Source organism: Melospiza melodia, chromosome 2, assembly GCF_035770615.1.
Source record: "Melospiza melodia melodia isolate bMelMel2 chromosome 2, bMelMel2.pri, whole genome shotgun sequence".
Taxonomy (NCBI): Eukaryota; Metazoa; Chordata; class Aves; order Passeriformes; family Passerellidae; genus Melospiza; species Melospiza melodia.
In genome coordinates this window covers 101242036-101502364 of record NC_086195.1, presented here as the reverse complement: position 1 = coordinate 101502364, position 260329 = coordinate 101242036, and the positions used below count along the sequence as shown (strand labels likewise).

General features: G+C 37.1%; 4 protein-coding genes across 6 annotated transcripts; 2 read left to right on the top strand and 2 right to left on the bottom strand.

Annotated features, from left to right (window-relative positions):
* Positions 1–16888: 16888 nt before the first annotated feature.
* Positions 16889–123416, bottom strand: PIBF1 (progesterone immunomodulatory binding factor 1). Of its 3 annotated transcripts, XM_063149426.1 has the most exons (19): positions 123202–123416; positions 122073–122388; positions 121200–121300; positions 118859–119057; positions 113873–113992; positions 105736–105869; positions 103608–103716; positions 100182–100363; positions 98257–98382; positions 94241–94339; positions 60658–60823; positions 57248–57398; positions 53276–53366; positions 49916–50018; positions 48001–48131; positions 44139–44252; positions 38969–39053; positions 20734–20910; positions 16889–18461 (listed from the first exon to the last, which is right to left on the bottom strand). In XM_063149426.1, the coding sequence occupies exons 2-19, from the start codon at positions 122322–122324 to the stop codon at positions 18405–18407; spliced, it is 2397 nt and encodes a 798-aa protein (XP_063005496.1). In that variant the 5' UTR covers positions 122325–122388; positions 123202–123416; the 3' UTR covers positions 16889–18404. The 3 variants fall into 3 exon arrangements, with proteins under 3 accessions (XP_063005496.1, XP_063005497.1, XP_063005498.1); XM_063149427.1 differs by lacking the exon at positions 44139–44252 and having other exon boundaries at positions 123202–123413; XM_063149428.1 differs by lacking the exons at positions 16889–18461; positions 38969–39053; positions 44139–44252 and having other exon boundaries at positions 20775–20910; positions 123202–123413.
* A 219-nt stretch (positions 123417–123635) lies between these two features.
* Positions 123636–142539, top strand: DIS3 (DIS3 homolog, exosome endoribonuclease and 3'-5' exoribonuclease). Its single transcript, XM_063149424.1, has 21 exons — positions 123636–123914; positions 126017–126174; positions 126894–127087; positions 127200–127273; positions 128016–128183; positions 128937–129101; positions 130001–130114; positions 130204–130341; positions 131369–131515; positions 132259–132375; positions 133188–133289; positions 133872–133936; positions 134034–134118; positions 134696–134823; positions 135277–135363; positions 136023–136179; positions 137741–137955; positions 139015–139183; positions 139553–139711; positions 140128–140250; positions 142212–142539. The coding sequence occupies exons 1-21, from the start codon at positions 123669–123671 to the stop codon at positions 142299–142301; spliced, it is 2901 nt and encodes a 966-aa protein (XP_063005494.1). The 5' UTR covers positions 123636–123668; the 3' UTR covers positions 142302–142539.
* Positions 142540–142658: 119 nt separating this feature from the next.
* BORA (BORA aurora kinase A activator) lies at positions 142659–160335 on the bottom strand. The gene is made up of 12 exons (XM_063149425.1): positions 160240–160335; positions 159490–159660; positions 158332–158438; positions 156003–156048; positions 154519–154600; positions 153233–153298; positions 152452–152508; positions 150708–150925; positions 149267–149420; positions 147599–148197; positions 147096–147227; positions 142659–145626 (listed from the first exon to the last, which is right to left on the bottom strand). Exons 2-12 carry the CDS (start codon positions 159643–159645, stop codon positions 145441–145443), a joined length of 1803 nt encoding a protein of 600 aa, XP_063005495.1. The 5' UTR covers positions 159646–159660; positions 160240–160335; the 3' UTR covers positions 142659–145440.
* A 233-nt stretch (positions 160336–160568) lies between these two features.
* Positions 160569–164553, top strand: MZT1 (mitotic spindle organizing protein 1). The gene is made up of 3 exons (XM_063149423.1): positions 160569–160677; positions 162464–162609; positions 164007–164553. Exons 1-3 carry the CDS (start codon positions 160629–160631, stop codon positions 164028–164030), a joined length of 219 nt encoding a protein of 72 aa, XP_063005493.1. The 5' UTR covers positions 160569–160628; the 3' UTR covers positions 164031–164553.
* The last annotated feature ends 95776 nt before the right edge of the window (positions 164554–260329 follow it).

The following is a 260329-nucleotide window of genomic DNA, read 5'->3' as shown; positions in this document are numbered from 1 at the left end:
AAACTGTGCTTTTTGAATACCTGACATGTCCCTTACGCCAACCCTGTTAGGCTTCAAACTATGTTTTTGACCATCTGAAAGGAGAAGTTTAATATAAACTGCTCTCTAACAGCTTTAAAAGTACAAAACTAGCAATATTACACTTTGCTGTCTGGAAACAAATTCTTACAGATGAGGCACAACGTAGGACAAGGCAGCGTCCAACGTTGTGCATGTCCTGGTAACTTTCAGACATTTATATGAATCCTGTGGCTGTAGTAAATGAAGTGTTTCTAAGACTTGTATACTTAATTTGCATGTTTTCTTTCCGTCTGATTAAGTGAATGATAAACAGGTAATTTCAAAAGTTTTGTTTGTTTGTATTATTTTTGTTTGTTTTGCTTTGTTTTATATATATGCATTTATAAAGGGCCTGCCTTGGCAGAAGATTTGGCAGGTTAATTAGAATGGTATCACAGAGTAAAGCTCTATGTGTAAACATTTTCAGAAGCATCTCTGAATGTGTTTTAAATTTTTTAGAAAGGATGTAATTAGGTCTGAACTGCAGATGAATAAATCCAATCTCATCACCATGTTTTCTGTGCTACTGATGGTCTATGTCCTACAGTCTTTTGTCAAGTAACAATCAGTGGAAGATTACTAAAGACTATGTAATTTTAAAGAGCAATTTTTTATTTTGACTTTTCTACTATAACTAACAATTAAACAGGAAAGTCTGATAGGCTCTTGTTCCTGCTCAGATTCACTGCTTATCTGACCTACATATTGCTGCACTACTTATTTTACAGATAGTGTAAATGCACTTTTAGATCCAGACACAAAAATTATTTGATAGGTCATTTCAAGAATTCTCATTGTTATTAGATTTTAAACTTCTTTATACAAATAATTTTTATTTAGAAATTTAAAGTCAATAATAAGCGGCCAACTAATATGATCTCCAAAATGAAATTGAAATGAGAATTTGTTTAATTTAATCATAATGAAAAAATTCATAATGAAAGAATTCATAATCATAATGAAAAAAAAAGGAGTTTACAGCTGTAATAATTTTGGAATGTTTCTAATTCTTCACTGATTTTTCAGACTGAGGTAGAAATGAACTTACACCTTAACAGATGAATTTGCAGCAGAAAACTGAGTAAGCTGTTTTCAACCCAGCACAGCCCTGTTTGTGCAAGTAAGACTTCAGGCAGATATGTTTAGTAGTTTTGCTAAGTGATCATTCCTCTGCAACGCAAGTTGCATCTTCTAAAAATGACAGTTCAAGGTCTTTAGTTATTGTCCCGCAGAGCACAGAAAAGGAGGAATAAAGCATGGATTGGTAAACACCTAGAGCTAGGTATGTGAAAGACACGTTTCAGTGTCCACAGTCAGGGGCAAGAGAAGAGCAACACTCTGCACTCGAGAGAGCATTCCTGGGTTCAGGGGAAAAGGGTTAAACCTTCTGAAACTATGTGGATGCTGCAGGTTCTGAGCGGGCAAGGATCCAGGCTTTCTGAATGAATGTAGACTCAATTACTTTGAACTCTCTTGTTCTGTACATTCCTATTCGCTTACTAGTGCTGTGCCCATTAGGGGAGACAGGAGAAAACAAGAACAAATGTCAAGTCCCAGGCAGTTGGGAGCTTGGCAGTGGAGGAGCCGAGCACTGCCTGTGGGAGTGGGGTTGGGAGCAAGGGAGTTCAGCAGGGGGCCAGGATGGAGACAGGCTCTCTGGTTTCCTAACGCACCACTCCATAAGACATACCTCTTAGGAAGGGTGCTTGTGTCCCACTGTCCTGCTGGAAGTGTAGGGCCGGAGTTACAGGGACCTGCTTTGGAGGCATAGGGAAGGACTGGAAAGACGTGGACAAGTGGTTCATAATGGTGAGGTGAGGGAAAACCAAGGACCTCAGCTGAACTAAGCTAGGCTTGAAAGCCACAGGAAGATGTCTGATTATAATTTCAGGAGCTTTAAACACATCAAGAGGCCTGTTCTGATTCAGCAAATATCCACCTCATTTTTTCACGTAAATTTACTAGAGCAGTGGGCATGAACTTTGCTACTTAAAAAAGAGTAGCTGTCTGTACTTTTGGCCACTCTTTAGACTCCATCTCCCCAAGGCAAGAAATGGTTTCTCTTTTTACTTCTAACTTTCCAAAGAGCCTGCACAATCCTTTTACTTTAAGAAAGTCATTATTTTTCTCGTGCTAACTTTCCTCTGAAGACAGGATTGCACCAGCCACGAGGTACCATCCTAACTCATGACAGGCTTTGCGAATGCCACTCGCGCTATATAATCCAGCAGCACCACACCAAGGAATGCAGCAGGGTGACTTTCTGTTGAAGCCAATGTGGGAAATCATGAAATGACAGTCTATTCCTGTGCACCTTTATCTCCTGCTGGTTCAGGATTCGCTTATGGAGGTGTTTCCTTGGCTTATAAAAGGCAAGCCCAGTTCCCGTTTTCCATTTCACTGTACCAGAAATACTGTGATGGACCATATGGAGAGAGGGATATTCCTGCTGAAATAACAAATGGCACTCCTTAATTATTTCAGTCTGGCACTTGAGTAAAACCACATTTCATCTTGACTTCTTTCCCCTCTTGACATTTCAGTAGTCATCTCGCTCCACGCCTGCTCTAGTGTGCAAAGCCTTACAATCAGGAAAATACCTCTAGTTCCCTTCGGAGAACGCTTGGTTTAGAAGGATGTTCAGCAAGTGAGATTTTGTTGTGCCAACCTCCCTGTATACTGTAGAGGACAGCTGTGTCAAACCTTCCCATTTCCAGTGGAGTTCTTCAGGCTTTCTTTGCTGTTCTGCTGGGAGTGAAGTGTGCACCTTCCTGAACTAGGCTGGCATTTTTGCTGATGGAATTGAATTGGCACATCACATCAGGTAGAAACCTGCTCAACAGAGTGACTCCAGAACCGGATTTGGCAGTTTTTTAGGATATAAAGACTATAACAAATCTGCAAAAAGAAATGATTCCCTTATTCTGCAGGCTCAGGTAGAGTCACTGTTGCAAATCTTGGTACAGACTTCATAAAATGAGGGGTATATGCAAGGTTTTATTTTGCACAGTTAAAAATTAGGCAAACTTTTATAGTTGTTTAAAGTTTGCTGAGATTACTAAAAGCACGCAGATTGTACTTGTGGTTTGTTTTCATCCTTTAGCTAAACATATTTTTCTTCCACTGCAAGATGAGTAAATTAAAATAGCAGTGAAGGTTTGTGACAACTAAATAAAGGTATGTAAACTTACCCACAAACAACCTTTGAAAAAACTTTTTGCAGCAACAGGTAAAGATCCTACCATGTCTGCATTTTCTGTGTTTTGACCTGAGTCAGTCTGCATTGTACAAAGCCTAATTACTGATTAATTATATAAATCTGTCTATGCAGAGGTTTGTTCAAGTATTTTCCCTCAAGTTTAACTTGAGCATGTGTGTATACACTTGCATGCATCAGTCTGATTTGCTATTTATCAAGGCCAGTGCTGACTTGGCGGAACAGATGTTTCAAGATGGAAACTTCAACTGCTCATTACTCGAATTCTTGGATTAAGAATCATCAACCTGTCTGGAGGGAACAAGACATCTTACTCAGTAGCTGAACCCAATCTTTAGTCGGATTTTAAGAAGACTTAACTTCAGGTAAACTACCTCATATTACCCAGGTTTCAGGTACAGTTCAAATATTTTCAGCCCATCTGATGAGAAAAAATACAGAAAAATAATTTATTGTTACGAGTTTTGGTGGGTTTTTATGTCTGTATGTTCAGTGTATGTCTGAACTGGAAGCTGTTTATTACAACAGGTCTTTTTGAGAACAACAGGTCACTGACTCAGCTTTAGGAGATGAGTCTTTCCTATATTTTCATCCGTTGTCATACAGCTGCTTGGCTCTGACTTGTTGCACGGAAGGACCAGAAATGACAACGACACGCTCCTTCAGCATGTCATTTATGCACTATTAGAGCAGATGGAAATCTGTACATGTGTGGTAATGAGACAAGATTAATTGAAATGCTAATGTACTTCAAAAATAGCATTCACAGTTTTTGGCAAGGTGGTTTGCCCATTACTTGGAAGTTTAGTGGGAGCCATCACAATTCTTTACTTCCACCTCCCCTGTCCAATGCAGAGGCTGCCTGCTTTAAAAGAGCAAACGGTGTTGGCAATGCTTGTTAGCAATAGGTGGTCTTATGTGGTGTTTTAACTGCTTGAATATGCAAGACAAACCCACATTTTTTACTGCTAAAAAAAGCACTTTTTGGCTCCAGAATGTTTATGCTGAGGATCTGTTAACAAACGCTAACTGTAAAGCTGCTGTAATTGCGTATTTTGGCTGAAATCTCCTGATTAGAGAAATAACATAGTCGAGAGTGGTTTGGGTCTTGTGAAATCCTGGTCTGCCAGGTGGGAGATGGAGCCTTTACAGGCTTGGACATGGCAGAGGGGATGGTCTGGCTGGACAAGCTAGAAGGGCATTAAAGCCATGAACTGCTAGGCTAACAATCCCTAGGAGCACAATGAGGTGGGGCAGTGAATGCTCATTTGGAACTAAATCGTGATGTTGAGAGAAAAAATAATTAAGGGATGTGGTCAGAAAAAAATTCCTTCAGTTCTTCTGCAGTGTCCTTTCAAGTAGGAGAAGAAGGGATAAGCTCCTTAATCAATTTCCTGTGGGGTGCTCAGAGAAGATTCTGGAGCCCTTAGAGGCCAGTGTCTGCAGGGTACAGTGTGCTGCTGACTGTGATCCTGGAGAAGCACAGAGGCCCTGAAAGAGAGCTTTGGCTATCCAGAGGAGCTAAGGAGCCTGTGTGGTTATGTTCCCTGTGGGACCTGAGCTGCCCCATTCAGAGAAGAGTTGAAACCTAAATTTCAGTGTGCCATGGGGCTCTACCCTTAGGGCTGTGGCAGGAGAGTTCATGCTATTAGTGCTAATGTCTGCATAATTCCTGAAACTAAGCCATATCTGTACTCAGTCCTGCATCTAGGGTAGGCAAATTTTGCATTAGACAAAGCTGAAATAAACTGTAGGCTGAGTGAGGTGAGTGCAGTCCTGGAAGTCTACAGTCCCATGGCAGTCAAAATACCTCTTCCTCAAAAGAACAACCCTTTGCCTTCTGCCTCTTTAGAGGGCATTTTGTAAAGCAGTTATAATTATAGACACAACAGCTGGGAGAAGAACTAGTAACAGCAAATATAACTTTGATGGCAGTTATTATGGAAAAATAACATGGAGAAAGAAAGATGCCTAAGAAGTCAATGACCTGCATTAAAAAAAAAAAAATTAAAAAAGGTCCATGAAATGTATTAAGAACTCTAACAATTGTCTGTTTTTAGATAAATGATGCAGAATTGTTGAAAAGCAGAAAGAAAAAAACCATGCTAGATATTTCTGTGCTGCATTTGGGGAAAGAGAAGGCAAGATATTTGTATCATATAATGACAAAATACTTTACGTTTCAACAGTAATTCAAGAGCATATTAAACCAGCTACTGTTGATGGTCTTAGCTGAGCATGTCTGGAAAACTTCATGCCAGGAATTTTAAAAGACATGGTCAGCAAACTTTCAGGATTGATATTCAGTAATTGTTTGATTAGACATGTTCCAGAATTCTTTTAAGAAAGCTAGAGTTAGAACCAATACCTAGAAATGTAAATTAAATGATGAAACTAATTATGAATTTCACCACTGTGACATTAATTTGAGCAGCTTAATGTGAACAGTCAGTATGTGAATCTATTAAAATAGATAGCATTATTTATTCCACTCTGTATACACTAATGAAAACCAATATTTTGCTGCATTACCTTTGGATAAAGTTGGTCGCAAAATATAACAGAGTTTAGGAAGAGCACATTTTTGCAAAGCATATCGCCAGATTCTGCTCAACATTTTTGACTGAAATTCCTAACTGCCAAGTCTCAACTTTTTTTCAAATGGAATATTGCCAGGCTGGTGTATAAGGTCTCATGTGGGAGCACTGATTGGTTTTTTACAACAAGCTGTTTGCCTTCCTAAAAGAAAACATAATAGTTGATCAATTTTATTGAGATTAAGTGTGGGGGAAAAATAAATAGTGAAGGTGGGAAACCTGTCTACTGAAACAACAATTCCCTAGATTCTTTGGTATGTGGGATGCTTCTGAACTATACATCTTTCAGCAGAGATACAAATGAAGAAGGTTCGTGAAAAGGTTCATAGATTAATTATGTCTAGTTAGCTAGATTCCTCAGATGGCCAGAAAAGATGTGAATCTTAGGTGTCCAGACATCCAAGGTGAACCTTGCAGAGCTGTTATACCCAGAGGATTCTTTCACTGAAGTGCTCAGTCATTTTCAGCATCCACAGCTCAAGTTGGGGTGCAGTCAGTCCCTCACACTTCAGCTGCTGAGCCTGCATGCACTTGCAGTGTCTATTGGAATATTGGTTGTGTAGCCAGAGGAGAGAGCTGCGCCTCAAGATGGAGGCAGACACGGCTTCCTTTGGAGCACCTGAATTCTGGATGGACATGCAGCAAACTGAGGTGCTCATTTTAAGAATGCAATTTTCAGTCTTTCCTACTTATGACCCTCTTCCTTATGCCTCCTTTTATTTTTGTTAAACCCCCCCCCAAAAAACAAAACAGACAAAAGCTTGTATAATTAATTAAAACTTGGCACCAGCAAACTTGTTTTTTGAGTTACATTTTGAGGAGTCCCTGTAGTTCAAGAGCACAAGCTCACAAGCTGTTTAAAAGGACTTTTACAGCACACACTTATAACTTACATGCAGTATGGATGCCTAGTTAGAGCAGAAACTGAAAATGGATTCTTTGAGCTATCATATAAAGATCTGCCGAGGCTGGGGTTGAGTGAGTGGAGTTAAATCTAGACAATTTCAATCTTGATTAGACTCCCATGGTGGAGTTGCTTCACTATCATTGTTTGTGGTCTGATGGATCTTTCTTGTTAGTATTTGTGAATCACTCAGATGCAGCTTACAGAGCTGATGGCATGTGCAGCATGCTCAGGAATTCCCAATTAAAGTAACCAAGTAATGCAGTTTTGTTGCTCCATTTCCATGATCTGTGTCAAGAAGCCACCCAAGTTCCAAGGGGGAGAAAGAACTAGGTGGCATCTCCTGTCTATCCAAACAGTCTGCCCTTTGGGAGGAAAACCCCCAACAATTGGAAGGAACCAGCCTTTCTGCAATTAGAAACAGCTGCTTCAGCAGCAAAAGCAGGATTTTCAGCTAGTCAGAGGATATTAATATTACCACAGGATTCTCACTTAATAATAAGGGTAATAACACAGATGACCATTACCATTTTAAAAAACACCCTGGTAACTCAATTGACATGTTTTGAATAGAAGTTTAGGAATGAACAAGTAATTTCAAAAAACTAATTTCAATAGCAAGTACTGATTGATTTTCTATGCATCTGCCTCACTAAGTGAGGTTTGACCTCACTTAATGTGTGAAGACACATGAAACATCTTTCCATATGTGAGCTGGCTAACTGGATGTCACTTTTCAGGAGGGATAAAAGCAAAGTAGGGATTACAAAAACATACCTCGGGCTGCAGTACAAGGGTGAGTCAGGAGTTGGAAAGGTGCTTCCCAAGAAAACTTACAAAGGTGTGCTTGATTTTTCATGCCAGTCACTCCATAGAAGAGGATTTACAGTACACACTTAACATTTTGTGATAAAAATGTTTGAAATTGTGATCATCAAAACTCCAGAAATCAGAGAATGTGTCTGAACTCACTACTGAAGCTAAAAACTCATCAGAATTTATGTTTTGTTTAGTGGCCATCACAAGTTGATCAGTAAGAAAGATGAATGAATCAAAGGTGGCAACCTCAGAGACTTCAGTCCTCCCGTATGAGAAAGCTGATCAGCCTTGATAAAATGTGGCTGCACGTGAGTCCTGTCTCCTGTTCACTTGGGGGCTTACAGAATTGGTGACAGCACTCATCCTGCTGGATGAGGAAACATTGTGTTTCTAACTGCACAGGGTAATGAAAGGCACAGCTGCGTCCTCTTTCAAGGTTTCCATTTGCCTCATGAGGAACTCAGTCCATCAAGGAAGCAACTGCCTCCACACAGTTTTGTTTAGTTCCATTTACTCTAGGTAAGGCATAGCCAGAAAATGACAGATTTGCCAACACTGCAACAATCTAGAAATAAGATGATAGGTGAAAAATGACAGTGGCTATTGCTGATAGCTTAAATGTCTGTTCACAGTAGGGACTTGGAAGTGACATACATCTATCAGAATGCTGGCACACAAAAATATCTCTCTTCTCAAATGAATCACATAAATTGTCCATTTAAAAAGTCAAATCAAATGTTACAGAAGAGGAAATATCCAATGACACAGGAGAGTATTACCTACCTCACCCTAGTTTTGCTAACTACACTATTCCCAGGAGCTGCAGATGCATTCAAAGTCCTTTAGAATGTTTTTAATTTCTCAGTCATATATTAGGTAATAGATTATGGTAAATAATATTCAACATAGTTAAACAGTTAGTTAATACAATGTTACTTCCCCCCCCTCATTATTTCTTGTCATTTTGAAAATATTTAGAACCCGATTAACAGAAATAAATAATTTTTTTGGGTGAAAAACATGAAATTGTTTGTTGACATATTGGTACTCATAGCTTCAGCTTCAAGTGTCAGATTATTTTCTACATGCTGGAAAAGCATGCAAACAAAATATACAATATTCAATACAGATTTATTCTGCACCTAGAATAAGGATATGAATTTATTTAGGTAATAAAGGATGTTTTTCAAAATGAGTCATTTAATTTACTTTATTTAATCATATGTTACAACCTGCTTAGCTAATTTCCCCTAATATCTCTCTAAAAGTTTTTTCCATAATTTGTTTTTGAAAATGCTTTTTGAATTATTAAAAAAGAAAATAAATAAAAAAGAAATGCTTTCAGAACAAGAGACCAATATAAAAACCTTTCTCCATTTTAATGATGCTTTGCTAATTTTTCTTTTTCTAACTAGAACAGCTCTAGACTAAAAAAAAAAAATGTTTTTGGATGTTCACATTTGAGCTGTAAGTAGTACTCTCGTTGGGTGACTTAATGGAAGTTTGGAGTATGGCTGTTGTTTGTGGTGTGGAAAGCTGCTGCTCGTGGAGGTACAGCTCATCTCAGACGCGTTCACCTGACCGGTTCCCAACGTGCTTACTTGGGCTGCGGAGCCCGCTTACGCACGAGCTGGGGCTAATGGGGCAAGTGGGATGAGGCAAGACTCTAACAGGATGTCTTAATCCCTGTGCTGCCTGAAAGATATAAATACGATAAAGGAGAGGAAAAGTTGATTCAATCTTTTAACAGAACAAGGCTTCATTCTCTCTAGATTGTATATTGATAGCTTTGTAGATTAACAAAGCTTCTTCTAGTGATTAGAAAAACTTTGTTTCTGTGCACTTCAAGAGTAGAGCCTAATGATTCATAAATCTGGCACATGGTATCAGGTACAAATCACCGTAAGATATGACACAACTACATGTAATGTGGAAAAAATATCTGCATTTTAGTGCACAGGAGAAACAAACTAGTATTAAAACAAGCATTTAGTCAGGATCAGGATAAACATCTTGTTCTGTGTGTTTTAAAGTGTTTTCACATGCAGTATTACAGTTTTTCAGATTCTGAGTTATGCGTTCAGACTTCACTGACAAATTAAAGAAGTAAAAGTGGAAGGGACAAAGAAATTACCTCTTTTCCTTTTGCTTCATGTTCATGGTTTCCTTTTGCTTCACAGGCCAGACCATGTGAATAGAACAGGTTGCAAATGCACAAACTGTCTTTCATCAATACCATCTGCATCCATCACAGCTGTTTTAAATCTTAGGTTAAAACAACTATTTGAAGACAGTGAAATTCACCTATGAGATGATTAATCATAATAGGTTAGACCAGCTTGGTCCACTATGTTCTATCAACAGAAGCATTTTGCAATGATCCATTGCAGCACTTCCAATCCAGGTGACGTTATTTATAGTATGTAGCAGTGGCAATAAACTTTCCTGGTTTCTAATTTAGGAATATCAAAACCAGCTCTATGTTTTTTATCCCAAGGACACTGTGGTACTATTAAACTAGTCTCATGTTAGTGTTTTCTCAAAAATATCACACTGAGACACAAGGTGATGCAATGCCCACTTCCCTCTGCTCTGAATACAGGAGTGAAAACAGTGCTCACAGAAAGCTAAGTAATAACCAAACAGCCAAAGAAGCCACACTGAATTATACAACTTAAGGAATTCCCCTCTACAATTAGTTGAACGCTAAAACATTGTCTTTTTTTAATATCCACCCTCTATCAAATGCTATAGCCCTAATTTGTGTTATTGGACTAAATGCACCTAGCTGGCAACATACAGCTGAAAAGTTCTACGCTTTGCAAAGTCAAGTGTTCAAGTAGTCACAGTATTCATACTCTAGTATTTGCCAAAAGTTCCTTACTATTTAACAGAGTCAGGTGCTAAAGAACAGGATAAATAAAATCTAGAAAACCGGTATTTTTAAAGTAGACATCAGAAAATGAAGAAGGAAGAGGTGTATATTAAGTTCAGTATTGTAACTGTACTGAGGAGCTTTATGCAGTCTGTAGAAGGTGCCTCAAGCCAAGAGACTGGAAACTCTGAATGTTGTCTCAGCAGTTTCTTTCCAAAGCCGAAGGTCACTCCTTTCTTCAGGAATGCTCCTATTATCATCTTACCCAAAAGGAACTTCTGTGAACATATTAAATCATATCCATCAGCTGAGGAAAATGGTACATACTCAGTTTCCTATGGAAGCACTATAACAGTTATAAAGCTATAAAGCTGTTAAGCCAATAACCTTCTCAGGTTTATTCAGATGCAGTTCCAGTTTTTGCTCCAATAAATCCATGTTCAGGATCACACTTGCTCCTATTCCAAACCCAACAACTGGTATTTCTTAAGAGTGAAGCAATGTTAGAGCTGTCATCTTTTTGTGTAGAGCAGGTCTTTGTGGTGTTGTGACTAGGACAAGACAAGGTGATTCTTGAGAATCCCAGCACATCCCTGCTTTTGGTACCTCCATGGCTCAGGGGTACCCAACCAGGAGAACCTTATCTTTAACATCTTTATATTTTCAGAAATTACATAGAACAGATAAGAACACAGAAAACTTCTTACATGAAAGAATAACAGCAAACAAAGCTGAGAAGGTGGATCAGGGAACCCTGTTTCCAGAAACATCCAGTGCTTATCAAAGATACTGTATATTTTTATGAAAATCAGGACTGTCATTTAAATAAGTAAATGTGGTGCCTGTCATGAATCTGAAAATTCTTGGAGCCAGTACAGTAGATTAGACAAGTCCATGAAGATGATGTATATATATTTAAAATATATAAATAAAGTATATATATTTAAAATATAAATATAATAAAATTTAAATAAAACATATTATATTAGATTATATTATGTTGTATTAATTATAAAGAAATATATTTTAAAATAAAATTAATTTCAATATACTTTGTTGGAATGTAACTCATTAACAGAAGCACCTTAAAACATGGATGTTCACAGAAAAATATTTTGCTTTGTGTTAAAAATAATCAAACACAAAAAAATTAAATTTTAATGTTAAAAATGTATATGTATTTATATACATTATTTCAGTTTACAGTTACAAAATAATAATAGTGTATTATGAAAATTTCTTGATATTGCTGCAGCTGCAAACATAACTTTATATAGTTTGTTTCTTTGTAATTTAACATAGTTTAATGGATTGAAACCATTAACATAGTTTAATGGATTGAAAATACTCTGTACTTGTTTTTAAATCACTCATCTATCTCAGAGTTACTATCATGGTGTAAATCTATTTGACAAAGGTTTCAGCCTGCCCAGATGTGGAATGGTGCGTCAGAATGAAAAACCACTATATTTCATAGGATTGGGTATTTGGCTTTCTTGGACAAGAGATCTAATCAGCTCACTCAGGTTTCCCTAAGGGAGGTTTCAGACAGTCTCCATTGTGTAGGAGGGCAGCCTGGCTGTGCACTGAGATTAGCCTGCAGAGATTTCACGGGGTTGAGAAAGAAAGGTAAGCTCCCTCCTGCTGCTGGTAAACACTGTTATTGTTCTCCATTCCTTGCTGAATGGCACAAATGCAGTTCTGCAACCTTAATTACTGCAATAATGGAAGAAATGACACAAAATGACAAGGAATGTGCTAATTCAGTAAGGCTCAAGTCATTGACATATTAGTCCCTTTATTGCTTGTTGTTACTTTCAGGCACGTACTCTTTTACTCATAAATACTGAGCGGATTCTGGGGACTTAGTATTTAAATAATAAATTAGTAAAACAGAGATTAATGTGAAAAAAGTGGTGCCCAATAGTCTTTTAGAAGCTGTCTGGTCAGTACCTGAGCACAGAACATGTCTGATGAAGTTAGCCATCCTGGCAAATTGCATCATTTCCAATGTCCAAAAATGGAGACTTGCTAAATGTTATTTATATGCTAACCAGGAAGGAAAAGGTGGCAAGTGAATAGGCTGCACCAAAATATTGTATTTTTCCTCTGCTGAGATTCCCACAGCACCATGAAGGAGATGAGTGATATTGATTTTTTTGTGAACATCTTACATGTAGCTGCGGATGACAATGTGTGAATCTGTGTTTACACTGCCTGGAAACCAGTCCTGTGAAATAGAGTGACAGGTCTCCTGTATCTGCGGCCCTGTACCAGCAGAGGGGAGGGCGAGAAAGCTTGGGCACAGAATCAACCCTCTCTCAAGGGCTCAGAGAGAACTCAGTGGCAATATTTTCAACCTTTTTTTCTAAAAAGGACCACTGCACTTAGGTAACAAGCCCGTTTAAAACCCACATATACACTGCATATGTAAATTCCCTTGTAGAAGTCAAGCATTACCTAACAATAATGCACAAAGAAACAAATTCTTCCAAAGAACTGAATAAGAAAGCAAGACTTGCATGCCACAATATGAATCTCTAAAATCATGAAAAACAGGACCACTGGGAATTGCTAACAGTTTCAGCTGCAACACTGAATAATCTAAGTAATCCTTTTTCTATTGAACCAAAAGGAAAAATGAAAAGACTTTCATTGAAATACAGTCATAAATTCCATCCATAAGACTTTTCCTGCAATTAAGTTACATTTACTGATCCACTACTCCCTTAAAAGGAGCATTAACACAAAGACTTCAATTATTCATGGTCAAACAAAGTTGATTCTATTGCTACAGTCAAAGCGGCATTCTCTTTTACTGTGGTTATTTCTGTAGTATCTTCAAAAAGGGCACATAGTCTGTGAAAACATGTAAGTTTTTGAGTAAAAGCTATTTCCATGATCAATCCTAACTTCTTGCATTTCTTACTTTTGCCTTTTGCTCCTTTCATGAGGATGAAATTTGCTGGGGGCTTTTGTCCCCTTCATCCTTTAAAGGGTAAGCCAATTGAAATATTCATTTTTTTTAAACCTAGGTCAAACATCCTGAGAAAAAGAAGTCTTTCTCTCTCTAAAAGAAAAACCAAGAAACAAAACCCACAGGTATTTACTGTTATGGAAAACTTATCAGTGAGGAAAGAAACCCAGCGAACTCCACAAAATGACCTCTGTGGAAGCAAGTTTGTGGTTCTTGTGTTGTCAGCAGAGGGCTTAAAAGAGCTGCAGAGGGTCTAACACCTATGAAGAGCCATGCCTACTTCTGCTGCTGCTAAAAGCTTCTCACTCGCTGTTCCACAATTCCCAAGTGCTGTCCATTTCCGCCCATGATGCCGTCCCCCGGGAGCTGGCACCCTCTGCTGCTGCTGATTGCTGCCCAGCCCCAGTCTGAAATACCCAAAGCATAACTGCCTTAATGAAGCTGTGGAAGTATGCGCTTTAAAGGTCAAGAGTTCCCAATCAATCCTAGGAATTTAAGAAGGGGATAATATTGCCCAAAGACACTAAGCAAAACTTGATCTTCTAGAGATACTTGTTTCATTTTCAAAGGTCGAGAATGGATACAGATTCTTGATATTCTTTGGTATAAGAAAATACCAGGGATACATTTCTTTGACTCAGTAAGAAGTCTGCCATATGATCTATTAAATGTAATGTTAACAGGGAGAGAAATGCTTTCCTCAGTAGACCTCCCTAATAAGCATAACCCTGAAAGATGACAGGATGTTACAGACTCAAACTATTGTGTATAAATCTGTTTTCATGTAAATGTGCTACAGACTGACAATTGATTGAGACACATATACATAATAACATAAATACTTCTTCAAAAGGTAGTAATTTGTTTCTACAATGTCATGCTCTCTGAGTCACGTCTTTCAAAGACATGGAAGTTAATGAATGCCTACCAGGAGTAAAAGAATTCTGCCTGACCATCTTGCAGATGTCTGAGGTTTAATAGATTTAAGTGTTCCTCTTTTTTTGCTGGAACTAGGTATCATAAAAAAGTGTAACTGAAGAAAAAGAAAATAACAGGTAATGTGTAAGACGTAGGAAATTGTGTAGCAGTGATACTGGCAAATTCTCAGTTGATTTCTGAATTCATAGATGTTCCTCTTTTAAAAGGTTTCACTGCTGTTTTGTGCAGAAAATCTCGAAGGGAATGAAGACTATTAATCCAGAAGGTATATTATCTCTTCGTACAGGAAATATTTAGAAATTACAATGCCAGTGAATTAATACCATAGGATTCAGCAGTAAGCCTTAAAAGTTTAGGCCTTATTTAAAAAAGCAGTTATGTTTTCAATTTTTTTTCCTCAAACAAGAGATTACCTTGATGCACTTCAGCTTCTTGGCTTCAGACTAGGGACAGAAAGGCGAGAAAGCAATTACAGTGTTAAAGAACCCTGAAAATCCCAACCTGTTCTAAAGCATTCTTTCTTTCCTGTTCAACCCAGGTATTTACAAAACTTATCACTTAAGTAACACCTACTTAATGTACCAAGAAATGTAATAGCAGATAGAGATTATTTTTGGCTTTGCTCCCTTTGGTTTTGAAAAGAGGAACTGAAGATGATTATGTGGGTTGGGCACTTCAGTCACAAGTTGCTTACATGCATGACTACCCTTCAAAATTTCTCTTTACTTCATTATTTTTGACTCACACATCATTGACACAAGGCCTGTGACAATAGGAGACTGCAAAGACCATGAAGAAGAATTATGGAATAATTCATTTGACAACTATGTTTGTGGGAAAGAACATCAGTAAAAGTGCTGTACAGGTACTGCAACTGAGCCTTTTCATTACATGGAGAGCAAAAAGCTTCATTAATTTTTGCTGTAGGGCATCTCACGTTTGAATAGTTATATTTAAGTGACATTCTAGCTTTCTCATGAGAAGCTTAGAAGGTCTCCTCCTAGATAATTAATTACAGCCTTGCAGTCTAGTGAAGAATCACAGGAAAAATACAGTCTTCAACTAAAAAAAACCCAAAGTATTGAGGAGATTTACACAAGGACCACATGTATTACAAGAACCTACCAACAGCATGGTGTGTTATCAGTATATTCTAATGAACTACTTTTATTTCTGCACATTTAAACATGGACCTTGTTAATAATTACAAAAAGCCCTAAAAATCGCAATCCTGAGATTTTTTTTTTAAATTGACAGAATAAGTCACTTTATCATCTGAAGAACTGTTTAAATATCAATAAAATGTCACCACAAAATCAGCCTAATTTTCTGTCGGCCTTCTTAGAAAATCAGGCTGCCTGGAGGACACAGAAATTTATAATGCACAGTTACTCTCTAAGAGTAAAAATGTTCCTGGGTATTGCACTTCCATAGAAGAATTAAACAGAATTTTGCCTTTTGGATGCTATTAAGTAAATTAATGTCACTATCTGATATGAGATAATTTAGGAATAATACCACAGACTAATTTAATTGGAATTCTGATAATCAGTCATCTAGTCCATCTCAAAGTCAAGTCCAATTATACCAGTTTGCTCAGGAGTTTGCTGGGTTCTGAACATCTCCAAGGATGAAGATTCCACCACCTCTCTAGGCAACTGTTTCAGTATTTGACCATTCTCACAGTAAAAGCATTTTTCATAACAGCTAATCGAGTTTTCTAGTGCTCCATCTGGTGTCCATTGTCTCTCACTCTATTCCTGTGCATCTCTGAGCTCAGCCAGGCTCTCTTGTCTCTGTACCATCCCATTTGGTAGTTGGAGACTGCAAGTTCCTCCTGTATGCCCTCTAATATTAACGCTGTACAAGTCCAGTTCTTTCCACCTCCCCTTCTACATCAGGTGCTTCAGCCCCTGGCCATCCTCTGCTGGACTCACTGCAACATGTCAATGCCTTTCTTGAGCAAGCCCAAAACTGGACACAGGGCTCCAGATGTGACCTCCCATGTGCCAAACTGAAGGGAAGGATCACTTCCCTGCCTCTGCTGACTGTCCTGTTGGTAATAACCACCTGGCATGTGGCTGGCTGGCACATTACTGACTCACATTCCATTTGCTGTCCACTGGGACCTGCAGGTCTGTTTCTGTCAAGCTGCTTTGCAGCAGTGTTGGCATATGGGGTTATTACATCCTGGATGTGGGGCTGCAACTGCATTTGTTGAACTTCATACATTTCTTGTTGACCCAATTTCCAGCCTCTTGAGATGCTCTGAGACCTCTCCATCTACTACTCCCTCAAATCTGGTATTGCCTGTGAACTTGCCAAGGGATGACACTATTCCAGCAGGACATGGCATTGTTGATCATGTTCTCTTTAGGTAGGTGTGCCACCCATCTTACAGTCTGTATCTCACCAATTTGTCTACAAACACACCATAGGAAAACAAATTGGAAATACTTAAGATTCCGACTAGTATCTTGCCTAAAATAGCTCACAGTCCTTCTAGATAATACAGTTTATTAGTTATTCATTGATAACAGATAAACAAAATAGTATGGGAAGTTCATTTAGGGACTGAATCACATTCATATCTATTACAATCTGCATATGGGAACTGTTTTATAGGAAATAAAAGTTAAGGATTCTAGTCACATAAAAATATATGTTAGATAAAACCTAACTTCTGGAAACTTTATTTGGAAATGACTGCACTGAATGCTTGTGAGCCCAAAATTTGTGTGATTTTTTCCCCAGAGAGCAGCAGTTAGTCTAATAAAAGATTATCACCTCTGTCTACATACTTGGCCTACCTCACTCACAGAATGGTAATTTTAAATATGTGATGTGCAATTACCAGCAATTTTTATTACCAGCAATTACCAATTTTTACCTTGGTCTCTCAGAACAAGAAAATGAAAAAAAAAGGAAACGGACGCTTTCCTGGAGCAGAGGAAGTATTACTGTGCTTCAACTGTTTGGAAAATGAAGAAAAGTGTATCTGGGAATCATAACTTGATATAGCTCAGTATTATATAGTAAATAGTTATTGTTCATGTCCAGGTTAGAAAACATTAACAATTTAAGAGATATTGTCAAGGAAAAAGGCACTAAGAAGAAGGAGCTTTCTCTTAAATTAAATCTGAGCAATATTTTCAGTATGCAGTACTTAAAAGATCTGTATTTACGTTATACATAGAAACGTACCATATGCAGTCAAGAATGCTTTGAAAAATTAGAGAACTTTTGTATAATTAGAATAGATGGTGGAGTGGAATAAACAAGTAGAATGTGTACTTGGACTTTTGAGCTTATTTTCATACAATTAAATATGGTAAGTTATCCATTTCCCTACTGCACACTACAGTCCTCACCCATCATGGTTCTATTTTTATTATTACATTGATGTAACTGCACTACTGTCTAGCCCATAAAGTATCAGTGCTGATAATTAGGATGTATTTTATTGCTTCTTCAAAGTATTTTAATGCCTGTTTGGTTATACAAATGACATCAAGTGATGAACTACAAATTAAGGCCAGTAGGAAATTTTGTTTCCAGCTGACATGAATTTCATTTATAGAAAATACAATACTAATGCATGTATATTTTGAAAATTTCCATTAGTCAGAATAGTTGCAAGGAATGTGGCATGAAACACAGGGTCCAGGAAAAACAATATAAAAAGGCTGAAACATGCATTAATTTGAACACCCTGAATAATACATCCTTTAACTACCCAGATTATAATGTGTAGAACACACTAGTGTTTATTTATCTATAAAATTCAAATAAATGTTAGCAAAATTATTTCATGTATCATTTTCACACATTTTATTCACATGAGAGATCTAGAAATTATTTTATGAAGCATAAGAGTATTTGACAGTCAAAAAAGAAATAGTTAAAACCAAACCAGTTGTTTGCTTTTACAGTAAAGTGAGCATCACTATGGTGAAAATAACTTTCTTTAAAGAAAAGCTCCCCAAAGGATTATTTTGAATAATTTTTGAAAAATGCTATGCTGATGTTTTCTTCTTCAGTTTCTTGTACCACACAGGTACCTCTTTATTTGTCTGTAAAAGAAAGAACATTTATTTGTGATACAGTGAACAAAAGAAAAACATGCAATCTACATAATTTAAACAATCTACCCAAGTCTCTGTCCTTCCTATGTAGTTCAAAGTTGAGTTCTTTGCTTAAATGCAAATATCAAAACCAAAATAACCCATTTAAAGGTACTATTACAACATACCAATATTAAAACCTCCCCATTTCCAGGTTATAAAAAGCAGATTTTAAGGTGAAAACGAACTAATTTTTAAAAAAATATACACGTCACAATGAAAACAAGCATCAACTGTGCCATAAATAGGTTTCATTTGAAATAACATCATCTATGTTTTCCAGCTAAGAAAGGAATAGATCTTAGAAAAGAGATCTTAGGTGTGCCAAAACTGACCAACATTTTATGCAGAAATATAGTTCTTAAAAATATTTAATTGAAAATAAAAGAATACAGAAGTTTTCTAACTCTGTGCAAGGTATTTTAGTAGCAGAGAATTGTCTGTGAGCAACTTTTCCTTGCCTTCATAATCCTATGGGTTACTGCTACACAGTCAGGATTGCTTGTTGCAAATTCAGTAGTGGTTTGTATAAAATAAAATAGTTTAAGTTTTAATAGAAATAGAACAAATCAATTGGAGGTGGAACAAGGTAAGGACTATTCTGCTTCCAGGGTTGGGTATAATCTCTTTAGTTAGTGAGCACTGTCTCAGTCTGTTGTCCCTAAACTTATTCCTTTCTAGTTCCCTTTTCTGACTCCTCTCTATTCATTCTTTCTTCCAAAACATAAAAATAATTTAATTTAAAAGTCTGCTTTATTATTTTTGAAGACTCCAGTTACATAGACAAATCTGGTCTATTTGTTCAAGCTTTTAGAATTCTGGAAATTGACCTAAACTGGCAGGATTTTTACAGGACTACTGATTTCTTTTCCTATCTAAGAAGAAAACATGTGCCATCTGCCCATTTTCAGTTCTCTACTCCTAAGTCTGCAAAGGCTAGAGTTTTTCACAGAGAAATTGGTTACAATTTCTTAATGTAATGTCTTCCTGTATTCCTACACAATTTCTATATCCCTAAGTAGGACAAGACAGATTATGCAAGGAAACCCCAGATCATTTTCACAAACTGTTTGCTTATGTTTCGGATCACTGAATAGCTCCATCAAAAACAAAGTTTGGGCAGTATGATTTAGCACTACCAAAAGGACTGTGCATGAAACAGCACTGGATAAGCCTGTGTTTAGTCTAATAATGCTATTCAAGCAGAATTTGAACTCCAAAATGTCCTCATGTCATGTCCCAGAGATGCTACTGTTTCCTACTTTTTGTGTTATACACCCAATACATGGGTGTGCTACACTATAAACCTCATATTATTTAAGACACTGTATGTTAAAGTCTCTATCAGGAAAAAAAACCCAAACAACAAAAAACCAACAAAATAAGAAAAAAAAAAAAAAGAAAAAAAGAAAAAAAGAAAAAAAGAGTTCTCTTTGGACAAAATCAGCACATATGTTATGCAGTGTGGATACACTCAGTTCACCCCAGAGAAAGGTAGCATTATGAAGTTTGTAAATAAGAGTAATGACTTGCTTTGTGATTCAGCATTTCAACTTGGCTGTCTTCAATCTATTAGTTCAGACACAGTCATAGTCAGAAACTTCTAAACCATTTTCAGGAAACTTTCCAATACCAGAGGCACTAAATCTGAAGTGGGCCAATTCAAATATTAAAAGCCAAGTTTTTAGTTCATGAAGGAATAAAACAGGGTTTTATACTGATTTTATAACATCAGGCTTCCATAGCAACAGAAGTGATATCAATACTGGTGTTCTGTTTTTTATATATATTCAGATAAATAAGCACATACATATTAATATATATCAATTTAAGCATGCAGAAATACACCTATTTCCTCACTCCTGCTTCTTAATATAGATATGTACAAACTCCACTTACACACAATCATAGTAGATTTAAATTAGTATACATGGTCTGTGAATCCCTACAACTATTAAAATCTTGCTAGCCCCTCAGTGTTGTAATACAACAATTTTTAAAAAAAAAGACCTGGTTTGCTGTGAGCTTAAGATATAGAAAGTAACTAAATCATTAAAAAACATCAAAAACTCTAATTTTTCTCCTTGACACTGACTGTTTCCATAAAGAGCTGAATTAATTACACATCTCCCTGAAGGATGAATCCACTTTTTTTTTTTTTTTTTTTAAAGTGAGGAGAAGCATCAGAAGTTTTGGCACTTACTCTTATCACAGTACTTACAAATAACGTTGGCTTAGGTGTAAATATATTTTCTTCTTCATGTTCTGGCAGCAGTTTTACCAAAGGGATTGATTGTTTTCCAGTTGCACTTTTTACACCAATACGAGACTGAGGCAGATTTTGTTCACAGCCTTTACCACGTAGAGTAAAAATAATCTGCTTCATTGTGGCTAATTCCTATAAAACCACAAAAGAACAATGCTAAGTTATTATGTTAAATTACATTTGAACCTATAAATATTTATTTGTTAATAATAAATTTATATTCACCTTATATTCACCAAACATAGATTCGTAAATGTAAAAAAGAATATATACTTGCTATAATTAATAAGATTACTACTTAAACCCTAGCAAAGTAAGAAAATCAAACAGGCACAGGGGATTTATAAAACTCAAATTTTGTCTTGCTTAAAGGCTGTAAAAGAGAACATTTACTGTGTAGTAAGAAGCACATTATATCTCTTTTAACTTCAACTTCCATTCCACTTAAAAGAATTCTTTTGCATTTAGTTTTCAGGCTGAGGGACTGTACAAATCTAATTTGAATGACTTTGGCAACTTGTACTTTTGAGCACTGGGTCTTGCACAGAAAATTATAAATACATTACTATTTCTTTATAATCTGGATATATTTCTTTATATCCGTATTAGAAAAGAAGAATCAATGAAGAACCTTTAGAGGATGTACAGTAAAAATAGGATCAGAATGGAAAATAAGTTTTGTGAAAAATTAAAATTCCAGTGGGGAAAAAGGAATGCGAATATATAGAAATGCAGCCTTTTTTTGGATATCCTATAAAAACAATTTGAATTAAAAATGTAATCTTTCCTTAATACTTAAATCTGAACAAACCAGATTATTCAAAATGTACAGTAGAGTGATAAAGGAAAAAACATAGCATTTTCTGACTTTAACTGCACATCTTCTTTTGTCATGTTTCACCACATCTACCTCCTCATGTTCCCTCTCCCCCCCATGTAATGGTTATGATTATTATAAAATAAGTTACAGGATATAAAGAGAAGGAGAAATAATTAATGCAAATTAATTATTATTATTACTATTAGTACTACTATTTCGAGCATTCATTATTGTAGATTTAGAACAGCAAGATCAGTAGAAAAGCCTTTCAATGTAAATTTTAAGACAATTTTACATGTTTTAAAACATTAATGTTTTTGTTTGCTTGCTTTTTACAAATGGTGTTGTCTTCAATAAGCAACACTGTTACTGTATTAGCCTTATATATAATTAACATTGTGTCTCATCTCTCAATCAGAAAAGGATAATTTGTGTTTATAGCTGAATGACAAATATTTGTTAAATCTTACCTATTTAATACCTGCTAGAAAATGACATTGATGTACATTCTATTTTCATTGAATTATTAGTAATGAGTTAAAAAAAAACCATCAACCTTTTAAAATACTCCTGCCATATACCTTCTCTCCTTCCACTGCTGCCTTTAATACAAGAAACAAAGTCAAAAGAAACATGCTGAAGCCTTTAAATTGTCGAACACTAACTGAGTTACATGAATGGAAGTTACACTTACACTAAAGACCAGCTTTATCGAGTGTACAAATTGTTCTTGTATCTCAGTCATTTAATATTAACTATTTGCATAATTCAGCCATGTGTGGTGGCATGTTGAAACAGCATGACTGCAGAGCAGCTGTTTAAAAGGACTGCATAGCTGATGCCAACATGTTTTTCAAAGTTGTAAACTCTGCAAAGATGTTGCCAAAGCAACACATAGACAGAATTTCTTGATGAAAATAACTCAAGCAAGTATACAGCAAATAAATACACCATCACAGGAGATTAAATTGTACATAAACAATGTTTTGACATTAGCAAATGGTGTTCCTATACTTAAACTGTGTTATTCTGTGGACCAAATAGTTGCACGTTTGAACAAGGCAAAACACAAGAACGGTCACACAGATTTATTTCAGAAACAGAGTTGCAACTTGAATGTGTAGGGTCAAATTCTCTTGTGTCAAGATCCACTTGGCAGTTTAAAGTCGTCTCGACTTAATAGAATCTGTCCTGTACTTGACAGCACTGTGTGTTTTCAGACTTGGAACAGGCTCTGGAGAGTCAGCTCTCACACAAGCTTCCCTTGTGACAGGAGGATTCTCTAATGTGAAGCTATAGGAAAGAATGACAGGGAGTGGGGATGAAAAATTAGTCCACAACGAAGAAGCTATTTTGGCATCACAGCCAAATTTATCATAAGGATTTAGCTAAGGTTGTCTTAATATTTGTTCTAAACCCCCTCCTCATTTAGTAAGAAAGACCTTAAGACACTTGGCAAAATAAATAGCACACGAAACACTGAATCCAACAGAATTACTGGTATGTGTACTGCTAAACAAGAAAAGAAAATTGCCGCAACATATTTGCCAGAGATTTGCTGTAGTCAACAAAGGAAAAACTGAAAACAAAACTCTGTCTTGGACTGCAGTAATTTTAACCATCTCTTCAGATTTCTGTGCTCCTGAACACAATCTTAATGCTTACCTTCACTTTTACGTTTCAAACAGTCATGAGTACCTGCTACTGCTGGCATGCTATCTTGATTCTGTAAGTATTACTTTCCAATCCTAAAATCCAGCAAGTTGATTTAGAAAGCTAGCAAGGAAAAAGCAGCTCTGAAGATTGTACTTAGCAGAAATATGTGAACTTGTTCCAGTGGGAACAAGACCTCCTGAAAAAAGAGGAAAACAGGTAGAGGGTTCAAAGGAGAAGGTAAGAATCTTTTGTGGAAAAGGACAGGTACTAGCTTCAGGATAAGCTAAGTAAAGGAAGATGTAAAGAGAAATGGATGAGTAAAATTCTGCTTTTTACTGTGTGAAGTCCATGTTTCTATGCCCAGGCAGAGCTGTGCACATTGTTTACTTACAATATCTCCTTCAGTTACTCAGTGCACTGTAGAAAACAGTGTTGCTAAAGCTCTGCATTTCCCAATTTCTCTGGGGAAGTATTTGGTCTTTGCCACGCTGGCTCCTGGACATATAAGCCATGCTACGCAAGATACGTGTCACTGTTTTGAGGCTTCCAGGTTTGAGGGCTTTGGCTTTGGACAGCCAGACAGAAATCCTTCTTGGGAGGATTGTGAGTACCAACACCTCTGAGTGGATTCACCCAGCTCCTCCCTGGGTTGGCTTTACACCTCTGGCCTCACTGTCACCAACCACGGGAACACAAGCACCCACTCACCGCTTACGCAACATTCCGTGGGGATGTGGCAGTGCAGACACATGGAAAACAATGCAGTTGGCAAAAACCAGTGGGTTAAGATGACACAAGGAAAAAAGTAACCTGTGCAGCTGGCACAAAAACAGTGCTTACATACAATTAGTGTCACCCATACAAACAAGTATCAGGACTATATTATTAAATATTTTGACAGTCTGCCCACAGCTACCTGATGAATTTTTGTTAAGGATGTTGCTCTGTGTACCAGCACAAGTCCAAAAAATCAAAGTAATGAGCTATGTGACACATTAATTGGGATTTCACTCAAAATTGGAACACTTAAATTGCTGTATCTAAACATAAGTATCTAACCACGAGCTAAGAATCTAATTTTCTATTACAGACAATGCAGATTGGAAAGTGACTCCATTCAGAAGTGGGACACTGTTGGTGTTGTAACATTAGTCTTGCTGATTAGGCTGCTGTTAACTATAAAGCACAGAAAGATACCTCACCACAGACACCTTCATTTTGATACCTAAATTTAGTTGTGATAAGCTGGATCCATTTCTCACCTCACTTTCCTTATCATTTACTTTTCTCAGGCTTCTACTTTGCCTAAAACAACTTTAATCCTGAATAGCCAGTGTGCAATCATACTTCCCCTTGCACACAGATTTGAAGTATCAAATTATTTTCTTAAAAGGAACTAACTGTGTTTTTAGAACAAGATTTCACACCACAGATTATCTACTTGGTAGGTTTTCCAAAACATACATAGATTTATACTTTAGGACAATCTAGCATCCTGTATTCTACTTATGGATATTAATTAATATTTAGTAAAGATTACTTGAACTATAAAGAATACTTGATAATTCTGCATACATAACCAGAAAAGGAGTTGGAATTCAAAGTAACTGATTAGAATGAATGGACTGAGAATACTGGGAGTGATGTAGCAGGAGGTGAAGTAAGGTAACATGTATTGCATTGTAAATAGTATCAGAAGAAACTACTTGCTCATTTCCATTTATTTTTGGTAAGTTATGTCCAACAACCTTAGTTAAAAATAGCAAAAGCAATTTTGTGTGCCAATATAGAAGCGGAGAAGGAGAGACAAAGGTTGGACTCGATCTTAGAGGTCTTTTCCAACTTAAGTGTTTCTATGACTCTTTATTAAGGTACATAAAAGGGATAGACAGCAGTCTTTTCCACAGTGTCCATTAATTAAAATGTCTTCTAGTTTGGAATATTTCCCAAGTTCTACCTTGCTGATTTGTTAGGCTAAATAATGGTGTTGAGGAACTAACTGGAAATCATCAGCCTTTAAAACAGTGTTAAAAGAACCAAACTGAAGAAGTGTAAGTAATTTTTAAAAGGTAAAGTAAAAAAGGGTATTACCTACTCATACTTCAGAAAATTCAGGGACTTTCTAATGATGTTTGAGCTTAAATTAAAAGTAAAAATAAGCTGTGGTTTATTTAAAATATATTTTACCTGTCTATTATGGATAATTAAAATAGGACCTAGAAAATGGATCAGTTTTGGAATACAAAGGATAAAATTTGATTCCTTCAACTAGCAATGCAACTAGACGATAAGCAAATGCAAAAATAAGGCATGGAGCCATATAAAATATAAGTGTATTTTGAGTGACAGATGCTATAAAGGGAACTCCATTAACATTGGTTTTGATGTCCTTGATACATGCTCAAACATACATGTACCAAAAGAGCAGTTTATGTCTTCCTAATTCAAAATTAACAGAATATTAGGTATTGTAACAAAATCACAAAATGAAAAAGAACTGTCTCGTGAGAAATGACTGAGGCATAAAAAGGTGCTCATTTATCATGTAACTGATGAAGTATGTGAAAGAAATACCTACATTAAACATTGTAATCAAGTATAGTATCAAGACAGTAATTTCATTTTTTTTCAGAAAATTGTCAACAGCATAATTTTTTTTTCTTTCTGTCTCTGTCATGTAACTATAATCAAAGGAAAAAAGAATCCTCTTATGTGCACTCAAAAGCTTGCAATAGCACTTAACATTATATATGTGTATATATAGCTATAATAACTGTGTAAATTTATATAAGCAGTTAATGAGACATAACTATCTGTCTATCTATATCTATCTATCTATCTATCTATCTATCTATCTATCTATCTATCTATCTATCTATCTATCTATCTATCTATCTATCCATCTATCTATCTATCTATCATACTCAGGAAGCAGATACAAAATAACAGTCTTAAGAAAAAATAACTGGCTAACAGGAATCAATGTCATACATGTCAATTCTTAGGTTCTTACAGCAGGGAAGTCTTGCACCTCAAAAAATCTCCATACAATGATCCTGAAAAGAAGTGTTACGTAGATCAAACCAAACAGTTGGAACTCCTCAGTAGGAAGAGATATATACTGTGTGGTCTCAAGGTAGCTCATTCTAATGGTAAATTGAATGTCTTTTCCATATCACTAAAATCATAGCAGCAACCAGTGGGTGTCAGATCCATCTGGCTCTTTCCTCATGCAGTAAAGGTCATGGTACTGCACTCAGGTAAATGTCCTCTAAAGCAAAAGTGACTCTGATAATAGAATGTCAGTTAACTGAACCTTTATCATGGCAAGTGGCATTCTACTTTAAGCTCTGCATATAGAATTTAGGAATTCTATATGCAATTTACAATTGCATATATTTAAGAATTTACAATTGCAAACTTCACCTTAGATTACAACTCCATTTTGAAGCAGAGAACTTGTATTGTGGAAGCTGAACAAGAGATTTCTGCCCTACAAAATGTATCAGGTTCTGGCAGAACCACTGAATTTTGATGACTGACAAGTGTTCCCAGAGAAGAACACAGCATAAAAGAATAGCACAGAAAACCAATTTCACTGTCAAAATCAGAAAAATCAGATGAAAGAGGGATAAAACTTGAGGTCTCCTCCCTCAGGGATGCTGATCAAAAGTTAAGGTCTTTCAAAATTTGTGAGCACTAACGTGACAATTTTAGATGTGTATTCTCACTCCCAATCCCTAAGTCTCCTGTACTGTGAGAGCAAAGTATGTACGGTCAGGACCTCCTTTGGAAAGCTGATATTCTTCAGTTTAACTGCCATATGGTCCCCATGTGGTTAAACTATAACTCAAAATAAAATATGTATCGTCTGGAGTTTGACTGTACACCCCCCATGCATGGAAGGGATTGAACAAAAAACTGCTTCACAAAAAGACTTTTAGTGCACCACAACTTGAGACCAGAGACTGGACTCTTCTCAGTGTGGAAGCCAAATAGTAGCTTGGAATGTAGCAGACTGGTGACTATTATGGCTTCATTAACTTCTAAAATAACATTAACAATAAAACCAATTAATATATTAGAACATACAAGTGAGGGAAGATAGCCATACTGGCATGAAAAACATGTTCATGGCAAGTCAGCACAATCTGTCTTCACCTGCATGTTTCCTCTTAGTTACCCAGCTATTGTAGTCTTCAAACAAGTCTGCACAGGGAAAAAGAGAGTTCAGAAATTGAAGCTACAGGTTTGTTAAAGAACCTTGATTTGAGAAACTTAAACCAGCATTTAAGAATGCTATATTCATTTGGTAGTGTTCTGTAAAGAGCATATTCTGGAATGATTTCTCAGTCTCTGAAGAATGAAAAGTTCAGGTTCAATATACGAGAGAGGATTCAGAGATAAAAAGAAAGTTTTATACTTCCTATATCTTCTTCTTGAGGGAAAATTATCTTAATCTGGGAAAAGTCAGGGCAGGGTGTTTCAGAAGGAACCATCTTCACAGTAGACTGTCTCAAGGTGTTCACTAGGATCAAGATTAATGGGCACATCAGGTGATGGTAGAGAAATGCTAAGGACATTGCCCTCTACGAAGTCCCGTGCAGTTCCTCACTTGGATCCCTCTTAGACTTCTACTGAAACTTTTGTGAAAGTAAAAGTACATTGAAATAAAGTTGTATGATTTAATTGCTAATACTAAGGTAGACAGGGATCTTTGTGAGAACTCTGATTGCAATATGGCTTTGGAACATGTGACAACTCTGACTAAAGTTTGGCTTTGGAACACATGACTGGATACTTCGTTGGATTTCCTCACATGCATCTTTAGATATCTTCAGTAATAATGTTTAAACCTAGGCAAATTAGCTTGTCTGATCCCTTTATATTGCTGTTGGTGAGAAATTAAAAAAATAATAATAATTTTGCGTATTTTAAATGAGATTAAGGTCATAATAGTAAATCACGTCATAATAGTACCTGTTTCTTTTTCCTAACTGCAAATCCCTAGATGATTTTCAGGTGTAGATACCTACCTGATATTTTTTTATATTAGGCAAGATCCATTTCTGTCACTTTGTCACTTGACAAGTAACTTTTCAAATCATCTTTACAGTGGCAGTACCTTTGACAGCACTGGAATTTACCAGTTAAAATGGAGGTAAAAAACCAAAGCTCACTGTACGGATTTTTGGCATAAACATATTTCTGCACAACAACAAAACCTGAAACAAAACCCGGTTAAACTTTTCAACATATGCAATGACTTGCATACAGCACTTTGAAGTTTGAGTATGGTACTCAAACTTTGGAGTGCACTACAGAAAGGAGACATATGTGTCATTATCAAGGAATGAGACTCTCAAACAGAAGTAGTACCTACAACGTCTCCTCTTCAGAAGTACTGACAATTCACACAAAGAACTATTTGATAACTGTGCTTCAGGGGTTTTATTCCTGCTAGAGACATACTGCAGAAGGTAGGCTATAATCTGGAATGAATTATCAGTTCCCTTTTCTGGCTGGAAGTGGAAAAAGACCAACACCATTAGCACGGATTCACAACACTGGACAGTAACTTGTCATTAATGATGGCAAGTTGTCAGACAGGGGAAAGACAGTGCAGAAATGCCATTTTGACATGACAGCAAAATTAAGCAAATGGTCAGCCAGTCCATTCCCTTACTTAAGACTGCAGATGGGTAGGAAGCAGTGGCACAACTGGTGCAAACTCAGCTTCAACAGTGGAACTCCTTGAGCTTTTGCCTATCAGGAGCAGAATCTACATCCATAACAGAGCTCAAAGAAGATTTTAACAACCGCCCATGAAATCAAGAAAACATCACAAGTCATGGTTCAATCCTTCAAGTAAGGCAGAGTGTATTTGACATAGTTGCATCCTAATTGCAGCTGTACTGGAAATACAAGAAGTCAGCAAGAATTTCAGTGTGAGAATTGCACATATGGTCATCTAAAGCATATGGATCACACTGTAAAGCTGGAAACTGGAAGACAGTATGAAATGTCCTGACCAAACAAATGAAGCTGATAACTGGGTGGTGGAAAGATGCCAGACCATATGCAGGATGTTGATAACTTCTCTGCACTACACTTAATTCACTAGTTCTCTATATCCCAGTGCATTTAAAAACCTTAAAATGAACTGACAGATCTGTGACTATATGGTTCTACAAACTACTTCCAGTTTTATAAGGTGAATGCATTAGAACTGTGGCAACAATAAAATGTCCCAGTCACTGCAGAGAACAGCTTCTGTTTTTTTAGATACATAAAAATCTCTGCCTATTTCAGCTGTATCTTAAATTTGTTCTTAATAGTTTAATCTTTCTAACGTATTTACAAAAATAGGAAATAATTTGTCTCATAATTCAGAACTAACATGTCAAATTGTTAAGTTTTTTCATTTTGGCATTGTGGATCAGAAAAATATTTGTAATTGTAACTAGAACTAATTCTCCAAGTACTTTTTTTTTTTTTAGCTGAGCCATTGTCACATTCATTTACTCAATATTTAATAAAAAGTATGCTTTCTTAAGTTCACCTAACAAGAGACAGATGCTAGCATGCTAATATGCTAAAACAGCCTTATTTTCATACATTATTAGAAGCTACTGTATTTTATGAAATGGTAATATTCTAGTTTAATTCTCCCTGTCTTTGCTATTTCTTACAGTATTTAAATTCACTTTCCACTTGGTAATAGTCAAATGCTATCATGAAATGTACAAAAGTAAAATTTTTACACAGCTGGATATGCAGTAGAATGAGACAGAAATATACATAGCCAATCCAGGGAAAAAAGAATATAACATGGGATAGATGTTGAGAAAATTTGAACAATTTCAGATTAATCAACAATTTCTTGTTTAAAGTTTATCCCTTTAATTGATTCTAGCTCCCTCAAAGCCATATAATTTAAAATACACATGCCAATTCCATCCCATAATCCTTATATATGTTGCATTTTTCCTATGAAGCCTCCTATTTATTACACAACTGCTTACTGTATACACTGTGAAGGGAAAGATAATTCTTGCAAGAATATATATTAAAGATAGTAACACATTCTGAATAATACAGCTCAAAGAAAAGAATCAGTGCTGTTAAGTCTATCCTCTTCCTAAATTCACTGCTATTTGGAATTCACTGTTTATTAAAGCTTGACAGCAACAAAATAGATAACAAAAAGATGAGAACTACTGCTTAGGAACATATTTTTCTTTGTAAAAAATGAGCCAGAAGCTTCTCTACACTCGTTTAGCTATGTAAATGTCACTTTGTTTCTCCAAGCTTAAAGCTGAGAATAGCTCCGGGGCTTACTTGTGATGCAGAAATGTTCCTGTAATCTACTTAGAAAACATGCAGAACATTAATAGAAACTAGAATCTTGGAACATAAACGTAGCATAAGAAAAATGATAATTACTCTGTGGCTTAACATTTAAAAAGAGAGCTAAGCATTGTACATCAGCATTTTTTTAATATAAAACAAGTTGCAGCACATAGATGAGCAGGAAGTCGCTCACTTTAGAAACACAAATAATTTTGACATTATCGTGTACAATCTTTTTACACAGAAAAAGAGGGGGAAGAGGCAGAGATTGAGATTGTTTGAAGGCACCTGTTACCAATCACATCTTTTCATTCGTATCTTCCCAACCCCTGCAGATACCCCTTCCTTCCCCTCTCCCCAACAAAGCAGTTTTTCCTTTTATCCACTAAGCTTCCATCCCTGATTAAACACGTACTGCCCTCCCCCTTACGACTCCAAAGCTTTTTATGAGCGTCTGAACTTCTCTCCACCTCTGTTTTTTTGCAGATGGCAGCTGTTGCTACTCTCCAGGTTCCCAAATCCAACATATTGGCTTTCTGTCCTAGGTTATTCCTAGTCAATCTTCTTCAGCATAACTTAATTACAGCTAAGGATAGTATTAGCCAGACTTTAAAGTATGACTAAGAGTGAAATGCTGAAAACTCATCTGGAATTCTCAAGGTCACTGCTGAGATGGAATTAAAATCAAGGCACAGAGAATTTATCAGTGAAGGGTATCCTGCAAAGGCAACACAAAAGTAAGAAGGACAAACTGGTAATATAGAGTGGAATGGTCAAAGTAAGGTAAAGCAGAGATACTTCAGGACCCCTTGCATTTCCACAAAAAAAAAAGGAAAGAAAAATAATTAAACCATCTGACTTTTCTTTTGCTCTTGTGGGCAATAAACCAGGATAACTATTGAGAAATACCAGGATTTTGTGCAGGATACTGACATAAAGATGAATGCAAGACCAGAGGCTACTGGATTCTCAAACACTGTCAACATTAAAATTTTGGAACAATGTCATGGAATTCTGAATTCATGTGGCCATGTTTCAAATCTAGCATTCATAAGCATTTATGTAAATCCTTGGAAACATTAGCCTGATCATTTATAGATGCTCTGAAAAAACACTTGTAGCCCTTCACAAACTATGCATTTCCTAATATGACTAATTAGTAACTGTTTCTCCTCTTGGTCACATGGACTCTCTCCAACCTTAAACACACTTGGAAAATGCATTTGGCAACCATTTATCAAAACCTAACAAATAAGTCAGATTTTAACATTTTAAAGATAATGAAATAACTATTTTCTGTTCTTAACTTATGCTAAACAATATTGCCTTATGCTTATCTCATTTTCTTGCATCCCACCACATCCTCTGTTTCCTAGAACAAAATAAACTAGACCTTTAATCTCCCTCACATAAGACCTCTGGCCTGTTGTGAAATTTCTTTTTATATAAAAAATACAAAATATCCATCCTACAGATCTAATAAAAACTTTTTTTTAATTCACATTTTTAATTTTTAATATTTAATCTTTAAGAGACTCGCAGGACATTGGAAAGTGGCCTTTTTCAGGAGACATTGATTAAAAAATGAATGTAAATTCTCAGAATGATATGAAGAGAAAATGTAACTGTGAAACTGCTTCCAAAATGCAATCAGTTCCTATATAAGAAGATGACTTAGAGAGAGAGTTAATTTGTGTCTAGTTAGGAAAAATAAATGCTAAGGAGATTTTCTTTTCAGGCTTTTGAACTGAGACATGTAACAAACAAAAGCTGGCTGTGAGTAAGATACTACATTAGGACACATGAACTCTTAACCTCTTCCACAAATGGGGGAGTTTTGGACAAAACACCTTTTCTTTTATTTTGATTATTGCTTCTGCAAAACAGGGATAGTAACAGTTTTCTGCTTAACTTGAGGGTATAATATCTGTGAGACAGGTATTCAGCTACAGTGGTGAAGGCCACAGAAATATTCAGTTAATAAATAGAATTATTCTGACATATTGATAAGAAACTGTGAAAGCCTGGGAAGGGGAAAGAGTAACATGGTTTTAAGGGAAAAGCATTAGGTTTACTCATAAATGGTGAGTTACACATCACACATGGAATGCTCCTCACCTGCCAATTGGAAAGCAAGTTCAACATAACAGGCGCTCAGGCAATTAGCATTTTAATATTAACCTGGTAGACTATTTGCAGCAAGAACAGCTCACTAAGAATTTTTTTATTTTTTAATATGTTTTAAATAGAATAAGAAGTTGCAATGGTTAACCAATATAAATTTTAACCCAATCTAGCTGAAGATTCCTACCAATACAGGTACACATATTTAGACAGATTTAACACTCAATTTGAGTGACACAACAATTTCCTGACATAAGCTAAATGGATTTAAGTAAACAAATAGCAATCAAACTCCATGTGTCCTGTAGCCATTTAACTGATTGATATCAACCAGGTTTATTTAAACTACTACATGTTTTCTACTTTGTCCCCTAGCAGACAGCCAGAGCCTGGTTTCTGGTTGCTAACTTCACTTGAAGAGCTCTGGCACAGTAACACATGAATGTGTCAATAAGGCAGGTGACTAGTTCAGCAAGTTTACATTCTATCACTTGTATGCACAGCTGCTAATGTAGGGTGAGGGCACAGATGTGTAAAGCAGACAAAATATCAGCAGGTTGTCATATCTTCTTACCTGGTGTATAATATTCAGGGGCTGATAATGAATCATGTCTGCATAAACAATTGCATTGCAGGAAATAAATGGTTATTGTAAATAGCCTGAATTTGCAGCATTTATGTAATAAATGTTACCCTTCTATTTCTTATGACAATGATTTCATAGTATTAGTTTTACTTTTTTAGGTTAAAAATTACTGCATTGCCAGACTGAGTCAGACACTGGTGATTTCAAGCAGTTAAAAAATTAGTGTAAATGAAGTCCTTTATATTCATACAAAAAACCCTGATCTTAGGACTTGAAGGAACACCTATTAAAGTCTTTTATTGGTGTATCTTATACCACTGTCTCTTTTTTTGTTTTAAGATCTCCTACAGTATTTCTATTTGAAACATAAAAAGAACTCCATTCATTCTACTTGCTCTGCTTTTTCCCTCCACGAAACCCCAGTGGATTATGAACTTCACATTAAAAATATAAACCCCAGCTAGTTAATTTTCAAGATTTTAGAACTCAGTTTCTACACTGTTTGAATTGGAAAAGCTAAAATAGATTTAATTGTGTACATTATTAGTTTTCTTTATTATGACACATCTGCATCTTAAATTTCTGAAGAAATAGTACAATGCTATACATCAAAGCATAGCAAATTTATAACCTCTTAAATGTAACCTCAGGAAATTATTACTAAAACTTCTTGCCAAACATCTGAGTGCTGACAGACTGCCCTTCCAAGTTTTCATCTGAGGTTTGAAAGCCAATGGATAAAGTCTAGAATTGCACTTCTGATGTTACAAAATGCTAACAACTGCATCAAGCATGAAAGGCAATGGAATTGCCAGGATCACAGAGATCATGGTAAATATTTTAGTCAAAGGCTGACTGTTGGAAAGAAAAAAAAAACCAAACCAATAAACTAGATAAAAGGAATCATGCATCAAGAGCTTCAACAAAAAGATTTAGTGGATTCATCCCACTTAACTTTAGCACCTAAGAGAGAACTGCATTTTCAGTGCCTTTAAATTATGGATGCCCGTTATATGCACAAAGGAATAACGTTTGGATGCAGATAAAGGATGGCACAGAAGCTGGTGTTCTACACAGTTTTGGACACAACATGCCCTCTTTATCACAGGTAAGTAATACTGACTATAAATATTTTTACTTGTTTTTTTTCTTTGCTGGACTCTTTCCAAAGATCATTCAAACTGCTAACTTAACAGACAGCAATAGACCTTTGTAGGGTTTGTTTTCTTTTCTTTAAATCTGCAAATCTCTTTAGTGATTTGCAGTAGTGTCCTACTGCAGCATTAGAAGTGTGTCAGAGCTGGTGGAACAGGAGGAGGGAGCAGGAGAATCAGGAGCAAAGGGGTAAGGTAGTGTTATAGCTGTAGTGTTATTGGGTCAACTCAGGCATGATGTATAATTTCACCTGGATTTATTTTTTGAAGGAACACCTTTCTTACTCATTCTTCCCTGACTATACAAAGACACATGGGAAATAAGTTCCAGAGATGGAGCCAGGCCACACAGTTAATTATTTAGTGGGAAGAATTAAAACTACAAGTGGGTGTTGGTGTGGCTCAGTTATTCGAGTTGCAAGTGTCAACAGTGTGAAGTTCAGCTGATTAAAATGAGAACAGACTCTACAAATAATAATGCCAAAAAAAAATATTCTGGAGGTCTGAAATATCCCTTTTAAAAAAAATCCCACACTATTTACAGGGAGATTATTAATCGGACACCACATTGTTCCTCCAATGTTTTGTACTTTTCTGATGGATCTAGAAAAACAATTAAATAATAATACCTTGATAAAACATAGAAAATATATTAAAATCAACTGAGAAATCTGGCTGCATTAACTTGCTGTCTTGCACTAAGGGGTGTACAAATGGCATCTGAATACAACGCACCCCAGACCCTTCTGAGAGCTCAGAGAAGACAAGGGGCACTGAGAAGGGTTTATTAGGAACCTCCAACATGATCTCAACATCATCCTAGATATTGCTCATTCATGATAATGCCATTGAACTCCCTCTAATAGGGAAGTTTGCATTTAATGACATGAAGAATGCAAGAAAATTTATCTTACCAGCTGATTCTCAGTGATCTAAATGAAAAACTAGATTAAACTGTTTTCCACATTCATTTACTAATTAATTCAGACAGAAAAGGAAGAAGCAGGCCAAGAAACAATTCAGAATTTAGGCCAAGAACAGAGTCTGAATAAAACCCCAACCTTCCTTTTGTCTCCTTCATGGGTGGACAGAAGCTTTTAAGGCTTTACATAATCAAATAACTATTTTTCACTTTGATGTCCCACAGCAAAATATAAGATTCATCATCAAATTAGACATCTGTACAATTTGAAATAATGAACTATTTTATGACATTAACATTTAGTGTAATTTTTTCCTGCAATAAAAGAGCTCATATAAGAAACCTACAGAAATTCTTCCAAGATTCAAAGTATAACTTTCAACTTTCTTCTTCTAAAATTAAAATCTGTGAAAAGAGAAGATTAATCATAAATGTAAGTTCTTTATTTAAAAACTGTATAAAATGCTATAATAGTCTCCAAAGCAGCATTATGAATGTAGCTGATATCACAAAGCGATAAAAATTAAATAACTTTCCAAACCCTGAAACTCTAACATTCCATTAAAAAGAGTTAATACAGTCTCAGACCACACAGGCTGGAACACCTGAATTCAAAGCTGTGCACCTATTGAAACTTGTTGCTGGAAGACAGCATTAACATCATTTTGGCATTTTGCTTGTACTTTTAGCAGTTACTTTTAACATACCTAAACTTCATTTTATCTTAACTATGAATATCTTAGGTTTATCTGTTCAAGAATTCTAATGTTTCTACTTGCAAACATGAGAGCAACAAGGTAATTCCTAACAAGACATGACAGTTTAGTATGTGCAATGACTGAACAAGGCTGATAGTAACCCTGTTACACGATAGCACGTACCAAACACATAAACCCATAATTCATCTTTTTTTTTCAAAGTGTATGGATCTGTATTTACAGGTTGCCTGTCAGTTTTATTTAAAATTGCAATCTGTTTAAATGCAGTTAACCCTTTACTAACCTGATGTGAGAAAATTTGTATTCTTTATTTCTGTCAGCAAGGATAATTACTGGAAAATTGTGACGTTACTGCAAATTTAAATCTTGTATTAAGATGGCAAAGAAGTATAGTTAAAGACTAACTTGCTATCTGTACAACGATTTCAATACATGAGATAACTGCCTTTTAGAGAAATTCATGAAGTGTAAAACTACTGGAAGAAGTTTGCATTAGAAGTAAAAAATAAAAGGCTGCATTAGGAAAAAAGAGAATTGACAAAAGTTAAACTTACATACAAACACAAAAGCTACCTCTTCTTTTCAAACATTTTCCTGAAACATTTTTAGCTACTGTTTTGTTTCTCAGGAGAATTTTTTTGTGTGTTGTACTGGCATTTCATAGTTTTCTTCCCTCAAACATGCAACTTCTGATGTTTCTTTTTCATATTTTTTATTCATATTCTTTTCTGCAGAGGTATCTTTAAAAATATTATCACTGTTTCACTAATATGTCCTATTTTTAACAGATGTAAAAAGAAATTTCAGAAAACAGTACTAATTTTGGAAATATTTGATCAATTTCTTAACATTCAGGGTATGAGAAACATCGAAGAAGTCTGTTTCAGACTCAAGCATTTGCTTTTCTTTTCCAATCAAGCCTTCCTCTGCCAGCCTCCCTTGATTGTTTGACAGAATTTAAAGTTTGGAATGGTGAAGTGACACAAAGAAGCAAACTGCTGCATATCAGGAATCGTTTATGAGGGTACTCACAGGGGCTAATGTAGTTTGGATGTAAAAAATGTTGCATAGCTTTAAGTTAGAAATGTTATAGTTTCCTTAGAAAACATGGAAAAATTTTTATTTTATCACTTTCTACTGCTTTTATTCAGCTGCAATGCGTGATCATTGATATGACACTACTAAAAGTAGGCACCCAAGTATCATTGCTCTGTGAGCATAACTAGTTGGCAGCAGCAGAGGTTGGGAAAGAAAGAGTAGGAACAGGAAATTTTGAAAGAAATTAATTTGAAATTAGGCCAAGGGCCTATAATATTGGAAAAAACACTACATGTTTATACAATTACATCATTTTTCCTCTGAGTATTTTTCATATCATTAATGTAAGGATATGATAAAGCATGCATATAATGGTAAGGTTTATAAACTATCTAGAAATGTTTAAATCATACATTAGTTTGGTTTGGAACTCAGCAAACAGAATTAGTAGTTTTAATTTAAGTTGAGGTTCACTTGGACTCAGCTGCTAGTGAAACTCTTTTGTTTTGGTTCTAACAAAAAGGAGTTTTTTAAGTGCTTGGGAGAGACAAACTAGTTTGGACCAATTAATGACACGGATTTTGGTTTACTGATCTAAGAAGGGAATGTGATGAATAGTATGAAAAGGAGATGAAGGAAAACAATTTTGGAGGTGGAATGAAACTTCAAGAGTTGGATAGTCAGTTTTCCATGAAAATAATGTTTTAAAATGAGTGATAATCCAAACTCTGACAGGATAATTTAGGGGAGTTGTAGCTTCTTTGAAAGGAATTGCTCCATCTTTTCTCTTACCAGTAAGAGAAAAGAAAGATGTTGTCAGGGAACTATTGCTATGCCTCTACAACCACTTTCTGAACAGGTAAGTGGGTAGTGAGGTCCCATCACTCTGTATCTATAATTTGCACTGTTTTTCCTCATTCCTGATTTGTTAATGTTGTATTTTTTTTCTGCAAATCCTTGCCAAATCATTCAGCACCTCTGGGAGAAGATTTAATAGTTGCTTAGGTCAGCTTTTGGTTTTATATCTTCAGTACTCTTTAGCTTTAGAAAATTCTGTGCTATTATTCACATTCTCAGATTCCTGCAGTAAACTTCATTTATTTTCATCCTTTGTTTCAGACATTTAATCTGCAGATTTTCTCTCCTATGCCATATATTAATCTCTTAAGATTGTTCAGATAAAAATCTTGACAAGAGCCCTTAGGGTTCCCTAAGCAGCACAATTTTGCATACTTTTATATCTGAGAGTATAATCCAGTCCAGTAGCACCCTGATTCTTGCTCAGATGAAACTCAGGTAAGTATACAAAAAAGTACCTCGACTCTTCTTGGAAACCTGTGTAACTATTGTTTTGTTTCCTCTCCATAACTCCTCTTTTGGAGTTGAAAAGGGATTCAAAAGAGTGTACAGGAAATAAATTGAACAGTGGTTTGGTCCAGTGTTTGGCTGCAAGGACTGGGGAGCACAGAGAGATCCCTGAGGCATACTGTGGCAAAAGCAGACCTTGCAGATTACATGTGTATCAATTTCACTGTGTTTATCTAGATTCTTGTTAAATGCTTGCAATCACCATACACTGTTCAAGGCAAAAAAAATGAAAGAACAGAGACAATAAACCATCAGCGAGAACTTAACAACTGAGAGTGTAACTGAGACCCTCCCCAGCAGCCAACAGACACGGTCACCTGTGTTGCTGATAACGACAGACAAGAAAACCCCAACAAATCAAATCCAAGTAAACCATTTTGTTCTCCGTGGTTTAAGACCCAGCAGCAAAAAAGTGCACTTATGGTAGTAATGCTAAAAAAGGAAGATTACCTCACGGTCATTTAGAAGTCTCTCCAAATCTGCTGCCATTTGATTCTTGACACGCAGCAAAGCTGTCTTTTCTTTATTTAAAAGACTGGTAAAAAGAGGATAGGAAATGCAGTAATAGCAACAGATAATCTCTTTTAATCTTGTGTTCTGGCTGAAACATGCATTTTCTAAAGCTAAATACTGGCAACAATAAAAATCTGCTCAAGTAATTGTATCAAATGATCCTTCTCTATATTCAAGCACTGAAATTTTTATAAATATGCCCAAATGTACGTACAACTTCTTATTTTAGTCAAACGGAAAAACTATTCAAAGCCTTCACGAAATGCCTCTTTTTTCCCTCTGAAGGGTAATTTAAATGATTAGAATCTTCTATTACCATTTCTTGGTTTCTTCTAGGCAAAATGAGATTATTTTATAAGCAAAGTAAGTCTCCTTATACCTACACTTTTGTATCAAAATGTGGATTTCTTTGTTGTATTAGACACTAGCAGTAGCACACCATATGAACTCTTTATACTACTGTATTTAGAATTCTGAAAATAGCAAATACAAGGAAGAAAAACATACAGCTCTTCTCCCTTTAGCTGTATAGTTTCTGCAAAAATTGTAAAGATATTTTTGTTATTTTTAATATTTTTATTCCAGGATAATGTATGGGATCAAGCTTGTCCTATGAAGCAAGTATGAAAACTGATTTAGCATGAAGGCATACCTTTATAGCAGAATGTAATGTTTAACTTTAATCATTCCTTGTCTTCATAGTTATAGCACATGAACATTTGAAATGTTTAGCATACACATTGTGATTCCAGGCAGCAGTTCTATAATAATTAAATGTATTTTCCTATTTAGCCCCAGCATCAGTTTCTAACATTAAATTTTAGACTAATGCATGCATAATACCAGTATATAATCTATTTTGTTAAAACAGTCACAGAGATTTTCTTGGAAGACATGTGATGTATGCCATTAACATGACTTAACAAAATACGTTGTACAATATAAACTGTAACATAAATCAAGAACTATGAAAAATGCAATTCTGCATATGGAATGCAAATATGTAATACCACAAACAGGTCAGGAGTTCAAAAGCAAATATATTAAAATTTCATAAATGGAGCAATTACATATGTTGCAAACACAAATTATTTAATATTTCCAATATTTGATCCAGAAATGATCAACAAAATAAATCAATCTTCAATTGGCCGTGTATCATCCGCTCATTTCAAATAAGCAACATCATTCTTTGCCCCAGAGATTTTCTGGCAGTTCCTTACAAGCTCTGTATTGTAAATTATGACTGTCAATTCCTTCTAGGCATTCATTAATTCTCAGGAAAAAAATGTATCCTTTTGCCAAATTGCTCAGTTGTTTCAACTATTTAAAAGAAAAGTAATAACATTTTAAAAATTATAAAAATATTTTAATATTTTTAAGAGTTTTATTTTCTGTCACATTTTTAATCATGATGAAATTGCTATACCTTCTTTTTCTTGGGTTCATGTGTTGTTACTTTCATATCACTTTTTCTTGGATTTCTGTATTTCTTAAGAACATAAACTAATCCTTCTAGAAGCTCAAAAACTTATTAGAGAAGCAATAATACAAGTTTCTCTAAGACTTTAGTGTACTGAATAAGCATAATCATTGGTGTTCAGACTGAACCAGAAGTTCATGTTTGAGGTTCAGTTTCATTTACAGAATAGAACCTATTCTACTTATACTGCTTATACCTTCTGAAATAATATGACGTAAGTGATCTATGTAGAGCAGTTATAATTTTCTTTGTTTATAGTAAAATACAGGACATAGACTACTATATCATTCAGTAGCACTTCATGTCTTTTCTGTCATACACATTGATGTAGAATTACCAAAGCATATGCAACTTTGAATTTTGTAGTTCTGCAATACTTGTGCTTTTTCATCATTGCAGATAGAAGGGAATAATTCATGTGCTCATGAAAGAATACTGCAAGAGGCATATGCACATTTAACAGAGTGGGAAAAGAGTTAACAGACAGAATGATAATATATGACAAGTTAAACAGAAATACCTTTAAAAGTTGCATCTTGGGAATAAAACTGACCATTTCAGTTTCTGGTTTAAAAAGCTCTGAACCAACGTCTTGGATAGCAGCAAAGAGATTCTAGGCTTAACATACCTTACACTCCCAGTGAAGAGTAGTTTAACCTAGTCCAAGTTTAACTGGCAGTGCTACAAATCAGAGAGCAGCTTTACAATTTGTTTTAGCTGACCTAAGTGAGAACTGTTGAAAGATCATCCTTGCCTTGCCACATGCTGGTAACCTCCTCTTTCTGTTGGTACTAGACACTTTGTCATCACATAAGAAGGTCCTTCACTGATTTGGATGGACACTGGCATCTTTTTAAATGTTATTTTTCACATGGATCACCAAAATAACTTGATTTGCCATGTACAGTGGAGACCTACAGCTGAAGGCAAGGATGAGCTGCTCCATTTGGTGATGGAGTGCCCCAAGTGTCTTGCTATGATTCTGAAGCCACCATCTATGAGTCTAGGCAAACCAGCTTCTAACACTAGAGCTCAAGGGTTGTAACTTCCATCTAAAAAGATAAAATCATGATGTGCTCCACAGTGCTGGTCACTGATGGCCTCATCCTGAATGTGGAGAAAGTGCACGTTGTGAGAACTGTGGCCTGAAAAGTCCAGGTTAGAGAACTAAGTGAAAAGCAATGCAAATCCTGCTTTTTCTGTGTGCTTTCCAGAAGAAACCAAATTGTCTGTGAGGACATCTAGTTTCATTCCATCATGCTTTTAAAGCCCAGCCAGGTATGAATCCAGGTACCAGGAATGCGGGCTCACCATAAAATACGCTTGTCATATGCATACACGTTGCTCATAGCAACCACGGGCTTGTTTTGTCTTGCTTAGATCACTCAGGATCTAAAGCCATGGTAGCCTGGATATTGTATGTAAGACATTTTTAGGCAACATGATTTTTCTGGAGAATAGATACTAACATTTCTCAGTTTCAGCCTTATAAACTCTTTTCAATTAGGGCAACGAAACCATTTTTAATGCTGAAGTGTAAATATATTACTTACTATCCTGTTCAGAAGCTTCTATAATTAGATATTCTGAATAATATGTTTATGCTGGACACACAAAACAATCATGGGTTTTATATAGTACTGGATTTTTTATTACTTCTACTCAGTTTGGAAACAAAAGTATGTCTCTTTTTCAGGGAACTGTGTACTCCAGATGCTGTAAGAAATAGACTGTGCCTTTCTGTTAATTTGCCCTTACAGCATGAAGTTGAATAGTCCAATATTGATTTTTTTTTTCATTTTATATTTAGATATAGTATTGCCATTGAAAAAAATGAAACACAAATAGTATATGTAAAGTATATGTTTTGTACATATAACTGAATATATAATATAGCCATGTAGTGAAGCTATCCCTTGTCTGCAAATTACAGATGAATAGCTCAAAGTAAGCAGCTAATTATTAGTCTAGGTCAAATGTTGTTCTTAAGTCACATAATTAGAAAGGGAGGTATAAAACGTTTTCCAAACAAAAGTTCCTTCCAAGAGAGAATACATGACAATTCAGTGATCTCTCATTGTGCAGCTAAATAATCACAGCTCAGATTTTTAAACAGATTTAGGAGAGTATTGCTTAATGATTTTAATTGAAATGTTTCAGGAGGCTTAAAAACCTATCCATGAAATGTCCAAATTAAAATTAATTTTTCAAACTGTAAAAAAAACCAACCCAAAGGACTTTTTAAAAGTTGTATTACAGGTCAGAAAATGTATAAAAAAAGGACATATTTCTACAAATTTTGCTTGGAGCATTTCTCTGGGAAGCTGCAGTACTATTGGAATAGATGGTGCATATTTCACAGAATGGTAATGTTCTCATAAAAAGCTCATTGCCCATTCTTTGATGGGAAAAACTCATCTAACACTCTATGTCGAGCTTCATGTTTGGATGGCAATTAGAGAACCCAAAATGTTTAGGTAAGGAACATTTCAGTACAAAGCTTCTTAGTGAGCAAAATCCTTATATGGCTTCTGGATTTTCCACACAGTTAAGGCTTTTGAGTATTGCTTTTGCATAAGTGAACCTCTTTTAAAACCAGCCATTGGTACTGAGAAATTGGAGTAACTACATTTAAAATAAATACCCTCTCTTTATGAATGAAGTCCTTTTAACATCTCCAGTTATTTATAAACCTAGATGTTTTTAGCAGAAAATTATGTACTAAAACTACAATTACTTCACTACATACATAAGAATGAAACTCATACATTTGTTTTCCCACAGCATGACATAGTTACAAGCATTTCTTTTCCAAAGGAGTGCTAAATGTGATGTTTTCATTTCTGGCTAAAGAACTGTATGCTAGAGAGATTTCTTTATAGCAGCAAGGAGTCATCCTCACACACAGCACTGCTCTTATTAAGCAGCACTATTTACTTTTATTAACGAGAGTGCTATGTGGTCTAATATAAATAAGAAGTTACTTAACAGAGTATTTTGAGATATGCAGACCACCTATAAATGCATCCTGCAGATGCCCTGTCACTCAAGCCCAAGGTTTTGTATCCGAAACCTATCTGCAGGTGCATGGCTCAGTTCAGAGGCACAAAGTGTGTTGCTCCCAGAGCCAAGTTCTGTTTGAGGCCAAGCTCCAGCACAGCCCATGGCCTGCCTGGGAGAATCCTAAAGGGATGGGAATGAGAGTGGGAGTGAACACCGTATGTGGGCAACACCTGACAGAGCCTCATTATCCTAAACAACCTCTCCTTCTCCTTGAGTGATAATATGCTTGTGCCTTCACTCCTGAACCTCAGCAGTGGTATCAGCACCCCTTTAATCACCTGGCAGTGGGTCCCTAAGTTGTTCATGCAAATCCCAGCAATGGCAGCAGCCCAGTTAAGCATTTACCCCAACCACAACAGCTCTTGCAGCTCTCAGGAAGGTATGGCTAAAGATCCACATGTTCAGAAGGGACACACTTCTCAGCAAACCAACAAAGTATCTCCAGGTCTGCTGGATACGCTACTTTAATTCTGTCTGATAAGTATTCTGGTTGTTTCTCTCCTTTCAGTGAGAAGCTGAATGGTGCTTTGAGCAACTTGATCTAGTGGAAGATGTCCTTACCCATAGCAGGAAGGTAGAACTAGATGATCTTTAAAGGTTTCTTCCAATCCAAACCACTCTGATTCAGTCTGACAGCTACTGACACAGGCAACCTTGAGCACCACTTGAACAGTCCTTCCAAGAGAGGAAGATATTTTGATGTGAAGGCTCTGAAAGACCCTTAGCTCTACAGGTGTGACAATTAGGGATGAAGGCAGGTAAGCTGCTCTAGCTAAAGTGAACTTTGAAGACCATGCTGGAAAGAGACTTAGATGGGTCTGCAGGACTTGTGAAAAATACTATATCAAAATGATCTGCCTGAATCTTTCCCATTCCTCTTGCAGAAATAACTGCTGTAAAAAATGACACTTTAATAGAATTATGAGTGTGGAGAATACTGAACACATCTGTGGCCTGTTAAGGGACCATTATATAGGGGAATTTAGGCTATTTTGTGAAAAATTGATAAAGATATGGCCCAAGAACATCCAAAATGAGATTTCTGTCATAGATAGCCTTCCTTGTGCTTGTCTTCCTCTTGTGCTGATTCAACAACATCTGCTGTTAAGCAACACTCTGTTTCATCACAGAATCAAACTCACATCCAGTACAACCAACAAACTTCTCAATAGACATGAAGTACAAAGTGCTGCAGGTTGCTGCAAAACATTTATAGGTTGCAATAAAGTGTTGACTCATCATCCTGGGAAATCTGCTGGAACCTAATCACGCCAGGAGTATGTTCTATAAAGACTATTGGCCATGATCACTGTGTATAGGAGGCAATTATGGATTAAGACTAAAAAAGTAAATTCACTTGCAAATAAGTCCTTGCTGATCCCTCCACACTCAAGTTGAGTGGGAAGTGATAAGAGAACACTGGCACTGATAACACAGATGTGCCTGTTCTGCTTGGGGAATCCATGATTTACAGAATGTTCTCTTTTGATGAGCAGATGAGATAAAAAAACAACATGAAAAGAACACCCCTCCACCATTGAATCTGCACACTAAATAAAAAGGAAGGAAAATTATGATCAAGCATGGAGCAGCTGTAAGGATAAATTAAGTCTTGATTCTCAGGGTGCAGGCATTATCAACACTACATTAATTTGTCTCCAATCTGGTACTCAAATATGAGATTAAAAAAATTATGCACTCAAAAAATCACTAGTATTTTTGAAGGTTCATCTGAAAGCAAGAATTCAAGCACTATTTTTCCTGTAGCTGGTTCTTGTGAAATTGCTGCGTAGAAAAAAGACTAATGCATTACTGTACTTAAAATGTTAAAAAATAATGTACCTTGTGTAACTGTAGCACAAATTAAACCTCAGAATAGAGACTGCTGCAGAATTGCAGTATTATCAACTATTAATCATAGGTAATGGTTGAAAGAACAATTTCATTTTAAAATGGTCTTACAAATATTAAAATTTTCCTTCAGCTCTGAAATACAGACAGACCAGGCTTCATAAACCATATTTAGTGTTTTCATTAATACTTTTCTAATAGCACCAACATTATCTGCAGAATTTAAGGCTCTCCTTGAGGAGCATTAATTCTCTGAACTCATCCTCTCAAAAATATTCCATGCACAGACCAACAAAATGCTGTTTAATAAACTAAGAGGGATAGGAATAGTGGGCTAAATCTTTTGATCCAGCAGAGCTTCACTTGGCATATATTTGGTAGGATTATCATTAATTTACTTAAATCCCATTCTGATTCAGTTCTGGAATAGCTGAGAGTAATCTGAAATCACCTAAGGGATATTTTAATTTAAAACTGTCATCAGCAGATTCCAAAAAGTTATCCTCATGACAAGAAATTTCTTGAATGTAATGTTTCTCTGGATAGAAATCCCTACCTCTAACCTTCCTCTCACTTATCGGAAAGCAAAGGATCAACATTATCAATTTCATCCCAGATTATGATTTCTCATGTATGCCAGGGAATACCAGCTAACAGTTTAGGACCTTTGTTTTAAATATGGAGTTATGAATGACAAAATTAAGGACTACTAATATGCACAAAAGCCCTAAAACATTAGGCTGTTCTCAAGAATTTCTCTGGGCTATGAAACTGGGCAAACTTGTGATAGTGGAGTAAAAGCTATTTTCAGTTTACAAGGAATACTGGAAACTACCAGAAAAAAAATTACCAAAATAACTGATGTGCAAAGTAAATGTTACTTTTTTCTGCTATAGTATTTTTTTTGTCAGGCCACACACTTCATTTACAGCAACATAGATGAATGCTGAGCACACCCCAGCTCCCCACAGTGGAGTACTGCTGGCATGTTTACCATGAATGCTCACATTCATGGGCAGATTCATTTTCTTTCTTAACCTGAGTCCCTTTAAAATGAAAAAAAAAATCCTTTACAGTTAATGGAGAGCAATAGGCATCTCTAAGAAGTAACTCACTCCACCCAAAATCTGAATTACTTTTTGGAGATGTCACTTCTTCCATGAACTATTAAGGAAAGTTAACCTAAGTCTCTAATTTAGGTACCTTAGTTTGTAAGGTAAATTTAAGAAGAATATCTAAGCATACAGATTATTGGCAATGAGCCATTTAACTCAAGAAAATCAGTGTTAACAACACATTTAAGTTCTTTTAGATTTTAAAGCATGAAACACACACTTTCAGAAATGACCTCACCTATGCATTCCCCTTCTATCTTCCTTTTGAGATACTTTTGAACTACTTTGTGATAACAAAACCATTCCATTATTATTGCCATAATCTAAAAGTTTGTGACCAATTCTTTGATACTTTTCACAAATGGAAAGTAAGACACTGTATATAGAGAACACTGGAATTTTTCATTTTCTGGAAAAATATAATTAATCTTTGAGGTGTTTCTTACAATGTAACAACTCTAGGAAAATATTAAAAACACTTGATTCTGGAATTAAAAAAGATCTAGTCTTAGTGAATCAAAATTAGGCTCAGTGAAAAATATCGTCAGGAACTATGAATTAATATTTCAGTTTATATTTCTAAACTTATTGATTCATATATAGATTTGCTTGGATAATAAGCATGTTTAGGCATTTTTTAGATTTTTTGTTATCCTCAAGGGATAACTACCATCCCAAACCATCAAAACACTATGAATACATGCATATGTATGACAATATGTAAGATTAGTATTAGCTAGGGTGAATCCTGTTTTATTTTAATTGTTTCAGTAGATTAGTGGAAAATCCTGTATTTTTCATGTAATTGCTTCATAACAGAATCACATTAATATCTCCTAATAGTTAATGTTTGCTATTCCTAACCCAAGACACCACATAAACACCGAATACTTAAAACACTAATTCTTCTGTAGTGCAGTGGGACTCAGCCATCAACTTCCTTGAAAGGAATATTATTTTGTAACAGCTTACCTGGGAATCAGATGTTAGGGAAGTTGCTCAGTGGTTAGAGAGAGCTGATAGATGGATACAGTAGCAAATCAGAGTCTCCATGAGAGCATATGCTCTAATTTTGGCTGAAATACCCTTTACTGGTGGACTATGCTATTATAATTTTCTCCAACTTTTTTCTTGATTTTTACTGTTGTACAAATGGTGTGTCATTCTTTCCTTCTAGTTTTCTGAACTCTTCTCTGCTTCATGAGAGCTCTTCTCAAATCCAAACTCACTTTAAATCTGTCACAGCTACTTTTCCAAAACTAAAGTACCTTTTCTGACATTGTGAGGGAAATAACAAGTGCTACAATTCCAGCATGAGGACTGGAGCTGGTCAGTGATGGAGTGTTAACATCTCAACTTCGTGGACAATAGCACAATTTTTTTCTAATGATAAAAATATAAGTGCTTTTACCCTCAGTTTAAGAAAAAGTAAAAGAAGAATCAGTGATTTTAATTACCTGAAATCTTTTTCAAGTTGTGCAATATGTTCTTTCTGTAGACTTATTTGAGAATCTCTCTGTTGCACAGTTTCAATGAGGTATTTGTATGGCTGTTGTGCTTGGTTCAACAAAGAATTTGCTCTGTCAAGCTGCAAAAAAAGGTATCACTACCATTAATTTTTTAACTTATAAAGCACAATTATTACTGATTATTGATTATTACAATTATTATTGATTAGTACTGAACTATTATTGGATATTATTGTTTTTAACCAATTGCATATTAATATAAACTCCTAACCTTTTATTATATACACAAAAAAGGAAACATACCTCCTTCAAATTGATTACTAGTACACTATCTTCACACTTTTCTGTTCTAATTGTGTGCTATTTTCACTGCAATAATGATACCACTCTCTACACTCCCCTAATCTGCATTTTCAAGGGTTTTAATGTAACAGCTTCCATTGATTAAAAATAAAAGAAGAGTCACAATGCCTCTGTTTATGGTCTTATTGACTTACTGTGGTATTTTCTTCCCTCCTTTAAAAAGCTGAAGAGGTTGCATAATAAATACTGCACTTAAGTAGCAGTATTTGAGCCACGTTCAAACCAAAAGCTGAAAAAATCACTTTTGCATCAGCTTTTTATCCATGTTCTAGACTTCATCTAGATGACTGAACAAACTCTCAGTGGAAAAAGAAATAATGGGCTACTTAAGCATGCTGTAGTCTACAGGATCCCTAGTTTGTTCTAAAAAAAAAAATCAAGAAAAACAATAGCTGGGAGTACAAATCATGTAAAGACAGCAAAGAAAAGTTTTAGAACTTTACACAAAAAAGTTTAACTTTGTACTGGGTTGTATTATGATTTAATGTATACAATTATATGGTAAAAGATCAAAAATTTAATGACAGGATAAAAATTAGCTGAAGATGCTCCTGTGGAAAGCTGCAGGAATTTGAACTAAGGTCAGTGATACTGAATCTTTCATCAGTGAGGCAAGTAAAAAACTACTGTGGGTAAGGAATGAAGTGAAACACAGAACAATTTAAGACAAAGGATAGTGATATGGAAGAATACCAAGGATAACTATGATTCACCAATTTCCTTTCTTCCAAGTAAGAACCTGAAAGAATACGTTTTAGTCAAATAGAAATTACCATGATATACCTAAGAATACATAAAAAATTAAAGTATTGGTTAAAAAATCCCCAAACTTCACTGTACATGTATCTTTCATTGAAATAACCTATATAGACATATATATACATATACAATTTATAAAATTCAAGTAATTTAAAAATATGTAGAAATTTCAGTATTTGCACTCTGTGAAGTACTTGGGTGTAGTAATTCTAATTTGTAATTACTGTGGCTTTAAAAATCAAACTATTAAGCTGTTACTATTCCTGAAACAGTAAGCCTAGAAATTACATATGGTGGCATCATCTAATAGAAAACCTAGTTGTCCTTTTGTTCCTATGAGAAAAACTAAAAGATGATTTAAAGATTTTTTAAAAAAATTAGTTTGCCCTAATTCTGGGACCTTTCAAGCTGAGGTTTGTTAAATATCTTCAAAAGTGATTTAACAGAAGAGCTGTGTAAGAAGTAGTGATGCATTCATTGAACAATTAAGTATCAAACAGAACAAACTAGCTTGGCTGGCTGTTCTTCTCTTCAGAAATCAAAATGTTGTCTGTCTGGCTTACAGTCTTGTTTAGCCTGTAAAGTAATCTTCCTTTCAATATTAGTTGCAAAACACAATATAAACTTCTTTGAAAACTTCTATCATGGAGTTTTGGTTAGTTATGAGGCCATTTTTTAACATCAAATAGATAAAAAACACTATTTAGAAAAGATTTCATTTTATGAACAGCTGTTCTGTAATGTTTCTACATATTTGAATTTTTGTGTAATAATGATTTACCTCTTGTGAAATCTGTATTACTTGTTCCTTCTGATGTTCCAGATCTTTCACAAGCAATGAGTTTTGCTTTTCTAGCTGCAGCAATCTTCTTGCCAAGTGAACACTGTGCCAGTAAAAAGCAAGCTCAACTTGAATTTTTTCCAAGATAGGCAAAAGAAATTCTAACATTTATACTTCAGGATTTGATGGCCTTAATTTTTCACCAATGCTTAAACATTAACATATATAAACTATAGAGTTAAACATGCTGCATAGTCAAAGTTAGAAAAACAGTCAAAATATTACAAAATGTAACAGCCCTAAAATAACATTCCCAGAGTTATGCTATTGTAATATTTTATGCATAGTAATTACAATTTGTCCAATACTACACAACTGTAGAAATACTGTCAAAATCCTTCATCTAATTATGATTATTTACTTTTTAGCAATTTTACAAACTCACTTTAATTCTAACTTAAATAATGGTTTAAAGATGCTCATTAATATATGTTTTGCAGCAAAACACTGAAAATGTAGTATTATATCACTTTCAAAAGAGAGGCAAAATTGTTTTGTCTGATATTTAATATGCTAAATAATTTAATATTATTGCAAATTTTGTTTTAAATAAACTCTTATGTAAAGTCACAGATTAACTTTGAAGAGAAAGGATTATTGACCTACTTAAACAACCTAGTCAAAAAATTAGATCCTCAACCTCTTGCAAGCTTTATGTCCAGAATAAAAGAGGTGTGAATCTATTCAAGAGCACAGGTCCATGGGCAGGAAAGGGAAGATTCAATATGCACTGCAGAGCCGGCTAGCAGACATCTAACCTAGTCCTCCAAACTCCTATGAATCACAGAATGGGCAAGGTTGGAAGGGACCACAGTGGCCATCCAGTCCAACCTCCAGAGCCCGTTGTGCAGGACTGCATCCAGGTGGTTCTTGAGTAACTCCACAACCATTTCCTGACTATGATACAGAATCTAGGAGAGGGTAGAGTGGTCTAAAGCAGACTGACTGACCTGAAGCTCAGGCTTAAGCATGCATAAATCTAGATGATTGTACGAAGTTTATCGGAAAATTTGACCAGTCATAACATCCATCTCTTCCTCAGTAAAATGGAATAGACTTCTGGATTTGACAGAAGTCTTAACAATCTTTATCTGTGTTATAAACATACTCTTTCATGCACTAATCTCATCTAGTACAAAAGAGAAAGGAACCACTTTTTTGACTAGTAGCTATTAGAGTGTAAGTGAAAACTTGGATACCTTCCCATGGCAAATTTAGGAATGCAGCCCATTGTAATTTTCCAGGCTTCAACTACTCGGTGAACTTCACCTGAATTTGCAAATATTTAAGGATAACACAAGTACAGCTTTCAGGCATACTTTTTAGTATGTTTTTTGACTAGTTTGAATTGAAAGCAGAGACAAAGGGACTGATGTGCAAAGGCATCTTATGCTGGAAACATTTGATTCCAACTATACTAGAAAATTATGCAGTGCTCAAAAATGTGGTAATTCCTTGTTAGCAAACCACCAAAGTCATCCTGGTAGTGTTTTGTATTCTCTCATTAACACTTCCCAAGCAGTTCCTAGGCATAGCTGAGAAGTCAGCATGGCAAGCAAATTACTGCCAATATGTTGTTCACATGTAGTTTATCCTACACTGAGAACTGTTTTATGGCAACAGGTTTCTACAGGCCATTTGGTCTTGATGCTTCAGAGCGCTCCCAGGCAGGCTCAATTTAGTACTAAGGATGTACAATGCCTATGTTTGAAGTAATGAAGGAGCTGTTTTCTGGCAAGTGGCCAAAGAAGTACAGACCCCACACTGCTTGAAAAGGTCCATTTTGTACAAACTTTGAGAGACTGAAGTGCATGATGTGAACTTAAAGGAGCTCTTCATTTAGCGTCCCATATGTCTGGGATTAAAGAGCAGGTAGTGGACTCCAGAAAGAAGATTATTCCCATTTGTAATAGATTGTCTTTCCTTAAGCAATCCTAGAGAGCAGAAAATTTATCTGTGTTTCTTTAATGGTGCTAAATAGAGGATGGTGTCAGAGTCTTTGCTTTTAAAAACTTTGGCAGCTAAAGGCATCACACACATTATCTGCCTGGCAGTTTTCCTTGAATCAAAACAACAGGTAAACCATACACAGTCTTTTATGGCTTTTTAAATCTTTTTAATTCTAAAAGATAAAGAAACTCTATGAAGTCTCCAACACTATTATGAAGGATTAAGTCAGTTTATTAGTCAATGCCTTTTGGAACAAAAGTGGAGCATATGAGTCATTCCAAGAGAGCTGCTTCTAAGCTCAAAAAGTGTCTTCCAAGCATATCTGAAATCCTGGCCTGATCATCAGATTGAGCATTCAAAGGCAATTCAAAAGAGTTGTCATATGCGTAAATAATCTAAACTGAATCAAATAAAGTGAGGAAAAAGAAGGATCAAAGTGGAAACTCAGAAAAGTGCCCAAACTATTGACAAAAGAGGAATAAACTGAAGCTTTAGGAAATGGTGCTCTCAACAGTTTTCTAAACCAGGTGTGCAACAGGGTCATGGAGGCTTTTTGCACACTCTTCACCTTCCAGGGACGGTGACTCCACCACCTTCCTGGGCAGCCTATTCCAATGCTTGACAACCACTTCTGTGAAGAACTTGTCCAACCTGAACCTCCCCTGGCAAGCCTGAGGTCATTTCCTTTTAGCCCGTTGTTAGTTGTGTGGGAGAACTGAGTCACAGCCACTACACACAAGCTCACAATGAGCCATTCAAATGTCACTATTATTTCTTAAAGACAATGCATAATATAAATTTATTAGTTCAAAATGACTATGATCAAGAGGCATGTTTTTCACCTATGCATCATTTTAGTCTGTTTATCAAATTTTCAAATTGACCAAATCAGAGTAAACTAAAAAAAATGCAAGTGGAATAAGACCCTGTATTAGTGAAGATAAAATAGTTATGCTCTGAACTACTGTCCTTCTTCATATCCTGACATAGTAAGTTTTTCTTACTATTAAATACAATGATTTTTAGGTTATTAATAATGCATATGCTATTATATAAATGTAAACAATGTAACTAATCTGTTTTTACAGCTGCTTAATTTTATACAATTATAATTAATCTTTCTAAAAGTCAGTGAGAAGAGGTTTTAAAATGACGTACAAAAATATGCTCATTCATATGTATCAACTACATTAACAGGTCCTAGTTCTCAATCTATTCCTGTAAACTTAAGCCATTAAAAAACCTCTTCATGTTAATCAAACTAGCTGGATCTTAATACAAAACCTAATGCATGTAATCTTCATTTAGTTTATCTCAAACAAGTGAATTCATGAAGTACTCTTTTTTTACCTTTGCTTTAGTCGTCTTTTGGCTGTTGTAGGAACATTAGCACCATATCCATATGAGAAAAGAACCCTTTCAGCTTCAACTTCATCTTCCACTGCAAAAAAATGCAGAAAGGGGCTGTTGAAGAACAGTGCCAGAACTTATAAACTTCTAAGCAATTCTATCTACAACTCAACATGCAAAAACATTTTTCTAGAAGCTAAATTTTCAGTTGGTGTAACCTTCTGGGCTTGAGTGGAACAGTTTTTTTCACCATTAACATCAAATTTAGTGCCACGCTTTAATTACTTACAACACTTCTCATTTTTATCTTTAACGTAAGACTTATGCAATATAAAAGTAAAGAAAAATAGTTCAATTATCTTGAATATTCATACTGTTGGTATGGTCACAAAATACATACTACTTGTATAAGTTTACTTCAGCAGTAGAAAGTTAGGTTGCTTAAGTTTTTAACCTAAATAATTAATTCTCAGTGCATACATGAGAAGGTAGAGGAAGACAAAATTTGAAGTGTTTAAGGTGACAGGACATAACAAAGTCCATGGGACCAGAAGGGACACATCTGATGTTGCAAATGGTCACAGTGAAGCTGCTCACTATGGTTTTTGAAAGGCTGTGTGATCAGAAATTTCAGCACACTTGATGAAAACAAATGCCATCCATTTCTTCAGAGAAGGCCAAAAAAAGAGCTTCTTAAGTACATGCAAAATAGAAATATTAAAAACAATCTCTGCTTCCATAGGTGATTGATTTCTGAAAACACATTTCTAAGGGTTTTAAACAGATTATAATTGCTTTGAAAGGAAATCCCAATAGCAGCAAGATTAAAATGTCTATGTTCATATTTCAAGTACTGGAATTCTCGTTTCCGCTCTCCTGTAAGATGAAGTGGGCCAGGGAAAAAAAAAAGAAAAAGAAAAAGAGTAAGTGTATGTGTGAAATAGAAAGAGGCAGAGAGAGTGGGACAGAGAGGAGGTGTAAAGGGGGACAATGAGAAAAATGGGAGCGGCAGGGGTGTGAGAGAAAGAGGGAGAACAAGTAAACACCAGCCCAGGCGCCACACAAAAGCTTTGCTGAATCAAATAGTTGTACACGGGAGAAACAAATGTAGGAAATTATATGAGTCCTATCTGACTCATCTTTCTTAATGCTCAAGTGCATCAAAATCAGAAATACCTCCATTTCTCAACAACTTGCAAAATGCTGTAACTTCTTTGCCTCTTGTCTAATACCCTTGTAATGCTATTTTAAACAAGGATTCTTAAAACACATTTAGAAAGAGAAAAGCCTCTAGAACAGCACCTGTGGTAAGTCACATATCTAGTACATTAAAAACAATATAGAAATTTCAGTAAGTATGACAGAAAAAGTTTACTAACGTGGCACTACAAAGACACCAGCACTTCAGAGCTGTCTTAAATATGACAAAGACTTCTTAGGTGCTGTTAAACACCTCTGGTTCAGAAAATCATAAAGAATAATTTATCCTGCTTTGTTAATACCCTTCTTTTTGGTTACATATTCAGTGTCAAATGACTCAGAAAAATGTCAGTAAGATCCTGTCCTGTAAATTCAGATCTGTCTCTAGTGCCCAGTAAATGTCACATCAGGAAGACAAACACAAAAGAAATTGGAAATGTTGTAGGTATCGAAATAATATTCTGTATCAGTGTGTGCTTCTCTTCTCTTACAACATTCCAGGCTCTTCACCTGACTTTGTGGTGTAAATTTACATTTTATAAGCTAGGGGACACTTCTTAATGACAGTCTCTTATGCTACTCAGCAAGGACGTGCCATTGTGAGGATATAGATGGGTTCAGTCTTTTTCTTAGAAAGATACTGAACAATGGAAACAAGAAAAATCAAACAACTAGTCTACAACAAAAATACCCTAGCATGAAGATTGTACTCTGAAAAGGAAGAATAGACAAAGGCCAAGGAAATTTACTACTGTTATTCATCTGGAAACCTCTTAGGCACTGTAAGAACTGGCTATATAAATTGTTGATAGCTTCCTGAATAAGCTGTTTCATGTCATTTCAATATTAATAAAGTGAGGCATAATGATCAGGAAGTAACAGTAAAAATTCAGTGATCTCTTCCACATGCATATTTTCCAAAGGGAAAAAAAAAGTGCATATATATGTGATTTATATATTATATGACAAAAGCCATCTCACATGTGTAAATAAATACACAGTTTATTAAAAAGTCCAGAGAACCCAACCCTCACTGACATCCCTAAATAGTGTAAAACAGCAGAGGCTTCATGACTCAGGATGAAGAAAAAAGAATTATATGCTATTTAAATATAAAGAGGTGACCACAGGAATGAAGATTAATCCTTATTATCACTAGAGTCTGTAGAAAACTCTAATTGTCTTCCACACAATACTTCAGTCTAAATTATATTCCAAGAAAGATGGACTGAAGTATTTCCATAAAACACTTGATTTAAAAAATAGTTATACTTCCTTTCAGTTATTTTTCTACCATTACCTATTGATGACATTTAACTATCAGGGCATAATTTGAGACACAGAAGGAAGTACATCTGTCTTCTCCTTCAAAGTGTTTATTTAAAAAAATTACTTTTTTCCTTCTGTTTTCCCTAATATACTAGACTTAACTAGTATTAATGTTAACTTTGTATATCAAATACAGTGAAATAGCAAGTTCAGTATTAAAGAGAAAGTATATTGAAATAATATTAAGCTATGACTCCTTTTTTTCTCCAAGGAAATCAGAAAATAGTCACTATATTTTAAAATAACAGTTCATTTGCAAATTTTCCTTTCTTTAGCATTCTGCAGCATAGAATGTTAATTGTAATTAAAATAGATATTTGAGAAGTTAAGAATGATGTGGTAAAAAACTTAACTGCTGTCCCAAGATGCATTAGAAAACGTAAACCAATGTAAACAAAAACCAGTGTTCTGAACTCTACTTTCTCCTTGAAGAAAATGAAGGTAAGGTCCAAAAAAATGTATTACTGACTAAAACAGAAGTGTGTATACAGCAAACATGCAAACATGCTTATGGTCAGACTGGAACCTTTGGGTACTCAGGCCATTCTAAGTACAGGCTGCAGTGCATAAAATGTGCAGTCTGGTCACTAACATTACTACATCTTGATAATGCACACTTTATCAGACACTACTGTTTATATATAAAGCTTATGCAATAATCTTCTATACTTTATAAATTGTGACTATTTTTTGAAGGAGGAAGAAGAAGAAAAGGAGATGACAGTTGAATTAGTCTGAAATTTTAAAATATCCTACTCTGTCTACCCACTGGCTAAAAGATTTCAAGATTAGAGTCAGAGTTTCTAATTAGAAATTAATTGCTTTGTGGATTGATTTAGGCTAAGAACCAAATAGAGATTTTACACAAATTTTGCTGTGTTTGGGAACATTTTAATTTTTTCAAATAAGAGACAGAAATTTTCAAGAGTAATCAGGTAAGAATTTAATCCATGGTTTAGTACTTGGAACAGACTGAGCTGCCACAAGCAACTACTTAATGTCTAATTCAACAGAAGGAAGAGGTTTTTTCCTCCTTCCAATTAGTTAAAAAATTCACATTAATCACTGTAATGAAATATAAAACCTGTATTTGCCTGTCAACAAAGAGGGCTTCCTGACATTTAAAATGTACTAAAATAATGGACAAATCCTAAAGGATGTATCTAATTATAATGGATAATTAGAATAAGGAAAAGAGAAATGACTGAATACTGAGCTGATTTTCAATAACCACAAACTTAAACATATGGATGTTTGATACATATTTACAGGTACACTTAGAAACCCGTCATTAATATTTTCTATCAAAATAATTATTGCCTTTTACTTGTCAGGCATAACGAAGAAGAATGACAGACACTGTAATTCTTTCCAAGTCATGAGAAAAATGATATTGTAATGCCAGAAACACTTACAGATAAAACAACTTGTGACAGAACTTACTTTCTGCTGTCTGCAGTATTATCTCATCAAGCTCTTTTTCAAGTTTTTCGTACGTATCTAGTCTTGCTTGAAACTCAGCATTCTGTGTTTGAAGCTCAATAATGCGGGTTTCACTAGAAGACTGAAGACTGTAAAACTCCTTTGTAAGCACCTGTGAGAATGAATAATGGAACCATCAGGGATTCAGCATTACAGTGATTTTTGAATGAGGCAAAATATAATACATATAAAATGTGTACTGGTATGATAGCAAATATTTGATGTAAGTTTTGCACAGCAAAGATTAAAGTACTTTAAAAAGTAGTTATTCTTTCAATAATATGATCTTGCAAAGATTAAACTCTCAGATCTTAGGCCTATCTGCTGAGGCCTTATTAATTCTAAGAAGCTGTCTGAAAAAGCTGCAAGAATTTTAAAGGAAACTTAGGAAAAGCCAGGTAACAACTAAAAAAATTTACACACAGCAGTCAAAATAGCATAAATGCAATAATTTTTGTTGCTTTAACTGGATTCTGACTTCAGTCATCAATTTATGAACATTCCTTTGCAGAATACAAATACAAAAATTTGCCATTAAAGCCATACCAGTCTTATTACTTACTTATTAATAAAAGGTAATATGCTATTAACATTCAAGGCTTATGTAAATACTTAATCCACTAAGCTTAAACAAAAGACTCATATTCAAAATTAAAAGCTATGAAGGCCTGCATAATAATTTAAGTTTGATAAAGTACTTGATAATAGGAAAAAACATTGACCAAATAAACACATCAAACTGGAATAAGAAAGTCCTTGATATGTAAAATAGCAATCTACATACTTTGCAGAAAAAATCCCACCATACAGGTAAAGTAATAACCAAGCGGTACTGCTGTGAAATTTCATATTAAGTTCCAAGTAAAAATCACAAACATTCAGAATGACAAGTGAATATAGACTTGCAGGTACAGAAATATATACACAGTGTGCAGAGCAGTAATATTAGAGTCACTGTTGAAACCATGAAAGAATTCACAATGCTTAGAGAAACAAGCCACTTGAATATCAAAGGTTCAGTCCAGTGTCACAGAAGAAATACATGTATATGTCAAAACTGGGCAACATAAAAACCATCTGTTTCCTAGGTTAGCAAGAGAAACTACTCTATGCCCTAAATAAAAGCAAGAGTTAGTCCAGAAAGCTGTAGCTGAGCCACAAGATACCAGTGCCAACACTATTAATAAAGACTAACGTCCTGTAATGGTAGGGAAAAAACCTTAGTACATTAATGCTATATATAGGAAAGAAAATTAAAAAACCCCAAGAATTCAGTCAAAAGGAACAAAAAAATAAAAGCTTCAGACATCAAATATTAATTCTGCAAGAATATTTCTTAATGAAAGAGCACTTAAGCGCATATTTCTAAATGAAAGAATTTAAAAGTGTCTCTCTAAAGAGAAAAACAAGTGCCAAAAGTGTCAGTAGAATTGAATGCCAAATATTTGAGTTATTGTCAGATCAAAAAATTTCCACAAAGAAAATGAAAATATAACTCAAATTGAACTACATTCTCCAAGTTTAGACATGTCTGTGCAATTAAAAATCTATTTAGCAATCTCTAAGTTTAGCAAAACTGGCACTCCCAGTGCTTGTGACCACAACTAACCCCATCAGCCAGGATCTGAATGTCCCAATACGGACAAAACAAGAAATTAAAGTCTATCTGAAGCTCTCTAATTCTGTTGCCACTCTGTAGTTCCTTTTCATAAACAACTTAGCCAGGTTTAGCACTAGAAATGTGGGAATCTGAAGACTGGCATCCTTCCCCCAAAAAACAAAGGCTGCCATACAAATAATTTTCTTCTGTCCAGTCCAGTTTGTATCCTGACATTCGTTTGAAACTACCAATCTCATTTAATCTCATAAATAGCACTCTATGATATCTTTTTGGGACTAAATTTGGACAGGTGAAGAAATGTGGTTTTAAAGTAAGTGTTCTCTGTGGAATACTCACATTTCCAAGATTAAAATAAGTGAACAGGATATGATATGTATGTTTTGAAGATGATGAGTTCTAAGCTTGTAGAGATGAAGAGGCCCAAGTGGTTAAAGCCCACATAAACAGGTGCATTGGCTGCAGGTGCCCAGGCTGTGTCCCTCAGCCAAAAGTGCTGCACCTCAAGGAAACTCTACTTAATAAAGCACAAAAATGGTGCATGGCAGTGAGGAGTGAGGGGAAAAAAAGTGAGAGAGGGCCATGTTGCTGACACTGAGGTGACATGAGGAGGGCATGAGGTGCTCTGCAGCCCATGGTGGAGCAGGTTGCTTCCCTGCAGACCATGAAAGACCATACCAAAGATGGCCACACTGCAGCCCATAGAAGACCCCATACTGGAGCAGGTGGACATCCCCAGAAGGGACTGCAACCTGTGGAGAGCCCAGATAGGAGGGAAAGTTTCTCCTGAAGGAAGCTGCAGGACATCGAGGATCCACAGGAGCAGGATAAAAAAGTGTGAGGAGGAAACTCCTCCTGAGAGGAGCTGCTATGGACTGACTTGAGCCCCTATTTTCCATCCCTCCCTGCACTGCACTGGAAGGGGGAGGTACAAGGGTCAGAAATGAGGGAGGAAAGTTAAAATAAAAGAGAACAGGGTGGGCAAAGATGTTTTACTTTTTGTCTTTGTTCCTCACCATCCAACCTGTAAATGGGTAATAAGTGAAATTAGTTTTCCCCAGATCAAGTCTGTTTTGCCCATGATGGTAATTGGCAAGTGATGTCCCTATCTTTATATCAACCCATGCTCTTTAAAAGCTTATTTACCCCACCCTCATCCTCTTTAGGAGGAATGAGTGACTGGGTGGGTGTCAAGCATCCCACCAAGGTAACCCATCATGCCAGGACTAGCAAGGTTAGGTCTTTTCAATGCTGTATACACCATGCTCACCTTGACTTTTTTAGCTGAGAAAAATTTATTCCAGAAATTGTATATCAATACAAATTATTTTATTATTTTATTATGTAACAGTACTATTACAGGTCCTAGCTGCAAATAATGACACTGAATTCACTGTACCTTTTTTGGTGAAACTGTCTTCTCTCCCTACAATCCTCACACAGACTGGCATAAGCAGCTCTGTGATACAAGCAGATAAATAAGCCCCACATGAATGAGGTTCTGTCTTTAACATCTTTCCATAAGAGATTGTTTTGCTTTTTCCTCTCCCTGTGACCTTCTGTTCCATTAAACTGATCAAACATAGTAAGCTGTGTCATTTGACTCTGCTTCTGGGTCATTTGACCACAGTTTGGTGGAGATACTAATTCAGCCACGCCATGTTGTTACTTTTTCTCCAAGCTTTTCCACTTTACATTCAAATTGAAAACAACTATGTTAATGCCCTGTAAAGTGTCTCTTTATATAACATACCTCCAACTTTCTCTGGTATTTCTCACATTCCATTTGGCACTGTGAAAGATTCTTAGCTGTTTCTTGTTGCATGAGTTGAACATGTTCAGTTTCAAAGGACTTTAACTTACTTTGGTGAAGAAGTTCAGCAACTTTGCTTTCTGTGCCAAGCTGCATTTGTCTATACCTAAAAGAAAAATGAAAAAAAAAAGTTTTGACAATTCAAAAATAAGCAAAGTTGGAATATATCCTAGCTCTGTTCACCACAGATATAAAATTCAAAAATTAATATTGTAGTATTTTGTAGACCTTAATAAGTATTAGTATGCAACTACTGTAACCTGTATTTAGGACAGCATTAGGAAAATTCATTATTATAATGACAATACAACACAGTAGGCGGAAACATCTGTCAATGGCTTTTCTAAATATGTTATTAATGTGGAATCAAATGACAATGACTTTACAGCATACCTATTTTCCTTATTCTTAAGGAGTTAGATCAATGTGAATCTCCTTCTTGGTAGACAAATGCATGCACTGAAGTGTTTTTATTGGAGAGACACTAATGAAATTTTGCCCTCCCTCTTCACCACCACGTGTTACATGTGGTAGGGAGAAGGGACATTAGACATCAGTGATATCAGTGGTGCACCCTTTGAGATATATGGGTATTTGCTACACTGCTTCTTCCATACCCAATGATATAAAGAAAACTCAGACCACAATGGTGTAATTATTTCCACAGTCACTCAGAATCACAGATCCTTCTCAAAAAACAGAAATTAAGTATAATTTTTAGAAAATCACTATAAGGTAGTTATAAGTGACAAATAAGATTCCACTCAGAAGTGGACTTCATTTATCTTATTCATCCATTCTACTTAACAGGCAATCTCAAAAATGAGGTGTAAAAAAGTTTGACAATAGAATACTATAATATTAGATTGATGAAAATTTAGGTGATGTGAAGAACAGGAGATAATCTAAAGAATCTTCACATTAAATAACATACAAAATTCAAAAGACATATATGCAAAGTAAATCACAGGTTTTAAAAATGCTCCTTACTGTATACATTAAATGATGAACTCCTACCTGACTGTTTTCATTCATAAGTGAGATGTTAGGATTTATTATACGTGATAAAACCATTAAAACTTTGGTTCAGTTTTAAATAATGGTAAAAACAAACATTTTGGAAATTGCTGTGGAAGAAATAAATAATGCAGAACTCACTGTGTCACTTTGCCATGTTGTTGCCTGCATTACTGAATGCTGGCAACCATTCTAGAACCTCACATGACAAGGAACAGAAGTGTCAGAGCATCAGAGAAGGTAGGAAGGGTTACATCTGACATGCAGCAACATCACACACTCACACAATTGCACTGTGTGGAATAAATCACCTAAGCAAGCTAGGACCCTACAGCTTGGAAAAGAGATGGCATAAGGAAAAGGAAGAAATAAGGGGCTTGTCACATCATGAGAAGGGAGAACAGAGATAGGAATCAACTGTATTTTCCAATAGATGAATGAGAAGTCATCCAATGATGCAGAATGAGAACAAATATGAATTGCTCTTCATGCATGAAAGCTGTGGAATTCCTTACAATAAGATGCTGTGGATGCTAAAAAATAACATTTATTTGAGAGAATACTGAACAACTTGAGGCAGAGAACTTCTTGGAGTACCATTAAATGCAAGATGGTACTTATCACACTGAAGCCACTTCACAACAAATTGCAAGATTTCCAGATAAACCTTTACTCTAGCCCAGCATGGCTGTTGTGTTAGCTGTCATCTGTCAAATAACAGTTGCAACACAATTCCACCCTATTTAGCACCTAATCTTTAGGTGGGATGGAGAGTGTTTAACAAAACCAAGAGGATTACTTCAAATATTTTCCCTGAGGATTTCAGATGTAGGAATGTTTCTAAGGCACAAAGAAGGAACAATTTTCACTGGAATTAATTTGAACAGAACAAACAGGTGTCATTATGATGTCCCTGATAATCGCTCTGTAGACAGCCATTTATGTATAAATAGTCCAATGCATGAATAAGATTGTTTCCTCACTGCATGAGCAGAGCTTGGAAGTTCTGCATACTGAGCTCATCTTAAGTTTTTCTTTTAAAAACGATTTATTTTTTCAATAGCATGACATTTGTTCTCAAACAGAGTTATGGCACTCAAGCTGCTAAACGCCAGTTACCTATCCACTACTTCAGCCATTTCAAGTGCTGATACCTTCATTACTGTCTTCTGACTATATGTTCCTGTTTCCATTTTACCACACAAAAAAATTTCAGCACTCTAGAATCCTCCACACTTTGCACCCAAGTGGCTGCAGACATGACACTAAATCTGTCCCATTACACACATTGTTTATAAACCTGGGAAGAATGCTTTGGAACAAAATAGTTAAGTCTTAATGAAGACACATGTCATTCAGCCAACAAACCAATGAAACACACAAATTTAATTTAATTATTAGTTATATTTATTGACTTCCAGCAACAAATTCACACCTTCCACCTCAACACAAAACAAACAGCAATGCCTTCCTGTACACAGCCTCAGACTTTCAACCACTCTGAGCTTCAATGACCTGTACTGTACTGAGCTGACACACTGGAAATATGCATGAACAGAGGCAACCCATACTTCTCTGTACCTACTTTCTATACTTGGTGGAGAAGTCTGTAGTTCTCTGATGATTCAATCAACTGGGTGCTTTCAGAGCATGCTTCTCTACCCAATTATGAGCAGTAACTTCAGAAAGAAGTTTTATCCTTTGTTTTGGAAATTTGAAGTAGTTTACACGAGCATGATCTGTTTTGCACTGGCAAGGTTATGATGGGTCAGTTTTCCTTTAACCTTACTACACTGTTGATCTCACTAGTAACTCCTTCACCACAGCACCATTCAGAGTTTCTCTGTCATATTTGCTTTTCCTCAGCCAGATAATATCTCTGCTTTCTTGGCTACTATTTCAGCTCAAGTGTGTGTGCATGTGTGTACAGAGTCATGTAACACAATGTGCTGAAATACATTCCTTTATCTGCCTAGATGGTCTCTGAGGGAAAACAAAAAAAAACCCAAAAACCACCCCATGCTTTAATACTACTATTATGGAAAAAAAACAAACAGTGGAATGTGGGTCTGCAGGATTTTTCTCCGTCAAGAAATTTTAGCAAACTTGATATAATGAAAGAGTAGAGTTTTAAGTCTCACAGAAGAATGAGGGCTGGGAATCAAAGAGAAATAACAGACTGAGCCAATGAAAAAAATCTCACACGAAAGAATCATCTAGAATGAGGTCTCCATTCCTTTATGTCTCTCTGCCATTAGGTTGACCAGTCAATGACGCCTCAAGTTTGCTAATGCAGTGATACAATGGTTATCAAAAAAATTATTACTAGAGTAAAGGAGAAGAGGGAATACTCAGAGAGGGACTTGAACTCTCTTTTGTAAGGTTTGAAAGATTTTTTAATCAGAGAAGCTTGTTTTTCAAGTAGTGAATAATGATATAATAATGTGTCAAAATATGCATACCAGAGAGCAAACAGAAAGATTTAATGGTAAAATCATGTAGTCTGGATACTGAAGAAAATATGGCAACCAAGTCTTTTTGAATGAAGGGACTATAAACTGCCCACCTACAGAACCTGAGATGTACAGCAGTACTCCTTAAAAAGGCAATTGAACAATTGTACATTAGAAGACAATAAATTTGTAAAATTACCCTTTTAAGAAATGACAAATCATAGTACTAAACTTGTTGATAAGAAAGAATGACAAGCAAGTAAATAAAAATAATGCATGTTACAAAGAAAGTCCTACCAAAATGATACAACCTAAAGCTTTGTGGGATATATTTTAAAATTGTTTTCAAGTTTAAAAATGGAAAGAAACCCTGTAAGTTGTGAAATCACCCTGAGTACACAGTTGGGTCAGTTCCAGATCTAAGATCTTTAAGGCAATTAGAATATACTCTCATATTTGTACAAATGTCTGTGCTTTGGTTCAGTGCCAAATTTGCAAAGAAAGCTAAAGACATTTTCTCCCTAACCTGTCCTCTTGGAAACCTCCTACTTCCAGCCCCAACATGCCCCCTCGTGCTCCTGACCTTCTCCTTCTCTGTCCTAGCACCAGCCCAGTCTCTTGAATTCCAATTCTCTTTTCATTCTTTATTCCCAGGATATCTGTTTTTCTTCTTTTCTATGTTCATAGCCTCTTCAGCCTCCATTCCTATCTTATAACCCTACTCTCTGCATTCTGGATTTCTCTCTACTCCTTCACCACCCTTGGAGTTTGGCATCCTTCCTCAAATCCTACCCATCCATACCTTTTGCAATTTGAGGTTCAAATCCTAGTTTAACTTTCTCACCTTCTGCAACTGAGTCTGCCTGTTAAGTCCTCCTCACTTCCAAAGTGCCCTAACCTAAGTATAAAAGTACACAAATGAATTTTCCTTACTCTCCTTTGTGCCAATTGGAGTCACAGAAGGAGAAACAGTGGTCCAGAAGGACGTCAATTAAATTCAATCTGCCACAGACTGCACAAATCCTGTCCATACATGCAGCAAACTGCCAGACCCCAGTTCAAACATGGGTACTCAAAGGACCTTGTTTCCACTCGCTCTCTTTTTGTTCCTTGGCACTAAAAACTGGTTGCCTTATTTCTGAACAATCAAAAATTTCCCATGATTTGTGTTCACATGCTACTCACTAAATAATTAAAAATGTAAGAACTCAGATCTTTAGTTTTCAAGTGCTTTCATTGTTCAGCTTTTGCAGCGCTCAGATTAAGTCTCATTAGTCATGTATCTGGCTGATTTCACAAAATGAAAGTCTGTTTCAATATTTACTGGAAAATGGGTAAGAAATCTGTCATTAATTTAAAAAGACATATTTTATGAAGTTTTTATACCAACTTTATAGGAATTTTCAGGTTTTTGTAGTATTTATTACTTTGTTCATGTCTATCAAATACATTAAACTATTTCTAAGCTGGTCTAAAATAACAATGCACTTGGTAACAACAAATTTAAATACTTCCAATAACAACAAAAGCTCTGAGTATAATGATTAAACACAAGATAAAACATGTCATTTGCAAACTGTTTAAGCAATGAAAAATTTGTTTGTGGAAATAATTTTCACTTAAAATCTGTTTTTCCCAAACAACATGCTGAGATTTTTTTCAGTACAATATTCCTGGTTCAGGTTGTAATTAAAAAAAATAAATCCAGAAACATATAGCTTAGACACTAAAGGGTAAACTTGATTTAGCATTCAAGTTCTTACCAGATGTTACATTTGCTTCGTATCAAGTAATTAAGCATACAGTACTTTTGCATGTGGTTCAGTAAAATCTGAGAGAGAAAGCTTAGAAGCTTTGTTTAAAGCTGCTTGCTTCAAAGCAGATTTTTGTGTTTTGCAGCATCCTAAGCATTTATTTTGTATTGGCCTCTGATCCTCATTCTGTCAAAAAAAAACTTCCCCATTTTACTTTGCAGTTTATAGGAAGTGCTAGTTCCAAACATCCACACTCAGCAAGATACACAGCTGGTTTCCACTCCTTGGAGCTTTGGGGACACCTAAACCCAAAATCACTTCTGCAATAAATAGAAGTTCTTCAGAATGTAGGACCCTTTCTACCCTAACTAGACTAATGCCCAGTGTACACTAGACTACAAGAATGAACAACATGAAAGCCTTAAATGTATCTGCTGAAATTACAGAGACTTGTGCTGACTGACAGGGACAGAAATCCATCTTTGTTTCTGTGTCTCTGGACCATGCCACTGTGCTTTCTTTTATTTGACTCTCACTCTGGAAATGTAAGATTCTCCCCTGCACCAAGACACAGCTTCAAGACTGCTGGGCAGAGACCACTTCTGCCAAGCCTGTGCTTGGGCGTCATGCCTCAATCATGAGAATTTCCTAATAAAACTTCACTAGGGAATTTTCTCTCAATCCCGGAGCTCTGATGGGCATCAAATATAGCCTTTCCCTTATTAAAAGTGCATTCTTTATTTTGGGCAACTGTAAAAAACAGAAGAGCAGCTCCTATCATGCCTTTCTTACAAAAAATGAAGCAGGGTGCAATTGCTACTCTGCAATAACACAGTGCTGCCTCTGTATACTTAGATTGCTCACTTACCTAGACTGTCATTTCCTGGTTTAAATAAACAGCATATTTAGTGACTCTTTTGTTATTTGAAATGAAATAAATGAAATAAAATGCAAAAAATGCAATTAAATAAATGCAAAAGATGTTAAAATAACTGAACTTTACCAGTATACAGACATTAAGGATGTGACAGCATCCTTAACAAAAAGAAAGGACCTGAAGAAACGAGTGAGCATATAATAAAGGATGTGATATAATTTTACTGTTTCCTCCTCAAGACTTGTTTTTTAGATACATAAATAAGAGAACAGAGTCACCTCAGTAATTTTTAGGAATCTAATGGTAGTTGCTTTTCTCTTTGCCTATACAAATTAGTCAAGATACATAACATTGTGTTCTCATTTATGCTTTTAGTGCTTAAAAATATAGAAGCATGAAACACATGGCTGGTCTGAGAATACCTACCAGATCAGGTATTTCAGGAGATGTAGGCACAGAGGTACCTAATTGGGAATCCAAAAATGGAAATTACCACCTCACAAAATCCCTTGAATGAAGCTTCAAAATTGCCCAAAGAAAGATTAAAGATCCATCTTTTTCAAACAGAAAGCTATGAAATGAGTTCTCTGAAGCCTAGTGAAGAGATACCAGAGGAAAGAGTTTCATAAATGTTCCTAAGTTCAGGACAACAATCCAAGAGGGAAACACAGCCAAGCTAAAGGGTGCAGACATCAGCACCTCAAGCCAAAGTAAGTCAGAAGAAGCTGAAGAGTTCTATTGCTTCTGGCACAGCCTCAATACACTGCACAAAGTTATCTTTTGCATCTGTGTGCACTAGCACATAAAATGGCAGAAGCTGTGGATCTTGGAAGTATGAGAAACATGCTTCTGAGGTGGACCATACATCTGGATGGGCAGCAGAACAAGCATGAATAAATTTCCCATTGCCTAATCAACATCTTTGCTCAAACAAATAAATACTTCGTTTAAAAAAACCATCACTTTGAAGTGACAGATTGAAAAGGATCCCGGCAATGCAATATGTTTTTGTCTATGGTACATATTTTAATCCAACAGAAAGAACCCAAAGTACATTTATTAAAATCTCATTAAATCTTTAGTCATATTTTCTATGTATACTTTTCTCTATTTGATTTCTCATGGTATCCCAAACCATTAACTTTATTTGGTTTAATATTTTCATTTTCATTTCTTGGTTTACTTCATTCTTTGCAAAAAAAATGCCATACTAACAAAGCTGAATTTTGTACTAAATAAAAAATAAAACAAGGAATAGTACAGACACTTATTCCCCAATTATGTATATTGATTAATGAGGAATAACTTGAAATTGTAACTGTGAGAGGTTTTGATATGAGAAATATAAAACAGATCTGAATGAAGAAAAGGCCAGCAAGTTTCTTGATATTTAACATTAAGAAATGAAAGCATCAACTTTTAATATTTCTCTACACTAAGTTCCAAGTTTGCAGCATACATTTGGAATTGCCTGACTTGACAATTTTTTTTCTACTATTCATAATAATTTTTTCAAGATACTGTACAATTTTGATAATGATTCCACAATTTACTTCCTTAAACCAAATATTAGCTTTTCCAGAGATTCTACTACTTTACTATTATAGTACTTATGTTTCTGGAAAATAGTTGTAATTAATTGCTATTGTAGCAGATAAAACAGACTTGAACAGATCTGATATTGGAAGCTACAGAAATTTTTCATTACATTATTATTACTGCACTACAAACATCACAAACATTGTTTTTCAGTGCTCAAGAAAATTAAAGAGATTGGAGTCAACAGTTACAGAAAGACTCTGAGTCTGTTGTCTGAATTGTTTTTTCCTCTTGGATAAACATACAAAAATTTGTGTCTTTAAACTCTCCCTTCCCACTAGCCAGAGAGGTTATATTTAATCAAATATATAGTTAAATCAATATAAATGCTTTCTGGTATTTCTTGTGATTCCACATGGAATGATTATCACTTGCTAGCCTAAATAGAATTCATTATTTGTGGAGGTATATGCTCCTGTTCCTCTGATTAAATAGAAAATTCATTAACATACTTTATATGCATATATGTACTTAACAAAACATAATTACTGTATGATTTTTAATGCAAATAATGCCAAGAGGGAAAAAGTCAATGTCAAAAGATTGAGAGAACAGCAGTTACATAAATGACAAGAGCAGCAACTAAATGTTCCTCTCCTTTTAAGAAATAAAATCTAAAAGGCATTGCAACTACCAACTACAAGAAGAAAAATGTTTGGAATGCCATATACCTCCTTAAAACAGTCAGAAATAAACATACAAATATTTAAGTTCTTAATTCTGTAAACGTAACTTTTATGAAATCAATAATATAAAAACTAAAATTGTTTTACACAGTGATAAAAAAATGGATGATCAGCAAGGAAAAAATAAGAAAAGGAAGCATTATCACTGCACCTTCCTGGAAAAGGATAGGGAGTGAAATGAGAAGGTAGGGACAAATCTTTTGAGGCAGGGCTTTGTCTGGGAGACCATCAGACAGAGCTGGTAACTGCTGTGCCACCAGAGACTGCTTACTCCCCCTCCATTTTCCCCGCTGTGAGCTGAGCAGAATAGGTCAGAGGGTTAGGGTACAAACTGCCATAATTTAGCAAAGGATTGGTATGTCCTTTATATCACACATAACAGGTTTGACTTCCCGATAAGCAGAGTTCAAGGTACAGGCATACCTTGTTATCTTTCAAGGACATGTTCCTAAAAGTGCTACAGTTAGCAATGAGGGACAGCAAACTACCTTTTCCCCTAATAATTAATGTAATGAATGGTCTTGGTGCTTGCAATCACTTATGAGAGGTCAGCATATTGCTGCATAATATTCCATTTATTCTTCAGTGAAATTATGCCTTTAAAATAACATCTCAATAATACAAATACAAACCAATTATTAAATAATGGAGGTTGGATGGAATTTCAGGGGGTATCTAATCCAACATCCTGTTCAGAGCCAGGTCATCTATGAAATCAGACCAGGTTTTTCAAAGCTTTAGCTTCTCAGGTCTTGAAAACTCAAGGATGGAGACTGCTCACAGTAGTGCTGTTAGTGAAAAAGATTTTCTTTAGACCAAATCAGAATCTTCTGTTTTATTTGACACTCTCTCATCCCTCTTCCATGCCCTGCTGTGAAGGGCCCGGCTCCATCTTCCCAGTGACCTGTCCAGAGGCTCTGGGGGTACTGCTGTCTGGGGGTACAGCCTCAGAGAGCAGGCTGAACACACCCCCAGCCCCTCTCCTGGGCCAAGTGCTCCAGCCCTGACCATTGTGGTGGCTCTCCTCTGCATTCACTCCAGTTTATCACTATGTTGCTTCTACTGGATATCTTGAAACCGGACTTTTCTTGATGTCTTGACTATTGTCCTGATAATACAGCACAGGATTTTGTAAGAGTATACTGTTGGCTAATACTGAGCTTGCTGTTTACAAAAAACATTTGTTCCCTGCAAAGACAAGAAGAACGATCCCCCACAAGATAATCTGCATTTCCTTATTAGCAAATGAATGCTACATAAAAACTATTAATATACTAAAATTCACATACCAAAGACTGCTATGAATGTATTTCCAGCAGTTGTTTTAAACGAAGTATGATACTAGAAAATACATGGCTTTCCATCTGTTTTCAGAACTTAAAGGAGCTTCCATTAAGCTGCCTGCAGGCCATCAGGCATGCTTCAGTGCAACTGGGCAGCTCAGGGGAGCTTTTGTTAGAAGAGCAAAGGATGGAAAGACACGGTAATGGCAACAGCAGAGATGGGCATCAAAGGATACTAAAATGACTGACAGTCAAGCAGTGGGTAGGGGAGCACAACTGGATCTGTCTTCTTTCAAATCTAAGATATGTAAAATGTCCTTTCCCATGCAGTCACAGCAATTGGAACCACATTACCATTAACAGGAAAACAAAGAAGGCAGTGTGAAGACCTCTCTTCATAAGCATGACTTAAAAACAAAAAAAGTTCATCAACTGCATTTCAGTTCTAGAGACAACTATCAAATAATAAAGTGTTACTGGCTGGTTTATTACAAGTCCTAAAGTGTAGATATTTCTGTGTGTCATTATCCAGAAATGAAACATATATTGGTTCTAATTTCTTGAACTGTACAAGTCTTTCAAATCAAACAGTCTTTGTAGGAACAGTAAAGTCATCTGTCAGACAGACAATGGTATCAATAGCAAAAGAGAATATGGAAGACATTTTTACAGCCCAAAACAAAAGGAACAAGCTACAGTCACCATAAGCATGCTTATAAGACCTTGGAGTGGTAAATGAATCCTGAACAGATACATCACCAAACTGCTTATGACACTAATGAAACAATCTAATTTCTCTTCATCTGCAAACATGAAAAAGGTCAAGTGAATCTAAGCTTTCTATAAAGCAGGCTATCCTAATAAATTCTTCAGTTATCAAATTATCCTATATTACCTGCTGAGGCATGTGAGAAATGAAAATACTTAAAAAATGCAGTAACTATTGTGAAAAATAATCAGCTAACTCCAAGCTGTCTCCATTCTTGAGCATATTTGCTTTCACAACATACTTTTCTGTATTTTATCTGTCATCTGACAAGTTTAACAAAATTTTTATAGAAAGACCCAACTTTGCCTTTACAACTTAAGTTATTAATTTGAGAAGAGCAGTACTGTGAAAAGCAGTTGAAAATAAGGAAAACAAAATCTAGTATTGAAAAGAAGAAGAGGAAGTCAGGATTCATGAACTATTGGGATACTACAGGCTTTGCAATACAAGTTTCATGCATATATTCTAAGAGTCTTAGATGTGATAGAACCACTTTTCTCCAAAGGCACAAAAGCAAAAAGCACTGAAATTAATTTATTTTAGTGTATATCATTCTCATTCATAATCAAATTTTCTGTTTCTCTGCTTCCTCTGATTATGCCCAGTTCTCTTCGTTCTTCCTACATATCTTTGTCCTATTTTTTCTATTTTCCTCCCATTTGCTCTGTTCTCTCTCACCATTTCAACAATTCCTTCTTTAGCTGAACTATCACAATCCCTGTAATAACCACAGCTAAGTAGTATAATTTTCCTTTTTCTTGTAGAGGACTTGAAAACAAATGTTTGTTCTTTTGGGTCTTTTCCCCTAATGGGACTTGTGGACAAAGACACTCCTGATTTTCAAGTATTCCCTGTCCCAGCTGAGTAGCATATCAAAGTCAGCATCTTTTTATTGTGGAAGAAAGAGAAAACTCCTACTACTCTGTGTGTCCAGTGCTTTTAACATTTCATCCCTGTCATTACCCATTCTTTCTAGGAGCCCTAGAATGTGGCTCATCCATCATCCAACTAAGGAAGCAACTGCAGATGCAATTCTTGTACTCACTGAAGAGCAAATGGTTAGTTTCTTCTGACATCTCATATTGTTAACATTAATTCCTTTGATAAAGGAACCCATTCACTGAACAGTACGATAAAATATGGCTTTAACCCTTTATATTCTTAGGGTTTACAAAACTTCCACTGAATGGGGACCTAAATACTACAGAAGAAGTTAATTTCCTTTTAAAATTGGAAGAATGAACTGCTGAACTTCAGTCTGGCCATGCTATTTACCAGTTCTGCATTAATATTTAGGTCATGACTGAAAAACAGTCTAGTTACCACTGCACTTCAGTTAACCTTATTTTGTGTGATCTGCAATACTTTTGCTTTGTTTATTACAAGAAAGTTTCAGTAGGTGAAGGTGTTCAATATTTTTCCAAAGTAATTTAAATTGTGTTCCACTCAGAGCTTCATTCTTAGCATTCCATTCTTCTGCTGTTAAAGCCTGAACCAGGCTAGAACCAGACTTTAGGCTTAATCTGAAACTCCTTAATAGGGTAATACCTCAATTTGCCTTAATTCAAAATGGAGTCATCTGTCAGAAAACAAGAAAATCTGCACACTGTCAGCTGTTCTTGGAGATGCAGTGTTTGTATGTACATGACACTAAAGCATGCTTGTCTTAGCAACACTAATGGGATACACAGTCTAATACTTTCACTACTGTTATATAAGTGGGCTGGAGTTTGGCCCATATTTTCACTTCTTTCCAATCTCAGAATTCCTGGTAATCACAAACAGACATTTAAAGACAAGCAATAAACAGTGTACACTGCAAATGTGCCTATAGAAATCCTACTTTAAAGTTACAGGTAAATTGCTTCAGGACATCCAGACTGTTAGTTACTCCATATGTATTCCCCACAAAACCACCATGAGTATGGGTTAGGAATCTTCAATAAAACCTGCAGAATTACCATCCTGAAAGCAACATAAAGCATAAGGGTTTCAGGAGTTAAAACATGTGACATGCAGTGCAAATCTCGGGTGAATTTGTGCTGGGGACCATCACAGTGACACAGGCTCTACTACATTATTGTTGCAGTGTGAAAATCCAATACATTATGATTACAAGTATTAGAGCTTTTTCATCCAGTAAAAAAGCTCTTGAGGCATTGAGGCTCCCTAGGATCACTCTGGCACATGCTAAAAAGTATTTAAACGTTTGATGTCTATTAATATCAAATGAAAGCACGTGCAGAACTTCCCTGCAGAAGGATACATGGAAAAAAATTCTTGTTGCTGCCTGATGGAGTTAAAGGGCCAAACAATTCCAAGTGCAATATGTAATGTAGCAGTAGCCACATTCCCTCAAAAACATCAGGGACCTAAGCATAAAATAATTCAAAAATCTGATTGACTCAGACACATTGAAAAACACTTCCTCATATCAGATATCCAGTGACTATGCTGAGTAGGAAAACTGATAATTCAGCAGTACTCCTGAGAGGGAGAACACTACTAAGAACATTATTAGCTATGTTTCCATTTGCTGAATCTCCATTGTTACAGGATGTTGGGGATTTACTGTACAGATGATTCCAGTTGGCAAAAGCAACATAGGAAAAACACTCTGCAGCTTTCCCAGCTAGAAAGTTAAAAAACCTTCTCAAATTCATCTCTGATTTGCTAGAATTTGAAGAGAATGAATTGCACTTACTTCCTGTTGATGTATAATCTTGTGTTATCTCCAAGCTCTTTGAAAACAGGTCTTAAATAATGACTTTTCACTTCAGTTATTTTTCAGCTGGGAACAAACCATCCTACTGCTGGTAGGTACTGATTTACTCAACACTCCTATCACATGATGAATTTGATCAGTTATTCCTAAGTGAGGAGATCTTATTTTGCCTATTTTTAGCAAACGATATGAGAATAGTGTCACCCCATCATTATTCATATAATGATTTTGAACTTACAGGCAGAGGACAGAATACATTTTCTACTTCTTAAGTTCCAGGGATATGGAAGTGTAAACTGTCCTCCAGAGTGAAGCTTAAGCCTTACATCAGCAGATTACTGGAATTAAGTCCTTAGATGAGGTAAAAGGTCTCTGTCATGGGAATGAAGTTTTTAGGAAGTTAAGATCAAAAACACTTTTACTCAAAATAGGACCTCCACCCAAGCTTCCTGTTTTTGTCAAGGAGTTCCCAGACTCTTTCAGATGAGAGTCTTTCTGGAATTTTTAATACTAGCTTTTCTTGTCGATATTTTGGACCTTGCATGAAATGTTCCTCTTTAAAGCAGAGTAAACAAAAAACATTACAGTCAAATTTGAGAATTACCATCAGTGAGAAAGTGGTGGTGACACCTTGGAGAAGTGAAGACAAAGCAGAAATCACAGTATAGTTCTGGACCTTGTGCTCTGTTCTCTGCTTCATGTTGAAAAAGACTAAGTATGATAATGTAGGACTGTGGATTGTAGGTGACATGCATGAATATTGATAAAGATGGGAAATTGTCATTAAACTTCAGTGTATGAATGTTCACATGAGGAGACAAATACCTAAGGGATACCAAAAAGATGTTATTTCTAGTGCTAAGATTTGAAATGCAATTAGCCACAGCAGGTTTTCTAACAGATGTCTGGGCTTTCAGCAGTGAAGGGCATTTTCCAAGGCTGCACTCAATACATAATGTAAGGAGAACAGTAAATTAGTCTTCACTTAGCTTTGTGATCAAGTCAATAAAGGTGTATGTGCAGACTAGTATAAAGCTAGATCAGATTAATGCAAAAATACAATAAGCTGGAATACATAGTCTTAGGTATAGCCAAAAGTAACCAGAGAGATTAGCTTATTTGACCAACACAATGTAAATTACTTTTTTTAATTCTTGTTTGAATTCAAATATATTGGTAAAAGTAAAGAGTATCTGCTTTGAGAGACAGTATTTTAGATACATCTCAAATTTTAACCAGGGATTATTCCGGCCTGTGGCTTCTACTGTTTAAACAAATTTTTTTGAACTTTCAAGAGATATTGGCCCTTTCAGAATAATTAAAAAGTATCAAGCTAATTCAACTCTGCCTGCAACACCAACACTGGGAAGACTCAGAATATTTAGCATTTTATCTCATTTTAAAATTGCTTCTTCGAAATAGAAGAAACTGTTCTTTATGAATCTCTGTTCCCTAACCACGGAATGTAACACAACTCAACAGAACTTGCCTGTTTATATAAAATATAATCTCTTTCTGAAAGCAAAGGAAGTATTGGTTATTTGCCACTTACCATGACACACATCATTATAAATTAATGAAGGAATAAAACTTTTTACAACTGCAGCTATCCTTCCCACCTACTATAGCCATTTTTTTTTTGGTCAGTGACAGGAAGAACCTTTTCTGGATTTCCTTGCTGGACTGTAAAGAATTACTTTTAGGCTTGTGAAGTTAATGTATTTGACAGAATTTAGAAGTTACTACTTCTATGCCACCTTAGGGGTTTTTAAAAATTCAGAACAATTATATTTCTTATTTAGGCAAAGTCACATGAATTTTTAGCATTGTAGGAAGCAAAGCTATCACCACACAAGTGCAATAGCATGTATCAGGACTTTCAGTCCATTAAGTGCCACATTGTTGTATCTGTGTCATTACCATTCTCTGTTTCTAGAATTGTGGCATCATTATATAGAATGCTATATTGTCCTGGTTTGAAAAGAAAGTGAGTTTTTTGGGATGCTGTGGTCAAACCAACAGGTGGACACCAGGGAGAGTACATTTTCATGGGGGCACTGGCATTGCACCAGCATCAAACCATGACATATATAATTTGGTACTTCTGTTTTATTGATACTTCTCCGTTCCTTTCCACATTTCCATTTACTCTATTATCTTATATTCTTTCTAAACATAACAATCAATCTCTCATGTGAATTATTCTCTGTAGCACATGGAATGAATTTAAAGACTCTGGCTGATCATGTGAACATTAAAATAGGACAAATATGTTGCTTTGGCACAGTGAAGTCAGATACAGGCCACAAAAGTTTGGATTATGCACAGACAACTCCCCTCTTCACCATTCCTTGGTATGCTATCATTTACACACACTCTACAGCATAAAATACAAACAATAAAAAAAATCCTGCAAATAGATTTACTCAAAATGAGAAACACAATAATTAGGCACATGTGAAATTATTAAAGGCAGAGAACAAAATTATTTTGTTCATTCAGATATTGCAGATTTACTGAATTAGAACATAATCCTTGACAGTTTGTACAACCAACATCTACACTGCAAGTACATTTAACTCCAGTTCAGTTTAAGGAACCTTAAATTGATTTTTTTTTAAACTCTGGCCTAAGATAACTACTGTGTGAGTGTTTTCCTAAAACACTACATTTCTCAGCTGTAACAGCATCTGTCATTCTTGGCTTGGAAGCAAGCTCTTGTACGAATGTGAGCAATCTTTTTTTGCTTCTTTAGAAATGCAGGGTATGTTCAACAACTGTACTATGGATCTATAGGAATCTAAAGCATGTGTTTAAAGTAATTCAATGCATCTCTCAGATCATGATCAAATACAGCATGCAGTACAATTAATAAAATAAACAGCAGACTGAAGTACTTGTACTCTTACAAAGACATAAAATAGAACCATAAAATTTGTGGATAGGAAAGTAATTAAAATATATACTAGAAGGAGAATTATAACTTGCATATTCACTTATTTTTTTGTATTTAAGAAAGCATAGTCTATTGGTACTGCAAATACTTTGGTCAGATTTTATACTTTAAATTGCAATAACAAAAGCAACAATAGTTCTTTGGTATTATTCTCCTATGGATTTCCATTTCTCCAGCTTCAGTGGCATTTACAGTTCTTGTTTTGCATTTCTCACTGACTTCAAATTAATTTATGCAGCTTCAAAAAAAAAAAAAAAAGAAATGCACAGCTTGGGACTGTTCAAAAGAATACTAAACAGCAAAATAAAGTTAAAAAAAGAAAAAAAGGAAGAAGACAGACGATTTGTCATTAAAGGGTCTCAAAAAGAGAAAAGAAACCTTTATATTAAAATATGTTTCTTTCACTCTTTGTGTTCAAGAGTTTTGCTATGGAGTTTCAAGAGCAAAATTTTCTATGTGTGCCAAATATACTGTGTTTAAAAGTATCTTTTTTTCAAATATTGTTATTTCTGTAAGTATTATTAGTTCTCAAGATATTATCATTATTAGCATGCAATTTCTGAAATTGCAATTTGAACAAAAATTGAAAAAAAAGAGGTCTTGGGCACAATTCATTTGGTAGGGATAGAACCTAGATATTTCTGAAGACCTAGAAAAATATTTATAACCATCAATGTTGTACTGGCAAAACTATTTTTCTTTCATTGGAAACAATAACATTTCAGTAATCTTTTTATTTCCTTATTTTAGAAGATTCTCCTTCATTATATTCCCTCCACAAACTGATACACAAACTTATTTTTAACTTTGGAAAATACATTTCTATTTTTCTAACAAAACCAGTTTAGATTTTTTTTCTGTTTTTAAATGGTTCATTTCCTATTTTAGCATTAAAATGGGCCTAACAGAAAATTGCTACTTTCTAACCATCTTTAAGATCACTGAATTGATATGAAATATGCACACATGCAAGACCAACAAAGAATCTCTTTTCAGTGATCACACAGTTACATATATAAAGTTATCTGACTGTCATTTTGTAGGAATGTACTTGTACATGAGTAAATGCTCTGAGAGTTTGCATTATGAATCATGCATTGCAGTTTGTACTGCTGGCATCTTGGCATCAATTTGAATATACAGGGATTTATTTTGCAGGCTGGTAACTGGAGTAGGAAGGCCAATACAAGTAAGTATAAAAGCTGCTTGAATTGCAAACATTATAGAAAGATAACAAGTATTATAATGATGATAGAATTTCAGTATTTAAGTGATGCTTAATCATTTCTATTCACTTCACACATGAGCTAAAACACATAAATAAAATCTTAAAGCACAGGAGGCAAGCGAAAGCTAAGGACATTACTTGAACTGCAACATAATTTCTACTATTCTCTTCCTTAAATCCAGAGTGGAGTAAAAAGGCATTCTTACAGATAAAATATTTTCTGTTTAAGAGGACAAAAAAAGATAGTCCATATGACTAGTAATTAGAAAAACAAATGTGCCTAAAATCTATGTATTTCTAAAAGACAAAAAAAAGAATATCACTTAACATTTCCATAATATTCTAATCTGGTATCTGCTAAATAAAGTGTACAGAAAAGTTAAAACTAGAAAAGAAAAGTAAAAAAATTACAGAGAAATCAGTGTAATTTGTTATATGATTTTTCATAACTAATACACGAAAAAAATTGCTGTGACAGATTTGTATGGTTAAACTGTTAAATGATAAGAACAAAGAAACAACTTGCAACTATTTTCACTTTTCACAAATGTTATTTTCCCCTCACAACTCAGCAATGCAAGTTCAAATGGATTAGCATCATACACCAGAGCTAAAATTACAACTTTTGAAACCTACTTCCTTTCCTTTTTTAGCAATTCCATTTTTTTATCCTATTGACACAACATGGAACAGCTAGAGATCTGAAATGTAGATTAAAAACATATTTGAAGAATGGTAATAATTCAGACATTTGCAGCTTCTTTGTAAGTGTACTCAGCACAGGTTCATTTAGGTGAGTTGTATCTCATGTTAAGTATTTGCAGCAAAAATGCACATCTTCTAGAGATGTGCTTGCTTCTCGGAAATGACAGAGTGTGTTTCTCACAGAAAAATAATAATGTAGCATAATCACACACCTAGAAACAATGTATATACGGATGGAAGAGCTAGAGCAGGGCTAGGAAACTTAGCTGTTCACCCAGACTCCTACAAGACAGAGCAGACTGAGGAGAAGGATCTAGACTTGTTACTTGTGACTAGGATAACTACACCGCTAACATGACCCAGCTCTGCAAAAGCCACAGAGTTCCAGGAATCACTCAGGTACATCTAGTGGAAATTATGGTATCATACGAGATAGAGCAGGAAATTATCTGACACATTATTCAGAATTCCAGTTATCTGTGTTAAAGTGAGGTCAGGATTAAGAGAAATGGTACTCAGATGTCCAAGAGAACAAGGAATCTATCCCATGAGAAATCAAATAAGCCACGATCTAGAAAAACAAAGTCTGACTAAGATTTTAAGAGGAGAAAACAATAGATAAATTTGACTAATGCTATCATCGGAACACTGTGATACAAACCAGGAGAAAATAATCTTGAAATGGAAATTAAAACCCCATCTGAACACAACAACTAGAATGTCCTCCACCAGGAACAGTACAGTTCAGAGTTTAATTTCTGAAAAGACGGTTACATGAAATGACAAAATAATCAATGATCCAAAAGGTTTATTCTAAAAATGATGTTTATAAACCTTACAGGTAACTACTATATTGCCAATATCCACATTCGTAGAGTTTTCGGGATTTTTCATTTAATAATGGAAAAAGAAGTACAAGAAAGACAATGAAATAGCCAGAAGATTCTGAAAGTTATATTTTAATTGCATTTATATAATATTTTGAGAATTTGTTTGCTTGACTTTCACCAAAAAAACACCCCAAATTTGTTCATTTTTCCTCTTGCGGCATTTTGCTAAACTCATGCATCATGTAAATCAAGACATGTTGCCAATAGTTCTGGACAAACTGACATAACTTCCAGGTAACACCAAAACCTGTTTAAATAATTAGGGAGACTGAGAGGGAAAGGACAAGGGTCTTAAACTTTCTGGGGGAGTGCTCAAACCATGTTACAAAAGGGGCAAAGCTTAGCCATTACCTCTTCTTTTAACAGTGCTCTGGAGTGAACTCAATGGTTTGAATGAGTTAGCCGTGTTCTAATAAAAACAGGCCCTTCAGGGACTTGAACAGAGTTCAAGCACCTCCTACCCATATCAAAATAAGCACTTAGCTTTCCAAACCAGGAGACTTCCGAGCATGCACAAGGACCTCTACCTAAACGTGCTCCAACTTGGAATGATTTTAAGTGCCTCTGAGGTTAGGTGGTGCTTGAGAACAGGAGGTACTGGTAAGACTTCACTGGAATCTAGTCAGGGAAAATTTACCCCCAGATATCACTGTGACAACCTGTTGGAAAGTCATTAATGTCTGCAAAACCTGTACTTCTCAACCAACATTTTGAGTAAAGTTTGGTGGATTGGCCCAGCTGGATCCCAGGTGCCCACCGAAGCCACTCTATCTCTCTGCATCTGGACAGGGCAGAAGAAATATAACAAAAGACACATGGGTCAAGATAAGGACAGCTAGAGATGAGTCCCCAGTCACCATCATGGGCAAAAGAGATTCGACTTGGGGAAAAATTAATTTATTACCAATTAAATCAGAAAAGGGTAATGAGAAACAAAACCAAATCCTAAAATGAACCACATTCCCCTACCCCTCCCTTCTTCTTGAATTTAACTTTACTCCCAGTTTTCTCTACAGTCACCCTCCCTGTAGTACAGAAATCCTGGAAATGGGGGCTGTGGTCAGTTCATCCCACATTCCTGCCAATCCTTCCTCCTCAGGGGAGGACTCTTCACACTCTTCCTCTCCTCCAGCATGGGGGTCCCTCCTATGGGAGACAGCCCTCCACAAACTTCTCCAGTGTGGGTCCTTCCCATGGGTGCAGTCCTTCAGGAACACACGGCTCCAGCATGGGTCCCTGTGAGGCCACAAGTCCTGACAGCAAACCTGCTCCACCATGGGCTTCCCACAGGGTCACAGCTTCCTTAGGGCAACAAGTGGATCTCTGCCCCACCACAGATCTTTTCTGTCCTTTCTACCTTTTTCTCTAAAAAAAAACAAAAACCAAATGCAAGTTTCCTCTTCATTTGGGTTTGGCAACTCTTTTTGAGTTACTGCAAGGTAGCTAAGACTGAAAATTTTGAAGGAGTATGGTATCTTCCTACCTTCTGTAGCTTCATTAATCAGGTCCAATCTTTTGTATAATCACATATCTAGACCTACATTGATTGAATTTCTGCCAATCAAAATACTTCCAATCATGGAAGACAGCAGAGTTCATTAAAAAAGGCCCAGAAAAGCAGCATATAAGGCATATACCACTTCATAATGAAAACATTCAATTTTTTGACCAGCCTTTGAGAAATGCTTAAAGGCTTCACAATTCTGCAATGGAGGAGGACTGAGTAAGACAGATGGTAAAATATAAAAGCTCCAAAACCCATGAATTTCTGCAAAGATTCTATGCTGAAGTCCTTGTACTCAGAAAAGCCATGCAGGACTTGAGCTGTGTGGCTTCTGCTGTTCATGATGTGGTTACCTACACCTGAGCCTGTTGTGCAGGCTCCCTTTATAAACCAATGGAAAGAAAAAGGTACCTTACAGACATGATTCCATCCCAGCACAGGCACTTAAAACTAGACAAGACTGATGACAGCCACAGTAAACACTGTACTAAAATCCATGCTACATTTTACTTTCTTTGCTCAGAAATTAATGTTTGAACTCATCCAAACAGTATATTGTTGTGGTGTGCTGTAACTGGTAATGTTGGGAGCCTTATTCCAATAGTATATTACATTTTAAAAATGCTTCCAAAAACCACCACATTCCGAAACAGTGGTATGAACAAAATTGAGATCTCTGAATATAATGTTCAGAGATTTTCAGTGTTAGAATGGCAAAGAGATGTTCACCTCGTACTGAACAAAATTCCTATTGAAGGTACCATGAATTAGATTCACAGTTTCCATCTCTACAAATAGCTGTACAAAGGTAACTGGGTGGGCAGAAACAAAGAAGTGGAGTCTGCCATGAATCCCAACACACTGACTTCTACTTACCCAATCCCTTCATGCAACTGTTTTGTCTTTGCCTTGGACTACTCTTCCAAAGAGAAAGACTGGGGAACTGCACCATTTATTTTACACTCAGATGAATCACACTCAATGAAGCTTTATGGCTACAATTTTTTTGTTTTATCTCTTCTTTTATTTACACTATTCCCTTCCCCACTTCTCATCCTTACTCTTTTGCCTATCATCAATCCTCTGCAAGGTTCCCAACGTAGATATAATGTAAGGAGAAAAATGCTTTTGTCTGACAAAACAATTAAGATTCTCAATCCCCTAAACTGCTTCTTCTCCTTCTTTTTCTGTTCTTGTCCTCCTTTTTCTGATTTTGTCCTTGATGAAAATTTAACATATTTAGGACTAGTCTGGGTGGTGGGGTGGTGGGGGAGGGGGGGTGGGTGCAGATGGAGAAGGGTTTTGAAACGGGTTTCCTTTATATTTTATATCACATAACTAAGCAAAAATGGATTCCAAGTAATCTTTTCAGGAAGAACTTACTGATCCAAGTTTTACATGCCTTCTGCATCTCCTTCTGAATCTAATAAAAAGCTACAGAATTTTTAAGAGTGATAATTACAATAAGATCTTACTGATAACATGGTGTTGCATCATGGACAATATACAGATGTTAAAGTTGTAACAGAATAATCAGGGGGTTGCAAAGTTTTCTGTACCATAACTGACAATACAGATGTTGCCAACAACTGGAAAATATTTAGGGTGGTATTCAAATCCAGACTGCAGAAATCTGCGTGTATCTCAGCATAGGTCTCACATGTGAGCAAAGTATCTAAGGTCTCCTTATATTAAATGTTCCAGATGCCAGGAAACCAGGACAACAAAGTTAAAATATAAAATATTCTTTAAAAAATAGGCATGACTTTCTCAGATGTGGAACACTGGCCATTTTGCATTGGGGATTTTGTTTGTTTGGGGTGGTTGTTTTGGTTGTTGTTTTCTCCTTATGAATCTAAACAGGGTTGGTCTCCCCCATTTTCCTCCAACTCACACTCCACTCCCGTAACTCCTCAGTCCCTTTTAACCATACAAACTATCTAGTCTTGAGGTTTTTTCCAACAGTTAAGCTGTCAAGCTAGCATCAGGAAAAACATTTAAGTAGGGCATGGCACATATAATCTTAAACATATTAAAAATCACATTAAAGCAAAGGTGGCACTACATTCATTCTGAAAAAGTTATAAAATTGAAAAATTTTAAAATAAAACAGTATGAAAATTTTCAAAATTTAGTTAACATACTGAAGAAAGATATTACTTGCCTGGCTAAAATATCCAATTAACAACACATTATGTGTAAAATTTAAGGCTTTTCCACAAAAGTACTCTCCCTATTTTACAGGATGGTTAAACCAAAACCTGCTAAACGTGAGGAAAAAATCCCCAATCATGAACAAGCCAAACCAGAAGACCTCTGCAAATGACTTCAGGTTTATCACAAAAGACACTTTTGCATTCTGAAAGGTCTATTCACAGTCTTCATTTTAGCAAAATACTCTTTGGAAGCAGTTTCTAAAACTAGATGTAACATTCATTTATATGGATCTGCCAAGTTTTTAAATGTTTTAGAAGCTAAACTAAAACATCTTGAAAATGACTCATTGTGGTACCAGAATACATACTGTAGGAAATAAGAACTCATTTACAAGTGGGAGAAATACACTCACACTTCATCTGTGGGAATTCACTAGACTTCCCTTCCAGTAAACATTATATTTTAAAATAATCACGGAAAATATGTTCTTTTAACTGAAGTTTATGAAAAGATTTAGACAGCTGGCATAACAAAAGAGACTTACAAAGATAAATGTAAAACTGTCTTCAAAAACAATTAGTAATTCTGCCAAAAGATATCAATTTAGAAAAAAAAAGATTCCATTTTTTTTTCTTACTCTAATGGTTAAACTAAAACTGCTTAATACAGTTGTACAGTCTAAATAGATAATCATTTGAGACAAAGGAAGATTTGATTATTTTACGAGGTAAGAAAATGCAGGGTGGGGGGACAGCCCTGGCAAGGAAACAAATTACCATAAGGTAGCTCTTCTAACTTAGAACATGTCAACTACTTTTGTAGATGTGCACATTTTAGTAATACAACTATCTTCAGCAAATGCACTACTTTAAAAAGTTTCTTTACTTTTAAAAGAAGAAGGCATCTGGCACAGAGAAAATAAACCTGAAAAGTACTCCATTTATCTACGCATATAGAATACTTTGAAAAGAGAAAAAAAGAACTCTGACACAGAAAATTAGACCCAGATTTCATAACTTATGACTGGGAACAGTGTAATAAAGGACAAACCTAATATCAAAAAACCCAGCCTCACTAGCTTCTATAAAGTAATGGTCTGTAAAAACAAAAATGTTCTAGAGGAACATGCAACAGACAATAAAAACACAGTATTTCCTCACCTGGCTTTAGGTAAAAAAATCTTCAAAATTAGTTATTAATAAAGCCCCCATTCCACCCAATACTGGGCATTTCACAGGGTGACAGGATAATCATTAATCACACTTTGGCTGCCCTTTACTGTTCAGAGAAACCCTCTATCATGAGTGTACTCAGAGACTCAGGAGTCAGTTAATTACCTGAAGCGAGCAGCTTATAAAGACAAGGGAAGGACTATGGTTTCTAATTATTTTCATCTACTTACAGTATCATTTTGCAAAAATAAAACCTTTTATCCTCTCCATAGTGTTTTGAGTGGGACAAATTCTTTCACTCTCTATAACCCACAACCAGTTCTAGTGACCTCAGCAATGTATCCAAGGTAAAATGGGAAGATTTAGCTTTTTCAAGCATTTTGAATCTTATGAGCTTGATTATATTTCTGGAATGGAAACACTAAAGATCTTAGAAAAATCAGAACAAACATTAAGCTAAATTTCAGAAGGGATGAATCAGCGCAGTTCCATATCAGTTTATCCATGACAACACTTTCCACGAAACAATTAAAATATCTCTGAAAACAATTCCAGATGACAAGTTCCACATCAAAGCTTACACTCGATTATATACATAAACATGCAGTAGTATTTATATTAAAATGTTAGCCAAGAGCTGCAGCATTTTGACAACATATCCAATGTTTAAATTTTACAAGAGAATGTACAAATAGGCTTGTAAGTACAGGTATGTAGACTTTACATATCTATTATGAAATCCAACATTTCATATAAAGACTAAGCTCCTGACAGGTATAAGCGTTTTATGTAGTGCCCAAGCTCCATCTCAAAAGAACCTATTTCTAGTGACAGCTATTCCTACAACTATACTGCCACTTGATGGAAAAATTTTACTTCCTCTTAAGAGATAATGTCTCAATTTTGGTTATTTCATGGGTATGAAGTTGCATAAACTATGGCAATTTTTTTTGCTGCTGGAGTACCTCAAAGGGACACACACACAGAGTCTGTACCTTCTCCACACTGGATGAGTCAGCAGGGTGGTCTGTGCAGCTACCTCTTGATGTGGCAACATTTGTTTCTTTGCTAATACAAAAACCTACTATTTAACAGGGCTCACAAGAAAGGCTTGGAAGTATAGACACATGAACAGGACCCGTATGGATTGTACCCAGTGGTGAGAACTAAAAGAGCCCTTTACTGTGAGTTGCAAAGCCCCTTGATTTAGTGTTTCATAGGCACCCCTCCATTCCATCTTCGCTGGGTTTATTCAGTGCTCAGGTTCTGTACAAGTGCACTTACTGCCTCTGACCACACTCCTCCCACAGAATTACAAATCCTCTCTCTAATCATCAGCAGCCACCCTATGGAGGAGACCAGCACATCTGCTTCCCCCATCTCCTACTGAAGAGCCTATTGGTCTTGCTAAGGTTCCAAGTTACATTTTTTTTTTTTTAATCTAAACCAGGTTCCCCTCACTGATATCACAAACAGCTCAAAGTAGTACCACCCTCTTGGTACCCCATGATTCAAATGTCATGTCACAGCAAAGCGTCACTATGGATAAATGATGTTTGGTAAAAATGTTCTGATTTCTGATCTTTCACACCGCCACCCTACAGTTACCCAGATCAAGTTATTCCTTAGGAAGCTCTTGAACTCTGGCTTACTATGCCTGGAACATTAATTGCACATGCATTTTGCTGGTTTCACAGAATACACTCACAGTTACCCATACAGTCATATAAGTAGACACAACTGTGCCTTTAGATCATTCAGCCAGAAACATAAATAGCTGTAAAAATTATCTAAGTAGCTTTGCACTGAGTAAACTGAAGGACATTTGTGGCCTTCCCACTGTCCAATATGGGATGCAATACTTCAACACTGAACATATACAATTCCAAAAAAAATTTATTGGTGTCCCCGAATGTAAACAACTCTGAGTCAACTGTGACAAAGTCTGGGATACATTCTTGAGGCAATCTTATCTGGAAACAAGAACATACAAAAGGGAAATCAGCTCTCTAATCCCAGACTTTCCATTCTTTCCTCATCAAGGCACTGGTCACCAGACATGCCAATCTCATGAAGAGAGAAAGCATCAAAACAGCTGCCAAGGACTTGCATGGTTGTTCCATCAGCTGTGAACAGTGGACGCACCAGCTGTGAGCATTACACATATATATCATACATCACTCTCTTTTGGGAAGTCATTGATGTGGTTAGTCAGGCATAGTCAATGCTGGATGAACTAATGTCCAAGGCAAACAGCTCCTTGTGGCTTATGGCAGGAAAGTACCTTGGCTCACTGATGTACACTATTCTGGGCGCCTGTGAATGAATATACTATGATGGTCCTTCATTTATTCACAGTTTTTAATTTGTTCATTTACAAATTATTCACCTATGCTCAAAGCTCTCACTCATCAATGCTAAGTCTTCCCGTCCAACATTTCAGATTTTATGACGAGGTTTTAACATCACAAAGCTATAACTTCCTTCTCACACCACACAAGCACCTATTGGACACTGTTCTTTCAAAGTTTGCTATATGGAAATGAGTATAGCATAACATCCTTTTCCACAAGGTAATCAGAATCCTTTTCAAGGGAGTAACCACAGACTGAGAAAGTAACTATAGAAGAAAATTACTATTAAAATGCTGTTGGTTTCATTAAATACAATATTACACAAATAGCCATAATTTGAAGATCAAAATTTTTGTACAGATACACAGAAAATACAGTATTCCTTCTTTGAAGAATTTAGCCTTTGAATTGGCATTATAACACACTGTTTTGGTAAACATATACAATTAACATTCCCTGGCAGTATTTATGGTCATGGTGTTATTTGTGACCTGCTTTTCTTCTGTATTCTAAGAAACATATATTTGGGGGTTTCCTATAAACAGGTCCTTTTCTCATGTGCCATTGAAGTGTTAATGCTTTGGGCTACTTAGTGCTGGTGGGGACTTCACACATGCATTTAGTCCTTCAAGCCCAGATGGTTAGAAACACTCCAGAAACACGTTATTTGCATAGATAACCTGATATACATAACAATGTTTGAAAAAAATTCAAAACAACCCAGATTAACAATTTCTTGAGGTAAAAGCTTTCACTTGTATCTTTTGTCATTACATCCAGTGTGATGTCCCCTTTCCGAAGGGACCCAAAGCACCTGCATTAAAAAGGCTGGGAGCTGGGAAGTTCCCCTGTGTTTCACAGTTCCTGTTCTACATAGAGTGGCTGTAATGTGTCACACAAAAGGCATATGTAGCCTGATAAAGCTGGCTCCAACTGCAGCAAAAGTGTGTTTTGAGAAAAGCAAGAAAAACTTCTGCATATTCTGTATTTCTCCCTAATCCTCTGCCACTAGTGTTCAACTGCTTCTCACTCGAGCATTTCCTGAATGGCGATGTGCTTTCTGCCTGTAAAGGGATTCTCAAATTTATCTTGAGCTTTTCCAGTCTAATTTTGAGCCCATGTAAAATTTACTACCTGAAACATGATTGGGTAAGGAGTTCCAAAGGACCCCTACTTTTTCTTCCTGGCAGTGTTCACCATTAATGAGAAGCTGGGTGCAGTGAGTCACAAAAATGGGTGTGTACCTGAGGAATACTAACAACCATAGAAAAATCATGGACTGCAGGGGATCTTTCAACCCAGTAATTGAAGAAATATATATAAACAGCAGCAGCATCCTTATAATGCAGAATCCCTCTTTGAAGGAATTTGCAAGTGCTTTTGAATTTGTTCTCAAAGGACATGTTAGATTTCAACCTTTCCAGGCTAGCAAAAATACCCTAAGGACTTGAAAGAGTGAGTAAATAAATAGTTTCTTGGGTACTCAGAATAGCCATTGCAACACCTTAACAATTTGCCTCTACCAATCATAATATTTTAAGATTAAAACTATTTGGCTAGCAGGAAATAAAAAGTAAAATGAGAACAACAAGGCTTATAGAAAATCTTTATGATATGATGATATGTTGGTATTACAACTTTTCCAAAGCATCCCACAGAGGCTGAAAATATTTTGTGAGAACTGTTTCTTACGAGCTGGGGCAAGAGCAACTGAAATAAAAGATTTTTAGAGCTATAAATAATCATTAAACATTCCTTGCACAGTAAGAGAACAAACTTCAAAGCCTGTGTTCCAGATGTAATGAAGCTCAGAAAGGTCAGACATCAGACTAATTTAGCATTCCTATGAGTCTTGATGCAGATAATTCTTCAACATCAAGACAGTTACAGTTATGAAGTGACTGGTTACAGGGCTCAAAACATTCATTCTGCAAGAACACTATCTTAGCTAAGAATGTAAAATTTTAAGAACCTGATTAGCAATCTAAGAACAAAAACCAATTAGGCAGGCTTTAGCAAGTGTGCAGTTTTCCCAACACTATTATTCATCTATTTAATCAAATGAGTTAAGTAGGTTTGCTCCTGTTTATTAAAATACATCCTATTTGAACTTTACATCCATTAAGATGCAAAGTTCAAATAAACATATCCTCAGAAGAAAAGGAAGAGAGTAGGAGCCTCACTAGCCATTTCAGTAGAAATACAGGATACACAGACTTTTTCTGTTATGGATTCAAGTGCTGCTTCTACAGCTTGGAAATAAGCTAGACTTAGTCACCTGGGAAACTGACCTTTTCTTTGCTTCTCCATCATCTTATTGCTCTTGGTTCTTTCACAACTTCTCTGCATTGATTCAGAATTTCTGAGAGGGTGTCTTTCAGCAATTTTCATTACATTCATGAATTTTCCCCGTTTAGTTGTACCTCCTATTTAACTTTCTCATCAGGAGAACAAGCTGAAGGTTGTTTTATGGGAAATGTGGAATAGCTACTTTGGCTAGGGCTGAACTCCAAACAAGGTCTAATAATGCCATTGAACGGCTGGGCTTTATTCTGAGAGAAATTCTAAGTGTTAAAAATTATGCATACACATCATATGATGGAAGTCATAAATGAATACAGCAGCAGCAAATTATTATTACCAAAAAAGCATTTTGGAAATCATAAACAAAATTAATCGAAACTGTAAATTTAAAGTGGTAGTGATTTTCAAGACCTACATAGCTCTTTAATTCAAGGGATTGCAAAACACCTCACATAGAAACCCAGCATCCATGTGTAGGAAGTTCTGACAGCAGTTTTTATCACAGAGTAATGGCAGCTTTGCCCAAGAACTATTTTGTCCAGCAGTCTTCAGTATGGATTTTTTAAAATTCATTATTGAAATCTTCATTTGATATAAATATTCTTGAAGAGATAACACGCCCCTATTTAAATATTAGCAGTAACTCCAGCACATATAGACATTGAGTTTGTAATTTTAATATTAGAATGCTGTCACTGCAGTCAGCAACATCCAGATTATAAAAAATACGTTATCAGATGGGGAAAGTAATTAGCTTTAATGTTTCTGTTAACAATGAAAGTATTATGTAATAAATGAAAGGATGAGATTCCTGCATGCTCCACAGAGATTCTAAATGTATTCTAACATTTATTTATTCAGGAAATTTATCCAATTATCTTCTCACCTAAGATAGTCCTCTAGGTTTGTGTGCAATTAATAAGCAGATATAGGGATCTTAATTTCTTCTTATTTAAAAACCCATTTGATGAACAGAATTGATCCCCTCTCTCCATCACCTAAAAAGTTCAAGACAGATGACTAGCATCATATAGCATCTGATAAATTCTAAAATATACCACAATTATGAAGAACAAAAAAAGTAGGGATAAAAGAGATTCAAATGAAAAAGACTACGGAGAGACTAAAATAAGTCTCTAAGTTGCACAGTCACCTTGCAGCTGACTGGAAAGAAAAGCAATAAATCTGCAAACACAAACATGCAGACAACTTTTTGCATACTTTTCTGAATCTATGAGGCAGAGACAAATGCTGTCAAGAAATGTCAATAATCTTTATTCTATTTTGTTTCTCATTTGAGAAAAGCATTTCCAAACAGAAACAACAGAAATACTCCTAAAGGTATTTTTACCTGTAGCAGATCATCCATTATAAATTCAGTAATTTTTACAAACTGAGCTATGTACATCAACCCAGAAATGTTTAAATAACAAAAATACTACAAAATACTTTAAAATCTTTATAGAACAAACCTAAGGCTCTAAACGATTTCTGTAGTCATAACTCTGACTGAACACAACTACACAAATATGGTTTAAAATTCATCATCTGTGTATATGCAAATAAGAAAGAAAAAAGAACACAATTAAAGATATCCTATTACCTAATGGACAGAGGCAGGAAGTTAAACTAGCTTTTACAAAACCAAGGGTTTTTATGAATAGGGAAGTTAAACTAGCTTTTACAAAACCAAGGGTTTTTATGAATAGTGTTCACTGCAAAGTCGAAGGAACAACACTTGCCATAACACAATTTTCTTGAATACTCATATTCTGTTTACTGTATACCTATTTTGTTCACTATTCTACACCTCTCACTTTATCATTACAAAAATAGGAAAAGTACAATTAGATGATATGAGCAGCATATTTTTTTCTCACTAAGAAAAAAAAGGTTTTGTATGAACTTCACTCATGTTCCCAATAATTCTAGAATTTTTAAACCAGTTTCCACTGATATAGCTGGGTCCTGGAAAAAGATATTATACTCCTTTTAGAAGAAATTTAAGGAATTTGACTTTAAAGGAAGTCAACAATCAAAGGCAAGAGATGGTACTTGTAGGTGAAGTGCTCAACTGTGAGTTCACACCATGTTAGACCTCTGAGTCCACTTTAAGAAAAGAAACCATGTAAGTTTTATGTGGCTCCTTAGAGGAGACTAGGCACCTTATCAGGAAAAAGCCCAACAGCAAATCACAGCGCACTTCTACTTTTCTGGTGTTGGTTTTTTTTTTGCTGTTGGTGTTTTGGTGGGTTGGATGTTTTTTCTTTTGGCAAGGAGAAGTAACAGATTAAGAGTCAGTAGTTTGAAACTAATGCTCCAGGAGTGTTCAAAAGAAGGAAAAGCTGGAACATATTTAGTACCTGCACTTAACCATGCAGATGACAGAGCTGTTACAGAATTGCTCTGCTTACTCTACCCCTAGACAATTCCAACTGAGGTAATATAGCTTTGAAATTAGAAAAAAGTCTTAAGTCACATTACCAACAACAAGTGAAAATGTTTCCCTTTGGTCATATTTTTTTCAGAACGTGTGTGACATCAACAAGACTTAAATCCAAAAATATCAAATAATTTAAGGTTGTTGTCCTTGTCATAGGCAAATGAAACATAGATTCTCAGACAGAAATTACAGATGTAAAATGGCAATTAGAGCAACAAAACTTACATCCTGACATCACAGTGGTCTACTTAAAGGCTGAAACAGCAGAACCTTTCTGAATATAATTCTTTCATGAATATTATCACTTTGGTATTTTCTTGGCATTTGTAAATAGCTGTTCACAGAAAACTATCACAAACATGAGTGAAAAAAAATGAAAATAACTGCACTTGACTAGAAAATTGGGTATTAGTTACACTTCTGATCACAAGATTTGCCAGGGGCCTTATTTAACCACCATTCAGGCCAGTCAACATTCCACATACTTCTGAAGCTTTCAAACATGTTTGTTTATACAGATTATGATACCAGTGGTAACTACGATGAGTCACCTTGTCTTTACTAAAGTAGAACAAGCTGTTCTAATCACTTAAATACAGAACTGGACAACACAGGTATTCCTATTTTGTCTTAGGGGTTTCTGGTGATATCAGAAAATTTCTTTGTTCCACAGAACTGTCACCTGTGAGTCCACAGAATTCAGAATGTGGGGGTCTTTCAAGTTAAGGTATTTCTACCAACTCAACATGCCAGTTACTTTGCAGTTCGCTTAGGCAGATGATTTGGAATGTGGAGAAAGTCACGGTCTTGACACCTGTTATGTGGTTAGAAGTGAGGTACTTTTAAAGAGAGACACCAACATTTCAAAAAAGGCTAGTATGGGTTTTCAATGTTCCCAAGCAGAAAATAATCTTCTGAGGAGCGATCTACTCCTTAGAACTCCAAAACCCAGCATGAATCAACTTATTAATTTATTTAACACGAGGAAATTAGAGTTTTACTTAACTGGAGGGCTTATCACTAGAAAAAGCTATAAGAGCAAAGAAGCATAAATGTATCAAGTAAGATTCCTGTTTCTAATTGCAGTGGGACAAACCTCCTCAAAATGAAGCAACGTAAATTTAAAAAGCAACTAAAATAAAGTATGAAAAAGGACACATTAGATGCATGGGAATACAGCTGCACAGAAAAGCATTTTCTCCACAGTCCTTAAGTTCAAAAATAAATTCAGAAGAATTGCAAAGTTAGGATTTTTATTAAGTAAAAGTGCAAACTCCAATTATGATATGCCAGACTGACTTTCAAGAGGAGTTTCCAGTTATATATAAAATCCCCATGTCTTAGTAAATTTTACCACAGTGGAAGGTAGGAGTCTCATTAGAAAGAAACGTGTTGACTCACATTAGCATTTTATTTTAACCCAGGAGATCAGTTTTGAACCAAGTTTCCTGGCCTCCCTGTTCAAACGACTTTGATTTCTGCATTGTGGAGCCATTACCTCAGAGTTTGCAGACTGAATTCCTTTTGAGAACCCAACAACCCCTCCAATGTGCTCTAACCCCTAAAAGGTATTCGGCACCCTTGGGCCCATATTAATCAGAAGTCAAGTCCCTTAAACTCACCGTGGATATCAAATCCTCTGACCCATCTCATTTGCTCTGGACATACCCCTATTGCTTGACATCATCAATTAGAAATCACATTTTTTCAATCCTTTGGCAATGCTATTTCCTCAATAGTATCACCACTGCAATTTAGGAGTTATACATGAAAATTAAAAGCTTCAATAAATTTGTTCCTATGCTTAAGTTAACAACATTTTCACTGTAATTAAAAATTATTCAGAGCAAAGAAGGCTCATCTAGTACTCCCTTTGAGTAGATGACTAGGTAGTATGGTCACTTAATGAACTGATCACTTCATTATAGAAAAAAAAATGCATTAAACAATGAATTAAATCCAAAACTAAAGACACATGACAAACTTAACCTGAACAACTTTGATTACTGTCCATCGCTTTACATTAGCTCTTAGTTTAACCACAGCATACATTCCAAATTTACAAAAAGTAAGGAAAAGGAGTTACAGAACATAGAGTGCTTGTAAGCAGGCAAAAAAATCAATTACAGTTTCTTTCTCTATGGAATGGAACTGTGCATTGGTATAGACAACATATTCTACACATGGAGTATGAGAGTCTGAGAAGAGACTAGTAAGAAGAGAAATATGTAGCAAACATAATTGTTTATGACTACTGCCCTCTATCCAAACTTCATAAAAACTATTAATTGAAGTCATATTACAAACATATTTTCTACTCTCAACTAAAGAAAACCCACAAACAGGTTCAGAGTTTGACCACTGCTACCGTAACAGTATAAAATTGACATTCTTGCTATGAAATGAATAATTATGTTCGCTTGTCTCTACAGTATGGCAGGAGAAATACCAAACTTTGATCTTATTACTGCAGTGATAATGGAAAGAATTTACTACAAGAATTAAGTCTGCAACTTCATTTAAATGAAGAGTTTGTAATTCAATTTGTTCTTTGTAAGCAGAAAGTAAGTAATTCCTCCTACTCAGACCTCCTAGCTATAAACACTGTTATACCTTTAGATTTTTATATGTATTTTAAAACACTTACTGTTCTAAGAGTTGATCGTATTTTCTTAAAGATTCCTTTTCAGCAGTTACTGCTCTCTCTTTTTCAGCAACAGCATTATCTCGTGCTTCTCTCAAATTTCTGAAGGAAACAAAAATTATTCTGTTAAGAATCTGTTAGAAACAAGACTGCCTTGCTTCATTAATTACTGCTTTCTGATACAAATTTCAATGCTACCTTCTTCAACTCTCACAGAATGGCAGAAGGGTCTATCTATTCACTTATTTATTACAGAGGCTTTACTTCAGGTTGTTTTCAGGTATACCAGCAAAGCTTCCAGTTCTGAAATTGTAAAAAACTATTATCAAATCACCTATTTACATGTGGAAACATGTAACTCTAATTATTCTAGAATACTAGAACTAAAATTTTTTTTTTGCAGGAATTAAATAAATTCCAATGATTTTCCTTGGTGCTTTGGGAATAACTGCAGGAATGCTGTCTGCCTAGCTGAGATGATTCACAACTTTTGATAGAGCAAGAAAAGTTTAGGTAAGCATAGAAATCCTACTACCAATTGTCTAGGTACTGTGATGTATATGTTATTGCATATCATACATATCAACCCAGGAGTCTCCTGGGTTTTATTGCTGGCAACATTTTTGATCTACAAAGAACCATAAAATAACATTTTATTACAATCAATTGATACTCCTTTTTTTTTATAACCAGGAATCAGTCAAGATGCTCAAACGACCTCAATTATTATTTGACCAACACAAATGAGAATAGCATAAAACTAAGAATAAAACAGATAGTATTTGTGTTTAAAAATTGGAATTAGTTATTCACAGTCTGTTATGCTGCAAGCAGGCCATAAATCAACACTGCACTAGACTATAAGGAGGGGAAGCACTGCTTAGATACTGTATATAAACTCAATGTCCAATATTCAGCGTAACAGAGCACCAGCCAATTTGCCGGAGCTAACAGTGGTTGTTGAGGATCAGAAATCCCTGTTATGACTGTTTTAAGAATTTTACTCTACTACTTGTTTGCTTCTATGATGAACATTCACCAGCACTTGAAATATATTAGATGATCTTAAAAATTCCTTTCGATTTTGTTTTATCTAAAAGGAATCTTATTTATATGTTACAAATACAAGCAAATCCAAGGACAGCTGCAAGGCAACCTAAAACCATGACTAGCAGCTATGACTAGGGGATTTCACTTCAACACCATATTCTTCATCGGAACTGAACTGCTAATGTGGATGCAACCAAGATCTTCCTACTGCAGTTTTGTTTTTTTTCCTCTCCTCACAATTTTCTGACTTAAGGCAAAGAGAAATTAAAGGCTCAGGCCAGTTTTGGAGAAAAGTCAGGAAACAAAGGAAAATAGAAAATCATTACGCTCATGTAAATGTTAACCTATGTCATTGTATCACACTAAAGGTATATAATTTCTGGTTTAAAGACTATTTTCTAGAATAAATGTTGTCAGTGGCACTTTTCTGTATTCAAAATAATTCATACGAACAGCAAACAGTTACTTAGAAAAAATTAACATCCAAATTATGTAGCAGCTAACTGGCTACTAGAGAAAGATAACAAAATTTTCTTTAAAAATTGAGTTACTAGGCTATAGAATTTAGTGCAGAAATTCAGGGACTGACCTTAAGATTAGATTCTTTAAAAGTGACTCATACCAAAATATGGCAACATGGCAATATATTTTGTTAACAGCATTAAAATCAAGCATGTTATGTCTCAGAGTAGGAGTCCAGAGCTGTATCCTTAAGACTAGAGTAGTGGAGGTGGGATAAAAATGAAACAGTAGGAGAGATACAGAGCCTCATTTAGAGAATAAACTCTTTTGCTTAGCTGAACAACTAATCAATTGAAAATGCAATAGGAGGAAAAAGGACACAAGTGAGGGACTATTCAACCAACAAGACCACAATCATAGATGTGATATAACGTCTGTTGAAATATTCTCTAGAGAGCCAGGAGACACACCAGTGATGCTGCCAGTTGTCAGCTGTGTGACCGCCACTTCACAGGAGGCGAAGCACCTACCCAAATGGCTGCACTGGGGCCTTGCAAGGCATTTAGCCAGCCTATCACACAATGAAAGTAAATGGGACAGAAATATTATCCAGAGGATCAAGAATGGGCATGGGGAGAAAAAAGGTGAGATGAAGACATGGGAGGCAGCAGCTCGTGGGCATCTTCGTTAGGTTTTCACACAAACCTCTTCACAACCGTCATTTATTGCACATAAATGCAATAAATATCACATCCCTAAACTGCTCTAGAATGCACAAACTGTATTGCAGTCAGATTCGACCACATCAGAAAACGTGCTTAGGGAAAGCATCTCACACGCTCAACTACTAAACTGTGTTTGATCTATGGGAATGGACTACAGGTAATCCAGTGTCAAACCTCTTGCAGACATTCACATGCCCTGTGAATTCACTCATGCTTGCTAATGCAAACACAGCCCATGCTTACAACAGTCATACAAGTGAAACTGATGCCAAAAAAATTAGGCATGGATGCATCACTTCTTTATTAGCTGCCCCCTCCCATTTCAGTTTCTTGAACTGATTCATCCTAGTGTAAAATGCGTGCCAACAAATTCAAAGGAACTATCAGGCACATCAGGCTTGGCAAAGAATATGAGCAACTGAATATTGGATTAGCTTAGCTGTAATACCATTCCATGCTTTGAGCAGGAGGATGAAACCAGCATCTTAACTTTATTTTCAGCCACAAACAGCATCTCATCACATTACACATTCACTGCAAATTGTTTTGCTCATAATTTGAGGTTCCATTTGTCTTACCATTGAGGCAGACTGCCTTACAGTGGATTTTTTAGTATTTTCTAGAAAAACATATGCTAGAAAGCTTTCTTTTAATTTTTTTTTCTAAACATGTAGGCAAATCTAAGGGATTTGCATTTCAGAAGTAATTATTTCAAAATGAGGAGAAAACTTCTGTAAAGCACTTCCAGATACAAATGAAATATCTTTCAGTAGCTTTCTCAATGATATACAGACGCTTGTCAAATCTCCAAAGTAATGCATGCTTAAATTCATACTTTGTAATTCAAAATAGATTTGCATACAGGAAGTGGTGTGGATGTATACGTGTATTTTACTCACACTAGCAAAACTACACAATGATGTAATTGTTTTTTAATTAGAACCTTTCTGCTGACTGAAATACAGCAGAAGCCATGTTCTTTTTCTACTCTTCCCAGCAGTAACAAAACTACCTATTAGAGGAACAGATGCTAATGCTACAAATATCTTTTTACTACTGTCATTTCCTTCTCCACACGGCACTTTCAGGACATCTATAGTAAAGTTATTAAGCACTCCTCCCATTTTAAAGCAATCAAACGGACAAAAAACAAGCTAAAAAAGAAATTCAGTGCCAAAGGTCCAAATCTTTTAGTCCCTAAAAGGCTTATGCATGTGCATGTAATTCCATGGTATTCAACTAGATGACACACATACAGACTCATCATGCAGGTCTTAGCAGGACTTGAATCTTCCTCAAGAGAATTTTACAATAATTTACAGGAAATCAATGGTTTTTTTGAATCATGATGCTATTAACAAACTCAATTAGATTTACTTCATACAGGCCTAAGTCTTATTTCTTTTGGGTTTTTCCTGCCTTATTTTCTGCATCAACACTTTCTCTTCTGGATTCCCAGCAGTTTCAAGATTGCCCCTAGAGCATGACATGTAAACTGTCATCCCGTGTCAATTAACTAATACTATACCTCTGAACAAACCTCAAACCACCAGATCTAATGTAGAACATGAATTCTAATATTCCTTTTCAAGAGATAATGTTGGCTGTCCATCATTTAATAATAAATATAACAACATAAACTTACCATACAAGTATAATTTAATTTTAGGTTTTACATTTTGAGTACCTCTCAAAGAGTTAGTCAGCTAGGACTATATCTAAGCACAAAACACTGCTTGGTCATTTCTTCCTCAGTTAGGTTACTGCCTACACCTTACCTACCTGTTTTCACGTTCATACATCTCTTTTGAGGTGCTTCTTAGTTGATCAATTTCTTGATTTGTTTTCAACCTTATTTGTTCCAACTCTTCATGTAGTCTCTTTTCATATTCTGCTTTATAGTGGTCTCTGTAAATAACGAAACATATTGCATTAGTTAAAATATTAAAACTTGAGGTACAGCTTTACAAGAGCAGAGTTCTTCTTGATTTTACATTTTATTTCAATCTTTATTCATTTACCTCTCAATGACTTAAAATACTTATCAGCCTATGCTGTTATATAAATTAAATGGAAATCAACCAGGAATAAATAATATTTAACTGTGAATAAACAGAAGTCTTTTGCACACAGATTTAAATGTTTAAAGTTATTTAATATTGATTAATCACATAACATTAACATTCTTTCAGAACTTCTTTGTCAGCCTCTAAACAAGTGCTTATATTAAGTAACCATTTAACTCCTCACTTTCTTCTTCATTACTGGTAAGTATTGATTAACTTACTGACTTGCAATGCTGCCATGCCACTACAAGACTTCTTTGTGTAGTATCTGCATCTCATATGAGGGGAATAAAACATAACAAGTTCAATTGAAAATTACACGGAGTGGAGATTTGTGAAGTCAAAAGCCCCCAAAATCTGGGAATTTATCCTGTCAATGTAACATATGAATTATTTAAAACACAAAGTTTTTAAACCACAAGTATCAGAAGATATCAGGATAAAAGAATTTCATTTCAGAGAAACATTGACTTTTTTTGTAACTTTGGAAGCTCATGACAGAATGTAAGGAATCTCATAAAGAATCTCTCTGACAAAAACAGGGTTATGTTGTAAGCGCTTAACAGTTAAGGAATGTCAAAATTTGATAGCATAATGTTCAAGAATAATTAATCAGCAATTAAGCAATTGGTAAAAATCACAGGTTTGGAAACAAAAGCACATTATGAAGACATGTGCATTTGCAACTGTAAAAGGTTTTAGATTTAATTTGATTTCCAAACATGTGATAACCCATAATTCTTAGAAATGAGTACTTGAGCTGGTCAAAAATTCCCTCACATTATCTAGATGCCCCAAAATATTAAAATGGAGAATGCTTGCTGTCAGGTTTTCCTTTTATTTTATTTCCTTTTCCTTTTGTAAAAAAAGACTTTCCACGTTTTCTTTTCATTGAGACATTGTATTTCAGTTGACCCTTCAAGATAAAAGTAAATCTATTTCTTCTCCTTCTTCAACTGTGCCACATTATAACAAATACTCTATGAAGACCTTTTACACAACAAAGAGGTCTATCATAAAAAAACCTAAAAAGAATGTTTTCTTAAATTTTCAAAAGTAAGACAATTTTTTAATTTAAAATCCAGAAGTTCTAGGTGAATATAAAGGAAATACATAGTTCTGAGATATAAACATGCAAAACAAATTTAAAAAAACTTTGAGTGACTGCATTGAAAGGAAAAATAAAATTTAAAATTCTTCTGATATGGGCTGGAGCTCCATTACTCATCATTTCAAGAATGTCCTTCTATTTTCGTTTAGGTAGCAATTTTTGTTTTAGTTGTCTATCAGGAGAATCATATTAGCACACTCCCTCTTAGTTATAGAGGACACAAGATTTATGGATATACATTGAAAACAAGAAGTTTGTTTTATAATTAACTGAGCAAACCTACAAGAATAATTGCCATAAACGCTGAAGTTTATGCTGAAAGTTTACTTCCACTGCTATGGTCCTATAAAGGTTTAAAAAATTGTTTGTGATACATTCTTTGACCCAAGAAAGGTGTCCTGCTTCTAGTTAAAAAAAATATGAGTTAGCTTTCTGAAAATTATTATTAATTAAATGGGATTTGTGCAAGAAACAAGGGAAAACAGTTAAAGAATCTATCTACTGATAGAAGTGAACAGACAATAACTTGCCTGGATGCAACATATTTTTCATACATTTCTTCCCTAGCTTTTTTGGCATCCTCTAGCTGAATCTGCAGTCTTTCAAGACGATCTTCTTCGTGTGCACAGCGAACGCTAAGCTCCATGTTCTGCCGATTCAGATAATCTTTATCTTTTTGCAACAAGTTGAGGGATTGTTGTATGGTTGCCAGCTATAAAAGGTATTAAAAAGAACACTTTAACACAAATTTCAAGATAAGTATTTAACCTATGTACACATATTTGCAATTTAATTTTAACTCTGTTCTGTGAAATCATCTGAAGCAAAAGACCCTATTTACACTTTATTTTAACAAGTTGATGAAGCTTTAAGTTGAAAAAAAGACTTTAATAAAAATACCGTTTTATGAGTTTACATAATTTATTTCCAGTAGTTAGCAGCTGAAAAAAGAGATTCTTTCATCTACATCAGTATCTAAACAGTACTGAAGCACTGAATAGAGGAATAGCAGCAGTACTGCATAGTGCTGTGTCAGAAACACCGATGGAGAATCTTGGTGCCAACCTGTCATACTGACATTCTCAGGAACAGCAGGGAAATGTTTAAGGGCACCAGGGTGATTACTGCTCTGTAAAGAAATGGTAAAACTGATAGTTCTGGGGATGATGTAAGGCACAACTGTTGTGGACAAGGGCAAAGAGCTGGTGTTGCTACAGAAGGCTAAACTGATGCCAAAGTAGGAACAAGAATATGTTGAGAACAGCCACCTTTGTCATCAGATCAACCATGTTTCCTACACCAAGAAGCAGTGTGAGGGAGAGCAGTCTCCATCCATTCAAGGTGAACACAGTTAGAGAACAGGCAAAGAGCATAAAGGACACGGTTGCAAGGAGGCCCAGCTTCATAATCATGATAACAAAACAGTTTCGTGCTCTTAAAGAATTTTGCCATTTAAGCTCCTGAGGATTTCACACACCAAGTTCAAAGAATGGTAAATTAATAACTTATCAGAAACATGCCTCCTACAGCTATAAAGACATAATGTACATGGTTTAGACAGAATTCACCTTTTCTAAGTCACAGAAGGACTAAAGGAAAGATACTGGAGTCAAAGACATGGAGGAAGAAGTTAAAGAGATGACAATTTATATACAAACAGTACTCTTAGAGGTATGCTCTTCTCTAACAGCCCACTTGCTGAGCACCACACTCAGGGTGAGGTATAAATGCCTGTTCTATACCTGATTTAAGAAAAAAAAAGTAAACATGGTCTGTCTCCCAGTAGTATGTTACATGTATATCCACAGTGAACAGACATCATAGACTACTACACAAAGAAAATCAAGCAGTTACTCCTCCTCTGGAACAAGTACTGTGTAAAAACTTCCAATTGGATGTTCTTCCAATCCAGGACTTGATACTGTATCAGCAGACACAAAAATCAGCAGAAACCTTTCCGAGATTTAAGTAATACACAGTTTGAGGTGATATTTTAGTTTAAAGTAGTGCTACTTTTGTTCACTCTGATTAATTTAGTAAAAAGTTAATGAAAAAAGCCATTGTTGCTGCTATTCTGCAGTACTCCATATGTATGTACAAACTTGATGTACAGGACAGTATTTTTTTGGCCATTCTTGCACGCTGAGAACAAACCTGACTTTTGATGTCCTCTTACAAAGCTAGACTGAGGAATAAATATACTAACGAAGCCTGAAACCAAAGGGCTACTTTCTAATAGAAACTCAGGTTTTTTCCTTAATGTTTCTGACAATCTCTACAGCTACCAGAGCAGTGCTTTGCCTAATTTTACAAGTAGCTGTAAGCGGCAGTTTTAGCCTCTGTTCTATCTGTAATACTGTTATTTACACAGAGACATTAAGGAACACATCTCCCCTGAATACTCTCAGGAGTAGTCTGTCTCATTTATTCAGCTGCTAAAGTGTTAACACACAAAGATCTTCCACACTATTCCTGCAGGGCTCTGCTTCCCTGGCTGAGCCCTTGCCTGCCCACTGGAAGTGGGGAATGAATTCCTTGACTTGCTTGGCTTGTGTGTGTAGCTTTTGCTTTGCCTATTAAATGGTCATTATCTCAACCCATGACTTTTATTGACTTTTACTCTTCTGATTCTCTCCCCCATCCCACTGGGATTGGCAAACAGCTGTGTGGGGCTTAGTTGCCAGCTGGAGTTAAACCATATCAAGCATACTCACAGCATTCATCTTCCAATGGTAAATTTTCCCCTGGGGCCTCCCAGGTTCCTGAGCTCATTGGCAGAGTTCAGTCTGTCTTTGCTTCAGCCTTCTAAGTCACATACCTAGGAAAATGGCATGCATATAACGCCTAGGAAAAAATGGGAAGCACTCAACCAGCGTTGAGGGAGATAGCCTATGTTGCTGTGAGGCTGACCAGCCATTTGAAGGATCATAGCAAGTAATCAATGCTTCTGATTACCACAATCTTCCTTCAAGTAGGAGCACTCAGTTGGGCTGGTAAATGTAATCTCAGTCCCTGCAAGGATTATGAAGTCAATTCCCCCGGAAGCTATATCCATGAATATGAACGAGAAGGTGACAGAAAAACTAGCAGAAATTTACCAAGGCCAAACCTATCAAACATGACAAAAATGTTAGCTCTGTGAATGGGGGGATCACTGTCCGTGTCATTTACTTTTGCATGGCTTTCAGGCACCTCCTGTAACAGCTGTATGGAAAAGCTGGCAAAATACGGATTGGATAGGCAAACATCTGTTGAACTAACTGAACATGGGACAGAAATGTGCCCTGACAGCAAAGAAGGCCAAGAGGCTACAAGGCTATACTAGCAACAATGCAGACAGTGGGTTAAAGAAAATTATTATCCAGTGTTCCACACTTGTGAGACTATATTTGGAGTGCTATATCCCATGACATGCTATCCTAAAGACATACATTAACATCCTGAAACAGGACCAGAAGAGCTCTACCAGGATGGTCATGAACTACAGCATATGATGTACAAGGGGTTAAGAGAAATACTTGGAACTTTTTTCAGACTGCAGAAGAGAAATCTGGTTGGGAAAAATATTATTGTTAACTTCAGCTATCCAAGTGGAACACATAAAAATAGCCAGAGACTTGGCTGTATATACTTACAGGACAAGATGCAACAGAAAAGAAGCTGTACCAACTGATTAGTTTTTACAAATGCATTTTCACATGACAGCAAACAAACACTGGAACAGATTGTCCAAAAGGCTGTGGAATCTCCATCACTGGAGACTTAAAAACTTGACAAAGCCCTAAGCAACTTGACCTAATCTTGCTCTGTACTGCATGGGCGGGTTGGAGCAGTTAAGTCTCTTGAGACCATTAGAATTAAATTATTCCATGATCCTAACAACCTTCATTAGACAAAAAATCAAATTCCTGAGATTATGAAATACACAATTACTAAGGTAAGAAATTTATGTTTACCTCTTTTGCTAAGTCATTTCTTTCCTTTGTTTGTGTTTTGTATGACACCTCCAGTATTTCATAGTTTCTTCTGAGTTCTGACAGTTCATGCTCAAATGCATCACGTTCACTGTGAAAGCAAAGTCAAACTATTAGATGCATAAAGTGTAATGAACAAAATTCCTCTGCCTTTTTAATTTCTCAGCCTTCTTCCAGTTCAAGACACTGACTTCTTCCAATCAGTCACTCACAGAACAACTGGTGATAATCTTAACCTTTAATAGTTACTAACACCTGGAGCAGTATCATTTTACGTGAAACAATTGAGTGTTATTTAAATACTAAGAAATAAAGAAAATTCTGCAGTACTCCTACTCAAATTCTACAGTACTCATTCTCCTCTGATTATTCTTCTTTAGTGTATCTTTGGGCTATACATTTCTTCTCTTAGCAATGATCTGTAAGTACCCATTGTTTTAGCTTCATCAAGCTTCTGATGCTATTTCCCATGACAGTCTCTTCAATCTTTTGCAGACATGGAAGTCCAATGAAAAAGTGAAACAACTTCATTACCATCTTCTTAACAGAGCAGAAAGCAATGCATACTTGTTCTCAGTAGGTACTCTCCCCTGCACACAGCCTTGATACCAGAGTGGGTTGTCATGTTTAAAATATACATGACACAGCTGCAAAAATTGTGCTGGTGTCCTGAGCAAAAGAGCTTTCTCCATGCACAAAGAAGCATCACTACGTCTCCACTCTCACCCTGTCAGAACAGTGAAATGAATGAGCCAGTATGAGCTTGCAGTTTAGAAAAAAGCTAACCAATATTATATTAAGCATAGCATTGCTTTAAAACTGAGATAACTTGTAGTACAGCAGAACTAGATTTGACATAGTGTTTTTTAAAAGCAGAAACAAGTCTGGAAGTGATTTACTCCTGCAGCACTACCAAATATCCTCATGCAGTTATGCCAACAGAGCTCTCCCCTCCTCTTCATGTGTGCCTACCCAGCTGAATACAACCTACTCTCTCAAATACAGTTTTGGCACGTTCATTCATGCTTTTCTCAACTCAAGGCTATTCTAAATGCACACTGTTAAACACTGGAGCCATTCACATCAAAGTTATTACATTCCACTTATTAAGATGCAGTTGCATATAGGAAGCAAATCTCAGCACCAATCCATCCTATTTCCAACAAGATGCCAGAAAGATTCCAGGGTTGTTTTTGTACATACTGCTGTGAACCAAAAATGCTGTGAATCCAGAAGACAGATTCCCCTTCAAATTACTTAGTGGGCAAAGTCATTTGTGTCAGTAACTATGCCTGAGTTCATTCCATATGAGCAGCTAAGGAAGGAGCTGACAGGGTCTTTTATATTCATAATCCCCATTTTTTAATACATTTCTCCACAAATGTGCCAAAGACCAGATTTCTTGTACTTGCAAGCACACTGAAAAAGCTGTCTGGAAGCTGGACTGTGAGGTATACATCTATGAGTATATTTACAAGAAGTCTATTTTCACTATTTTGCAATTGCTTTTCACAAGATGGATATTCAAAACATTGGCTATAACAGTATAATCTGTATTTTAAAAAAGCTAGACACTGGAACTTCCTGCAGTTAAACAAATTCACTAAGGTAATCCTAAGATTATCTGCCAGAGTTCTCAAAACAGCCCTTTCAAATTTTATCGCTTCAAAGATATCTCAAGTTGTAAATATTAATTCCCAAGGTCCTGGCCTCCTAACTCACTCAGTAAGCAGCACAGAGTAGAGCATAGGGCCTTTTGTTAGATCATTGCTTTTAAACTACAAATAAAAAGAGAGTACTTGTTCCAAGATGCTTGCTATCAACAGCTCCCACTTCCTTAGCTGCAATGAGAGACTGCTAGGCTCTCTTGAAAACACAATAAATCTGAAAATATAACCTTTAGGAAGATAATTCGATGCATTGGTTTTCAGAATGTTGTTCATTTTAGGTCTGCAATATACTAAAAGAGGTAATTGAACCATTAGTGTATGAGGTAAGAAAAAATATGTGTGTGTATGTCAAAAACAAAACTAAGAAGTCTGGTCAATCAAGGCTGATCTTTATTAACATCTGTATGTTAGTTAAACACTCGAATTATAGAGATACTTACCATTTTACTTTATCATAGTTCTGTTGTCTGTAATCACCTTGCTGAATCAACTGCTTGGTATCAGCCAGTTCCAGTGTTAAACGCTGGCATCTGACCTCAAGCTCTGAGCGACTCCTCCTCTCTTCTTCATAGCTCTAGGAAGTGAAACATTTGAAATGATCACAAATGCACTGATATTTACTTGAAGTAATCACCAACTAAATTTCATTAAAACCTCTTATGAATATTCAGGAGGTTATGCCTTCATTTGTCTCAGTATTTGGAAATTTAGCATATCACAAAGTAACCAACTATATCAATACTCAACTTATTTTTATCTTATTACAAATACTTGATTAAATGCACCTATTGTTTCCAATGCATTTGTCCATTAGCACAACTTCCAAGACCAGAAACCATAATATAAACAGCTGGTGGTCTGCAAACCAATACTAGGAGCACCAAAGTCACACCACCTTTACAACTGTTTCAAACAAGTCAAAAGACTTGTAAAGATACTTGCTAGTTAATTTGAAAAACAACGAGATAGGTTTGTTCAGCAAGTTTAGCAACATCTGTCATTATCTGAAAGATTTCAGCCAGTTACTCCCAAATTGTAGCTATTGTATCTGGTAATCAATGTTTGCTGAAGAATATCATGAAAAGCTCTCGTGGAAGAAAAAAAATAAAATAAAACAGAATCATTTACTTAATGGTCCATCAGCATTAATTTCCATTTCCCCTTCTTTTTCGTCCTCATATACTTTTACAGATTATTCTGAAAACCAAAACAACAAAAGCAAAGCAAGAGAACACACAGAGAGCATTCATCTTTTAAAATACTAGGTATTCCTTTTGAAGATCAACAGATTTCCTAATCACACTCATTCCTGCCAACTCTCCACAGGAATTTATACCTTAATCCCCAATCTAGATTTCATTTTTCAGTTTTCTACTACATAGGTACTTTTTTCACAAACTTATCCTTCTTACTTGTCCTAAATACTGTACTACTTAGCAATATATTCACAAGAACAAACAAAATAATAATGCTCATTCACTTACACAAGGTAAAGCTGATGGACTACAAAAAGAGTTGCTTGTTAAAAATTTGAGAATACTCCCGGGCATTTAGATTTTTTCCATGTCCAGAATACTGCTGAGTTCAGTTTTTTACTACTGTGATTGATAGCAAGGTCACTAACGGATGCTTGATTAACAATCATGCTATCTGGTTATTATGAATGGACATCACAATATTATTAACTGAAGGTGAGCACACCCTTAAGATGTCATTACTAAACCAAGAATTTAGCAACTGCAAATTACATTTATTTTGCAGTAAAAGACACTGTATGAATGTATAATTTTTCAACATTGCTGAAAGCTATGCTTTACACAGTTATAGGAGGATAACTGTATAGCTAGTTTTCTATAGACAAGGGAAGTATAGGGCAACAGCATATATAGAGTATATGACAGAAGGACACTGATAAACTTCACAGACATCATCAGCTGAAACACTGACACAATGCCTTCTTGAAAAAACACACCGATATATTTGTAAGACATGACAGAAAAGCTCCCTAATCTACTAGCCATATTTTACTTATTCTGTTGATAAAAAGAATATTTTGTTTTATATTTCACATACCTACTTATCTTCACTATTACTAAAATCACTTCAGGCCACAAATCACAAAAATCAGAACATCCAGAAAGTTTTTATGAGGATTCTGCATGGTCTACCATTAAAAATACATCATGTGAAGACATGATTGTTATTCATCCTAACACATATTGGTATATATAGTTTATGTTTACCCTAATTAATGAATATACATTAAGCCAACTAACACTATGAAACACTTTCTTCTTTAATCAATTTTATTGTCATTATTTATAAAGATGGCATTATTATAATGGTAGTCTCTGTCAGATATTTTTGAAAGGTGTGCACAAGCTAGCTAAAGTTTCAAATATGTACCATAGTGGTGCAAGTACCCTGTTATCCAGTGCAAACATAATTTATCTCGCAACAGGAAATGTTGGTAAGGGCACTTAACTTTTAAGTGCAAATTGAAAGATTAAGTTCAGAATACAATTCTTCTGTGGATATTCCATGCCATTCTGCCATGCTGCAATTCACACACCCTTCACTGAGTGGGCTACTGAAGCTCCTACATTATTATCTAGCTGAGAGTTAGAAGACAACTACCAAAAGTATAAAATTAAGTTGGTTAACCTCTAGAAAAAGTTGTCATAGACAGCTTTAAGGCCACAATTAACAGAATATCAAATATCTGCAAAAACAGCTCCTTCTAATACTTGAGACTTAAATTTACTTTTGAACTGTATTTAATAAATCAGTTATTAATGTCATGTAACAGTTATGTTAATGTCGTGTAACAGCATGGTAATTCCAGAGAAGGAGAGTTAAATTCTGCTTTGCAAAAGTGATACTAAGACCTACCTTAATTAGAGAGGTTTGTCATGTTTGTTTTTTTAAGATTTAATATAATTCCTGAAGAAACACTAATTATACTCCACAGGATACTGCTTTTCATCTACCTAATCTTAAGGTGTCAAAGTAATATTTCAAACACGTGAAGAAAGATGACAAAGCAAGCTGATACCCAGTCTAGGCTGTAAATAAGCTAACACACAAACCCCCCTATGTGGTATGCACATCTCCAGGTAGCACATACCCAAGCCTCTGCACTTCCATAGCAATGCATCTTAAAGACATACAACCGAGCTGCCTGTGCTGAAGCAGAAGAAGCCTTGCTTTGTATGTGATGAAATTAATTTAGTTTCTAACACTGCCCATATACACTGATTTTAAGATCTCTGCAATGGAACAGCTTTATCTTTCCATTTATCTTCAAAAGATAGGTTGAACATCTTGATGAACAGCTTTGTCCTGCTGCAGTAAAAAGGGGCTTTCAGAAGAATCAAGATACAGAGCTCTTCTAAGGACAGAAAGGAGGTACTGAAAATAATACCAATAAATAATATTAAGTAAGCCCACAAACCTTAAAATAATTAAAGGACAAGCAGAACTTCTTTACACTGAATGTGATGGCCATAATACTCCAAAGACCTCATGGCCTAGACTGGGTATCAGCCTCTCAATAATTTTTGCTTCTGTAGAGAGCAGAAACTCAGACTGATGAGATGGTTAAAACAAATGAAAAACCAAACTTTTCCTGTGTGAGACAGATAGACAACCACTGCTTAAAGAAATTCTTGACAGAGCTGCCCAAGAAACCCAGTGGTGGAGGTTTCTACAGGGCATAAGTCTGCTAAGAAGTGCTTTCGTTTGGTTTACAAACACTGTCCACTGATGATGTTTCAAGCAAGAAGATTCTCAGCTTGCCTGATCTGCACCACTTAAAACCCCAAACTGATAGAGAAACTAAAGATCTAATGGCAAACCTCAGCTTAATGATATTAATCTTTACTGCTATCTTCAGTATGCAACGAGCAGCAGTTTACAACAGTCACTGAAATAAACACCTATCTGAATTTTAAGTGCAAAATCCAGGTGACATACTTTTTGAACTAAGTTAGTGACACATAATACATGACAGGGATTAACTGATGTTTCAAAAAGCCTTTGGAGATAAGAAGATAAATAGAAATGCAGAGAATAGATTAATCAGCCAATCAAGCAGAAGCAGCACAGATTTCCTTACACCATCTACAGATAAGCCTGTAAAAGAAAGTGATCCTGCTTTTAAAAAGTTTTTTTCTCAAACATCTGCATCTTTGAAGAATCATTTAAAAACGCCAGCACTTTGTTCATATCCTAAAGGCCATAGACAAATGTAAAGCTACTGTACTATTGTGATGGGAAAACAATTCCCTCCAGTTATTTGGATGAGGTGCTGCTTCTTTGTAAAGATGACATTTTGCTTCAATTGTTTACATACTCTGCATTCAAAAATTACTGGTCAATACATTATTTATTGGAATGCAACTGTCCAAATGTCATGAAGAAGCTATACATAATTAATTTAACATCTCTTTAGTAATTTGCTATGAAATTGGTACTCTGCTTGTAGATGGGAAATTGGTAATCTGATTGTACACAGGTCACTATTTACTACTAAAAATTACAAACAAAAATGTTGAGCTACTCCAAAGGAGAGATATTCTGCAAGGAGCATATGAAAAGCATAGCTTTGGAACAAGTTCTTCTATAGCAAAAGAAAGTAGAGGAATAAAAAGTTTATTTCTCTGGATTGGAACTTACTAGAATTTTTAGTGAAATATTCTCAGGTGAAAAGGATCCTTGAGATCATTACAGAGCAGTATAACTAAACCATCTCGTACCTCTGAGCCACAGCTAGCAGTCAATGCGAGACATAGCTATGTATCGAAAGAGTAGAAAGGTATTGGGTAGAAAAGGAAACTTTCACAGATATGAAATTTCCTTAAGTCTTGGAAATATTAAACTGCTGCCTCAAGCTCACAGTTACTGGTAGAGTATCGTCCTTGCAGCTGTTCTCCTGAACAATATTAACAATAGCAAAAAAAAAACCAAACAAAAAACACAGGCACGCATCTCACCGAAGACCAAGACCTCATCTGTCTCAAGAGAGTTTTGCAACCCAAATGATCAAGGCACTGCTTGAAAGAAGTGGTGTCAGGGGGCTGGGGAAGAGTTCTAAAGTGCAGATTTACAGGTATGCAAACTTTAGGAGAAACCTTAAGGATCCCAGTCCTTTTGGAGTAGCAACAACAGCTCAGTTTTTCTAATATTCAGACACATCTAGTGCCAAGTGATCCTTTGAGTACAAAAGCTTAGTTTATTCTTTGAAGACTATAGATATGTTTTCCCTCCAGCTGCAAAACATTATCACAGAGAAAACTGTTAGTTATGTCTAGCAAAACCTGACAGCTACTAATCCTGATTCAGAGATGAAGCCTTAGAAAAGATCTTTGTCCTACACATAACCAGCTTTGTCTTTAGGATAACCACAGCTTTCAGATACTCTCATGCTATAAATTTTATTGCAAATCCCAAAGGCAACTTTATATAAAAAAATAACCGAAGAAAAGGGAGCCCTGATAAAACTGTATCAATACCAAATTCCAGGAAAACATTGCCAAGAAACTCCCAGACAGAAGAAGAAAGCAATACTTAATCTTCTGGAGGTACAAAGGAAAGCAAGATTTCCTTCCCAGACACTCTCCCAGCCTTGAGAGAAACCCACTAGTAGTAAATTACATCTGTTTGAGGGAAGGTTCTAACCACTTTGGAAACAAACAGCTCTGAAAATAGTAAACTGATGTTCAGCATGGGAATGCACACATCAGAAGCTGGTTTTATTTCTGGGAAGCTCCTGCTAATACACCACTATAGTTGGACTTCCTCCTCTATCTTTACCTCCAACACTGGTGATGCCAACATTATTTATACTTGAAGTATTAAGCAGGACTGTGAAAGGAGGACTAAAACAAGCCTGTACCCCACATTTAGTAACACGTCAGTCAGCAGTACAAGAACATGGCTTTCACCAGTTCCACTGCCTCCCCTCAGGCTGTGGTGCTGTACCTGGAACCAGAGGAACTGCACTGATCTAAATCACAGATGCACCAATTGTGTGCAGAGAGCCACTAATTCAGCTGTTCAGCACAACCACTTACACTGATCACTTTACAAACAGAAAGCAGAATAACAAACATCCTTTATCACACCACGTTCCAGTGCTAGGAATCAGTCTTCACAGGCCATTTTCTGCTACCAGTTGCCAGAAACAGCTCCCTGTCCTACTGAGTCTGTGTTACAGATTCAGCAGCCCTTAAGGGCTATCAGCAGCAGCACACCAAGCCAAGTTTACAAAGTTATAGGGTCAGCATTGTTGCCTTACATGATGAATTTATTTCACACTTAAATTCTCCTAAAGTTGACTTCACCTCTTAAGTTCAAATTTTCCTTAAAATTTTTTCAATTCTTGGTTGGCTAGATAATCTTTCCTATGAGTCCAAAACATACCATCTCATATCTTATTACTTTATTTCAGGGTGAATGTATAAAACCTGCTCTAACCTGGTCTGTCAGCCACAAAAACCAGAAAAGCCAACATAATCTTCCTCCCCCAAGTTTTGGCCTAAGCATACTTTTTTGTTCCTTTCTATGTCCCCAAAGAAGGGAAGAAACCTGTGTTGAAACTCATGAAGAAGAGCCTTAATTTATCTTGAAAGAGTAGAAAAAAAGAAGGAATTCTTATTGTAGGAAGTAGGTTATTCTCACTAAAGAAAAAACCCAAAAAACAATTGTCTTATCTTCAGCAATGACTGCATTTCAAACTTCTGTACTACTGGTTTCCTAAAGAAGTTTTAAACTCATAACAGACTTTGTTGATAAATTACACAAAAAATAGAAATATTCCAATGATTAAAGAAAACTTAAAATTTACAGAATACTGTATGGAAACCCGGAAGAAGGATTTGCACAGTATAAATTATTAAATAACAGGCAAGAAACTTCAGCAACTATATTTCACGTACCTGGGAAAACAAGAACTACTGGAATACAAAAAAAAAAAAATCCAGTAAAACAAAACTTTATTTCCTAGTGATAAAATTCCTTGCAAAAAAGCTTGACCTTAGTGAAGACCTCAAAAAAGTTACCCCAGCAGTACACCTTGAAATGACTTTTTCATAAACTGCAAGAGATGTATAGGTATGCCAGCTCCTGCGCAGCAAGCACAGAAATTCTCAAGTACCCTTACATCCTGATGATGCTCCTCTTACCTTACATTCTGAGGTACCTTGTTGCAGGGACTCTCAGCAAGTCACAAGGTAAAACTTGACCCTGCCAGAATCAGAAGAGAGACTCTCGAGCCTCTCCATAAAAGAAAAGCACAGTGCACTTCGAACTTTGAGAAATGCATCAGTGGGAAAGGTGGATACTGCCACCATGTGGTGCAAAAAGAGCAAAATTACAAGTCTATATCAAAGAAAGATCAATGTCCCAAGAAAATTGTTTCTAGCACAACTTTAATTATTGTTATCAACTATCTTGTTAATTTGCTTCAGCAGAAGTAATAGATGTCAGTCAAATCTCAAAGGCTGCAATCCTCCTGTACAATTTTATTAAATCAAAGCACATTAAATGTACAGTGAAGGAAAATGCTTATGCAGGACAAAAATTAACAGGATTACTTTAATCTCAATTATGACCAGAGATGGTGACACAGAATAATGCTGAAGCACATAAATGCATAAATTTTATTGACTACTTTCTCTAATTCAATCAGAATGAGAAATGAAAAGTACATTAACTTCACAAGATAATCTTACATAAAGAATTTCCCCTTACATCTGATTATTCCATAAGCAAATTTCACAGGGAAAAAAAAAGGCAATAACTAAAACATATTCTGAGAAGTAGTAAAATGACAGTGTCATTTAAGTCTCTGCTAGCCATGACCTGGATAAATATACTTTGAGTACCTGAAACCGTTGTCCCCACTCCAGATTCATGCAGAACTAAGTTAAAATACAAATCACCCTAGCTATATACATACCAAGAATAATATAAATATTGATAAATACATTGGAAAAACCACACTTCTTATACTATTTCAATTCCTTAGCTCTTTAAAAATAAAAATTTAAAATATTTATATAATTTATTTCCCTACTTCTGGTGTTTATATCTTACATTAAATCGAATTATCATTTTCTTTAGTATAGAAACAAATACAAAAATTAAAATACAAAGAATTGAAAAGCATAACAGAGAAGATGCAACTCCAAAGAACTTTAAACAATAGAAACCACTACCAAGACATCCCCATCTCAAAGACCACACACTGAACCATCACAGTGTCTTCAGCTGCTGCTGGGCAGACCCCCTGTCCAGCATCCCCACCCTGAAATCTTGCCCTCAGAAAGCACAACACAGCTGGTAAGAGACTACCCTGAACAGTCCCATGAGCAAATCCTGCAGGGTAGCCATAGCATCAGGTTAGCTGTTATACAAGGATGCATACAGGTTATTTCCTTTTTCCCTTGCAGTAATTTTTATACAGTATAAAAGCTTTTTTATCTTATACATAAATAATGATTTGGAGAATGGGATTTTCACAATGCATGTATTCACAGTTTCTGAACTGAGATAACATAACTAAGGAGCACAGACCTCTGTCAGACACTTCAGCTGGGATCTGTACCCAGTTAGTTCTTCTGTCAGACTCTCCTTTTTCATCTGTAGATCACTTAGCTCTCTTCTTAAGGAATGGACTGCTTCATAGAACCGGACCTAGAAGAACAAGACAGATATTCAAAGTTGAAACTAGCAAATTGCAACTGCAAAACTACCAACCTAAAAACACATCAGCTCAACTTCTTATGACAATAATGACTAAATAATATTTCTAGGGCATGCCATAAAGTAAAGATTATATTGCTGTACAACTAAGGCAGCTTACACTCAGGCAGATCAATCAAAAAAATATAGTTGCTAATGGACACATGGCCTCATGCACCTCCTTGTGCCAAACCTAGAGCCTATTTGATTAACAGTCCAAAAAAAACCCCAAAAAACCACAAAACCAACCAAAACCCCAAACAAACCCAAAACCTCTTCAGTAGTAACCAACTTAACTTGCTAATTTCCCTCAAGACAATATAAATTTTTATGGGGTGTGTAGAAATTGAGAGATTTGGTTTGTTTTGTTTTCTGCCAGCTCAGTGTGCTGAGTTTGCACCAAGAAAAATGCAAGAGCAAGCACATGGAGCAGGAACAGCACAGAACCAGGAGGAACCATGACACCCCCTCCACACACACCTCCAGCAGTAACTTGCTGGTATAGGGATTCAACTGCACCAGGAAACTAAGGCTCTGAAAGACTTGACTCTGCTAAATTAACACCAAAAACATCCCAACTTCTCACAGGATTAAAAAAAATTTAAAGTCTGTAATGCATACTCCTCTCTCTTCCCCCACACTAGTCATAGGCATTGTCTGAGGCAAGCAAGTCTCACATCCATAAAACCTTTTCAGAACTTCTCTTCTGATCAAGAAAAAAGACTAGAAAATACAGTAGTAAAACCACAAAGCCAGTATTAAAAAACAAAAAGAGACAAAACAAAGAAGAAAGAGCTTTTTTGATATACACCCACACACACGTACACAGAGGTTATTATTCCCAGATTAACTTGATACCTTAAAATGTTGCATTTGGGGGTGTGTGTGAAAAGAATTAAAAAGTAGGCACCGTTTTCATGCAAAAGCTATTGCATGCCCTCCATCCCTAATGCTTTCTTTGATATATGATTAAAGAAGAAATACAGACAAGAAAGCACAGATTAAGTAAGCATTCAAGAGCAAGCTGTATTGCACTTCCATGCAGAAGGAAAACAGATCTCTGTTTTGCTACCTGTAAACAGCGGAAGACAAAGAAAAGTTCCAGGTGTATTTCATATAATTGACAGCATACAATTCTAAAAACACAGAAGCCATAGAAATTTGCAATGTAAACACAGGTGTAGTATGCTTTATACAATAAGGCAAGTGTGCAACATGACTGAAAGATTAGTATTTTTAACATCTGATGATTCAATTGGTCACTTCTTAAGAAAAAAGTAACCTTGATTATCACTAATTTATAATCATTTAAAGCATTGTGTTTTTTAAAAAAATCACACCTGCTTTTCCAGTAAGTTCTTTTATTTCTACTGCAATATCCCTAGAAACCTAGGAGACTTGTGCTATCACACCACAACTATTTCCCAAAACACAACAACCCTAAACCAGATTTCCCAGTAGAAACCAAGATTACATGGGATACAGGTATCAAGAATAAATGTAGTTACACAGCCTTCCCAAGAAAAGATCATTGCATGGTAATAAGTGAAAATGAATGCAGCAGATGAGGCTGAGGTTTTAGCAGTTCAACTGTTGTTGCTATTTAGCTGGTTTGATAGCCAATAAACATTCATGTAGCCCAGCAGTCAAAGCACACACTGCCTGTTGCCAATTCAATACAGCAGAAACTAACCTTACTCTAAAAGAAATTTTAGAAACAACTGTGCATCAGTTGTTTATATAAATCAGAAATTTATATAAGTGTGCTGTAAACAATTACCACTTTCTAGGCAATTTTTAAAATTCTGTCAGCCTGTGCCCACCACTTTTTATGGACAACTAGAATAATGTAAAAATGGGTGGGTACAGAGGTTGAAAAAGTTGGCTCCTGTTAATTGAAGTTCTGTGAAAACAGTTGCATCAGTTAACTGCCTTCTTAAACAAACAGCAACTGAGCTGCAGATAGCAAAATTATTTACCTGAAAGATATGGCAATTAAAATCAGTTAAACAGAACTTGCAGAAACCTTTTTTTAAAAATTTGCTGAAAATTTTTTACAGTGGAGTACACAAGAGGTTCACTTTACTGAACAAACTGAACTGGTCCTTGGCAGCTGAACTACTCAACAGCCTGCAGTACTTTCAAATTTCACAGATACCATTTCTAAAAGCATCTCAGGAATGACAAAACAAAAATCTGTTACACTAAGTTCAAAACAAAAAGCTATGATTTTAAGAGAAGGATGCGCAAAATACAGTTTTTCAGTTGTCATCATTAGCATTAAACATTACTTAGGTTTTGTTCTAACATGTCACTATTGCACCCCTTTGTGGAAGAACAGTGAAAAACATCTCACATTTGCTTTAATTCCAGTGTTTCAAATTTACAGTATCTCTATATACAAAATCTGCATTTAAGTTCTTCCTGCTGTTTCTCCAGTATACCTGGTGTCAAATAAAGTCTAGGCATTCTATACATGTTGACTTCCATTCTGGAGAATTGCAAGGCAATATTTTAGAACCGATAAATAGAAAAAAAAGTCCAAAAATTTCCTGCTCAAGTTGTCCAAGCAGGACCCTTTCTCAATAAGGAAAATTTTACCCTTATATCACTGGGCTGCATTAATAGTCTCCACACAGATCTGGAGTCAGAAATTTTAACTGCCTAGAAATGCCCAACTTCTCCTTAGGCAAGCAAAGCAGGAAACAGCATTCCCTTCCAACTCCTTTCCCCAGCCTTTGGGAGCCAAATGGATGCACAGACAGGATGTGCAAAACAGTTCTGTAGCCTCCCAGCATCTGCATAACTTGAAGTAAAGATAAAAAACCACCAAGCTTAACTGATACTTTTAGGTTCACACTAATCCTCTGCTAAAACAAGCTGAAAAAAGCAGAACATAGCACTTTACTACAACATATCTTTAGAATGCCTTATCCAGAAAAAGAAAAGGTTTAAAAGTGGCTTCTTCAAAAGAAAAAGTAATGTGTTAAGAAGAAAGGAGCTTCACCTAGCATTTAAGTAGAGGAGTTTTTGTCACAGATAAAAATAACATTAACTGGTTGAACACAAGAGTTAAAGAACAGAAGGTTAAAGGTAGAAGGTGGCTGCTATTCATCTCTCTTACTTCACATCTTTTTGACAGCCATTTTCTACTCACAAATTAAATCTAAATTGTGCTGTGACAGCTTCACTTAAAGCAGTTGACAAGGTTACTAACTCCTGGTATCTATCCTGCCTGGCTACAGAGTCTTTTGTACTGACTGTCAATCAATTCCTGAAGTCCTGAACTTCCTGCACACCAATTTCAATAGATCCACTGACATGGATTTCATTTTCTGTTAAAAGTCTGGTTTATTCAACCATGGTGATACAGGAATCAGCAACACCCTGTCAAATACTTTTGCAAAGGGCAGTGGGTACAGCAGACAGCTAGGTGCTGATAATCTAACAGTAACCAAGCTATATGTTCTTGTTTATCCCACAGAGCCTTATGATTTTCCTAGCACTTTCAAAAGCCCAGCTTTTCAAAAAGCTGGTGAAAATTTTTACTTCTCTGTACATATCTAGAGCAGAGTAAAGTATGACTTTGATCTGGAGAATTCATTCATGTAGCATTTATACCTCAACAAATGTACTAAGGTTTTTAACATTTACAGCTTCCTTAATAACAAGCTCTACAGATAAGTATAACGCTAATATTTTGAGGAATTAAGGTTTATACGTCTAAATCTTCTTCATTCTCAAAGTCAGCTGGGATGCTCTGGATATATCCCGCAGGCTTTGTATTGCAAACAAGAGTACACTGTGGCCTCTTCACATACCCACAAGCCATAATTAACAAACATATTAAATCAAGAAAATGAATCCTAAAGCATACTTTAAGGTACACTTTGTCTCCTGCATTTAGTCAAACAGGAAAGGGACATATGGAAAGCATAAGAGAAAAGTAAGGGATATTTGCAAGTGCAATCCCAGCTTGTGGTTCTGGCAAACCAAGTTTCAAATTCCTTTTGTCAGCCTGCTGTATTTCATATCATTAATATGTGCTCACATTTTAAGTGTAACATCCCATCTGCTTAACCTCCTTAAAATATGTCAGCAGTTCTACTCTCTTTTAAGACATCAGACTCAGGGATTAAAAGGTTCCTCTCGTTACTGGAACCCAGTCATGACAGACTGATCCAGAAACGCATCTCCCTCTGAAGGTCCTTTATTTCTAGCTGGAGATAAAAAAAAACACAACCCACCATAATTTACAGCTTGGGATGGGTTGAGCCTGCCCAGCTGCCTATATATAGAGAGGAGAAAGTGAGAAGAATGAAACAAATGCAAGAAAACTCAGGTGTCAAGTTTTCTAAACCATTACTGAAGAAACAAGAGATGAGCTTAAAAAGTAAAAAAGAAAGAAAAAAGAAAAGAACTCATCACCTCCCAGAAACTGGGGAAACTGATATCCAGGCAGACCCTGAGTAATAACCACCCCATCACCTCCCCACCTTCTCTTTGTTCCTATACCTCCTATTTATGCTGCTGAGTATGACATTTTATGGTATGGAATATTACCTTGGCCAATTTGGGTCAGTTTTCCAGCTGTATCCCCTATCAATCTCCTGACCATTTATCATTTGGGGAGGACAGAATGGGGAAAAAGGAAAGCCTTGATGCTGTGCAAGCACATCCAGCAATAGCCAAAACGCTGTTTCAGCCCCCAGTGCAAAGCACAGCAAGACTCAGACTGCTAAGAAGAAAGTCAACTCTGTCCCAGCCAGGTCCAAGATACAGGTTATATTTTAAAGCAGTATAAAACCCAACACTTACTGAAACATATTCAGGGATAGAAAGCTGATCTTCAGGAAGAGACTTTAGCTTCTCATAGCATTCATCTGTTAATTCCAAGTCTCGCAAACTACGACGGATGTCTCCTGCCCTCTCTCTCAACTGATAATTTGTTTCCTCCAGTTGCTTCTGTCTCAATAAAATAGTTTCCATTTCTTGCTTCATTAGAGCCTGATGTTTCCTTCAAGGTGGATTTGAAAACAGAAGATAGCAGGTAATGAGTAACACAAGTGACCAAGTTTCACAATACCCTGGCAAAGCAGGGAGTTCTGCTCATTTTGTAGAGGGAAAAATTTACAAATATTAGGTAATTAGTGCCAGAATGTATAGCACCCTGGTTAAACAGTCATATCAGATACAGTACATATAAAAAGCCAGGAACTTTTTAGTCATTGACAACACAAAAGGGACATATGGAAAGCATAAGAGAAAAGCAAGGGATATTTTGCAAGCGCAACCTGAATCTGAGGACAGACAATCTCCATATATGCTGACTTGAATTTATGAACTAACTTAATTTACCAACTAAAAGGTTAAAACCATGAAAAAGTAGAATCTATTTCTATAGCAGAGGTGGCCTTTGAGTCCTAGTAAAATATCAGTATTGTACTTGAATATCTGTATATAGGCCTTGCCCCGGTAGGTCCCAGTTGCTGTTGATGGGCTGCAGCTGCAATGTCCTTCACTGGGCTGCAGCTGTGGCTAGTGAAGATAACTGGGATAAAAGGGGGTGGGTTGGCCAGTCAGGGAGAGCCTGGAAGGAGCCCTGACTAAGAAGGAACTGCATGCAAAGAAGGAGTCTGTGCTGTGAAGCTCTGCAGCCATAAGAAAACACCGAGAGAAGAAACGGGACTCTAGAAATCTAGTAACAACATATTTCCAAACAAACCCCAAGGAGTTGGGAAATCACTTGAACTTGGGTCTTACCAAGTTTCAGCACAGTCATATCAACCCTTAATTTTGTAACCACTGTAACATACAAAGTTGGAGTCCTTTTATAAAAAAACAAACAGCAACAAAACAACCACCACTACAATAGAACAAGCAGCCTTACCTCCAGCCTTAAAACACCATACAACAATTATCATCAGTGATAAGGTTTTTATACAGCAACAGAAACTGCACATCAGTTCATGACATTTAGGAGTGTTTATTTTCTTTAAATTGAAGACAACTAACCTACTTTTTTATTTTTGGCTGCAACTCTTGAAAACACATAAAAATCACTATTTAAAACATAGTCATTTCTGCATTACTTAAAAAGGAATAAAAAATGCCAGCTACTACTACAAGGCAACATCTATCTCACTGGCAGGGTACAGCTAACAGGATCATTAAGGTCATCAAAGGAATCACACAAGGACACACTCCATGGTGTGTACAATTCTATTACATGAGGATGAAAAGTTAAATAAAAGACTGAAAAGAAGACTAATTAAAAGATTGGGAAAAGTAGTTTAACTTTTTCATGCCTATTAATAACAGTTTGCACATCTGTACCTTTTTACTGAGCACTCCTTAGATAACTCAAGTATGGCCAGCACAAAAATATTCCACTCTGGTGCATCTAAGCATAGAGAGTGACAAATGTTTTTCAGACCATAAGCTGCTCTCAGTTGAAAGACTTTGCTGGAACTAATCTCAGGTCTGGCTCCACATCCCTAAATCTGTTCTAGCCTCACTACAGAAGAGGACTTGGAAGTAGTCACATGCTGTAAGCTCTGCTTTAACATGAGACTATAGAAGTAATGCTCTTCCTTCACAGATGTGGAAACTCACACTTAACTAACAAAAAGGTTTGGAGAAGCCTGATAGCCAGTCTATTTTTCTGGTTAACTCCAAATATTTCAGAAAAACAACATGGAATGTGCGTTTCTACATCATCAGCTGAAAGCATTTCTGACAAATAGGAAGCACTAATGGGAAAAGCAAAACATTATGCACTTATCTTTCCCAAGTTTGCATTTATGCTGCATTTATTAAAAATTCTGTTTAAACTGTTGAAAAGTCTATCACCTCTGCCTAGTCCTTTTGCTCTTTATTGGTTTTAAGAACACTTTTACTACCTCTTCCTACTAAATTTTGAATTTAGGTAACATAAAACCAAGCCCACAAACTTTAGCTAGTGAGAATTGAATTCTAATTTACTTATATGCAAATTAAATATGTAAATTCAATTCTAAGAATTAAAACACTAATATAACCTGCAAAAGAAATCCTATTCCTGCAACTAATAATTATATGTTTCTAACTTATTTACACAAACTCAAATTAATGCACAAATTTATGAAAGATGAAGTTCTTAATTTTACTTCCACCATACCTGGCATCTTCTTGCTGTAATGCCACCTGACTATCCAGTCGTAAAGACAACAGCTGCTTTTGATGGATTGCATCATTAAGCTTCTCTTCTAGCTCCTCAATCTAAATAAAAAGAATGTGAGTATAAAACAAAATAAGTTACCACAACAATTTTTAAAAAAATATTTTGCAAAAAGAACAAGTTGAAATAAAAATATGAAGATCCCAATGCTGTGGGCAGTGCAGTAATTGCTGTCTAAAAGACCTCCAAATGCACTAGGGCCTCAGAATATGATACGGACTTTGTCCCAGTGATCTAAAAGTAAAAAAAGGGCTTAGTTCCTAAATGGCTATTTGTTCAACTAATTTCAAGTTAGGCTTAAATTATGAAAGCCAATAAAAAGCAGTTGGCATATAGTATGATGTAAAAATGAACTGCACACAAACAATGGCAATGTTTTTACACCTTTCTTAAAATGCATCTTCGTGCAAGCTATACACAACAGAATCTACTGTTAGCATGTTGGTATACTCCATCTCTATCTTCATTAATAAAGCTGAAGAGTACTCAGATCACCTTTGCTAGTACTCCACAAGTTCAGGTTCAAAGCCCTGTTCTGCTACTAATATGAGTGACAACATTTGTCATTTCTGAAAGGAAACAGGTGGTTTTCCTCTGTGTTTATGACTTGAAGTCACTGAAGCTTTCTATATCTTTGTTTCCCCTTCTTCTCATGAAAGAACACAAAACACACCAAGAAAATCCCCAAACCAACTAAGTACATCTCCATCATTTATTTCAAATAAATTCTCTTCAGAACAGAACTTTCTATCGTACTCTAAAAGCACCAAAATCAAAAAAAGATTATACAATGAAAGGAGAAAGACTACTTACCTTGGTCAGATATTCAACTTTCAAGTTGTCAATCATCAAGTTTTTCTGCGATAATTCTATTTTAAGCAGCTGAAGATTATGGAGCAGCTCCTTCCGTTCAATCAGCTGCTTAGTGATTTTTACAGCACCTTCTCTCTCTTCAGAGGAAGACACATCATCGGTTGGTACTGTGGTTTCCAAGCTGATATCCTCAGATTCCAAGGAGCTGGAAATGTTTACTTTCTTGGTTACTTTAGAGTTTTTATGTGACATTTTCTCCCACTATTTGCAAAGCTTTTTTAAGCTATACTTTGAGATGAGCCTGCTGAAGAATCAACTGCAGGAAACAAAACAATTAAATGAAGAGTCATTATGAAAAACTAACCACCACATTAGACCACTAAGCAAGCAATGCTTCTCAGTATCACATGAACATTTTCTTTTTTCAACAAAGAAAAACACTTTGAGAAGCTCTGGAGGGCTGCTGCCTGAGGACCCTCTTGCTTATCATTATCAAGCGTTTTGACTACAATAACCTAAATACCAGTGTGAATACCAGTGTGAATCTAGCTTACTAGTATGTTGCTATAGTTAAATAAAGATATGCATGTTGTCAAAACCATATGCACTGAAAACTCCCAGACCCCATTAGGCATATCCAGTGCCCTATAAGAGCCATACCAGGACTTACTGGAGAAAACGATAAAGGAAAACCTTGATCACAGAATCACATAGGTTGGAAACGACCTCCGAGAGCATCGTGTCCAACCTACGACTGAACAGCCCCTTATCAACTCCACCATGGTACTCAGTGCCACATTCAGTGTTCCCTTAAGCTCTTCCAGCGATGGTGGTGACTCCACCACCTCCCTTGGCAGCTCATTCCAATGTCTAATCAGCCTGTTTAGAAAATCCACCTAATGTCCAACCTTACACTCCCCTGGAGCAGCTTGAGGCTTTGTCCTCTTATCCTACGGCTGGATGCCAGGGAGGAGAGCCCGGGCCCGACCCAGCTACGAGCTCCTTTCAAACCTCGCTGGCCTTCGCCTTCTCAGCAGCAGCAGCAGGAGCACAGTCCTTGCCAGGCTGCTTAACCCAGCAGCCACCCGGGCTTTTACAACCACCTGGCACAGACCACGGCGTTACTTACAGACGGCGCTGCCCAGAGCCCAACAGGGAGAGGAGCCCGGGCCAGCGGCAGCCGGGCTGCCCTCCCGGGGCCGCCACCACCGCCTTCCTTGCCCACGGCAGCCGGGGGCAGCTCGGGAAGCGTGAATACCGTTGGTCCCGCAGGATGCCCGGGGCTGCGGAAGGCAGCGGGCAGCTGCCCCGGCGGTAACTCGGCAGCGGCGGGGCCGGGGAGCAGCAGCCCGGGCAGGGCCGCTCCCGGGCTCTGTCCCGCGCACCCCGGGCAGCGGCGGCACTACACGCGCGCGCGCGCGCTTCCGCCTCCCCTCAGCGCGGCGGGGGCGTGGCCGCGCGCCACGCCATCACCGCGGCGACCGGGGCGCCGCTTCCCGCGCCGTCCCCGCTTCCCGTGCCGCTTCCCGCGCCGTCCCCGCTTCCCGCGCCGCTTCCCGCCGGCCGCGCGCCGCCCGCGGCCCCCGCGCGCACGCCATGCTGACCTCGCGGACGTTCGTGAAGCGCACGCGGGCGGGCGCGGTGGTGAAGGTGGTGCGCGAGCATTACCTGCGCGACGACATCGCGTGCGGCGCCGCCGCGTGCCGCCTCTGCCCCCCCGCCCCGCCCGGCACCGGCACCGGGAGCGCGCCCGGGCTGGAGGCGCGGCCCAGCGGCCCCGCCAGCAGCCTCTGCCCCGGGCCGCACTTCCTCCTGCCCGACACCAACCTGCTCCTGCACCAGGTGAGCGCCTCCGGGACGGAGGGAGGGATGGTGTGGCCGCCTCAGCGTGGGGGAGGGCCCGCCGCTGCCTTCCTCTGGGCCCGACCGGGCTCCATGTGGAGGCTCCAGCCTTCCTGCACCGGCCTTGTTAAATCTCTCTGGGTGTAAGCGCCCGTGTGGGTGCAGGCCTGGCGCCTCCCGTGTATCCTGTGGCTGCTTGATGCCTCCCTGGGCAGTCTTGTCTTTCCCTGCCAGCTCCTGAGGAGAAGGCTGCAGCATCAGCGAACCTGGTCTGTCTTAGGCTGTGTTCCAGTTTCATCGGGGAGGAGTATGTGTGTGAATTTTTCCTTTGTTTTGTGGTTTTCTTTTTTGTTGTTCTTTTGTTTGATTTGATTTTGTGGGGTTTTTTTCTGCCTGAATCGTCGGGATAAAGAACACTATTTATTTATTTCTTTATTTGGTTAGTTCGTTGTGGTCTGGTATGGGTATAAAAATTCAAGGAGAGAAAGTTGGTGGACTCTCAAGTAGCGATTGGCACCTTCATGTCGTCACTGAATTTTTGGATCTTCTGTGGTCGCTGATTTTTTCTGAGTACCTCTTCTGCTTTTCAGGGTGTAGGTTTAGGTTCTTTTTACTGTGATGTTGATTTCATGTAATGAATAAAGCGTGTGAAATCATCCCATGTAGGACTCTAGGAGCACGGGAGCAACTCCACTCTGCAGCCCATCCATAGCTGTGCAGAGAGCTGGGTCTGAGCAGGGCAGACAATATACTTTGAGGCTGGGAGGAATTCCCAAGCTTGATGTTTTAACTTTTTCCTTTCATTGTTTTTGAATACCTGTGTAGAAGATAGAGCAGCCCTGTACACGTTGGAGATGTAACTAATTCATAAATTCTAACATGGAGTACTCTGGAGAGGGGAACAACACTTGTGTGTTTTAGCAGAGATCCCAAAAGTTTTAAGGATTTTCGTCACAAAACAGCAGGTCAAGGGATGTTTTCAGCCTCTCACGAGTGGACTTCTTGGTGTCTTGTTGGTGAAATATGTATGTGAGTCCCATAGAATGCTCTGAGAATGTACCAAGGTGTGTTGAGGTGAACTGTAGAGGTGAGGATTAGGAAGCCTTGGTAAGGGTAGGGAAAGGTTTTGCCTAGAAACTGAAACACTTTTGCCACTGTAAGACTTGGCCTGGTGCTTCAGCTTATGCATATAATAATGCTGGATTTCTTCCCCTGTGAATATGGCTCTAAATCTTTCAAGTTGTGTAAACATCAGATTCACAGGAGCTTGGTCTGGTATTGCTTTTTGTTCTTTTAGCTGTGCCCTCTAGAGCCTTAGGGCTATCTCATTTTGCAGGTGGGTTTGCACAGTTTTTTGCTTTGAGGTTAGGAAGTTAGCTCCCATCTTTTTCCCCCAACAGATTACGTGGATTTTTAGTGTATATTTATTTCTCTGTCTTGATATCAGGAGTTGGCAAAGAAAAGTACTGCAAATTTTAACAAAATTCTTCAAAAAGAAAAAAGTCTTTCAAAAGCAGAGAGCAGCTTGCAGAATGCCCATTGATTCACTCCATGGAAGTTGAAATTTCAGTTTAACAGTGGGATTGTTTCTGGAGAACTCAAACCTACACATGCATAGGCACCTCAGCTGTGTAAGAGTGGTTGGGTACCATTTTATGGCTTGCATTCCTCACAGAGGCAGGCAGCCTATAAATTACATCATATTTCCCTCAGATTGTGCATAGTTGCATTTTGTTTACCAAGGGTAAATTTTATAGGATCCCATTTTAGGTAAGCAAAATTTGGAGTGTACACTCGGCCTTTCATTTGTCTGGAATCCTGCACCCACTGGGGGCAAATTTGTTGGAAATCAGAATCCTTATCTTCACTTCAGGCCACAAAGAGGCTGGAAAATCCTATTTGACTTTTTTTTGTTTTCCCCACAAGGAGGAGAAAGCAGCTTCCTACACTGTCCTGTTTCCCAGTGGTGAGGGAAAAAGGCAGGAGAGTCACTCATTACTCGTGTAATGTACTTTTCATGTGCTAGCCAAGGAAATATTTTGAGTCCTGTTATTGGATAGAATTACACAACAATTTTGATTAATTTCCATTTTGTTCCTCAGATTGATATCCTTGAAGATCCTGTTATTAAGAATGTCATTGTGCTGCAGACAGTCCTGCAAGAAGTCAGGAATCGGAGTGCACCGGTGTACAAGCGGATTAGGGACGTGATTCAAAACAAAGAAAAACATTTCTATTCTTTCACCAATGAGCATCACAGGTAAGGACTGCAATGGAGTGTAACAAAGTTGTGCTGGTATCCAGTAAAAGAAAATGGGAAACAAAACTGGAGCATGTGGACTGGAAGAAAAATTACACTGGTGTCACAGAGCTATATATTTCTAAGGAATCCTTTTGGGAAATAGTTGGTATTCCAGTAGTTTTTCTGTCTATAGTTGGTATAAATCCATATATATTATGTAAAGGGGGTTAGAATATTGAATAATAAGCACTGTTATCTTAAGTAATAAGGTACTGATTTTCCATTTTAGTGTCCCTTTTAGACATATTCCAATGTTTTACCAATATTGTTAGCTTAGTCTGTAGCAGAATTCAAAAATCCATTAAGTTAGTTACAGAAAGCTCTAAGAAATGGAGATGCAATTAATTTGCCTTTATTTGTGTTCACAATTAGTTTCCAGTACTGCAGTATCATAGTTCAAGGAATCTTGAATCCATAGCTTACAGCTTGCATGCAAACCTCTTCAATTGTCTGTGAGAAGGTTGTGTTAGAAATTAACACTTCATTCCTGTTTTCTTTACCCACGTCTCCTGGCCTTTCAGTGGCCTCATGAGTGTTACACATAACAATGGCTACAATAATGATGCTTTTGGTGTAACAGCCTTGATCTTGTTTGTCTGAAAATTTCAAGTATAGATGGATGCTGGGATTTGTTTTGGTTTGTCAAACATCCCCCTTTGTTTTTAAAATTTATTTAGAGAGACGTACATAGAGCAGAATCGGGGAGAAACTGCTAATGACCGCAATGACAGAGCCATTCGGGTAGCAGTGAAATGGTACAATGAGCACTTGAAGAAAATAGAGGATGAGGAAAAGATTCAAGTTATCTTTTTAACAAATGACAGAATTAATAAAGAGAAAGCTCTGGAGGAAGGAATAACTGCTTATACATGTAAGTGAACTAGTATGTATGTTTAATTTATTGCTCAAATTAACTGAACAGTCACTTGATATCTAAATCCCATGCATCTCTTGCATAAATATTTACACGTGTGCTTTTGTAGGTGAGGAGTATATAAAAAGCTTGACAGCTAATCCTGAGCTTGTAGATCGTCTTGCTTGTGTATCTGATGAAGGGGTATGTTTTTATTTTCTTTTTCTAAAATAAATTGATCACAAATGGCTTGTAGTATAATATTACTTACTGTATGTCAGGGTACTGGCATCAGTTTAGAATACAAGGAGTTTGAACTTTATTATCATTTTGGCAATTTAACTTTTTGACAACTGAAAAGTAAAAAGGAAATATTGTAGCCATTTTCAGTTCTGCTTATATGCCTGTTAGTATGTATCTTGTTATCTGTAAGAAGCCAGTTGCTTTAGATAACTGTTGTGAAGATGAGAATAATAACAGAAACAACAAAATGAAAACAAAATATATTGCAAACCGTTTAGATATTTGTTTTGCGTCTGCTGGAAAATCTATGTTAAGTAAGTTACTGATGAAAAGCATTTTTAATTTGGTTATTAGTTAAGTTGACATAAAAGCAGGCTGCAGCTCAAATACAAGCTACATCCTCTTCCTTGTGCTTTGTGTTTATCAGAATCAAGACTCATCAGAATTGAGCAGCATGTTTTTAAGTAACTGCAGGAAAACAAGAAAAGTTCCTAGAATTGCCACATTTTATGCTTTTGATGCTTCATTAGAAAAAGTACTGCTTAATAATAGTTTTTTATTGTTGTGCATATTCATACCTACACACAGTTACAATTAGGGAGTTTGTTAGCTTGAGTGTGTTGTGTTCCAGAGCTCAGTATTGAAATTACCATGAATATAAAATACTGAAAATATCCTCTCCTCTTTTTCTTTTTTCCTAAAGAAAGAAATAGAAGGTGGAAAAATAATATTCCCAGAACATATTCCTCTTAGCAAATTGCAGCAAGGAATAAAATCTGGTATTTACCTCCAAGGAACTTACAGGGCAAACAGGGAGAATTATCTTGAAGCTACTGTTTGGGTTCATGGAGATGCTGAAGAAAACAAAGAGGTGAGTTTTAATTTTACCTCCATGCAGTAAACTTTAACTAGCCTTAGTAATGACTTAAAATTTAATTATTTCATGGTGGCATATGTTAAAATGGAGCGTATTAGTAATTTTTTACCTTTCTGGGTTTTTTTCTGATGTTTGTGCCGATGTTTATATTTTTATTTGTATGGATATAGACTGCTGGCATGCTGACTGTGCTCTTTTTGGAAAAAAGAATAATGTATTTAAAATTACAGTTTGATAAAGTAATTGGTATTTTCCTGCCTGGTGAGGGAAGATGGGCTGTTTCCCACCCAGCAGTTAATCTATCTGTCTGCCCGCTGGATTCTCAGTTGGTGCAGTGGTACAGACACTGTTTCCAAGCAGTGGCAGTTGTCTCCTCCCTCCCTATTTGTGGCAGCTGGAGGTATTTGTGTCTCTTGTATTCCTCTTCCTCAGTAGTATGTGAAATCCCCTATCCTGCAAAAATATGATTGTCTGAATTAATAAAAAGATTTTTTAAAAAAACCAACAAAACCATGGGGAAAACAAATTTCTTATAGAAGCAATTGGAATCTTGAAATAAGATCATCTGTACTGTAAGAAATCTTGGCAGAGGAAAAAAATGCATCACAACCATACTTTAAAATATTCTTTGGAATGTAAAGCCTGTCATACATGTTTACTCTTCTGTTACTCTGCTCTAGATTTGGATCTTCTGTTTTCATCATCATGAATTTTTGCATTTTCATTTTGTTTTCTAAAAAAATCCAGATAATTGTACAGGGCCTGAAACATTTAAACCGAGCAATTCATGAAGATGTTGTAGCCGTGGAGCTGTTGGCAAAAGATGAATGGGTGGCACCATCCTCAGTGGTTCTGCAGGATGATGGCCAGAATGAAGAGAACATTGAAAACGAAGAGGAGAAAGAAAACATTGTATGAAAGAAATAATTTTTCTTAACCGTGGTGTTATGGAAGAGTTGAAATCTGTGGTACCCTGACAGTGTTAGCCTTTAGCTTTTTATATCCTCTTTATAAAATGTGAACACAGAAATCATTAAACAGTTATGTTAAATACATGATGGTGAATAAAATGGGTCATTTTCAATTAGTCTCTGCTAGAAATTCCCACATTACTTTATTAAGTGTAATGAATCCAAAAGTTACTGAGTGGTAGTCATGTAATAATGTAAATCATTACTTACTGATATGCAGATTAGGATTTGTTAGAAGTAGGTGTTGTGTCATGCTGACAGTCACCTTTTATAGGCAGTACATACATTTGAAACCTGTTGTAAAATAATTTTGGGTCTTGCAGTCATTCCACATAATGTGCGTGCCTGCTCATGCATGTGTGCCCTGTACAAGAAGGTAATTTCTTTAAAAATCCACTTATTATCTTTCCACTGAATTTCATAGGAATATTTTTTAATAATTATGTAGAGAATTTTTAGGCAGTGTAAAAGGACTCCAAGAAATTAAAATAATATATTGTAACATAACATGGAAAATATTAGTTTTTTAGATTTTCTTAATGGACATCCTTTCAGAAAAATGAAGAACAGCAGAAAAAGGCTGCAGAACGCCTTCTCCCACTGTCTCTGCTAAGTCACATTGATTCACAGTGATGTGATTTCAGTCATGTCATTGAAAATACTGAAAATGTTAAAAGTCATGCAAAGCACAGGGAAGCACAGGAAGTTCTATTTACAAAGTCATAATAGAATTTATGTCCTTATGATGGCTTACAAAATGTTGCTACTAAGTTTTAAGTTACCTACTGTAGTGGAACGTGTGTTCAGACAGTTTTGTATTTTTAACCTGTATTCCACCAGCTGAAGACTTCCGTTAGCAAGGACATGCTGAGGCCTACGGGGAGAGTCGTGGGCATTATAAAACGCAACTGGCGGCCGTATTGTGGGATGCTTTCCAAGTCACAGATCAAAGAGGTGAGGAAATGATCCACTTACTCCAAGTGCAGGGTTGGTTTTTCTTCTTTATTTGGAAGTCAATTGTTCCTTTTTCTGCTTGTTCATAGGCAAGGCGCCATTTGTTTACACCAGCTGATCGCAGAATTCCTCGCATTCGAATAGAAACCAGACAAGCAGATACATTGGAAGGGCAAAGGATAATTGTTGCTGTTGATGGTTGGCCCAGGAATTCCAGGTATCCTAATGTAAGTTTAGGCATTTTCTTGTGAACTTTTAACTACTTGTTTTTTTGTATTTCTTACATAAAATATTTATCTGCAGCTCTGAGTAACTGCAAACAGTGTTGAGATGAGATTTAAATTCTTTGAGTGCCATTTGATGGTGCAAATTAAGGAAGTCCCTAAATGATTTAATTTGCACTTAAAACCAGCTATGGGGTTGTCATACTTAAAAAGTTTACTCATCCAGTTCTGCAGTGAACATATATGTGCTACTTAACATCCTTTATATAGATTAACCAGGGACTTTAGTCTGGGTTCCTAGAAGTGCAAATATTTTGCTCTAATTTTGCTCATTCACACATACCAATCACTGCACTAGCAGATATTTGACAAATGCACCCAATGCAATCAAATTGCCAGTAGGGTAAAAACAGTTAGTTAAAAGTTCAGCATAAAGAATGGAGCCTGTATGAGAAACTGAGGACATTGCCTTCCATTTGTATTGAACAGTAGCCAGGTTCTCAAGAGTCTGCCAGTGGCTCCTGTGGGAATGCAGAGCTTTTATTGAAGCAGTGCACAGTTGTCTCCCACTAGTTTAGAGAAATGAAGGGAACATGGGGTATATGGAAGAAGCATTAAGACAAAGACAGCATTACTCTAGAGAAGTGAGGGAGAAGGCAGAGTTGATGTGGTATTAGGGTGTGAGATGTGTGGCACAAGGCAAACCCATAGATAAATGAGAGTGTATTAGTTCTGCTGCTTTTGCAGCAGTGGTTTTCCTTCCTGCAAAAATGATTTCACGTTTATAAGTTTTGGAGTCTTAATTGTGGAGAATTTAGACCCATTCTAAGAAAAAAGTCTGGATGGACTCTGTTCAGATTTACTACATTAAATAAGTGTTTAAAATTGGATTTCTCTTAAAGATGAGAAAGTTAAATTGCTTCTACTGTGTAGTTTAATACAAGAAGAAGCGTTAATGTTCTTAAATACTTTTGGACAAATGTTATTGCTTGATATGTGTGTGTGTGTATGTACCTGTATTATTTCTCAGGGTCATTTTGTAAAGAATTTGGGAAGCGCTGGAGATAAAGAGACAGAGACAGAAGTTCTCCTGCTTGAACATGATGTCCCTCACCAGGCTTTTTCCCAGGCTGTCCTTAGTTTCCTACCAAAAATGCCATGGAGCATTACAGAAGAGGTAATAATTTGTAAATTATTGTAGTAATTAATGTGCCTTCCCCTTCAATGCAAACTGTGGCGGTTCCTGAATATCCCAGAAATAGATGAGAAATGTTGTCCAGGACTGTTCTGTCTTAGTGGGAGCTTTCAGCTGGATTTCCTATGGAAGAAAGACCTCTTCAAGTTTTTGCATTTTGGCTAAAACTGCATTTGTTGGGGATAAATATTTTAAGATAAAGATGATACTACAGGTTTTGTTAAAGAATATAAAGATAAAAGAAGTTTTTTTTTGCAAAGGAGAGAGATAGCTATTTTGCAAAGATAGATACTTCCAAGGTGTGCAGTTGCTTTCAATTATCTAGACATCTGAGCCTTAGAAAGCTAGACTTAGGAGCAGTTATATCCAAGACAAGTCATTCAGCTGGACATCAGTCAAAATTTCACTTCAAAAAATCTCAATTCCTCACCCTGCTAATTCTGAGATTGCGATGAAACTATGGTTGTGTTCTGATTCTCTTCCTCATTTCTGTAAAACAAAAAAAAATATTAGTACTTAATCTTCTGTGTTGTTTTTTCTATCATTATAGTTTCTGCATATCTGTTTTGATCTTGTCATAAAACAAACAAACTGCCGAAAAAAAGTAAACATTCTGAAAATACTTGGTTGCTGGGGAAAGTCTGACATAATGTGCCTTTCTCAAATGATCATTTTTACTTGGAAGATGTTCTTGAAAACAACTTTTTGTTTATTTTAAATTTCAGGATATGAAACACAGGGAGGACTTAAGGCATCTGACTGTTTGTAGTGTTGATCCTCCTGGTTGTACAGATATTGACGATGCATTACATTGTAGAGAAATAGGAAATGGAAATCTAGAGGTATTGTATCAATCTAGTAATTTATTTACTTACTTCTTCCTTTATTTTACAAACAGTGCAGTCGTGGTAAATGACATGTGCAAAGCTCCAGATCTGTTATAAATAAATTAATGATGTTTGCACAGCTGCAGGGTGGTAATAAAAAAAGGGAGTTGATTTGCATCAGATCAGTGTCAAAAGTGGGAATTTAGTGTCTTCTAAATTCACCCTGCTTTATCCTCATTTGGCATGAGAATTTAGCATAAAATTTATTTACTGCTTTAGCTAAGTATTATAAACAAGGATATTTACAGCTTGGATAAGGAACTATGAAAAAAGAAAAAGCTCAGTTACTGCTGTAACACCTGTGGAGTTACTATTTTATTTTAAAAAGGCAGTTGAAAGCTACAGGCTTAACACCACCTCTCTACTCCCTTATATGTGGTTCACTCAGATTGTCTTCTTTAGAAATTAATTGGAATTGTAATAGTAGGCTGTGCCAGACTAGAAAGTCCAGCAAACAGAAAAGCAAACACAAATTTGCAGTGAGTCTTGAAGAACATGGAAGAGGTTATTTGGGCCCTCAAAGTAAAGCTGCATTGGCCATGAATATAACTTTCCCTAAACGTACAAATGCCTCTTTGTTGAATAATTGCTGCAACAGTTCACTTTTTTAATATCAGTATGATAGGTTTAAACTGTCTTATTACAAAATATGGGAGCTGCTGAAAGGAACTGGGAATGGATATATTGGTTTGTAAAAATGTGGGAAAGTTTCACTCTGAAAACTGTTTCTCTTTCATGAGGTGCATAATGTGATGCTTGTTTTCTAGGTCGGTGTACATATTGCAGATGTCAGTCATTTTATTCGCCCAGGAAATGCTTTGGATGAGGAGTCAGTAAAAAGAGGAACAACAGTGTATCTCTGTGAAAAAGTAATTCTTTTCTACAGCTTCTTGCTTGATTAAGTGGTTGGATTTTCATTGCTTTCCTCTTTTAATTCTTGGGAATGGAGACATTCTCTCCGAACTAAGGAGAAAAAAAAACAGTAGACAATTTGTCTAAGACAATTTTATTTTCTGTTTTATCTTTTAAAAACCACTATCTGGACAATATCCCATTCAACTCTGGTTTGAAGCATATTAGCATGTGGTTCTGAAATTGGAATACTGTTATAAGTCCAGTCTGAAATGAAGAAGTGGCCTAGTTTTGCCTTTTCCACTGTTTTTTTTTTTTTTTTGCTAAATCTCTGAAGGTTCCTATGATTTGCATTCACTAACACTGATTTTGTAGATTTAGTCCTGGTTATTTCTTCCAGACCATGATTTCTTTTCCGAAATCACTGGTACTAAAAAGATGATAACTAAAATAAATCTTGGAATGAATTTTCTTAAAGTAGCTTACTTTTCTTTCAGTATTCTGAGCTTTTTTGGCCAAAGAAAAAATATCTCTACACTTTTTTTACATCAAAAATCAGGAAGTTAAAATACTAACTTATTTTATTCTTTACTTTGCAGAGAATTGATATGGTTCCAGAGCTACTTAGTTCCAACTTGTGCTCTCTGAGATCTAATGTGGACAGGTATATGTATATGATCCATACTTTGATCCTGGCAACAAACTACTGTTTATGTAGGGATTTTAACAGATTTTCCCCTCCCTGTCTCTTTCTCTCATAGGCTTGCATTTTCATGCATATGGGAAATGAATCATAAGGCTGAAATTCTGAAAACCAGATTTACAAAGAGTGTTATAAATTCCAAGGTAAGTCACATAAATACTAGTATAATTCTGAAATAAAAAGCTGTACACTGTATTATAAAAAAATTATCAGCAGACTTCATAATACCGTTTTAGAATTAGAAAATGGTATTGAAATACTAAAAATAAAGAAAATGTTTGATTCTTCAGTGTTCTTCTCAGCTTCTAAGGCTGAGGTGTTTATGTGTGCAGTTACTATGTGTATGATGCATATAGGACATGGCTGATAAGTACCAACTAATCAGTTAAATTCCGTGGATTCTGTGGATGTTCAAGATGTTCCATACATTTCTAAAAATTAGACTTCCAATGTATAAAACACATATGATCAGCAAAAAAACCAAAAACAAACCCATGGCAAATGCTTGGTGTATCTTAATATCTTGCATAGATCTGTCTTCATTTGTCCATAATTCTTTGTGAATAACCAGCATTTGGGTATTGACTGTAAAGCTTTGTATTATTGTGAACCAAGTTATGACAGCAAGCTGCATGTTCTGCAAGACAGAAAGAACTGTGGGGGTTTTCTTAGTGTGTTCAATTATGTGTCATGACGTCTTGTTTCTTAAACCTCTTCAAGGCTTCTCTTACATATGCTGAAGCACAGATGAGAATCGATTCAGCAACTATGAATGATGATATTACTACCAGCTTACGTGGACTCAACAAATTAGCAAAAATCCTGAAGAAGAAAAGAATTGATAAAGGGTAAGCTAGGCAGTGTACCTGTTACCTTTTCCCCCACCTTTTTTGTCTGACTGTTCTTGCTGTCAAAATTTATTATGGTTCTGTGTCCATTTTTCTGGTGAAAACTGTGAGAAAGAAGTATTTTTCCATTTTGATTTGCATAAGAATGCTTATCTATATTTCCCAAAATATATAAATTTGGGATATTAACTTTTTCTTCACAAGATCAATCAATATGGATCTCACAGAGTCATAAAAGCACAGCTAGAGGGTAGCATTTGAAATGTTAGAAGATTCTATGGTGTGTATTCGATGACATTTCTTGTACATTTTATTTAAAATATTAATTTTATTTTTCATTTCTCCCAATTTTAAATTATAGTGTCATAGTAACCCCAGATGATGTTACAGGTTTGCAGCTCAGCTGCTGTGTCTGTCTTACTGTAATTTTTAATACCACTTACTATGTTGCAGAGCCTTGACACTTGCGTCACCAGAAGTTCGTTTCCACATGGACAGTGAAACTCATGATCCTATTGATCTGCAGACTAAGGAGCTTAAGTATGCATTTTATTTGTTAGTTAATTCAGGGTAGGGATGGAATTAAAGACGTGTTTAAGTAGCAATATTTAGTTAATGGTATTACAGGTACAAAGTTCCTGTAATAGTGAAGGACGGTCATAGAATTAGAGGATGGTTTGAAGTGGAAGGGACCTTGGAAGCCTACCTAGTTCTAACCCCCCCTGCCATGGGCCCAGATACTTCCCACTAGATGAGGTTGCTTATAGCCCCACCCAACCTGTGCTTGAATACTTCCAATGACAGAGCATCCACAACCTCTTTAGTCAAGCTGATCCTCAGTGAGAGAATTTCTCTCTTTCACTGCAGTATTTATTTAGCGACTCTTGAACTGTATGATTCATATGTGAAATTGGTAGGAAGAAGTCAAGAGGTTTATCTGTTTTTTCCAGGTATTTTAATGAGCATTTTTCTCGATTTTATTGTTTTAGAATATTTCAGGATTTTTTTTCTTCTGACTTAGTATTTGGAACTTATAAGCATTGTTTTTAATCTTAAAATTGCTTGCCTACTTGTATAAATGTTCAAAACCACCAGTTAATATTATATAACATCATTAGGATGGTGGAATGTTTCTTCATTAGGCACTCAAAGTAAATGTCTAATGCTTTTCTAACAATATAATGTATTTATCTTGATAGAGAGACAAATTCCATGGTTGAAGAGTTCATGTTGCTTGCCAATATTTCTGTAGCACAAAAAATTTATGATGAGTTCCCAGAGTTTGCCTTGCTCCGGAAACATCCTGCTCCTCCCCCATCAAATTACGACATCCTTGTAAAGGCTGCAAAGTCCAAGGCAAGTTTTTACCATGCTAATTAAGTGAATTAATTATGAAAAGCTGTATTTTATCTCTGGTTAGCCACTTACCTAGGAATAAGGACTGGAAAGCAGTATTTTAAAAGTGCACCAGCTACACGTTGAAATCCCTGGTATTTGTAGCAGGATAATTGTACCTCTAGGTGAAAGGAAGAATCTTGTGCTTTTTAAAACCTTTCTTAGGTAAAGAAAACATACCACTCTCTTAAGTCTTACATTGTAGCACTTGTGAGCAGTGAATATTTCTCCTTGCCAAGTCACATGTGATTTTTGAGATGGGTTTTGGCTTTTGATCACATACATTATTGATGTACTTAAAAATTGATCAGTCACAGCAAATAACATTTCTCTTAAAGTCAGGAAGTAAGAAAATGTGTTTAGAGTTTCCATCTTCTCCATAGATAAGCTAGAGGTTTATTTAGCCTGAAACAAGTCTAATTTAATTAAGGAGTCTGAACAGACAAACTTAGTTTTTTGGTTTCGGGACCTTTTATTTGAGTTAACTTGTAATTTTGTAGTTACTGTGATATACGTTCAGATTTTCTTTCCCTTCAGTTCTTTCCCACCCTCTTTTTTTTTCTTAAGGTCTAGAGAGAAACTTCCAGATTCTCTCAGTGTGACAATAGACAAGCCTAAACCTAGCCCATTTAATTTTCCACTGCTGCAAAACTGGAATAATGATAATGATTTCATTTGAAATGATTTAATTCTGAAAATTACTTTTTAAGTACTGTTTCATTTGGAAAGCTAAATTTCTCTGCACAGGTAAACATTCTTTCAAATAAACCAAAGTGGCTTTTTTACTGCTTTTGACGCAGCCATCACAATTAGGTATTAATATGCTTTATTTATACTTTTTTAATGAAAATGCAATTATCTTACCATAATACAGGCATCCTTTGATCTCTGGATCATACTTTATTGTCAGTGCTGTATGTGACAGAAAGAGCATTCAACTGATCATGTGATGAAATTTACCTTGTGTTTCTGGAAGTTAAAAATGCATTATGTTCACACTACCTGAATTTTTATCAGAGAGCACTTGCAAACAGGAAAAAAATGTCGTACACAGTACTGGTTTTACATTTCACTTTTCCAAGCATACATTATAATAATTTTGCACAGGAAATACCATAAAGTCAATTACTTACCTTGTGCTTGGGTGAGAACTTTGTGTGGCATAAACTCGTGGGGGTTTTTTTACATTCTTTCTGATTTAATAAAGGGATAGAAAAATCAAACCGAAGGTGTATTGTTAATATTGGCATAAAGTATTTCTTAGTTTAGAATTTCTGAATTCTAGGCTACTGACTCAGCATTTCATTTTTTGCATAATACACTAGTAATAATAAGGGTAGGACCTGTGCTTGGATGGATTTTGTTTGTTTGCTTTTGTGGTAGTAGCATTCCATCCTGTTATGAGGTGCTATACCTGTGCCAGTTGCTAAGATTATCCTAATGTGGCTGTTACATTTCTGCTTATATTCATAATGTTTGCTAGTAATGCTTGACCTGTTTTTTTTCTTTTTTTCTCTTTCAGAATTTGGAAATTAAGACAGATTCAGCAAAAGCTTTAGCTGAATCATTAGACAAAGCTGAATCTCCTACATTCCCCTACCTAAACACACTGCTGCGAATTTTGACCACTCGCTGCATGATGCAAGCTGTTTATTTCTGCTCTGGAATGGATAATGATTTTCATCACTATGGTTTAGCCTCACCTATTTATACTCACTTTACCTCACCTATTAGAAGGTACTTGTATTTTACAAAAGCTTCGGAGAAAAGAAATACGTGTTTTATTTGTGAAGAAATGGTAGTGGTGTGCATTTAAAAAAAATTTTATTCAGCATTAGATTTTAGTTGAAACAGCAGTGGCTTACGTGGCAGTCCATCTTCCTGTACACTCCCAGGTTTACTGCCCACAACTCCTAGGGTTTAGTAACATTATAAAAATATACAATAGGAATATATCTCTAATGCATGTCTGGCGTCAGTCAGCAGTAATCTCAGCCAGAGACTGAGGTGGAGTTTGCTCAGTCATTTTTGAGGTAGAAACTGTGTTTAAATTTTTAGGAGACTGAATTTTCCATATGAAAACACTGGTAACTGGGAACTCGCTATTGGCAGCTCTTGCATGCAGTGGAATAATACTTCTTGGAAAAGTATGTTAGTTTTTCATCTGACCAAGAAGTCACTGAGTTTTGAAGAAAATAACTGTTATTGTGCTCCTTAGAAACATTTAAAGTGAAATCTCTTGGACATGGATTAAAATTCCTATGCATTTTTATGGATAATTTGTAGAACTTCTAGAAGTCCAAATGGTAAATTTTAGTTCTTACCAGATATATTAAAAAGTTCCTCACTGAAGTACCAGATGTATTAAAATGTTCCCGCTGAAATTCTAATAAGTTACATAACAAGAAGTTCAGATGTGAGTATGCTTTGCAGATCTATGGCACTGAAAAACGACTCTACACTAAATTTGTCTCATTTCATGGGAAAGGGAAGAAGGATTGGCTTAAAAAGCCATGGTGAAAGATCATTCTTTAGTCTAAAAATACAACTTCATTTCTTTTTCTGGCACAATGAAAATTTATCTTAGCAAACATTATAACAGTATTCTGGCTGCAGTGCATCAGCAGAGAGATGGATGCTGAATTAATAAAGGGAGTTGCCAGCAGATGGTCATTATTAGAAAAACTTAAATCTGTAATATTCACAACAACAAACGTATGTTCAGAAACTTTTTTTATTAATTTTGAAAAACTGTGTCTTACTATGTCACTGATGATTTTAACCTCATCTTTGCAGGTATGCTGATATCATAGTGCACCGGCTTCTGGCAGTGGCCATAGGAGCAGACAGTACTTACCCAGAGCTCACAGATAAACACAAACTGGCAGAGATGTGTAAAAATCTCAATTACCGACATAAAATGGCACAATATGCACAAAGAGCCTCTGTGGCATTCCATACACAGGTAAGTGGTTCTGAGATGATGTGTTGAACTATGGACACTGCAAGAGCAAAACCAAGCAAGAGTACAGAAATGATAAAGGCTGAGGGATGCTTCTGACAAAAAGCTTAAAACATTATTGTGGTCATTCTGAAAAACTCAGAATGGCATCTTGAAGATTCTTTTAGTTTTGTGCTTTTATAAATATGACTGGTTAATTCTACAGTAATTATGAGTTATGAGGTTTATGAGATTTTTTAAAATCTGTTTTCAGGATATGCTGTGTAAGTATCACTAAGTATAGATGTGTATTTGAATGTTTTATTTTTCTGTAATTAAGAAGGAATGTTCTAGTGCTTTTTTTCCTTATTGTGTGTTCTGCTTTTGTTACAGCTGTTCTTCAAAACCAAGGGAGTAGTAAATGAAGATGCATATATATTATTTGTAAGAAAAAATGCAGTTGTGGTTCTGATTCCCAAGTATGGGTTAGAAGGAACAGTCTTCTTTGAAGAAAAAGATAAACCAACACCAAAACTGGAGTACAACAGTGAGGTATGTTATTACTATTATTCTTAAGGTTTGTTCTTAAACACCTTATTTTTTGATTAGGTAAGCAAGCAGAATGACTAAACTATTCTAGTTGGATCTAGAAGGGTAAGAGGAGCTTTTCTAAATGCAAGTTCATTAATCTCTTGTAGTAATGAATGCTACTTAGTCTTTGTAAGTCTAAATACGTAGGTTCTGATACGAATTTGTTTCTGTAATAGATCGTACTGACATCTCATTATCTGATTAGTTACTGCAGAAAATGCATGTATCACATATTATAAGACTGAATATTCACTGTAGTAATTTTTGGTTTATTTTATTTACATGTAACAGTGCTATTTTCATACAAAGGTATTTATTTGTATAGAAACATAAGCTGTTGCAAATGGTGAGTATTTATACAAAATTTGAACTTTCAGGTGCCATCACTTACTGTGGAAGACACAACATTACATATGTTTGATAAAGTTAAAGTGAACATCATGTTAGATGATTCCAACATCCAACATCAGAAAATGAGGATGGTCTTGGTAGAACCCAAGGTAAGATACAAAATTCTTACCATATTATCCTTCAGTAATGTTAAAAAATCATCTTGGTAAAATTGAAATTTAACCCAGAAGAAAAAAACATAATTTAGCAGCGGCTTGTAATGATTGCTTCATATCCACTCTCAATAAAACACAAGTCTGCCTTCACTGGCTGTTGAAAAGAATAAAGCCCTCTAAATTAAGCCTTCTATTCTGGGCCCATCAGGATATTTCCACTGTTGGGAATTATGATGATTTGCTGCAGTAATGTATTGCATTTTACAGTTCTGTAATCAAATGTCCCTCTGAAAATCTGCCAAAATTCAATAGGATGTTCTTTTTACTCCAGTGAACGACAGTGTAACTGAAGTAAATGTGATGGGTGGGTCAGCTCTGTATAATTGCCAGCTGTCAATGGCAATGCTGTCTTACAACTCCAACAATATAAAAGTTCTCTCTTGATAATGTTTTAAGAACTCTAATGTCCTAATAACTGTATCTAGTCTCAAAACATTTCAGTTCTAGCTTCTTTGTGCATTTGGGACACAGGGAGTTTCACTTGCTCTCACACTTTAGGCCTAATAAGTATTTTGCATGACATGACAAAATCATGCTCTTAGAGTAAGGAACATGTAACTTTCTTGGTAAACAGATGGTTGCATCAATTGAGTATCCCTTATCACAGAGGAAAAACAGAACCCAAAATAAGCAAGAGCTTCTTTCTATTTATACAGTCAAACATGATTACCTTTTTCCTTGAGAAATCACGTAAATATATCATGTTCCAAACACATGTAAATATATTCTGATCTTCAAGCTGTTATGTGAGCTTGAACCATAGAATGGTTTGGGTTGCAAGGACCTTTAAGTCATCTAGTTCCAATTCCCCTGCCAGAGGCAGGAACACCTTTCATGACAACAGTTGCTCAAAACCCCATCCAACCTGGCCTTGAACACTTCCAGGGATGGAAGTGTTCCACGTCTTCTCTGTGAAACCTGTTCTAGTGCCTCATCATTCAGAATAAACCATTTCTTCCTAAAACTAACCCACTCTTGCAAGCCATTCCCTCCTTTCCTGTCACTGGATGATGCCCATGTGAAAAGTGCCTTTTCAGCCTTCTTGCAGGCTCCCCTTGCAGGTCCTGGAAAGCTGCTCAAAGGTCTCCCTGGAATCTCTTCTCCAGGCTGAACCCCAACTCTATTAGCCTTTCCTCACAGGAGAGCTGCTTCATTCAGCACTCTGATCATTTTTGTGGCCCTCCTGTGGACTTGCTCCAACAGGTCCATGTCCTTCCTCTGCTGGGCCCCCAGGGCTGCATGCGGCACTGCAGATGGGGTCAGAATCCCCTCCCTGTCCCTGCTGCCCACGCTGCTTTGGATGCCACCCAGGACACGTTTGGCTCTCTGGGCTGTGAGTGAACATTGCTGGGTCATGTTAGGCCTTTCATCCACCAGCACCCCCACGTCCTTGCCAGCAGGGCTGCTCTGATCTCTCCATCCTTCAGCCTGGGTTGAGGTGAATCCCTTTGATTTCAAAAGTGGGGATTAGACAGTAAAAAATGTGGCAGAGAGGCCCATGTGTTCTGTTGTGCATTCACATGCTGAGCTGCCCTGTGCTCACCAACTGTAGCTGTCAAGGGCTTCTTTTGAGGCCATGACTCCAGTGTGAGGGACACTGAAAACAGACACACAGTAAGGCTAATGCAAGCTGGTGGCTGGGGTGCTAGCAACCTGCTGGCTTTGTCAGGAGGGGGCTGTTGGTTCTCTTTGCCTTTTTCATCTTTTATTTCAGGTGAGTGTTCTACCTGTGATTGTTCTGAGATGGTAGACCCTCTTTTTAGATAATTGTCTGTTCAGAAGTTTCTGATGTTGACACAGTGTTTGTAAAAGGTCTGTACAAGTCAAGTTAAGTTTTACTGCGATAGCAAAACTTGAATAAAAGTGTTCTGACTTCTCTTTTTTTCTTACTGTAGATATTAGGAAATGATACACGTGCAAGTCTCTCTGCAGAGGCAAGCAGCAAGGAGGAACCAGAGAAAAAGAAAAAGAAGCTACGAAAATAGCTGGCTGTAAAAGTTGCGAAGAAAGCACAAGTAATTGCATTTACATATTTTTCCCTATGGGCAAATAAATGCTAGAAGCAGGTTTTGTTTACTTTTTAAATACACATTTTAATAATCTGTAAAGAATTTTTAAAGCTACTTTTTTTTATGACTATGAATGCAGAACAAATTTTAAAATCATGTATATCTACACCTCTGTCCTGTGGGTGAAAATAAATATTTCTGCAAAGTGAAGAAATGATTGCAGACTTTCTTTTTAATAGCCTTAAGGAAGGTTTGACAGTTTGATAGAAGTCAGCACTCCTATGAATTCTCTTTAGCACCTCAGAACTGAAAGAAGTAACTGAACAACGTAGGTATTAAAAAAATGTCTTTATTTTGTTTCACTACTCAATTTACAATTAGACATGTTAAAGGACTCTCATTAAAACTACTTAATATAATGTAAACAATGACCGTTTTGTGCAATGTGTGCCAACCAATGCATTAAGAACAATTACAGAAACAGAATGGTCAAGTGATTTCCATGGTAATTTGCACAGCAGGTTTCTTCTACAAATCAGTTGTACAAACATAATAAAAAAATAGGCATGTTTCCATAAAATAAATATTTCCTATCTAACTGAAGACTACAAAACAGGACAAAAAATACAGGCAATCCAGGCGGGAGCATCCTTAATCACTTCTCACATTCACCCATTTCTACTCTTACTCTTTTCTTAGCTTTAAGAAAATACTAATACAGGTTAAAATTAAATACTTTAGGGAGTGCTTTTTTACTTGTGAATACTTCAGAAGACTCCAATCATTTAACATATTGCGAAAATAATTTAACAACTTTGTTAAAAAGTAAAACCTAATCTTAAATTATACATGTAACCCAGAAAAATTCAGAAACACATCATAATTTGGGATACCCTGCTTAATGTTCATTAAATTTACATTACTGTTTTAGTAATCACAATTGAAAAAATAAATTCTTTCTATAGTCCTTTTAATTGATGTTAAAATTATGACGAGAAACAGAAATGACACAAGGTCATACAAAACTTTTAAATCTCAGACAAAATTGTATCTGCTTTTGAGTGACAAAGCTCAGAAGCTGAAGCTAAGAACATTTTGAAGGCCCTGTTCTATAAAATTTGTTTTCCAGAAGTCTGAGTTCATCTCCTACTTTCAACAAAATTCATTCCTTAACAGTTACCAATTCAGTGTATTTCCAGCTTCTAGTGGAGCACTGTGTGAGGACAATGAAACAGCTAATACAGGACGCCAGATTCCATTACTGTCAATCCCATATGCATTACAGAAAGAGGGATTAAATACTTCTGTACTTTTACAGAAGTAAAAATAATACACATCATGTTTGCTCATTAGATTTCTAAAGTAAACTTTTTTATATTTATTTTTGCAATGTGAGATCTACAATCAAATAATGTGGACAGGCGTTTCCCTTTTTCTTAAATGCACTTTTCAGAAAGCCTTCACTAGGAAATTATTAATGGAAGTATTTCAAGAACTGTTCTAGTCAAACAACACACAGCTCTCAGGTCTAACACACAGATTTTAATGCCAAGAGATTGATTTTAATGCCAAGACAATTCTGTTCACACCTCCCCTTTTGAGATTTTTTTTTAAATGCTGTCTTTCCTTCCAATTTAGATCTGACCAATATGGCCAATAGGTTTCAGTCTTAGTGTGCCGATAGCTGCTCATCAGCCACTGTCTGTCGCTTTGGTACAAGCTTTTCTGTGGGTTGTGGAATAGGACAGAAAGCACAACTTCCATCCAGTATCCTGGGACATCCTTGCCATGAAAAGAGATGATGACTGCTTCACCTGGAACACTTGTTAGAATGGACTTCATTTACATTAATCTAATGAAGTTTACCAGAGCTCTACATAAACAGAGCCCAGAAATATCAGTGTATCCCTTATCTCTTCTTTCCCTCTTGGTCACTAGGGCCACAAGATTACCATATGGATTTTTTTCCCACTATTCACATTTATAAATTCCAGAAGGTTCTTTTAAACAAATACAAGCAAATTCAACTAAATCTGATTTGATATACAAAGGGAGTTCTGGGCTTCTGAACCCCCCTCCCTTCAATCCATCATTTTAATTAACTGATGGTTTTCTTGAAAGGATCAAAGGTTTGCTTGTATTAATACTTTTGGTAATAAATGGCATGCAAAAGGTAATTATTTTTTAAGGATTTATCTAATAATTTTGGTAATTTCTGTAAGAAACATAATAATACTAGGAATTAAGAAAGGCTGCATCATTTTCTTAGTGATAATTCTGAGACCAATGAATCTTATTGCACCTTCTTAGGTTCCTTCCAAAGAGTACCAGAGCATCAATTTGGACACAGTTGTTCTTCAGAGACACTGGTAGTGTCAGCTGATCAAGTTTAATACTAAAACAATTACCAAAGCCACAACACTAGCTTTTAATTTTAAGGTAATCAATAATACATTTTACTTAAACCCAACTAACATCACAGATTTCTGTCAAACCAAGGAAAAAGCTGTTTAGAGAATTACTAAACAGCTTCTTTTGACATAAAGCTCATTTTATATTTTTAAGAGAACTAAACTTGGCATTTGCTCTCATCACACCCCAGCAGTTCACGTCTGTCCAGTGACTTACTCTTGGTACTAGTGGTAGTATTTATGAAGCCACACAATATATGTGGTTGGAGAAAAGCAATCCAAAACCAGAACAATACCCCTTCCACTTTTCTTTCCCATAAAGAAGAATGTCCCTCGTGCCTTTAGGAGGGACAAATCTTCAAATGTAAGTGATTTTGCAGTTATACTGGTTCCTATGCAAGTTATCTTAGGCTGCTCATGGAATCCACCCTAGTCACAGAAGGAATACAATTCTGAAAAAAAACCCTGTTGTTTCTCTGCACCAAATCTAGACACTTTAATTTTCAAAAAGGATCACTTAATGACGCTAATAAATTCTATATAAGACCTGAAAAATCCCACATTATTTAAAAACTTCCTTACTATATATCAAACAGTTTATTACATTTGCATTAGAAAAGCAAAATAGTATATATAATCCAGGTAATTGAGGTCATATGTATAAAATTTATTAGAAACCACAGATTAAGTTCTCCATCAGAAAACTACATACCACTTTTGTGAAATCCCCGAACTTGATTTTCATTGTTATGATTCCAAGCAGAAATGCTGCAAGTTGCATTTTGACCAAATACTGTGCTATGTGTTTTGGCTTTTTGAAAACAGGATTGCTTCTCTGGAGATTTTGTTCTCAGCAACTGATTGTCCTTATGGCTTAAAACAGAACACTCCTAGGTGAATATGAAAAAGTTAGTTTTAAAACAATTTTAACAGAAATTCTCCAAAAGAAACAAGATCCAAGATAACAAACTTCAAGTACAGTAAATTCAAGTATAGTAAGTACTTAAGTACCAACTCTACCCTTCTGAATTGAGAAAGAAATGAAGTAAGACATTTTCTCTACACAGATATTTGAAACATGCTGTCTGCAAGAGCTACCTCATTTCAAGGGCTCACATGAATTTCTGAATGAGCCTGACTTGAATCTTTCAGCCAGCAATACCTGTGCTTTTTTGTTTTCATTCCCTGGGGTTCTCAGTTGTAAGATCTGAATGAAGCCCTTAATGCCTTCACACTTTACTCCTAATCTAAACAGTAAAATTTGGCTTAGTCAGGACCCAGAAGTTGAAGGACTAAGAGTGGGAAAAGGCAGCTGTGTGACATTGGCAAGTCCCTCTAGGATGGGCTTGATACCAGACAAGTGATTGTGGCAGGTACATGCACACATAAAATCCATGTCCAAGAGAGTGACTGGGGCAGGAACTTAAATGAGTATTTCAGAAGTTAGTGACAAAATATCTATTGTTCTTGTAAGGGCGCATTTGACCTGGTCTTAAATGAACAGTTTAAAATTTGACATCAGTGGTCTGTAAGATACCATCAGTCACCACTTCCCCTTGGCAGAGAGGTGGCTTTTAGCATGTCACATCCAGAAGTGAAGTCAGGGCTGAATGGGTTTGCTTGAGGTTTTTCTATAATCTGGTACTAATGGTCAGTACTGGCTCCCCTTGAAGGGCTTTCAAGACATAGCAGACCATAAACTACTAAGTTTGTAGCATCATGTGACCATAATTACTGAGAAGAGATGATCTTTGCTCTCTTCTCCAAAGAAATTAGCCTTGCTTCCAAGTCTCTGGAAGAAGTAGAACTCTTTCCTATCAGTCACAGGATTAAGAGGTTGGGAGCTTTGCTAGACATGTATTATCATTTGTAATGTGTTTTTCAGATAGGTCCTCAAAGGGTTTGTAAAAAGACTGTACCCATACAGAAAGTTTCCCACTAAGTCAGCATGCCAGGTATGGTCTAGGACTCAACACTAAGTTTATAAAAATTAGCAGCAGACAATTTTTCTCCAGAAATGTCCTTCTCCACAGGCACATGCTTAAAACTTAGCAATAAATGAAGCAGCAAGAACAAAAGAAAAAAAAATTATAGGCTGACTACAATAGTCATGAACAGCATCGCTACTACTATTCATGCATATACCTCAGTTTCCTCCAAAGCCTTTGCTTTTATCATAAAACATTTTTTTTGCCAGTTTAAGATATTTGTCCTGCATTTATTCAATACTGTCTCTGAACCGACACTACATTAACATCTTTATTATCATCTGACAGTTTCTCCCCTCAGGCTCCCTGAAACCAAATAAAATGGGATGCTTTAGATGGGAAGCCTATCACTTTTTAACCACAAATCCTACCTTTGTTCTAAGCAGCTGAGATTTATTCTGAAACACAATAGTGTTCACATCATTTTCTTTGCAACTGTTTTCAGCCCCTGCAGTATCCATAATGCTGTTTCCACAAGTCTGTGTATTGTAACCACTGTCCACCTGAAACCAAAAAGCTGGGCTTGAAAAATGTAGTCATTTAACACAAATAAATCCCTCATACACCCGGTATGATTTGCATTTGTTTAACCAAACTTAATCCAACAAACCAACTATGACCAGTTAATAACAAAAGCAAATTGTTAACAGCATGAGTTTGGATCAATTTAAATATACTAATGTACATAGCATAGCAATTATTTTTGTGTTGCTAACTCCACCCAAAGAGGGAATGAAGGGAAGGGATAAAAGTCACAATACTGCCTGGATGCCATATCCAATAAGAGAAAATAACAATTACTTCCAGATTAGTATACGTATTCCAAGTTATGCTGAGCTCAGTTTTACAGAGAAACCAAAAATTGTATTTTTACCTGAATACTACTGTTGTCACAAGGAATTGCGCTGCTTTCTGCAAGAGGTGACATGCACATGCGAGAGCTTTCAATACTGAAAGTAATGCCTGTCATAAAGCTGGTCATTGGTGTATTGCTACTGCCTGTTGTTTCTTTCATCCAAGTGTTTTCCTCTGACACTTCAGCTGCATCAGCCATGTCCACAGTATTATTTTCCTTTAAGCCTTCTATGTCCTGGAATGATGACAACCTTTGATGACAACCTTCTGAGTGATCTGGTGCAATAGACACAGTTGCCACCACGAGATGTGTACCGTGTCCAAAAGTATCACTGTCTTCCTGATGTACCTTTATTCCATTATCCATTTCTGGGAAGCGAGCTTCTGCTGGAGAAGCGTTTTCCTTGTCCTCCTCATCCTCATGATTCTCAACAGCAATTGGTATTCTAATGACAGAAGTCTGATATTGGGCAGTTCCTCTGCAGGCTCCAAGTCTCATAGGAGAGCAATTTTTAATTGGAGAACAACCATCTATGTAAGGACTTCTTGTACTTGGGGGTGTCATCCTACTTGAGGAAGAAGGAATATCTGGAGAACGAAATGTAAATTTTCTTTGGTCTGAAAAAAAATGAGCAAAGTTTAACTTCACCTGATACCTGATAGAAAAAACTCATCATTCTCAAGGCCCTGCAGTCCACTGAATAATTTATAGCCAACTACAGAGAATTTCACTGACTGTTGCTTCCCAACCCAACCAAACAAGCAAACCCAAAACCAAACCTATCACCCATACGTACATTTTACCATGGTATATGGTAAAGGCAAGTTTTTATCCCACCAAATTTCTTTTCTATGACATCATTTGCTGTACTGGAGACCTTGTATTTTTAAATGCTATTACTATACAGTATTCAAAGGGAAATGGGCGACGGCTGGTTTAGTTTATATAGTCCATTAGTCCCCCATTCATTTTTCCTAAACAAATGTCAATACACAATCTATAGGCATTTAAAGTTTTTGGCAGCAAAGAAGTTTAAGATCAAACAAGTGAGAAAACACCTGTGCAACATTTATATATAATGGTGTAAAATACCATTAATCAAAATGTGTCAAAGTCATGTATAAATATGTGTAATCATGCCAAACCTGTACAAATCACGTATAAACAAGGCATTAAGCCTTACCAGCTATGGACACAGCATGAAACAGTGACATTTCGTAGAGCAATGAGGACATAAAGTGTTTGTGATTTCTTCATTAGTCATTTCATTTCAAATAATCTTCATGATGGCATGATTTGAAAGCTCAAGCTAAACATTCTTTGCCCATTGATATTAAAATGCTTCAGGCTGGGCCAAATCAGAATTGTAATCTGACTAAATTCAGGCATGTGGTTTTAAAACCCCTCCTACAATAGATTAAATTACTTTTTATCTTTTCTTTATTCTTATTGGGTCTCAGTGCCTTCTTCTGAAATATTTTCCCTAGTTGATGAGTTGCAAGCATATAGATTTCATTGTTTCACATATTCCACTGCTGAACAGCAGATGTGTTATACAGGAGACTGCTGGTCTGCCAAGCACAGAAACATCTCTCCGAAGGAAAAACGTTCCAGTAAGAATTTAGAAGTTTTATAGTAAAAATCTATTACTCAAGATAGAGTAACACATATACAATTAAACCATACCTGAGAGTGGTGTTTTTCTTATGTGAAAAGCAATTGGTGAAAAAGCAGGAGAACCAATATGTGCAGGAGACCCCTCTGAAAATGGGGGACTGGTTATACTTCCTAGACTATAGGCTCTTGCTCCTCCCTGAATAGGACTTGATGAAAACTGACCCTTCACAAAGGACAAAGGGGAAAAATAAATTAAAAAAAAAAATCATCAAATCCACAGAGTATTATTTTCATAATGTAAACTATGGCTAACATGTATATATAAAATTGTTCTAACTCAAATGCTTAATATGGCAGCACTGGAAAGGACTAATGCTTTAAATGACAATCTCTAGTTTAGCTTAAATATTCCAATTGCAGCTCTTCACCTGGACCTTATGCCTCCACACAGGGGAAAAGAGCAATGGACACCAACTGCCACTTAATACCAGCTAGGACTATTTTATCCACTATACTTAAGAACTATGAGAAATGTAAATAGAGAATTAATGCTATCTATGTATCTAGTCAAGTGTTTAATGTAAACTTCTTACTCATATCACTGCAGATAAAACTCAGTCATTATTTATATTTTAATTTAATCCAATCTACTTAATTCAGCAGTAGATACAAAAGTGTTTCTCTTTAGGAAAAGAGAATGACCTTACTTAAGACTATCATGCAACTAAACAAAAAAACAAAAACCAAAAAACCCTCCAACCAAACAAAAACAACAACAAAACCCAGACCAAAACACACTCCCTCATCCACCCATCACTTTTGGCCCTATAATTATATTGTAGGAATTCTTTACTAGGTTACCTTTTTTTTTTTTTAAGCTACACTATGCTAGTGTAGGTAGGTTTTTTCCATACACTTCAAACCACCCCACAGATGAAAATCACCTAAACCATTTTAGCTATGTCCACATGGGGATAAGATTCATCTTGTTTAATTTAAAAAATGGACATTTTGTTCTGTGTTCTAATAAATGTCTAATTATCTGAAAACTCTGGCCAATGGGAAAGAAAAAGGCATATTTAGCACTGCACTTCAAAGATCCACAAATCATTTCTTTCACTATAAATGAGCTTATGAGATTTAAAGGAAATATAATTATATCACATGTTCATATCAACTGTTATTGTAGGCAGCAATTCATGGATTTAAACAGGACATTTTGTAGACACATTTTATGGGCAAAAAATGTTTTAACATGCTTTCAGCAAGTCTTTTGTATGTTTTAGTTCCTACTCCCTTTTCATAACAAAATTAAAACATAATTCCCAATACAAAAGAAAAGCAGCATAACAAAATAATTTGAAATAATAAAAAGTCAGTAATTTATTCTTTCAGGACTTTTGTTCACATTTTTTTTTTTTCAGAATTTGGGGGGGGGGAAAAAGTTTTAGTCTAACTCCTACTCTCCCATAAAGTACATCTGACCCAGTCTACAAAACAGGCTACTTACTGAACTAGATGTGTCCAGGGGGCTTCTGCACCGAGCTGGAGATAATTCTATGGAACAAAGCACTCCAAGTGGCTGACTACCACATGGACTGTGCAAAGAAGGGGACAAACATGCAGATACATTCCCATTCTCTTCTAAAAACAGCTTTCTTCTGAGTGATGAAGAGCTCAGATTTTCCTGAGACTGATCTGCAAATTCATCAGTTCTAAAATATTCACCTGGAAATGTGGGGAAAAATTGTTTCCAATACAAATGTAGAAAAAAAATATATTCCATTACAGGAATTAAAACATTTAATCTAATTAAATTAAAACATCTAATCTAATTTACCGATACAGCAACTAATTAATCTGTTTAGGCACCTATCCCAAAGGACTGCTTGTCATCCCTACAAAAAGTCACCTCTGTCTACTAAGGGTAGTTCTGTCTATCATCCCACAATACTAAAGTCTGAACTTAATAAAATAAAAACATTGGCTTGTATATACTTATTGATCTTTCTCCAGAACTGTACTATTCCTCACATTTGAGCTGTCAAACAGGGATTATTTTACTACCCAAGCAAACCTAGACTCTTTTTCAGGTCTCCCATATGCTCTGATGATCTTCATGATACACCCAGAGGCAAACCAGATTAGACTTAAAAAAAGTACAAGTAGTTAGCTGTTTACAGTAGGAAAGCATAAACTAAGACCCATTAAAATATGCTCAGGTTTACTGGATTATTTTGTTAACTTTTTTTTTCTGTCGTTCTATTCTAGTTGGATATTCCCTGTAGGAGAAATTTTTCATCAACTCCCAAACTATGCATTGATGGAAGCATTTGTCAAGACAAAAAACAAAGGCAATAAATATGTTTTACTGGCCCACAGTCTGAATTTCAGCACTGGGATAGGAACAGGCAGCCAAAATGCTCTGAGCTGGCTGCACCTACTATTTCTACCCATGAGCTGTAAGATCAGCCCCTTCCAGCCCCCTTGCCTGAGAAGGTGGCAGCAATTGCTTGATGCAGCACCTATAATCAGACAGTTAATTTGGGCTCCTGCCTCCTCACTCTGCAGTCATGGCTTTTTTGCCACCACACAACTTCTAGTACCCACCATGGTACAGTAAAGCCAGAGTTACAGCTCAGCTTTACTCAAGGCAAGGTTGATCTTTGAGACTCCTGGCTGGCATCTGTACAAACATCTCTGGTAAGACAAATTACTGCTCTGTTTGTGTGGTTGGGAGAGAACAGGCTCTCTAGAATCACAGAGCATCCGGAAGGGACACACATGGATCATTGAAGTCCAACTCCTGACCGTGCACAGGACCTCCCAATAGTCACACCATGTCCCTGAGAGCATTGGCAAATGCTTCTTTAACTCTGTCAGGCTGGGGCTGTGACCACTTCCCTGGGGAGCTGTTCCTGTTCCCAACCACCCCTGATATTCAACCTAAACTGCCCCTGACACAACTTCAGGCCATTCCCACAGCTCCTGTCAGTGGTCACCAGAGAAAAGTGACCAATGCCTGCCCCTCCTCTTCCCCTCATGAGGAAATCGTACAAGGCAATGAGGTCTCCCCTCAACCACCTGCAGGCAGAACAATTTCCAGTCATGCAGTAACTGCCTATTTAGAATACATAAAACTTTCATTCACACATGTAGTTGTCAGTATTTCACAAGACAAACCCAGCCAACATTACAAAACCAAGTTTTCTATTTAGACATTCATAATTAAATTTCGGTATTACATGACATACCTAGTATTTTCTCTAAATTAAAATCCACTGGCAAGGACAGTACTGTCTGACAAGCAGCTGCAACAAATAAAACCAACAAAATTAGCTTACAGTGATCTTTTGCTAAAGCTGTAGAAACAAAAATTCACTTTCAAATTGCATTGCAATTGAGGTATTTAAATTACAGTTACAATAAGGAAAAGTGTTAATTAAAGTACGATTCTGATTTGACAACACTGCATGCAGCACACTGGGCTTAGAGATAAAAACCCAAGAGTTTTAGGAATGCCTCTTTAGAGGCTTTTAACTGAGAAGAGAGGTCTCTGAAGAAAGGAAGGATTCAAAATGAAGTTGCAGAAAAATCAAAATACCTTGGGGAAAAACAATAACTATTTATCTAAAATGATACAGTTTAAAAGATGTATTAGGATTTCTGATATTTATTTGGCATAGAAAATAATCATGATTCCCTAACCCAAAACAATCCAGCATATTAAAGATTTTTCAAAACTGTAATTTACTTATAAATCTGAAGCTCACATTCACTTTTTAATCCAGAAAAAGTAGACACTGAGTTGGAAAAAATGCACTCCACAGTCTACAGGGGACTTATTTTTCTACTTGAAAAAATACAAGGGAGTAAAATAGAATTAAATTCCTATGAGAATGGATATTAAAAGTAACAGAACCATACAGTACAGTAACCCTAAAAAACAAATAACTTCCTTTTGAAATTAAATATCCATCAAAAATGCATTATTTTTGTTCAGAGAAAGCCTGTAATTTTAGGCATTTTACTCACCATTGCTTTTCCCAGGCTGCAAGCTCATCTGTCTTCCAATCGGGGAAATGTTATCTATATCTATGGCTGGAAAACATAGAACTTAAATTTAAACATGAACTGCACATAGTTCTGAAATGTAGCAACATTAAGTCAAAATACATAATGCAACCAAACAAAATTTTTGCATCAATGTTTGGAAGAGATCAGAAAGGAGTACTGAGAAAAAATTACCATTATAGCTATCAAGAGAATTTCAGCATGTTTCTATTCAAAAAAAGCTTAGTGAGGTAGCATCAACATTGCCCAAAACTTTGTCTCCTCCTGTCTCTACATGACACAGATTTAAAACAAATTAGTTCATGCTTAGCTAAACAGGCTGTGTCCAAGTAAAGCACATTTCCAGAAAATCATTCAGTCTGGACTGGAGAAAAGTGAAGATACACTTCTACTTTGTTTTTATGCAGCTGAAGAACACATTAGACTATTTTCTTTCTCCATTCACTTTACCAGATTTCAGATTATGCCTTATGTTCTCTGCCCTTAAAGTGATCATATTACAACTGACAATTAAAGAACTATCCACAAGCTGCATTTCCTTGATAAAAAATTTAACGGCTTAGCCTTTTCCAAATCTTCCAAGAGTCTCCACTCACTTAAGACTTTCAAATCAAACAACAGGGCATGCAAACAGTACTTTATAGCTCACATTTTTCCATCTTGTAATCAATTTGTTTTGTATTCTGCTGGTTATATATAAACTTCAATAAAAGCATTAAGAACAAAATCTAACAGTGGCATAAATGAAACAAATTTAGAAAACACACCACCACTAGTGGCAGTGAGCTAGCAGGATGACAACAGGAATTTATGCTGCTAATAAAAGAATACAGAATTCTATTTCCAATATGCTTTATGGTGAGGAAAGCAGATGGAATAAGAGGACATGCAAGTACCTGAAGAAAAAAAGTGAAGTAGAAGACTTGGCTATTACTGGTATCAACATAGTTGATAGTTACAGATACAAAGTTATGTGTGTAAATTAAAATGCTCGCAGACTGATTATTAATGGAGAAAAAATTAAGAACAAGGACAAAGAATAACAAAAAGGAAAATTATACAATACTTTCAATTATTTTTAATTTTTAAACACAGAAAGCATTTGGCAACAACAGCTGAAAATCAATCAGTTGCACCATATTTTATCCCAAGTTCTTAACATTTAAATTGAGGTTGAAAAAAAAATTATGCTTGATAAATTCTCCAAAAGCTGTATTATATTGGGTGGACACAAAAAAGCAACTTACATTTAGTTGAATTAAACTGAGAAACTTGTTTGCCTTCATGTTCAGTCCAAGGAGAAGGAACGATGAGTTTTTTTGTGAAAAACTGGAGTGGAATAAAAACAAACCATCTCAGCACTTTTTAAAATTTTCAACTTTAAATTTAGACTAGTACCCTGAACAAGAAAAGAAAATGTAGAACATTCCATTATTGTAGGCCTAAAGAGGTTAAAGAAAAAACAATTTGATTTGAAGACCCCTCTGCTCTTGATGACCCATAGCACCTCAGATCTTTCAAGTTTGCAGAGTGAAAACTACACACAACTTTCACTTAACAGTAATTACTCATTTTAAAAACTGAATTGTCACTACCACGCTTCTAGCATAGTAGTTTAAAAATAATTAGTTTTAAATTTTCAGTTTGTTATGTTTTATTTTGACAATTGAGCGTTTCACAGAAGTGACAGACACTGCAGTAACAGTCAAAGTGAGAAGCCTCTTTGGCAACATTATTAGTGTCAGTGTATTTGGCTAAACTGGTTAGGGGTAAAACACTTTTGAGTACAGGCAGTTCAGTCTTTTCTGTGAACCAGAAACTGTCTACCATCACAGCTGCACTGAGAAACACTCCGATGCTGAGGAGACAAACACTATTACAAAGCTTCAAGAAACACATGGCAAATCTTGTTCTCAAAAATATGCAAGACTCAAAAGTAAATGAAAAAAACTTAGCTTGAAACATGCAGCTATTAAAAGTATAACTTTTATCAGAGACAGAGTTTCAAGCTGTTCAGCTGTATAATCCATTAGGTTATACCTCACAAAGAGGAAACACCCTTTTTAATGCAAATTTAGAACACAACATCTTAGCTGCAGGTCAACTACAGAGCTCTTTTATGGAACCATAAAACATTTTTTGTTTGGAGAGCCAGAAACTGATAGACCTGCCTATCAGAGACTTATTTTTTAATTGAAAACAACATTGGAGATTTCTGTAGCAAATATTTTTAACATTTCATTTTTCCTTCTCTGCTAGCCAAATGAATAGTGAAAAACAAAATGAAAACTGGATGGGAAAATACAAGCTACCAGAATAAAGTCTTCCATCCAACAAAGCAGACTTTGGAAGAATAAAAAAAAAAAAAAAAAAAAACCACCCACAAATTCTCCAATATTTCAAAAAATGCAGTATCACTCCAACTGTTACTGTAAACCCCCAAATTCACAATTGCTGTTTCTAACCTGAAGTTAGTAAGAGTTATATTACAGCTACATTACCACTAGCCAAGAAAAACAAAATAAAAAATCTCTTGTTTTGACCTACATGTGTTCTGAAAGAAGAGGGGAAGAAAAGGAGTGTGTGGATTGCCAGCTACAACTGCAAGGGATGAGGGTGCAAAATTACTTTTTTACTGAAATATAGTAGGCTTCTGGGTTTTGAAGTCCTGTAAAAGACATGAATCTTTTCTGTAGACAAATCAATGTTTGATAGCATGAAGTTTTATTACCTCCTCAATAGCTTTTTGCCTTCTGTCTTCTGTCTCCTTATCAATTCTAAGTAACAAATGAAAAACAACTCAATTATCAAAACCATCACATAAGAAAAATATGCAAAGTCCAGACATATAATAAATTTACAGATTTAAGAGGAACTTAATAAATTAAATTGCACTAAACCCTAAATCTTATGATGTTTTTATTCTTACACGCAGTGATCTCATACATAAATTTAGAAATACAAATGGACTTCTCAATTCAGTTGATTTGAAAAATATTTGTACCATTTAAAAGTACATAATAGCAAATAGTCTGTTTACTCAGCCAGTCTGGACCACCAAAACTCAATCATAACTGATCTTCCAAAATAATTTTATATGAACATATTTTACTATTAAAGCTATTCACATGAGATTAGACTTGCACTATAAAACCAAGCAGACTAAAAAACAGAGCTGTAAGGAATTAAAGGGCAACTGAAAACACTCCTGGAATTTGCACACTCAAATTCCTGACACAGCCCACTTTCCTAGCAGAGAGTTCTCTCTAGTCAAATACCCAGTCTGCCACAGCTTCTTCAGTTTCAGTTTCTAACAATGACTATATTTCCTTGTGCAGCTTTTAACTTAGTTTTTAAAAAAATATTGTAGTTACTTCATGATGTTTGAGATTCTATATTTCTATTTCCTCTAACAGTCACCTTCAAGCCTGACTTTCAGTTACTACAGTGTAATTTACTGTAAAATTTTTTGAAACTTATAAACGTTCATCATTTTCTTAGCTGAACCACCTAATACTTTCATTCACAGCTCATATACCTGAATTACCCTTGAATAATTTTAGAAGTCAGTCAGATAACACAAGCACATACAGATGTGACAAATACATAAACTCTCCCAGCTCTCTCTTTCATGTCTATCAGACTTCAAATATTTCTGCAGTGTTTGGACATGCTGCCTTCAGTAGCATCTGCCCAGATGATGCTAAAGTGATAGATCTATGAAGGCTCTTGCAGATTATTGTACCAAAAAACAAGCATACAATCCCTGTGGATTCATGTATGTGCATGCACTGGACACAGCAAATCTACACATACACAAACTAGCCTCTTTCTAGTCACAGCAGATGGTTAAAAAAAATGAACCACAGTGATTATGAAACATTGGGACTGGCTGAAAGGACCCACTGAGACAATGCATGTTTGTATCTATAGGCCATGTCACTCATCATCACTGAACTGTCACCCAAGTCAACTCCATTAAAGCAAGCTTGTCTGAGTAAGGTTTCAGAAACAATGTAATTAACTCCCTAAAAACATTAGGCTTAAGGCCTTAAAACATATTAAAAGCATTAGTCTGAAAGCTACTGGCTGCTAGAGAAGGACAGGAAACATTAAGACCTGGTGATTCAGATACAGCAGAGGACAGCAATAGTCCTACAGGTCTTATTATTCAAAAAGAGAGCTGTAGGTTCAGTCCGACACTAAAACCAGTAAGTTTTTATGATGAAGGTGTTGAAACACTGGAACAGGTTGCTTGGAGAGGTGGTAGATGACCCATCCCTGGAAACATTCAAGATCAAGGTGGATGTGACTGAGCAAGCTGATCTAGACAGGACATTATTCCTGCACTGCTTCATGCCTTCAGGAGCAGTTCCTGCTGCAAGTTTGTATCTGAGAAATGCTCAGGAGAGTCTACAGGGGTCACCATTAAGGTTCTCCCTGGCTACTTTCACTTGGCACTCTCTACCGCTTGCATGTAAAATTATCCCTCAGGATAAGTTCCAAATAGCAAGACTGTTCTACCCATCCATTTTCCTCATGCAAGTTATTTTCAGAGAAGGGAAAAAAAGTTGAGGTAAGGTTCCCAAACTACTTCAAGTAACTAGCACTGGAGCCCCCTCCTTCACATTAATCTGGACCTTTGAAAGACTGCTGGGGCTTCCCCAGCTAGTTTCCCCAGCACGTCTGCCCTTCTGCAGGAGCCCCAGGGGCCAAAGAAGCCTCACTGTGGAGCACTCTGAGAAGATAAACTGTGTTGTAACAAGGAGCAGAAGAGGTAGTGTGGTAATGATCACTGGCAAGACATTTTGCTTCCACTAGCTGCTTTTATCTGGCTGTCTTCCAAACTGCAATCAGAGTGAATCAGCAGCCCTTAACACTAAAAGGAAGCAACACAGAGGTAGCCTCATCTAAATATTACATCCACATCATGTAAAAAACTGTGGAAGAAGATTTTAATAAAAAGTCTTTAATGCTATGCTGAAATGTTAATAAAGCATAAGAACAAGTGTACTAGTATTAAAGATAAGTTAGCTGCATAAAAATAAATTGTAAGTTACCTAGCACGGCTCAAATACATTCCTTGGCGTCGAATGTCTTCCGAGTCTATTTCCACAGGATTTATTAGAGCAAGCTGATCAATAGACCATCTGAATTTTCCTGGTGTCTACAGAAAGAAACAGGCATCTTAATGTATGCTATTCTAAAGAGATAAAAATAAAACCCCAGGAGCAATACAATCACAGCTTCCATATAGTTTCTGTCAAAAGCAATCAAAAGTGTTCCTATTTAAATGATCTACTCTAAAATAAAGTAAGTCAGTCAGGCTTCTTATCCTGCTGGTAGCAATATTGAAGTGGAAGATTACAGCAGGTACTTACAAACCGAGGTGTCAGTTTCTTCTGAATTCCTACACACAGTTCTACTAAAGATACATAACTTGGGATGAACTTAAATTGCTTCTTCAGTCCAAACTGTGGTTCCACAGAAACTCAGTATCCTAACCCAAGTCATCCAAATAATAGAGCAGTCTTCCTTTCTCTTCCCATTTCTAAGACCAGAGCTGCAAATGCCTGCACATTCTGCAATGCTTCCCTCATAAATGCCATACACAGGGCACAACAAAATCCAATTTAGAAATAAGAAGCTTCATGCCTTTATTTAACCAAGTACTGTTCAAATATATTTGGAGAAGTATCTATCAAGTGAGTCTTTTTAGTTTCATTAGTAGATTCACCTCTACTGCTTCTCAGAAAATAATTTCAACTGCAAACTAGTATGTAATTTGCAATGAAAAAAACAGTCACAGATACACAAAATCATTGACTTGAGTACACAAACAGCTCACAATATCAGTGCAATTTGCATAAGTTTTTTTTTTGCAACCAGCCTACTCAGCGTCTAAGTAGAAACTGGTTTTCTGCACTGTAAGTAGGATCAGAGTACCACATCCAACAACTAGTCTTTATCTACTTTCTACTGGTTTTAGCACTCAATCACTAATATCTAAAGAGAAGATAAATTTAGGCAGGGAGGAAGACTAAGGGAAAATATCAGTATTTAAAAGCAGCACAGTTCTGTGAAGAGAAGGAACTCCAAATGTCACGTATGCTAAGTACCAAGTTAATGAAGTACACTGAACAAAATACCCCTTTTAATGCATTTGAAAATATTAGCACTACATCTGTACAGTTACACAACTAACGACTGGATCTTACAGATGAGGATTTCGTTGACTTAAAGATTGAAGGACTGGAAACAATCTGCTCCTGAAGAGTGTAATAATCGCTGGGACTTTCAAAAGGATTCAGGATTGTGACTCGTCCTGGAGTTTCTGGCGTTATCTGCATTTTAGCTTCTTCTGTATCACCCATAATACTAAGCTATACCTGAAAAACAGGGAGAGCAAAATTAGGAATAACTAATCGAAATCACACTTTTTGACATTTTAGGGCCACCCTGAAGGCTTTGGGCAGAGAGAATTAATCATTTTAAAGCACCAGCAACATTTCAAAAACTAGGTTAGCTATGGGTTGGACCTAATGGCATAAAGTTGATAAATAAGGCTGGCACAAACGACTGCAAGCAAACAGAAACTCCGAAAACGAATTAAGAAAGAACATGAAAGGAGGGGTTAAGAAAAGCCAAGCAAACACCCCAACAAGGGCAGAACAACAAGCACACAAGACAAAAACCCCAAAACAAACAAAAAGACCCCAGCTAACACCAGAAGTGGCCGAGCCGCCCCATGGGCCGGGGCAGCACTAACGGCCCGGGCGGGTCCCGGGCGCTAAAACCGCCCGCCCCCCGCCTCAACGGGCCGGGGCAGCCCCGGGCCTCGCGGGGCTCCGCAGGAGGCGCCTCCCGGGTCCGGCCGCGACGGGAACGGGACCCCCGGGGCAGGCAGCCCCGCTGAGACCCTCCTCACGCTTCTCCCCGGGACGGTGCCACCGCGCCGAGCCGCTCACCGCTCTCCCAAGCCCCGCCGCCGAGGAGGCGATGCCGGGTGAGCCGGGAGCGCCGGGAGCGCCGAGGATGCGGGCACAGCCACCTGCCGCCGTTATCCGGCCGCAGCCGCCGCCGCCGCCGCGCCCCTCCCGCTCCGCCGCGCCGGGCGGCCCTTTAACCAGCCCCGCCTTCTTTTCCGGGCATTGACCAATCACGGAGCGCGCCGTGCACGGTCGGGCCAATGGCAGGGCTGCCCCTCTCTCGAACGGGTCAATCGGCGGCGCCGCCGCCGCACGAATTCAAAGAAAGCCCGCCCCCGCCCGCGCTCGCGCTGCGCCGGGCCGTCACGTGGGGCTGGCGGGCCCGGGCGTGCGCGCGGCGTTCCGGTTCCGGGCGCGGCGGGGTCGCCATGGCGAGCAATGCCGCCAGCCTGAACGCCGTGAGGGAGACCATGGACGGTGCGGGACAGCGACGGGCGGGACAGGACAGGACGGGCGGGACGCGAGGGAGGGACAGCGCCTGGCCCCGCCGTGGGCCGCGCGCACGGGCGTCTCTCTTTGGGGAAGGGGCGCGGGCTGCGGCTGCCCAGAGATGCAGCGTGTGGCAGGTTTTGTTTTACTTCGTGAAACAGCTCAACCCCCGCCGAGCGAGTGTCTTTGGACCTAACGTGGCGTTTCCTTTTCATGATTTTGTTTCTTTTTTAAATGTAGCTGGGTATCTAGCATAGAATACTAGGGTTTTTTTAGCGTCTGTATATATTTATATATGTGTGTGTATATACATATGTATTTGCTGTTGTTTCTCGTTATGTGTAACGGTTGATGTAAATGACCTGACCTGAGAGGAGGGAGCGGCCCTGGGCCAGTGTCAGCGGTAGCAAAAAAAAAGCCTTCAAAACAGGCCAAACTACAATATTGTGTGAAAACTTTGAGGATAAGTAGTCAGTGGTATAGAACTAAAATGGGTTCTGATATGGAAAAAAAATAAAAACAAACCCCGACCTCAGGCACTGTTGTGGGATGGGGAATGTGAGAGAAGGGTACTGGGAACTACTTTGGAGATTGATAAGCCGTGAGAAATGTGAGCAGGGGGGTGAAGCTGGGGTGCTCACTTTCAGCCTGACTGTGAGGAATCAAAGCTGGCGTGTTTTGGAGTTGTTTCTCAGTGTAGTGTGAGACTCTGGAATTCCACCAAATGCCTATACCGAAAGCTTATATGCAGGGTGGAAAGCAGCCAGGCAGTCTGTTGAGGGTTGTTAAATGTCTGGAGCCTTTCTCTGAAAATGCCCTAATGAGGGAGTAGAGGCTAGGGAGAATGTTCAAGGGATAGTGCTGTGAATTTGTTATTTTGTCAGCATCTTCCCTTCTCTTGAACTTACAGCTGCTGTTACAAAAGGATTTTTTAGTGCAGACCTTCATGAGTTGAGCTGGTGTAAAAATTAGCATTTCAGCCAGTGATCTTCATACTCTGACCTGCTGCTGGAGGCAAGGCAGGACTAGCAGGATCACTGTGGCTCCTCCGGTGCTGCAAGAGGGTAAAACCATTTTGTGCAGATAGAGAGTGACTTTTTGGGAAGGACAAAGAATCTCAGTTCTGGTAACTGTACTTGACAACTTTACTCTTTCCACTTCTGCAGGAATGATTTAGACAGGAGGGACAACAGGCAGATTTAAAGACAAAGTAAGGCTTTTGAGAACAGATGTGCAAAGTGCACTAATCTTCTGATTTGGGAGCCCACACTTCCTGTGTAACTATGTATATATTTTTATTTAGGATGGATACAGATATTTAGCAGTTGCTGCCTGAAAAGTTGTTAAGAGCTCAGAATTGTTGTGGAGAAGCTGCTCCATCTCTCTGCCAAAGACACTGCCTCAACACCTAAAGATTAGAAAGGACTTCTTCAGTGTCTGGAGTCCAGAAAGTGTTCTTATAGCCTACCTTTTACCTAATTGACAGGCACGTTAATTGTTAAATTTTTCAGGTTTTTTTTTTTTTTCAAATTTTCAAAACCTGTTATCCAGTATTAAATTTCCTGAACCAGGGAAGCATGGTGTTTATGTTAGAAACTGTATCTTTTAGCTTAAGAAGGTTGAGCATAAATATTGTTGCAAACAGCAACGGACATCTGCCATGTTCTCACTGTGGAAGTGCTGTAGAATCTACATGTTGATGAAGAACAATCTTGATCATTGAAATTTCATAGTCTGTAGGAACTAAAGTGCTTTCATTTTTTTTCTGTTGCAGTTCTGTTTGAGATTTCAAGAATATTAAACACTGGCTTGGATATGGAGACGTTGTCCATTTGTGTGCGGCTTTGCGAACAAGGGATAAATCCAGAAGCCCTGTCTTCTGTTATTAAGGAGCTGCGCAAGGCTACAGAAGCTCTAAAGGTAATGCTCTACTTCAAAAAGCTTATACATTTGTTTTTAAGAGTCAGATGCACATGTAACTTGCTACACTTCAGTTTGTAAATTGTACTTTGATATGGCTCATTTTTAAATCAAGGAAAATAGCTGTTCAATAGAGGAGGCAATGAAAACAGCTGGACTTGAAACAAGAAATGTTACAAATAACCTGTTTTGTAGAAATAAAATAATTAAACTAACATTTCTGAAGAAAAAGACCACAACCAAAACTCAGAAATTTTTATTATATTCACCATTTGTCCCCTTACCTGCACAATCTCACAAATAGATTTCTCCTTTAACTAGTATCACCTCATTACTAAAACCTCAGATTCAGGAGTTTGCAGCAGTACTTGTAAACAGGTACATGCAGCTTGTTAACATCATCTTAACATATTGCTTTTACCTCTTTAGCCTGTGCTTTGAGCCTTTCCAAAGACCAGAAAGAGGGAATTTCATGATGTGTTTATATACAGGGCTTTTCATATATGTATATTTACCTGCTTAACTAGTAGATGGTTAAAAAAACCTCACTTGCATTTTAAAGGATTTTCATTCTTTACTGTCTACCTAAACATCACAGACAGGATGTTTTACTACTGCATCTTATATTTGACTATTTTTGACAGGTGAAAGGGGAAACCTATATCTTGCTTCTGTTCTGGAAGATTGCAGACTTTATTTTTAACTTAACATTTTTCTATGCTCATGCATATTTTCTATTTGTGTCTATGCTTAAATGTGTCTTACATGTGCATTTAACTGTGTATGCAAATAATTGAAGGCTGTTTTACTTCTTCCATTGCTTTCACTGGTTTCCCATTCCTGTTGCTCTCCTTTGCCTGTTTGTCCCATAACTGACATAAAATCTACCACTGTCATTCTTCAATAACTGTGCTTTGTTGACTGTAGTTATTCAGTGATAAAAATACTAATATTGTTAATCAAATAATTGGTAGTGTGATTTATGCAGTTATGATTAGTGTCATTCTTCTGAGTTTTGTGTCAATAACTAATCTATATGGATGAGGTAATAATTACCATAAATTATATGAAGTAAACTCCAGAGGTAACTATATTTGTGCATTTGAGCCTTTCTTGGAAGTATTAGGGTGAAATGTACAAGATAAAAGCTGCTCAGATAGAGGATGTAAGACAAGCAAACAGCAGTGGCTCTTCTAGTAAGGGGTGATGGCAGCTGAAAACATTATTTTTTAGGGAAAATGTAGTGTTCATTGGAAAAAAAATTCCTAAGCAGCTTTTTTTTTTTTTTAGACCCCTATGTTCTCTAGGTAATTTTAAAAAGTTACAAGAAAATATTAAATTTAATCTACATGATGTATCTTTTGGTCACTTGAGATAATTTTTTTTTCTGCTTCTAGGCTGCTGAAAATATGACAGGCTGACATGGGAGAAAATCTCTGCATGAGAAGAATGCCAAGTTAAACTTACCAGGAGCTCTGAAGATTGCCTGTATTAAGAAAAAAAATTGAATAAGTGTATGTGAAGGTTTCAGAGTATTTCTGTAATACTTTTCAAAAGAATGGTGTATATAATAGCTTTGAAAAGTTTTTTAAAAGTTCACCGGTAATATTATTGGTATTTTTGTGAACTGTTTGTGAATGTAGTGCAATTGTTTTCTTTGGCATCCTGTACATTTAAAATCACTCCAGATATCGTACATTTGTTGAATTTATTAGTGTGTACCAACAAGCCTTGTTAGAATGAGTGCAGTTTTGTTAATGCATCCTTTGGAAGTGGTAGTATATCATGGCTTTTATCTTTTGCTTTCATGAAAAGCTACATGTGCAATTTTAGTCTTGCTTTGTGGTCCAGATAGGAATGAAGCCCATAGTGACTTTATTTTAGAGCAAGGGCGGTAACTTAAGTCTCAAGCTGAAAATAATAAATAAAGCATTTTTTAAATAATGTAGGTCATGAATTGTGCTTTTGATTTCAATTCAAATTTCTGGAAAAAGCGTTTAACTTAGATAACAGAAGTTCTTCAGCTATCCATGTAGATATGTATGTAAATTTAAATTCTAGATGACATGGAATGTTTCACAGAGAGCAGATGCTACATTTGTTACATTTATCCTGTTCTGACTGTAGGATCTAAAAATATTAAGGCTGTATTGTTACTGCAATACAATAGTGCATACATGGGAAGCATCTGATTTGATTGATGAGTATCAGTAAGTCTTAAATTGCTGCTTGGTACAGGAATGTCTTCTCATTTAGCACTGGAAACCTTCACGGATGCCAAAACAACTTTTAATGTCCAGTAAGTATCTTTGCACCCAGGAGTTCTGCTTTGTAAGAACATGGTTTCTTGTGTGTTCTTCATCTGCTGCTGTGTAAGTTTTCGGGGGTTTTTTAAAGGCTTTTGATTTTTATGCTGTTTTCAAAGTGTAGCACTAATGGGACCTAAAGCAACCTGCAGGATTAACAGGGCAAAGCACATTTGGAAATGAACCTGGAATCTTAGTTGAGCCAAAAGTTATATTTGTGCAGAGATAAAAAGTTCTTTTTACTTGAAGAGCTTACATCATGCACACTCCGGATCATAGTGCTACAAAAAGCAATCAAGAAAGCTAAATACTTCATATTGCTGACAAGGGGAATAGAAAAATATTTATATTGCACTGACTCACTTGCCTTTATTTCCAGTTAGCCTGGCCAAAACATCATTCCAGGAAGATGCTGTAAATAACCAAACTGGGGAATTTTTAAATGGTTTCATTTTGCACATTCATACCAGCAATTTACAAAGGGCTTTAAATGTTCATAACCTGAGTATTGACTGTATGAAAAGGTATCAACAATGAAATTTATCTTTAGAAATCTGAAAATTCCGGAAAATATCCTGAAAAGTCCAGGTCAGATCAGCACAAATGAGCAATTAGCTCACTTACTTAATTTTCTCTACACTCAATACTACATGTCAAAAATGAGACAAGACTTGGGGAGCATTCTCGCTGGTCTCAGGAGTCACATCTCAGTCTATGAGATTTCCCTTGTGTAACTTAAACTCTGAAAATTTTCTGTAAACTATTGCAAATGTACCCAAAATAATGATGAAACTTAATTAAAATATATGCTTCTGCTCCATTTCCTTTTCTCTACAGCCAAATCTTTGGGTAATACAGGAAGTCTGATGACTTCCCTTGAATGTCACTCTATTGATTAGTTTTATGTATTTCCAGAGTTTTTTATAACTTGATTTTGGTTTGGGTTCAATGTCCTTGAAATACTTAAAACCAGCTTACAACTGCAATGACAATTTATACATAATTTATAAAGTTATACATAATTCTTGAACTGTCCAGTAAATTGCATCTAACATTTACCATTGGTAAGCTTATGACTTTTATACATTTGGACATGTACTGGTAGACCATTTGTCTTGCAGAATTCCAGAAGAAGGGCATGCCTTTGACATTCAAACCCCCAGTTTGATGTCTGTAAAACTAAAAGTGCATTATTTTCATTATTACATGGAACTAAATTGTAACATTGGTTACTTAATGCACTAAAGGGTACTAATTTAGTACTTCAAGTACTTAATGTACTTAAAGTACTAAATGTACTAAACATGTTGTTTCTTAAGGTGGTATAAGAGAACTCCTGACTGCTTTTTATTTGGGATACCATCCACAACAAATACAAAAAGCATTTTTTTTCTTCTTCCCGGTGAGAAATAAAGATGAAAATCTCTCTAGTAGGAAGCTTCATACTGGAAATATTGGGAGTGCAAGGTAAGTCCATCACTTTAATAGCATCCCCACTATGTGAACATGAGTGCTGAGGCTTGGCAGTGATGGCTGAGAAGTCTTGGCTGCATTTGCAGCCTTCCACTACGTTTAACCAAGAAGCTGAGCAAACAGCACGTGCTTTTCCTCTGTGCTCCTTCCTTACATGCTCTTGGAACTCTGAAGAAGATAAACATAGGAATATCTATACAGGTCCTGACAAAAGTTGTTTTTTCTAACACAATAGCTTCTTTTGTAGTCAAAGGCAGCTGCGTCAGGAAGGATAAGAACAATGCAAGTGTGTTTGGTTGCTTTTCTTCTGTGTTCTCCTGGATTCTAAATGTCTTCTATTCCAGGCTTTCCTGAACATCATATGGTTTGTCTATTTAGTAATTTTCAATGCTATTTTTTCCAGTAGTTGTCTGGTTTCCTTTGGACTATATATGCTTCCTGAATAACAGCAGCCTTTATCAATTAATGTCTGTTGCATAAAGAATTGCCACTTCTTGTTCATTTTGAACCTGATACTAGTTTAATGTCCTTTGCACTGCAAACTTTTACCTACCATGCCATGTTTCTGCAGATACGTAAGACACCTTTAAATTTCGTCTTCTAAGCTGAAATGCTTTAGCGTTTGAGTGACACAAAGCATGGAATAGCTTCTGTATTTACTGTCCTTTGAAACTTTTCTGGGTGTCATATATTATTTTCTGAGAAGGGAACCAAAACTGCACACAACTTTAGCCATGAACCTAAGTACTAGTCTGATTACTTTCTTGTTTATTCCTTTTCTAGTACTTCCTAATATTTGACTTGCTTTTTTAAGTTGATCTGAATGTTGAGCTGTTTTCATTGCATCATCTATGGTACCTGCAGGATCTCGCTCTTTAGTAGACTGATATGCTTAGAGATTATTTTTTCATATGTGGAAACTGATTATTTATATCCATGTGTATAATTCATTTGTTTGTGCTGAATCACATCTGCCACTTTTTCCTAATCAATCTTCCATGTGTTGCTCCAGTTCATCACAGTTTGCTACCATCACTAATTTTATCATTGGGAAATTTTGTTGCTTTATTCCTTTTCTGAGCTTAATTATAAGCAAGTCAAGCAGCACACAATGTATCAAAGACTGCAAAGGACAACTAGTGACCTGGGGCAGGAGCTGACCATTTATTTTCATTCCTTTTCAGTGATTGTGAATGAAAATGCATCATTCTTACGCCACATGTCTTCAGTGTCACATTCAGCAGCTCTCACTGTGAGAGTTAAAGCACAGTTGTGAATCTAGCCCTGCAGAGAGCATGGCATGCTTGATAACAATCAGGATCCCCAATGTTCTTTCCCACCTGCTGCTCTCTAGGTGAGCAAATAACCGGTTCAATCCTAGATTTGCTTTTTGATTCAATCAACTAGTTCCTTCTGAGTTTAACTTGTGCTTTGTTACAGGCACACTTTATTCCAGGGACTGCTCCCAGCAGGCTGCTTACCAGAGCCTTCTCTTCTTCCCCAGCACTTTCCACTTCAAACATCCCATCTGCTTTTGCATGCTCATAGTTCCATGCCACAGAAACACTGCAGTCCTCATTATTTTAATATACTGTAAATTAAAAGGCATGAAAAATGACAATGACCTAAGAGTCAGCAGTGATCCATGATACAGTATGGCTGTAGACAACGTGCTTTAAGGAGATCTAATGCTGAACAGAGGGGCTTTACATTACTGTGTGTGATGGCACTTTGGCAGCCTACTTTACTTTGAAGATTCAACTCTGAGACACAAATATTACTATTTAATTAAAATTTGAAAACAAGAGTTTCAAAGAATGAAGTGTATGTCAAAGTAATTTCAACTTTTAAAAGGAGTGAGGGCAAGGACAGAGTTGCAGACCAGTCATCTCACATAGCAGCAAACATCCAAACTGGTAAATTTGGGAGCGTATCAGCGAAGAATGAAAGATAAAGTCAAGTAACAAGAGACAGAATGAGAAGAAATAGCCATTACAGAATGGCTTTTTACAGAAAATAGCTTCATCAAGAAGAAATAGTGAAGTAAAACCATAGTGCTGTCTCTTTACTGCTTCCAGACCCATTGTTTATACTTCAAGAAGGCACGAGGATAATTTAAATGAAGCCAAAAACCTCTTTAGAGATGGGAAAGCAAGCCTGAAGAGTTCTCAAAGCACTCAGGGGGTGTGCAAGTTCTCAAAGAGAAATTGAGAAGAGACATAATAACCCTAGTTATGCCCTTGAACATAAAGGAAGTCTTGTGGGTGCCTCTTTTTAACCTTACAGGGAAAACCAGATTCAGTAGGTGTTATTGGAGAAATCAAACCTTAAAAGTAAGGCACAGCTTCCTAGGAGTGAAAGTGAGTAAGCTTTGACATGGCATATTAGGGAAATGAGAACTGGCTACTGCTTGATGTTAAAACAAAATTAAAAATAATTCCAAAGGACGTGCTTTAATCCAGTTTCTGGGGTGAAGTCTACAGTACCTCTCTGCAGGGTGTCAGAAAGGCTGGCTGTAGCAGTTCCTTTTGACTGCACAGTCTGTGAAGGGCAGTGTAAAACAGCTCTAAGTAATGTGAAGAAAATTAGGAATATTTAGGATGACTATCTGTGATGTTTCTGTCAGTAAGATAAATGGAAGCCTGGTTTCCAAGATATTTAAATGTTCCCTGATCAAAAAAACCCAAACACCACAACTATTAATTATCTGCACTGGAAATCTGGAATATGTTGAGTCTAGGCACTTCTATTATCACTTTATAAATATTCTTATTTTTTCACCTCCAATTTTCACATGTACAAAGAGACTGGCTCATGAAAATGGAGCTCTGAAAGAGCTCAGTGGTGTCATTATGTAGGTGAGTGGGAGTTTAATGCTCAAATTTAACTTTCAGTGAGGAGATGGAAAATGAAGGAGTGAAGATGATGCCACACTGTACTGTGGTTATCCAAGGAAGAGTCAGGAGGAACCCTTAGGAGGGGAGGAGGCCTCAGGAGGGTGAAGAAGCTGATGGACATCCCAGCCTGAATTTAATTTTGATTATTTTATTGGTACACCAGATCCAAAATTAGTTCATTTGAAGATACCAACAGTTATTTTCCTACTTAATGGACAGGAGATAGAGGAAAGAGAGACTTGGGTGGCCACACTGCCTTGGCATTTGGCCTTGAAGCTGGTAAGACAGTAAGGCTGCCAACCCCTCCTGCATTGCTGCCTGCTGTAGCTGGTGAGGATGTGACTAGAAGGAGCTGAGTTATCCGTTCTCACTCCATCCCACTTTCCTGAGCTACTAGAAAAGCTCCTTTGTTGTATTCATATTCCTAGAGTCCCATACCTTCTCTCAGTGTTTTCTTATGGTTACAGTCTTCACAGCAGTGTTGCTCCTTCCAGGCTCTCCCTGACTGGCCAACCCACCCCCTTTTATCCCAGTTATCTTCATTAGCCACAGCTGCAGCCCATTTAGAACAACTAGGATCGGGGCAAGGCCACTTATACAATACATAGATTTCACTAGGACACCTAGTATACTCCTTATGACATTTCATCTTGCATTCCTGGGAAAGCTCCTCTGTACATGCCCTGGTTTTCCTCCTGAGCCAGTTTATAGGGGCATATGGTTGTGAACAGGATTAATTATAGGTTTTTGAGGGGGCAGCTAATCAAGGACAGAGAAATAGTCTCATTCCTGTGACCAGCAAACTTGTCTCGAATTCAAAGCCTATAGTAAGCAGCAGGTAGTTATTTACTGTTTGTAATTCACATCTGTGAAAACCCCAGGATGTTAAAATAATATGCACATAAATACTGGGGCTTTATGGTACATAAGTGCTGCAAAATCAGTGTTAAGGAAAAATATTAAAAATTTGCAAATACAGTGCTCTGGCACATATGAGATTCAATGAGGGATTTGAAGAAGAATCGTACACTGGTCTTGCACAGTGGAAAGTAAACATACATAAACATCTGGACAATCATTTCCTAGGACATGTAAAGAGGAGCCTTGCAATTCTCTTAGGCAGAATTCAGGATACACTGAATTGTCTAACATACTGGATATGCAGAGATACAGACTGAAGAAAGGCTCTTTTCAGAGCAAGTGCTTTTTTAATTCAAAAAGGAATGTTTCGTTTATCTTCACTTCAGGTAAAACTGTTACAGGCACGGGAACAAAACAAGGTACATGCACAGCTATTTATCCTCATGTGCCATGATGATTGCACTCATTGAAAACAGAAAAATAACTCTGCAAACTGATAATCTGGCCAGCATTTTTAGCATAGTATTTCAGGCTATGCATTTCACTGGTAAGCACGATATCAGTGGTAAAGCCACCAGTCTTTGTCCATCAGTGGCTGTCTGCTCTCATTAGATGACTTCACAGCAGCTGTTCCTTTTTTAGACACATTGGGCCAGATTTGGCATTAACCCTGTGAAGTTTTACAAAAGTTAATAAAAATAGCAATAGAGCACATGAATCGAAGGGGAATGTGGACTTTGTTCATCTTAACTATGCCTGGATGGGGGAGATAAAGGCATGATTTTGTTTGGGAAAATACTTTCATTTTCACTTGGGAGGACAATAGTTAGAATAGTTTTTTTCCTTCATCTAAATATTAAAAAATAACAATAATTAAAATAAAAAGGAAAACTATTTTACTAAAACTCTAAAGATCTCCTTCAGTGTAGTTTTATAATTTAGTGTAGTTTTATAATCTGTTGTTCTATGTCTTGTTCTTCCATTTATCTTCTGTGAGTTGGGTTTTCTGACAACTACATCTGCCACAATTCATTATTTTCCTCTCTCCTCTCCCCTCAATTTTAATTCTCTCATTAGAGAGGGTCAGGCTTCAATGTTTTCCAATTTCTCAGCAGTCATTTCTACAATATTTCCTCAAGATAATCAGGCACTATTCAATAATAATTTTCTTGGAGACTGATGCTTCTGCTGGAATGGTTTTGATAGAACTGTTTTGATTGGTCATCAAATGTGCAAAACTATCAGAGAAAGTGGAGTTGTGCAATACCCTGCATGCTCAAATCTGCTCAGTGTCCTGGTGCACCAACATCTTATTTAGGTATCCCCAAGATATATCTAGAATGTTACATCGTGCAGTGTAGGTATCCAATGTGTTGGTATATGTATGCCAGGGTTGTTTTTAGAGAGATCACATAAATATCAGAGACATCCTTCATTCTTCTAAAATACACCTTTTATTTGTGTTTTGCTATTACTGTCCTATGATGTGCCCAAGTCACATTTGGCATCTGTTTTTAGTTTAAGCAAAAAATCTTTAGGAAAAAAACACAGGCAGTGCTTTGTCCTAATTTCAACTTATTTGGCTTTATTTTTGTCTGTCCCAACATCTGAGATGATCAGCAGACAGAACCTGATTTGTGTTGCATACCTCGATATCCACACAAATGACTATTTTGTCTGTGCAACAATTAAAGATTGCTGCTTAATAATTTTATTGAAAGGGTACCATTACCATGCATGTTCTTTGTGTTTATGTCAATAATTTTTAAGTCCTTCCAATATTTGTAAAACAGAAAGTAGGAGAATAAATAGAAATATTACTGGAAACTGTTGCATATTCCACTAGATGGCAGGCAAACATTTGCAACCGCTACTGCAGCATTGTAAAATATCCCTCTATTAGCTTTGTATGGATTCTAATAAATAGTATTTTAGAATCAATTTCCAGTTTAATGAAGGAGTGGTGCAATTTAACCTTTTGATTTATTTTAAAAACATTTTAAATAGTAGAAAGAAGAATAAAAAAGCGTGCTATTGATTGCATGACTTTGACTCACAAAAGAGAAAATTGATGTTTAAGAATGTAACATTTTGTATTTTTTGTATTTAAATTTTACTAAGGGTTGTAGCAGTAGCAAAATGTCACAGAAGAGAGAGTTTTCAGCATGGCAAATGGATAGTGGCATCTTTTTCCGTTCATTCAGAGTAATAGAACAGAACACAAACTGTCTTAGAAGCTGCACTGAAGGAGGTTCTGTCACCCACTGTAGTTTGTAGCCACTTTGGCTTTTCTCTTTTTTGTGTGTTTAAATACTTTCTGGTGGTTACTCAGCAATCTGCAGTGTTTAAGACGAGAAGGCACACTCAAGCTAAGGGTGCCCACATCCTGGCAAGTGTAGGAAGATATACCTCTCCTGCTGAAAATATACCAATGGATGTACCCATATCATAGCAGCATCAGTTTAAAATAAACACCAAATAAATAGTCAAGTTTATTGGATGTGGTAAGTTACATAAGAATTAAGACAATTCCTACTATTTCCAGCAATGAAAATAGAAAGTAGAAGCAGGAGGAATACTCCTAGCTACCCTCTGGTGAGGAGGTTATTTGTCTCCACCAAATATGTTTCTGAATCTCTTTCTTCTCCTTGTTCTCCAAAAGGGGAAGGGAATGGTGGTAGGGTGGAGATTTCCTAAAGTAGGATATTTAAGAGGGTAGGATAGAAGTACCATATTAATCTTCAGCCTCTCTCCATAGATGATAATCTTTCAGGAGCAAGGTATAATCAGATTAGTTTATCAAGGGTTAATGAGTGAAAAGAGAGCTGTCCCCATCTCAGTCCCTGTACTCCCCACACCCACTAAGCCCTTTCCCAAATATTTAATGAAATTGCAATTTTATACTTTATGGTGGTGGTATTTTTGTAGAAAAGAAAAACAAACCCCAGATTATTTAAACTATTCTTTAACTTCTGTTTTTCTCTGCAGTCAGTGGAGAGAGGGAAGCTCCCAGTGGAGAGGGGTAGAGAGAGCACTGAAGTTACTCTGAATTGCTCTCTAAAGGAAACTCTCTATTGACTGAAAAGGTAACCCAAGGAGACTAGTATCCTGAGGCTAAGATTAGTCTTTGCAAATATTCCCATTAGATCACCTACTCTGACTTCCTGTATTTCACAAGCCTTTGAATTTCACCTAACAACCTCTCTATTGAGTTCAATAAGTTGTGTTTAGATAAAGCATATCCAACAAGACATTTATTCTTTAGTTGAAGACATTAATAGAGATAGTGTATCCACAGATTCCTTTGTTGGTTTGTTCCACAGTTAATCATCTCCTCTGTTAAACTTTGTGTGCCTTATTTCTTGTTTTAATTTATCCGGCTCGAGCTCAGTACACAGCTGCTTGTTACGCTTTTTCCTTCTTAACTAAATAACCCTCTAGTGTGTGGGATTTTCTCCTGAGGGAGCTATTATAATCAAGTCACCACTCTATCTTCCTTTTGATAAATTGAAAGGATTTTTCCTTTCTGTAAAACATTTTTCTTTTTCTTTCCAGTACTCATTCTTGTCTTCTTTGCAACCTGTGGGGTTTTCCCCTTCCCTTCAGTATGATAGCAATCTCACCTGTGGTGTGTGGAGAAAAGATTTGCTCTGATTTGCTCCAAGATCACACTCACAATTCTTTTTGCTTAATACTTCCTCAGCAACACCCTAAGTCCTTTCTGGAGTTCATTGCTTCACAGAAGTTGGTGGCCCACTTTTCAAGGATGGCCCAATTTGTTGCCAGTTCCTAAGCTTTTCATATATCTGCATTAAAATGCCTTTTGTTCAAATTGGTCCACCTTGCTGAACAGTTCAAAATCCTCTTTCTGTCTGCCTTCTCTTTACATTTACCACTCTGCCAGCCTTTTTGTAAACTGCAAATCATATAAGCCAAAATTTTGTCATTTAGTTCCAGGTTATCCATGACAAAGCATCAGCTCAGCTACAGAACCTTGTAGCACCCTGCAAAAATCATTTTGGTTGCTCTTACTTGTGTGTGATCTTGAATTATATAATATGGCCACAACGTGTCCTTGTTTATATGCACTTTCTTTATTAAAATCAAGTCTCAACGTTGGCTTTGCTTTTGAATACTGATTTTTGGAAGATTTCTGAAGCAATTCCTGAACCCATGAAAGGGGTTTTCATTGAGACTGAGAAAGCCATTAAAAAATTAAAAGCCTGTCGTGTTTTTTAAAGTCAGAACTCCCATGAAAGTCCAAAAGCATGCAATTACAGATAGAGTAGTGACTTGATTATAAACCAAATTAATAATCCCATCAAAGAATGAAGTAAGTTTTATTTAACAAGACCTATTTTCTACAAAACCATGTTGACCATCATTAATTACATTCATTCCTTCAATTTTGTATTAATTGAATCCCACATCAGCTTATTAGCTTTTCGATTAATTTTCCCTGGCTTTTTTATGATGCTTACTGGTTTTAAGTTACCTGGGTCATCACAGTTTCCCTTTCAAAAGAATGGTACAATGTAAGTGCTAATTCATGAATTATCTAATTTCTCCTGAGTTTTAAATACAGAGCAGTAGAATCAAGACCTCTTGCTTTTTTTCTTAATCCCACTATTTTCCTTAACTATGCATAACTAGCTCCTTTGCAGCTCCAAACATGGATACATTAATATATGATGCATTATTTTAATATTTCTGTGTTCTACAATTTTGTATGTCTTGCTCTTTTAGCTGCTGTTTATAAATCTAGAAAACATATAGCACACTTCTCTGGCCACAGACAGTGTCCAGCTATGGAAATTAATTTGGTTTTTACTGGTTAAAATGAAAATTAAGGCATTACTGTGGGTATCTTTTTTTCTGCAAACTTGTAGCTGTTGCAAATGAATCCTGTTTTAGGGCTAACTGTATAGGAGTCAGCAGATGGCACTGTTGCAAGTGTCTTGTTGATTCTTTTGTCTTAGAGAAGACTTTGTACAAATAGGCCTTGAAAGATGTACTTACTTGTTTTTTGTTTATTTTTCCCTTACAGTAGCCCAGACAAAATCTAGAACAAGCTAAAGATTATTTCACAGGCTTTGTGATAGTCCAAAGGCTTTGCCTACGAACAAGCTAAACATAATACAGACTACAAACCTCACAAGTGGTGTAAGTGGTGGCCAAGACTATGACGTTCTTCAATTGTCCAAAATGTTTTTTGTTCTTTGGAGAGTGAGAAGCTTAAGCAGCTCCTGCACAGCCTAGCAAGATTTAAAGTGTCCCAAGCCACAAAAATGTGAGGGAAAACATTCTGTTTTTTGCTTCCCTGAGTCAGACAGAATGGTAGGGGCAGTTATAATATTTCATTATCAAAATCAAGAAGAAACAGGGGAGTGGTAAACTCATTTAACTCACTTAAATGTAATGCAGCTTCTGATGAAGTGCTGAAAAACTTCATAAGCCAATTTCAAATCTGAAACCCAGAGAAGAGTAGCAAGACAGGGGACTGACAATGACAGTGACAAAAAATTATGAGGTTGTGAAATGGAGTTCATACATCTCTTATACTCATGCTTATCAAAGTATTAATTGTAGTAAATTCATAAAAAACAAAACTTGTAGGAATATACTGAATACCATTGCAGATACACATGCTACTTTGATGGGTTTGGATTGCATATTTCCTATAAAATAATTTTCATCTGTTAGTAAAGCCCTGAATCCAGCTCACTTTTTAGGTCCTACTTAAGCCTTATATGTTTATTTACTTCTCAGTACAAAGATTATGCCTGGTTATGTACATGTGAATGTACGTAATGAATTATACATGCTTAATCTTTAGTTTGCAGTGTACATATTCAAAATGTGAAGCCTCATATTTGACACTTATTTAGCATCTGGTTAAACACCACTGAACTACTTGACACTGAATGTGCAATAATTTTCTCAATTAAAATACCTGATTGCATTCAGTAGAATAAGGATAACCAGTTTCATGGGGAATGTCCCCGTAAAAAACACTAGCCCAGATGCAACCTATCCCAGCTAAGCAAAAAGAAATTATATCCATATTTATCAAAATGCAAAATCTTTGTTTTGTTTTATATATATACATGTGTGTGTGTGTGTGTGTGTGTGTGTGTGTGTGTGTGTGTGTGTGTGTGTGTGTGTGTGTGTCTATATGTTTTAAAGTAGACTCACACCATGTCCAGCATGGACAGTAATTCCCTGGGGAAATATAATTTGATTAATTGACACTCAGCAAATCCTTCTTCATACAAAGTGAAGCAGAGGAACATCAGTATACACATTTAACATGAGCTTTGTGTTTTAAGGCCATGCCCAAAATAAATGCCCTATAAGCAGCATAGAGTACCATTTTTGTCACTGGAAGGTGGGAGGCCTAACCAGAGCGGCCAGTCTTGTACAAGTCTTTCGTTGAGGACAAACGTTTGAGGTGGAATGTTAAACAAATATTTTAATCACTTCTATAAGGTTATTCATAGTCTCTTCAATCCACATTCACTCGCTTACCACACACTCACTGTGACTTTCCATTTCTAAGCAGCAGCCATCTTGCACACCAGTGATTTTGCTGATTTCCTTTAGTTGTTGATAATCTTTCTGCAAAGAAGTAAGAACTGTTATTAGAACACTGTATTTAACCATATATGAAAAAGATAATTCCTCTCAGGAGTATTTCAAGAGCTAACACCTTTTGTAGCCCTGTGCTGCATGTAGTAGGGGTTGCCCTCTCTCTTGCCAGGCACTGGCTGGAGTTTTCCAGCTCTCCTGGATGTATCTCAAATTAGCAGTTTAAGTACATTGATGATGCATTTATCTGAGCCTTCAGATGAAGATACAAAGGTGTTTCAATACTATGGGGATAAAAGACACCTGTAAGTTCTTCAATGTATTCCTTGAGTTGTCTGTAGATACATTTTTTATATTTTTTCCCTGTATCCCTTGCCACAGGCAATCATAGTCACATTACTCTTCGTGTGTGAGTATTCCGTGGCCATTTACATGCCATCCTCACGACACCTTTTACTCACTTATGTGCCTGCTGTTGCGGTGCTGGGGATAATATTTTCTCAGGACACAACTGAAATGTTAATCCATGCAGGACTTCTGTCACCTCCACGTGGATTATTGTAATTCCTCTCTGGTGCCTACCTGATTACAAAACTTCACAAGTTCTGTTTTACATAAAATGCTGTGGCTGACATGCTTATTCGTCTTAGAGCAAATTAGCATATCACTCTGGTCTTTTGATCCATGCTATGGCTGCCACTCAGAGCAGTGCTCCCTTCCCATATGACCTGGAATGCATTGATGTGTGATGATGGATTCTGACCACAAGTATTAATGCAAGCATACAGTTTAGGCAGTAACATACTGCCTTGCTCCTTTTGCACACTATAAACCACCTTTTTCTTTGCTTTATGTTGATGTGCTAACACTTCTAATGGCCATGCTTAAGAATAATGAGTATATTCCTAGGTATTAGGAATGGGAATGGACTCCTCAGGCATTCTAGTTGAAATAATACGTCCTCCAGCTGCAGAAAGTCATGTTGTAAAGTTCTTTACTAAATGAGGTTTTTACTGGACAAACAGGACTCCATTCTTTGCTGGTTTTACTTCCAATATGGAATATGGAACTGTTCAAGCCTGTGTCTGTATGACTTTGTAGGGAATAGCATGGTAAGGAAAGGAATTCACAAGCAGCTTTCCCCAGACTCTATCCAGGGTTTGGAAGTCTTTAGCAATACAGGAAATGAAGATTAGATGCCATTTTTCCTGACACATTTCCATGGGGAATAATACTACCAAAGCACAACACTGTTCTATTTTAGATCTAGGAACACAGTATGAATTTTGCTGTTGAAACATAATTTTAAAAACTGCAATTATTTGAAGTGCACCTATTTAAGAAAAGAAGATGACAAAGAACAAATGTCTCAGAGTGTTACTGTATTCTTTCATACCTATACAGCCCATGAAAGCACTCATCTTGTTTCTGCTTTGGGTTGCAATCCTGTATGGAATATATTTATTTTTCTTTTACAAGCTACAATAGAATTCCTATGCGCTTGAACAGTTTGTGATGGAGACCTGCTTCCCACATGCTGTAACCTGACTTTGCAGATATTTAGCATGAATCACCTTGTCTAACTTCACATTTGCCATAATGAGGTCTACTGCTGAGCTGCTTACCTTAAGGACGTTGTTTGTTGATGGAAAGATGCAATTTTGGGGCACAGTCTGACTTGTTTTGTGGATAAATCAAATTATATTAATTTGCTAATTATCTAGATTAAATTAGACACAGCCTTTTATTATTGATCAGATGAATTTCATTCTTGGAGACACAACTACCATTAGTCATATAGTATTTGTGCTGAGTGCAGTGCAACTGTTTGAATGAATAAATGTCTACATGCTGAGGGCCTTATGCTACAAATGTCTGGAAATTGTCTTATTTGAAGTCTCAGTAAATCACATAATAGCTAAAAGACATCAAATGAAATAGTTATTTGAGAAACTATTGTTATAATATGATGGCTATTCAGTACTTTCACCCTCCTTACTAGTGAGTTACACCTGTATTGGGCAAGCAAAAGAATAAAACCTCAAAGCACTATATATATAAGTACAGATGCTTAGACACAGTGAAAGATATATTGTTACCTGTGTACATGCTACAATGCATTTTTTTTCCAGTCTATAAATTGAAAAAACCTGCAGCATACAGGGATGCAGTAACTTGGTGTACAACCTGGGTCACACTCTCTTTGTCTTACATGAATATACATACGAATAATGAGACCCATTTTTTTTGGCCTTCTCTGGTAGCAGTACTGAAATTAAACAAAAGAGCTTCCTTGATTCCTTCTACTATAATGCTGCTCATCTCAGCAGTTAGGAACTTGCATCATAATAAAGCCAGCATTTTTATAGGCATTTTAAATATACAGGCATTTTAAGTATAATTATTTGTAAAAAAAAAAAAAAAAAAAAAAAAAAAAAAATTGGGAAAATAGTAAAATAAACTTGCTATTTAGTAAAATAGTTTCAAATATTTTAGTTAGATTGTCCATGCCTCAAAAGTTGCTAATATGTAATATTTACTTTTAGGTGTCTTTGTACTATTGCATTAACACTGTAGTGCACTGAAACATCTCATATTTAGCCAGTTTACCATAAATATTAAATCTTGATTTATTCATAGAGCTGCAATGAAATACAAACATGTACACACACATATGTACCACCAATTATAAAAACTGATATACACAGTGGAATATTCTAATGGGTTGGTCCTCTGTTTATTCTCAAAATTGTTTCCCTTAGGCTCCATTTCTGTTACTGTGCCATCTCAAGTGTATTTGAATTTGAAAGTGTTCTCTAGTTTTGAATGTTAATGGATGTCATTGCACTATGGCTCTATAAGAAGGAAGAATATTACCATCAAATAAAAACACTGGAAGTTTTGAAGAAGATGCTTTTTAATCCACAGCTCTGACAAAAATAAAGATGCTTTCATTTTTGCCCATGAAAACAAATTAATCTTGCTGTATAAATAAAGGAAATTTATTTATTTATGCAGAAAAGATACTAAAGCTTGTTTAAGTGTGCAAAGTAAAGTAATCAGATGAAATTAATATTGATAAGAAGTGATAATTCCTATTATGTTAGCACTGTGCTCAAGGTCAAGACCCATTCTGGGTTCTCAGATAATTGAAAGAAAATAGTTCTGATGTTTCTTAAAATTTGACTTATGGTAGCAATGAATATTTTAAAAAATGAATACCTGACCAATAATCCATCCTCGGTGAAGATTCAGCTAAACCTTGCAACAGAAATTGCCTTTTGGTTCAGCCTATTTATTTTATATCTAGGACTCTCTTATTTGGGATTTCAGAAGAAAGACATTTTTTATGGAGATTGCAGTGTAATAGATAAAATGGTAGCAGGATTTTTTTTTACATAAGATTTGGCAGAAGGAAGATATCTGAGCTTATACCAAAAATATCAGCAATCTGTATGCTAAACTGTAAATCATGCTGCACATATTAAAAGCTCTCACATATAGAAATGAAATTTGTCTGAAGTCATTACTTTCAGAAATTATTCTGGGACAATAGTAGGTCCTTAATTTGTTTTTACTTCTCTTTCAACCAGTCTTCCCATATTAGCACTTTTTGTTTGTTTGTTTGTTTTCCTTTTCTTCTAAATGATATGAAAAGTGAACAAAAGTTATTTACCACGTTGCATTTGTTGCATTTCAAGATCCTGGGGTCAGGGTATTTTAGCCCTTACTTTAATGAACACTTTTTATTCCCACACAGTCCTACTTGTGCCCATAAAATGATGCATATCGGTATTGCACTTTCAGAGAAGATGTAAGAATTTTGCCTTTGAACCTCACAAATGTGAAAAGTAAGCTGTAATGGAAACTAGCATAAATCATATTTTCTAGAAATTTTTTTGGAAGTATGGCAGGGAAAAACTGGTAAGATTCAGTGTGGTGCTCACAGAGATGAGAGAACAACAACACAAAAACTTTGTATGCACCTTGGCATTCACATGTAGTGTATTGATGCTTGGATGCATAAAATATTTTGTTCTGGTTATTGTTTAGTAAAAGCTCAGGCAGCCAATGGTTCAGTTAATCAGTATATTAAATAAGAAGTTACGTAAGTATGATTTTTCAGCTCTCTCTCTCCTTGATCTTTGAAGTGTGTCACTCTTTCATTTTGCCATTCAACAGTCTGACATGCAAAAGCTTTGTTCAGACAGTTTAATTTAATCACTGCCACTGGTTCAACAAGATGATAAAATCCCCTGTGCTGTACAACATCCAACATCCAGCTCACTGTTATCTGATACTGTTTGAAGCTCTTCTCATGAATGTGTGCTGATAACACAAGAACTCCAAACATGTCATAAACAATATATTAATACCCTTGATTGAATTCCATTAGAATAAGAACGAGATGAAGTTTAGGCCGTCCAAGAAGGCCAATGTAATAAAATGTAATTTGGACTAATCTTTCCAAAGAATGCCTCGTGTTTGAAGATGACAGTCTCCCATCAGAAGCAGAAGTAATTGCTTGTTGAATACACTGGGAACTCCTTTGAATTCTGGCCTTTGTACTTTGTGCACTTTCCAGGTGTCTCCTGCAGCAGACAATCTACCCTTTTGTTTCAGCAGGGAGATGGCAGGACTGCAAATATAAAATAGGCAGTGTTTGTTTTACGGAACAGTGGGGGGCCAGATGGAATTTCTAGGAGCTTAGGACTAGAAGTGGGGCTGTTTAGGGCAAAAACAAAGCAAAGGACTTAATAAGTAACGTAATTCAATTAATCTGTTTCCTTAAATTGAATCAGGAAGAGGTAGAAAGGTATTTCAGCCAGCGCATACCTACAGATAGCAGAAAGCATAAAGGTTAACCTGTCTCTGGGGCAGATCTTTACACAACAGAGTAGCAACACTGAAAAACTTGTTTAGCCAGAGAATTCAATTGGTTTAAACTGGAATTTTCAGGATATTTAATTTTTTTAATAGATATGGTTTACATATAAAAACTTTTTCTTTGGTTTTGTTGACAAGGAATAATTTCTTAGATTACTTCATAAGCAATAAACTAAAACAAATGACAGTACTCTGATTTTGTAATAAATGTATTTTTTATTTTCAGCAATTCCTGCCTTTTATTAAAAAGTTGCCAGGCATTGACAATATCCTTTCTGGTCCAGAAAACCTATGAGGCAGAGATTTTTCTTAGAATTAAAGGAAAAAAGAAAATAAGAAAAAAGCTCCAACAGGCTCTGTTTAAAAGAGGAAACAGTTTTGCTTTGTTTAGCTCATTCTCATTTCAGTGCTGTTGAGTCACACCTGAATCTCTGTAACTGGGGAGTAAGGACAGCTCAAATACACAGTCGTAGGAAAGTAAAGATCTGGAGTTGTCAGGGCAAAAGGGCAGCAAGTTAATCCATAGATTGGATCTGTGAACGTTTCTACTGGACCCAACAGCACTTTGCATTCCGATCCAGTGAACACTCTTCCAAATCCACCTCCACTCTGAAAAGATAGGTTGGTGGCATTGCCCCATTCAGGCTTTATTTTTCTGCCATTTAGTGAGCTCTTAGATCTGTTATATCAGCATCAAAATATCAGCTGAGACTACTGAGATTACTCCTGTGAAGATATTTGCCCATACCTACAAAATTTAAAAGCATCGCAGCACCTTGAAGCCCTGCTTCCTTTCAGCAGTTTGTACAGGTGGAGTAAATGAGCTAATTTTTTGTCTCTCTCTCTCCTGTAACCGAGGAGATGGAATATTGTTTTTGGCAGAAGAAGAGTTTCATGTTTGCTCATTTTGTCTCAGTGAATGCATGTAGTTCTTAGCAGTACTGTGACAGCACTTTCACCATTTCCCTTTCTCTTTCCGAGAAGCTGCAAAGTACAGCTTCTTGAGGAATGGTAATAGCTGCAATTTTAATTTGGGTAATTTGAAATAAATACAGCTGGCATTGCAGACAGATAACTCTGATTATGACAGAATTGTTTTCTGTGACATCTCAGCTTCTTTTAGGCTAGAATCTGCAAACACATATGCTTAACTTGAAATCTGTGAAATCAGCTGTGCCTCACTGGAGCTGCTTGTATGTTTGGAGAAATCAAATGCTTGGAGGAGGCAAGTGTGAAGTGTTTGCTGGATTAAGACCTTCAGCGCAGCATTTTTGGTGTTTGTGATATGCACCACATACATCAACAGTCATTAAAATATGTTTCAGGAAAGAATTCTCGAGATTGATTGTTTCTTCAAAAATGACTCAAAAAATCAATCAGAACTGTTTTAGAAATATGCCTACTATGCACCAAGATCTAGTTTGTTTGTTTTTTAACAACATTTATCAATCCATTAAAGAGGAGACAAGTAAACAAAAATGAATTGTCATTTGTGCTATTTTATTAGTGTCACATGAGATTACAGCATATTATTGACTTCAAGAATATTTTACCCAAGGAGACTTGTTTTAACATGCACAAATCAGGATCAATACTAGATATGCGTTAATTTTCATAAAAAGTTACAAGGCAATATTTTTTGTTTACAAATCCCCTGATTATACTTACAGTCTATGAAAAAAATCATCATTGTGCCCTTGCTAAGATTTAATTACTAAAAAATGGATTATTATTTGCATTGTTTCTTACTTTCCCAGGTGCATTATTTAGTGACCAAATGTAATTTCTGTGCTCACCCGGTTAGAGAGTGAAGTTAGATCGCCTGCACAATTTTTGCTGACTTTGCTGCCTTAGCTTGCTTTATCAATTCCCTTTTTTCCCCCTTTTTTCATTAGAGATCACATATAGTTTAAGAGCTGTAATCTGAAACCTTACAGCTCTAGTGGATACTTAAAAGACTCATTGATGCACTTTGAAACCTAGTCAATTGAACAGCATTAGCAACAGCAGCATCTAGCCATTAGGCTATTAGGATCATTTGCCGAGGCACTAAAATTAAATATAGGGACACTAGCAATTCCCCAATTATATTGTGTTAGTATAATGGCAGTGAAAAGGATATTATTTTAGTCAGCTCAGTGCCACTATTGCAAGAATCAAGATGCTTTCCATTTTGTGGATGTAGATATGTATTGGCCAGGAGACTTTGACATTAATTTAATTCCCTCTGCAGGCAGAATAGATCAACACCATGGACAAGATTCAAATCCTAGCAGCCAAGGGCAGCTTTTCACAGGGTCCATATTTAATAATACATTTGCAGGGTTCTTTAAAGCATTGAAAATTATAGGTGTAAGTTAAAATACCATCTAGAAAAATGTCCATATTGAGGAGGAAGAGTGAATGTTATCTAGTCTAGGCAAAGAAATGATTGGTCTCTGTTAGCTGCCTCCCACAGCTGTGACCCTCCTGGTCCAGCCTCTCACATGAACCATATGTCTGTGCAGATCCCAGGAGAGACTGCTTCCAGAGAAAAGAAAGAATCTGTCCCAGAATCATAAAAAAAAAGATAAAGGATATCCCGGTCTAGTGCTAAGAGTCAGCTATAAACATTTTTCTTCTGGTTAGAGTTGTGTGCAGTCCTTTATTGCAGTAAGAGAGAAGGAAACTCTTAGAAGTGCAGTCAGTATGAGTTTGTTTTTTTCCCATTGTAGAGGAAAGCCAGGCTGTACTAATAGCAATATGAGAATGACTTTATCACACTCCAACAGAATTCCCATTAGCCCAGTCCCAACAGAGACAACAGCAAGTGCCTAGAAAAGTACATGCAGTGATACATGCCCAGCACACCTTTCCCCAACTCCTCCTGAGCTAAGACACAGTGCTAGTTTAAACTTTCTTTCAGAAAAAAATAAAAGAGCTGGTCTTGGATCAAGCAATCACAACTTGATTCAAACTGAATTTAATGGAAAGAAAAGCTGAAGTTTATCTGTAGCTGGGTATCTTAATAATAAAAAGAGTAATAAATAATTTCAAGTAAGGAACCTACATGTGGATTTATCTAGTCAAATCTACAGGAGACTCGGCATTTCTTCCAGTTAAAAATATATAAACTAGAGTTTCTATGCAAAGAAAGTGAGAAGACATCTAAAAAACAACCCAATGTAACAGAAAAGATTATATATACTGAAAAGAATTTTAGGGACAAGCAGAAAATGTAAATGAGAGGTAAAAGAAATTTTCAAGGAAAGAAACACAGAATGAAAGTGAATTCTGAAACATGGTAGCAAGTACCTACACCTGGTATAGCAGAAAACCTTACTGAACAACTCGTGTTATTCCTGCTAGCTCTGCTTTCCTATCTAGTGCTGTTATTCCTACTTTAATGCTGTTTCTCTTTCTCTGCTTTACATCCATGTGGCACTCCTTCTGTGTTTATTTTCAGTGTTCATCCAGGTTAGGTACCTTTACTGAATTTTGGCAAGGAGTTAACTCACTTTTTCCTATTAGAAAAATTTCTTTGCTATCTTGTAATTCTTCATCTTTTCACTCTTCCTCCTACCCCTTAACACTACCTTAATTCAATAGCTTAAGAAAATGTCTTTAACATTTTAAACTGTAATTAACAATTATTTTGATTCTGATATTTTGAATTTTTTGAGGGAAAAAATGCCTTATCACTTTAGTAAAAACATTTGCCCAAGAGATGAAGCTTGTCTAGGTGCTATTTTCATTTCTAAGCTACCCTTCCTCAAAATACTTGAGAAAATATCTTTTCTAACCTCAGAAGTCATCTATTAGACTACACTGAGAACAGGGAAGAGGGAAGCTTTGTGTATGGGTTTGTTCTGACTAAATGTTTGGTTTACAGAGAGAAGCTCCAAAAGGCTGTGTTGAAGTGGGGAAGCCCTGAAGAGAGAGCCAGGGGAAAAGGGAGACCTGAGACTGTAAGATGACTCACTGTAAGAAAATGACCCCTTCCCCAGTACACCTCCACTTGAAATTGGGCCCTGGAACTTTTATCCAAGCACTTGCTGAAAAACAAAACAAAACAAAACAAAAATCCCAAAAAACAAAAAACAATCAAAAAACCCCACCACAAAACAAAACAAAAAAAATATCCAGATTTTGACCTTTATTCTTTCAGCTAAATTTTGTCACTTTTTGTGATATATCATGGAAAAGCACTCTTCTAATTACTGGACTGGTTTTACAGATATTTGAGAGCAAGACCTTACTTCTAATTTGTATTTACATTACATTACAGCTTAACATAACTTAATACTTTAATCTGTCCTGAGAGTGAATGGAAATGGTGGGTGGGGAAGCTGTAAGGAAAGTGAAAATGCCATCTGCTGCAGGGTGGATAAGTGGTATGCTTTCTGTTGTTCAAAAATTTACAACAGCTCTGAGTTTTTGTGAGGTATGTAATCAACCTGTGGAGCAAGGAAGCAATAGAAATGTCTGGATCGATGTTTCTGAGTTTAGTGAGGGGTTTTGGAAAAAGAACATGGAGCTTTTCTGTCAGGAGAGAAATACTGCTCTTGTAGCAGACAGCTTTTCATGGCACTTTACAGCTTTATTTTTCTTTTCTTCTCCTTCACACTGTAAAGGTAATGTGTCTTCCAACAAATGCAACTCAAAGATGTTCTCTAGATGAAAACTAAATAAAAAACCTTAAAAATTAAAATGAAAACAAAATTGGGATGCTAATGTTGATGTACAATATACAAATTTTTTTCTGTCTGCCCTTAATATGCTTGTCAAATCTTCAAGAGCAACCAAAGCAAATCCTGGAATTTTGAAATTAGTTCAGAATAGATCAATGTACTGTGGTAACAGCATTTAATTTTTCTTCATCAGCAGCTGAATCACACTGCTCATAACATTTGCTGGACAGAGTGCACATGAACTAGATTGTTGCTTCACAATCATGCACTATTAACTTTTGCTGTAAATGTTTTTGCCACTTGGTAATTGGATTTAAAAAGAAAAAAGAAAGCCAGAAAACTTTTATTGAGGTTTCTGAACCCTGCAGAGAATAGTGAGGTTCCCGTTCAATAATTTATGATATGGCATACTCTGAAATTTGTTAAGTGTGCATACTACAGCTATAATAATTTTGTAATGAAATATAAAGCAAGCATGAACAAGAATCTATAGCAAATATTTTGATTCCATCAAGCCCCAAAGTCAATTGGTACTTAGTCCCAGCCAATCATTTCATCTACTGATATTACATTTGCACCAGCTAGCAAGCTAAAGACCCTCTTCACCTGCAGCTTTTGACTGTACCTGTTCAAGTTAACTAAACAGGTTTGGGGCCTGGCCTTAAGCACCATCCAGAATCCCCTACCTTGTCCAAATAAGTTGTGGCAAATAAGCAGCCACAGCAACTTGGGCTCTTATGTGTGGGAACTCAGCACATCACTCCGGATGTTCAGAGTTACCGAGACAACCCTTGGGGGGCTCGGAAATCCTGGAATGTTGCCAGAAGTGCCTGGTGGTTGGACTTTGACCCTGCAAGGGATGTGCCACCTGTTTGAGGACATGAGAGTCACTTTTGGATGAATGGTGTAAGAATGATGTATTTATAGGGTGAAATATAGATTTTAGGATTTTGGTACAGGGGAGTTATGGAGACAAGATGGAGGGATCAGGGCATGTCTTGTCCTTCTTCTTTCTTCTTCTTGTCATCTATTTTCTGTGGTGATGTTGGCACTTTGGGATTGGTTCTTGGTGAAGGTGCACTTGCTAATATGGGTGAAAGGTATTGGGAAATAAAGGTAAATATGATGTACCTAGTTTTTGGTATAAGAATAGACGACTGCCCAGTGGGAGGTCAGAGTGCCCTTGGCTGCCTTGCTGGTCAGCCCTCTGTTGGGCTGAAAGAAAAATTTATAGATAAGAAATAATAAACAATTCGAAGACTGAAAATCTGAAGAGTCCAGACTTGTCCTTTGAAGCGTGGGCTGTCCCAGGGCCATCCTACATGTGTCCATGCAAACAGCCGAAACGGACACTTATGTATATCTTTAATGACAGCTGGGCAGAATTCTGCAGGAGCTGAGGGCTCTTCTCAGTAAGAAGCAGAGACAGAGTTATTGTGTTTGGAGATAAAGGAATTTTAGTTGCATAAATGCAAACAGTAGGGAATAATTGCAATATGGCACAGTTGGCTGCTGCAGTGTTCTCTCGACTGGCTGCTGTCAGTGACTCAAAGGCCAAGATCCAATATATAAACCCACACCTAACTTAGTCATCCTGGCTGCCTTTGTGGAGAGAAATAGGCATTTCCAATGGTGTAAGAGACTTATTTCAAGATGGCGTTAGTCACATCCTTTTCCTTTCTATTGATTGTATAGAAAACATACCCAGATAACTTGCTCAGATAAACCTGTTGAAGCAGGCAGCTGCAAATGTCCAGGTCAAAGAAAACCCAGATTCAATCATTCTTAGGTCTCCTAAATCTTTGGGGCAATGGAGTTGATCTGGTTTTCAGGAAAATCGGATTATCCAAGGTGCAGAGGTGAGTTCTAGGAGAGCAAGAAGCCTGCAGTTCCTTCCCCCGTGAGGGGTCCCTGATGTGGTGTATGTGCTGCAGGTCACTTGGGGGGCTGGGGAAGCCCTCCAGCTGCACCATGGCTATGTTTGGCTGAGAACATATCATGTACAGTTGTCTTCCAGAGACAGATCCCCCCACAGAAGGGCACAGAGAATGTCTGACACTACTCCTTTGGGGAGCCCTTGAAATCTGCTGAGCTGGAGAGTGGTCCATGTGTGAATATTTGGCTTCCTTTAGCTGTTGGAAGGTGTAAGAACCTGTTCCTCCACTGCTCCCAATAGCCTGAGCTTCTTCACCCCTATGCAAATAATGCACTAACTGGCTTTGTCTCTCTTTATTTGAGTATATATCAGCGCTGGTTCTGTATTCAGTCAATTAAATCACGTGCCCAATTGTTGTAGCACACTATTAAATATTAAGAGAAAGGGAAATTAAGTAACACTTCACCCTTCTTAACAATTTATAAGCCCACCTAACCTAAATGACAAATTTGAGTAGGATGTGTTGTGTTAGGCAGATTTAATGCAGTGCAGGATTTACACTTGGCTGCTGCTATAGCGAGTTAGTGCTAACCAGACGTGGGCAGGGTGGGGCAGATTATGTGAACCCTTCATGGCCAGGAGAAACTCATCTAGAGAGAAAGCTAAGGCAGTTCCAGCCTGATTCTTTTTAATGTCACAGTTCATTTGCAGAACCATAACTGGAATCAAGAATTAAAAAGCCTTGTATAAAAGTCAGTAACATTAAACCTTTAAGACTCATGTTTCATGTGTCATAAAAAGTCTATGAAAGGATTTTATATTCTGTACAGTGTTTTAGCACTTTCAATCATTTTTTTTCCAACATAACTTTTGTGAACACTTTTATAGCCTCTAAATGAAAAACTAAACTATGTGTCATTCAAAAAAAGGTTTTATGGATCACAGAATTTAATATAAGTTCTGCACCATAACAAGGAACTGATAAACCTGTATTAGAATTAATTTAAAATGTAGGAAACAGTTTTAGAAGACTGTGCATCACACATTGTGGTAAACAACACTAGTAAGTAAAAATGCATTGTATAGACACACTCTTTGAGAGTGAACTGCGATGCCTTAACAGAAATGGTTTAAGTGGTTAAAAAATTATGTTTATGTCATGTATACTCAAATCTAAAATTTTCATATGAACGACAATATTTTACATAATGGAATAAACTCTGAAAGAATCATCAAATGCACACGACAATAAAATTCTAGTTTAAACTCTGTCCAGTAATATACAGTATGATATAAGGTCTAATCTTTCTCCAGGGAAAGGACTGTTACTCCCCAGTGTCATTAACATTTATGAATTAAGGCTTCTTTATGAAATGGCAAAATTAAAATTATATTCTTCAGGTGATAATCCTATAATATACATCTGTTTTACACTAATGAGGAAATATCTTATTTCTTTAATACATGATGGTTATGTCCTGGTATCAAAGGAAGAATGTATCTTAGGAAATATGTATAAAAGTAACAATTTGCACATTTTATCCCCTGTAAAATGCTGCACAGGCTTAAGCAGTAATTTTCCAAAGACTTTTGCAAGGTAGGTAAGTATAATCTGCCAAATATACAGACTGAAACTTCATTGATTATTCCCTGTTTCTCATGCTGTTTCTGTTCAGGTTTGTTCCTGCTGCAAGAGGGCCAAAAGGAACCTCCTTTCTACACTTGCTGTTCAGAGGGGCTTTCTCTTCTGGGACTATTTTTCTGCCATTGACCATGCCTGTAACTCCATAGAACCAGAGAAATAATGTGAACTATAACAATACATTATGAGTGGCAACAAAGAAATGCATAAAAATAACACCACGTTCATTCCTCCTAGGTTTAGTTGTTAAAGGGCTTCTTGTCGGGGCTCCATTTTATGGTTAATGAGAAAGCTGTTGTTCATTAGGGCTGAAGTGAAACCTGTTCATTCACCACTCTTGCCTGGCTTTCAGAGTTCTAGATGTTCCCAGCAACAGACAATCTCTTTGGAGGCCATTATTTACAAGAGGTGGACAGTTTGATTTTGGCCAAGTAGGTCTTATCAAAGAAAAACAGCAAGTGTGGGAGCACCTCAAAGCCCTCTTATCTACATGACTGGGCCTGCATTGCAGACATTTGTTCAAAGCTGGGTGTTTAAGCTCACAGGGCAGTCAGCTGCACCAGGCATGCTCTGTCCATACATTCCCAGCTGTGTGTCAGCTGGGACCTTTGGAAGCAGCAGCGTGAGATTCACTGGGACACTTCAGAGTGACTCAGGTGGGACCAGAGGCTGCCACACACACACAAAGGAATCAAAGCCCAGATCCTTCTGTTGGCTATAACTGGAACTTGGACACCTAGCTCTCAAGTAGCTACTATATTGGATGTGGCTACACCTGGATGAGGAGAATCTAAATCCTACCTTGTGTCTGTGGGAGAAAGAGCAGCCGTACAAGGAGGAGCATACTGGAAGACCAGGATCAAGTGTAATATTGTTGGCCCTGTGTGATGGAGAACATAGTACAGCAAAAAACAATTTATTGACTTGGACAGAAGTTCCCTTTAGTTAAGTGTCAAAATTTTATCAGCGGCATTACCTATGGTTGGATGCATTTTTTTGTGTGCTGATGTGACCCTGAGTTTCCTTTTGCTATCTTTGAGAAGGTCAGAGACACGTCATATTTTTTATTATTTCTGTAAAGTACAGTTTGGTGATTTGGCCACTCACATAGGTTGTAACTGGTTCACTGTCCTCACATTTCAAAGACAGGGACAGTAGGCACAAACTGAGCCAGAGATGGAAGCAGTGAGGATGCGTACTGCTTGTCCTTGGCTTTGCTGCCTACCTGTGCAGACTGTGAAGAAGCAGTAAATTGGCTCACATATTATCTTTGTCAAAGTTTATCAGAGAGGTACATACTTTTTTGTGTGCTTGCCCTATCCTTTTTACACTCTGATGTGCCCAAGAAATCTTGGGTACAGTCATCACAGTAGGCAAAATCTTTGTATATTTCACATTTTTGTCTATCTCTCCTCCCCTTAGCATCAGTACTGCCAGGAGATATTCTGCTAAGGAAATGCCTATTGAACTTAACTGCTCACTACCTCTTATATTAAACGTTTAAGGATGTGCTTAAATTGAAACATATGTCCATGATTTTCCTGTTCAGCGGGGTATTTAAACATTTTAACTTTTGGGCCTAAAGAGTACTCTTATAGGCTTTACCAAATTTATGACAAAATAAACTGGTTTTTAAGTTAAAACTGGTGTTTTGTTACCTCTATATCAACAGCAATAATTTCTATTTAAAATGTATCTGGCTTTTGCTAGCTAATTTTAATTCACAGGCATTTCATTAGATGTGAGTTCACTGTAAAAGAAATAGCCTTGTGGCTTTATGAATCTTCTAGGGAATTTAAGCAACAGGCTTGTTGACAATGTGCTACTTCCCTGAAAAGTCAACCTTGTAACTTGTATAACTATGCCTAACCTTAGCAATACTTTTAAAATTACTTGTACACACATCACCTTCCCTACATGTTTTGACAAATGACACATTTCCTTTGGTGCTTCTTTGTGGGTAACAGCGTGTGAGGATATGGTACTGGCAAAATTTATTACAGTTATTTTGTAGTTGATATTAAAGAACATGATGTATTATATCAGGTGTCTGACCTTTAAAGATGTTAGGACCCAATTCATTACAACATAAAATTTACATATTATTCAACATTCTTCTGTCCTTTTATGAAGAAGTCATGATGCATACGTACATGAGATTTAGGGCAGACAACTATCCCTGCACATTGAAGACTAGAGATTGAAGACAATGTGAAATAAAAAATATTGCAGTTTGGAAAAGATTCACTTTTTTAATCCATGAAATGGATGACTCTGGCTGCATCTTTTTGAACAATGTCTTAGAAAAAATAAATGGAGCACACAGAGACAATGCTGTATTGGATATTAGCTGTATTCCTGTGTCTTTTGTAAATCCTGACAAGACCTACCTGTCTCTGTTCCTGTGTTTGATGAAGTTTTGCACTGATATGATATATGAAGACTCAGGCTGGGGATTTCATCAATGAGAAATTGATGAGTTTTTCTGTGCATTGTGTTTGCACATACTCACTTGGAACCCACTCTGAACACTGTACCAGCAGTCCTACCTTTTTTTTTTTCTCTCTGCTTAATTATTCTTGTTTTGGGGGTATGAAAATGCATTCTTTGCCACAGCAGAGAGCAGCAGCTGCAGTCTAGCACTTTCTATGACTGATACACCTCAGGTGTACAGCTGATATTGTGCACCTGGCTGTTGTGCAGTCAGTTGTGGATATCTGGAGAAGCACCAGGTGTTCACAGCAGCAGCTGTTCTGCTGCATTTGTGCCACTGCTCCAAGACATTGCTGCTGGAGAGCACCCTATCATTTTGTACCAGTAAAAGTACAAAGGCAATACATGGGGTTGGCTAAGACACTTGATACAACAACTGTAAATTGTCCAAGCTTCAAAGTCTGTGTAGAGGAGTGGTAATGACAAATAAGCAGTGTACATTGACTTTTGTTGGAGGCTGGATAGCTCCTTCATTCCAAACATTATCTGTAACCTCTTACAAAGGCTGTGCTGCCTTCTCTGCTGATTTGTGTGACTTTGGTGGCATTCTATGGAATCTTGAGGCAGCCTTTTCCAAAACATCAGAATTTATTCACAGATTTCAGTGTTGTGTCCAGATCATAGGCTTAACATGATTTTCACTTGGAGAAGAGTGGATCAAGACTGGATCACTTTGCTTTTTGTTGTACCCCTGGAGTCAGACTCCAGGGGTAAGATGCAGATGCCTAGATTTAGGTAGGGAATGTTACTTTCTGAGGGTCTTTAAAACCATCTATTTCTCTCCATTAGTTAGAAAGAGAACATAGTCACTCATGACAGAATTGATTTGTTAGAACCTCAAAAACTTGGTGTCAAGCTCAGTTACCCTGTTTTATCTAAGGGTTGCTGATCACATAGCCTTCAGCAAAGGCTTTGAATTTGAACTGATTCTCTATGGATTGAAAATTCCACCCTCTGTTAGGATACGGAACATGGGCTCTTTATTGTTATCACAAAATGTGATAATACAGGCAGTAATGTGCATAAGAGATGAAAAAGAGGACTGAGACAAGGACATGTCCTGCCTGAGTTAAGCAGGGTTTTACTTGCAAAGTCAATTTTGCAAGAATGTGACTAAGCTACCTTCCGAAGCTGCATAAAGTGATGTAAGGTTGGATATTTAAGGCTGGTAATAATTATGGTTTAATTTACCCTGACTAGACGTATGCATTATAAGATTATTTTTATTTATATGCTCCACCTGCATAAATTTTGCTGTATTCATTTTAAAAAGTGGACCTGAACACTGGGTTTATCAGATTTTTGTGAAGAATTATGCTGTCTACTTATTTTCTTACAGATAATAAAGTAAGACTGGGAAGTATTTGCTTTGACATAAGTTAGCCTTCTAGATTTTGGGTGCTAATTATTAAGCTAGTCTGGAATCTTTCTGTAGCCAGTGGGTAAGGATGGACACCTACTCTCCTCTCCAATTTATGCCTTCAGAGGTTTAGTGGTTCAGCCAATCTCCCTTTTGTCAAGAGAGAGGCATGATGACCAGCTTGGGGCTAACTTCTAGGTGGCTCAGATTTGATGAAATAATCCCATGCGCAGTGGCCAACATAAGAGATTGCAAAAAAAAAGGAGAGAAGGTGTCATGGTTAAGGGAGCTGAATGCAACCATAGGGAATTTTACTCTATCTGTGCATCTGTCAGGGAATTCCTGTGGGATGCTTGGCAAGTCACTGAACAGGTGGTCAATAATTGTGTGTTTCTTGTGTTATGGGTGTCTGGAGTCTGATTTACAGAAGCAATAAGCATTTGAAACTGAAATTGAAGTAAATTGTAATTTTATTGTAGAATGCTACATGCTCATAAATACTTGGTTTTGTTGTTCTTAAACTGAACATTGCAAACCAGTGAATACTTTGGGACCCAAATTCTTTGTACCCTTATTCCCAACTGTAAAATGGGAATAATTACACTCATCTCCCAGAGGTGTTAGGAAAGTTTTGCAAAGAAACCCTTGGGGAAACAAATAATTCTGTGTTCAGAGCAGGATTTGAATTGTGTGCAGCAAGACCCTGGTTCATATGTTGAACAGTGAGGAGGCAACAATACTGAAAACCTGTTTGTTTAACTAAGCATTTGCCTCAACACGAATTAAATGGAGCAAGGGAAAAAGATAGAATGTGATGATGTCAGTTTAAGAGTTCTTAAAATGCTGATGCAGGAGCAAATTAAAGTTCTCAGAGGTAACCTTAATTTTGATGTTTCACAGTTTTTGACTGACATAATCCTGTGAAGCTCTTTTACCACATTTTGGTTTATGTCTGAGACAATAAACGGAAAAAATCCCACTCAGAACTGTCACTTTATGTCACATGAACAGCCATCGCTAGTGCTTTCTGGATGGTGGACATCAATCACAAAAACATTAGCCACTTGAGTTAATGGCTAGGAATACCAGATTACTGTGTTTGTCTTGTTAGCGCAGCAGGTTCATCCTCTTCACTGAATACATCATGAGTTATGCAGGGCATACAAATAAAGAGAGCTTCACAGGGCAGATGTCATGTGCGGACAATAATGTGGGGGTTTTCACAGACCTTGGCTCTTATCAGACCTAGGAGTTTTGGGTTTCCTGCCATTCTCTGGGAGATCAGCACTTCTGGGCACAAACCATGCGTGGCTTCACACTTTGGACTTAGGTCACCCATTTCCTCCAAGCTGCGCTTTTCTACAAAGTTTTAACACCAGCTTTCCATTTTCTCCACAAATCATGCTCAGTCTCTTTCCCACAGAATTTTCAACAACAGATGCATAAACCCCACTTTTTCACCTTTCAGCTTCTTGTCCAAACTCTTCTCCCAAATGACTGCCCAGCATCCCTATCCTGAGATTTACTCAGTCCCCCTCCAAATAGTTTTCCACATAGTCCATACCTCCATGTTTCCTCTTCCAACACACTTACTTACACAGGCATAGCTGCAGTGTAGATACCTTCATTTAGATAACCTGAATTTCAGTTCCAGTTGCAAGAAAAGCCCTTTGCAGTTGTGATGGGGCATGCCTGACATGGATAGAATCTCTCAGGAATTAATCTGGTAAATGTTAGTCACTTATAAGCATACTTTACATAATTTCAGAGATTTGGAATACACTCAAATTTCAGGTAGGCTTACTGAGGGTGAAAATCCCCGCTCCAATGGTAAATTGGACTTTAATTGCTCTGTAAATTCTCCCAGAAATGTCTGGTTGGGAGTGTGCTTGAAAGAGTCCTCCCTTCACCCCACCTCAAGACTGCTGTACCATGTCCCTGCAGGCTGTGTCTTACAATCCCAAACAACAGCCTCAGCCTGCAGGAGATAAGTTTCACATAAGTCTCCCTTATTCAGAGCAGAAATGCATTTCTGACATTCTTTGAGAACATCTATGTCATGTCCCTAAGAGATGGGAGAGTTTCCTTACAGTCTCCAGAGCTGTGCTGCTGTAATGTGCATGATGTGAGCCGAAAGGCGAGGGATGAAACACAGCAAGGGTAAGAAGATGCTTGGCATCAAAATTTTCACCATAAAAATTCTTGCAAGCAAAACAGTGTTTTGATTGGAGAAGTTCTGGGTAGCCTTCTTAACAGATTGTACTGCCATGCCATCTACAAAGTCCTCATCTCCTCTGGAAGCTATGCTCATTGAATGGTTTCAAAATTGTTTCAGATCCTTCAATGAAAGATGCCACATAGGCTTTAAGCAAATAATCAATATCTTCATTAAAAATATGAATGCTATGCCTATGAAAATGACCCCAAACACCAAAGACATGCCCTCTATACTTTTTCTGATCTTTGCTACTAGAGCATTCAACACATCTTTTTTTCCCCAGTTATTAAGTTTGAGAGAAATAAAGTGAGCACCTAAGCAACAAGAAAATTAAATGAATAAACATTTGTACCCAGGAAAATACAATCAAAAATAACAGGTTTTATTGAAATAATATAAACTGATAATAAAACTCACACTACAAGCTGGCAAGACACCTTAATAGAACACATAAGTACTACAGAAAATCTACTGATATTACAAGACATTATTTTCTGTAACCAGGGGAATAAATTGTCACATAGAACCCATTTCAGATTTTGATGCATTAGCTATGGTGTGAGGACAGTGTATGAGCAGGCATTTTATAGATGAAATGTCCATTTATGTCCTATTACAGGCTCTCATGATCCAAAGAACTTTGCTTTTAAGACCCATGCACAAGTTGCAGTTCAGTAACCTTCATCGAAGCCAGCAAGGTGCTTCTCAGCACGGCAGCCATGTTGGGAGCACAAAGACTGCTTCAACTCTGTTGCAAGAAAATGCTGGCCATTATTCTGATTCCACTTCTGTCAGATTCGCCCTGGCATAACTGTACTATTCCAGAGCACTGGCTCTAACTCAATAGTGACAGAAAGGAAATCATGCCAGGGAAAATGAGTGAAACTGCAGTGAAAAATAAATGGGAAAAAGGTTTTTAGCTATTTTTTTTCAGTAGAGGATTGAAGAAATTACATGACTGTGTACACCTAATTCAGCCACTGACTACAATTGCCTTGGAAAGAGATGTGGAAATTCATGTCCTTTTGTAAGTAAAATATTTCTTGTCTTTTTAGCACTCCATCAGTTTAGGATAGTAAATGGATTCCCAAGGATATCCTTTGAATTGTATTCTTCTCACCTGGTCACCTGTGTGCCACCAAGAGAATCTCTCTCCTTGATCAAGTCAAATTTCATTGGTGCCTGCCCTGGAATCTGGGTCCCAGTGTCAGTGGAAATTTCTTGCTGCTGTGGACTTAACCACAGGAACTGGCCTGGACAATATGCACAAATCTCACAAAGCTTCACCTGAACCTGACACCTTGGCTATAAGCAGGCTTAACTAGGGGGTCCTAAAAGGAAGCAAATAAATAAATAAATAAATAGAAGAAGAAACTGCTGTGAAAAACTAACAAAAGAGAGAAAAATTAAAAACTTGTTTATGAGAAGTCAAAGCTCCTGGGATAGTTAATTGTTGTTTTATCATAGCAGTTTTTTAAGAAAAACTTTTTTCACTGACTTATTTTTCAACTCAGCATGTATACAGAAAATAAACTAGTCCTTCCAAGTCACTAGTTCCCTTTTTAATCCACTTCTTGGAAAAAGTAAAGGCAATCTGGATGTTTTGTATTCAGGCATGCGTATATGAAAAGCAGGGTCCTCCAAAAAGAAAATCACTCTTTACTTTAGCTGTAAAAACAAAAAAAAAAAACAAAAAAAACCAACCAACCAACAACAACAACAACAAAAAAAAAACCAAAACAAAACAAAAAAACCAAAATAAAAAAGAAAAAATTGAAAAATTTAAAAAGAAAAAAATTGAAAAATTGAACCGCAATCAACAATTGCTGTTTAACCTGACAATTGCAGCAAAAATCACATCACCACAAGCAGAAGATGGACCTTAGATTATATTATTCAGCACAGGAATATAGGTCCCATAAACTCTGGGATAAAAAGATCATTTAGAGCATCTCTTCCAAGTCAGAATATTCTGGAAATCTGGAAATCTGTGAAAGAAAACCGAGAAAAATTTAATCTTAACAAAAACACGTGAAAAGAACCTCGAAGAGGGAAAACGGGTGCAGAAAGCAATTTGTTGTACGAATGTCTTCGAAAGCCCGTAACAATCATTACCAGGTACCGGTGATGGCAGGTGCGGAGCATCGCCTGCCCGCTGCAGGTGCCGTGGGCTCTGCCAGCAGCAGCAGCAGCGGGGCTGGGGCTGCCCTGAAAGCACTGCTGCCCTGCTGGAGCTGCGGGGACAGGCAGGGGAACCTCGGGACAGGCTGAACAGCTCAGGAGCCCCGCCGGGATCGGCTGCCCCCGGGAAGCCGTGGGCGAGAGGAGGGAGATGCTCCTGAGCTGGGATGCGCTGGGAGGGAGGAGAGCCAGGTCATTGCAGAGGGGTGCACGGCGTGGAACACCCCGGGGGCTCCTTTGGCCGCAGCAGCTCGGCAAAGCGGTGTGACTGCGTGGGATTGAGTGTTTCATTGCGTGGCGATATTCGCCAGCCGCAAACCTGGGAGCTTTGGGACAAACATGGGAATTAGGCGGTGCGAGAAAAGCACCGCGTTCGAAACCCGCGTCACAAAGGGGCCCCGTGTGACAGCGCTGCCTGTCCCCGGCTCATTGTCTCACTGCAGCAAGTTTGTTTTGCCCCAGCAGCAGTGACTGATTCACTTGGTACTTTCCCTTTTGTTGGAAGAAAGCCTGGAAATACGTAGTGCAGTTCGTAGCGTTCCTTTTTTTGTAATTTCTTTTCTGGTAACATTCCCAGCTAAGCTTTCGAGATTCGATAAAAAACAAAACAAAGGCAGAAAATTAAGGAAAAAGAAAGAAAGAAAGAAAAGGGAAAAAAGGGAAAAGAGAGGAGAAGGCGGCTGCTGCTGGGCTGCCCGCTGCTCCCGGCGGGAAGCGGACTCGGCCCGCAGCAGAGGGTGCTGTCTGCCCGCCGTAGCGCCGGCTGCTCGGGAAGGTCACTCAGCCTATTGATAAATCACTGTGCCGTGATTCCTAACTGACAGCTCAAACTAACATCAAGCTGGATGAGAGAGAACAAAAGGCCATCAAGCAGCCATTTTCTTGACACTTTTATTCAATCACCAGCAGATTGCTTACGACAGCAATAGCAGCTGTTTTGTCTTCATCTTTCCACATTTGATAAAAGGTGTCAACTCAAATTTTTGTAAATAATTCACTTACCCCTACTGCACACACCAGCACTGTTCAGCATATGTATTCTGCGCGAGCAGATCACTGAGGCAGGTCAGGGCTCAATGATATCAGCTGAAGGTCATCTGTGATCTAAACGGAAGCACTGATAAAGCTACAGTCCCTCAAGGTCAAAGATAAGAACTACACTGAGATATTTGTAATGTGGACGAAAGGTTAAACAATAGAGAGAAAAGTATGGTATTGTTTCAGTTAACACACTAACGATTTTTCTATTGTTCCTTAGGTGACACTGTTCCAGAGAATTCAGCTGCTTAACCCTTTTTGAGTGCCACGTACATGTAAGTGCTGGGTGTGAGCAATTAGAGAATATCACTTCCCAAAGTTGGTGATGTTAGGCAGGAGCTCAGAGCCGTAATATGCTGCTGCTAATGCAGCTGAACTGCAGAAGAGAGCAACAGCAATTTTTATTGCAGGCTTTGAAAAGAAAAAAAAAATACAACTCCACAACTGGATATTGTATCAAACAATAACAGTTAAAATGATTAATGCATTTAAGTAAAATACAGCTTACCTTGAATTTCTCCTTAAAATAAATTTAAGTCCCAGACCTGAGGAGAATTAGATAATGTGCCAAACATTTCCCGCTGTAACATCTTCCCTTACTTTAAAGGCTTAGAGAAACTAATAGAGAGATCCTTGAATTATTGCAATACGACACTCTATCTGATGTTGGCAGTGGCCAAAGCACTGAGATTAAAAATGATACATCCTTCAATACTAGGTTGTTTTTTCTTTTTTTTTCACCCAGTTATATTACTCAGAATATAAATCTAAACAACAAATAGTCGCTGTTTATCACTATTTGGTTTATACTTTCTAATAGCAAAAGTATATGTGCATTTGAGATTCTGTCTGTGCTCAAACAGCAGGGAATTTATTGCATGCAATTGATGTACATGAAGATCAGAGAACAGTTGCCTTACATTTTCCCATTCTTTCTGCCTCAGTGCTGTTCTAAAAACAACTTTCCTTTCTCCAGTGTATTTCTCATGGAGAAATAACAATAACTAAACAAAAGAAGGTTCTCTTTTTATTTTTAGCTAAGCAAGATGGTACGGGAGTACTTTCTTACTGAAAGCAGGACTCCTGTCTGCATCAATATTATTCTCTCCTCACCCAGCTGTATATGAGCTAGAAGAAAGAGTGTTAATTAGAATGAATCAAATGATTTTGCAGCAACTCATTTTATTTGTGGACATTTCTTAATTTTCTTCTGGAATATTTACATTGCAGTTTCTTCAAAGATACATTTTTCAATTTGTTTAATATTCTTTGTGGCTTGAAAGGTCTTATTGAATTAAGTAGAAAAGGGTTTTGGCAAATTCATGCCTAAAATCAAATTGCATTTTATGGCACAGACTGATCATGTAGCTCATGTGGCAGTATTTCCCTCTGTTGGTTCCTGTGTCCTAGATACAAAAGAATGACTTGAAAATAACACTAGGATTTTGAATCTGCCATCGAGTATGCAAGACTAAAACTTCAGAAACTTTCCATTTTTGGTCTTGCTACTATCTTGTTCAAAGTGTCATTCTTACAGGAAAGTAGACCACTAAAAATTAGTGTCTGTGTGAAGAATTAAAATGTGATGTTCTTTCATCACAAAGGCATTGCTCGTGACTGCATGTCTGTAGCAGTGAAGGGTGCTGTTATATTATTTAATTGTCTTCGTGGAAAAGCACTAGCAAAGATTTATGAGGACACTGACCATTTATTTTAACTTGTATTATGTTATATAAAAGCAATCAATGTATTCCATTTGCCAGTTTACTAATTTTGCATTTCCCAGCCTACAGCTCCTGACCCAGTAACTGCAGAGAACAATCTGTGTGCTTTAGATGTTTGCATCCTTAATACAGGCTCAAACCTCTTCCTCCTCTAGCATTAACACAAGCAAACCAGCATTAGTCTTACCTCATGTTTACTTTCCAGGAACATTTAAGAAGTAAATGAGCCTATTAGGTCTATTTATGCTATATATAATTCTGCAAATGGTCACAGAATTATTTTTCTGACATTTGCTTCTGGACCCAGCTATGTATTATGAAAATTTAATCAGTATGGGTAACTATGTCAAGAATTATCCTTCTGTCTGAGACCAGTTTCAGTGCCTAATGAAACTACTGAAGCAGTGCCTGCTTCAACTCATGTTGACCAGTACCTGCCAGTCTCTCTGGAGTTTTACGTGCTGTGTGTTATGTGTAATTTCAGAGAAAAAAAAATACAGGAGCAATTTTAAAAAGTTCTTAGCCTAGTTTCTTGCCTTGTATAAATCAATGCACGTTGTTTCAAGGTAAAAGAAAGAATAGTTGAATCTTCAACTTAAATATGAGGAGGGTTGACAGAAAAGAGCATGTAGAGAAATGGCAAGGGAAAACAGGAGTGCTAAAGAGTGAAGGACAGGAACATTTAAGGAGCAGAGGCACCAAAATGGGCATGGAGGGTGCTATGGGGCATGGACACAGCAGGCTGAGGCTCTGACTGAAAGAAAGTAGGGCACAGTAGAGGCCATAATAAGATGGAATCTTCCTTGCTTGTATTGAACTTGAACTCTTTTTTTTAAATCTAAAACTAGAGGCACTTAAAATGAATCTCCAGGTATTTTTAATTTATTGTGAGTAATGTGATTTTGGCCATGACTGTGGGATCATTTGTGATAATTGATTCTGGATGAAAATGCCTCTTTCTCATCCCTTAACTTGCGCAGAAGTTTGACTTGCACTGAGCTCCAGGCCAAGAGCATTTTACCCAATTCTATGTCCTCAATAATCTCTATTATTAGATATCTTTCTAGGTAACTTGCTCACACATTTGAAAAATAAGAAAAATAAGATTTTGACAATGTTGCTGAATTAAATCTATAGACATAATATGCCTTGTAGTATAGAAGACCCCAATGCCATTGACTGTGCTGTAATTAATATAAAATGGAATAAACCAAATAATGTGATTTGCAGCCCACAGATCTTCAGATCTTCACCCTATTCCATCCTTTACCTTGAAACAACATGTGGATTTAGACAAGATGAGAAACTAGGCTGTGTGCATAGCCTTTCATTAATAGAGTAGACCATTGTGTATAGCAAAAAAGCACCATGAGTGCTTATAGTTTTAAATCCAAACCTCTGGGTTTTATTTTTACTGATGATCAAGCTTGCCTGTTAAGTCTGCAATCCCTAGTCCTCAATTTGCTCCCTAAATAAAACAGAAATGTCTTCGCCTTTTAAATTCATTCTGCTGCCTTTTAAATACTCTAGCAACCTTAAAAGAGAGGTCTGTGTTATGTCTTCACAAGACCAGATCTAAAATGGTAAACTTTAAATACTTTTAGGCCTTCTCTCTGGCACCAAGGCTAATTAACACGGAATGGCTGACATCAATGTTGTTAAAATCCTTACCCTCCAGGGCAGCCACATGTAAATTGGTACCACTTAATCATGGTCCTTGGTCTTTGCTGGCTCCTACATAATGCCTGGGAATGTCTGGAAGAAGGTTGTTTGGCCTGGGCCAAAACCACAGAAAATCTGTTCTGATGGTTCAGCAACATGAAGAACCAAGATCCAGAGTCAGGGAATATTTCTAGGAAGCAAGGGTTCCTGAGAAAGCAGAGCAGACTGCTGCTGTCCTTCCTAGGTCTCCATCCAGTTACACTGTCTCTCAAGTTCGAAAAAGTAAAATCTTCTATGACTGACAGAATCTTTTGGTGTGCCTGTGTACAACTCCCCAGAAATTCATACAAGTTCCTTGCAAAATTGATTGAACTCTTAGCTTGCAATACACATTCAGGAAGCAATCTGTGGTGATATTGTTTTGCAATGCTTGTTTGCTACTTAATGGACGTGGGTTCTTTAGGAAGAAGTTGGAATATTTAATTGTAGAATGTGGATGGCATTGAGAGCAATGTATGCAACAGATATTACCTTTGTGTCCAGCAGGTGGACAACCTTGCCTGAGTGCTCAATAAAGGTCAAAAAAGGAATTAATAAGCTTATCTTTCCAGAAAACAAGCTTCATTCTAGAAGGCATAACATTAGTGTTTACCAGGCTGCCCTGGGGAATCACTAATGATGTACAAAGCTTTCTGCCTATAGGTCACTGATTTTAATCCAAACCAGCTCAGCAAAGAGTAATTTTTCTTAGGAGTGCCATTGGTTTATGTGTAAGTTGGGTGGGTTTTCCAGACAGTAAGACAAACTTACAAGCATAAACTTCTAATATGAAGCATGCTTGTCTGACACAATAGATGTTTTATTTTTTTTCCAAGTGGCTTTTACATCAAACTTATAAGTTTTTGCTAGCTAATGATTTTTTCAGAAAGTAGCTAATTTAAATGTAAAACTTTCAAATGATAGTGTGTCAGCAACATCTCTGAAGAAATTGTTCTGTTAATTAATCTCATTTTGAAAAATACCATATTTCTAATTAAAATTGGTTTTGAGAAGGAGGGTTATAAGTGCAAGTCCCAAATCACAAACTCACCTCCTTTGGTCTGTGCTGTTGGTCTGGGACACTCCAGTGTGTCTATAAAATGCCTACTGGAAAATCCTGTGTCAGAAATCCTAATCACTTCACTTGTAGAAACTTACAAGTAGGAAAGAAGCAATCCAGAACATTTCTGGAGACAACACAAATGCTAAGTGAGATACTGCCCTGCTGAACAAACTGGTTGGGGGTGTACCAGTCAATGGTAGCTGACTGGGTGTAGCTACTGTTAACTGTTAACTGTTAACCAATGCTCCACAACATCCTAAAAAGAGCGAGGAAGGCAAGGAGCAGAGCAGAGCCCACAGGCTCAGAATGGCCAGACTTTGGTCATTTTCCTCAGGAAAGTGACGGGGGAGTTCTTGTGGGAAGCAGCATTTAAGGAAAAAGGAGATTAGGAAAGCTGTCGGGTCTTTCAGACAAACCATCTTCCAGCTCAAGAACTGGCCCACTCTGATGCTCAGGTAAGAAGGTGGATGTATCAGGAGACGAGCTTGGCTGAACTTAGAACTCACAACTGAATTCCAGTGCAAAAGGCAGTATAGAGGCAAGGTGTGTGAGGACAGGGTGCAAATGAGAACACAGAAACATTGTGCAGAAACACTATGGATTTGGAACTGGCAAAGGCCATAGATTAGAGCTTCTATCTCCTCCTACCACATTGCTGAGGTTTCTGCTGAGCAAGGGGGCTAAATTTGAGCCAGTGTTGTACCCTGGCAGTGATGGAGTCTAACAGCATCCTGAGCAGTAGCAGCAGGATTGGAGACAGCTGATAAAGGGAAATTATTAATCTCTGACTTCTCAGTAATCATCAACCTGTATCCAGAATGATGCAGCCAGGTTTGGCTGCCCTGTACAAGAAAGACATTGATAAGCTGAGGTGAATTCCTTTCAGGGCCACTGGGGTTGTTTGGCTTTGCAAAGGTGAACCTGATGCACCAGGATTTATTCAACCTGGGAAAGAGGAAGTTGCTGGGGCACCTAACAGCACTATGGATGATTTTGGAAGGGACAGAGCCAGACCTTTCACAGAGGAATGTGGTGGGAAAAGGGCATAAACTGAAGCAGTGGAAACTCCATCTGGGTGTGAGGAAAGAAATTGCACTCTGAGGAGAGCCAAGCATTTAATCAGGTTGTTCTGAGAGGCCATCCAGTCTCCAGCCTTGGAAATTTTTGAGACTTGACTGCATAAAGTCCTGAGAAACCTGGTCAGAGCTACCTCTGCTCTGAACTGTTACTTGGACTAGAGGCATCCTGAAGTGCCTTCATGTATGAGTGATCCTGTGATAGTGCTCGTAAAGCTGGCATTAACTTATCTTCCAGTTGCAAGAGTTCAAAGCTGTGATGAGAGAAGCAAATTCCACTGTCCAGTTTCTTAATAATATTTTTGAGTTTTGGTGCATTTGACATATGATTTGATTTTTGTAGTTCTGAGCAAAAATCTGGCCTGCTAAACATGGGCTGGACAGTGTACAAAAGTGATGAATCACACTCAATCCTTAGTTTGAATAAGAAATAATATTTGCCACCAGTTATTACTACCAGCTCTCACAGAACAAGCTCCACCTAGAGTGGAGAGTAGTTCAATAGACTCTGCTGAGAAACCTGAGAGCTGAATGGGCAGGACGCAAAAGGGGCAGCCCCAGCCTTCAAACAAGTACAGTTACTGCTTATTATTGAGACAGTGTGGGAAAGATGTGCTCAGCCAGTGCTGGTGATGTACCTGTCCTGTGGTTTAACTGAGCACTTTGGTCTTTGAGGCTGTCAATTTCATAAGGACTAAATTTACCTAAAAAGTAACTGACAGATGAATTTAGAGAGCATTTTGTTGCTCCAGCCCAGGAGCGGGGACCAGGAGACCTGGGTTCTATTCCCACGTCTGTCACAGGATTCCTGGACCATCATCTTACGTCTTTGTTTCTCAGTTTCCCCTTGGGCATAATATGGATAATACCTACCCACTTTACAGGGCTTAATTCATTAATGTCTGTAAGGTGCCTTGAGATCTGTGTGCACAAGGCACATTAGCACTGCAAAGCATTTAGTATATTATTTTATTATTTAAGACATCTGGGACCATTTCCACTGATGTGCTCTATCCATTTTGCACTGCTTTGGTGTTGCAAAGCAGCCATATTCCTCTTTAACAGGCCAATGAGGCTGAGTTTATGACTGACTTAAAATACCAGCCATCCAAATCATCTGAAGGCTGCTATCAAATATGGCTGTTCCTTTTCTATCCATTTGCTGAAAGGATGACTACTGATTTTTCTCTTCAGAGGGTGGGATCTGTATGAAATTTGCATGTTTAATGATAGATATTATTCCAATAGTGGATTTGGCAAAGTGAAAGATAGGAGTTACATTAGTACAAAAATATATAGATGTATATGCTAGGAAACTCTGATGTGGACAAGAATGTGACATCTGGCAAATTGAGATTGGCCTGAAAAAACAGTGGGGATGTACTGGGCCAAACCCTGGTACATTCAGTGCATCATTACTCAATCTCTTACTACTTTTTCCTTTAAATGTTGAGGGTTTTCTACATTGGTTTCATAAATATAGTCGCAGAAATTTCTTAAATAAACTGATACACAGCAGTTGGCTTTTTGGTAGAGTAGCAATTGTGCACCATGGGGAATTATTTGCATGGAACAATAAATAGTAGTTCAACTTCATACATGTTTATACACACCCAAACACCCACGTGTGCACACATTTATGTGTTCAGTGTGAGATACAAAAGGAGAGACCTAAATATCAATTAGCTTCTCCTAGGTCCTCTGAATGATAAAATTGTCATTAATTTATTTAAAGTGACAATAAAAAGGAATGGTTTAGCAGGGGTTTTACCCTTTTGTGGGACACATGGAATGGAGCCCAAGTCACAGCACAATCTTGATATTGATCTCTCAGTGAGAGAGTTAATTTGTCAATGACTGTAATTTGCCAAGCTTTATGAATCCATTCTTCTTCCTTTGGAGGAATATTTCTCTTCTAGTTCTGTGCTATTACTTTTTTTTTTTTTTAATGCAGTAAAGATAAAAAATGACATACATCTCTGAAGTCTTTCATATACATAGAAACAAGTATGGGACTGGTAAAAGAAGCAGCAGTCCTCTTTCCATCTCCTTGCTTTTAAGGGCACTGTGCCATGTAATATTAATTGTTATCCACCACAGCTGCCTTGAAAACTAGTAAAAATTTTGTCCTCACTCCTATAAGAAGGCAACTCCAAAAGCTCAGTACTCTGAGGGATAGGAGAAATCTTTCAACTTCCCCCAAATTAAATCATGTACAGATTTAGAGTTCCTAACACTGTTCTTTTCCCTGGCTGAATTCCAAGGAGATAAGCTGGCAGGTCTGGGCGTCCAGGTTCCCTGGCAGGAGCGGGCAGAGATGTGCAATCAGGAACAGCACATGGCTGGGTTGCTGCTGGCAGAAGTGACATGGAACCACTGCTTTTGTCTCCTTTCTGCTCTATCCTTCTCATTCCCCTGAATATTCTGTTAGCCTTTTTCTAGACATTTTCCCCTCATATGAATTCATCTTTCCTGAATAAGCAGAGCCCCGCACCGTATTCCAGCTGAAATATGAATTGTGTGTGATGACACGAATATTTTCCTATATTTGATGGATATAACTTCCCTGGTTTTTATCTGATTCCCAAGTTTTGGAAGTGAAGCATGTGAGGCAGAAGGCAGGCTTGGTTGAGCAGGAATCTTCTTTTGGAATTAAGGCAAAAAAGGAAGGTGTATGCCCAGTAGAAACAAAGTTAAGAGGAAAATACAGAGATGCTGCTTGCCACTGTAGGCAGAAAATTGGTGTGGCAAAGCTCAACTGGAGTTGAAGCTGCCAGGACATATTGTTGGCAAAAGGCAGTGTAAAAATAACATCAAACCATTACAGGATGAGGATGGTCACCTCATAAACAGGGAGAGACACAAGGCTGTGGTGTTTAGCACATTCCTTGCCTCTGTCTTCAAAATGGATGACAGACCAAGGGGGTCCCAGTGCCCTGAGATGGAGGACTGTGACTAGGATAAGGATCAACTTGCAATCAACCCTGAAATTGTGCAGGATCTGCTGCTCCAGCTGGATTCCTACATATCTGTGGTGTCTGATGGGATTCATCCAGGAATCTTCAAAGACTGGCTGATGTCATCGCAAAATCTCTCAACGATTTTTGAGCAGTCTTGAGAATCTGGAGAGGTCCCAACTGAAATCTGGAGAACATCCCAGTTTTCAAGAAGGGCAAGAAAGAGGACCCAGAAACTACAGACCTTTCAGTCTCACTTCAGTGCCTGGTAAAGTTATGTGGAAGGTTATTCTGGGAGATACTGAAAAACACCTGAAAGACAACACAAGTCATTGGTCCCAGCCACCATGGCTTCATGAAGGGAAAGTTCTGCTTATCAAAACTGGTTTCCTTTCAGGGTAACCCTCCTTGGTCAAGGGAAGCCAGCTGATAAAATCTTTTTGGATTGCAGTAAAACTTTCAATACTCTCTCTCACAGGACCCTCCTGGACAAAATGTCCGGCACACAGCTGGATAAACACATCCTGTGGTGCGTGAGCGATTGGCTCACAGGGTGGGCACAAAGGGTTACAGTGAATGGGGTGACATCAGACTGAGGACCTGTCATTGGGGTTCCACAGGGCTCCACCCTCAGCCCTGTGCTCTTCAACATCTTCATAAATTCTGTGATTCTGTGATGTGCTCTAGGAGCTGGCTTTTTGCAGATAAAATACACAGGCACTCATAAATATTCTGTGACTGACTGACACAGCCTTTCTCCTTTGTCATTTCTAATTTGTAAGCTCCCAGATCAGAATCCAAGTTCTTGTTACTAGTTCTTAGTTTTGTGACCTTCCATTTTTTACAGTAATCCATTTCAGTTCATTTCTTGTATTCCAGCAGTGAAGGTCACCCAGTACCTCCTGTAGGATATTTCAGTCTAATAAAAATCAGCCTGATTTTATCTTATGGCAAGAGCAGATATGTTGAACCATGTGGGAAAGCTGAACTCCAGTGGTGCCCACACATTCCTGCTCAGAAACATGAGCTGAGTCTTGGCTCTCCAACACAGAGGGGACAAGAATGTCTACAGCTGCACCAAGTGTCCTAAACAATGACAATGTTCTACTGGGTTCCTTAAGAAGCTCATAAAGGGGCTGCACTCATTAAAGTTTGGACAGTCAGGTACTCCAAATTTGCAGAAATTGTCTTCACCCTCTGTTTTGACTAAAGCATGGGTAATTTTTCAGGTATAAAATTGGTGAGTAAACACTCGCATAGAAAATATTCCCCTAAGTCAACAATAAGAAAGATCATGAAACGATGTTTGAAGTTATATTGGAAACATAATTTCTGATAACCAAACCATTAAAAAGATTAGACTTGTCCTGAGTTAGGCTAAATCCAGTCAGGGAATAATCTCTTTGGTTGTAAAACAAAATAGATTCCAGTCATGTGATATGGTGTGTATCTAAATGGTTTTTACATGGATAACATTCTCAAGTAGCACTCAGGGATGCAAGAACTAGTTATTGATTGACTTATCTATGCAACTGAATCTTCTAAACTGGTTTTTAAATATATTTGAATATGATCAGATTGGTAAGTGTTACTGAATTTTTGTTGTTTTATTTTCTAATCAGACTGGTCCCTTTTGATCTTGTTACAAAATTATAGATTTAATTATATATCTTTAGTTCTGGCAGCTGCTTTTATGGTTTCACTCCAGGCACTCCCTTTTCTTTCATTTCCAAAGGTCCTGAGAATACTAATCTTTAAAAGTACCTACAATTCATATGTCTATTGTCATTTCTGTAAAAACTGAGATAAACTTCAACCCTGATATGCTGGTCTACATTTATTTATATTTTCAAAGGTAGGTGTGTGTAAAGAAAGGATTCAAAAATCTACATTATTAAAACCTTATAGTAACTATAATATTTTTCAGACCTTTGAATGAAGATGAAGCTGATACATGTGATAGCTGTACATTATTTATTTATGTTATGAGTAGCAACAATCTAATCTCATCTCATAGCTTCCATAACAAAAGAGGCTGAACTGTAGAGTGGTCAAAAGGCAAATGTGGCTGACTTTGACTAGTAAGTCAGCTCTTGTCTTGATATAGACTGTCACTGTGGAAAGAACAGGGATACTTGGCAACCACAATCATTAGGCACAAGCTTCAGGGTCACACATTAGCATTGTCTGTCATTCCCTGAAGCCCACATATTACTGGGTTTAGAATGAAGAAATTTTAAATGACTGGTGATCTCATAAAATACCACTTTATTTTGAGATCTTTTACAATATGTTATTCAAAGAAATGCATGGAACTTTCAATACTAGTGTAATGCAGCACCACAATTAGAAGTGCTGTTTCGTGACATGGTATTGATGTTTAGCTGGCATCAAGAAACTCTATCCCTTGCCTGAAAGTGCATATTGATAAGAACAATAAACAGACATGAGACCAGGTGCCTTCCTCCAAGTAATGATTTATCAGTTACACAGTGCTTGAGACAACATCCTTTTACAAAACAGAAAGAGATCAGGTGGTAGCACTTGAATCTGCCTTTTTGTCCAGGGTAAGACAGGCTGCAGTAACGTAATTACATATAAGTACATTATATATTTGGTAACCATACTGTGATTGAAATGCTGCTAATGACCAGCAAATTGAGGGTCAAGTTAAAAATAGTGCCAGATTTAGGGACAGAACTGATGATGATACTACTGCAAATTTATGATTTGCATGATTACCACTGATAACACCAAAGCAAATCCATGTGCTTTGGTTCATACTTTAGGTACTTGCATGCATGGTGCAATTTTTCACTGAGGTGTGATGATGCTGTGTTGGAACCACAGCACAGCTGGTGTTAGACTGTCATCCAAATCAGATTTGTAGTGTTTTGTGCAGCTGCCACAGTTGAGCTGGACAATACATGCCATGCGAGTATCAATTGCTGCCTACAATGATCACAAAAAATAAAGCAGTTGCTTGAGGCTGAAGTTTTAAAATGGGTAGACGCACTTATAGTAATTTTCAAATTCACTGAATGTGCAGCAGTTAATGTCTCTTCCCCTCCATATCTGAATGGCAGAGGTTTTCTTGAACTCCCTTTACATAGCCTGCTTACTCCCTAGCACATAATCAGTATTCAGGTGATTCTTGTTATAATATTCAGTTGCCCTCCTCTTGCCTTGACTTTATTCTTATAGATAGTAAAAAAAATAACTAAAACCAATAAAGAAACAAACAGACAAAACCCCCAGACCTCTCCTCCAGAAGCCCTTGACAGCCTGCAGAGATTTAGGACCAGGATCAGATGCCCACACAACGGTGTGCATTTACATGACATATCCCAGCATTTACCTGAGTACTTGCACTCAGGCAGCTGTGAAGGATATGGATTTCCTATAGGTTCTGTGTAACTTCTGACACCCTATGTCAATGTTCAGCATGCCAAGGACACCTCAAAAGGGCTCCTATGGTTAAGCAGCTAAGCTGTGCCTGTGGTGTCCATAGGATATGGTGATAGGATAGGCTGCCTCTGACTCAAAGGCCTATGATGAGATTCATGCCTAAAAGTAGGTTTATACTGTTGTGTCGGATACTGGGAGGTATTTCATCAAATTCTAGTTGCTGCCCTGGAAGGCTACAGGTCTCCCAAAATTGTGTGTCATATCTAGCAGCCCTGTGAGGATATCTCTGGTCCATTAGAACTTCCGAAATGGCCACAAGTGCCTTTCCTTATGTAACTGAATTTCACCTGGCATGTCTATTTTAGAGCAAACCAAGTAGCTCTTCAGTTTCTATGGGCACACCTATACTGACTCTGCAGAGAGCTCATCTCATGCCATTTAAGACATTCTTGGTATGCACACAGAGCTGGCAAATGTGACGTGGGACCCAAGGGAGACACGAGCACCTCTGGAAGAGCATTCTGGTTCTTGTAGCACAGAGACAGTTTAAATGGTACTGAATATTGACGTTTGGACTGAGCTGAATCAAGCTCCTGACTTCGGAGGAGAACCTAAACATAGACACTGACATATGGAAGATCTGATCTCCAACTGAATCCTGCCTTGTAAGCAAAAATTTAGCTGCTTGAGCATGAGGCTGCCTGGGTTTCCTGCGTAGTCTCCAACTGTAAGTCCAGCTTCAGCTTTCCATATTTTTTTTTGTCATAACTATCACATCTGTAAGCTTTTCCAGTGGCATCTCAGGTGACTCTTGGAGATTACCTTAAATGACTAAATGGTCTTGGACTCTTGGTGTTAAACCTTTTTTCCTTCAGTCTATAAAAATCACCACCTTTTTCCTTAATCCTCTTTTTGCCCTGAGTCCCTGACCTTTGTTATATACCAGCAACAAGCTGAAATGAAATTCTACAGGTGAGTTTTACAAATATTTTCACCTTTTAGGCACCAGTCTTAGACATTTACATGTAAACCCCTGCAATGCATCTAAAAAAGGAAAAAAAAGTACAAAATTAAACATCCCCCAGATCCTTTCACAAGATCAGAGAATCTTCACAGGAAAAAAGAAAATCTTTATTCCTCAAATTGCTACCTTTCTCAGCAGAAATAAGTGAAGAAATCTTTTGCTCCTGTGACTTTGACATACAATCTTGATAAAAAGGGAGGTGGCTTTTAAGGAAATGAGCCAGGGTATCCTTTTCTTTTTTTCCACTTAAGATATCAGGCAAAATATTCTGCTTTTCTATGCAAAAATCTCTTCCATTCACTCAGGCATAAGCATTTATTCAAAGGCATAAGCATTTATTCTTACCAGCCAACTCCCTGCAAGAAACCAATCTGTAAAGAGATCTGCAAAAAGTACCTTAATTGATACCAAAAAAAAGAGTAAAGATGGAGACATTTAAGATTGTGTATTAAGGACATGTCATCATTTTAGAGGTTCATAACTTAACCATAAAAATTTGCTCCAGGCTGAAACTTGGCATGGAAGGCTGCCATATTTGTAAGTAGGTTATTTCATTTCAGGCTACATTACTAATGCACTAATGCAATGTGAGCTGTTATATTTATTAACTTGCATTGATTTTTTTTTTGAAAAGGACAAAAGTATTCCTATTCTGAACAGGTGGAAAAGGGATATACCAAGCTAGAATTTGCCTTCCCATGTGCCAGCTTAAAAAGGAGGAAATAAGAGTCAAAGATTTATTTATTTCTTACAGAAATATAGGAAAAGCCAGCAGGTGCTTGTTTTCCAGTCTGGTTATGGGATATTGTAAATGCATAATAATCTTTTATTACTTTGTATTGTTGATAAATTTAGAGCTCTGTAGACAGAACTATCTGCATAAAAAGCTCCTGAACTGATGGAAATGTTGTTTTCAAATGGATTTTGGAACAAATATTGTTTTCAAATGGTATGAGATAACAGGATCTGCTATCAGTTTCTGCAAGATTTTTTATATTGGGAAAAATAAAAGTATAATTTTGAGAAGGTACCAGAAGAATATATTTTTGAGAAGGTACTTGTTTATGAGGAAGTGGAGGCTTCTAATGATTTTAAACTGGTCTTTAAATCCTTAAAAAATCTCAGATTTGGATGACTTAACTGGGTAATATTGAAATACAATATCTACAGCAGATTTCCAAGGAAGGAAAAGAGAATACAGAAATAGATTTCCTGGGACATGTGGGGTTCTTTAAATACTCAATCGCCTTCCAACATGCAGGCCAACTGTCTCTCCTAAAGATTTGTCTAGTGTGGAAACCTTGCCAGAGTGTAATTTTGGTGAAATTTCTGTCACTGCTCCCTGTCATGAATATTTATTTACTTCCCAATGGAAATCATTGCTCATATGAAAGGGAGTTAACGGTTCTTAATAGCCCTTTCTGATATGATTGATGTTTTTGTCACTTCCTCCAGTAAATAGGTTTCTATTAGCATACCAAATATGCTATCTGTCCTCTCACTTCTGCAGGCACTTACCTGACCACTTACTTAGGATTTAAATATCCCTCCTAGGGGTTTTCTTTCGGTTCAGGGGCTCTTTTTCTGCCCAAGTGGGTAAAGGACTTTCTGCACTGGGCTTGGGTACTTTGCACAGCAACCACATGGGATCTGTTCAGACAGGCTATTTGGAAAAGTTCAGTAAAAACAACAGAAATTTGTCCATACCTTATACTAAGGACTTGAAAGGGTAACACTAGTAAGAGAACAATGTACAGAGACATTTAATCATATATTTATATTTCAATTCTCTAAATTTATAATGGGATGGTGTTTCAAGGTAGAAGAGAGGCCGGAATAGGTTTTTTTTTCATGGAAATACACCCTGAAGTCATATATCATTTATATGCCATATGCCAACTTCAAAAAAGGAGTGTTCAGAGCTAGCAATGTGGTGTTGCTGCTGAGGAATAAACTCTTTCTATTATTAACTATCTTTTTCAGGGCTGAAGGGTCCTAGTTCCAAAACAAATGCCTCAGTGTTGCTCAAGAGTTCTTAATAGTGCAAATAATGTAAATTTTGTGTATCGTACATAATAGCTTTTGTGTTGGGTTACAGCCAACAGATGGCATAATGGAATGGACATTTTTGGTCTTTTTTTCCTGTGCGACACTCATTTATATGTATGGCCCAAACACACAAATTGCTGCTTTTGTGTTAATCAGAGGAAATTTCTGGAAGCCCTAAACAAACCAAAGAGAAAGTATTGCCTTTTTTATTAGTATGAGTACTTTGAGGTGAAGATTTACATCAACAAGTGGTTTAAAGTGCAGTTGCCTACTAGTTCATATAAAAATTACTATTAAGCTGTAAATCTATATTATTGTGAAGATAAAAGAACAGAGGAAAATGATATGAACAAAAATTCGGTTAATATTATTTTTGTGAGAAAAAGTTACAAAAAGGCAGCCAGATCTTTGTATTAGCAGAGCCTCGCTAAGTTGTACCTTTCCCAGAAAAGTGAAGACACCTGAGAGGGTGGGGGGGGGGGGGTGTTATGCAAAGTGCCTCCAAGACCAGAATGCTGTGTGGGTCCCCCCGCTCCGAATGTACTGAGAAGACCCCAAAAACAACGAGCCAAATAAGAGTTGAGAGACTGGAGTGATGTCTGGATGTGAGGAGCGGAGTGCTGGGCCTGCAGAGACGCAGGAAACCTTCATCGTTCCTCACCCTGTCTTCGAGATCCCCGGGCCAGGTCTGGGAGGAAGCGAGACGGGGACCCAAGGAACATCGGGTGGGATCACCACGCCCTGAAGGCTCCCACGAGGACCAGATCCCCCCGCCCTGCCCCTGGTGGACAGAGCTGCGCTTATCCTCCTCCTCTGAGTCGCCCTGGGAGACACGACGGGAGACTGCGACCCCGCTGAGCTGCCCAATCCTGAGCTGATCACTTTTAATACAGGCATTAAAAAGGAGAAGAAGTCTCCTGACCCTGTTTATTGCAAAAATAACTTATGGAAACATAAAATAGAATCTATGATTGCAGAAAGCACTAATTTCTGGATTGTCCTCGTTGCTTAGTAATTTTCTGCCTCAAGAAATTAATTTCTTGATTGCAAACAGATGCCTGTTTTTTCCCTGTGAGGAAGACACAGGACAAGGTGCAGGATTAAAATAAAATCTATTGCCTTTTGAAGGGCTCTGGTGGGAAGTAGGTGTTTACATCCTAGAGAAGGAGGCACAAGACCACTATCTAGTGCTTGAAAGTTTATGTGTACATGCTACTGAAGTCACCTAGGCACTCTTGCTTCTGAGGGCCAAAGGTACCTCCTTGCCTGAACTGAGATCTCAGTTCATAACTTAGGCATTCACAATTAACACTTTCAGGTTTCTCTTCACCAAATCCCTCACAATTTATAACACTTCTTTGATTAGCTAGCTCTTAACCTAAAGGGATAGCTAGGAAAGTATAATAGAATACTTTATGAGAAATGGAAATCCAGATTCATTGCAGTGCAGCTGGTGTAAGGACAAAAACCACTGTGTGCAATCCGATTTTTTTTTTTTGAAATGGCAAAAGTGTTTTCAATTTTTATCAGCAATTTTAAGCTGCTGTGATTTATTTAGTATTGCAGGGGAAGCAAATGTGAATTTCATGTAAGAGAATGATAAATGAGCATCAATCTTGAAAATTGTGTGGATGCTACTGTGATTAACATAATGTTGCCCCCCACTCTAAATTAGACCATATCAACTACCTTTCTTTAAGATAATTTCTTGTGAAGGGGTGAACATTACGTGGTCCTTGGCGCTTGGCCTTGGAGCAAAAAATTGATTCCTCACCCAATATTATGTAGTGGGGTGGATATAGTGGGATGGTCCTAAAGTGGTCCTCACTTTAGAGTAAATATTTAGATTAAGCCCTTTTTGATTTACTATTCTAGATTAGGGATGGGTTTATTGTGGCAAAAGAGCAGATGTAGTCAGCAACTTCCACTGCCTGATCTCATCCTTCTAGTTATGGTTTTGAACACCAATGCACACAATCTTGATCAGATAAAGAGGGAAATTTCTATAAAATAAACTCTCCTCAGACAGGCAACACTTCAGTTTTGTATTTAAGAATTCTGCATTTTTTGGAGACACATAAGTACTCTCAATTTGCTATTAATATAATATACTTATTCTGTTAGACTGGAGATAAACACAATGATCAAATTGCCTGAGTTAACTTGGGCAACTGGGTAGAGCCAGCAGCAGCTACTGGCAATTTTCATGGCTTCCTCAACTCATGTTGACCTGAAATGCTATGTTTGCTAAGTCAAAAGCCTAGGTAAGAATTTCATACTTTTTGTTCAATTGTGAAAATTTCAAAAAGCCCAAACATCCAACATACTCCTTTGGCAGAAAGAGAAACAAGCTTTGGTAGTTTATTGCTATGGCTATTGCTAAATTTCCATGCAGTAGAATTTTGTTGGGCTAATATAAAACCAGAAAACACCAAATAGTCCTTCACTACCCCAATGTTACAGAAGCAATATTCTACATTTTAGCTTTTTTTTTTTTTTTTTTCAGAGGAAAAGCTAGCAAGCAGTACTTAGGCTAAAATATAGTCCTATCATTTTTACATAAAATATTGATAAGGAATAAACACTTAGTATCCCTAGTGTGAATTCACTGGACTTCACGAAACCCTAATATATGGATTAAGAAATGTTAACATAATCCTTTTATGGGAACTAAAATCAATTACATGTCAGCTTTGTAGTATTATAAATGTATTTAGTCAGCATAGAATTTTTCCAGCAGCGCTCGTTGCAGATTGAAATTGACTAACCAGATGTTAAATATTAAATAGAACTAATCAAAGTATGGTTCAAGAGATTTTAAAAACAATGATCAAAGAGAGCTATTTATTACCTGATTCATGTTTCTATTCAAACACTGCTCCTATGATGTTATATCTACCTGAATTTAGTTTGCTGCAAGCTCTTAATTTTTTTCGGTTAACTTGAATGAGAAATATAATTCAATAAAAGTATGTTAATGCAGTACCATAGGCATAAAGGCACAAAGCTCGGGGAATTACAAGCAAAATTTGCTGTAACAAAGTGTATGTTAGGAACAAAACGCGTATTAGGCCTGATCTGAAGATGACCAAATGTAGACATATTCTTTCCATCACTTATAAACATTATGAGCCATTATCTAAAAAAAGAAAAGTTTTTTATTGCTTGCATGATAAATTTAATTCATAACTTCAGCAATATTGTAAGAACAGCAAGAATAGCTTCTGGCAGTGATTTGAAAGCAGGAGGGGCCTAGTCATTGCAAAAGAAAATCATGGATTATGCTTAATTGCAGAATTGTTGTAACATAAAATGTGTAAGTTTGGGCTCCTAAATCCACAAGAGGTCATATAATTAGCCTTTTTGTTTTCAGGGGGGCTGAGCACTTCTTAGCCTCACTGAAGCCAGCAGAAGTACAGGTGAGGGGCTGGCTGCTCCTCTGTCTTGCACTGCACAAGGAAGAAGCAGCTCTCCGTGCAGTTGAAGAGCAAAATGGATCAAAGGAAATGTTCTTTTATACAAGGCATAATCAATATGTGAAACACATTATCTTAAGGATAGGCAGGAGCCAAACACCTGGTATTTGTTGAAAGAATATAACTTAAAAGCATAGTTGCGCATAATGACTATGTGTACTGTTGAGTTAGAGAAAATAATTTTAGAGTGTCTGTCCCTATCCGTTTTATCATTTAAACACATACAGTCATCAGAGATGGCAGAAAAACATCTTTTCCAGAGGAAATTCTGTTGCTGTTGCTTTCTTTATTGAGTTTATGCCTTGATTTAACCAGTGGTAGATGTTATCAAAGGCAGATGACTCAAATGGATGGAATACTGAGCTGATTGATTGTGGCTTCTCCTGCACTGTAGTGGCTTCCTCACATCATCACAAACACCACATCAGGAAAAATCACAGCAAATATCAAACAATGACCTGGGATTTTCTGTTCTTGGTGCCTCTTTCCCTCCTGAGACACATCCCTGAGGGATATGGCACAGAGCAGAAACTCCAGGTCCACAGCCAAAGGCACTTTGTGTTGCTGAGTGGAGGAAAATGACTCAGATCCTTAAAGTCTCTCTTTTCCTTCTTTTGTATTACAGAGAGCCAGCTGGGCACCTAAATTGAGAAACCTATAGCTCTGCCAGCAGCTGAGGGACAGATGCAGGTCCTAGACTCCAGCAAAATCTCCAGCCTTTGGATATGAAGGCCAACAAGACCGGGATCCACTGGATCCTTGTGGTGAGGCCGCAGCACAGCAAGTGTGCCAGGATGCATCTTTGGGCCTCCAGTCAGTAAAGCTTGGTTTAGTTAAAATAGATAACAACAGCCCCCAAAATAAATCTGTCCTTAGTAAGTATGTTCAGTGGCACTATGTAATGTAAAAGAAATAAATATCACTCTCCATGTTATGTCTTTCTGGGTTGATTCTTAGTTTTCTCCATCATGGCTTTCCAGAGTGGCAAGATTGTTTCATTCATAAAGCTACATGGACTCCATGCCACCCCTCTGGTCATGAAAAATATCCTGCTTTTCTGTCTCTAAAGTTTGAACGTGGCTTTCCTCACCCTCCCCACTGCAGCCAGCTCCTTTGCTCCTTAGCCTTCCAGCCCACCCTGCATATATCTCTGTCTTCCCACCTTTAACTGCTTCCAAAACTACCCCTGGAAAGAGATCTCATTCTCAGGAAAGATGTAGCCCTCTCTTTTCAGAAGGTTCACCTCTGCCAGAGTGGAGATGACAGAAAAAAATGAACAAGCAGCCTTCCTTTCTAATGCTTAGACACAACTTTTGTAACAGTATAAAAGAAAAATAAACACACACACATGCATAGATATTTTTTGTATTTGCCTATGCACATGCATACATGTATATTTAAATAATGTAGACACACATAAATATATATGTTTAAGCACACACAAAATTAAGAAGAGACAGAACAAATCAAACATTGTACCTCTTATCACAAAGATATATTTTTCATCCAGTACTTAGGAGTTATAATGGCAACTAAAATGCACAATAAGTGTCCTATGGTCCTCAGACAAATGAGAAAATTAGTGGAAGCTGTATGAAGTCAAATACAGTTTTCATGAATAAAACTTTTTCTCTACCCCTATTCTGAAAAATTCCCAAATCCCTTTGCTGAATTTCTGCTTCTTTCTGACAAGCATGCTATTGTTGGGCAGAGGAATAGAAAATTACAACTTCATAATTCAGCTTTTCCAAAGTTTAGAGCAGCTGGAAACAGTGTTGTATTTATGGAAAGTGCTAAGCATCCTTAATTCTAGGTGACAGTACTTTTGCCACCAGTGTAGCAATTATTTGTCTAGTCTTGCACTGAAAAGCATTTAGGATATTCAGTCTTAATGATCAGCCAGAAAATAACACATCTTCTGCATAAAGGATCATTTTAGATCATGTTTTATATTTCATGAGAAAAAAAATATTTTTTTCTGAGTGTTAGTCTCCCTTTTATGGTTTAAAAATATTAAATAATGGATTTTTTTCCTCCAAATACTGTGGGAAATCTACTTAGTCAAACCTGGGTAGTCCTTGGGAAGTAAAAAACAAACTAACCACTATATGTAAAAGCTACAAAATTTACTTTTTTTACTCTTGTACAAAAAGGCCTCAAAGCCTCAGAGCTATGATTCTCCAAATCACTCCAAATCACTGCTTTCTAAGCTTGACTGATTGATCTAAAAGCTTGCAAGAGATTTATAATGATTCACTGTGTAAGCCACTGATTTTATATTTAAGTCAGAAGACTGCTTTTAAATGACAGAAAACTTTAGACCTAACATTGGACTCAGCAGGTGATCCACTGTTTGCTCAGAATTAAAATGGCAGCATTTTGCTGGCACAAGTGTTTGAAGTGGGGTTTTGAAGCACAGGCGGAATGCAATTTATCTAAGATTATTGCAGAGAGCATTGAAATCTATGCCAGAATTTTCAAAGCTCCCCCTCTCAGTGTTTAATGTGGTAGCTATGCAAATAGCTGGATGATCAGTATTTTTTCCACAGGTATTCTCAAAGATAATTTTAAGCACCTGTCTTTTGAGATTCTGTACAGATGGCCAGAATTTGAAATAAGATTAATTACTCTAGTAATTTTATGTTGATCTAGAAGCAGAATTATGCTCACTGCCTGATTGATTGTGGGATAAAGAAACAAAAGAAGACTCTGCTGTACAGTGGAAGTAACAAACCATGGATACCCCAGTACTCCTGAGGAGTGAAAACAGAAAAGGGAATAGAGGAGGAAGGAATGAGGAAAGAGAGGGTATTGCTTCTTCTCTTGTGAGGCTTCATCGAGGACACTGTGACTGACCTTGGCTGTTCTGCAGTGTGAGATTGGCCAGAAAAGACAGCAGATTGAGTGAGGTCACTGTGGTTTTAGCCACAGGAATAGCAAACTTGCTAGGGATACCTTGTCAAGAACACTTCTGAGTAGTAGGGCTGTATAGGGCAAGGTAATATACTAGATAGCCTGCATGTGGGGAGATTCAGGCTTGCACCTCAGGTGTCCCCCATCTTTATCCAAATGACAAGAAAGTATTTGCTGTCAATCTCCAGTTCAAATGGGATTTACCAGCAGTAACCTCTAGTAACTATCCACCTGAACCTTCTGTATTTGTGAAAGTGAACTCGGGCATTATTACCAGTCTGGCATGGAAAAACACTTTAGACCATACCAATGTAATAAATCTGGCACCAAACTCACGAAATTATTTCAAGAGGACATCCTGCCTGTGTTTCCCCTTCACTCTTCAGGCAGTGAACTTGCCTCTGAGGTCCCATTGTCCGAAATTCTGGATGAAGTGAGTTGCTCGGAGAACCTCTCAGTTTGGGAACACTGTTACAGGCATTTTCTTGATATTTCTTTCTCCAAGATATATAAAGGTGAGGTAGGAATTGTCTTCCAGATTTAGGGCTGTAAGTACAGGGTGAAAAATTAAGCTATACACTATTTTCAAAAGAAGATTGTTTCTAGACTTTGTCTTTCTCAGACAATAAGATCTAGAGATTAGAGCTTCTTGAGATGCACATCTGTACATGGTGTCACACACATGACTGTCTCTGTGTAGAGGAACATCTTAAAAACTTTTCTAAGAACAGCAAAACCTGAAATTCCTTGTCATATGGTTCCCAACTCAATAGATCACACAGGCTTGGGAGTGATAATACAGGGGTTCAAATGCATGTCCAATCCAAATATATGTCCTTTGGTAAAGGTGACAAGTAGAAAAACACTATTTTATTGCTCTACATATCAAAGCGCTACTTACTTTCTATTTTCCTGGTAGAAATGTTGAGGATCAGGGTATTTGGTTTGATTTATTTTATCACATAAACTTACTGCAAGACAGTAAGTCAGGTCACTTCTCTGTACTCTCAGAGGTAGAGACCAACGCATTACAAACAGCTGTGAAAGAGAAGGGCTCAGTTGTGATTCCCTGTGCATCTCTGAAAATGAGGTTTTAATCAAAATTTGTGAAAAAAGTGATAACAGCAAGCTCCAGAGTTCTGGATCAAGCCATAGCTGTGAGGTTCTCAGCTGGGTGACACCACAAGTAGGGAAGGCAGGACTTCTATGCTATCAGTTCCTTGTATTTAATTCCTCAGCAGATGGCAAAGTCCCACCCACAGCTGCTTATTTATTCTTGACTACCTTTTCTTGCTTAACATTTTATAGAATGTTTTTCCAACTTCTTGTTTCTAAAACCCAGCCCCTAAAACATCATGGAAGTATTTTCTCTTATGGCTGTTGTGTGACTTGGGGTCACTGGTATCTCATTCTAACCTGGTATTTTTAAGCTAGTACTTTCCAGCTTGTAAGTGAGTGATATATGTTTAGTTCTTAGTTTGCCTTATTCTGAGAATCTGGTGTAACTGCACTCACTATTAATCTCTCTACAAATTGGCTGCAATATCTTTTTCTTTAGAAGGCATGTTTTAGTCACTTTATCTCTTTTTAACCCAGGGAATAATATTTTATATTTGAAACTTTGAAAGTGAAAAATGTAAGCCTAGATTAAATACTTCTAGAAAATCTGAGGAGAATTGAATTATTTTTTTCCTAAATTCAAGAGCTTTTCATTCTCTGAAACGTTTATGAAATGTCTGCTGCCTGTGCCCCTGCACCCCAAAAGTGAGTGGGTAACACTTGATTAGATGCTAAGATTTGTTAGTTTTATATTATATGTATTTATTTGGAAAAAAACCCCAAACCACTAAGAAAATTATCTGTATTAACTGGTTTATGTTGGTGTTTTTTTTCCTTTTCCTTGCTTAATGTTGCATGTCTGATAGAAGACATGTCTGAAGCAACAATTCAGGACCTGCCATAGTTTCGATCCATTTGTTAATATTGTTTTTGGTTTTAATTAGAGATAGGAAGCCAGTCTTCTTATGTGTCTGATGTAATTCTTCTGCAGTCACACCCCAACTCTCTGTGGTTTGTGAACACTATGGAAATACAAACAATGCAAAGCATTTGTTTTTAATTATAATTCAAGATTCAGGTTGCAAATGATTTGCATTATAGCTCTTAGCATAGGCTAGATTTACAGCAAACACATTAAAATAATTAACATTATTCTTAAATATGAGTCAGTAAAATTGAAAGTGACAGATACTAAGCTGATGAAGGTAATAAAAAAACCTTAATCTAGTTGAGAGTGGATGAGCAATAAAAAACACACCTTTGCAGAGAGCAAATGTTTCATGCCAGTAAGTCTTCAGAGAAACTGTCCTGGGTGTATTCAGCTGGGGCAGACGCTGCCTCTCCTGCACCTGCCCAGGTTAAGTCCAGGCTCAGTCTGAGCTGACCCAGCCTTTCTGTATGTTCAGATCCTCAGGAAAAATGATGGCACAGAGCTGCTCAAAAGGCTCTATCCTTGCAGCATCTTGGATCAATACCTGTTTTCAGAGAGCTTTGAGGCACACGGTGAGCTACAGGGCAGGAGAGGGAATAAAGCTGAATTGTCAGTTACTTGAGGATAGGGAGACCTGTGATAGATGGCACCTGGCTGATGTGTTTTCTGGCTAGTTTTTCATCAATGTATGTCATCTTCCTTTTAAAAAGGAGCCAAGAAGCCAAGAAAGGCAGCCTAAAAGAAGGCATTTCTTTCCTTTATTTTGTTGGGTGCACGGGAGTTGTGGAGTACAATTTAAAGAACAGGGAGACCTTTGCTCATCCCTGGGAGCAAGTTCTGGGAGGGTTTTCCCAGGTGTTGCTGTTGGCAGGGGGAGAGTGAGAGGATCACGGGGGTGGAACCTGTGGGGTGCTTGGGCTGCCCATGGAAAGCAGGAAGCTGACAAGCAGCCCAAGCACGGAAGTGGGGAAACTCTCCCAGCTTCTCCCAAGGACCTGGGAAGACACGCTGAATTTGCTGCAATAGAAAAGCTGCTGGCCAAAGTACAAGCCCGAAGAAAATAACACACCTTGCCAGTGGACAAGGAGGATGGTGGTTTATTAACTGTTTCATCTCTATTCTCTATGTCATTTTCAGTGGTTTTATTTCAAAAAACCCAGAGAGTTTGGGTTTGGAGTATTTTTTACTTATTTATTTTTAATTTTTTTAGGTGGAAGGGAAGATTCAGCTGAAAGACTCTGGGTGAGTTGGGGTCCTGTATCAGGGCTGTATTAGTTAGGAGGGGCAGACATCCATTACACAATGATATGACAGCATTTTTCTCCTTTAATTGTGGACTTTTATTTATGTGAATGGAACCCCAACTTCACAAGTGCAGGACTTTGAGTCCATGAATAGCATTATGTGTACAACTCTGTTGATGGTAGTGTACAGAAGCTGCACTGTCCTCTCCCCTTGTTTCATCTAGACTGTCCTTTCTGGCTGCATGGATCTCCTTCCCCACCTGCCACCTGGAGATGTGTAGTACAGACCAGGTTTTGAGCTGGTTCATCCCCCATAAAGCAAGAGTAGGAGGGACAAGCGACAGCCACATCTTAATCAGCATGAAACAGAGAATTGAGGCAGAGTCTAGACACGCTTTTTGCCTGCTGGTTGTTTTGCTTTGACATGCATAATAACAAACATAAAGAGCGTGCCAGTATTTATGCTTTTGAACCAGGCAGCATTGAGGATTGCCCTCTTTGTTCTTTCTGCATTTCTGTGACTCCAAAAAATGCCCAAATGCCTCGTTATCCGATGGGTGTAAATACACCATGGCTGATGTAATTCAATCGAACAGCTCAAGATCCAAACACCTGATAACAAGGAGAATTGTTGTGTGAGTCTTTCATATCTGTGTAGATGCTAGAGGCTGATACCATGTGGCAGGAGCCAGGAGCCAGTGTAACTGCGAGGAAAGGGACCCACAGAGACTGCGCCAGCTTATCTCACCTGTGCAGAGGTATGAGCTCTTGGAGCAGGGGAGTGTTGTGAGGTTTGAGAACTGCTTACCCTGGATCATCAAACAGAATAGAAATCACTTGTATATTTACCGTGTTTTACACGTACCTAAAAAGTCTGGAAGGAATTCTGCTAAATTCTAAGTTTCAGCGATAAGGAAGAGTGAGTATAATTTTGTGATCCACTGAAAATATGCATTAAAGTGTGGAGGCAACCAAATATTTGTGTTTACCACAATACGTTATGGCTTCCTTCAACAGCTTGGAAACCCAGGGTGAAGGATATGAATAGTTCATGAAAACATACAAAGGAGCCAGAGGGGTGCGAAAGACATAGTTTTAAGATCGATTTCAATGTATAGAAAATAAAAATTGGCAAATTTTGTAGGTGAAATTTAATCTTAAATTCAGGGGGTTTTTTTGTTGCATGATGTCACCATAACCCCTAGGTGGTATTCAAACTTCATAAATCAGATTTGTCTGTTATTTATTCTATTTGTCATGTATTTGATGTGCAGCGCAATTTTCAGAGATTAAAATGATATATCCCTAATTCTTGGATGCTCTTTGATCATGTTTATTCCTCTGCTCCTTTAAACATTGCTGAATAATTGTATATGCATTCACAGGCTGACAAGTACATTCCCTGTTTGATGGGCTAATTATGGAAGCACACTGGAGTCATCGTAGTTAAGTTTGTAACTAGCTTTGAGCTGTAAGGCCAGTTTTGATGTCTCGTCTAACTATTCTAGAACAAATCCCTGCAATAGAAACTTAAGTTATATGGAATGGTTGGAAAAAATTTTGTGAAGTTTTGTGGCTATTGCAACATTTAGTATTTTAGTGTTAGAAATTATTTTCTACCTTTTTGACCTCTCAGAAGTGTTGCTTATCTCTATGCTGGGAAAGTATGTCATGTTAAATGTTGTTACTGTTGGATAGGTTTAGCCAGTTCTGAATGAGTCTTGGAGAGCCTATTAAACCTATCAGTCATAGGGAGGGGAATTTCAGCATTTCACTAGCAGTCTTTAGAGGATTTTGTACAAGTTTCTGCAAGACTCCAAGAATAGCAAGCACCCAGACTCCAGAGTGTGGGTTATTCTCCTGTACAACCTACCTGTCTTTGTACAGAGTTATACTTCACAGCTCCGTGGAATAAAAGTGCTAAAGAAACCTTTCAGAAATGAGTTCAGCTTAGCAATGTCACAGGAAAACCTTCAATATCCTCTGAAATTCCAAAAGAAATGTGTTATGAAGCTGTATTTGTGTGGGCAGAGCCAGCCCCGAGCCTGTACCTGGTAAGAGACTTTGCTCTTGGCTAAATGAGGATGCTGTAGCTGTATTTAACAGCTGCTCATCTCTCTGGAGTAAAACTAGCCAGTGCTGCTGGCAAAGCTGGATCTCACTTGGGAATAATACCTTCTAAAGTGGTATCTAGGAATGGCCATACTTCTTCTGATCCATCACAAGGGGCTCTGCAGGGACAGAGGACACGGAGAGACATGAAGGAGCCAAGGTGCAGAAACACATTCCTTGTCCTGATACACACACACACACACACACACACACACACACACACACACACACACACACACACACACACACATTCTCCTGTCAGTGTCTTACTGGGATGCAGAGCCCTTTGGACCTTTCCAGCGTCCTCACACAGCAGAGCTACCCAAGGCTGCAGGAGTGCTTGTTTAAATACCAAAAAATTCAGACCACTGAAACAGTAAAAAAAAACAACAAACAAACAAACAAAAAACCTCAAAACAACCCTCCCCCAACAAAACCAAAATACACAGAGAAGTTTGTTGGTATGGGAAAAATCCATCCCATCCCTCATACTTGGCAATCAGTCTTTCTATCTGCAACAGAAGAAAGCTGGCAATTAGATGCAAGGAGAGGCTGAAACAGGCAATTGTAAGCAGCAAACCTTCTGAGGATAGGGGCTCCTGTCAGGAAACTCACTGAAGGGGAACCAGAAACTGGCCCAATTAAAGGGAAAGATGTTTATGGGAACTTTCATCTCTGAATAACGTTGTAATTCTGGTGTGGTGGTAGGCTCTGCTTGCACTCAGAATGTCTTGTTCTGTTATCTGGTGGAGGGGCAATCTGTATTTTGTGTTAGTACACTTACACTTAAGATGCAGTTTAACTATGGACAGTTACACATCCACCTAACATAAGTGTGTGTGCTACATGTAAATCTGTATGGAATAGTTAGATAGATACTGATATGGATATGAAAGTTCTGTGCAAGAGTAATTTCTGCATTCTGCGAGAGTGAAGCTCTGCTGGTACACACATAGACATGGATATATATTCTGGTTGTATTCACACCAGGGTGAGGGCTATTCTAGCAATTTTGGCTTGTATTTTCTGCTGTCCAGAATGGAATTTTACTTTTCAGAGTTATTTCAATTTTGACAGAAAGTGAAGAGTAGAGGCGGTGACAGCACGAAAGGAAAAACCCTGCACTCTCTAATAGAGTTCCTGTTTGAAGACCTGGCTTAGGAAGTTTTAGCAAGTAAAGTACTCTTTTGTCAGGGTAAGCTCTAGTTATACTGGAAAAGCTTAGTGGAATTAAACAATAAACCATACATGATCTGGAAACCTCACCAGGGGTTACACCACTTCTGCTAGTGTAGCTTTTCTGGGCAGAGAAAACCCCAGTGTGGGATTCTTTCATGCCTCTGGACAGGAAGGTTTAATGAAAAGGAGGCATGTATAGGTCTGTTGGTTTAGTGCTGAATAAACACATGCCTAATTATCCTTAATATAATTTCCCCTCATACTTTTAACCATTTTTGTGTCAAATTATGGGGCTTATTCCATGGACATTCTACCTGATTTCTAAAGCCCTGTTTGCAAACCCCACTGTTCTTTTTCTGGGAGATGAAATATGAAAAAAAAAAATTGAATTTCAGTTTTCAAGTTGCAATGTCACTCTGACACAATGTTCATTAATACAGAGTGTGGTGGTGTGGTAAGAGCTATTAATTCAATTTCTTTCTCCTGGTCTTTTTTTTGTTTCCCAAGGAAGCTCAGTCTGTTTCGTCTTTTGAAAGTCTAATAAGTATTTTGAACAGGTTAGAACTATAAATCTAGTATTGCTAAATCCTACAGAAAAAATTGCTTATGAAATATATTGATTACAACTGATAATGATTTTTCCACCCTCTCTTCACAGGAGGCAAATAAATAACTATGGAAGTACAATGGCATTGTCATGGCTGGAGCTTTTGCTTTAGTACACTATAGAAGTCTGTGAATACCCTTAGAAGTAAGTCTTATTTTTCAGTGTGATAATGTTCATTGTCTGTGCTTCTAAGTTCTGACTGAATTTGATAGTGAATGCTAGTGATTAACAATTACATGTCCTCAGAATTTCTGATTTGTTTCCTGTGTCAGGACTGTGAGTCTATTAAGAAGCGATTAGGGAGGATCTCCTTCAAGTCTCCTTCACATCAAGATTCTCCCTTTTTTTTGGTTCAGTTAACTTGAGGTGGGAGTTGCCTGTGATATTTTCTACATTTCACCTTCCGAGGTTATGGGCACTATTCATATGCCAGATCTCCCTCTGAGATGAATAAGTACGACTTTTATTAATTTTTCTTCACTTGTAGAATTTAATTTACATGAATAATTAGAAAGGGATGAGTTAAAACTCCTATTTAAAGAGGTAGCATCCTTCTGTTAGCCTATTGTCAGGCTTTGGAACCCAGTTGTTTTAAAAAGGATCTGGGCTCTTCTCCATAGGGATTTTCCTCTTTGTAGTTTTGCCTTGATCTAAATCAGCCTGTTGTAAAGCAGATTTTGGGATGGAGTCTGACAAATAAAAACTCTTATCTGGAGAACTAAAGGGACTTTCAATTTTCCCTCGGAAATGTTTGCTGGCTTCTTTTTCTGATGTGGCCAGGATTTGCTATGAGATTTATGGCAATGTTGTTTAATTCATACATCAAAATAAATAAATTAAGTGCATAACTTCATTTCGTTCTTTGTGCCGTTTCCTGTGCTGTTAGGGCTTTAATGAGCCCAGCTGCTCTGTAGAGTTGCTGAGGGTGGAAGCTGGCCTGGGAGGGGAAGGAACAGCTTCTCTTTGAAGTTCTGTCGTGGCAGGATCACTAAAGCAAGGCTTCGAAGGGGAAATTCCTGTTTCCCTTCCTATTCTACTTCAGTGGTCTTGATGGCAGCAGTTAAATAGGGAGCAGCACTAAGGTTTCCAGACTTGGCTTCTCAGCCATTTGATGCCAAATTTCCAGAGGGTACTGTGGGAGAGAGAGAGAAAGAAAGAACAGGAAAGAAAGAGAAAGAAAGGAAAATAAAAGGAAAAAAAAAAAAAAAAAAGGGTGAAGAGAAAGGTGTTTATAACTGCTTTGTACAGGCACCAATCCCAGAGCAGCACTCACCATCACTCTGGTTCCCTTCTTACACTCACTACTGGAGCTGGAAATGCTAAGGGTACCTGTTTTTCTGACAACTGGTCAGAAAAGGCTATGAGAGGAGACAAAGCAGGGCTTTATCTGTGAGGAGCAGGGGAAGAAGAAGGCAACACCTCATGGTAAATGGTGCCTCATCGATATTCTGAGGGCTGCTCAGTGTTTCACTGGTGTTCAAAAGTCAGCTGTTAAGTCCATTTAAATTCAGTTACAGCAATTCTCCTTATCTCCCACCAGTAACGTATTGTTGAACAATTATGGTCAAAGTCATTTGCAGTCTTGTATTTGATGAGTGCAATTAGCTACCCTGTGTTTGCATCTACATGTGTGTGTGTGTGTATGTGTCTGTCTGTCTGTCTGAATAAAGCAATATGACAGAGGGAGACACTGCATTACTCCCCTTCCCCATCACCCCTTCAAATCTGGAAACGCCCTGCAAGACCCTGGCAACCAGCACTACTCAGCAGATGGCCAAAAATGTTGTCCTCCTAAAGGTTGTTTTTGAAGAGTCTCTTTTTTTACCTAACATATGCACTTACTTTAGGGTAGCTCACCCTATGAATGAGCTGTTCTTCCTTAAATTTAATGAGAAGGTGCTGGACAGCCACCTCAGGTGAAAGGTTTAATTTTTTAAATATCTGAGACAAATTCTTTCACCAGTACCAAGCCTGAAGAGGCAAAACTGCAATGTCATATCAGCTGTTCTCAGCAGAATACTTTCAGAAGGTTCCTTTTTACATTTCAGGACAGAAAAACTGTCCTACTATTGTGGAGGAAACAAAGGAAAGAAAAGACAAAACTGAGACATTGTAACACTGAAATGTGTCTGCTGAGAAACCTTAACAGGATCTTCTTTTTCCTGAAGACAGGAATCTTCTTCCATGCCTGCAAAGCAGGTGCTAAACAATAACAGTGTCCTACTACAGGAAGAGTATTTTAAAATTTTAAACTTTAAAATTTAAATTTTCATGCAATCTGAAAACTCTATCACAGCTATAGAGCAGAGTCTGCTTGTTCTTATAAGGCATTTAAAATATCTTCTGTACTTGGACTCTGCGCATCTTTAAAGTATTTAGGGCCAAATCTTCTTCTGAATTTAAGAAAAATGGTTTGATTTTTTTTTTCCTCCCAGGAACAACATTCCAGGGAGAGATGGGATGTTGGCTCCCTGAACCCAGTCTCTGCTGCTCACAACTGTTGGCACCTGGGACTAGCACCTACCTGGTCCCTCCTAGTCCTGTGTTCCCAAAACCAGGTAGCTGCCTCAGCACTACTGAACTGATGCCTCTTTCCTGAATCACATATTGGTTATGCTTAAACACATACTAAGTGTGCATTGATTTGCAATCTTTGCATGAGTCCTCTGTATATTAAAGAGGACTTAGTTGAAATAGCAGTGTTCAACAGTGTCATGAATATTTTTTGTCTGCTTGCATTCTGTAAAACTGTGGGGTAGCATTGGCAATTTTTCTGTTGTATTCATATGCCTGTAATAGTCAGACAAGCCCTTGGAGTGTTTGGTTACATAGCCAAGATGGTTAGCTAATGTAAGATAATTTGCATTATTTCAAATAAAACATACTTGCATGCTTGACTTTGCAAAGCTAAGAGATCTAAAATGCTTTTTTATCTTAAGTATTTTTACATTAAATTTGTTCATCAGTAAAGTTTGGAGGTTTTTTTTTAAAGGCCAACTGTATAACAGATATCAAATTGCTCCCAATGGAATATTGTTTTCTGATCTTTCTAAGGGATTTCTGTCTTCTAATGGAAAGACCTAAAGGCATTTTGAAAGCTCAAAGGAGTGAATGGAAGCTTTTTTCCTTTGATTTTTACACATCTGTAGTATCAAAAACTACTCAGCTCATTCTTTATTCATCTAAGTTTGTCCAAGAATCATAAGAGATACCTTAAATGTGTTCTTTGACCTGAATTATGGTACAGATAATACTCTGAAATACAATATGCTTCCCCACACAGTAACCAGGTAGCATCAGTTCACATCAGTGCTTTTGCTGTACATGAATGTGCAAGTCTCTATCCTTTGTTTTTTCCTCTAATTTTTGACATGTCCAGAACCAGAGAATTTGTTATTTTTGCATTCTCATGTAATTTTGGAAAATGAGAGTTTCATCCTCATTTTTTTGCTTCTTGATATTTTTAAGGAAAAGAAAAGAATTCGTACTTGTTTTCTCCCTCAGAACTTCTGACAACAGTGTAAAGAAGCTGGCAGTACCTTATAAATAGTTTCATTATTTGGGAAGGGAAAATGTATTAAAGCAATCAGTTTTGTTAATCATAGGCTTGATATTTCCTCCTTGAACTTTTGGTACCACATCTATCTGTCTCTACAGTAGCCTACCAAAAAAAAAAAAAAAAAGAAAAAAGGTGCATGCCAGGCTCTCCTTTCCTTTTAGTTTTCCTTGTTTTATCCTGGTGACATTTCTTATCTTTTCAGTGTCTCATTTTATGATCTGTTAAAATTCCCAGTTTATAAAGTTTATAAGGTGTTCAGTCTTGGCCTCATGGATTTTTCATCATCCACAGATTCTCAGCATCTTCTTGAAATCTCCATGTGGTTTCTACTATCCATTTGTATTATTTTACATTATTTTGTATTATTTTCTAATCTCCTCATCCTAGGGGAGAAGTAACATTTTCTGGAATCAACTACCTGTACTCATCTCTTAGCAAACATTTATCTCCCTTCTCCCCATTTAAACCCATGTGCTGAATGCCACTTATGTGGTTGCTGTGACTCCCCATTCCTCTACTCACACTGCCTCTCTTTTATGTCCAGTGACATTGTTTGCACCTACAACAGTAACTTTTGTTCATCTCTGCTTTTTTTGACTGTCTCCATAGGTTTGGCTTCTAAGTTGGGTCTACTTGGTCTACAACTCCTAGTTGTCCTTGCTTCTTCAATCACTGCCACATCCTCAAATACAACTTCAACTTTCTGGCCTTTCAACTGTCTCTACTTTCATATCTAAAACATGTTAAAGTCTAAAGCTCTCCTCTTTCCTATAAAGAAAAAAAAAAGAAAGAGCCAACCTACTTCTCTCCATCTGGAGATAAAATTCTTGCTTTACAAGAACAAATTCTCTTTGGTATTTACATACTTTGAATCCATGTCATTAAATACCGTTAGCACAGAGTTCTACGAATGCATTGGGTCTTTGTCTGGTTTTGTCTGCAACATTAATGTTCAAAAGTTCTAAAACATTTTTTTCCCTATTTTCAACATAATTGCTTTACAACAAATTGCAGTTTAATGTGGCTTTGTTTTGATGTGGCTTCTGCCACATCTGAGTTGCACAATTTAGTTTTGTGTTGTGTTAAAGAACACTTCCTTTCATGATTGTTTTTGTCCTGTTGTCCAAAAAATAAAATAAGGCCCAACACTTCAACAGTGATTAGGCCTAGAAGAAAAAACAACACTTGCTATGAAATGATGAAGGACACATTTGGTTAAAAGTTCAGTGAATAATTTGTGCTATTTTGCTTCTTAAAATTCTCTAAGAGAATGTTGTAAATAATGATTCTAGCTAAACTTCAGGTGAAGGTGATCATCTATGGTCAAGTTAAAAACTTCTAAAAATAGGTCTTACAGAGCATTAACTGCTTCAGGAACTGATACTTTATACCAGTTAACCACTGATTATCTTTAGATGAAAAAGAAAGAAAGAGATTAATCAGCCATCACACAATGACAATTAGACAGAGATAGTAGAAAGAGAAATTCTTCGGAAATCTCTATGGAGGTATGAAAATGAGGGATAGAAACAGATTAATATTTTTAAAGGTTGTTTATGGTGAATGTATTTAAAGAGGAAAAAAGAAGGACCAGAAGTAAATGTATAAAGCAGGAAGACGTTAATAAAAATACTTGTTTGTATTTTGAAAATTTGCTTTTTAGGTTTTGGTTGTTTCGTTGGTTTTATTTTTAAATAGATTTATGTTCTAGCATCTTTGTACTTCAGCAGCAGAAGGGGATTCATTATGATCATTAGTTTCCTGTGGTGGTGTTACATCAGGTACATTTTCATCAGTACTGCTGCTGGTACCATCAGCTAATGTGAAAATTAAGATGAGAAGAAAATGATTTCCTTGTATAGTCAATATGAGTCTTGATTTCAGTGAAAATGAAGAGTCAAATCCCAAGAGGGCCTAAGCACCTACACTTCCCATTGATTCATTCTTTTCAGACCCTCTCAGGATCTGGGTATAGTGATAATGCCACTACATTGCTATGTAGACCTGAATGCAGTATGCTAACAGTTTTTGTTCATCAACAACTTTTTTTTTGTTGTTGGATATTTATTTATTTATTTATTTATTTATTTGTAATTTAACATTTTTAGTCCTTCCAGTTCATTACTCAGTCAGGAACATCATTGTCTAGTGTATTTCCTCACAGTCTTCTATCTCTTCCTCTTGCATTTAAAGAAATAGTTACTGATTCACTATAATCACTGACATTTCCTCTGCTTTCATTTGTTTCTGTACCTCTAGCTGTTTCCTCAATTTCATTATTATCAAATAGCTCTTCAGTGATGCACTGCTGTTCCTCATCTTCATATTGATAATTTTATTTTCACATGCATCATCCTGATTTTCAACATCTTCAGTGCAGTACTCAGAAGATGAGTCATTTGCAGCAGACAGATTTTCATTACTGGAGTCATCTTTAGAGTCAGGATGTGTTGGTCTATTCTCAGGGATATTGTTTGCTCCTCTGTTCTTTTCATTATTTCTTGGAAGAGATGTGCTTGATGTACTTGCTTGGTCATTAGCCAGATAATTAAAATCAAATGTACTTATTTTGTAGATTAAACAAGAACATTTTTTATTATGATTGTTTGTGTTTGAAGCTTTAAAAACATTCTGGTATAAATGCTGAACTTAATTTCACTAGCTATTTAAACATTTAAGGTAAGAAATATTTTCATTCCATAGATAAGACAACGTTAATTTTTAATAGGTTTGCTTCACTGAAGTATATATGTTGACATAGCATAGTTTTGTGCAAGATGGAGCAAGACACATAAAAGTGGAGGCTCTGGCAGCTTCTGTGTTACAGCAGTTAGTGGTTGAGGCCAGAACTGGTGGAAGGTAAGCCTGGCTGGAAGCTGTGTGTGGGTGACCTTACTAGCCAGAAGGCAGAGAGGGAAGGGCATAAATGTCATAAAGCAGAGTTGGCAGAGTCTGAGACTGACCTGCCCAGCCTGAGCAGGTCATGGTGACTCCCTCCACAGTCCTTGGAGAGAAATTCTGGAGGAATGTCTGTCCATATGTTGTGGGTGTTTGACTAGAAGATGAATTTTTCTCTGGAGCTTTTTCTCTCCATACACTGATGACTGGTTGAGACTGCATGTCCAATTTCTGAAGCTGGGTGACAAGTATCCTTCCCAAAAGACACGTTGGTGTAGTTGTCTCATGCTGATGCAGAAGTTCATTCCTACTCACTTGTTTTTGAGGGGGATATCCAACCACCAGTCCCTGGGAGGTCAGCTCTATCAACAGGGCACTGATGGTTATTTTTTTATATCTGGCATGCAGCACATAATACTTTGACTTCCCTTGAAGTTTTACTTTTTGTCAGTAACTCCACATTGTTGTTTTAATTACCAGTCATATGGAATTGTTTTTAATTCTCAAGTATTTAAAAATCATTTTAGTTAAAAGATCCATTTCCTACTAAATAAGATTTGCAATATTCTTTGACTTCAAACACAGGGAACTTCACAGTTACTAAAACAAATGGCAAGCTCTTCAGCCATGGCTTCTGGCAAATGGCAATATTACTGTTAAATACTATCTAATATTTTCTGGGGTTTTTACTTTTAATTTTTTTAATAGATTCGGAGAACACCAGGCTGGGAGGAACCTCAAGGATCATTTGGTCCAAACTTTCTTGGCAAAACCACAGACATGCTGACCCCACACCCTGTCCAGCTGACTCTTAAAAGCGTCCAATGTTGGAGATTCCAACACTTTCCTGGAAAAAATTATTCCAATGAATTATTGTTCAGATTGTGAAAAATTTTTCTCTTATATCTAATCAGTAACTCCCAGGAATAACTTGCATCCATAAAGCCTTATCTTTTCCATGTGTCTCCTTGTAAATAGGGAGTCTCCATCTTTCTTTATAGGGATCAAGCTCCTGTGACAGTTCACAAACCAACTCTTCCTTCACTGAGGTAGGATTTGTGTTTGCAGCAATCTGAGTTTTAGTTCCAAGGGCCCAACAGTGCTGGTAAAGACAGAGGTGAAGAAAGAGTTTGAGAAACTGTCCTTTCAGCATTAGTGGCCACTAATTCTCCTCTCATGGCTTTGTTGTTGTTGTTGTTGTTGTTACTCTTGCTTTTGTAGGCGTTTCCATATCTGAGGAAGCAGATTTGACCTATGGAAGTTTACTATGCATATCTGTTACACTGTTATGAAATTTGAATCAATATGTTCTGTAGTACTTAATTCCCATCAATGTCAGATTCCCTAAAATCACTGTGCTTGTATTTTCATGCGCACATTGTGTCCTCCTGACTTAATATTTCTAATACTGTTTGTACAAGATGTTTTGTAGATGCAGCCTTATGGTGCTAATCACGCTTGGCTCATTCCCTTGAACAGGATCCAGAATAACCTCATTTTGCATTATGGTTATCCTCTTTGACGAGACCTTATATCCAATAGAGGGATTTAGTCTTGAAGACTGTGATATAGTTAGGGCCATTCCTTCATCATATTTTTACATAAAGTAGGGAGGGAGCTAAAGCACTCTAAAGATTCAGTTAAGGGACACAAATTGGTAGATGGCAATAAGTTTTGCCATCATTAGCCTATTATTTTGCTTTTGGACATCCTCGGAATGTTTTGTCTTCTTTTTGTTCACAAAATTTCTTTTGTGCACTTTTTTGGGCTTTCATTTAAAAAACCCCAGATGCCAGAAATTAATCAATCAACAGACAAACAAACAATCAAAAAACCTCCAACACAAAATCAGCAGCTTTATAAGGACTGGACTTGGAGTTAAAACAGGACAAAAGATCATCCTGTACTCTGTAATGTACATTACCATTCTGGAAATATATTATGGATGGTGAAAATAAGTTCTGCCTTGAGGTTCCAATACATCTTTTGAAGAAGAATGGTCATTTCTGTGTTCAGATACTATTTTTGTTGCATATCTCTCATCCTCTCTTGAGTTTTTGCACACAGTCTTACTTTTCTGAAAAACAGATATTTAAATTTCCTTCTCTAGTCTGTTGTATCTAATTATTTGTGGGTTGTGTATGAGTATTAAAATGTAAAGATGGTGTCACTGAGAGTAGTAACATAAAGAAATCTTGCTCATGGCATTGACAGTGCCTGAGAATTACCAGCAGACCTTTTGTTTTTGCTGTATCTTCTTTCATAATACAACACACGTCCTCTTCTGAAAAAATGTAGAATTGCAAAATAAGGGGACATTATCTTTGGAAATATGCAAAATTCAAACAGAATAATTTTGGACAATAATAGATCCTCTGAGAAAAGACAAAGACTATTTCCTAATTTGATAAATGAAACTGAAGCAATAACCAAAAAAAAGTTTTAAAAATTGATATTTTTATATGTCTCATTTTTACATCAAACCTTTAGGATAAGAATTGTTCCTATTAAAAAAAAGAAAAATGAAAGAAGATTTTAAAAAAGAGTTAACAGAGAGGATAAAAAGTTGGAGCTTGAACCAATTGAGCTAAAATCATTTGCATAGCTCTAGTTGCAAGTCAAAATTGAGTCCTATCTCATAGCAACTAGGAACTGTTTCCACATTGAAGTTGACCAAAGATATCTGAAGGTCACTTTTTCCCAATCTGGACAGTGGATATGTCTCCAAAACACTCTGTTGGCATTGTCATGCCAATCTGGCCAACCAATCTGGTCAAGGACTAAGCAAATACAAAGGCTTGGCTTTTGGCTTACTTGAGAGGTTGTTCTAGAGCAAGCCAGGGACATTTTGGCAGGTTAACATGACTAAGACATGCAAGATTCAGCTCCTAATTCTGTCATTTACTGCTAGAAGCATTTCAAGCATCCCAAAAGACTGAAGTAATTTGGAATACTCTTTCTTCTCTGCCTCTAAGAAAGGGTGGCTGCAGCCAAAACAATACTGGAAATGCTTCCTTGTAAATGCTATTCCTGTGTGTTATCCTTGAGACCAATCCAGTCAAAGTCTGGAAGGAGCCAGATTATATGGCAACAGACAATCTGAAAAATCATGGGAAAAGGTTTCAGCTTTTGTGTTGGGCCCATTTTATTCACAAGCAGAGTAAATCCCCTCTCTCTGTGTCAAAGCTGAATGTTGAAGGTGGACAGCATTGCTGTCTTCAGCTTTTTCACTGGTTGGATATACAAGGGAAATTTTGCATAAGATAGGGCTCTGTTTTCAGGGAAGATTTTGAGGTCCAAACAGTGAGTGCTCACAGACCTGAGATATTTTTCTATGCTGTGGGAAAAAGCAAAACTTTATTCTCAGTACTTATTTCTGTTTTGGGAACTAGAAACATAGTTCCAGGTAGGATTCTCCATAGCTAGAGAGAGAAGGTGAAAAGCAGAAGGAATTTTGTGCCATGTGGTACTGCAAAAATTTTATCAGGTTGCAATTGATTATTTTGGAGCAAGACCCCACAGTTACTTGACCAAGAAGGAAATTCTTTATTCAGAAAGTGTAACTGGGGTGGGATGGGGGGGAAGGGGTAGAGAGGGGGAGGTAAGGCATGAAAAGTGTTGCTGTTTTTAATGAATATTCTTTCCTTATTGTTCTGCTGCTGGCTTTGCTAAAGTACAATATCTTTATGACTGGAAGAGCACTTGGGAGTCCTTGGATAAAGGCACTACGAGTGCAAGATATTCTGAGCAGATGACTTTGAGCATCTCCTTCATTATTCTGTGAATCCATACCTCACTTGGGAAGGGAGCTACTTTTTGTATGATTGGTGAGATGATTGATTTTCACCTGTGTTTGAAAATTTCATACATTTTTGGGAAGTGAAAAATAAAATACTTTCATGATGGTCTGCTGTAAAACATTGCAGCTATTTGCCATGATGTTGACTTTCAATAACTGAAAATTAGGGTCTACTGAAATAATTTTGCTCCCCAGTGATTTAGAGAGACCCAGTCTCACCATAATTTAGAGTCAACTTTTCGTCCCTGCATAGTTCCATGATTTGCAAGCTGTTTCTGGCAGCCATGGTTGTCAAATCTATGATATTTCTTCTTCTCCTCCTAACTTTTTGGACCTTTTCCCTCATAATTAACTCTTTCATCAGATTTAGGTTATTCAGGTCTACCTTTCTAAGGGACACAAACTCCTGAATGAAAATGCTGTGCTATGAGTACTTTTTTAACCCATTTCCTTACCTGATGTAATTGTATTTCTTGTATACAAAACTCAAATGGAAATTGCCTATCCTCACAAATGTTCCATTTTATTTCATGTTTGTAGAATATGAAAAGTAAAGCTAAACCTTCATATCCTCAAATTTCAGAGTGAATTGCACGTTAATAAGACTTAATAATGTAATGAACTTTGTTCATGTACATGGTTAAGTAGTAAAATGCTCTTAGTTTTGAGGAAAAAAGGATGAAAACAGTAAGTTAATGCTGCTGTTGAGCTTGGATCAAAGTGTTTGAGAAACTGCAGTCAACTTTAAACTTGCTGAATCTCTTTGTAACAAGGAAGTAGAGTGATGCACTTGTTAGAAATAACTGGTATACTCTAGTTGCTGCTCTCTCTTCTGTCTCTTGTGTAGTACCTCAGGCTGCCCACCTCTCCATGAGATTTTGTGTTTCAAAATGGTGAAAAGAAAGAAAAGGTCAAAACTTTACCTTTTGTCTTGACCTGAAAATGATCATATCTATTGAGAGAATGTGGTCTAATCCACTCTAAAATAAATCTGATTATTCCACTTCAGGTAGTTCTCTTGAACAAAGCTTATCTCAGAGAAATCTTACTTCTGTAGTGTGTATTTTGCCTTTAAACTGCTGCTTAACAGTTTTTATCATAGACATAGCACACAAGGTTATTTGATAACCCTTCAGAGATGGAGACCTTTGAGACCATTCCTCAGTGACTGATATGCTCATTCATCTCACTCAGCATCTTTTGGTACCTTGCAAATTTCAGAAACAATCCTACAAATTTAACAAGTAGGATGGTTTATCAAGATGCAAAGCTGGATTGAGAGCCAGAAGCTTTGGAAATGTTAGCATATGTGGTCTATAACCTGAAAATAGTATTCTTATAATCTCATAATCAATGTATGAAATAAAACTTATTCTCAGTGATGTGAAAAATCTGTGTTCTGTCCCAAGTATTTGAGTTGCTATAAACCTCTGTTGTGAATCATGTCCCAGTTGTCCTAGGTGCTGGAAAAAATCCGAACAAAAAGTTGGTGATGGATACATCAACTTTTGAATTTCAAACTATGAAACCAGAGCAGATTGATATAGACAGATGAGGGAGTAGCAGGAAAGTGTAAGTCAGTGTGATGGGAAGTGTTGCCAACAGTACCAACCTAGCTGCTGCCAGGCCTTTCAGAGGCCTCGCAGCAAATGGGTTTGAAGGTGGATGTTTATGGAGAGCTCCCAGGCATGAAGGGTAGCACAAAACAAAGTGTTGGAGGATGCAACAAATGAGTCATGGGCATGGGCATTGTTCACTGACTGGTGTTGAGACCTGACACTCTGAAATACAGAGGGAAAAAATAGTATGGGGGCTAGACCATGAAGGGCCTGGATGGTAAACAATGTAGTTAGGGGAAAGATTTCTAAAAAAAATAAATTATATTGTCTAAACAACAGTCTAGGAAAATGGAAGCCTTGTCTTTGTTGCCATAATGTTGCCATAATTGAAGACCAAGAGGATGAGGATGAAACACTGGGCAAAAGTTCCCAATTGTTTGAATATGTAAAAAATGGCTGTGTCTTTAAGAAGATACACATAGAAAATCTATATGTAAAATTTCATTATAAATTCCATCTACTGATAAGCATGATATTTGGCATATATACTAATTTACTGTCCAGACAATCTGAAAAGGAATAGCAAAGAAAGAGTAAGAAAGTCGTAGCCCTGCTGACTAGAAACTTAGAAAGTGATGTTGAAAAGAAGAAAAATCAGTTTTATTGGCCAGACTTACCAGCCAGATGCAATGGCTGGGACTTAACTGCATAAACCTCATCACTGAATTTGCACTTGTGTTTATGAGATTTTCTTAGAGAGCAGGGGCCCATATGCCTTCATAACTATTCTCCACTCCCAAAGTTAGAGGCTGAACAAGAGACTGAAAAAAAATTAAGAGACTCAAACAAATAAACAGACAGAAAGACAACCAAGAAAGTAAGAGGACTTGGACAGCAAACTGTATGATCAAGGGAAGACTTGATTTGAAGATGTTTAAGGTGTAAACAAAGATTGAATATGAACTTTGCCAGTGAGGAAATTGAGGCAACAGGGAAAGGAGTTTCAGCAGAGGGCAATTTTAGAGATCTAACACGGATTTGAAAGAAAATTCTCAATACTGACTGTAAACACACTGTTTGGTGAGGTTAGAGATGAAGGGGAAGAGCGACGCCAAGCAGGGATGAGTGGGAGGCAGAGGGTGTGAGAAGTTTCAGCAGTGGTGACTTCGCTTTACACAAGTTCAGCGGGAGCCTTAGATGTGGTCATGTTTGGGTGGCAACACACAGTAATTCTTGTCACAGCAGGCTGCAACTGGCTTTGCTCTGTTCAGACCATGACCCCACAGCAAACCCACGTGAAATCCATTTGACTGTATATGATGTTAGGCAAAAAGGGTTTTCTAAACAAAATACTGAAATACTGGAATGTGCTAGCAATTCAGTAATAGTACATTATCCTTTCTCTTTATAGTTTCACTATAATTTTTTCCAGGGTTTTATTGAGAAAATTAGGCTTAGTGGGATCATCTGTTCTAGTCTTATTTATATTTCACTATAGATATGCTCAAAATTCCTACTTTCCTTACAACAACTTAAAAATAAAATCTGAAAACTGCTATAAACCAAGAAGCATTTCTTCTCTTGCATAAAAAATGATAAAAAAAGCTGAAAAAAACCCCACTATACTGAAATTACACAATTAGCAGCTTTCAGTTTGACATATTTCATACTTGGTGATGTTTCCTTGAATTATTTTTTTAAAAGACATTTTATATAACAAGTTAAAAATAAACCTTCATGGTGCTTTATTAGCATGAACTGAGATTAAAACTTCAAAGACAATTGCAAATGTGGTGCAGTTACTAAGCATGTGACTCTTGGAAAACATTGGTCTGAAATATCAGAGTTAAATGTCAGAGCTCTGTATTTACCCCTGTATAGTTGGGCACTGTTCAATGACACTGAGGGAACAATGCCTCATTGTGTCATTTTAAATATATTTTCTTTGTGGATTTCCCCCTCTGTTAGTTAGACCTATTAGAGTATGGTCAATGTGAAATGTACAACAAACTAAAACTCCTATCTTCTTGCTGGGAACAAAATAGTGAAGTAAGAAGTTGAGGCTCTGTTCAAGATAAGGAATGTGCTTGTTGAGTAACTGCCTTGATAAACTTTTGCCAAATATACACTGCCAAATAAAACTAACTGTGCTAAATATAAATTAAAACAAAAGCTGTATATTTTTTTCCCAATGTGCTTTTGAATATTCAAGAACGAAATATATCAGTTCATACTTTATTATCTAAGGGCCTTTGTTTTCTTCTCCCTCCCCCCCCCCTTTATAATAGTCCTGGATTGCTACTTTTTATCTGGGAACATTGAGTGCAGTTTCTACAGTGAACATAGATGAGAAATAGATGTAGCAGTATTTTCTCAAAGTCAGCTCTTGGGAGATCAAATTTATGTAAATTACTGCTTGTCATGTTGAGGATTTCTGTCTCCTTTGCAACATCCAAGTTCGATGTGCAAATCTTGGGAGTTGTAAGGTAAGGGTAAAAGCTGAGGAGCTTCTTTTCCTTCCTCCTTTTGAAAGAATTCCCTGATCTTCTCTTGGCACCCAAATATTATTTATTTTCCTTCATTTGCCATTCCACTCCTCAAGTTCCTTCACAGAGTTACATTTTAGCAGAGCTGATTTAAGATCTTGACATTTCTGCTTTATTTGGCCAAAGGAACCCAACTGCAGATGTTCCCAGGTAGGGCATTTCCCTGCTTCAAAATTGCTGCTTAACATTCTTCTGCAGTGTGTCCCCAGAAGGATGTGGACTCCAGGGCTGGGCAGAGCCACAGGCTGTGCAGCTTGATCACTCCATTTGGCACAGGCCCCTCTCCAGGTGTTGGGCAGTGGGCACAAGGCAATAGCCATGTTACACCTGTGCTCATGACACATGAATCCCATTTTCTCAGACCTCTTTCCTCGGTATCCATAAACCTTTTGAAAGCTCACTTTTTATTGTAACTTAGAACATAAGATCTTTTTAGGTATCATTCTGCTCTTTTGTAAGACCCTTAAAATGTGGCTGTTCATTGATAAAAATAATGGCAATGAGATATTAAACTTGCTGTTAAATGTCTAATTTCCATCCACTCCAACTGCATGTCACCTCCTTTCTCATTACTGACCTAAATACTTATCATATTAGCCAGCATACGAGAGAAAGGGATGACACTGGCTCCTTGCCTTCCTATGTAAACATGATGCACGGGTCAGGTGTTCTTTTTCTATAGAATATTATTATTTATAATATTTTCTACTTTAGCTGATGTTTGTGCGCTGACTGTTAAAGAGCTTGCTTGCTGGAGGTACAAAGGCTGCTTCCATATTATATTTGCAGTTTTTTCTCACAAATGGAAGTTCTAGAACCCTAATTGTCTTAAGAGCTAATAACTGCCTTGGCCACAGACAGTAAAGCTCTTTGTCCTGCTGGGGCAGCCTATGTTTTTGGCCAGTATCTGCTCTGTTTCCCAAAACAATGACTACATTGCCTCATTGCCATTTCTGCACAGGCTGACTTTGGTGTAAGATTTCTGACCTCACATTCAACTCAAGAATGTGAAGTTCTGCTCATTCTCCTTTCTGTGAATGCAGTTGTATGATTCTGGAACTGCCAAAAATCCTCTGAGAAATGGTGCTTTACTTATGTTTAAGGAAGTTTGAAAGTTCAGTTTTGCCAAAGAAGAAAACTGTCATCATCCTTTTGCTTTACTTGGTGTTTTAATGTACCTAAATCTGAACAATAAAGTAGGGAGCATCAGAAAAATAAAATGTGTTTGCAGTTATCTGTGTAATGTAAACAACGTGTAACATGGTTTTGGACCTCTTGGACTTAGGTTTTCAAGTCTTTATGCACAAGTGTCCTGTTGCTTTAATGCGACATGGTGGCAAAATGTGAGAAATGTGAATAATTGAGGCCAAGCTACAGTTTTCTAGGATAAAATGGAGTAATTTAGCCAGCTGGAGAGGGAAGAAAGCATTTTCCATAAACTTTGCCAGATAGGCTCTAAGGAAGCTTTCCTCAGGCTGCACTAGGAGCCGTCAGCGTATTTGTTAGAATATAAGATTTTTAGAATCTTCATCAACGCTTTTCAATAATCATCTACACTGCCAACCATAGGCATTTAAAAAATCATGAAACATACCCCAAAACTTGGAATGGACTTAAAATTTATAATACATGGTGGGGGAAATGGGGTTTATGGATCTTACTGAACTTCTAGCTTGTTTCATGAGTCCCCTTCCATTAGCTTTTTTTAAGGGTGTTGGATTTCATCAAAAGAATGGGAAGAATTGTATTATCTTTTGATAATATGGGTTTATGAGAAAATCCCAGAGTTCTGGAGACTGTAGTGAAAAATGTGGGTTTTGCTGGCACTACTAAGGGGCCTGCACATGCCTGACTCCTCTGTGGTCAAATTAGCTAGTCCTTGAGTGGACAGTCCAGGGAAAGAGAGGGAATAAAAATGTGAAAGTAACAGGTAGGCAATGGCTGCTCATTTGGAGGGCATAAAATTTTCTATCATTCTTCATTCACAAATTTTATAACTAGGTGAACAAGGGTTGAAGAGCTGGATGATCGTGCTACAGCATCTCCAATGCATTCAGACTTCTGCTGCATAGTTTGAAGCAATCTAGCAGACAGTGAGTTATGTGAAAACTTATTGTCATGACAAAGACCATAAAAAATGGAAAATGAGACAATTAAAGAACCCGTGACAAATTTTATAACAAGTATAGAAAATAACACAAAGGTAATCCATTGTATTATCTTTTCAAGGTTCTTCTCACATGTTGTAAATAGGGTTTATAGTACTAGCTATTTTTTTGCTACTTTGCCATCAATCACCCTGAGGCATTACTAAACTAATACTTATCTGCTGACAGGTAAAACGAAACTTTAGTGCTGATATTACTGAAGTTTTATTAGTAAGCATCAAGAGCTCAATAGTAACCAAAAGACAAAAAAGTAAACTTTGTTAAAATATTATGCAGAAATTTTTAGGTTGCTCTCTTTTTTCTTGCTCTCATGGCAGTTTTTCTGTTTGAATCATTTGAACTGACTGGAAAGGGAAGACAATATACTCATAGCTGATAATTTTTCTTTTATTGTGGCTTAGCTTTTGAGTAAGAATTTTTTTTGTCCTTCTACCTGATACCTAGAGAAACTTCAGGTTTTGGACAACCACCCTTTTTTAAGTGTTATATAATGTTTGTGCTTTTCCTTTCACTTCCCATTGTGTCCAAATTCTGGGTGCAAGAAAATGTTACAGTACTGGACAATTAATGAGCTGAAACTGAAGTATCTTTATGTAATTCTTATTACTAAATCGAAAGATTTCTGCAGGAATCTTGTTTCCATTTTCATGTCAACTTTGACAATAATTACAAAGAAGATAGCATTATCTCAAAGGTGGGTATTGTAGAGAACATCAGCAGTTTCAATAGCACCACCAAGTAAAAAAAGAACCATGAAACTGTGAATTGTACTAAACATATTGTACAAAATATTTGAAGTGGCTAAATAACCAACTAGGTTATCTGTTGGTAGAGGTCTTCTCAAAATGTATCTTATCCAATCTTTTCATCTTGTTCAGCACAAAATGAAGGTGGATGAATTTCACCAGAGTCTGTCTCTGCAAGCATAAATTTTAAATATATTGAAGCTTTATTTTTGCTTCATATTTTTCTTTGAATAGAGAAGACCAAAAATCAATCATATATCTGGGATTTAGCTGCTTCAAACAGAGGTCAACTGAAGAAGAGCTGGCTTGGTATTAAACATAATCTACAATGTCAAGGTAAATGTTTAAAGCAAGCAGTTTTTAAAATACTGATTTTAATAAGATGCGTGACCCTGATGCCTGTTATTTAGTCTTGCACATCTTGCTAACATTAGCTTTTCTAGACTTGGCCCGCAGAGAAGCTGCTGCCATTTGCTTCAGCAGCAGATGTACGTATTAAACCTCTTCATACAGCGATTTTTCAACTTACAAAATTCTATTCACCTGCTTGTTCCAGTGACAGGCTCAGCCTGCTATCACATCTAGCTGAAAATTAAAATTATTTCACTGTGGACTGGAATGGACTTCATTCTAGAAGTCTACTTTTTAACAAGTCTAGTTGTTCCTTTGTAATTTACTATTGATATGATAGATTAAAATATTATATTATATTATTACAACAATGTCTTTTTTGCCTTTGAATTCTGATGCTTCTAAAGACATGGACAGAAAGATTTCACAGATAATTCTGAATTGAGATGGCAAGTGAAAATCAGAATGATCAGATGATAAAGAATGTTATAGTGGTTCAAGTATCAGCAGGAAATCAAATTAAATTAGTCTTAAAGAAAATATTTTGAAATATGAAAAGAAATAGTCTAGAATGCATGGATCAGAAGACAGTTCAGATAAAATTCTAAGAATTCTATCTGTGGGAGCTTCGCCATTTAATCAACTCAGCTGATACTTAGCCCTTGGCAAATATTATACAAGGAAATCAAGGGATGATAGATGGCAATAAATTAAGTATGAAATTGTTTGAAATATTTGCTTTTATATGCAAGTTTGTATGTTGGATTTATAATCATCCATGCTAAAGAATTCAATCCAAAAAAACATATTCTGGAGCTAGTATCTCATTGCTTTAACTTCTGTTCAGCCACATCATTAATTTTCAACATGCACTTAATTCCTGATTCACAGAGTCAAGGGAGGCACCAGAGTTAGTCTGGAGATGCTGAGCACAGCAGAGTGAGGAGGACTGCACACACCTCGTGATCAGTGTTTCCTACAAACACTTGCAGAGCATTTGGGAGTCCATGCCAGTCTGCTCTGTGCTTCACCTTGTGTGCTTTTCCCAGTGGAAGACTGTGGTTCCTATCCACAGGAGATCAGCACTCCCACCCAACCTGGTGTTGGCTGCAAACTGACTGAAAGTGCACTCTGTGCCCTCCTCCAGATGGTGGATAAAGTTGTCAAACAGGCCCCAATACTTGGGGAGGACCACCAGTGCCCAGTTGCCAGCTGGATGTGACTGCATTCACAGCACCCTGGGCCTGGCCATCCAGATGGTTTTTACTGTCCACAGTGCCATGGAAGAAGCACAACATCAAAGGTACACTTACCTGTAGGATTCTCAAAGCAGGAGCTGCCTCCATGAATATAGAGGACTGGAATTTTCCTAAATTTTTGATTTTGCTTTTCCTAGAAACTTAAGAGGGATGAAGGCCTGGTATGATTGTAAGACAGGAAATGTGTTTTCATCTTATTTTCCTGGGCAGAGATAAAACTAGATAGGTAAAATGGGGGGATCAAAATAAACTTTATTTTCACATATGTCTTAAATTATTTTGAGATGTATTCTATTAGAAATAACTAGACTATAAACATAGAAACACAGTGAGAATTACTGTCATGTTGGAGAGAACATAGGCAAACCAGGGCTGCCTGTCATGACTAGAACATATATTAGCAGGTTGCTTACATCCTTGGGCTGAGGAAGAATCAAGCAAACATTTTTTTCAATTGTTTTCTGTAAAAGAAAAAGGAAATACTTTTTTGTAGCAAAGCCACATTTACATCATAGTCCTCATACCAAAAGTACTGAGGTGATCCAGCAGCCTGCAGGAGATGTAGTCTAGAACAGTTGTGTTGAGCTCAACGAGCGGGAATAGCTACTAGTGATCACATGCAGTGGAAATAACTATTTTAAACGGCACAGATATTTTAAAAAGTTACAGAACTCACTGAAATGTATTATCTGACTGCTTGTTTTTGTAAAAGGGCTTGAGCCAGCACCGGTTTTTTAAAGTGTCAACTCTGACCCTGAAACTGAAACTGCAGAGCTGACTGCCTAAAACTTTTGTGAAAGAGGCTCCCAGCTAATGACAGTGGGCCTACAGAATAGGTAGGATGTTCCTCTGTAAGAGAAGGTCACTGGGTTAAGCTGCAAACAAGAATTTAAATTCCTTGAAAAATTGCTTAGCCACCAAGCCATTTTCTGTGATTAGTAATTTTGTTTAAGAAAAAGGAAAGATCCCAAAATGCTGAGTATTAACAGCTAAAAAGGCCATCTTATATCTTCTTTTACCTGAAGAGAATAAGGATTTAATCCCTTAGCTCTAAAATAAATATAATGTTTGGGCAATTTTTGTCATAAATCATTTGATTCAGCAGAGTAATTGGCAAGAAATGCCTTCGCACAATAGTTCAAATAATCTAGACCTTCATATTGAAGGTCTAAATAAGAAATATACATAGGAATTAAAGATCACACTCTATAAAGAGAAATTAAGTTTTGAAAGTGAAAATTTAATGTGTTGCTTGGGACATAACATCCTGAAATAACTATTGGATTCACAAGCAGCTCAAACTTAATGTCTCATGCTCGGGCCATGAAGAGATTTAAGTGTGTCTTGTGTGGTTTTTTGACAAGTCAGAAGTATATCAACTGTGTGCCACAGCAGGACCATATTAGAGATACCAGGAGCCTAACACACGGAATGATTTGAGGTCCCCACCTGTAGAAATGAAAATGCATAAATGTCATAACTCTTCCTGTGCTCTGCGGCGAAGGCAGCTCCACTGCAGTACCTCACTCTGCCGTTTGCTGTCTGATATATCTAATCTGCCTCAACTGTCCAGTCTCTTGCTATGATTCATTTCCTCAATATGTGTTTGTCCTCATACACAATTTTGCTACTTTACATGTAGAAGCAGCTCTTTCCCCTACTGAGATACAGCTATTGGAAAGTCTGAAGTGCAAAAGTTATATTCTGAAATATTGAACTTAATCAGTATATCCTGTACTTGTGAGAACAGTAAGGATTTTGCACATCATAAATGCATATAGGGCTTCTGTTTATTTTTTTGTGTTTGGAAATCTATGATTTTCATTTTTCCTTCCAGTTTTATACCATGTCTCAACATTGGCTTCAGTCATGGATTGTGTTTTCTTTGCCTTCAGATTCTACTTGCAAAAGCTTGTTTTCCGTCTGTTTCCCTCATTATCCACTTTTGCTGTTCCAAATATTGTTTCCTTTATAGGTCTGAAAAATGTTTATTTTCTTTTTAGCACAACTTTTGTGGTAATCAAGACTTCTTAACCATCAGGTTCCTATATTCAAGCTATTATGAGCAAAACTGCATTTTCATTCCTGTTACTTAACAAGAAAAATGAAGAAAGTAAAAGAGTAAGATTGCAGCACTTATGATCCTGGATGAAAACTAAGTTTTTCAACTTAAAGAAGGTATATTCCTGAAGTTTGTAAAGAAAGTTGAGAGATATATTTAGACTAAGGTGTCTTTGTTCCTGATCATCTAGAATGGAATTGTCTACTCAGACCATATTGCAGTGACTTCTAACAAAGCTGCTCAGGAGTTCTTCCAGCAGAAACTTAAGTCCGCTGGAAAAGAAAGGAAAAAAGCATATACACTCATGTCTTACCTTCATATAGGTTTGGAATATGCCTAGGGGATAGATTTCTCACAGATTCCACTTTATATTTAGCAAAATGTGAACACCTATACTCTCAAACAGAATTCTTGCTGTCATCATCACTGCCACCATCACTGTGTCACCCATGCCTCCCAACCTTCCAATTACCCCCACACCTAGCACTTGTCCTAAACATCTTCATCCACATCTCCTGACATTGAAATCTCCTTTACTTCAAATGAGTTTAAAATTCAAATGGCTTCTTAATAGATGCTAGTGAAAAGCAATATTGCCACCATTTGTCTTTGATAAAGCACCATTTGTCCTTATTGTTAAAGTCTCTGTTCCTCCTCCCCAAAGTCTGCTGACAGGAAAAAGGTGTTATTACTGTCTTTGATTCTGTCACAGGTGTTTTGTTTTGCCTTTTTTTCTTCTTGTAGTTTTCCCATCTTTAGGGTTTGTTTAGATGATATTTGAGGGTGTCACTTCTTCAGGAGTGGAAGTTCTGTCTTTCTACTCCATCCATCCCCTAAAGTTTTGAGGGACAGAAAAGCAGAACCCATCCCTTCTCTGTTAATACTTTGCCCTTCACAAAACACAGGGCAGGAGCAGCACAATACATTCAATATTCTTCAGCATTTTAATGCTGCCCTCAGATGTGAGAAATTCAGTTCCTCTATTACCTTTTCTTCCAAGGACTGATCACTTCGAAGTTTAGACACTGCAAGAAGAAGAAAGGAGTTCATTGCCTGGCTTTGTCTCCCCAGCTACCAGAGCTGTTTGTGTTTTTTGTTAGTCTACTTTTACACTGGTTTTTGTTAGTCTACTTTTACACAGGAAAGCATACAATCACTAACAAAGAGTAACTTCGGCTAGACACCTTAGGCCTCCACTTGATTTAAGAAAGTCTTCTCAATTTAGCATTAGCAAACGGGTTTTCTAAGGCAGTTGCTACTGCAGTGTCTTCTCCTCAAGGGAAGTAGCCCATAGAATCATTTTGTGAATTTATCTTGAGATTCCTGGCTGAAGGAATTTTAGCTAAGATTTAATGTTTTATAGACAAAGGTTTCAGATTGAAGTATTTTGAGTAGAAAAATGAAGCATTCCTGAAGAGTTATAGAAAATCTGTAGGAAACTGGGAGTTTAAAAGAGCAATTTTTCAGTTTTCTTACATACTGTTTTCTGCAGAAAACCACTTTTGAAAGATGAGAATCCAGGCAGTGTTTGAGAGAGCTCAGAAAGGCCAGATCAGGACCTACCAGGTATTCTGTATTTACCACCAGCATGTCTGGAGAGTCTGGAATTTGGTCCTTTATTCAAGTATGTCTGTTATAGTGATCTGCCATCTGATGTTAACAAAATACTCCCACCAGTTTCACTGAGTGATGGATTGAGCCCTGAGGGCTCTGCATGGTCGTGCAGGCCAGTACTGACTAGTTGTGTGTCTGTTAATTTTTTTTTTAATCCATCCAACCTTGCCACACAAAGAGTGTTGGTAAGCTACATAATGGGAAGCATGTAAAACTAGTTTTTAGGTAGAATATAGCCCTTGTGGGTAAATAACCACACTTTCTTTCTTCAAGTACTGCATTAGAAACAATATTCAGTATTAAGTGTTTGTATAGATAGCCTGATTGTAAAGCAAGATTAATACGAAAGGCAAGAAGTCTGCAATAAAACCTCCTAACTTAAATCATCTGCATTTGTGTACAAGCATTCATATTTAGCAACAGTCCCAAGGCTGAGATTAAAGCTGTTTGGTAGGTTACTTCAAGGCCTTTTTATTGCTAAATCTTATTATGTCTCTAAAATGTAGAAATTAATCACCTGTCATCAAAGCTACAGTGGATTATTGACTTCTAAATGTCTCTACAAAGTGATTCATGACAGAATGAAACAGGAGACTGAACTAGCACTGAAATTCTTTTTGCATGTGATAAAAAGGGTCTATTAAAAATGTTTGAACAAATGCTGGCTATTAGGTAATCATCACAAAGGATTTTGTTATCAAAACGTGGTGCTCCTTGAATAACCTTATTCAGTTACATAGATTTGCAACACCAGACCCCTAATGGGGAAGATATCTGGAGAATTTAGATTGTTCATCTGAGAAACCTGACATTAGCTAAATTGCAGCAGGATATTCTGAGCTACCTCCAAGACAATGATGGTGGAATATTGTTTGCACATACTCCCAGGTATTTCTACCCAAAATCATGTGGGTATTCTAATTAAGAATCATTGGGTTGTGACAGGAAAATTTCTTTTGATTTGGATATTTTGCTGTATATTCAAATGTCAGTTTTTCTTTGAAACATGTCAAAAATGCCATGAGGGTGTATTGCTTAGGGGAAGAGAAATCTGGCTTTTAAATAAGTCAAAGTGAGTTTCTCAAGGATTTATAATGTTCCCATTCAGTTAAAGCTATCACGCAGCTGGAAAGTGATTGTGTGATGTGGTCTGGGGATGCAAGCTGCATTGGCTGGGACTTCTAGGAGAAGTCTGTGTATTCCTGACTGCTCCTGGCAAGTGTTTGTCCTACTAGGAGGTCCTTCTGAAGATGAGAAAGGAAGTCCTCCATAAGGATGTGCTGATATACATTTCTTCTTCAAAAAGGGAAATGTTAAAATTATTTTCTAAGAAAATCAAGATGGACAACATAGAGGCTCTGAAAAGATATCCTAGGTGTTTTCCTTATGTTAGAAGGACAAGTCTACAGCAAATATATTTGGAAAGGTAATTTCTTAATGTATTTTCAGAGTTTCCATAAGTCACACTATGAGTCTGCAGAGAGGGTCTCAGTTTTCTTCTTTTAACAGGCAGGAGTACAGGCTGAAGGGAACTTCCTTCCTAGAATTTCAAAGCACGTGCTCTCACAGCAACTCTGCACACTGGCACCAAGTGTACTCTTGTTTACCTGTTGCTTACATGCATTATAAGACAGATACTCACTGAATTTTCACTTAAGAGTCATTTTTTTGCCCAATACAAGTTAGGGGAATATGAAGGAAAGATGTTCAGAAGACTGACTGTTATGTTTTTAGCTATGAGATTGGGGGAAAGAGAGATTATAATAGCAAAAATAATGAAACACCAGTTTTCCTCATCCATGTGCAAACACAGAATTTCTCTCTAGCTCTTTAGTACCCTCATCAGAAGTAGCTGGACATGCCTTAGCTGTTAAAGTTGACAGTCTTGAATTCCTACAGTCATCCTGCCATATGATGTCTTCCACTGGGCTCAGAAACTGCATCTTCCTCTATCCTTGCTTCTATTTTCCACATTGATTTTTACAGAAAAATGGTGACATTGATTTGGATAAAAATGGAAATTCTTTTGATAGCACCATGTGGTGTCAGGCAATTTGGGCACTTAAAGATGATTACTCTCATTCAATCTAACCTGCTCAGAAGGGAATTTGTGTGTGCATGTGTCTGTGTTTGCCTGCTTCCTTTGGGCTATGAAGGGCTCTTTTTCTAAGCCTTGCAGGGTTTTCTGCCTTTGCTCTTTGCCATTTGCTGCTTCTGTCCTTGTTAATTTTGAACTCCTATGGCTTTGTTGTGACTAAGAGTATTGCATGAGCCTTTAGATGCACATACATGCCGTGCATGTGCACTTCTTGCAGAGACACCAGATTATTGACACAGGGGACAGAAACAATTCACATGGTCACGAGTGAATGCCATTCACATGGAATGAGTGAACATTTTCAGTCCTTGTTCCTGTCCCCCCAGTTGTAACTGGGGTTCCTCTATTTGTGGTTAAACAGAGCAGGGCATGCTCCTCCTCACACACCTTACTAGTGCTGAGCCGTGCTGCTGCCCTGTGTCAGTGGTGTGTCCTGGAAACAAACTCAGCATTGCCCACCTGTGGGGCTGTCCAGAGGGCTGCTGCATCCCAGTGTGCACAAGCACATGGGGTTACTCACTTGGACACACAACTCTGCAGTTTCCTTTTTGAACTTTTTGTTGGTCCAGTCCTCAAATTTCTTAAGATGTCTCTGGATCAGAGCTCAGCCATTCATTTGTGTCAGCCACCCTCTTTAAATTCTGTGTTGTCTGCAGATTTGCTGAGGATGCAATTTGTGTCATCATCCATGTTGTTAATGAAGATGTTGGAAAATATGAGCCCCAGTGCTGACCCTTGGGGGTACTGTGCTTGTTACTGGATAGCAGCCATATGTTGAATCATTGATCACTTCCCTTTGGGTATGGCAGCACAGCCTATTTTTGACACACCTGACAGTCCAGTCCACTCAACATTGCTATTAACATAGAAAAACCTATCCTTTGGGGATGGGATTTTTTTTCATTTTAGAATAGATAACAATGGAGAAATACCAACTATTTAAAATGTGGTAGGTGTGACCAGTGATGAAATAAGAGTCCATGTGGGCCTCATACTGTATTCAGTACATTTTGAGTTAATTTTTGAACAAAGTAACACTGTCACATCAAAGAGACTATGAATTACCTCCTCTTAGTTTTTTGGGGTTTTTTTAAATATATATTAGCTGTTAATACAATACCCTTGTTTGTTTATATATTTTTTACTAGGACCTGTGGTCCAGCTAAGGTCAATAGAAGCTTGCCTGAACTCCTAGGGATGTTGCTAGGTAGTCCTAACATCTGTATCATTGGTATTTGCAAACACCTTGTGGCAATGCTGTAGAAATGTAAGTGTAAGATTCAGATGTGACCGAGGCAGACACCATAGTTATCATCCTACTAATATCTGTGGCAAATCTGAGAAATTGATCTTTTAGAAATAGAGCCTTTTACCATTTGAAGTAAAACCCTCTACTGCTGTCTGAGAAGTCTCACAGTGATGTTTCCAACTTCCTGTACAATTTTAGGCAGGAAAGCAGAAGGATTCTTTTCTTATTTTAAATTGTATTCTATTCCTTCTCTTAGAAATATGTTACTGCTTATCTTATGAATTTTTGTTTTGACTTGACCTTAACTTTTAATCAAAACATTGTTGAAGAAATTTTTCAGTATTAAAGTGGAGGTGGAAATTCAATACTATCCTATTATTGGAGAACACTGCCTTTGTCTCTCTGCCAGAGGCTGGCTAGAGAGCTTAGCCTCAGATGAGCATGTGGCTTAGAAAAATCAGAGATGCAGACACCTTGTTATTATCTGCAGGTCTTTGAAAGGCCTTTTAGGGTCTTCGATAGGTTTTCCATTCTGATAGGCACTAGCTTTCCTGACTTTTTATTCCTCTTTCCTGTAGATGCCAAAAAAATGGAAGGAAGAAGTAGAAAATAAGAAAGCATAAACTCCTTGCTAGTGTTCTCTCAGCTTGTCTTCAATGGCACACCTATGAGACAGGGAAAAAACCCAGGTGTTGGAGGAAGGACTCAGGAAGAGAGAATGAGGATGATGACTACTGAGTAGGTGACTCCTTGCTGATGTATTCATCTTTGGATGGAGGTGTGCATGTGTGTGTTTGTCTATCAGGGAAATCGGACTGCCTGCTTCCCTAGAACACTTGTATACCAGGAGTATTATTGTACTTAAAACTGCCTGAGAATAACAGGAAATCTCTTCTCAGTGTTTCATGTGAAAATGAGGAGTGAAAGATCTTTGTGTCCTAGTCTGTAACACAAATATAATTGTCAATGAGTGTATGAAAAAATGGCACAGGTAATGACATTTTTTGAAATTATGTGTTTGGAACTAATTGGTTTTAAGAAGAGTCTTGTAAAATACTTTCTTTGTAGAGTACTTTCAGTACTTTCAGATTCACAGACACGCTGTGACTACCTGGGTTGCTCTTCAGAGCAAAATCAGTAGCAGAGCTTCAGTAAATTCCAAACCTTATTCAGAAACCAGATTCCTTATTATCAATGAAAGACAGTAGGCACTGAAGAGAGTCTTTCACTACTTTCCTTAGCCAAAGTAGCTACACTTCTGTGTAACATGAAAAAACCTCTCAGACCCTGTCTATATGAAAGAAGCATCATCTTTGTACCATGGGGAATATTGAAAGAACGCCTTTTCCCTCTAATCTTAAAATGGCAGCCAGGAAAAGAGTTTAGATGAAAGCCTCCAAATCACAGTGATCCCTCCCTAATGACAGTGTAGCTCAGTCTGGTTACAGCACCTTTGAAAGAGGAATCTGCTGTCAAGTGCAGCACAAAGGTGCAGTTCATGAATGGCTTTCGTGAATGGATCAAATGGTCTTGGGCTGGTGTAAAATATGTACAAGTGAGATCATAATTACGTTCATTAAATTAACTGATAGCTACCCTAACATCTCATAGTCTCATGGCATCTGACACTGAGATACATGTTTTATTAGATAAGTCAAGAATGGGGATGTGTTTTTCTGTGTACTCACAGTTCAGTAGTTCAAAGAAGAATTTCTGGGAATGTGTTGTATATTTTTGTGCCCCTTGAGACACATTCTCTTTTGTTTCCCCTAGGCTGATCCATTGTAACATTTCTGATGTCAGATGACTTGTACAGCAGTGCTCTCTGCTGAACACTGGATTTATGGAGAGCAAAATTTGGGGCCCTCATTCTCACATTTTCTGCTTTACTTGTTTTCAAGTGAACTTCTTGCTTCACTTTTGATGGCACAGTTGGCGATCCCTGAATCCTCCTGCAGAGCTCCATTTTCTCTAGTAGCATATGGGTATCTAGCAGGTGGAGCAGACACTGTACAAATGAGAATTTGCCTTTGGGTCTTTTCATATTTCAGCTTCTGTGAATCTGGCTGTTGCATTTTTTACTGATTTGCTATTTTAAACTTGGCTTTTGTTTTTTTTTTACTCATAGTAATCCAGCACATTTCTGATGTGTCTGAACAAGTTTAAAAGATTGCTACAAACTGAAAACCCCCTATGCACAACTATGATTCTTTCTCCTATTCCTACTCCTCCCTCTCTACTATCATGTGGTTGTGGTTCATGAAACCCTTTTAGGTGTGGCAGTACCTTTTCCTTGTCTCCTGTGAAACTTGTCTCCTGTCTAGGCTCCTTCCTCAATGCCTTTCATCACAGATTTGTGTAAGGTACCTGCCTCTCCTTAAGGTTTGATCAGCATATGAATGCCATATTCTTGCCCTGTCTCCTGCTTCCTTAGAGCAAGAAGTGTGGGGAAGACCCTGAGCATCTCATCACTAGCTCACAGGAGCCACTAGCCTTGCTGGAAAGGATAAAGAGGGTGGGTTAAGGAGTATTTTGCATTGCTAGACTGATGCCAAGTGAACCTGACCCACTGTGTTTATGCACGCAGTCAGCACCAGCCACACTCCCGAGAATTCACAGACAATAAAATAATGGATGCGGTAAAAATACCTATGACAAATTCAATACAAGAATTGAAATACACGGTAAGTGGAAAGGTGAAGTGTTGGTGAAAGTCTTAAATCTCAGGCTGACCTTTTTTTTCACCCACAGGACTTGCTGCTGCAACTTCTGGGCTGTTCCGCGGTTGCTTTAATTTATATGACTAATGACATGAAAGATGTAAAACCTGTAAAAATACAGTGTTTGGCTGCTTAAATTAAGTTTATGAGTTTTTCTTAAGCCTGCCAAACAACTTAAATATTTCATGGCTTTCACAGGCTACAGTTCTAATATTTATAACTCTTGTGTGTAGATTTCAAAAATTATAATTACAACTCCCAGGATCCCAGATATAGCAGATGTTCAATATTTTTGTACGATGTTGGCAGAAATGCTTTTCATGCTCTTTTTGATCTCAGTACCCCATGTATTGTATCTGCTACAACAAGCTGTTGATAAGAGAGTTTATTGTTATTTCCCTGTAAAAGACTCTGTAGGGCAGATTCAGGATGGCATATAAAGGAGAATGAATGAGGATTCAGCCCTAATGAATAATGAGGAACCCTGTGCAGTGCATTCTTTCAAATGGTGCCCTAGTAAATGGCATATAAGATGCCTCTCATCTCATAGATCCACATAGGACTTTTGGAGTTATTGTGACCCTTTCATTTTAGGCTACACGTCCTTGCCCCATTCTCCCGTATTGATGGATCATGTCATTTCTCATTCTCTCTTGTATATTCACCCCCACGGTGCCTGTGCTCCCTCTATGAGAGTGCAAGAATAGCCTTATTTGAGTCGGATGCCAAAGCCCATATATATGTTTTAATCAGAGAGTTGATGTGCGAGATAAAATTGTGGCACTGACTAGGACTTCTCTAATGATCTGCTTGCATGAGAAGAAGAGAAATGAGCTTTAAGCAGCTGGGCTTGTCTCAGCTCTTGCCATGTTTTAGTTATATTGTATGCTCTATTACTGTAATTGGGCTTCTTTTCTTACAATGATATTGAGTACTCAGTTAAACAGTTAAACTTCACTGTCACTCAAATGATTGTCCCAAATTTACAACACCATAACTGTAATCACACTCTACCCTTTAACAGACAGATTTTAATGCAGTCCACAAAGGTCAAAAAGAAAAAAAGAAGAAAAAAAAAGAAGAATATCACATTAGCAGGTTAATACAATATCCTACACTATTACTGTAAACGCTTAACAGTAGAAAATAGTAGAGGTCATTATATAAATCAAATTATGTAAATTTAATTATACAATTATTCATTTAGGTCACAATTTGAAATGTGCAGAAGACATTAAATTTCACACCATTTTTAAAGAATTGCTTATAAAAAATTCAAATTAGTACCTGGCATCTGATTTTCAGTATTAACTTAAAAATACCCATACAAATATAAAATTTAGATTGAAAACATAATAAATTCTGAAAAAAAGATAATTTATGGATATACAAACCTCTTCTATTATCCATGCCTATAGTACAGCTGTAAGAAAGCTAATATACAGTGTTTTCAGGAATTATTTGCATTGAAGCTTGTTTGTTTGTTATTTCTTCTAGTTGTGCACACAATAAAATACTCAAACAATGTGGAATATTGCCAATTGCTATTTACATACAAGGAATCCACCAAAATCGAAATATACAACTCATGTAATATGGAAAACCCTTGAGGCTTGTTGAGATTGTCTGGAGCAGAAAGGGGGTAAGTAAAATGATGTGTTCAAACTGGTGAATGCAGATCTGATAAAACTACTCTGGACAACAATCAACTGTAGGAGATTGTTTGGTAGTTTTAACACACAGATTATTCTGTGAGTTTGAACAGCACTACCCAGGTAATGCTAATAGGTTTAAAGTCATATTATTTAGGGAATATTTTAGGGCAATATTTTACATACTAAATGTAAGTTGAGCTTAAAAGAGTGGTTCTGGATATCTAAGGAAGTTACCTCACATATGTTGTACTTGTCTGTTTATGGGGCACTATAAAAATCAACACCAAATTATGGAACTGGATGTCTGGAACCACAGAAATTCTTTTTAGCATGCTGGTCAAACACCCTTTCACTGGTTTTCCTTTCTTATAACTGTTTAATTCTCTTGCAAGTTAAGTCAGTTTACCATCTTTGAAACAGGTGGTCCTTTTGCATCTCCAAGGTACAAAAGTGTCTTAAACACAGATCTAAACATCAGTGTTTGCTTTGGCTCAGTTTCAGTAATTTTTGTTCTGTGTGTTTTGTATCCAGTATTTGTAAACTGAAAAGGCCACTTGTCTTCTCGGCTGGGTTCTTCTTTGAACTCTGGGTTAAAAAGTATTCTTGACTCTGTGTCTCTCCAGGAGATACATTACCAGCCAGAACTGATGCAGAGGAGTTACTCAAAAGCCTGTAAAATTAACAACATAGCCATGGGCAGTGGACTGAAAATGCTAATTAATGTCTCATCGTGGACTGTGGGATGAGGCAAGATTCATTATGTCCTGGCTCTGCCACTTAGTTCAGTTCTGGAGATTTTGTATTTTAATGTAATTGGACCAACATTTCTGACTGAATTTAGTTAAATAGTCTGTTCAGAGAACATTTTTATATACTTCTGTGGAGATTGAATGCCTTGCAGAGGCCTCTAATTTTCCCTGGACAAAGTTGTTATTTATGGGCATCAGTAAATCCATGCTTCTCTCTAGCAAATCTTAATGTTTCTACTTTTCATCTTTGTCCAATTCTAAGTTACAGTTTTCAGTTAATTATTATACCAGGCCTGAGTTTGTTGGGATGCTCTTTGTCCAGAAGTGAGTTTTTCTGGGATGTCAAACAGAAAAAGTTCAGATATATTAAAAAGCCCAAATGGGTGTGGGGAGGTTATTTATAATACTTTAACAATTCATCTAAGAGAGTTTCTTACAATATCTGTAGACTGATGTCTTATGTTAGTAAGTGGTTATAAGGAGCTGATATTTGGAAAGGAACAAGTCAAGCTTCGTGGCTTTTTAATATCTTCAAAATGTATTTCTTGTTTTTTACTACAAATGCTTTGTTAGTAAACACATGCAGTGTCTGGAGAAATTTGTGAGTTCTGCTGCCTCTTTGACTACTGAAAAATGTGCAGACATGAAGAATGCAGCTGCAGCATTTTGAGGGAAGACTCTTCCTTACACTTGCTCTTGAAAGGACCACCTGAAACAAAGCAGGCACTCTGTTTTGATGGAGCAAACAACAGAAAATGCAGATTGCATTCCTGCTTCCCAAAGTGTTGTAAACACACATGCATCTATTTATATTTGCGGGGCTTCTGACAGCTTTTAGAAGTGTAATAAAAACAAATCCTATCAAGGAAAAATATACTTATTTTTAAAGTGGGGCTCAGATGTTGTTTGGTATATGAGGTATGGACTGTATGTTGAAATATGATGCTAGCAGAAAGCACAAAACAGCTGTCTCATTCACAGAACCTTGTCCATCTCGTAGACAAAATGTGATGATTTTTCCTATGGAAATATATTGTGCAATTGTATAAGAAATGACTAATTGAAACAAGGATGCCAAAAGAAACAATGACTTTTCACTATTAATTCCTTGACTTTTGAGGATTTTTCTTTGCAACTCTGAAGAAAAATTTATGACAAGAAAAACATCCCTCTAAACATTGCCTCCAAAGTAGGTGAAACTGGTATAACCAGTTAAACTGGATTCTTGGAGAGGTATTCAGCCCTTTACAGAACATGCTCAATTGTTGTGGGGATTTAACATTCCTTTGCTCTAGGTAGTAATTAATCATGATTCTTCAGCTCCTTTTTAATTATGTGATTGATGATTTCTGATACATCAAAAGAAAATGAAACAAATGGAAATCAATTGGGAAATGAGACTGGAAAAAACCCCCAAACAGCAAAACCAACACTGTGAGCACCCAGCACGCTGTATAGAACCAGAAGGTGTGGAGGAGGAGATACAATTTCATAACAGATAGATAGAATCCTTCTATTTTTATAAGGGCAATTTCTAAAAGTTAGAAGTGCAGCTAATTAAAGTCCTCATCTTCTCATGACTGTAATCCCAATATGTGTAGAGGAGCTTGTTCCTCACACGTGATTGCAACATAATGAGTGACAAAGCATTATATGGCATGCACATTATATGTCT

Excerpts from the sequence above, each read along its gene's own strand:
- PIBF1 (XM_063149426.1), bottom strand. The coding sequence starts at position 122,324 with ATGTCACATAAAAACTCTAAAGTAACCAAGAAAGTAAACATTTCCAGC. Across the intron at positions 60,824-94,240 it reads TACGATCAACTCTTAGAACA|GTATAGACAAATGCAGCTTG; the intron begins GTAAGTGTTTTA and ends TTTTTCTTTTAG. Across the intron at positions 44,253-48,000 it reads CAACTTGAAAAAGATTTCAG|GACTGTTCAAGTGGTGCTCA; the intron begins GTAATTAAAATC and ends CTCTCTTGGAAG.
- DIS3 (XM_063149424.1), top strand. The coding sequence starts at position 123,669 with ATGCTGACCTCGCGGACGTTCGTGAAGCGCACGCGGGCGGGCGCGGTG. Across the intron at positions 127,274-128,015 it reads CTTGTGTATCTGATGAAGGG|AAAGAAATAGAAGGTGGAAA; the intron begins GTATGTTTTTAT and ends TTTTTCCTAAAG. Across the intron at positions 139,184-139,552 it reads CTGTGGCATTCCATACACAG|CTGTTCTTCAAAACCAAGGG; the intron begins GTAAGTGGTTCT and ends CTTTTGTTACAG.
- BORA (XM_063149425.1), bottom strand. The coding sequence starts at position 159,645 with ATGGGTGATACAGAAGAAGCTAAAATGCAGATAACGCCAGAAACTCCA. Across the intron at positions 153,299-154,518 it reads TCAGTTTAATTCAACTAAAT|CCATAGATATAGATAACATT; the intron begins GTAAGTTGCTTT and ends TATGTTTTCCAG. Across the intron at positions 148,198-149,266 it reads AAGAAAAACACCACTCTCAG|ACCAAAGAAAATTTACATTT; the intron begins GTATGGTTTAAT and ends ATTTTTTTTCAG.
- MZT1 (XM_063149423.1), top strand. The coding sequence starts at position 160,629 with ATGGCGAGCAATGCCGCCAGCCTGAACGCCGTGAGGGAGACCATGGAC. Across the intron at positions 160,678-162,463 it reads CGTGAGGGAGACCATGGACG|TTCTGTTTGAGATTTCAAGA; the intron begins GTGCGGGACAGC and ends TTTCTGTTGCAG. Across the intron at positions 162,610-164,006 it reads AGGCTACAGAAGCTCTAAAG|GCTGCTGAAAATATGACAGG; the intron begins GTAATGCTCTAC and ends TTCTGCTTCTAG.